Source organism: Bufo bufo, chromosome 2, assembly GCF_905171765.1.
Source record: "Bufo bufo chromosome 2, aBufBuf1.1, whole genome shotgun sequence".
Classification (NCBI taxonomy): Eukaryota; Metazoa; Chordata; class Amphibia; order Anura; family Bufonidae; genus Bufo; species Bufo bufo.
The window spans coordinates 39,630,017-39,882,176 of NC_053390.1; the positions used below are offsets into that span (position 1 = coordinate 39,630,017).

General features: G+C 45.3%; 1 protein-coding gene across 1 annotated transcript; it reads right to left on the reverse strand.

The window, feature by feature from the left end:
• Positions 1–13,957: 13,957 nt before the first annotated feature.
• On the reverse strand, positions 13,958–172,149 carry NIPBL (NIPBL cohesin loading factor). The gene is made up of 48 exons (XM_040420964.1): positions 171,486–172,149; positions 115,963–116,106; positions 112,749–112,914; positions 111,493–111,623; positions 110,273–110,372; positions 108,943–109,094; positions 108,701–108,861; positions 107,022–107,115; positions 104,848–105,456; positions 98,716–99,957; positions 97,633–98,316; positions 83,606–83,785; positions 83,343–83,522; positions 83,107–83,178; positions 82,936–83,025; positions 82,576–82,679; positions 82,405–82,491; positions 81,364–81,595; positions 80,658–80,806; positions 80,381–80,461; positions 78,012–78,112; positions 76,480–76,612; positions 76,317–76,399; positions 76,099–76,231; positions 67,132–67,275; positions 66,531–66,620; positions 66,209–66,420; positions 65,860–65,962; positions 65,653–65,751; positions 65,422–65,568; positions 64,308–64,442; positions 63,915–64,013; positions 63,758–63,811; positions 63,563–63,671; positions 56,243–56,379; positions 56,016–56,156; positions 54,628–54,721; positions 54,171–54,325; positions 54,000–54,090; positions 51,937–52,110; positions 29,360–29,550; positions 28,989–29,096; positions 28,700–28,900; positions 27,171–27,317; positions 26,792–27,072; positions 26,498–26,672; positions 25,684–25,875; positions 13,958–14,320 (listed from the first exon to the last, which is right to left on the reverse strand). Exons 2-48 carry the CDS (start codon positions 116,024–116,026, stop codon positions 13,958–13,960), a joined length of 8,670 nt encoding a protein of 2,889 aa, XP_040276898.1. The 5' UTR covers positions 116,027–116,106; positions 171,486–172,149.
• Between the last annotated feature and the right edge of the window lie 80,011 nt (positions 172,150–252,160).

Here is a 252,160-nt window from a genome sequence, read left to right on the forward strand (position 1 = left end):
GGACACAGCACCGTGGGACGTCCTAAAGCAGTCCCCGGGGAGGGAAACAAAATTCTCACAAACCAACTCTCTATGGAAGTCACTGAACTGCAGCCTGCAGAACCCTGCGGCCAAGAGAAGCATCCGCCGAGGCCAATGAATGCACCCGGTAAAATTTAGTAAAGGTGTGTAGAGAGGACCAAGTCGCTGCTTTACACAACTGAGACACAGAAGCGTGGTGGAGGTGTGCCCAAGAAGCCCCGACCGCTCTGGTAGAGTGAGCCGTGATCCCGGGTGGAGGAACCTTGTCCCTGGAACAATAGGCCTCGGCAATGGCCGAGCGAATCCACCGAGCAAGTCACCTTTGAAGCCTCCAAACCTTTACGATGGCCTTCCAAGATAACGAACAGAGCGTCAGTGCGTCTAAAGGGGGCCACCACCGACAGATAGATCTTCAAGGCCCGTACTACATCCAGACGATGGAGGGAGACCCCCCGTGGATGAGAAGGTTGAGGGCAAAACAATGTCCTCATTCACGTGAAAGGCAGAAACAACCTTTGGTAAAAAAAAAGATGGCACTGGACGAAGAACCACCATATCTTGGTGAAACACCAAAAAGGGTTCGTTGTAGGAGAGAGCTGCCAGTTCCGAAACCCGTCGAATAGAGGTAATGGCCACTAAAAAGGCCACTTTCCAGGAAATTCGACAGACTGAAACTTCACTCAGAGGTTCGAACGGCACTGTCTGGAGTGCACCGAGAACCAGGTTCAGGTCCCAAGAATGTAATGGGGGCCGATATGGGGGAACGGTATGAGCTACTCCTTGAAAGAAAGTCTAGACCAGACCTAGGACGGCTAGAGTACGTTGGAAAAAAAAATGGACAGGGCCGAGACCTGCCCTTTGAGGGAACTGAGAGCCATGCCCAGGTCCAATCCCGACTGAAGGAACGCTAGAACCGTCGGAAGGGAAAAACGCCTGGGAGGAAGAGCTCGTTCCTCGCAGAAACGCAAGAAGGATTTCCAGGTCCGGAATTAAATCCTAGAAGAGGAAGGTTTCCTGGCCCTAATCATGGTTCGAATGACCGCATCAGAAAAACCTCTGCGTTTCAACAGAACGGTTTCAACAGCCACGCCGTTAAACGTAGCGTATCTAAACTCTGATGAAAGACTGGGCCCTAGGAGAGTAGATCGTTTCTGATTGGCAGAGGCCAGGGAGCATTTCCTAGCAGAAGAATGAGTTCTGAGTACCAAGCTCGTCGAGGCCAGTCTGGGACGATTAGGATCGTCTTGATGCCTTCCTTCCTGATTCTGCGTAGGATCCGAGGTAGAAGTGGTAACGGTGGGAAGACGTAAAAAAACTCGAAGCTGTCCCAAGGCGCCACGAGAGCGTCCACGCCGTGTGCTGCTGGATCCCTTGCGTGAGAGAGGAAGCACGGGAGCTTGTGATTGAACCTGGACGCCATCAAGTCCACTTCCGGACGTCCCCACCTGAGACAGGTGGCCTCGAACACCTCCGGATGGAGGGACCACTATCCCAGGGTCCACTGTTGTCCGGCTGAGAAAGTCTGCCGTCCAGTTGTCCACTCCCAGGATGAAGACTGCCGAAATCATCGGAACATGGGACTCCGCCCACTGCAAAATCTTCGCAGACTCCTGCATCACCGGAAGGCTGCGAGTCCCTCCTTGGTGGTTGATGTAGGCCACAGCTGTGGCATTGTCCGACTGCACCCTGATCGGACGGCCCTGCAGAAGTGGAGTCCAATGGACAAGGGAGAGATAAATGGCCCGGAGATCCAGTATGTTGATGGGAAGTTTGGACTCCGATGGAGACCAAACACCCTGGACCGTCCGTGTGGCGAGAACTCCGCCCCAACCGCGTCTGTTGTAATGATCGTCCATATCACTGGAAGGAAGGATTTCCCCGCCAACAGATGCGCAGACTCTGTCCACCAACCGAGGGCTGTACGCGTTTGGAGGGACAGCCGGATCCGGGGATTTGCGGATAGACGTATTGCGGCATTGGAGTAATATGCGTATAGATCTCTAAATGTCCACGCTCTTGTCCAATGGCAGGCGTACCACGGCTGCACCTGAGTCTAGTTTCATGCCCAGAAACCTGATTTGTATGGTGGGAGATAAGCAGGATTTCCGCCGATTGACTATCCACCCGAAGCGGGACAGGGTTCTCAAAGTGATCTGAAAACTCTCCTCGCATTGGGAGACCGTAGATGCTTTGATCAAGATATCGTCTAGATACGGGAGGAGAGTGATGCCCCTGGAGCGCAGGAGTCCCAGGAGGGGGGCAAGCACCTTTGTGAACACTCTCGGAGCTGTCGCTAGGCCGAATGGCAGGGCGACGAACTGGTAGTGACATGAATGAATGGCAAAACGAAGAAAACGTTGATGAGCGGGTGCGATTGCAACGTGTAAGTAGGCGTCTTGGATGTCTATCGATGCCATGAGTTCTCCCTGTACCAAAGAGGCAATCAGGGAGCGGAGTGACTCCATCTTGAACCGTTGAATGCGGAGGAAGCGATTCACTATCTTGAGGTCCAGCACTGGGCGAACATCGCATTCCTTTTTGGGTACTATGAAAAGGTTTGAATAGAAACCCGTGAATCTTTCGTGTAAGGGGACCGGAATTATCACGCCCCGTATGAGAAGGGACTGGACTGCTTGGAAGAAAGCAGCCGCCCGACCTGGATCCTTGGGCGGCTGGGAGAGGAAAAAACGGTTGGGTGGGATAGATTTGAATTCTATCTTGTATCCTGATGTCACTACCTCTCGTGCCCAAGCGTCCGATATATGAGTTCGCCACATTTCCTGAAAAAGAAGGAGACGACCCCCCACCTGTAAGGGTGGGGCCGCACCTTCATGCTGAGGGCTGTTTCCCGGGAGCGGAACGAGGCTGTTGCGCTCGTGGACGCCATGCTGGCTGGGGTTTGAAGGATGGGCCTTTTCGCTGGTCCTGATTAGGTGGCCTAGATGCAGGTGGGGCCGCCGGACGAGTGCCCGCAAACCTACGAAAGGACTGATAACGGGAAGATGTGACCCTAGGACAAAAGGAACGTTTCGCCTTAGGTTGCGGTAAATAGGTGCTTTTTCCCCCTGTTGCTTCCGAAATAATATCATCTAGCCGGGTACCAAAGAGTCGAGACCCGGCAAAGGGAAGTCTTGAAAGAGAACGTTTGGAGGATTAATCCGCCGACCAGACTTTAAGCCACAGTTCTCGGATAGATACCGCGAGAGCCGAGGAACGGGCGACCATCGTCCCCGCGTCCAGAGCTGCTTCGCAGAGGTACTTTCCAGCCTGCGAAATTTGAACCGCCAAGGACTGGCGTTCCGCCTGAGGAAGATTGGTCGCAAGGTCTTGGTTCAAATGGAGGGCCCACTCCGAAACCGCCTTGGCTACCCATGCCGATGCGAAGATCGGGCGTAAGGCTGAACCACTGGCTGCAAAGACCGACTTCGATAGTGAGTCAATGCGCCGATCTACTGGGTCCTGGAGAGAGGAGCCACTCGCCACCGGAATAGTCGTGTTCTTTGCGAGGCGAGCGACCGGTGGGTCTACCTTCGGAGGTGAGGCCCATTTTTCCACACAATCAGTTGGAAAAGGGTAGAGCAAGTCTAACCGCTTTGGGACAATGAAGCGCAAACCTGGCTGGTCCCAAGCCTTGACGACTTTTCCGTTGTTGTCGCAATGTACAGGGAAGGACTTAGGGGTCTGCTTTGTACGCAAAAAGGACACTCCCTGGTGGCTGGTGGAGGGGAGTTCCTCCTGAACTTGGAAAGTGTCCCGGATAGCTGAAATCAGACTATCTACCATAGACGCAATCTCGGACGACTGCTCCAGGTCCATCTCCGTATCTGAATCCGCAATCTCACCACCTGATAGTGCGTCACCTAAAATGGAGGACGTCTGAGATCGGGAAACGGGAGGGGATGCAGAGGCGTCAGAAGAGGAATGACGACCTGATCTGGGACGCTTGCTAGTAAGCCTGCTCCTAGTTTGTGCACCTTGCGAAGGTGAGGGCTGCACTGTGGGTGATCTCTCTACCAAACGACCCAGTAATGAAACGGTGGAATGGGAGACTTTGGAGGTCTTCTACTGCCCGGGACAGGAACCTTGCCCAGTCAGGTTCTCCACAGCCAGAGGGGTCTTGAACTCCTGTGGGTTGTGACAATATGGATGGATGGATGGCTCTGTGGGGCCGCCTGACATGCAGAGCATAGAGAGAGTGACTGGCCACGAGGGAATTTAACAGAACATGAAGTGCAGGCATAATAAGTGGTCCTGCAGGGTGCCTGGGGAGGGGTCTTGGCTGGGTCTGACATTGTGTGGCTTCTCTATGCTGGAGGGGTAGCGATCTCCTACCATTAGAAGTCCCAGGTCCTGTGTCCTGTGTCCTTGTGGCAAGGGAGCGCTGGAGAGGTCTTTCGGAGTGCCGCGGTGGAAAAATTGGCTCCGCCCCCGCGTAGGTGTGAGGAAATGGCCGTGAAGAAGCCACGCCCCCCCCCCACTCGCATGCTAGGAGCCGCCATGAGACGGGAAGGGGTTAATATAGCGCCAGACATGTTGCCTCAGGAGATGCCTGGAGACTTAAGAAGTGGAGTGGGGAGGAAGAGCGCTGAAGAGGGAGAGATCGGACCGTTCTTGTAGTAGCAGAGCCGCAATGCTGCCGACATTAACCCCCGCAGTGCCGTACCGCCGCCGCTGAGGATCTGAGGACGCAGAAGGGAGATCGCTACCCAGCAGACAGGGGTGAGGAGCTAAGGGAGGGAGAGGGGAGTAATACTCACCTGTCTTCTGTGGACTTCGCCCTTAGATGTCGTCCCAGCAGGGCCACCCAACGACCGCTGGCAGAAGGCATCAGGGGTCCGGGCAGTATAGGGCTGGTGAGTAGGTGGCCCTATTGCTGGTGGGAAGCAGGGGAGCGAGGCTGCCCTGGTCCACTAGTCTTCTTGAAGGGGGGCAAGGAGGTGGAACAACCGACACCGGCTAGCCTCCCAGGGAGACAGAGACGCCATGCGAATCTGTGCCCCATGAACCTAATAAAATAAAAATAAAATCTCCAAAAGAGCCACCCTGCTAAGCAGGGAGGTCTGCCTCCTACCACACTAAGCTAAAAACTGAAATGCTCTCTCCAGGCTGGAGGGGGTATAGCCTGCAGGGGAGGAGCTAACAGTTTTTTAGCCTAGTGTCGCCTCCTAGTGGCAGCAGCAAGCTATACCCACGGTCCTGTGTCCCTCAATGATATGAGCGAGAAAAGGGGTTCCGTACGCCAGAAGGGACTGGAGGTGGCCAAATAAATAATCAGAGCCCTGACAACGTACAAATGATGTAACTCCCTTTCCCTAGGGTGCGAAGGAGAGGGAGACAGTTAAGGAAGGACAATTTCTTCATTGATGTGGAAGTCAGAGACCACCTTCGGGAGAAAAGAAGGAATGGGCCAGAGAACCGCCTTATCCTTGTGAAGAACCAGGAAGGGTTCTCTGCAAGAGAGCGCCACCAACTCGGACACCCGTCTGATAGATGTGATAGCCACAAGAAAAGCTACCTTCCAGGACAGGAGTCGGAGTGAGATCTCCCGCAAGGGCTCAAAGGGAGAAGACTGGAGCGCTGAGAGGACTATATTCAGATCCCAAGGCGGTAGAGGACGACGATACGGAGGAACTGTATGTGCCACTCCCTGAAGGAAGGTTTTTATGGGAGCCAGAGGACGCTGGAAAAGCTGTGCCCCCCAGGCTAGAAAGCGCCGACACCTGACCCTTCAAGGAACTAAGGGCTAAACCAAGGTCCAACCCTGATTGTAGAAGGATAGGACCGTGGGGAGAGAAAAAAAGAGTGGGGGGGATGCCCGGCTTTTACAGAAGCCCAGGAAGGACCTCCAGGTCCTATAATAGATCCTGGGCGATGCAGGCTTCCTGACCTGAATCATAGTGCGGATGAGGTCCGCTGAAAACCCTCTCCGCGTCAGAATAACGGGTTCAATAGCCACGCCGTCAAACGAAAAAAACCTTAATGCTGATGGAAGACCGGACCCTGTGAAAGAAGGTAGTCTCTGAGTGGCAGTGACCAAGGGACGTCTCCTAGAAGAAGAACGAGGTCGGCGTACCACGCGCGACTGTACCTATCCGGAGCGACTAGGATTGTCTGAATGCCCTCCATCTTGATCTTCCGTAGAAAGGGGGGGGGACACGTAAAGTAGGGAGAACTCCTGCCAAGGAGATATCAGGGCATCCACGCCGCATGCTTCCGGATCTCTTGCTCGGGAGAGAAAGGTGGGAAGCTTTCGTGTAGATACAGTTAGCACACCCAGGACCAATGGAAGGATTCCCTGTAAAAGGAGGGATGTGGTGGGCGCCAGTCGAGATCAGAGTGTGTCTGGAAATGGAAGCCCACAAAACAAATACCCCGTGCAATGCAAATGAGGGAAAGGTAGTAACGTAGGAGCTACTAAGGCTTGCGGGGTGGCTATGAACCATGATCCAGAGGAGGAAAAAGAAAGAAGGAGAAGAATAGGCTAGGGCTAAAGCCCATTCCACATCTGAGACTGGCGCTATACAGAAGTAGCCAAGGAGTTAGTAGCTGTGCAAAAACTCTGCCCGAGGAGGAAGCCAGGCAAGGGGAGTCACACTGTATTGCTAGCCCATACCCCAGCAGAGGAGGGGGCCACCCGCAGAGGACACCGAATTCAGTGCTAAAAGAATCCACCACCTGACAAAGGAGCTGTGCAGTAAGAACCCTAGTATGTAGTGGTAACGCAAATACCACTCCCACAATAGTAGCCAGCGCTTGCCCCATCAGCGCAAAACTGAGGGGGAGGCCTGAGACTATCCGTAGAAGCCATGTACCATACTGCCCCAGTTAAGTAGAGCTAACCATAAAAACCCTACCTGGAAGGGCGCTGGACAGACGCTAGTGCCAGGGTAGGACCCCTACCTGAGGGGGATGCCCCACTGCAGCGACCATGAACTCTAGCATTAGCGTAAAAGCTGCACCTGTGGAGGAGAACACGCTGTAGTAGCTAAACCAGAGTGCCAGCAAAACCACTTTCCCGGAGGAGGCATGGTGGATAGAGAATACAGAGTCAGTGAAAACACATGACTCGCTGGAACATACTCCCCATATTATGTGCAATGGTGTACGCACTACGTATTGATGCGGACAATATCATGACCGACTGGAACAGTGAAGGCCCATGGAGATGGGGGGTCTCTAGGACACATAAGTGATGCTAGGTAACCCCCTGAGAAGACAGAGGATGTTATAATCATGCCCAAAACCAGCACCAAAAAGAAAAGAAGGATACAATGAGGAATATGTAGAAAGTATTGGGATGGCTCACCCTCCAAGTTGCAAGGAATATTTGCATACAATGAGGAATAGCCACCATATCCACTGGCAGCACCCATATACCACTAGAGGAAGAGTACCGGGCACCGACTGTTGCCAAGCCCCACTTGTGAAATAAGCAAAGGCACCTAGAGCCATGGCGTACATGAATGGCGGCATCCCAAGATGTTTAGTTTTTCCCCCGCTAGTGGATCACTTGTGGAAGGGGGTAATGCAACAGGAAGCATGGTGATGTGCAATACTCTGCCTATAGAAAGGCATAGCGCGACTGTCGGGACCGCATCCAATGGTAGTGCAATTACCCTTCCTATGGAAGGTGGAATGCATACGGCAAATACTTAAGCCGGTGGTAGAGAAAATACTCCACCTATGAAGGGGGTTAATGCCCACGGCAGGAACTGGTGCATATGGCGAGTCCTGTACGAGTGCAATTATTGCACCTAAGTAAGGGGGTAATGTATACAGCACACATTGTAACCAGTGATAATGTCATCGCGCCACCTATGGAAGGGGCTAATGCATACGGTAGGTACTGAACCCAGTGGAGATGCAATTCCGCCACCTACAGAAGTGGGAATGTATACGTCCGGCACTGAAACCAGTGTTATTGTACTTAGTCCACCTATGGCAGGGGACAATGTATAAGGCAAGTACTGTATCCCGTAGTAGTGCAATTACTCTGCCAATGGAAGGGGGTAATGCATACGACAAGTACTGCTGGCCACCGTAGACGTAATCCTAGGAGATTGCTTACGATTTATGTCAGATTCTGAATCAGTGATTCTCCGCACCCCTCCCCTCGTCGACTGACCCTCTCCTGGAAGGGAGGGTGTGTCTGAGCGTAACCCAGGGAGGAAGGGTGGGGGTGCGGAGATATTAGAGGAGAAAAGATGTCCTGCTGTGGTCCGCTTGCGCGTAGGTCTACCACTCAAAATCTCGCCCCTGGCAGTTGCAGACGGCGCAGGTGGGGACTTATCAACCAAACTACCCAGGAGGTGGAATGGGAACTTCTAGGAGGTCCCTCCACCGGATTGCGCAGGCAGTGCATTATCAACCAAACGACCCCGGAGGGTGGATTGGGAAGTTCTAGAGGTCCCCTACTGGATTGCGCAGGTGGAGAATTATCAACCAAACGACCCAGGAGGGTGGATTGGGAATGTCAGAGGTCCTCTATCGAATTGTGCAGGTGAAGAATTATCAACCAAACGACCCAGAAGGGTGGATTGGGAATGTCAGAGGTCCTCCATTTGATTGCGCAGGTGGAGGACTGTGAGCCAAGCGGGCCCCGGAGGGCGTATTGGGAATCTTTCAGGGGTCCTTCACTGTATTGTGCAGGTGCATGCAGAATTATCAACCAAGCGGCAGTGTAGGGCGGATTGGGAACTGAGAGGTCCTCCTGTGACCGGGACAGGGCATGGGCCCAGTCTGGTACCGCACGGTCAGGGTGATCTTGCGGTGATGTGTGTTGAGGGGGCCGGGGGCCCATATTAAATGCTCTTTTTTTTTTTATACGACTGGGATGCCTAGCCTCAAATTCTTGAATATTAAGCAAATTGCACTGCCCATCTAAACCTTTGATAACCCAGTGCCGGCCTAAAAGAAGTGGCTGGCCAGGAAGGATTAAAAATGCCTTGAAGACCAGGGGCGGTGCTCAGTTGGCTTCTGTGGGAGGGGAACAGCTAGGCAGGAAGCATTCACGCCATTTGCCGCCAAAGGGGGAGGGAGGGGGAAGAGGGTTAAAAATACTTACCTAGTCCCGTGTACTCACCTCAACTTCATCCTCTTCTCTTCACCCTCCCTAAGTGGACCCACAAGGTCACCTTTTCCAGCAGGGTCACCACTTCAGCAGCTGGCACTGGAGTGGCAGGAGTCTGGTATGGCGGGAGGGTCTTTTTCTTTGGCGGACCTAGGCGACCCCTTGGCTGGCGGGAAGCAGGGCTGCCCTGAATCCTCCTTTTGCTTCTGTGGGGAGGTCGAGCGGTGAGGGACTCCGACACGGCCTTGCTCCCCGGGATAACAGAGAGGCTGGGCTCCTATGTTTTCCAAACCTAAAAGGGAAAAAAGAAAGAAATCGGCTAAGTAAGCCGCCCTGCATAAGGCAGGGAGGTCTGCCTCCTGCAGACACTAAGCTAAAACTGAAGCTCTCTCTCCAGCCTGGAGGGGGTATAGCTGTCATGGGAGGGGCCAACAGCTTCTGCCTAGTGTCAACGCCTCCTAGAGGACATAGCTATAACCACGGTTTCTGTGTCCCCCAATGGATATGGTCAAGAAATTTTAATTTTGGGTCCATGGCCAGATCTCAACCCCATTGAAAACCTGAGGTCAATCTTCAAAAAACAGAGAAATTGTGATAAACTCAGAGAACTGATTAGGCAAGAATAGGTTGTCATCAGTCAGGATTTGGCCCATTAGCGGATATCCAGCATACCAGGGCAAACTGCACAAGTCCTGAAATGCAAGGGTCAACACCGGAAATATTGAGTCTAAGAAACTTTATGGATTGTTCAAGAAGTTATAAAACTTACAAAAGCCTATAATTGTACTTCAGTTACCATAGAAACATCTGAGAAAAACACCCCAAAACACTGACACAACAAACTGTGGAAATCAATATTTGTCTTAAGCAACATAAAAACCTGCAGTAACACAAAGAACACATTTAGTCAATGGGGGGTCATTTATCAAATGACCGGTGTTTTACATCAGTCTTTGATATCCCTTCCGCGCTGCCAGAGGATGTGCTTAATCTATCTTGAGGCACATGCCTAGCCATATATTTGGTGCAGTTTATGTGCCTAGAATGGAATCTAGTCCAGATCCTGCCTGTGTTGTTTATATGCCTGTAAATAGGTGTAACCGTTTGCAAATTTACCAGGCCTATTCCCCAGTCCCACTCCCCATCATGGACAAGGATGGGACTTGGTCTACTGAGGGCCAGACCTTCCATGCCGCAAAATGTGGAACGCACAGGGCCATTACATATGTTTTGTGGATCCGCGAATATACAGTACGGTCGTGTGCATGAGCCCTTAGTGAATGGAGGCCGTGGATGGATGGAATACTCCATCAGCGGCCATGTTCCCAGCACAGCTGACCTGTGTGTAAACATGATTAATTCACATTACACCATCAGACATCAGTGCTGATAGATTGATAATGCTTAGTACTAGTACATGTGCAGCTAGTAATGTAAGCTGGCCAACCCCTTTTAGATTCTTCAATAAATGCTATCCATTATTTTAAAAAGGGTTTAAAGGGGGAGCAGCCAATGGCAGGCGGTGACATGGGCGAGTCTCCCTAGCATCGTGGATGAAGCTAGGGAGGCTCGTCCCCGCCTGCCATTGGCTGCATACTCCTGGGGACACTTGCCGGATCCGGCATTAATTCCCATTGACGGATCCGGTCTTCCAGTCTGCACATACCTTTAAAAATGTGAAAATAATAAATACCAGATCCGTTTTTACGGATGAACCCGGAGAGACGGCAGGCAGTACCAGCAACTGAACTACCTGCAGGATTTCTCTAACTTAAGTTTGAAAGTACCCTCAGAGGTCATAAACATTTATTTAAGCCACATAATTATCAGTAAGATAAGGATTGAGCTATAATGAGTGTTTATGAGGTCAGAGATAGAGTCCGTAAGCTTCCTGCCTGACAAACAGAAAATTCAGATCCTGCTAGTAGAGCATCTCAGATCTGTACAGAGAAAAGGGCTCCATATTTTTAATAAAGACCAATTGAAAAAATGTTTTAGCTCATAAGTATAATGCAATAATAAAAAATTGTCCCAAAAGGTGTAGCCTTAAATTTCCAGCTAAGCAGTGCCTATGGAACACAGATGACACATGGAGGGCAGAAAACAAACACTCAGACCCTTCATGGATAAAACAAGAATGGACTTTCCACAGATGTCAAAAGGACAAGGAAATGTTAACAAGGCCTAAAGCAGACGTTCAGCCAACCCTGGTTTAAACTTTAGGGTAATGGTCACATGCATGCAGATTAGCAGCATTATGAACAGGGCTACTGAGATCTGAAAATCAGCCCCAGATCCCAAAGCGGAAAAATCTGCTGTGTGAACATACCTTCAGAAATCCAAACATCAGATTGACAAAAAATAAATAAAAAGTCACTGGAGCCTTGGGGTTTTCCAAGTGTTTAAAATTGATGACGATCCTTAGGACAGGTCATCAGTATATGTTTGGTGGGGGTCCAACTCCTGGCACACCCGCCGATCAGCTGTTTGATGAGGCAAGGGTGTGCTGGTGAGCAGTGATGGCCAGTTCGCCCGCGAACACATGCGGGATGCCATCTTAAATCACAAGTCCGGCGAGGCACAGGTAAGCCCTTACCTGTGCCGCGAGCCGGTCTGAAACAAATGCGGTCACCGGGAGCAGGCAGTTCCGAGAACAGCCACCGGGAGCCTTCATCTGGCTGTTCTCGGAACTGCCTGCTCCCAGTGACCAGCTCGCGGCACAGGTAAGGGCTTACCTGTGCCTCGCCGGACTTGAGATTTATCATGGCAGTCCGCATGTGTTCGTGGGCGAACACGGCGAACTGGCCATCACTGCTGGTGAGTGCTGCAGCCTCTTTCTAGGCCTATGATGTGTGTGTATAGTGGCTGTGATTGGTATTGCAGCACAGGCTAACTCACTTGAATGGGACGGAGCTGTGGTTAGGTCATGTGACCGATAAACGTGACGTCACTGGCTAAGAAGGAAACCACAGCACTCAGAGCCGTGGTCCCTGCAAACAGCTGGTTGCCAGATATTGATGACCTATCCTCAGGATTAGGGGATGAGCGAATCTCCTTCGGATGAAACATCTGAAGTCGATTTGCATAAAACTTTGTTTCAATACTGTACACAGCGAGCGCTCCTTACAGTATTAGAATGTATTGGCTCCGATGAGCCGAAGTTATTACTTCGCTAAGTCTCGCGAGACTTCGCATAATAACTTTAGAAATTGATTTATACTGTAAAAAAACATTTCCCGAACTTGGGTTCGGTTCCAAATGGTACCTTGAAACCGAACCAGAGTTTGGGAAATGTTTTTTTTACTGTATAAATCCATTTCTAAAGTTATTATGCGTAGTCTCGCGAGACTTAGCGAAGTAATAACGTCGGCTCATCTGAGCCAATACATTCTAATACTGTAAGGAGCGCTCGCTGTGTACAGTATTGAAACAAGGTTTTATGCGAATCGACTTCAGATGTTTCATCCAAAGTCGATTCGCTCCTTCCTACTCAGGATATTAAACACTTGGACAAACCCCTTTAACCAACCTTTATTTTTTCAATAAAAGGAAAGAAACAGAAAAAAAAAAACACCACACAAACTGCAAGATGGGTAAGGATACAGAACTTGACATTTGGGTAAAGTTACAATTTTTGTTTCTTCTTTTTTCTTAAATTTCTTAATTTTTTTTATTCACCTTTTCCTGCTTAAAATGTCAACAGAAACTACCAAATAATAAAAAATAAAGAAAGTGAAACATACAAGGAATAAACTATTTTTTTTTTATCAAACAGTCTTGAAAATGTGTTTGGCACAGTGCTAGATCATATAGATAAACACTAGATATTTCAGGATACAATAAAATCGGGAGTTAAAATCGTGTCTATGCCCCTTTAAAAAAAAAAAAGTAGTGAGGAAGATAGGAGAGCGGTCATTTCAGCCTATACAAACCTTATTAACAATATCACTTGCGTTAAAAATAAAAAAAAATTTAAAAAAGCAACTTTTACATAAAAGACGTCAAAAGTAATAATATAATTGGATTGCAAACAGATTTACATTAAGAAATTCAACCGGAAACAAGACAAGTAACAAAGAAGTAAAAAAATTTATTGCAGTATTTTCTCCAGCAGGTATTCTCGGGATCCCTTTTGTGTGTTTTTTTTTTTATACTCATTTTCAGGGTGACTCAATACAGAAAAAAATTCTACATTTACAAACCAAAAGAGGAAAAAAATAAAAATAAACTGAAAATAATATAGAACTAATAATAATAAAAAATTATCTCCTGCAGAAACGGTCATAGATACTGCATGCTCCCCCTCCCCGTCCAACAGAATAAATTATATGTGTTCAGAACATTCTGCCATTTTACAGCCTGAAGAAAAAACTAAAATAAAAAATAAAATAAAAATAAGAATTGATGCTCCTCTGGAAAACGGGCTAAGCTAAAGAAAGCCATCCGCTGCTAGGTTAAACTCCAAGAACACTTTATTAAGAACATTAACAGACTAATTTTCAACATTCACTTGTTTATTTTTTGTCATTTTTTTTCGCTCGTTTTTTTTTTTTTTTAAACAGAAAGTATTCTTCAAGATATAAACAAATTTTTGTTAAACTATAATACAGTGGGAGTAAAAATGAACTGAGAAGTTTCTGCTGTACAACAGCGAAGGAAGCTCCCACGACAATGTTTTCCAAACATTTCCTTCAGGCCGCCACGTTCCACTCTTGCGCTTCATAAAACTGATCTTTTAAGTCGTCGTTTTTTTTTTCTTTTGTTTTTTTTGCCAGAATGCTGAGATTTCAAGTTTATGACTTTTTTTTTTCTTTTTGTGTTTATTTTTTTTCCTGTAAATTTGGCTGCAAATATACAAACGTATTATTAGCTGGAAGTCCCGTCCTTGGCTGCGTACAGCGATCGTAAAGTCTGAACAACTTTATTAGTCAGCTTATTCGCGCTCGTGAGCGCAATTTTTTTGTGAATGATGTCCGACTCTTTAATTGTATCGACCCAAGGCACAAGCTTTCGTCCGTCACGGCGTTTGGCCTCAGCCCAAGTGCCACTGTAGGAGCCCGCCATCCACTGAATGCTGAACCCGTGCCTGGTTTTCTGAACTACTTTCGCAATCTGTGGCCGGTCCTTGTACTTTGGACAACAAATTGCAATGACATCCTGGGCGTCGACCGTCTCATTCATCTGGCCTGATAGATCTGAAGAGTCTGATAACCGTTTCGATTTTCTTAACTACACGTGGAAGAAGCAAAAAAAAAAAAAGAAGAAAAAAAAAAATATAGGGAAAAAGAACCAAAAACTTAACTTGTAAAGTCAGGCGTTACTGACAGAACACAGAAATCTAAACCCCAGGCACCGTGGTGAGTTTGCCAGCACGCATACAATCCAATCTGTGGGATGCAGTTTAATCACCAGTGCCTAGGGGGAGGGGAGTGTGAGGTCTTTAACGTGTACCACCAAAATTTTACTAATCAAAATCTATTACGTGTTACAAAATCATACCAAGGAAAAAAAATAGGGACAGAATAGAAGAGGAAATCTAAATTAAAATTACCTTTTACTTTGGATAAATCTCAATTTCTACGTTTTTTTTTGCCTTTTCCGCTAAACCCTTTCTACAAAAAAAGATGTATAAAAGGTTAAGTCTAGCTACAAAATTAGCTTCTTACCCCCACAGCAAAATGACTTCACGAAATAGCCCTGGACTCAAAAAGACCACAGCACAGGGACCAAACAACCATATTCACATCTCATCCCGTAGAGAACACAAGCACAAGGACATAGATCAGGCTTTAGAGGCTCGGGGCGAGAGGTTTTGGTGACATTTTACAAAATAGGAAAGGAGACCAATTTGGTTTTTACATTACGTAACGCCTGATGCATTTTCAGACAAGGACTGGAGGCTGCAGGAAAGTACCTCACATTTTTGCACGATGTACGTCCCTTCAGCACGGGGGAGAATAATATCGATTAAGATCAGCCAATTAAGACACTTTTTTTTTTAATAGGGGGTCAAGATACAAATAAGATTTCTCTCATACACGCCAACATGATCACTCTAAAGTGGGGGGGGGGGGCATGAAACAGGCTGTTCACTTTGTGTCACAGATAAATAATTATTTTACAAAAAAAAGGGAAAAGCCTGTCACAGACCAAAGTCTAAAATAAAAAAAAAATAAAAAAATAAAAAAAAGACAAAAAAAAAGCCAAGAGGGGAAAAAAAAAAAAAAAAAAAGGGATAACTTTCCCAATCTGGATTCTGATCAGTGCTGTGGCAAGTAAAGGTTTCTCACAACTTCCTCTGTTGTTAGAGTGGCCAGCCTGACACGGGTGGTCTGCGCGTCATCGTTTCTAACAACAAAGGGTTAAAACTGATCGTAGAGACCCAGGTAAGAGGTAATTTGGAAGTGAATAAAGCCTTGTCCGCTGACCATGCATACAACATAAATTAGTAGGAAAATAACACGAAGGAGCTTTTCTAGCAGTTGCTGGCGAAGAAGCAAAAAAAGGAAAGCTTGGAGGCTTAGGAGGTAAGAAGCTAGCAACAGACCGAGAGGTGTGAAGGACAAAGCGGAAAGAGCAGGGAGGTTCATTTTAAAGACCAAAACTCATACACTCAGGAAACAGAGCAGCAAGGCATCCCAAAGGCTTGGATTAACCTGAACATGTTATATCACATGCAAACTACCCTCCTCCCCCCGGAATATTATACGATACTATATAGGATTAGTGATCGACATGCACAGAGCTCGCTCACTGCTGCAGAGGACACACGGGGGCGGCCTGTACAGCAGCAGCGTTAATCTGAATCACAGAGAAAGCAGTCACGTGGCAGTAGAAAAAAAAAAAAGCAATACCATTGGAAGCACTGCCAGGGGTCAAAATGCGTTTCTGTAGGACTGCGCAAATTCCTAATGGTTAATGAGTCTCTAAGTCGAACCATCCAACTTTATGTATACAGGCAAAACACCGGATTCACCAGATATCCTTTTCCAACAACAACTCTGAGACATCAAAACCGCACTAATACCAATAGTTAAGTACTGTAAATAACGCGGATATACGCACAAGCACAGGTGGAATGCAGGCACATCAAACCAATGTAAACGTCTTGTATTCCTCCTTCTCAATCAGCTTTATTTTATTATACTCACAAGTAGAAATACATGCAAGATAAAACAAATCAACGCCTAGTTCTCCTGCCCGACCCGGGTTTCGCTCAAAGCTTTATCAGGGGCGTAAGCCCAAACTCTCAGGTAGTTCTTAAATATCCTCATATTACCCCTCCCCTTCCTCCCCCTCATCCTGATATTCTCTCATTAAAATATCCTATTTAAAATCAACAACATTTGCTCCTACTTCACCCACAACATGTGTATCAGATAGATGTTCCGCCGCCCTCTTATTTTTCACATTTACCGCCTAAAGTTTTATCACAGGGTCCATTCATAAATCTTATACTACACCGTCCAGCCGAGGGAACATCACGTGGTTTTCCCCAACCAATCCTGTATGAGCAGGCAGACCCAGGTTCGCAACTCACTCTAAATATAGAGTATAGAGTAGCGCAGAGTGACTCTACCTATTCTGTCAGGCATGGTTTTAAATCGAATTCCGTGTTCAGACCCTGCGGCTGGATCGTGTCCAGCTCATACGTCCACCTCACTTTGCGACGGTCTATCTTCGCAACGGTATCTCCTCCCCGCCAGTTCCCCTTCACCAATTCTATTCCCCTAAAAGGCGAGTCCTCTTGGATTTTTTTTGGTGAGCAATTTTAAAGTGTAAAGAAACCCCATGCGTTTCAAGACCTTTCTTAATATTTCTTATATGTTCCTGCACACAGGTTTTAAGCTTCCTCATTGTGCGACCTACATACTGGACGCCACAGGGTCACTCCAGCATGTAGACCACCCCTGAACTCACATGTCATTTCTCCCACAATTTTAAAATCCTTATCTCTTTTATTTGAATGTACTACAGACACCCGTCTTACTTTTTTTTTTATCATTCCTCCTATTCTTACAGGGGAGGCAGAACCCACACCATGAGAATTTATTCGGCCCTTTCTTTCCACTAATGGGATGGCACTAAATGGTTACGAAGATTGAGAGCTTTTCTGAAAATATCATCAGGACAATCTGGGATTTCTTTTCCCAGGACAGGATCATTTCTAAATACTGCCCAGTTTTTCCTAATCACATTCTTTACAAGACCGGCTTGTGCAGTATACTGGGTTAGAAAGGAATAGCGATAATTATTTTTTTTTTTAACCCCTTCCCCTTTATTTCCATCGGCTTCTATATTCTGACTACAGATAAGTAACTCATCCCTCCTATACCCTTTTTCAACAAACCTATTCTGTATAATCTGACTTTGCTCCCTGAAAACAGTCACATCTGTACATTTGCGGTATATTCTTTTTATCTGACCTTTTGAGATGTTATTTAGCCAGGGCTTGTAATGGCAACTTTTAGTGTCTATATAACCATTTACGTCTGTATCCTTAAATAACGTTTTAGTTTTGAAACCTGTGTGCAGGAACATAAGAAATATTAAGGTCTTGAAACGCATGGAGTTTCTTTACACTTTAAAATTGCTCACCAAAAAAAGAGGACTTACCTTTTAGGGGAATAGAATTGGTGAAGGGTAACTGGCGGGGAGGAGATACCGTTGCGAAGATAGACCGTCGCAAAGTGAGGTGGACGTATGAGCTGGACACGATCCAGCCGCAGGGTCTGAACACGAATTCGATCTTAACCATGCCTGACGGAATAGGTAGAGTCACTCTGCGCTACTCTATACTCTATATTTGGAGTGAGTCTCGAACCTGGGTCTGCCTGCTCATACAGGATTGGTTGGGGAAAACCAGGTGATGTTCCCTCGGCTGGACGGTGTAGTCTAAGATTTATGAATGGACCCTGTGATGTACAAAAAAGTGATAAAACTTTAGGTGGTAAATGTGAAAAATAAAAGAGGGCGGCAAAACATCTATCTGATACACATGTTGCGGGTGAATTAGGAGCAAATATTGTTAATTTTAAAGGATAACTGTCGTATTTATTTATTTTTGACTATTGGATTGTGGTGATTAATATCTCCTTGGTGGCCCTATTTAAACTTTTCACTGTGTATTCAATTACCCCTTAATTCCACATTTTTGTTCCCTGTACTGCCTACTTTTACCTGTGCTTAAAATAGGATTGCTAGGCATCAACAGATAGACGGAGCACGCAGCGTGCAGGCTCACATTACTGACAGCCGGGGACTGTAAGTAAATGATTAAAGCCAGGTCCTCCCCAGCAGCTGATAACAGTGCCTGGGCTGTGTGCACTTCTCCCTGTCCCTGCGCTTGGCAGACGCTCCCTCACTCAGCAGAGCTGGAGGATGCAGAGTTGGAGCAGCGCAGACCAGGGAAGGGAGATCTGCCGTCTGCTCAGTGTATAAATGAAAGCAACATGTGGTAAGAGGACCCCTTTGTGCTGCAGGAGATTAACCCTTTAAGGGGGGGGGGGGGGCCGCTCTGGTTACTGACACTTTTGGGGGGCTATTGTTACTGGCTAGTGAGGGCAGGCGGGATTAGCCTGAGGGTGAGGGCAGTGGCGGCCATCTTAACTGAATAGTGAGATTGCAGTTTTATGCAGACTGGTTGCTAAGGGCTGAATCTTATTAAATATGGGGTAAGTCAGTCTAATAGGAACTGATTCTGTAATATGTTATTAGTAACTACATACAGTGGGGGAAATAATTATTTGACCCCTCACTGATTTTGTAAGTTTGTCCAATGACAAAGAAATGAAAAGTCTCAGAACAGTATCATTTCAATGGTAGGTTTATTGTAACAGTGGCAGATAGCACATCAAAAGGAAAATCGAAAAAATAACTTTAAATAAAAGATAGCAACTGATTTGCATTTCATTGAGTGAAATAAGTATTTGAACCCTCTAACAAAAAAAGACTTAATACTTGGTGGAAAAACCCTTGTTTGCAAGCACAGAGGTCAAACGTTTCTTGTAATTGATGACCAAGTTTGCGCACATTTTAGGAGGAATGTTGGTCCACTCCTCTTTGCAGATCATCTCTAAATCCCTAAGGTTTCGAGGCTGTCTCTGTGCAACTCTGAGCTTGAGCTCCCTCCATAGGTTTTCGATTGGATTAAGGTCCGGAGACTGACTAGGCCACTCCATGACCTTAATGTGCTTCTTCTTGAGCCACTCCTTTGTTGCCTTTGCTGTATGTTTTGGGTCATTGTCGTGCTGGAACACCCATCCACGACCCATTTTCAGTTTCCTGGCAGAGGGAAGGAGGTTGTCGCTCAGGATTTAACGATACAAGGCTCCGTCCATTTTCCCGTTTATGCGAATAAGTTGTCCTGTGCCCTTAGCAGAAAAACACCCCCAAAGCAAAATGTTTCCACCCCCATGCTTGACGGTGGGGACGGTGTTTTGGGGGTCATAGGCAGCATTTTTCTTCCTCCAAACACAGCGAGTTGAGTTAATGCCAAAGAGCTCTATTTTGGTCTCATCAGACCACAGCACCTTCTCCCAGTCACTCTCTGAATCATTCAGGTGTTCATTGGCAAACTTCAGACGGGCCTGCACATGTGCCTTCCTGAGCAGGGGGACCTTGCGAGCCCTGCAGGATTTTAATCCATTGCGGTGTAATGTGTTTCCAATGGTTTTCTTGGTGACTGTGGTCCCTGCTAATTTGAGGTCATTAACTAACTCCTCCCGTGTAGTTCTAGGATGCTTTTTCACCTTTCTCAGAACCATTGACACCCCACGAGGTGAGATCTTGCGTGGAGCCCCAGAGCGAGGTCGATTGATGGTCATTTTGTGCTCCTTCCATTTTCGAACAATCGCACCAACAGTTGTCACCTTCTCTCCCAGCTTCTTGCTAATGGTTTTGTAGCCCATTCCAGCCTTGTGCAGGTCTACAATTTTGTCTCTGACATCCTTGGACAGCTCTTTGGTCTTTCCCATGTTGGAGAGTTTGGAGTCTGCTTGATTGATTGATTCTGTGGACAGGTGTCTTTTATACAGGTGACTAGTTAAGACAGGTGTCCTTAATGAGGGTGACTAATTGAGTAGAAGTGTCTAACCACTCTGTGGGAGCCAGAACTCTTAATGGTTGGTAGGGGTTCAAATACTTATTTCACTCAATGAAATGCAAATCAGTTGCTATCTTTTATTTAAAGTTTTTTTTTCGATTTTCCTTTTGATGTGCTATCTGCCACTGTTACAATAAACCTACCATTGAAATGATACTGTTCTGAGACTTTTCATTTCTTTGTCATTGGACAAACTTACAAAATCAGTGAGGGGTCAAATAATTATTTCCCCCACTGTATATGAAAATTGAAATTAGGGTCTAAATGTGACAGTTATCCTTTAAATAGGATATTTTAATGAAAGAATATCAAGATGAGCGGAAGGAAGGGGAGGGGTAACATGAGCATATTTAACCTCTTAAGGACACATGACGTACCGGTACGTCATGATGTCCTGGTACTTAAGGACACATGACGTACCGGTACGTCATGTGTTGTTCCGATCACTGCCGCCCGGCCGGCAGTGATCGGAACCCGGTGCCTGCTCAAATCATCGAGCAGGCACCTAGGCTAAATGCGCAGGGGGGGTCCCGTGACCCCCCCCATGTCGGCGATCGCGGCAAACCGCAGGTCAATTCAGACCTGCGGTTTGCTGCGATTTCTGCAGTTTCTGATCCCTGCGGTCCCTGACCGCGGGGATCAGAAACTTTAGTATTCCTAAAATAGATCTGTATCCCTCCCCCTGCACCCCCCGAGTGATTTTAGCCCGGTGGGAGGTGCAGGGGGAGGGTTGCGGGCAGTGTGGGCGGTGCGGGAGGCGGGCGGTGCGGCAGGCGGGATCGCGATCCCCCGCCCGCCTCCCCTTGTATAATCGTTGGTTTCTAGTGGGGATACCAGGGTGCCAGCACATTGCTGGCACCCTGGTATAAACGGCTGACATCTGCGATGCGATGTCAGCCGTTAACCCTTTCCATACAGCGGTCCGTACGGACCGCTGTATGGAAAAGGTTAACAGCGCAGGGAGCTCCCTCCCTCTCCCATCGGGGGGCTGCTGTGCCTTTGCAGCCCCCCGATGGGAGAGGGAGAGAGCCCCCAGAGAGCCCCCCTCAGCCCTGTGCTTACCCTTCCCCGTCTGCGCAGTTCTGAGCAGACGGGGAAGGTTCCCATGGCAACAGGACGCCTCTCAGGCGTCCTGCTGTCCATGGTGCTGAACAGATCTGTGCTAAAAGCATAGATCTGTTCAGTGTAAGTAAAATACAGTACAGAACAATATATATTGTACTGTACTGTATTATACAGACATCAGACCCACTGGATCTTCAAGAACCAAGTGGGTCTGGGTCAAAAAAAAAGTTAAAAAAAGTGAAAAAAAAGTAAAAATCAAAAAACACATTTATCACTGATTAAAAATGAAAAAAAAAAAAAATTCCCTACACATGTTTGGTATCGCCGCGTCCGTAACGACCTGATCTATAAAACGGTTATGTTACTTTACCCGAACGGTGAACGCCATAAAAATAAAAAATAAAAAACTAGGATGAAATTGAAATTTTGCCCACCTTACTTCCCAAAAAAGGTAATAAAAGTGATCAAAAAAGTCGCATGTACGCCAAAATAGTACCAATCAAACCGTCATCTCATCCCGCAAAAATCATACCCTACCCAAGATAATCGCCCAAAAACTGAAAAAACTATGGCTCTTAGACTATGGAAACACTAAAACATGATTTTTTTTGTTTCAAAAATGAAATCATTGTGTAAAACTTACATAAATAAAAAAAAAGTATACATATTAGGTATCGCCGCGTCCGTATCGACCGGCTCTATAAAAATATCACATGATCTAACCCCTCAGATGACCACCGTAAAAAAATTAATAAAAACGGTGTAAAAAAAGCCATTTTTTGTCATCTTACGTCACAAAAAGTGTAATAGCAAGCAATCAAAAAGTCATATGCACCCCAAAATAGATGCCAATCAAACCGTCATTTCATCCCGCAAAAAATGAGACCCTACTTAAGATAATCGCCCAAAAACTGAAAAAACTATGGCTCTTAGACTATGGAGACACTAAAACATTTTTTTTGTTTTAAAAATGAAATCATTGTGTAAAACTTACATAAATAAAAAAAATAGTATACATATTAGGTATCACCGCGTCCGTGACAACCTGCTCTATAAAATTACCACATGATCTAACCTGTCAGATGAATGTTGTCAATAACAAAAAATAAAAACGTGCCAAAAAATCTATTTCTTGTTACCTTGCCGCACAAAAAGTGTAATATAGAGCAACCAAAAATCATATGTACCCTAAACTAGTACCAACAAAACTGCCACCCTATCCCGTAGTTTCTAAAATGGGGTCACTTTTTTGGAGTTTCTACTCTAGGGGTGCATCAGGGGGGCTTCAAATGGGACATGGTGTAAAAAAAAAAAAAAACTGTCCAGCAAAATCTGCCTTCCAAAAACCGTATGGCGTTCCTTTCCTTCTGCGCCCTGCCGTGTGCCCGTACAGCAGTTTACGACCACATATGGGGTGTTTCTGTAAACTACAGAATCAGGGCCATAAATAATGAGTTTTGTTTGGCTGTTAACCCTTGCTTTGTAACTGGAAAAAAAATATTAAAATGGAAAATCTGCCAAAAAAGTGAAATTTTGAAATTGTATCTCTATTTTCCATTAAATCTTGTGCAACACCTAAAGGGTTAACAAAGTTTGTAAAATCAGTTTTGAATACCTTGAGGGGTGTAGTTTCTTAGATGGGGTCACTTTTATGGAGTTTCTACTCTAGGGGTGCATCAGGGGGGCTTCAAATGGGACATGGTGCCAAAAAAACAGTCCAGCAAAATCAGCCCTCCAAAAACCAAACGGCGCACCTTTCACTCTACGCCCCGCTGTGTGCCCGTACAGTAGTTTTCGGCCACATATGGGGTGTTTCTGTAAACAGCAGAGTCAGGGCAATAAAGATACAGTCTTGTTTGGCTGTTAACCCTTGCTTTGTTAGTGGAAAAAATGGGTTAAAATGGAAAATTAGGCAAAAAAATGAAATTCTCAAATTTCATCGCCATTTGCCAATAACTCCTGTGCAACACCTAAAGGGTTAACGATGTATGTAAAATCAGTTTTGAATAGCTTAAGGGGTGTAGTTTCTTAGATGGGGTCACTTTTAGGGAGTTTCTCCTCTAGGGGTGCATCAGGGGGCTTCAAATGGGACATGGTGTAAATAAACCAGTCCATAAAAATCAGCCCTCCAAAAACCATACGGCGCACCTTTCACTCTACGCCCCGCTGTGTGGCCGTACAGTAGTTTACGGCCACATATTGGGTGTTTCTGTAAACGGCAGAGTCAGGGCAATAAAGATAGTCTTGTTTGGCTGTTAACCCTTGATTTGTTAGTGGAAAAAATGGGTTAAAATGAAAAATTAGACAAAAAAATGAAATTCTCAAATTTCCTCCCCATTTGCCAATAACTCTTGTGCAACACCTAAAGGGTTAACAACGTATGCAAAATCAGTTTTGAATACCTTGAGGGGTGTAGTTTCTTAGATGGGGTCATTTTTGGGTGGTTTCTATAATGTAAGCCTCGCAAAGTGACTTGAGACCTGAACTGGTCCCTAAAAATTGAGTTTTTGTAAATTTCTGAAAAATTTCAAGATTTGCTTCTAAACTTCTAAGCCTTATAACATCCCCAAAAAATAAAATATCATTCCCAAATCAATTCTAACAAGAAGTAGACATATGGGGAATGTAAAGTCATCACAATTTTTTGGGGTATTACTATGTATTACAGAAGTAGAGAAACTGAAACTTTGAAATTTGCAAATTTTTCCAAATTTTTTGTTAAATTAGGTATTTTTTGGTGCAAAAAAAATAATTTTTTTGACTTCATTTTACCAGTGTCATGAAGTACAATATGTGACGAAAAAACAATCTCAGAACGGCCTGGATAAGTCAAAGCGTTTTAAAGTTATCAGCACTTAAAGGGGCTCTGGTCAGATTTTCAAAAAATGGCCTGGTCCTAAGGTGTAAAAAGGCTGTGTCCTTAAGGGGTTAAGAACTACGTGAGTTTGAGGTCGGACAGGAGCACTAGGCGTTGATTTGTTTTATTTTGCATGTATTTCTACTTGCGCACGTGCGTATAATAAAAAAATAAATTCATGTCAAAGTAAACGGCAGTTCTTCACTATTGGAGCCACTTAACATCCTATAGGAATTGATTGAGAAGGAGGAATACAAGAGGTTTACATTGGTTTGATGTGCCTGCATTCCACCTGCGCTTGTGCGTATATCAGTAAAGAGTGCGCGTTATTTATAGTACTTAACTATTGGTATTAGTGCGGTTTTGATGTCTCACAGGAGCTGTTGTTGGAAAAGGATATCTGGTGAATCCGGTGTTTTGCCTGTATACATAAAGTTGGATGGTTCGACTTAGGGTACTTTCACACTTGCGTATTTCTTTTCCGGCATAGAGGTCCGTCCTAGGGGCTTTATACCAGAAAATAACTTTTATCCCCATGCATTCTGAATGGAGAGCAATCCATTCAGGATGCATCAGGATGTCTTCAGTTCAGTCTTTTTGACTGATCAGGCAAAAGATATAACCGCAACATGCTACGGTTTTATCTCCGGCCCAAAAAACTGAAGACTTGTCTGAATGCGGGATCCGGCATTTTTTTCCATAGGAATGTATTCAAAATACTGAAATGCCGGATCCGTCCTTCCAGTCTGCGCATGCGCAGATCGGTAAAAATGTGAAAAAAAACGGATCCGTTTGTCCGTATGACAAACAGATCCGTTCTTGCAATGCATTTGTAAGACGGATCAGGATCCTGATCAGTCTTAAAAAGCCATCAGTTGGCATACGTTTAGCCAGGTCTGGCGACGGAACTGCCTGTCGGATTCCTCTGCCGCAAGTGTGAAAGTAGCCTTAGGGTACATTTTCACACTAGCGTTTTCTTTTCCGGCATAGAGTTCCGTCCTAGGGGCTCAATACCGGAAAAGAACTGATCAGTTTTATCCCCATGCATTGAAAGGAGAGTAATCCGTTCAGGATGCATCAGGATGTCTTCAGTCCAGTCTTTTTGACTGATCAGGACGGAGATAATACCGCAGCATGCTACGGTTTTATCTCCGTCCAAAAAAACTGAACACTTGCCTGAATGCCGGATCCGTCATTTTTTCCCATAGGAATGTATTAGTGCATGCGCAGACCGAAAAAAATAAATGCCGGCGACGGAACTGCTTGATGGATCACTCTGCCGCAAGTGTGTCAGTAGCCTTAAAGAGACTCATTAACCATTAGGAATTGCACGGTCCTAGAGAAACGCATATAGATACTGTAAATTGAGCCCACTTCACTTATGGGACCTTCAGCGGTAAACAATTGAGGCAACGTATTGAAGTTTTATAATTTATTTAACCAGGGGTCAAAAGTTGGCTGACTATATATTTAAGTGGGTGCTTTCACTGTGTGCAGAAGACATTCACTTTCATGACTAGTCTATAGTACAGGAGCGTTCACAGACGTTAGTACAGTGCTACTTACCCCTGACGTCGCCCCAGCTTTCTCCTCCCCATCGCTTTCCTCTTCCTCAGTCTCAGGCACAGCCACATTGTTTTTAGGGCTGTTACCTCCAAGCAAATTAGTAATGGCTTTGTTTCGGATATCTGTGCTGGCAGAAACCTCTCCCTCCTCCTCTTCCTCATCAGGGTCTAAGTGTTCCATGAGTAACTTGAACTAAAAGAAAATAATAATAAATGTAAAAAGAAAACGTATAAAGATGTGAACAGATCTGGTTACATAATAAATCATATTCTATACAATCAAATCTGTTAAAGCAGAGCTTTAAAGAGGTTCTCCATTTCTGGACTATTCCTACTTGTTAAAAGGGTCCCTTGACAATAATCTGATCACAAGGTGTCCTCCTGCTGAGAACCCCAGTGATCAGCTGGATCTGTGAGAACATGGCAGTAAATGCATCGCCACCAGAGACGATAAAGCGTTATACCCATTCATATCAATGGGTTGCCTGTGTAATACAGGACAGACGTTCTATGTAAACGCCCCCTATTAACTCAGAATCCCCTTTAAGTAACTGAATTAAGGCCTGTAAAATGAGGTTATTGATATAATTTTTATATTGTATTCTCATCTTCATCGGAGGCTCAGGAACCTCCAATGCAAGACCATTTTTTATGAGAAACAATAGTGCTCCACGCAGATCTATTTTTCGATTCCAAACAATGGAAAACGTGGTGGAACCAGACGTACCCCATTATTGTTCAATAGGGTCGGTGAACAGAGATTTATTTGGTCGTAAGGAAAGCCAGGAGACAATGATGAGACACAGAATACTTACGTCCAAATATTGTTTCGCAATCGTCCTCTTGATGTCATCATTAATCTTCTTGTTGACCATGTCCCTCTTAAGAAATTCCAGGGTTTGCTTCGGGTGAAAATGGACTCCTGTTTTCCTGTTTATAGCCTTATCGTATATCTTTGCAGATTCTGACGGTGAATACTTCTGAATTTTACTGAGGGGGGAAAAATGAAAGGTTTTCCCATTTTTTGACGAGACTATGATTTAACACTGTACAAGTCTATCTGCACTTGACGCTTTCTGCAGAGCATGTAACTCTGACTCAACTCTTACCTATCAGAGAATCCACAGAGGTTTTTCAAATGCTGCTTCAACACCAGAAGTAAGAGGATTCCTTGTGAGGCGTTTGCAAACTCGATGAGTGGAGCAGCATCATCCGGCAGGCAGTTCAGGACATAATCGATATTGTCCTCATCATCAGAATCGGACTCTTCGGCCGCTCGCCGTCTTGCTCTTCTAGGCTTTACCACCACCACCTCCTCCTCACTTGCATTGTTTTCTTCCTCCGATTCTCCCTTGGATTTTTTCTTCCGCTTACCACCTTTTACCATTGACTGCCAAGTAAAAAGGCTTCCATTAGATCCACACCATAAGCCAAAGACTCCTGAATTCAACAGATGAGTGATTCCAGACCAACCAAGGGCACACTTACCTCCCTAAATGACTGCAAGAGATTACTACCCGACACAGATAACGTAATGTCTATGTGATGCATAATAAACAGTGGCTCCTCCTGAGATTGATATGGAAAACCAGCTAGATTGTCCGCTATATACACGAGCATAGTCACTTCCGTTTTCTGTAAAACAGAGAGGAGAAATTATTCAGGTTAAATCCTTCAGGTTCACAGCAGGAGATGTTCACTTTGTGCTCCTCTGATAATCTGTAATGTTAATGGGGCTTTAAGAGATATTTTAGCTGATGACCTATCCTCTGAATATGCCATTAGTATCTGATGGGTGGGGGTCCGGAACCGCGACTCTTGCCAATGAGTTTTTTAAGGAGGAACCGGTCTACACCATAGTGCCATAGCCCTTCATACAGCTTTGCCTAGGCCAGGGATGCTCAACCTGCGGCCCTTCAGCTGATGTAAAACTACAACTCCCACCATGCCCTGCTGTAGGCTGTCTGGGCATGCTGGGAGTTGTACTTTTGCAACATGTGGAGGGCGGCAGGTTGGGCAATGTGATATCATGTTCATGGGTCACATGGCGTAGGTGCAGCTCAGCCTCATTAAAGCGAATGGGGCTGAGCTGCGATACCAAGTACAGCCGCTATACAATATACGGCGCTGTGCTTGGTGAGCTGAGATAAGAGAGCAGTACTAATGCAAGAGCTGGTCACAGACCCCCAACCGATGACTTATCCAGTGAAAAGCACTGGAGACAATTGCCTAGCCTATATGTTGAATGGCTCATTGCATAACCAATATAAGTCTTTAAACTTCAGGAATGTGACTGGCAGAATCTGGTATCTGAACATGTTTGGATCAGTTTACGGTTATCTATACCCAACAAAGTGCAAATTAAAGGGAACCTGTCACCGGGATTTTGTGTATAGAGCTGAGGACATGGGTTGCTAGATGGCCGCTAGCACATCCGCAATACCCAGTCCCCATAGCTCTGTGTGCTTTTATTGTTTAAAAAACAAAACGATTTGATACATATGCAAATTAACCTGAGATGTGTCCTGTCCCTGAGATGAGTCCAGCATGAAGGAGCCCAGCACTGCCCCGCATCCTCAGAATCTCCTGCTTGCTCCCCGTCAGAAAGCTAGAGCGCCGTGATCTCGCGATGCGCGAGCTAGCGCATGCGCAGTGTCGTCAGTGTTTCTTCCCTGTGCTGGCATCATCCTCAGGGAACGAACTGCGCATGCGCTAGCTCACGCATCGCGAGATTACAGAGCTCTAGCTTTCTGACGTCGGGGAGCAAGGAGGAGATTGAGGATGCGGGGCGGTGCTGGGCTCCTTCACGCTGGACTCATCTCAGGGACAGGACACATCTCAGGTTAATTTGCATATGTATCAAATCTTTTTTTTTTTTTACACTATAAAAGCACACAGAGCTATGGGGACTGGGTATTGCGGATGTGCGAGCGGCCATCTAGCAACCCATGTCTTCATCTCTATACACAAAATCCCGGTGACAGGTTCCCTTTAATCTAAAGTAAATACAGTCATACCGAAGCATCATCAAACAGGTTGAGCAATGAGATAAGGAAAGCGCGTCTGTGCTGACGGTTCCCTCGGATCATAGAATACAGGTGAGAGCATAGGGCACTGTTGGATTCGTCTTGCCGGAACCCACGCACGATACGCTTGGCATCGGACACAATTGCTTGCTGCACCACGTAGGACATCTTGATGCCTGCTACAGCTTTCATCTGGGATGAACAACAAGGAAGAATATGAGTCACTGTCATTTAGAGATCATCGAGGTTAAAAACCATACTGTAGAGGGGATGCACTCACATGGATGAATCCAGTGTATTTCTTGTCTATCTCAATCAGTTGCTGATCTGATTTGTTTCGCATGGAAGGCTCAGGGTCCGTCCCCATCGCAATCAGATATGGCACACACTGAAATCAGGACAAATGGATAAAAAAAAAAAATATTCAGATAAAGCATTTTATACATTCATTGTATGACAGGCTTTTCAGTACAAAAACAGAAGTATGTAAAAGAGGAGAAGACTCAAATCTTTCCTTTACACATTGTCCTCCGTTTAGGATCCGATCTTGGCTTTGGCTTTAAAAACTGCATTAAAAAAAACCTCAGTCCTGTATGTTCTAAATGACCCAAATTAGAATGGTAAAATCATTCCATAAACGGTTTGGCGCACCTGCACAGGATGAATGAGACCCTGGTTTAGCGTCAATGCGATGACATTGAGAGCAAAGTGCCGGACACTTGACTGCTTGTGATAGAACGAATCCAGAACCTGTTTGAGGTAAAGCTGCATAATGGAGCTGCTCATCCCTGAGGAAATATCTCCCATTTCTTTCAGGTCTTCCTGCTTTGAAACTTTTTTCCCTGTGAACAAGAACGAGAGCATATAACAGACCGTTAAACATCACTGCCAACACTAACCCTGCACAATACAAATTTCTAAAGACTGTCTGGTTTCAGGATACCGATGACATATCCTCAGGATAGCCCATCAATATCAAATTGGTGGGGGTCTGTCTCCAGGGAGCCCTGCTGATCGGCTTTTTAAAGGGGTCTTGTGCGAGCACTGTGTGCTCTTCAATGTTGACTGTAGCGGCAGTGCAGTGTAATCACAGCGGTTCTGTCCCTTCAGTTGAATGGGAGAGGAAGCTGTAATTACACTGCACCACTGCTGCAATGGAGATGGCGTGCAGGTAAACATGGAAAACGCTTGGTTGCGTGACAATATGGCCACTTAACCAGTCAGCTCCGTGGATGAGCGCCGCAATAACGGCACATAAGTCAAAACGAACAGAAATACACACAAAACAAGTACTTTAATATACTTACCGACTCCCGGTCTCCCGCGATGTCGAAGGGAAAGAGTTTGTCACAGCGACGAACTCTCCACAAGATGGCGTCGGTCCCTCACAAAACAGCCAAACAACGGCCGTTATTAATGAAGACACCAGCAGGTGCAGCAGTAACCGTAAAATGCCGATATTAACCCCAAACAAATCTATTATCCCTAAAAAACACACTTCTACCCCAGATAATAAATTAGAAAAAGAAAAAAACAGGATACTTACCTTTTCTCCTCAAACCCCTACAAACACCAACGAACCTGCAAAAAAACGAAATATGCCCTCCCAAAACTCCTCCAAATACTCTAAGTAATGATATGTCGCCAAACGAACCCATTACAGAACACGTACTGAAAGAAATGCTAACATCCCTACAAAGCAATATATGCGACAATATTGGACAAATAATGCAAAATATGCTCACGTAGCTCCCACATAGAAAACAAAATGGAGGAATTTATCACAGCCCATAACGACCTAACGGACGCATACGATAAAATGGCTGAAGGAAAAAATGACAGATCTAGAAGACAGATTGCGCAGAAATAATGTAAAAATAAGAGGAATACCTGAAGTTGACCCCCCCCCCCCACCTCCAATTTAGAAAACTACGTACAACAACTTCTCAAATCAATTCTACCTACACGTGACAATATGCTACTCATAATTGATCGAGCACACTGGATACCCATATCTAAATCTGCGCCCCCCGCCCCCCCAACGCTCCAAGAGATGTGCTAACTAGAATACATTTTTACCACATAAAAGATGAACTTCTACAGGAAAACAGAAGGAAAGCCCTACCTAAATATCCAAATTTTATGGGATCTTTCAGCAACGACTCTACAAGCAAGAAAAGACCTGTCTAACGTCACCAGCGCGAAATCAGATACAAATAGGGCTCCCCTACGAAAATAATCACCAAAAAAGAATACATATATAATACGAAACCAAGAAGGGGAAAAGCTACTACAACATTGGAACCAAACGCAAGCATCCAAACACCAGCCCAAAACATCACCCAAAAAAATAAATAAAAAAAAAATAAAATAAAAAAAAAAATCACACAAGAATGGAAGACCGTCGGGAAAAAAAGGAAATCACTCCTAAAACATCGGCACTAACCAATCTAACACCACCACCAAATGGCGCTAATCCGCCCAACCTGATCTCTCCGCCACACAGATTATATACCTACTATAACCGTTTCTATTTGCATTTATTCTTATGTTATGTAATAATTCTCATTAGATTTTTTAAGATAAGAATTCCCTATGGTTGGACATGCCGATACTCAACACACTGTCCTGCAAGAGAAGTAGATATAATATACACTACATACATTATATGAAAAGGTAAAATCTATTCCCTTTGTATAAAAATAAAAAAATATGGACTATAAAAATTACCTCTATTAATGCTAAAGGCCTAAATTGTCTCACTAAACGTTTCTTACTGTGGAACGAGGCAACAATATCTTTAAAATGTGATTATTTTCTCACAAGAAACACATTTTCATAAAGATAAAACCCCTAAATGCCAACATCCTAACTTCCCACACATATTCCTGGCATCAATAGAGAAGAAAAAAAGAAGTTCTAATCGCAATAAAAAAATACCATAAATTTTAAAATCATACACCTTAAAAGTGATCAACAAGGTGGATATATAATATTAATATCTGAATTAAATATTAAATACACTTTAGTAAATATATATTTCCCTAAATACAAAACAAAATAAATTTAATCGCCAACATATTCTCAAAAATTAAAAAAAATAGCACAAGGTCCACTAATAATTAGCGGGGACTTCAACGATATTATGTTCCCAGAATTAGACTCGACTGCCCCATCTAGACGAAACTCTAATATACATAACCTTATTGTTAAAGAAGGCTACCTAGATGTCTGGAGATGCCACTACGGAACCGAAAAAGACTATACCTTTTATTCTATACCAAACAACTCCTATTCCAGAAAAGATATGTTCCTCATAAGTAGACCATAACACCCAAAACCTATCAATTGGGAATATCTCATGGTCAGACCATGCACTAACATCAATAGAAATGAAAGAACAATATGTAGGTCCATCTACACCTCTTTGGCATCTACAAGACTATATTATCAATCACCCAGAATACATAAACATAAATCCTCCCTAAAAGAATATTTTACCATTAACAACAAATCAGATTGCAATCCATTTTCAATATGGAACGCACATAAAGCAGTAATAAGCGGGATATTCAAAAAGCAGGGCACATAAATTAACCCAAAAAAAAAGAAAAAAGAAATTACACTCATAACTCAATTAACAAATCTTGAAAATAAAAATAAACAAAAACCAAACCGATTCCGAAAATATAAAAAAAACTCAGGCTAGAACTACAACACACTCTTGCCAATCAATATGGAAAAATATTACTAAAATATAAAATGAATTTCTACACCATCAATAATAAACCTGGAAAATTCCTCACAAGACAAGCTAAAACCAAAGAAGTAAAACAAAGGATAGCCTACCTACTGACAGAAAACAATCAAAAAGTAATAAACCCACAACAGATAGTCGAAAAATTAGATTAACGTATTTTTCGCCCTATAAGACGCATTTTTGCCTCTGTGTCTTATGAGACGAATACATGTGACCTCATTGGTGGTGAGGAGCGGTGACGTCCAGGAGCGGTAAGTTATTTTTTATAATTTTATTTGCGCCGATGGCTGACATATCGTGTGTGTGTGTGTGTGTGTGTGTGTGTGTGTGTGTGTGTGGGGGAAGGGGGGGGCGGGGGCGTGATGGCTGACATGGGGGGGGGGGCATGATGGGTTGCATCCGTTCAGAACGGATCCGTCTGCATAACAGCTTTTTCAGATCTGAGTTTTCACATCGTGAAAATTCAGATCAGACAGTATATTCTAACACAGAGGCGTTCCCATGGTGATGGGGACGCTTCAAGTTAGAATATACTAAGAACTGTGTACATAACTGCCCCCTGCTGCCATGGTAACTGATCGGAGCCCCAGCGATTAAACTGGGACTCTGATCAGAACTCTCAGCTGCCACCAATGGGGGGGGGGGGGGGGGCTTCGCACTGGCCACCAATGAATTTAATACTGGGGAGGGAGGGAAGGGGGGCCGCACTGGCCACCAATGAATTTAAAACTGGGGAGGGAGGGGGGGGGGGGGTCTGGCCCCAGCACCCGACCTCTTACAGGGGGCTGTGATCCGCACAATTAACCCCTCAGGTGCCGCACCTGAGGGGTTAATTGTGCGTATCATAGCCCCTTGTAAGAGATCAGGTGCTGGGGCCAGACCCCCCCCTCCCTCCCCAGTTTTAAATTCATTGGTGGCCAGTGCGGCCCCCCTTCCCCCCCTCCCCCCCCAGTATTAAATTCATTGGTGGCCAGTGCGAAGCCCCCCCCCCCCCCCGCCCATTGGTGGCAGCGGAGAGTTCCGATCGGAGTCCCAGTTTAATCGCTGCGGCTCCGATCAGTTACCATGGCAGAAAAGACGCTACTGCAGTCCTGGCTGCCATGGTTACTTAGCAATTTTAGAAGCATTATACTTACCTGCGCTGTAAGTGGCCGGCCGGTCGCTCCTTTTACTGGTAAGTGAAAGGTCTGTGCGGCGCATTGCTCATAGCACAGACCTGTCACATACCAGTAGGAGGAGCGCCCGGTCGGCCACAGACAGCGCAGGTAAGTATAATGCTTCTAAAATTGCTAAGTAACCATGGCAGCCAGGACTGCAGTAGCATCCTGGCTGCCATGGTAACCGATCGGAGCCCCAGCGATTAAACTGGGACTCCGATCGGAACTCTCTCCGCTGCCACCAATGATTGGGGGGGGGGGGGGGAGGCTGCACTGGCCACCAATGAATTTAATACTGGGGAGGGGGGGGGCCGCACTGGCCACCAATGAATTTAATACTGGGGAGGGGGGGCCGCACTGGCCACCAATAAATTTAATACTGGGGAGGGAGGGGGGCCGCACTGGCCACCAATGAATTTAAAACTGCGGAGGGAGGGGGGTCTGTGTGGGCGCGGCTAAGCTCCATTCAAGTCAACAGAGCTTAGCCCCGCCCACGCTAGTCGATACTAGTCGTGACGTCAGTGGGCCGGCGGTAAACAGTGAGAAGGCCGCGGCGCTACTGGAGCGCCGCTACCTTCTCAAACAGCTGATCGGCGGGGGTCCCGTGTGTCGGACCCCGGCCGATCATAAACTGATGATCTATCCAGAGGATAGATCAGTTTAAACAAAGTGCAAAACCCCTTTAAGGTCTTTTTCTCAACTCTGTTCATGTTATAACATTTTTGCTGTGAAGAGGCATGTGATCTCTGCTGAGTCAAATTCAGTTTTGAGAACTGCAAAAGTAAACCAAGCATCTGTGATAATATCTTGAAGGCAGAGAAACTGCCCAATAATCTTACAAAAACCTCTGGAAGAGCATGACATTGTGAATGGATTAATGGAATTTATTTACCAAACAAATTAAACATATACAGCCTTATGCTACATAAATAAAAAAAACTAATCTTTATTTCATGATGGAATAACCTTTGGATGGTAATATATACACTGCTCAAAAAAATAAAGGGAACACTTAAACAACACAATGTAACTCCAAGTCAATCACACTTCTGTGAAATCAAACTGTCCACTTAGGAAGCAACACTGAGTGACAATTTCACATGCTGTTGTGCAAATGGGATAGACACAGGTGGAAATTATAGGCAATTAGCAAGACACCCCCAATAAAAGGAGTGGTTCTGGAGTGGTAACCACAGACCACTTCTCAGTTCCTATGCTTCCTGGCTGATGTTTTGGTCACTTTTGAATGCTGGCGGTGCTTTCACTCTAGTGGTAGCATGAGACGGAGTCTACAACCCACACAAGTGGCTCAGGTAGAGCAGCTTATCCAGGATGGCACATCAATGCGAGCTGTGGCAAGAAGGTTTGCTGTGTCTGTCAGTGTAGTGTCCAGAGCATGGAGGCGCTACCAGGAGACAGGCCAGTACATCAGGAGACGTGGAGGAGGCCGTAGGAGGGCAACAATCCAGCAGCAGGACCGCTACCTCCGCCTTTGTGCAAGGAGGAACAGGAGGAGCACTGCCAGAGCCCTGCAAAATGACCTCCAGCAGGCCACAAATGTGCATGTGTCTGCTCAAACGGTCAGAAACAGACTCCATGAGGGTGATATGAGGGCCCGACGTCCACAGGTGGGGGTTGTGCTTACAGCCCAACACCGTGCAGGACGTTTGGCATTTGCCAGAGAACACCAAGATTGGCAAATTCGCCACTGGCACCCTGTGCTCTTCACAGATGAAAGCAGGTTCACACTGAGCACGTGACAGACGTGACAGAGTCTGGAGACACGGTGGAGAATGTTCTGCTGCCTGCAACATCCTCCAGCATGACCGGTTTGGCATTGGGTCAGTAATGGTGTGGGGTGGCATTTCTTTGGAGGGCCGCACAGCCCTCCATGTGCTCGCCAGAGGTAGCCTGACTGCCATTAGGTACCGAGATGAGATCCTCAGACCCCTTGTGAGACCAAATGCTGGTGCGGTTGGCCCTGGGTTCCTCCTAATGCAAGACAATGCTAGACCTCATGTGGCTGGAGTGTGTCAGCAGTTCCTGCAAGACGAAGGCATTGATGCTATGGACTGGCCCGCCCGTTCCCCAGACCTGAATCCAATTGAGCACATCTGGGACATCATGTCTCGCTCTATCCACCAACGTCACGTTGCACCAGACTGTCCAGGAGTTGGCAGATGCTTTAGTCCAGGTCTGGGAGGAGATCCCTCAGGAGACCGTCCGCCACCTCATCAGGAGCATGCACAGGCGTTGTAGGGAGGTCATACAGGCACGTGGAGGCCACACACACTACTGAGCCTCATTTTGACTTGTTTTAAGGACATTACATCAAAGTTGGATCAGCCTGTAGTGTGTTTTTCCACTTTAATTTTGAGTGTGACTCCAAATCCAGACCTCCATGGGTTAAAAATTTGATTTCTATTTTTTTTTTTTTGTGTGATTTTGTTGTCAGCACATTCAACTATGTAAAGAGCAAAGTATTTCAGAAGAATTTTTAATTAACTCAGATCTAGGATGTGTTATTTTGGTGTTCCCTTTATTTTTTTGAGCAGTGTATTTTCCTCAAAAAGCATTTTATATAAAAAAAAATAAAAAATAAAAATCATTGATTTTTATCCACCCTGATTATAACACTACCAAAAGCAGGAAAAGAACCTACTACACCACCTAATTTTCGCTCAATTTCCTTATTGAACACTGACATCAAACTATATGCAAAAATAATAGCAAATAGATTAATATGCTTCCCTTGATAATTAACTAAGACAGTTTTATCAAGGGAAGACAAACTTTTGACGCTACACATAGAATAATCAATCTTATACAACATTGTAAATCACTAAATATCCCTTCCTTCTTCCTATCAGACGCTGAAAAAGTATTTGACAGGAAACATTGGTGCGACCTAGAATTGCCGCATTGACAGATTGGGTATTCCGGTCTGCGCTTGTCCTCTTAAGGACATAGGGCGTACAGGTACGCCCTTGTGCCCTGGTACTTAAGGACACAGGGCGTACATGTACGCCCTGTGTATTTTCGATCACTGCCGTGCGGCTGGCAGTGATCGGAACCCGGTGCCTGCTCAAATCATCTAGGCAATATTGGGCAGACTAGATGGGCCAAATGGTTCTTATCTGCCGACACATTCTATGTTTCTATGTAGGCTAAATGCGCGGGGGGGTCCCGTGACCCCCCCATGTCGGCGATCGCGGCAAACCGCAGGTCAATTCAGACCTGCGGTTTGCTGCGATTTCTGAAGTTTCTGGTCCCCGCAGTCCCTGACCGCGGGGATCAGAAACTTTATATGCCTAAAAAAAAAGTTTTATTCACCCCCCCCCCTGCACTCCCGAATGATTTTTATGGTGGCGGGAGGTGCAGGGGGAGGGTTGCGGGCGGTGTGGGCGGTGCGGGAGGCGGGCGGTGCGGCAGGCGGGATCGCGATCCCCCGCCCGCCTCCCCTTGTATAATCGTTGGTGTCTAGTGGGGATACCAGGGTGCCAGCACATTGCTGGCACCCTGGTATAAACGGCTGACATCTGCGATGCGATGTCAGCCGTTTAACCCTTTCCATACAGCGGTCCGTACGGACCGCTGTATGGAAAAGGTTAACAGCGCAGGGAGCTCCCTCCCTCTCCCATCGGGGGGCTGCTGTGCCTTTGCAGCCCCCCGATGGGGAGGGAGAGAGCCCCCAGAGAGCCCCCCGAGAGATCCCCTCCTTACCCTTCCCCGTCTGCGAAGTTCTGAGCAGACGGGGAAGGTTCCCATGGCAACAGGACGCCTCTCAGGCGTCCTGCTGTCCATGGTGCTGAACAGATCTGTGCTGAAAGGCATAGATCTGTTCAGTGTAAGTAAAATACAGTACAGAACAATATATATTGTACTGTACTGTATTATTCAGACATCAGACCCACTGGATCTTCAAGAACCAAGTGGGTCTGGGTCAAAAAAAAGTGAATAAAAGTGAAAAAAAAGTAAAAATCAAAAAACACATTTATCACTGATAAAAAATGAAAAAAATAAAATTCCCTACACATGTTTGGTATCGCCGCGTCCGTAACGACCTGATCTATAAAACGGTCATGTTACTTTACCCGAACGCTATGCTATGATGAAATTGAAATTTTGCCCACCTTACTTCCCAAAAAAGGTAATAAGTGATCAAAAAAGTCGCATGTACGCCAAAATTGTAACAATCAAACCGTCATCTCATCCCGCAAAAATCATACCCTACCCAAGATAATCGCCCAAAAACTGAAAAAACTATGGCTCTTAGACTATGGAAACACTAAAACATGATTTTTTTTGTTTCAAAAATGAAATCATTGTGTAAAACTTACATAAATAAAAAAAAAGTATACATATTAGGTATCGCCGCGTCCGTATCGCCCGGCTCTATAAAAATATCACATGATCTAACCCCTCAGATGACCACCGTAAAAAAATAAAAATAAAAACGGTGTAAAAAAAGCCATTTTTTGTCATCTTACGTCACAAAAAGTGTAATAGCAAGCAATCAAAAAGTCATATGCACCCCAAAATAGATGCCAATCAAACCGTCATCTCATCCCGCAAAAAATGAGACCCTACTTAGGATAATCGCCCAAAAACTGAAAAAACTATGGCTCTTAGACTATGGAGACACTAAAACATTTTTTTGGTTTTAAAAATGAAATCATTGTGTAAAACTTACATAAATAAAAAATTTTTTATACATATTAGGTATCTCCGCGTCCGTGACAACCTGCTCTATAAAATTACCACATGATCTAACCTGTCAGATGAATGTTGTAAATAACAAAAAAAAAAACTGTGCCAAAAAAGCTATTTCTTGTTACCTTGCCGCACAAAAAGTGTAATATAGAGCAACCAAAAATCATATGTACCCTAAACTAGTACCAACAAAACTGCCACCCTATCCCGTAGTTTCTAAAATGGGGTCACTTTTTTGGAGTTTCTACTCTAGGGGTGCATCAGGGGGGCTTCAAATGGGACATGGTGTCAAAAAAACCAGTCCAGCAAAATATGCCTTCCAAAAACCATATGGTGTTCCTTTCCTTCTGCGCCCTGCCGTGTGCCCGTACAGCTGTTTACGACCACATATGGGGTGTTTCTGTAAACTACAGAATTAGGGCCATAAATAATGAGTTTTGTTTGGCTGTTAACCCTTGCTTTGTAACTGGAAAAAAAATATTAAAATGGAAAATCTGCCAAAAAAGTGAAATTTTGAAATTGTATCTCTATTTTCCATTAAATCTTGTGCAACACCTAAAGGGTTAACAAAGTTTGTAAAATCAGTTTTGAATACCTTGAGGGGTGTAGTTTCTTAGATGGGGTCACTTTTAGGGAGTTTCTCCTCTAGGGGTGCATCAGGGGGCTTCAAATGGGACATGGTGTAAATAAACCAGTCCATAAAAATCAGCCTTCCAAAAACCAAACGGCGCACCTTTCACTCTACGCCCCGCTGTGTGCCCGTACAGTAGTTTACGGCCACATATTGGGTGTTTCTGTAAATGGCAGAGTCAGGGCAATAAAGATACAGTCTTGTTTGGCTGTTAACCCTTGGTTTGTTAGTGGAAAAAATGGGTTAAAATGAAAAATTAGACAAAAAAATGAAATTCTCAAATTTCCTCCCTATTTGCCAATAACTCTTGTGCAACACCTAAAGGGTTAACAACGTATGCAAAATCAGTTTTGAATACCTTGAGCGGTGTAGTTTCTTAGATGGGGTCATTTTTGGGTGGTTTCTATAATGTAAGCCTCGCAAAGTGACTTGAGACCTGAACTGGTCCCTAGAAATTGAGTTTTTGTAAATTTCGGAAAAATTTCAAGATTTGCTTCTAAACTTCTAAGCCTTATAACATCCCCAAAAAATAAAATATCATTCCCAAAACAATTCAAACATGAAGTAGACATATGGGGAATGTAAAGTCATCACAATTTTTGGGGGTATTACTATGTATTACAGAAGTAGAGAAACTGAAACTTTGAAATTTGCAAATTTTTTTCAAATTTTTGTTAAATTAGGTATTTTTTGGTGCAAAAAAAATTTTTTTTTTTACTCCATTTTACCAGTGTCATGAAGTACAATATGTGACGAAAAAACAATCTCAGAACGGCCTGGATAAGTCAAACCGTTTTAAAGTTATCAGCACTTAAAGGGACTCTGGTCAGATTTTCAAAAAATGGCCTGGTCCTAAGGTGTAAAAAGGCTGTGTCCTTAGGGGGTTAAAATGTGAAAAAAAAAAATACCGGATCTGTTTTGCCGGATGACACCAGAACATTGGATTCGGTATTGCACTGCATTTTTCAGACTGATCAGGCTTCTTTAGATTGATCAGAATCCTGATAAGTCTGAAAAATGCCTGATCAGTCAGAAAAAAATGACATGCATTTGCATACACGTTGCCTGATCAGGCAGGCAGGCCAGACAACGGAACTGCAAGCCGGAATCAAACAACGCAAGTGTGAAAGTACCCCTAAGTAGGTACAACAGTACATTAAAAAAATTATACGCTGACAATATAATATAAAAAAAAAAAATAACTTTCACTAAATACACTACAAACTACCTTATCCAAATTTAATACGATTTCATACTACAAAATAAATGAAAATAAATCACAAATTTTGAAGATCAGCATTCCTTGTAAAATACAATTAGGAATAACCGCATCACTACCATATCAATGGAACAAAAAAATAAAATATCTAGGAATATACATCACGTATAACAGTCAAAATAAATATAAAGAAAATTTTAAACCCTTATTAACTTCAATACCTCAAAAATTACTCTCATATACAAAAATACAACTATCCTGGGCTGACAAAATAGCCTTAGTCAAAATGTTTATCCTTCCTTCTATTCTATATACATTCCGCACAATTGCCATTCCAATCAAAAACTCCTTTTCTCAACTACAAAATTAAATTTCCAAATTTATATGGACAAACAAAAAACACAGAATTAATTCAGATATTATGGCAGTGCGTCTTATGGGGCGAATGCTGCAGTTTACACTGATACACCGCCGACCGCATGCTGCACAGCGTGGTCGGCGGGTGTATCAGTGGGGAGGGAGGAGGGGCTAGGTAGGCATCTAGTTTTTAATGGCAGCGGGGCCCGGTGCAGTCACTATTATATTGCACCAGGCCCCGCTCACTGTAGTAATCCCATCTATAACTGTAGGCAATGTTTAACTATTATCTTCAATACAATCCATTAATCGTCACTTACTAACGTCTGTATCAGGCAGGAGGCCGGGCACTGGCAGCGTAATTTACTACGTCACACGCCGCCTGCTTCATTCATAAAGTGGGCGGAGCATGCGCGTGACGTAGCGAGTTACGCTGCCAGTGGCTGCCCGCCCGGCCTCCTACCTGATACAGACGTTAGTAAATGAAGATTAATGGATTGCATTGAAGATAATAGTTAAACATTGCCTACAGTTATAGATAGGATTACTACAGTGAGCGGGGCCCAGTGCAATAGAATACAGTGACTGCACCGGGCCCCGCTGCCATTACAAAACTAGATGCCAGCCCCCACCCCCTGTATTGGGGGTCATTCACACTACACAGTGACACTTATTGGGAAGGGGGGGGGGGGGGGGTAGAATCTGTGGATGACATAGCATAAGATGCTATATGTGCCAGCCACAGATGCCCCCATAACAGTGCCAGCCACAGATGCCCCCATAACAGTGCCAGCCACAGACCACCATTAGTTCAAAACCCACCAAAAGCACACTTTTTGGGTCAAAATATTTTTTCTTATCTCCTCCTCAAAAACCTAGGAGCATCTTATGGGCCGGTGCGTCTTATATGGCGAAAAATACGGTAGCTTCCCAATATCCTTTACCTAAAACAGACTTCTACAAATATTTAGGAATCAGATTTTTTTTTGAGGAAGAGTAGTCCTCAAGCAGGGACAACAGCAGGAAGGGATGAAGATGGCCTTGCTGTAGAAACGCAATGCGGCTACCCCCGGTTTACAGCAGGACCCCCGCCTAGAACAGAAAAACGCAATCTGTCACCTAAGCGTGAGGACAGAATGCGGTAGGCACGGCAAGTGAGCACACGGCCAGTACAGCTAGTGTGAGCGAAGGAGATGGTCCGAGGTCACAACAGGAACTCCGGAACAATCCAAGTCAACAACCATACTCTCCCGAGGAGAGGGCTGTGAAGGAACAGCCCCTGAAGCCTGACCAGGGCAGAAGAAACATCGGAGGGATATGCTCTGAGCAGGAGCCAAAACAGAGCCGGCGAGAAGAAGCAGTCGAGGCAGACGCCGGCATAACTCCTCCAACCGAAAGGAGAAGTGGGTAACAGGGTAGTCAGAGTAGGACAGTTCAAAGGCAGAACACCAGATACTCTGTGTGGCACCCGGCTCAACGCCTCGCAGAATGCGAACACCCCGAAGAACCCAAGGTGGAGGTCCCCGGACCTGGCATAACCGAAGCACCCAAGAAAAGTTGGGTGACCTTCCAAAGGAGAGCGATCCAAACCTGGCAGCAGAGCGGCACTAAAGTGCAGAGGGAGCCCATAGGAAGGACTCATACCACACCACATCCGAAGAGGAGGGAATGGTAGTAGGTGAGGGAACCGTAGACCCGCCAGAGCCAACTTAGTATTCGAAGGGCGCTGCAGACAGCCCTCTCGTCCATGAGACCGCTTGCGCAGGGAAGCAAAGCATAAGGAGGACGCAATGGGTACGCATCCAGCAGCCATGAACACTCCACGGGTGGAAGGGCCAACGAGCATGGTCGATACTGCCACAAGCAGAACCGCAAAATACTGTCCAAACCCAAGAATGAGCACCGCCTAGCTCGGTGTAGGCAGATAGCAAGTAGACCACGTCCGGACCAGGTGGAAGCAGAATGATCTCTCCGGAGAAGAGTGTAAGGCATGCGGCTAGCATTGTAACCCAAGGGAAACACTTATGTCGCGGGAGGAAGGGGGACATACGCACGGTCAGCCCCGTAAGCGGTGAGAATTCCAACCCACCTACGGAAGGAGAAGGCATACACGGCCCATACAATGCACAGAGCGCGCATGAATGTTCACCCACTGTAAATATTTACTCTGGGAAGGGGGCCATCGACAGAGCCCCACAGTATCTACAGAAGTGCAATATGCCGCCTGGAAGGGAGTCCTGCACAAGACTAGTACAGTATGCGATGTAACGCAAGCAGTCCGCCTAGAAAAGGCAGCTGGCAGACACTGCATTCGGCAAGAGTGTAAAGGCCCGCCTAAGAAGGGGGTGATGCTCAAGACCAGTAAGAACTTCAGAGAAGTAGGGCATACCATATTCCACCCAGAAGGGGGTCATGCACATGGCCTCACTGAATCCAGTAGGAACACAGGAAGTCCGCCTAGGGAAGGGGGACATGCACATGGATACCATCGCATTAAGTGATAGTGTAATAATCCACCTAACACCGTATGCCGTGAGAATACAACTACCCCGCCAATGAAAGTGCGGTATTCCGCCTAAGGAAGGGGGTCATGCACAAGGACAGTACCGTAACCGGTGAGTGCGTAATTCCACCTATAGAAAGGGGACATGCACCCGGCGACACTGTGGGCGTTGGGCTGGAGAAGCCACTCGGTCCGTTCCAGCAGGGTCGCCCCTTCAGCTGCTGGCAGCGTAGTGGCAGGACGCTGGAAGAGGGACTTGGCGTGCGGGCGACCCTTACGCTGGCGGGATGCAGGGGAGCTAGGCTGCCCTGGTCCACCTTTGCCTTCTGTGGGGGAGGCAGCAGTGCGGATGACCGGTACTGGCGCAGCTCGACCCCGGGAGAAACAGAGAGGTCTAGTGCGTCTCTGTTGTCCCTGAAGAGAAGAAGAAAAAATAAAATAAAAAATTATAAGGAGAGAAAAAAAAACATGTCTTGCCTCGTTGGACACTAAGCAAAAACTGGCAGTCTCTCTCTCCAGGCTGAGGGTATAGCTGCTGGAGGAGGGGCTTAAAAGTTTTCACTTAGTGTCACGCCTCCTAGGAAGCTGAGCTATACCCAAGGTCTCCTGTGTTCCCCAAGGAAAATGGGCGAGAAAACTAAACCACATTGACCCCAGCTACTCTGATCTATGCTGGAAACATTGTGGAGCTCAATGAACCTATCTACATCTATGGTGGTCATGCCCAAGAAATCAAACATTTTGGAAACTGGTATTTAAAAAACTAAAACAAGATGCTCCATATAAACATTCAACCATCTCCAGACTTTTCCTTATGTTTTCTACCAAATCAACATATTCCACAACATACCGCAACAGTGGGATCCCATATAATATTATCCACAAGAAGCCTCATAGCACAAAAATGGAAAAGTCCAGAAATCCCCACCATCACGGAAGTATGGACATCGGTCTCAAACGCATACAGTATGGAAATGACAAGTGGGAGGCACATATGCAAACTGTTGCAATTCCTGCACCGTTCACCTGATTTGGATGTAATTACCCTCAAATTAAAGCTGACAGTCTGCAGGTAAAGCACATCTTGTTCGTTTCATTTCAAATCCATTGTGGTGGTGTATAGAGCCAAAAATGTTAGAATTGTGTAGATGTCCCAATATTTATTGACCTGGCTGTATATGGGCATGTGTGCATGCATATATGTGGACAATCTAAGAAGGATGTATGAATATATGTGTGCGGAAGTGGGTGCGCGTTTTTACACATATGCACATACAGTGGATATAAAAAAGTCTACACACCCCTATTCAAATGTCAGATTTCTGTGATGTAAAAAAATTAGACAAAGAAATAATTTCAGAACTTTTTCCACCTTTAATGTGACCTATAAACTGTACAACTCAATTGAAAAACAAACTGAAATCTTTTAGGTAGAGGGAAGAAAAAATATAAAAATAAAATAATATGGTTGCATAAGTGTGCACACCCTTAAACTAATACTTTGTTGAAGCACCTTTTGATTTTATTACAGCACGCAGTCTTTTTGGGTATGAGTCTATCAGCATGGCACATTTTGACTTGGCAGGATTTGCCCACTCTTCTTTGCAAAAACACTCCAAATCTGTCAGATTGCGAGGGCATCTCCTGGGCACAGCCCTCTTCAGATCACCCCACAGATTTTCATTCAGATTCAGGTCTGGGCTCTGGCTGGGCCATTCCAAAACTTTAATCTTCTTCTGGTGAAGCGATTCCTTTGTTGATTTGGATGTATGCTTTGGGTCGTTGTCATGCTGAAAGATGAAGTTTCTCTTCATGTTCAGCTTTCTAGCAGAAGCCTGAAGGTTTTGTGCCAATATTGACTGATATTTGGAACTGTTCATAATTCCCTCTAGCTTAACTAAGGTCCCAGTTCCAGCTGAAGAAAAACCGCCCCCTGACATGATGCTGCCACCACCATGCTTCACTGTGGGTATGGTGTTCTTGTGGTGATGTGCAGTGTTGTTTTTGCGCCAAACATATCTTTTGGAATTATGGCCAAAAAGTTCAACCTTGGTTTCATCAGACCATGACACTTTTTCCCACATGCTTTTGGGAGACTTCAGATGTGTTTTTGCAAAATGTAGCCTAGCTTGGATGTTTTTCTTCGTAAGAAAAGGCTTTCGTCTTGCCACTCTACCCCATAGCCCAGACATATGAAGAATACGGGAGATTGTTGTCACATGTACCACACAGCCAGTACTTGCCAGATATTCCTGCAGCTCCTTTAACCACCTCTGGACCGCCGTACGCAGGATTGCGTCTTTGCGGCGGCCCTGCTCTTCTGGGTGGACGCGCCGGTGCGTCCTCTCGCGAGACGCGAGATTTCCTGTGAACGCGCGCACACAGGCGCGCGCGCTCACAGGAACGGAAGGTAAGAGAGTTGATCTCCAGCCTGCCAGCGGCGATCGTTCGCTGGCAGGCTGGAGATGTGTTTTTTTTAACCCCTAACAGGTATATTAGACGCTGTTTTGATAACAGCGTCTAATATACCTGCTACCTGGTCCTCTGGTGGTCCCCTTTGTTTGGATCGACCACCAGAGGACACAGGTAGCTCAGTAAAGTCCCACCAAGCACCACTACACTACACTACACCCCCCCCCCCCGTCACTTATTAACCCCTTATTAGCCCCTGATCACCCCATATAGACTCCCTGATCACCCCCCTGTCATTGATTACACCCCTGTCATTGATCAACCCCCTGTAAAGCTCCATTCAGATGTCCGCATGATTTTTACGGATCCACTGATGGATGGATCGGATCTGCAAAACGCATACGGGCGTCTGAATGAAGCCTTACAGGGGCGTGATCAATGACTGTGGTGATCACCCCATATAGACTCCCTGATCACCCCCCTGTCATTGATTACCCCCCTGTCATTGATTACCCCCCTGTAAAGCTCCATTCAGATGTCCGCATGATTTTTACGGATGCACTGATAGATGGATCGGATCCGCAAAATGCATCCGGACGTCTGAATGAAGCCTTACAGGGGCATGATCAATGACTGTGGTTATCACCCCATATAGACTCCCTGATCACCCCCCTGTCATTGATCACCCCCCTGTAAAGCTCCATTCAGATGTCCGCATGATTTTTACGGATGCACTGATAGATGGATCGGATCCGCAAAACGCATCCGGACGTCTGAATGAAGCCTTACAGGGGCGTGATCAATGACTGTGGTGATCACCCCATATAGACTCCCTGATCACCCCCCTGTCATTGATTACACCCCTGTCATTGATCACCCCCCTGTAAAGCTCCATTCAGATGTCCGCATGATTTTTACGGATGCACTGATAGATGGATCGGATCCGCAAAACGCATCCGGACGTCTGAATGAAGCCTTACAGGGGCGTGATCAATGACTGTGGTGATCACCCCATATAGACTCCCTGATCACCCCCCTGTCATTGATTACCCCCCTGTAAAGCTCCATTCAGATGTCCGCATGATTTTTACGGATGCACTGATAGATGGATCGGATCCGCAAAATGCATCCGGACGTCTGAATGAAGCCTTACAGGGGCATGATCAATGACTGTGGTTATCACCCCATATAGACTCCCTGATCACCCCCCTGTCATTGATCACCCCCCTGTAATGCTCCATTCAGATGTCCGCATGATTTTTACGGATGCACTGATAGATGGATCGGATCCGCAAAACGCATCCGGACGTCTGAATGAAGCCTTACAGGGGCGTGATCAATGACTGTGGTGATCACCCCATATAGACTCCCTGATCACCCCCCTGTCATTGATTACACCCCTGTCATTGATCACCCCCCTGTAAAGCTCCATTCAGATGTCCGCATGATTTTTACGGATGCACTGATAGATGGATCGGATCCGCAAAACGCATCCGGACGTCTGAATGAAGCCTTACAGGGGCGTGATCAATGACTGTGGTGATCACCCCATATAGACTCCCTGATCACCCCCCTGTCATTGATCACCCCCCTGTAAAGCTCCATTCAGATGTCCGCATGATTTTTACGGATGCACTGATAGATGGATCGGATCCGCAAAACGCATCCGGACGTCTGAATGAAGCCTTACAGGGGCGTGATCAATGACTGTGGTGATCACCCCATATAGACTCCCTGATCACCCCCCTGTCATTGATTACACCCCTGTCATTGATCACCCCCCTGTAAAGCTCCATTCAGACGTCCGCATGATTTTTACGGATCCACTGATAGATGGATCGGATCCGCAAAACGCATCCGGACGTCTGAATGAAGCCTTACAGGGGCATGATCAATGACTGTGGTGATCACCCCATATAGACTCCCTGATCACCCCCCTGTCATTGATTACCCCCCTGTAAAGCTCCATTCAGATGTCCGCATGATTTTTACGGATGCACTGATAGATGGATCGGATCCGCAAAACGCATACGGACGTCTGAATGAAGCCTTACAGGGGCATGATCAATGACTGTGGTTATCACCCCATATAGACTCCCTGATCACCCCCCTGTCATTGATCAACCCCCTGTCATTGATCACCCCCCCCTGTCATTGATCACCCCCCTGTCATTGATCAACCCCCTGTCATTGATCACCCCCCCCTGTCATTGATCACCCCCCTGTCATTGATCACCCCTCTGTAAGGCTCCATTCAGACATTTTTTTGGCCCAAGTTAGCGGAATTTTTATTTATTTTTCTTACAAAGTCTCATATTCCACTAACTTGTGTCAAAAAATAAAATCTCACATGAACTCACCATACCCCTCACGGAATCCAAATGCGTAAAATTTTTTAGACATGTATATTCCAGACTTCTTCTCACGCTTTAGGGCCCCTAGAATGCCAGGGCAGTATAAATACGCCACATGTGACCCCATTTCGGAAAGAAGACACCCCCAGGTATTCCGTGAGGGGCATATTGAGTCCATGAAAGATTGAAATTTTTGTCCCAAGTTAGCGGAACGGGAGACTTTGTGAGAAAAAAATAAAAAATATCAATTTCCGCTAACTTGTGCCAAAAAAAAAAAATTTCTATGAACTCGCCATGCCCCTCATTGAATACCTTGGGGTGTCTTCTTTCCAAAATGGGGTCACATGTGGGGTATTTATACTGCCCTGGCATTCTAGGGGCCCCAAAGCGTGAGAAGAAGTCTGGTATCCAAATGTCTAAAAATGCCCTCATAAAATGAATGTGGGCCCCTTTGCGCATCTAGGCTGCAAAAAAGTGTCACACATGTGGTATCGCCGTACTCAGGAGAAGTTGGGGAATGTGTTTTGGGGTGTCATTTTACATATACCCATGCTGGGTGAGAGAAATATCTTGGTCAAATGCCAACTTTGTATAAAAAAATGGGAAAAGTTGTCTTTTGCCAAGATATTTCTCTCACCCAGCAAGGGTATATGTAAAATGACACCCCAAAACACATTCCCCAACTTCTCCTGAATACGGCGATACCACATGTGTGACACTTTTTTGCAGCCTAGGTGGGCAAAGGGGCCCATATTCCAAAGAGCACCTTTAGGATTTCACAGGTCATTTACCTACCTAACACACATTAGGGCCCCTGGAAAATGCCAGGGCAGTATAACTACCACACAAGTGACCCCATTTTGGAAAGAAGACACCCCAAGGTATTCCGTGAGGGGCATGGCGAGTTCCTAGAATTTTTTATTTTTTGTCACAAGTTAGTGGAAAATGCTGATTTTTTTTTTTTTTTTTTTTTTTTTATACAAAGTCTCATATTCCACTAACTTGTGACAAAAAATAAAAACTTCCATGAACTCACTATGCCCATCAGCGAATACCTTGGGGTCTCTTCTTTCCAAAATGGGGTCACTTGTGGGGTAGTTATACTGCCCTGGCATTCTAGGGGCCCAAATGTGTGGTAAGGAGTTTGAAATCAAATTCTGTAAAAAATGACAAGTGAAATCCGAAAGGTGCTCTTTGGAATATGGGCCCCTTTGCCCACCTAGGCTGCAAAAAAGTGTCACACATCTGGTATCTCCGTACTCAGGAGAAGGTGGGGAATGTGTTTTGGGGTGTCATTTTATATATACCCATGCTGGGTGAGAGAAATATCTTGGCAAACGACAACTTTTCCCATTTTTTTATACAAAGTTGGCATTTGACCAAGATATTTATCTCACCCAGCATGGGTATATGTAAAAAGACACCCCAAAACACATTCCTCAACTTCTCCTGAATACAGAGATACCAGATGTGTGACACTTTTTTGCAGCCTAGGTGGGCAAAGGGGCCCATATGCCAAAGAGCACCTTTCGGATTTCACAGGTCAATTTTTACAGAATTTGATTTCAAACTCCTTACCACACATTTGGGCCCCTAGAATGCCAGGGCAGTATAACTACCCCACAAGTGACCCCATTTTGGAAAGAAGAGACCCCAAGGTATTCGCTGATGGGCATAGTGAGTTCATGGAAGTTTTTATTTTTTGTCACAAGTTAGTGGAATATGAGACTTTGTATGAAAAAAAAAAAAAAAAAAAAAATAATCATTTTCCACTAACTTGTGACAAAAAATAAAAAATTCTAGGAACTCGCCATGCCCCTCACGGAATACCTTGGGGTGTCTTCTTTCCAAAATGGGGTCACTTGTGGGGTAGTTATACTGCCCTGGCATTCTAGGGGCCCAAATGTGTGGTAAGGAGTTTGAAATCAAATTCAGTAAAAAATGACCTGTGAAATCCGAAAGGTGCTCTTTGGAATGTGGGCCCCTTTGCCCACCTAGGCTGCAAAAAAGTGTCACACATCTGGTATCTCCGTACTCAGGAGAAGGTGGGGAATGTGTTTTGGGGTGTCATTTTATATATACCCATGCTGGGTGAGAGAAATATCTTGGCAAAAGACAACTTTTCCCATTTTTTTATACAAAGTTGTCATTTGACCAAGATATTTATCTCACCCAGCATGGGTATATGTAAAAAGACACCCCAAAACACATTCCTCAACTTCTCCTGAGTACGGGGATACCAGATGTGTGACACTTTTTTGCAGCCTAGGTGGGCAAAGGGGCCCATATTCCAAAGAGCACCTTTCGGATTTCACTTGTCATTTTTTACTGAATTTGATTTCAAACTCCTTACCACACATTTGGGCCCCTAGAATGCCAGGGCAGTATAACTACCCCACAAGTGACCCCATTTTGGAAAGAAGAGACCCCAAGGTATTCGCTGATGGGCATAGTGAGTTCATAGAACTTTTTATTTTTTGTCACAAGTTAGTGGAATATGAGACTTTGTAAGAAAAAAAAAAAAAAAAAAAAATCATCATTTTCCGCTAACTTGTGACAAAAAATAAAAAGTTCTATGAACTCACTATGCCCATCAGCGAATACCTTAGGGTGTGTACTTTCAGAAATGGGGTCATTTGTGGGGTGTTTGTACTGTCTGGGCATTGTAGAACCTCAGGAAACATGACAGGTGCTCAGAAAGTCAGAGCTGCTGCAAAAAGCGGAAATTCACATTTTTGTACCATAGTTTGTAAACGCTATAACTTTTACCCAAACCATTTTTTTTCTACCCAAACATTTTTTTTTTTATCAAAGACATGTAGAACTATAAATTTAGAGCAAAATTTCTATATGGATGTCGTTTTTTTTGCAAAATTTTACAACTGAAAGTGAAAAATGTCATTTTTTTTGCAAAAAAAATCGTTAAATTTCGATTAATAACAAAAAAAGTAAAAATGTCAGCAGCAATGAAATACCACCAAATGAAAGCTCTATTAGTGAGAAGAAAAGGAGGTAAAATTCATTTGGGTGGTAAGTTGCATGACCGAGCAATAAATGGTGAAAGTAGTGTAGGTCAGAAGTGTAAAAAGTGGCCTGGTCTTTCAGGGTGTTTAAGCACTGGGGGCTGAGGTGGTTAATGTTGCTGTAGGCCTCTTGGTCGCCTCCCAGGCCAGTTTTCTTCTCGTCTTTTCATCAATTTTGGAGGGACGTCCAGTTCTTGGTAATGTCACTGTTGTGCCATATTTTCTCCACATGATGATGACTGTCTTCACTGTGTTCCATGGTATATCTCATGCCTTGGAAATTATTTTGTACCCTTCTCCTGACGGATACCTTCTAACAATGAGATCCCTCTGATGCTTTGGAAGCTCTCTGTGGACCATGGCTTCTGCTGTGGGATGCGACTAAGAAAATTTCAGGAAAGACCAACTAGAGCAGCTGAACTTTATTTGGGGTTAATCAGAGGCACTTTACATGATGGCCGGTGTAAGCTGACTCCTATTTAACAGGATTGTGAATGTGATTGCTTAATTCTGAACACAGCTACATCCCCAGTTATAAGAGTGGGTGGAAAAAGTTCTGAAATGATTTATCTTTGTCATTTTTTTTACAGCACAGAAACCTGACATTTGAACCGGGGTGTGTAGACTTTTTATATCCACTGTATATATGTATATACACATATACATGTGTCTTTGTGTATGGATATACATGGATTAACTGAAAACCAGATGTTAGGACAAATTATTCTCCACTCACTAATATTATATAATTCAACCACTGTAATTAATAAATAATGATAATACAAGGAAACTGTTGTATAAGTTCTGTTTACTGATCAATTGTTAAATTAAACATATGAAATGTAACCTTATAATATATCAAAAAACAATCAAAAAAATTACTGATAAAAAAACATGGAACACACAGCTCTCGCAACCCCTTCTGTTTACTGATCGCTGGGGGTGCCAAGAGCTGTCAGACCCTCACTGATGGTCATCAAAATCCTGAAACTGGACAAGCCCTTTAAAGCAGGTTAAAGCTCAGCACAAGCACCAAACTCTATTCCACTTGCCCACATAAGAAGCTGCTGACTGGTGGTAAGAGTTGAAGTTCACTTACAGTCTCTGTCGGCTTGCTGCATCCTGGTATCTTCCTCTTGCAGGTAGGTCTGGAGGTTCTTCAGTACTTGAATTTTCAGGTTCACCGATGAGTTCTTGTCGGAGAGAATACTGTTATACAAATTTTTCACCTCCACTTCAAACATGAGAATTGGATGCTGAATGAATGAAAACCCTAAAAAATTAAAAACACGCAAAATCGGTTATGACATTAATCTGTTAACTTCGAGGACAATGAATACAAACTTTCAAATGTAACATTCATTGAAAAAAAAAGCTTTGAATTCAAACATCGTTCTACAAGAGGTTTGAGAAATAAATAGCAGGGAATGTACAAATTAAACTCAGACTTCAGACAGGGGCACTCTCTGCTAAATTAAAGCTATGGGGGCTGATGTACAGGAGTCTTTGGTTATGAATTAAGAAATCATCTTCCAGAAGCTATAAACATATGGCAGCTAGCTGCTGTGCGTCCGATGCCAGTTCCTCACACGATAGTGGAATTTCTGCTGCACTGAGTGTTCAGATCCTAGCTATACTGAAACTGGGTATATCATTTGAGGGGGAAGCGGGGGAATCAAAAGAATTGACATGCTGCAGATTTTAAATTCACACCGCATGTGAATTTCCACAACATGTGGATTAGGCTAGTTTCACATTTCCAGCAGGCAGTTCCAGCAAGGAAGCAGCCTGCTGGAGATGTCCCGCCGGAAGCTACTGATTACCCGCCGGCCTCATTTACTAGAATGAGAACCAGTGGCAACCGCAACCTGGTAAATATGCCAAGCAGCGGCCAAATACCACTGCATGCAAAGCTATTTGTCCTGCCTTTTATCAGCATATTTGTCGAGTTGCGGCCGGACAGCGAGTTGGTTACTTCGGGGAATGCCGGAATGCATAGAGATCTGGCAGGCTGTTAACGGCTGGAAGCGCATATGTTAAATATCTTCGGCTGCAGTCTTTTCATCACAAACTTAGATGGGAAATTCAAAGCTTTTCTGCAACATTTGAAAGTACCCAAGAATCTAGCATTCCAAAAAGTGAAAATTTACCCTGGGCAGTCAAGAAGATGAGGGAGTGTGTCATCAGAAAATGACCTATTGTTTAAATCACGTTTTTATGGTTAACATATTTTTAAAGAATTTTGGACCGTTATTTAACATTTTCCATGTCTCTCTCATATACATATATATATATATATATATATATATATATATATATATTACTAAGCCTAATAATTGGTGCCAATTCTTGATCTGTACAGATCACTTTACTGCAGTTATCTGCTTATCTGTATTTCCAATTCTGCCTGTAATGAGGAGTATAGAAGAGACAGGATTCCCCATTCACAATAGATGATTGTCACATCTTAACTATTCTTTCCTTGTACATTGACCTCTGCACAGGTCACAGAGCATGCTTAGAAGACTCTCCCATAGAAGTTAATGAGTCCCCTCCTGACCACTGTGTCTATGGACCATGGGGCTGCCACAAAGCAATTTTCTTAATCCCTTCTAAATGCTGTTAAGAACAGCTCAGGCAAGATGGCTGCCCACATAATCATATTCAGGAAAGAGAATAAAACTGCAATCAGAATATAAAAAGGGAAAAAAAGTGTGTTGCTATATGGTTATAACTGACAGATACAATTTTTTGTGACCCATTTCCTTTAAATGGGTTATCCAGCAAAAGAAATGTATGACATCCTCAGGATAGGACATCAGTATCAGATCTGCGAGGGTGCAACACCCAGGACCCCTGCCAATCAGCTGTTAGAAGAGGACTTCACTGTACATCCTTCATGTGGCCTAGTTGCAGCTCAGCTCCATTCAATAGAGCTGAGCTGCAATACCAAGCACTGCCACTATACCATGTACAACGCTGTACTAGGAATGCTGCCGGGAGCCTGCATTGCTCTGGTGAGAGCAGCAGCTCCCTGAAACAGCTGATCAGTGGGGATGCCAGGACCGCCAATGATGTGATAATGATGATCTATCCTGAGGATAAGACATCATTATCTTTGCAAGGAGAAGAAAGCAAAGGCTAATAAAATGCTTTTCTCACCAAGTCCAATAATGGCTTTAGTTTGCACTTCCTCATCTGAATGTTTTGTGAAGTACAACAGCAACTCCAAAACTTTGTCCTTGATGTTGACCTGCAAGATAAATAAGATGCGGCATTAGATGTGATGTTTCCCTAAACTGCAGGGTTAATACCTCAATTTTTTAAACTTACTTTACTGCTACCCTTGAAATCTTCTTGATCAAAATCAAAATGTCGAGCGAGAGCCCCGACAGTGAAGAGCGAGCGCAGGAGAGCTGGTTTGTTGGTGGTCAGTACGGTGCTGTTAGGGTCTTCCTGATGCTCAGTTTTTAACTTTATCAGCGCACCTAGAAAAACAAATGGGTAAGTTCACAAAGAAGTGAAAATAAGTGCATTAACTGTGGAACTAATTCAGCAGGCTAACTGTAGGAGGCAAAAAAAAGCACGTCCAACGGAACAGCAGGTTTATTCTACTCCCCCACTGCCTAAAAGTTGATATTGCCTTTACCCAGTGGACAAAGTCCTGGCCGAGGACAAGGAACCCAGAGTCGCATCAGCAGGGTGCACATTTATCATTTCTCCTGTTTACATGGTGGATAAGCTGCTTCTATGAGGCCGTTAATTGAGAATGATACAGATGGAAACTTACCATAGTATCTATTAAAACAGGCCCAAACAAACTTATAATTCTGGGTTACTTTGTTGACAACAGCCCCGAGACAGCTCACACAATGCTGTACCACCTGGAATAAAGAAAAATGCCAAAAGGTGAGACTAAAACCTAAAGCAATACTATACACTTGTTTGGTTCAGGCAGTCTACTTCGTGAGCAGGGCAGGAAGTACAGTAATAAATTCTCGAACACAGGTCAAGAGTGTTTTTATGTACATCCCACTCAAATGAACAGACTAATGGCCCTGTCCCTATGCCGGAAGTTCATTCATTCATGTGCTGTCTCCTAAGGCACTGCATGCTTCTGCATACTGACAGACCAACCATCTAGTGTAACAGGAAACTGAAATAATCAGTTCCCTGTTCCTAAGTGCTAAAGCCTGGCTCCAGCATTCAGGTGGTTGTTAGAGTACCCCATAACATTGGTAATTATGTCATCAGTGCAGACAGGGCTTGGAGGCATGGAAAGAAGAAGCTATCTGCATATTCTCTTCATGTCCAGGCATGCAAATCACTAGTACAGCGCTGGCCAACCTGCGGCTCTCCAGCTGTTGTAAAACTACAACTCCCACCATGCCCTGCTGTAGGCTGATAGCTGTTAGCAGACTGGGCATGCTGGGAGTTGTAGTTTTGCAACAGCTGGAGAGCCGCAGGTTGGCCATACCTGCACTAGTAATATTGGGCTGTTGTGTCCAGTTGCCAGTGTTGTCAGATAATATATTCCCTGTTAGGACTCATACACACAAGCGCATTTTCTTTCAGTGTCCATTCCATTTTTGCGGACTGTATGCAGAACCATTCATTTCAACAGGTCCACAAAAAAACTGAAGTTACTCCATGTGGATTCCGTTTCCATATGTCTGTTCCTCAAAAGAATAGAACATGTACTATTATTGTCCGCATTACGGACAAGGATAGGACTGTTTTATTAGGGGCCAGCTGTTCGGTTCCGCAAAATACGGAACGCACACAGACGCCATCCGTATGTTTATTTTTTTTTGCAGATCCGTGTTTTGCAGACCACAAAATACATACGATCGTGTAAATGAGCCCCAGAATAAATGAATAAAGTGAAACGTAAAAAATAAATAAATAATAAACCCTCTGCATGACATAAGGGCGTTTTACGAGCGTATTGTGCTGAGACATTAACAGGTCTGTCAGGCAGAATGTAAGATACCACCAACATAAAATAATACCCCCAGCCATCAACTTTAGTCTGTTCTATGCCTGTCCACCTCTACTAAATAAATCTGCATTTGGATGATTATCTTCAAGGTACAGAAACTGAATCTAAAAAGCTAAGGGAGGAGATCCATGTGAAGCTAAACACACCTGATACTGCTCGGCACACAAGAAACTTACCGTCATGCCATATTTGATGATTAGTTTCATGAGATCCTCCTCTATTGTGGTGAGGAAGGTCTCACTCGGATGTTCCATTAGTGGCACAACCAGCTCCAAAATTTTCGCTACGTTGCATATTACCATGAAATCATTCTGGGTCTGTGAACACAGATCAAGCTGGAGGTAAACACAGGATTTCCTTGGTGGATCCTGACGAGTGTCTGTGTAATGGAACACATACTTACGTTACATTTAGTGGTGAGGTATGGCTGCATGGTCATGGCGTGTTTTACCATCAACTGAGGCCTGATTTTACTAAATAAGAACAGAGTGGTGATGCAAGAAACCAGCCGTCCGGAGTTCACACCTTTATTGTCCGAATCTGGTGGAGATAAAAAATAATAATTTGAAAAACTTTAAATGAAAGTTTATTTTGCTTGATGTCTTTTCATAACGTTCAGGATTTTTATTGTTAACTGCTTAACAATCAGCTACAGGTACAGAGGCTTTCCCAGGGAGCGCTGTGCTCCTAGTGCCCAAACAACTTCCCCAGCGCAGCTGTTTGTTCCTTGTGATAGCTTTGGCCCTCTGAAGGAGCCAAGACTATCACAGCAGTAAGTTCCTATGGAGGCCTGCAGGTGGCAGCGGTCCATAGGAACACAGCACAACTCCCACAGTCTGCAATGTTAATTTATTGCAGTCAACAAACAGGCATTCACAACGCAATGATAGAATTTAGCCAGTTTAGCACCTAATTAAAACACTGATGTTTCAGCATAGCAGAAAAGGAGACTTTTGTATTACTTACCAGTAAAGTCTCTTTCTCGCTCTTCCTTGGGGGACACAGGAAACCATGGGTATAGCTCTGCTCTCTAGGAGGCGTGACACTAAGTGAAAGCTGTAAGCCCCTCCTCCATCAGCTATACCCTTCAGCCTGGAGAAGAGACTGCCAGTTGCGTGTCCAAGTAGTGAAAGATAACCACCAACCGGAAAAAGAACTGTCGAGCCCCAACTGGGGCAACCAAGCCGGAACCACAACTGTAACCCAAATGAAGGGCGGGTGCTGTGTCCCCCAAGGAAGAGCGAGAAAGAGACTTTACTGGTAAGTAATACAAAAGTCTCCTTTTCTCGCCCATATTCCTTGGGGGACACAGGAAACCATGGGACGTTCCAGAGCAGTCCCAGAAGGGAGGGACCAGAACAAACTAGACCAACACCAGAGGCATCAATCAACTGCCGCCTGCAACACCAGACGGCCTAAAGCAGCGTCAGCCGACGCATGAGTATGCACCCTGTAGAACTTGGTGAAGGTGTGCAAGGAGGACCAAGTGGCCGCCTTGCAAATCTGCTCCGTAGAAGCCCGATTCCTCTGAGCCCAGGAAGCCCCGACCGCTCTAGTGGAGTGAGCGGTAACACCGAGGGGCGGAACCTTGCCCTTGGCGAGATAAGCCTCAGTAACAGCCATCTTGACAAAACGGGCGATAGCAACTTTGGATGCCGCCATCCCTCTGCGCGACCCCTCCGGAACCACAAAGAGCGAGTCAGTATGCCTGAAAGAGCTGGTTACCTCCAGGTAAACCTTGAGCGCCCTGACAACGTCCAGGCGATGAAGCTTCCTCTCCCGCGGGTGGGAAGGGGAAGGACACAAAGAGGGGAGAACGATGTCCTCGTTCAGATGAAAGGCGGAGACCACCTTAGGAAGGAAGGAAGGGACCGGACGAAGAACCACCTTGTCCTGGTGGAACACTAGGAAAGGTTCCAGACAGGAGAGTGCAGCCAATTCGGACACCCTCCGAAGAGAGGTGACGGCTACAAGGAAAATAACCTTGCAGGACAGAAGTCGCAAGGAAACCGTCCGCAGAGGCTCGAAAGGAGAAGCCTGGAGCGCTGAGAGAACCAGGTTCAGGTCCCAGGGCGGTACCGGAGGGCGGTACGGGGGAACCGCGTGAGCCACGCCCTGAAGGAAGGTCTTGACAGGACCAAGGGGGGCCAGTGGGCGCTGAAACAAAATGGACAGCGCAGACACCTGACCCTTCAAAGAACTAAGGCCCAGACCTTGGACAAGTCCGCTCTGCAGGAAGGACAAAACGGTGGGGAGAGAAAAGCGGAGCGGAGGAATCCCCAGATTGGCACAGAACGCCAAAAAGGTCCTCCAGGTCCCATAATAGATCCTAGAAGAGGACGGCTTACGGGCGCGGATCATGGTGCGGACGATGTCCGCAGAAAAACCCCTACGTGTCAGGACGGTGGTCTCAACAACCACGCCGTCAAACGTAGGGACCCTAAACGCGGGTGGAAGATCAGTCCCTGAGAGAGAAGATCTTCCCTGGCGGGCAGCGGCCAGGGCGCGTCTGCCAGGAGCAGCATGAGGTCGGCATACCAAGACCGGCGGGGCCAATCCGGAGCGACCAGAATCACCGAGACGCCTTCCGCCGCGATCTTCCGAAGGACCTTGGGCAGGAGTGGGATGGGAGGGAATATGTATGGGCGTGCGAAGCCTCGCCAAGGAAGAACGAGGGCGTCGGCTCCGCAAGCTCCCGGATCCCTGGCCCTGGACAGATAGGCGGGGACCTTGTGATTGAATTTGGAGGCCATGAGGTCCACGTCCGGTATGCCCCAACGAAGGCAAATGGCCTCGAATACCTCCGGGTGAAGAGACCACTCGCCGGGGTCGACGGTGGTGCGACTGAGGAAGTCCGCCGCCCAATTGTCCACCCCTGGAATAAAAATTGCAGATAGGGCCGGGACGTGGGCTTCCGCCCAACGGAGAATGCTGGTGACCTCCCGCATTGCTGCAGCGCTGCGAGTGCCCCCCTGGTGGTTTATGTACGCCACAGCCGTGGCGTTGTCCGATTGTACACGAACTGGATGACCCTTCAGCAGATGAGTCCAGTGTCGCAGAGACAGAAGGGCCGCTCTCAGCTCCAGGACATTGATCGAGAGTTTGGACTCCGATGGAGACCAAATGCCCTGGACGGATCAGGGAGGAAACACGCCTCCCCAGCCCAAGAGACTGGCATCGGTTGTAACCACCAACCAGTTGAGTGGCAGAAAGGACCTGCCCAGAAGAGGGGACTGTAACCACCAGCGGAGAGATGACCGCACCGGAGGCGATAGATGGAAGGGATGATCCAGAGACTCCGGCGATTTGTCCCAGGAGGAGAGGATCGCCCGTTGGAGAGGGCGGGAGTGAAACTGCGCAAATGGGATCGCCTCGAAGCAGGCAACCATCTGCCCCAAGACCCGCATGCAGAAGCGGAAGGACGGTCGACAGTGGAGAAGGAGACCCCGAACCGCCCGACGGAGGATCAGTCGTTTTTCCGAGGGAAGACGTACCTCCGCCGCTCCCGTGTCTAAAAGCATTCCCAGGAAGACTAGTTGTCTGGAGGGGGGAAGGGAGGACTTGGGGAAGTCGATGACCCAACCGAACCTCGCCAGAGTCTCTAGAGTGAGATCCACGCTGGCAACCGCTTGAGAAAGGGACGGAGCCTTGATGAGGATATCGTCCAAGTACGGTAGCAGAAAAACACCCCTGGAACGGAGTAAGGCCAAAACCGGGGCCAGGACCTTGGTGAACACCCGGGGGGCTGTTGCCAGCCCAAAGGGAAGGGCGACAAATTGGAAGTGGAGGTCCCCCACGGCGAATCGGAGGAAGCGATGGTGACACCGGGCTACCGGAACATGGAGGTAGGCATCCTGTATATCGATGGAAGACATGAAATCTCCCTGCTCCAGGGAAGCCACCGCGGAACGGAGGGACTCCATCCGAAACCGTTGAAGGAGGAGAAAACGGTTGAGCTTTTTGAGGTCCAAAATGGGCCGCACCGAACCTCCCTTCTTGGGAACTACAAAGAGGTTCGAGTAGAACCCTTGGAACCTTTCCTCTAGAGGAACGGGGGTAATCACCCCCCTGTCCAGTAAGGCTTGAACAGCCGCGGAGAACGCAGCCGCGCTTTTCGGGTCCCGCGGCGGGCGGGAGCGAAAGAACCGATCTGGAGGGAAGGATGCAAATTCGATCTTGTATCCGGAGGACACAATTTCGAGAGCCCAGGCGTCGGAGACGTGAGCCATCCAGACGTCCCTGAAAAGGAGGAGCCGGCCCCCCACCCGGGTGGGTGGGGGCGCGCCTTCAGGCAAAGGACTGCTTTGCTGCGGGTGCGCGGGCAGCCTGCGGCCTGCGCCAGGAGGGCTGCGCCCGAAAAAACGGCTTCCTACGCTTATCCTGGGGAGGAGCCGAAGCGGCAGCTGTGGGGGGAGCCCCAGAGGCCCTGCGGGAGGACCGAAAACGAGACGCACCAGGGCGTCCGCGGGGGGCGCCCCTGGCTTGGGGTTGAGGAAGATGGGTGCTTTTACCACCCGTGGCCTCCGAAATAAGTTCGTCTAGGCGGACCCCGAAAAGGCGGGAACCCGCAAACGGTAGCCCCGCCAAGGAACGTTTGGAGGCAGCGTCCGCTTTCCAAACCTTCAGCCAGAGCTCCCTCCTGACGGAAACTGCCAGGGCGGAGGAGCGTGCAATAAGGGCTCCCGCATCAAGGGAGGCCTCACAAACAAAATTCCCGGCCCGAATAATAAGCTGGGCCAAGGAACGTAGGTCCTGGATGGGGACGTCCGAGTCCAACTCCTGTTCCAGCTGCGCACCCCAAGCAGAGATTGCTTTTCCTGCCCAAGCAGAGGCAAAAACCGGTCTGAGAGCAGAACCGGAGGCAGCAAAAATGCCCTTGGAAAGGGTCTCCATGCGACGGTCCTCCGCTGACTGAAGAGAGGACCCGTCAGGAACAGGGATGGCCGTGTTCTTTGACAGCCGGGCCACAGGGGGGTCCACCTTGGGTGGGGACGACCAGGTGGCCACGACATCGGCTGGAAAAGGATAGCAAATGTCCAGCTTCTTGGGGTTGACAAAACGGGCGTCCGGGCGAGCCCAAGCCTTAGACACCACGGAGGAGAAATCAGAGTGGATTGGAAAGACTTTTGAGGCCTGCCTGGGTCTGATAAAGGAGACGCTAGCTGCGTCCGAGCTAGGGGGATCATCCTGCACCTTAAAGGTGTCACGAATATCAGAGATGAGTTGACCCATCGCTGAGGCTAGCTTGGACGGCAGGGCCGAGTCCATTTCCAAATCTGAAACCGCCAATTCACCTTCAGAGAGCGAATCCTTTGGAGAGGAGAGGCCCGTCTGGGTGCGCACGCGTGGCGGGGAGAGGGAGGCCTCTGAGGAGGAGGCTCGCTCTACTCTAAGACGCTTCTGAGAGTGCCTAGCTCGGGAGGGGTCACTAAGAGAGAGAACCCGCTGCAGCGGCAGAAGCAGTGGACCCGGAGGGCGCGACAGTAAGAGTGGCGTCCTGCGGGGTAGGCGGCCTGTCTATTAGGCGGCCCACGACATGAGTGAGGCTTTCCACGGCCTGGGACAGGGATCTAGCCCAGTCAGGCGGGTCAGAGGAAGCAGGGAGCGACACAGCGGGCGACTGAGGCTGCGGTGGAGCTCGGCATGCAGTACAGTGCGGATCAGACTGCCCCCGGGGAAAGGGTTCCCTACAAGCAGTACAGGCATGGTACCAAGGCTTGGCGGCTGCAGAAGGGTCTGACATGGTGGAAAAAAGATGTTGCACTTAAAGTGGGAGACCCCAGAGAAAAGCGGAACGGGGATTACACCCAAGCAACAGTACTGGTGGCACGGAGGGGGTTAACAGTCCTACCAGACCCGGATGATGCAAGCGGCAGCAGCAAGGGGAACAGACTGAGGAGGCTGTGGAGGAGAGGCAGCAGCACGGAGATGAATGGCTTCAGGAGCGCACGGCAGAGAGGATTCCACGCAGCACTATGAGAAGTGGAGCCCGACGAAACCGGAAGTAGCGGAGCGCATGTAGGAAGCTCCGCCCCCCCTCTGCCGCGCTGAAGGAGAAGCAGAGCCGCGCGCGCGCGGCAAAATGATTTTAACCCCCAAGGTGATGAAGTGCCGGCCAAGACCGAACCTCCCTTCTTGAAATGGCGCCGTTCGCGTCAAGTAAGCGGCCCCCGCCGCGCCTGGATGTGGCAGACGGCCTCCTTGCCTGCAGCCGTCCCCTGAAGGCAGCGTCCGTGCCAAGGACTTGCCCAAGACAAAGTCCCCCCCAAATGATGTCCGGTAACGGTCCCGATATGCCCATGGGGGGGGGGGGGGGATGTAGCAGTGGTGGGGGAATGTAGCAGCGGTGGGAGGGAGGAAGGGGAGGCTGGAGCAGCCTGTCTCACCATACGCTGTCTTCGCCCTCAATCCATCCAGCGGGGTCGCCCCTTCAGCTCCTGGCACCGCAGTGGCAGGAAGCCGGGGGAGGGACTTGGCGTGCGGGCGACCCTGAGCTGGCGGGACGCAGGGGAGCGAGGCTGCCCTGGTCCACCTTGTCTTCTGTGGGGGAGGCGGCAGTGCGGAATTACCGGCACTGGCGCAACTCAACCCCGGGAGAAACAGAGGGGTCTAATGCGCCTCTGTTGTCCCTGTAGGTAGAAAAAAATCGAATTAAAACAACAAATAACGCAAAAAATAAAAAATTATAGGAAAACAACCCTGCATAAGCAGGGGGTGTCTTGCCTCCTTGGACACTAAGCAAAAACTGGCAGTCTCTTCGCCAGGCCCAAGGGTATAGCTGATGGAGGAGGGGCTTACAGCTTTCACTTAGTGTCACGCCTCCTAGGGAGCAGAGCTGCTATACCCATGGTTTCCTGTGTCCCCCAAGGAATATGGGCGAGAAATCAAAATTATTTAATTGCAGCTGGATACTATCAAATAATGCACCTTTAGGGACAAGCGATTTGACAAAAAAAAAAGGTGGAAAAAAATGTTTAAAAACAAATTCTAATTATCCCCCTTTCCCTATAATAAAAACTAAAATAAACAAAAAAGATTTGCATTGCTGCATTCAAAAATGCCCGTACTATTAACCCCTTCCAAACCTCCACCACATATGTACGATGTGCATGTCGGGTCTTTAAACATGGTACCTGCTCTGGAGTATGAAACAGCAGGCACCTGCAGCTAAAGTCCATTGACATTTAACCATTCAGATGCCTTGGTCAAATGTAACCACGGCATCTGAGAATGTTAAAAACCAGAAGCGAGCCGTTCCGGTTCAGGCGTAAAATAAAGGCAACCATATATACACATTGGTCCCATGATAATGAACCTGATCATATGACTGCTGGCGGTAGAAGGCTGCTACTAAGGCTACCTAGACCCAGGACATCAGAGCTGATCTTCCCTGTACCTGCGTGAATGTATGACAAGATATCAAATAAAAAGGTCCCCTAAATGGTCTTTTTTGACCACATCACTAGACCAACTGCATACTAAAACTGAACTTTGAATCTGCTCCTACAGGCCAAAAATACACCAGACGTGAACCTGTTATCACAGGGGTAGGCAACCTCTGCAACTCTGGCTGTTCTGAAACTACAACTACCAGCATGCATACTTGCACGGCTGTTCACAGAACTCCCATAAAAACAAATAAAGCTGGGAATTGTAGTTTCACAACAGCTGGAGTGTCGAAGGTTGTTGACCCCTGTGTTTTCTGTGCAAGCCGTCTACATACCAGACATGGACTCCTCATACTTTAGGATATGTTCTACCAGGTTGTCCACTAGCTGCGTGCAGGCTTTCTTCACAGGTTTGTACGATGTATCTTCTTCTGCTTTTAAAAGCTGGGAAAAGAAGACGAGAGAGTTAATAAGGTCTCTTTAGAAGCAAACCACATTATCATTAAGATCTGGACAGCTCTTTTGCTCACATTTTGCAGCAGTTGTTCAAACCAGTCGTATCCCGTGTCCCGACATGCGGCAACCTGAAAAAAAAAATCCATTGCAGTCCTGGTTAGTGAACAAAGTGTATTTGCTTCTTGTGATGCACACAATGTGTATTTCCAAAACTCCTTCCAAAGCGCTTACCACATCTGTTATGTTCAGGATTTTTCTGGTCATCGCTACTTTATCGTTTTGGGGGGTTGGCGTGAACCAGAGTTTCTGGAATGTCTCATTCACCAATTTCTAGTGAGGAAAAATGCCACAAACATTCAGCAGCGTTAAGACTTTATGTAGCGAGTAGTGACGGTTTTATACAGTCAGTGCAATGAGCAGACATTTTACATTACACTTTTTAAAGGTTCTCCTTAGTATAAAGGATAATGAAGAAGAACCTATGTGTTTAAGACGTGACCACTATACACAGCCCATCACCCAAACAGAGATATCTTGAGACATTAGACCTAAATTTTAGGATACAGGGCAGCAGGATGTCTTACCTACTGTATTGCCCCAGTACACATTCTCAAAGGTTCTTACCTTAATGCCTTCTTCATCATTCACTCTGCGGATCATCTTCACACACATCTCTGTAATTTTGGGAAAGGTTGGTTGCTCCAAGCAGATATCTCGCAAGATCTTTATCACCCTCTTCCTTACGCTAATACCAGTGTCCTGGATGAAAATGAGACAGATGTAATCAGAATGCTCTGGATGTGCAGATTTTATTCTGGCTTTTATAAGAATAAATTCTTTTAACCGTTTGTGGACCACGCAATGTCGTTAAATATCAGATCGGTCCCAAATATTAACTCTGCAGAGACCTAACTCTCCACAGAGTCTGCAGCTCAATGGGAATCAAAGAAGCCAGGCTCTCCAGACAGAAGACAGAGATGGTCATTACAGTCTGCCTTTCGGATTGCTGGATACACTGCAGTCAGTGACCATCACTTACTGCTGCAGTCCTGATGATTACATGATCTCCAGGTGATGGGAAGCTGTAAGAGATGCTGGATGTAAGCAGACTCAGATCAGCTCTATAGCCCATCTCAGGAGGCCGTTTTAAAATGTTATCCCCGTCACATAGCAAAACCACATCAAAAATAAATAAATCATGTGCTTGTTATAATGTCACCAAAGGTTTCTTAGGATGCACAAATATAAAGTAGATCTTACTTTAAGCATGCAAATATGTTTGTCAGGAGAGCTGCAGATGCCCTGCGTGGTATCAAAAGGGTATTAAAGTACTTTAATATTGAAGGCCTAACTTCAAGAAAGGCCATCAATATCTCACGGGCAGGTGTCCGACACCTGGCAGACCTACTACAGAGTAGCTCCATCACTAGAAGTCAGCATCAGAGCTCTGACCATGCATGGAGCTGCTTACTGCAGCACTGCTTCCATTCAAGTGAATGAGAGCAGTGCTACAGTAACCAGCTCTATCCACTAAACAATGGACAGAAGCTCAGGTGCCAGTAGTTCTCATTAGAAGCTGACCAGCAGGGGTGCAGTGTTGTATCCTCACCCATCAGATACTGAGGGCCCATCCTAAGGATAGGCCACCAATATTAAAATCTTGAACTGCTCTTTTAAGGCTGGGGCTACACATTCCCGCAATGTGACTAATGAGTTTTCACACAGTCACGAGACTTACCAGTATCCTCTCTACAAGCATGTCATAATACTGCTCAGCAAGCTGAGGTCTGCAGAGCACAAAACGCCCCAGTAACTCCACAGCTGCCTCCCGCACACTGGTCGAGTTGTCCATAAGTCTCCCATGAACTCCTCGCTGCATATCCAACTGTAGGATTAGAAAGCACAAAAATTAACAAAAGAAGAAATACAAATAAGTCACCATTCTCTGCAATGCAACTCAAAATCTTACCCTGGCAAGAATGCTTGGATCTACAGCTACAACTTCAGACAAACACTTCATGGCTTTCGTTCGGACAGCAATTGCATTCTCTCCTAGTACCCGCAGAATCTAGAATATATATAAAAAAAAAAAAGACATCCACTTATTAGTAATACATGAGACTCTCAAAGCTTCAGCCATAGTTTTGGCAACATGATTTTATTAGTTCATATTTACCTGGGTCAAATAAATATCAAAACTCTGGGCAAACGGCCTCATAGAGGCCAAGTATCGCACAATCAAACAAGCATCATCATAGTCAACTGTGTCAGAATTTGACCTACGGGTGGAAAGAGCAAAATCAGTTACGACAGCCATCAAGTGAAACCAGAAATAAATAAAGAGAGCTGCGCTGTCTGGAAATTAATAGCATACCCACCAGATACACCAGTAAATGGGAGACAGATATTCATGTGTAGCCACATATCCATTCATGGAAGCACTGTGGGACACTTACGACCCATTCAGTGGATATGCCATAAATGTCCAGATAGGAATACCTCTCTAAGTTACTTCTGCGACTTACTTCAAAGTGCTAAACTGTGATGGTGCTGCTTTAATGATGCTGCGGAGGAATTTTTTGCGTTTTTCTGCTCGCTGCATGATATCTCCTGTGCTCTCAACCTCTTTTGCATGCTGTACTCCTTCAGAGTCCTCATCCTTTTGGGATTTCATGGCTTTCTCCGTCTCCATTGTAGTGTCCCGGAACCACTGAGCTATGTAAAACTTCCGAGAAAACTGAAAAAGGGGAGACAGCGGGGAATGTGTTATGGCATGGGAAAATATTTACCTGGAGCCCTGAAAGGTTACTGCACAAGGTACAGTACTGATCGGACAGCAAAACCTACCACTAAAGACGGATCAGTCTCTGTGTTCTCCTCGAGGTAATCTAACAGAGCCTTTTGCAGCTGCTGAATCTCATCTTCACCTTTAGGGGCCTGTAATGAAATAGGTTAAAAAAATACATATCGCAGCAGCAGTAAGTCTGCATTTAATTCCAGTATAGCTGCAGATATATGCTTTAACACTAGACAGCATTATCCCAAAGCAAATGTTGCTCTCTTAACCTTTTACAATTCCTTTTGCAAATACAAAAAAAAAAATTACTGACATATGGATTTATTTTTTATATATTTTTTGCTTTGTACATAAAGGAAAAGAGTCCAGAGTCATTGTCACAGCTTTGCAAGGTCTATTCAGATCCACCAGCATGATGTGAATTCTGTCATGATCACTAGGACCAATGCTGCTGTTGCCACGGCATACACAGTGCGCTATATAGAAGGCAGATGGGCATGCCCATATGTCTCTGACACCAAGGGACCAGACCTAAAGATGATGCAGGATCTCCTATACAGCATTTAATTAACAGAGCCGTAAAAAGCTAAAAAGGCATGTCACAATACCCCTAAACCGGACTTTTACCTGCTTTGCAATAGTAATTCTCACCTGCTTTAGTATTCGGTCTATTGATCCTTGGTCCATCTTGCTGGTAACTGCATCCTTCCTGAGTCGCGCTGCTACTGTACCCAAATAATCCAATGAAGCCACACGTAATGCCATCTCTGTTGACTTATTACTAAACTGATGAACCTAACATACGCAAGAAAATCTTAATAAATTATGAGACTTTAAATGACAGCCAATCGTTGTGCTTTCTCATAGGTATATAACATTTATGTCTAAATATCATAATTATACGATTATATATAAGAGGCCATATTGTGATATATTCACCATTTCGTATGTATTTTAAAGTCGGCTGAAATAGGTTCATGGAAAGGAAACTGTTCATAAGGTTATTTCTGAGAAGAGTCATTCTTGTCTCCTTAAAGATTTATGACTGAGAAGGATATTCTCTAGATGTATCTGGTACTAATTACCCCTACAGTTGATGTCTATTGGTGAAGCAGAAAATCTGTGGTGTCTGTATACACATATAATGAACCTTAGTTTTTTAGTATAAGATAATCAGTAGGACATATGTATTGTTTTATATTGTTAAATATTATGAAGGACATCAATGCATCTATTATCTTATATACTTTTCACTAGGAACGCATGTACTCCTAAAATATGATGAGAAGAATTTTAAGTATACACTTTGTTAATGAGTCTCCGTTCAGGGAAGGCGGTGTTATTTTAACTAACAATCAATCACCCGTTGAAGTGACAGGGGACACACACATGTCTGTGAGAGTACAAGGTCTATTATATGCTTAACAATACTATAAGTTTGATAGTTGGGAGATGTCTAAACTGGTACCTTAACCCCTTAAGGACCTAGGACGTACCGGTACGCCCTATTTCCCGAGTCCTTAAGGACCTAGGACGTACCGGTACGCCCTATTTCCCGAGTCCTTAAGGACCGAGGACGTACCGGTACGTCCTGACTTAAAATCGGAACTCCGGCGCCGCAGGGGTTAATCGGAACGGGATTTCGGCTGAAATCATTCAGCCGGCATCCCGTAACAATGCAGGGGGGGGTCATTTGACCCCCCCGTATCGGCGATCGCAGAAAACCGCAGGTCAATTCAGACCTGCGGTTTTCTGCGTTTCCGGTCCATTCGGGTGTCCTGTGACCCGATGAACCGGAAAAAGACTGCGATCGGTGGCGTAATTATACACCACCTATCGCAGTCCGAGGATTTGGAGAGGCGGTGCTGGCCCTGGTGCTGAATGCCGCTGTCCAGGGTGCTGATTGGTGCAGGGGAGAGAGGCGCGAGATTCAAACTTCCTGCGCTCCTCTCTCCCCTCCTCTTCCTGTCCAGCACCCTGACCGTGCAGCACCGTCCAGAACGAGCTCCTGTGTCCCCCTAATCGGCATCCATCACCCTCCTGCACCCATCGCCACCCAGGTAGGTTAGGGTCAGTGAGGGAGAGGCACCGTTAGGCAGGGAAAGAAGGGAAAAGTAAGTTAGAAAAAAAAAAAAAAAAGTACTTTTATTCCAAACTTCCAAACTTCCATCTAACCCTAACCCAGACCCCTCCTGCCACTTGCTAGGGATCCTGTGGCCCACCCTAGTACGAGCCGCCCTGGGGTTCGTACTGGTTTCCCGGCCCACCAAATAAGTCCACCGGAGCCCCCTGCCGATGAACTTAGCTGGTGTCCCCCAGTGGACTTTGAGCCTGAGATTCCGGATTTTGCTGGCAATCCTGGAATCCAGATTCCCACAGTGGGGTTTACTGAAATAGACTATTTTAGTTTTTTTTTCAGTAACTCACTGGTGAATTTGATGGTGGAGCAGACGAATCTGTACGCCCAACAGTTCGTCGCTCAAAACCCAGGCTCAGTTTTGGCTAGACCCGGTGGCTGGACGCCGGTCAGTGCAGCCGAAATGAGGACATTTTGGGGCCTCGTGCTGCATATGGGTCTAGTCCAAAAACCCAGTGTCAGGCAATACTGGAGTGGGGACATACTCTACCAGACCCCACTGTACAGTATGGTCATGATACGTCACCGGTTTGAGGCCATCCGGAAATGTCTGCATTATTCCGATAATGCAGCATGTCCCCCCCGAAGTGATCCTGCCTATGACCGGCTGTATAAGATACGGCCGGTCATCGATCACTTTGGGGCCACATTTCAGCAGGCCTACGTACCTGGAAGGGAGGTCGCGGTTGATGAGTCTCTCGTTGCGTTCAAGGGGAGACTCAGTTTCCGCCAATACATTCCCACAAAGCGGGCGAGGTATGGCGTGAAGCTATACAAAATTTGTGAGAGTGCCTCAGGGTACACTTACAAATTTCGTGTGTACGAGGGGCGAGATTCCCGTATTGAACCCCCAGAATGTCCCCCCACTCTGGGTGTTAGCGGGAAACTCGTGTGGGACCTTATGTACCCACTGCTGGATAATGGTTACCACTTGTACGTGGATAACTTTTATACCAGCATTCCCTTGTTCAGGTCCCTTGCCGCCAGATCCACGTTCGCTTGTGGGACCGTGCGGAAAAATCAACGCGGCCTCCCTGCCTACCCCCTCCAGGTACCTATCCCCAGGGGTGAGACCCGTGCCCTTACCAGTGGAAACCTGTTGCTGGTCAGGTATAAGGACAAGAGGGATGTCCTTATGCTGTCCACAATCCACGGTAACGGCACCACCCCTGTCCCTGTGCGAGGTACCGCGGCAACGGTCCTCAAGCCCGATTGTATCGTCGACTACAATCGGTATATGGGAGGAGTTGATCTCTCTGATCAAGTCCTCACGCCATATAACGCCATGCGCAAAACCCGGGCATGGTACAAAAAAGTTGCGGTCTACTTGGTGCAGGTTGCCATGTACAACTCTTTTGTACTATCCCGAAGCGCTGGCAGCACAGGGACATTCCTCCAGTTCTATGAGGCAGTCCTCAAAGACCTGATCTTTTCGGACCGGGAAAGAGCAGGCCGGAGTACCTCGGGAATTGGAGGCGCCCGGATCGTCCCTGGCCAACACTTTCCAGGTGTGGTCCCCCATACTGGAAAGAAGGGACGAACCCAAAAAAAGTGCAGAGTGTGTCACAAGAGGGGGATACGGAAGGACACCACTACTCAATGTGACACTTGCCCCGATCATCCGGGCCTCTGCATTATCAATTGCTTCAGGGAGTATCACACTTCCATGGAGTACTAAATTTTTATAATCCTCAACAGTCCACTAGAGAACATAAAACACTATGGCTCTCAGACTTTGGAGACACGGAAACAATTTTTCTTTCCCCAAAAAATATTAGTTTTAGAGCAGGCATCCTCAAACTGCGGCCCTCCAGATGTTGTAAAACTATAACTCCCAGCATGCCCAGACAACCTACAGCCATCAGCAGGGCATGGTGGGAATTGTAGTTTTACAATATCTGGAGGGCCGCAGTTTTAGGATGCCTGCTTAGTGTCTCCAAAGTCTGAGAGCCATACATATTGGGCATCGTCGCGTGCGTAAAAGTCGTCGCTATAAAAATAACTTTTGACCAAACGCCTCGGATGAACGGTGTTAAAAATATAAAATAAAAACTGTGCCAAAACACCAATTTTTGGGCAAAATTTCAATTTGAATCCATTTTGCCGGTAATAAAGCAAGGGTTAACAGCCAAACAAAACTAAATATTTATTGCCCCGATTCTGTAGTTTGCAGAAACACCCCATATGTGGTCGTAAATGGCTATATAGCCGCACGGCAGGGCATAGAACGAAGGGAACTCCATATGGTTTCTGGAAGGCAGATTTTGATGGACAGTTTTTTTTTTGACACCATGTCCCATTAGAAGCCCCCCCTGATGTAGCCTAGACTAGAAACTCCAAAAAAGTGACCCCATCTAAGAAACTACACCCCTCAAGGTATTCAAAAGTTACTTTACAAACTATGTTAACCCTTTAGGTGTTCCACAAAACCAAATAGTGAATGTAGAAACAATTTTAGAATTACATTTTTTTGTTACATTGCCTCAAAAAAGACTAATATAGAGCAACCAAAAATCAAATTTACCCCAAAAATAGTCCCAAAACAACAACCACCTTATCCCGTAGTTTCCTAGATGGGGTCACTTTTATGGAGTTTCTACTCTAGGGGTGCATCAGGGGGCTTGAAAGGGTACATGGTGTCAATAAACCAGTCCAGCAAAATCTGCCTTCCAAAAATGACGTTCCCCTTCTTCTATGTCCTGCCGTTTAGCCAAATAGTAGTTTACGACCACATATGGGGTGTTTTTGCAAACTACAGAATCAGGGCAACCCATTTTGAGTGTTGTTTGGCAGTTAACCCTTGTTTTACTCCTGGAAAAAATTGATTATATTGGAAAATTTTCCAAAAAATAGAAATTTCAAAATTGTTTCTCCATCTGCCATTAACTCTTGTGGAACACCTAAAGGGTTAACAAAGTTTGTAAACCCAGTTTTGAATACCTTGAGGGGTGTACTTTCTTAGATGGAGTCACTTTTTTGAAATTTCTATTCTAGGGGTGCAACAGGGGGCTTCAAATGGGACATGGTATAAACAAAACCAGTCCTGCCAAATCTGCCTTCCAAAACCCATATGGTGTTCCCCTCCTTCTATGTGCTACCGTTCGGCCAAACAGTAGTTTACGACCACATATGGGGTGTTTTTGCAAACTACAGAATCAGGGCAACCCATTTTGAGTGTTGTTTGGCAGTTAACCCTTGTTTTACTCCTGGAAAAAATTGATTATATTGGAAAATTTTCCAAAAAATAGAAATTTCAAAATTGTTTCTCCATCTGCCATTAACTCTTGTGGAACACCTAAAGGGTTAACAAAGTTTGTAAACCCAGTTTTGAATACCTTGAGGGGTGTACTTTCTTAGATGGAGTCACTTTTTTGAAATTTCTATTCTAGGGGTGCAACAGGGGGCTTCAAATGGGACATGGTATAAACAAAACCAGTCCTGCCAAATCTGCCTTCCAAAACCCATATGGTGTTCCCCTCCTTCTATGTGCTACCGTTCGGCCAAACAGTAGTTTACGACCACATATGGGGTGTTTTTGCAAACTACAGAATCAGGGCAACCCATTTTGAGTGTTGTTTGGCAGTTAACCCTTGTTTTACTCCTGGAAAAAATTGATTATATTGGAAAATTTTCCAAAAAATAGAAATTTCAAAATTGTTTCTCCATCTGCCATTAACTCTTGTGGAACACCTAAAGGGTTAACAAAGTTTGTAAACCCAGTTTTGAATACCTTGAGGGGTGTACTTTCTTAGATGGAGTCACTTTTTTGAAATTTCTATTCTAGGGGTGCAACAGGGGGCTTCAAATGGGACATGGTATAAACAAAACCAGTCCTGCCAAATCTGCCTTCCAAAACCCATATGGTGTTCCCCTCCTTCTATGTGCTACCGTTCGGCCAAACAGTAGTTTACGACCACATATGGGGTGTTTTTGCAAACTACAGAATCAGGGCAACCCATTTTGAGTGTTGTTTGGCAGTTAACCCTTGTTTTACTCCTGGAAAAAATTGATTATATTGGAAAATTTTCCAAAAAATAGAAATTTCAAAATTGTTTCTCCATCTGCCATTAACTCTTGTGGAACACCTAAAGGGTTAACAAAGTTTGTAAACTCAGTTTTGAATACCTTGAGGGGTGTACTTTCTTAGATGGAGTCACTTTTTTGAAATTTCTATTCTAGGGGTGCAACAGGGGGCTTCAAATGGGACATGGTATAAACAAAACCAGTCCTGCCAAATCTGCCTTCCAAAACCCATATGGTGTTCCCCTCCTTCTATGTGCTACCGTTCGGCCAAACAGTAGTTTACGACCACATATGGGGTGTTTTTGCAAACTACAGAATCAGGGCAACCCATTTTGAGTGTTGTTTGGCAGTTAACCCTTGTTTTACTCCTGGAAAAAATTGATTATATTGGAAAATTTTCCAAAAAATAGAAATTTCAAAATTGTTTCTCCATCTGCCATTAACTCTTGTGGAACACCTAAAGGGTTAACAAAGTTTGTAAACCCAGTTTTGAATACCTTGAGGGGTGTACTTTCTTAGATGGAGTCACTTTTTTGAAATTTCTATTCTAGGGGTGCAACAGGGGGCTTCAAATGGGACATGGTATAAACAAAACCAGTCCTGCCAAATCTGCCTTCCAAAACCCATATGGTGTTCCCCTCCTTCTATGTGCTACCGTTCGGCCAAACAGTAGTTTACGACCACATATGGGGTGTTTTTGCAAACTACAGAATCAGGGCAACCCATTTTGAGTGTTGTTTGGCAGTTAACCCTTGTTTTACTCCTGGAAAAAATTGATTATATTGGAAAATTTTCCAAAAAATAGAAATTTCAAAATTGTTTCTCCATCTGCCATTAACTCTTGTGGAACACCTAAAGGGTTAACAAAGTTTGTAAACCCAGTTTTGAATACCTTGAGGGGTGTACTTTCTTAGATGGAGTCACTTTTTTGAAATTTCTATTCTAGGGGTGCAACAGGGGGCTTCAAATGGGACATGGTATAAACAAAACCAGTCCTGCCAAATCTGCCTTCCAAAACCCATATGGTGTTCCCCTCCTTCTATGTGCTACCGTTCGGCCAAACAGTAGTTTACGACCACATATGGGGTGTTTTTGCAAACTACAGAATCAGGGCAACCCATTTTGAGTGTTGTTTGGCAGTTAACCCTTGTTTTACTCCTGGAAAAAATTGATTATATTGGAAAATTTTCCAAAAAATATAAATTTCAAAATTGTTTCTCCATCTGCCATTAACTCTTGTGGAACACCTAAAGGGTTAACAAAGTTTGAAAAAACAGTTTTGAATACCTTGAGGGGTGTAGTTTCTAGAATGGGGTCATTTTTGGGAGGTTTCTATTATCTAAGCCTCACAATATGACTTCAAACCTGAACTGGTCCATAAAAAGTGGGATTTTGAAGATTTCTGAAAATTTCAAAATTTGCTTCTAAACTTCTAAGCCTTGTAACATCCCCAAAAAATAAAATATCATTCCCAAAACAATTCAAGCATGAAGTAGACATATGGGGAATGTAAAGTCATCACAATTTTTGGGGGTATTACTATGTATTACAGAGGTAGAGAAACTGAAAATTTGAAATTTGCTAATTTTTCAAAATTTACGGTAAAAATTGTATTTTTTTATGCAAAAAAATTAACTTTTTTGACCCAATTTTAGCAGTGTCATGAAGTACAATATGTGACGAAAAAACAATCTCAGAACGGCCTGGGTAAGTCAAAGCGTTTTAAAGTTATGAGCACTTAAAGTGACACTGGTCAGATTTGCAAAAAATGGCCTGGTCCTTAAGGTGAAAATGAGCCTGGTCCTTAAGGTGAAAATGAGCCCGGTCCTTAAGGGGTTAAGGTCTATGCTTTAATTGGTACAGGTGTCAAAGTTAATCCCTGTAGCTCTGATTTAGGACTCCATATGTTATGTGTATGGAAAGTAAGATGAAGTCCAGACCTGGTCATTTAGCCCTTACTGGTAATGATGCTAGTAGCTTATGCAATAGTGCCACCTAGGTATGAATAAGTAACATTAAACCAACAGCAGAAATGCATTCTGGGTAATACAATGACATCACAGTCATTATCATTTGTACACGCCTAACCGACAATGATTGGAAAACTCCAAGTTAGGAAGGTGTCTCTAACTGATACGTTTTTGCTAATAAAACACACACAAGGAAGAAAAGAAAGTTAGGAGAGACCCCAGGAGAAAAATCCCAATGATCAGAACGGACTTTAGAGGTGACTTCCCTTAGACTCTGCATATCAACTGCATTCTCTGGTAACGTATAACTTTATTATGTGTAGTATTGATTGAATTAATTGGCCTGATATTTAGTAACTCCCCGCTTTAGTGCGGATGTATAATGTTAAAAGTGCTACATCAATATTATCACTATTCAGTAAAGATGCATATTACTGAATAAAAGATCTAATATTGATATTGGAGAAAACCTCAGATTGGAATATTCACATTCCATAGTCAATATCAGGCCGGATAATTCATAAGTTATGTAGCAATACTACCCGATATCCGAGATTGGTCATAGTTTGAGCACAGCAAGTTTTCGTATCTATCCTTATCACTATTAAGTTTCTGTGTATAATCAACTGATAGTATATCGCATAATTGTGGTCGAGACGGTTGTATTACATTTTATGTTTGAGAGGTAACAAGGAACGCTGGTATTTGTGTTAGAGCAATCTAGTGGACAATTTAGGGCACTGCATATCACTGCGTGTTATTGCATATTATTGAATTTTATATTGATTAAGCTTTGATTGTATTTTAAGTTATTGTATAATAAATTTATATTTTTGCATAGACGCTTGTACCATGTTTTACTGATTGCACAATATAATAAAATTTACGACGATCTCTTTTTGAGGTGTTTTATATGACCACCTCTAGGATCAATTCTCTTTGGCATTTTTCCTTTGATCCTTTCTTAATATAAAGCATTTGCTTGATATCCCTGACACAATATTAGATAACCTTGAATGCTACCAACATAATTAACACAGTGAGGGACATTTACCAAGATTGACATTACCATACACCAGTCTTGAGCTCCTGGTGCTGGAGTGAAAGCAGCTTAATTTATTAAGGCGCAGATACCTGTTAATAAATAAGGCGCATCTCTGGCAGTTGGTGTGCCAGAATCACAAAACGATGCCAGCCATGTTTCTGGTGCAAGTTATAGTAAATCCGACGGCTCACAACAGGCTCATAGAAACATAGAATGTGTCGGCAGATAAGAACCATTTGGCCCATCTAGTCTGCCCACACCTTATTCTCAGCCCCAACCTTTTCTTACCACTTTGGAAAAGTGTTGAGATGCTCAAAAGGTCACAAATAATGAGGCAAATATGTAATGTGCCATAATTTTCTACTTTTTAACGCCACAGCGGCGTAAATAGGTTAATAAATGCACTCAATAAGGTAGTCAATCCTAAATATATGAAAACCTACCAAGAGCCGACCAAGCAAACTCAGCAACAATTCAGCTGCTGGCCACTCAGGCTTGTTCACTGTAGACAGAAGGTCCTGGACAAAGTTTTCAAACAGTGGCCTGTAGTCCTCCTCCCCTTGCTTACTGCCACACCTATGAGAAAGACCACGCCATTAGAATACATGCGAATTGCATCCAATTTTATTGGCAGGAAATTAAACCAAGCCTTCTATCTCACTTTTTGAGAAAAATAGACAGAAAATTCTGTGCCGTCCGCATGGCGGTTTCATACGAGTTAGTGATGAAGACATCTTGGTCGATCTGGAAACACAAATGCAGACAGGTAAGAATGGTGGAAAGCATCTCCATAACATCTTTGAGTAAAATACAAGACTCCTTACCTTCTTGTTTGACTCCTCCTCTGCATGGTCTCTATCAGAAGGAAGGTGCACCACACACTGTATGAGCTGTAAGACCAGTGCAGTTACCATTTGGATATACATGGCTTCCCCGTCATCATCACTGCTGTTTAACCTGTAGTAACATCAAACAAATCAGGAATATTATCAGACTAAGAGGCACACTACCAGAAAATGAAAAAAAACACCTAGAAGCAGTTGAGAGAAAAAGCCTATTTCACTATATGGCAATGCTGGAGTGTTACATGAGGTGATCAAACTTCCAAGATCCTTACTTTTCATACAGACTTTCCAGACTTAATTTTTATCTGGCGTCACTATTTTTTGACTGACAGCACTGTTTTTCGTCTTCTCCTATACGGGACTGTCGATTCTGTGGTGTTAAAGTTTCACAGTGCCTGCTAGACAAGGCGCGCACCATTTGTGCATTTAACAGACTTTGAAAAGAGCCAAATATGGAAGCAGGATAGTCCATCGGTAAAAACTTGGAAATAGTTGGACGAGAAGGTTCTGTAGTGCCGACAGTAGTTCGAGGAGTGCACTCAAACACGTACCGAGTGTTCTGGATGGGCAATACAGACAGACGCAGGCCAAGATCGCCATATAAGAAGTTGATGTATTTCAAAGAACAGCCACAGTATCACAAATAGGTTCTGCAGTAGCCCATGCAGTGACTAGTTGGACCATAAGAAACCACTACTTGAAGCAGGATTGCATACACACACTCCACTAAGCTGTTCGTCACTGACCTCTCATCATCACCAAGTGCGCCTGAACTGGTGACGCAACAGAGCCCATTGGCGGCATGAATGGCAAACAATAGTGTTCAGTGAAGAAAGCAAGTTCTGTCTTGGTACTAATGATGGGCGCATCAGAGATCGTAGGAGGGCGCCTACTGCCTTCATGCAGTGTGGAAACACACAGGACCAACAACTGGTGTCATGGTGTGTGGCACGATTAGCTACCATGGTCATTCTCATCTAGTGTTCGAGGAGGGAACATTGACCAGTCTTTTGGTATGTTCAGTGGAGCCAGTCCTACAGCCTTTTATTGGATGTAGAACAAGATTACAGCCGCCCACATGCTGCCTACGTTACACAACGTGCTCTTCAGGGTCTCCAGCAGCTCCCCTGGCCAACTTGATCACCAGATTTCTCCCCCATCCAGAAGCTCTAGGACTGGATGGAGCCATGGATCTTCTATGCTCTAGAGCCAACAACCACCTTGGCTGAACTAAGGCTCCAAGTTTAAAGAGCTTGGAATGACCACAGGAGGATATCCAGCATCTGCATGACCGCTACCATGCAAGAGTGGCAGCCATTATCACAGCAAGGTGAGATGGCACCCAGAATTAATGTGATTCTGCCTCATCATATACTCTGCTGCAGGATCCAAAATCAAGGGGGGCACCACCCTGGTTGTGTCATCATTGATCAAGCACCACTAGCCGTTTATACTACTTTTTTTTTTTTTTTTTCCGCTAGTGTATAATCATAAGGTAAGACACACCGTACCTAAAATTCCTCAGGCTTCTTTTACTTGTTGGAAGTCTTGCAAGAGAGGTGAACAACTCCTCCAAAATCAGCTGCCTGTGTTTTTCGTACCTGGAAAACACCTGTGAGGGATGAAAGTAAATTAGCCATCACTGTACAGACATGAAGAAATGGGATGAAACATGGTGGTTAATCACAAAGCTATTCAACAACGCCCAATAAAGTCCTCCTGGGAAAAGCCGCCTCAGATACAGTGGTCACTCACAACTGACCATGACATCTGAGGGGTTAAATATCCAACAGACATTAGCTCCAGGCGCCCGGCTAGCTTTAAACACTCTGGATCAGACGTACAAATTAGTCCAGGTGCGGGAAAGAGATAATGAGCTGGCAGAGTGCTCCTGACTCCCTGCCTGATCATAGAGCGAACTGTGCAATCATACACTTACAGCAGCTCTGTCCTCTCTACACTCATCTCTATGATCAATGCAGGGAGGAAACAGGAAGCTGAACAACCTGGACCAACAATGCTGGAGCCTGGGGAGGTAAGTAACCACTGCACCCCATGTATGCAGCATTAACCCTTCCACTGACCTCCACCAGAGAGAGATCTTAAAAGTAACCATTTAAATTCCCAAGACAACCAGGGACCCTTACAATAACCCCCTCACTGCCCTAGACCACAAGGGATCACTTACATTAACCACCTTACTGCCCTAGACCACCAGGTATGTAGACAATCTTCAATGCACTAGGGGTGGTCCAGTAAATCTGACTACTTTATAGACAATTATTAGGATGCACTACCTTAAAGGCTATGTACACCTTTGGGGGCAATTTTTTTAAATTATTGCATTATACTTATTTTGAGCTAAAATAATTTCTTCAATTGGTCTTTATTAACAATATGGAAATCTTTTTTGTGTAGAGCTGACATGCTCTACTAGCTGCCTGTGGATTTTTTTGTCCTTTCTATCATCTGAGGAGAAGAGCTGCTCCTTATCTCTGCTCCCTTACATCATAAAGCTCATTATAGCTCAATCCTTGTCTTACTGATAAGAATGTGGCTTAAATAAGTGTTTATGACCTCTCAGTAGTTTAGAGATAAAGGTAATTAGATGACAGCACAAAGTGAAAGTGAAAGTACCAGTCACACAGTTAGAAAAACAGTTAACCCTTTGTGACTGAACAGCTCAATATTTTTAATAAAGGCCAATTGAGAATATGATTTTTAGCCAAAAATAAGTTAGGCTACTTTCACACTGGCGTTTTGGTTTCCGTTTGTGAGATCCGTTCAGGGCTCTCAGAAGCGGTCCAAAACGGATCAGTTCTGCCCTTAATGCATTCTGAATTGATAAGGATCCGCTCAGAAGGCATCAGTTTGGCTCCGTTCCGCTTTGGAATGGACGAAACTGAGCCAAACAGATCCGTCCTGACACACAATGTAAGTCAATGGGGACGGATCCGTTTTCACTGACACAATATGGCACAATAAAAAACAGATGCGTCCTCTATTGACTTTCAAAGGTGTTCAAGACGGATCTGTTTTGGCTATGTTAAAGATAATACAAACGGATCCGTTCTGAACGGGTGCCTGGGGTTGTATTATCTGAACGGATGCGTTTGTGCAGATCCATGACGGATCCGTGTGTGAAAGTGTGAAATCATTAAAAAAAAAATTTACTCCAAAGGTTTACATAGCCTTTAATTTGATGTGATATGTGGTTTAGATAGAGCAACACCAAGGTCCCATCTGCCCTGCTCTCTAGCTTCAAAGGCTTAGGCCTCTTTCACATGGGCGTGTGCGCCCCATGGTTGTGCTGCGGCCCGCAAAATGCGGGTCGCAATGCACGAGCACAGTCGGTGGGGCAGCCAGAGCGGATCGCAGACCCATTCACTTGAATGGGTCCGCGATCTGGCCGTTCCGCAAAAAGATAGAACATGTCCTATCTTTTTGCGGAACGGAAGTACGGGACGAAACCCCACGGAAGCACTCCATAGTGCTTCCGTAGGGTTCCGTTCCACACCATTCCGCATTCCGAACGGCACCCGTGTATTGCGGATCCGCAAGTGCGGTCTGCAATACGGCAACGGTGCGCACATGCCCGTGTGAAAGAGGCCTTAGAAGGAACATTGATGTTCTTAAGATTTTTAGTATTTAAAGCTACAGGCAGGGTACGGAGAGTCCTATTAGGCAGAGTGTTCAGGTTTTTGATGTTGTGTCCTCCATTTATGATCCATTCCTGGCTTCAAAAACTGAATAAAAAAAAATCTTAATGTGGAAACACAGTCTTAGGCCATTTGGCAAGTGAGGGTAGCTCCTCGATTAACTAGAGACTAGAGCTGCATGCATCCAAATGAAACAAGCTATAAATCACACAGCTTCTTACCGCAGTGACCAGCTTGATGGTACACAGCTGCAATTCACTGACATTTTCCACAAAAAATGGAGTAATTCCCATCGAAGACACCTGTTGAAGCATAAATTACAGTGAATATAGTAGTAAAGCAAAGACCAGGCATACAGGCAAGATTTAGCTCCTTGGCAGAATATGCTTAATTATATATACATATAACCTAATATATATATATATATATATTATATACACACACACACACACACACACACACACACACACACACACATCACAGGTGAATGCCCTTTACCTGCAGGATGGTGGTGTCTGTGAGCAGCTGTATCTCTAGGAGCTCTGACAGGCTGGCCACAATGTCGCACACTTTGTTGTACAGCATAACAATGACCCTCTGCTTGTGGGTGGAACATTTTGCACGTTTTGCTTTTGAGCTCATTAAACCTGAATAAAAACAGCAGAATATTCATAGTAAAGCATAAACTAAAAACTCAACAGTAACACATCATTTACCCAAATAACTACAGATGAGCGAATTTCCGCTTATGAAATTCGTTCACACTTTGGTAGTAAAAGGGGAATTTCGGTATGGATTCCATAACTACGGACCATAACGAAATTCTATGACGGAATGCCTTTAGAGGCATTCCGCTATTCATTCTGTCATAATAGAAGTCTATGGGCTGCATAATGGAAACGGGACGGATCCTTTTTGCAGCCCATAGAATTCTATTAAGCCTCATAGAACTGCGTTATAGTCCGTGGTAACAGAATCCATGACGACATTCACCTTCTACCACCAAACAAAGTGTGAACAAATTTCATAAGCGGAAATTCGCTCATCTCTAAAGCACTAAAAAAATAAAAATAAACCTCTAGTATTACTAAATACAGCAGGATAGCCAAAGACAACGCTAACGCATCATAAACCAAAAGAAATGACACACAAGTGGTCATTAATGCATACAGAACGTACAAGACCACTTCTATCCCTGACTCACCTCCATGGTGATCGACCCTATAAACAGCATCATACTGGGGATAAAGTGTGTTTTGTAAGTGAAATTTAGTGTACTGAAGAATACGCTCGATGACATCCTCAATGTAAACTGCTTTGGGCATACTGGGAGATGTCATAATGTTGATGGCCGTCAAACAGGCATCAGCAGACTTGGTTACTCGCTCCATGATCAGATCGCGCCACAGCTTTTCCTCGTCTTCTGTATCATTGTTCTAAAATTAAAAACACCAGTTAGCACCAGGAGAATCAGACCCCCGCCAATCTGATACTGATGATCTATCCTGAAGATAGGTCATCAATATCTAAAACCGGGCAACTGTTTTAAAGGGGATGTGTCATCAGAAAATGACCTACTGTTTAAATCACAGTTTTATGTTTAACATTTTTTTTTCCATATAAATATGTTTAAACAAAAACCATAAAATCCAGCAGTTTTTTTTCACACTGGCCACTAAGCCTACTAGGTGCCACTTGTTGGTCTGTGCAGTTCACTTTACTGCAGTTATCTGCTTATCATTACAAGCAGGATTACAACAGCAGATGACACCTGTATACACAGATAACATCAGATCTAGCATTCACAACATTGCGATTGTCAAAGCTCTGTAACCTATGACCTCTGCATAGGTTACAGAGCATATCTAGAAAACTCTCGCAGAGAGGTTAAAGGGGTCCCCCTTTCTGTCCATTCTGGTTATGGCCCAGGTGTCTGCTGTAAAGCAATTTTCAAAATGGTCTCTATTTTTGCAGACTCACTGCCAAGCTCAGACAACAGATGTTTTCCCAACAGAAGGTCTACAGGGATTTCTTCATCATCCCCTTGGGGGTAAGATGACTGCCCCCATAATTATGTTCGGGAAATAGAATAAATAAATCAAAATAAAAACAAATTAGGGGAAAAAAAATGGTGTGTGTTACTATCTCGTTTTAACTGGCAGCTAATTTTTGGTGACACATTCCCTTTAAGATGGGTCATCAATGTCAGACCTTATTCTGAAGATAACACAAAATGCCCACTTACATGGTTCAGCAAAGTGGAAAGCTTAGAACCATCCTGGATATTCTTCTCAAGAATCCCGAGTAACTTGACCATTTTCTCTGAAGAAATCTGAAGGATTAAAAATTAAAAATAAAATATGTAATGATATCCTAACCATACTGACCTGAAGGCCTACGTGTGGAAACCCCTTACCTTATTCATGATGCCCATTGCTTTTATTTTTGCAGACTCACTGCCAAGCTCATTCAACTGATGTTTTCCCAACAGAAGGTCTGCAGGGATTTCTTCGTCGTCACCTGGGGGGGGGGGAGAATTTAAAAAGCAAAATGATTACATGCGTTTTAAATGCTTTTTTTAGGGTTACAGAAAATGTTAAATTTCATCGCAATTTAAAAAGGGATTGGGGCAAGATCCACAATGAAAATCAGGTTAAAAATGGCCAGTATCCAATGGACACACAAAAAAGCCAAATTCATTAGCCGAAACTTTGCATAGCCAATTTTATCGAGAAAGACAGGCAATGCAAGTATCATTCTTCATTTAACACATTACCAAAATTGCTGAAGTCCATATCTTCCAGATTTTCTAATATAGTTTCCACTGATGCCGAAAACCTCTTAAACGTGGAAGAGTCCATCATTTCTGTACAAAAAAAAACAAAAACTGTTAACTGATTGAAAAAGATGGCACCTACTAAAAATGGCAGTGTGGATTTTCTCTCACCTTCCGGGGTAAGCTTGGGCTCGTAGGCTTTCCTTTTCTTTAGACGTTCTTTCTTCCTCATCTGCCGGGCGACTAAAGGGAAAGATGACAGCCATTAAACACCCCGGCGCGCTTTACCACTGACAACTGAACAATTATCTGGCGTATGCGATGGGAATTTCTGCGATTAACATGTCAGCAACACACGAAAAGCTCTGACATTTGACGCATCCTAACATTCAGCTATGGAGTCTTGCCTTCTCTGAGGCTCGGCGGTGGAGATCCCTCCATATCAGAGTCCTCAGGGCTGCGTTCCCTGTAGCGGCTGCTCCGCCGGTTATCGTTCCCACGGCGGTGATCCCCTGAGCTTCGTCGCTCTCTTTCCTCACATTTCCACTCCTCATCCTTCTTCTCCTTTTTGTGTCGTTTCTTAGAGGCTGAAGAAAAGTTTTACATTTACTACACGTTACAGGTGGTCTACGCGACACATTCTGGCTCAGACGGCAGAGCGAACCCTTACGTTCAAAGTCGTCTTCACTTTCGTTATCATCGGAGCTGATCTCGGCGTATTTGGGCTTCTCGTTGACCGTGGCCCGCTTCCGTTTGTTCATCTTCACACGTTCGCAGATTGGCATGGATGACTCGATTTCTGCCACCAGTTCAGGGGGAAGCTCTTTCAGGACCGACTGGTCGATGCCCGCTGCACAAACACACAAAATATAGTTATCCCCACATGCATGGCATCATGTCATATAGATGGTCACTGGACACATGGTTTATTTTGTGGCATGTAAAAACCCAAAATACAAGCAAAATTCATTATAGGGCACTTTTCTCACAATACACTACCCTTCTTCAGGACCAGACAGGTCTAGGATTTACATATGCAGGTTTATTCCATTCTTATAAACTGATGGCATATTACTTTATGAGCGGTGGGGGACCATCCTCTATAGAGTGCGTCCTCGTCACCCTTCCCCCCCCCCCCCCCTCTCACAGGTGGAGACTTACAATGGGCTGCGTGGTGTTCCCAGAGGGTGGACACCCACTGATGACAAACTCCTGGCGTGCCGTGCGCTAGCAATGTGTTGTTTGTAATGATATGAATACCCCTTGACTAAAAAACCTGAATTGCTCTGGCTCTTTACCACTTGTGGAAGCGACCTGCTTACAGCTCAGTACGGACGCTGCTGAAAGCTATATTACCACCAGCACTTCTATCCTTAACCACAAGATAGAGAGTAAAGGCGGCCGTTCACATCCGATAGAGATCGGCCAAGTGATCATTTGGCCAATAGCTCTCTTTCTTTCCCGGCTCCAAAGAACGTGTCAGTGCATTCAATAGGGAGAGGGGGAGAAAGCCACTGCCAGACACCTCTGGTGACGGCTTATCTCCTTGGAGGACAAAAGAATCGGGGGAAAATAGTGACAGTCTTCGCCCGATCTGTCTCTTCTCCGACATCATCTGTAGGGAGCCGCCCCCCCCCCCCCCCACACACACACACGGGAGCCCCCCCCCCACCCCACAGACTGTCAGCCAAACCTCCTGTTCTTTGATTGACAGGGCCAGGCAGTGAAAACATGATGACACCTGGTCCTGCCAAAGTGCAGAGAGAGCAGAGCCTCTAGGTGTAATGGTAACGCCCCCGTTGCTCCTAGAGACTCATTTGCATATATTAAAACATTTTCCTCAGCAATGCGGGCACATATGAACAGGAGATCAACACAGATGCCTTCAGCTGCCAAGCGCACATGTAACAGGTCAGCCAGTGTCATGGGTAATAAACTGCTGACAGATGCCCTTTAAAGGCTATGTACACCTTCGGGGGCTAACGTTTTAGGATTGCATTTTACTCATTCTGAGCTAAAAAAAAATATATATATATATATTTTCTTCAATTGGTCTTTATTACTGTTGAGTGCGAACATTCGAATCGCAAATTTTAATCGCGAATATCACCACTTTGAGACTATTTTGAATATAGTGCTATATATTCGTATTCACAAATATTCTAATCGCAAATTTATTGCGACTACCGGCACTTAGCAACATCCCTAGCAACCAATAGGAAAGTTTTCGTATCGCAAATTTTCCGATGGCCGATTCTCGCAATCAAGAAAATGACTCGAGATCACGAATTCGAGAATATATGACGACTATTAGCCCAAATATTCGCAAAATATCACGAATTTGAATATTGCCTCATCACTGGTCTTTTTAAAAAATATTGAGCTGTTCTGTCACAAAGGGATAGCGGTCTAGCTGTGCAAATCTGTGCCTGTCATCTAATAACTAAAAGATAAGAACGGAGCTATAATGAGTGTATAGAAGGTCAGCGATCAGGAGCCATCAGCTTAGGCTACTTTCACACTGGTGTTCGGTGCGGATCCGTCTGGTATCTGCACAGACGGATCCGCACCTATAATGCAAACGATTGTATCCGTTCAGAATGGATCCGTTTGCATTATTCTTTAGAAAAAAGTCTAAGTCAAAACGGATCCGTCTTGACTTACATTGAAAGTCAATGGGGGACGGATCCGTTTTCAATCGCACCATATTGTGTCAGTGAAAACGAATCCGTCCCCATTGACTTACATTGTAATTCAGACCGGATCCGTTGGGCTCCGCATCGTCAGGTGGACACCAAAACACTACAAACAGCGTTTTGGTGTCCGCCTCAAAAGCGGAACGGAGACCAAACGCAGCCAAATTGATGCATTCTGAATGGATCCTTCTCGATTCAGAATGCATTGGGGCTGAACTGATCCGTTTTGGACCGCTTGTAAGAGCCCTGAAACGGATCTCACAAGCAGATCCAGAAACGCCAGTGTGAAAGTAGCCTTACTCTATGTCTGACTGAACAGAGGAAAATCCTGCTACTAGAGAAACTCAAGGCCGCACATTGAAAAATACTCCATTTTTAATAAAGATCAAATGAAAAAAATTATTTTTAGCTCAAAATGAGTATAAGGGACCGTGCACACAAAACCTAATTTTTTGTCCGTTGCTTTTTTCTTCTTGCGGCCCGTATGCAGAACCATTCATTTCAATGGGTGTGCAAAAAATAAAATTAAATTAAAAAAACACGGAAATGACTGAATTCCGTATGTTCGTTCCTTAAAAAAAAAAAAAACATATCCGATTCTTGTTACAATGGACCCGCAAAAACAACGGATGTAACACGGCACTTTTTATTTTATTTTGCGAATCCATGTTTTGCAGACCGCAAAATACATACGGTCTGCGCATGAGCCCTAATGCAATTAGAGAAAATGCCCCTTAAATGTGTACATAGCCTTTAAGCAAGGATCTGACTGCCGGCGCCTCCTATAGAGTTGCACAGAGTAGCAGAAGACCAACCGGGAATGTGGGACTGACTATAATGGTACCAACAACGCCAGAGACGGATCAATAACCAAGTAATAAATGCAGACAGCAAGAAACACTTCAGCTGCCATTACCGGGGCGGGAAGTTCATGACTGCCCTACATAAATCAAGGAGGTAAAACTTACTACGGCCTTCATTCTGCGGATCAGTATAATTACCGCGATACCAGATTTATAATGTTTTCCTTGTGTTTTAACACTACAAAGCTGTGTGAGCGCTCACTCTTTGCGGGGTGACCTGTAGCGATCTTTTTATTCAAATTGTCCAGAGACAAGTCTGTGAACGGTGATGATGCCAATCACTGACATTTAACCCCTTAGGCGGTGTTATCAATTACCTCCGTAGGAACATAATGAGTCACCCATTGACCGCTGATGATCGCATGTGCAATAGGGGGACTTTACAAAATCGGCCATTTTGATTTTCTCCCGCATTTTGGGGTGGGGCGGTGCAATTTTTTTTATTGTTTATTTTCAAGGGGAATAAGCAGTTTGAATTTTTAATTGTTAATTTTATTTTTTTTCTCTCTCACTTTTGCAAAGTGCGATCATCGGCAGTCAATGGGAGACACATTATGTTCCTATGGAGGAAACTGACCACAGTGTCTAAGGGGTTAAATGTCCATGATTGGAGTTATCGCTGTTCACAGTATTGCCTCTAGGAGTCAGTTGGCCCCCAGCAGCTATGGCGCCCGCTCTAGAGCGGGCACAATCCTTACAAATTGCATGTCATTAAGGGGTTCCTGGGACTTTCAGGGAGTACAATATCGGTGACTGTCCTCAGGAGGGGCTGACCCAGCAGGCCTCGTCACAGCGCCGTACATTGTGTGGTGGATGTGACTGGTATTACAGCCCAGGACCATTCACTTGAATGAAGCAGAGCTGCACACAGGTCATGTGACCGATGAATGTGACATCACATGGTCTGAGCCGGTCAGCTCAATGGAGCGCTGCAGCCTCTGTAAACAGCTGATTGGCGGGGACGCTGAGCGATATACCCTCACCGATCTTACATGGAGGACCTATCCTGAGGATAGGCCACCAAATGTACTCCTTGAAAACCCCTATAAAAGTCTGGTTGCAGCGTTTTGCATATACACTCTGCGTTATCCTACTCCCTGAGTTACGGCGCATGCAGCTGCAGCATTCATGATTTTGCTGGTTGCCTTTGGAAACAGTCAGCAGGTTTTCCTGCACATAACTATCCAAATAACCAAGCCCCTGTACTGCAAGAGGTCAGTGCGTTCTCCTGAGCCAGTAAGGAATGCTGGGAGATTTCAGCTACCGCCGGTGCTGGGCTTAGTGTCTTATACATGACCAACGTGGTTCTAACTGCAAGTCCGTAAGGAAAAACTGACCGCTAACCCCCCCTCTCAGGAAAGTGGCATCTGGTGTCCATGAAGGGGGCATCAGACGCAGGACACATTTAAATAACTTGCTCTCCATCCGATTACACTCGGGGCGAGATGTAACACTGCGCGGTCCGTAAATGAAAATGGTGAATGTATTATTGATATCATGAAGAGCCCGTTGTCTGCTGACAAATCATCAATAATTCACTGCACACCGAGGGTTAAGTGTAACTACACATTTTATTTTTACCAGGACTGACATCAGCAAAGGAAGGGGGGGGAGGAGACAAACTGGTGTAAAGTAGAACTAGTTTAGTTACCCATAGCGACCAATCAGATTGCACCTTTCATTTTCCAAAGGAGCTGTCCAAAATGAAAGGTGGATTGGTTGCTATGGGCAACTAAACCAGCTCTACTTTACACCAGTTTGATAAATGACCCCGAGTGTTTTTCCTGTTAGACCCCAAGGTTTAGAGCCATTTCTTATCAGTATAATTAAGGCTCTGTTCACATTGCTGCTTCCAGCGAGGTTTCATCACCTGACGGTAAGACTAGTGCCGCACCGCTGAGGTCGCCAAGATGATGGCAACCTCGATGCCCACCACTATAGGCCAACAGGCATTCGTACAGCGCTGTTTGGGTCATTACGCATGGATGCCATAATGCAAATGTGACAATATTATAGGGGTATGCTGGCATCCACAGGATAGAGGATAGCTATTAGATTGATAAGGGTCCTCCTACCATTGATCACAAAAACAGGGACCCCAAAACCCCTCGGAGCATCCCAAAATGAAAGCAGCAGGCTGGGCATGAGAACGGCCGCTCCATTCATCTCTATGGGACGTCCGGAGACAGCCAGACGCTGCCGGTCAGGGGTACCCGAGGCTCCTAAATTAATACATCAGATCTTTATGTACCCGGCCGCCAGCCATGAGGAGGGTTCACCATCACAAGCGGCGGCCCATTCAGATTACTAATTTTTCAGGTTTGCAGTTACTGACAGGAAAAATAAAAAAATAAAACATTAGAAGGGCCACATTAAAGCAAGCGGGGTCTGTGAGGATTCTTTCCCCATAGCCCACCGACAACACCAGTGAGAAAACAGACTAAAGAGCCCTTGATGTACTGGGCACCTGGATCCTTCACACCGACTAGAATGGGATCTGGCTGCTTCCAGCTGGACAAAGACCGCTGCATGTAATATCGAGTCTAGACCAGCATCCCGAAAGGGTTAACCCCGTGCCTAGCCTTACTGCCTGCGCGCTCAGGAGGACCGGGCGGCTGCCGCGGCTGTGACTGTGCCCCCTTGGCGCGCCCGCCGCTCGCTACACGTGCTGCCGCTTTCTCAGGACGTCGCCCTCTTGTGGCGCAGAGCGGAACACAAACAAAGCTCAGCGCGCGCCTCAGAGCAGGAAGCGCTTTCGGTTTTGGTTACCGACGTCACGGCCACAACGTGTTTACAACCGCCGGAGTGGAGGCAGCGAGCGCCGCCTGGTGGTCACTCCCCGCCGCAAGACGAAGGACGCTATTATTGGTCTGGAATCATTCATACTAGGCAAGGCAGGTAGGTAGGTACACGGGGAATCGGCTGTCGCGACAGTGCTGCATGTCCCAGGGATGTGGAGAGGTGCAGTCATTATACAGAGGCTGTCACACGGCAACTATCCACTGGATGGCAGTGTACCAGCCCTGAGCCTGTGTGCGGGGGCCTAAACCTCACTGCACCAGGGGGCACACATCCTGCCCCCAGCAGATGGGGAGAAGCAGAAGCCAGCAGGGGTCAGAGCATGGCGCAGCCCCGGGCACGGCCAGGGGACACACCCCCGCGCACGGCCAGGGGACACACCCCCGCGCACGGCCAGGGGACACACCCCCGCGCACGGCCAGAGGACACACCCCCGCGCACGGCCAGGGGACACACCCCCGCGCACGGCCAGAGGACACACCCCCCGCGCACGGCCAAGTTTTTTTTTTCATGTTCTTTTGGCTTGAAAAAACTCCAGGAAATTTGTATATTTAAAAAAAAAAAAAAAAATTAATGGGTGTCGGGCGTTTTAATATTTCCTATAGATTTCTATGCACCATTTGGGGTTGGTGTTCTTTGCCTAAAAACCTCAAATAAAAATCCCAAATAACCCCGTGGTGTGACGCCAGGCTTGGAAATGCTCTAGCCCTGCATGCAGATTGGGCAGGGGCAGTCCAGGTCTCACTCCATGCATTGTCAGGTCAGTTTGGGGGCAGGTTTTGCTTTCGATGTTGGATGAGATGTCACTTGCTGTAAATGTCGCGGCCCCCCCGCTCCGCAGCAATTCTTCTGCAGAAAACCTGCAACGTCCCCCCCGCCCCCCTCCTAGGTGAAGTCTGAGAGTCCAGAACCCTCATCTATTATACAGCCCCAGAGCTTGGCTTTGCACCATTCCTCTGTTATTCCTCCTGAATAATTTTTTTAGGACTGACAACCCATTCCTACTGTCAAAGTGGAGTGCAGGGACTCACAGTTATCATGTCAAATTACTAGGAGGGATAACAGAGGAACAGCACAAAGTGCCGCTCTGATGAAACCATGCTATAGAATTATAGATACGTGTATTTCCTTTTCTAAGCCGACGGTCCCTACAGGCTGGCCGATTTCAGCCGACTTTCACTTCTAGGCTAAAACGCAGTTCTTCTATAGGTAGACGGATCCACGAGTCTCAGACTCATCTCCCTCGTAGCGCTGACATCAGTGGGTCGGTCACTATACCGTGCTGTCCTCAGCATAGTAAAGGTGACAGGTCCCCTTTAAGAAGCACTTAATGCATGTCCCCTGCCTCTCAATCCAATGTGTCTGGATCCATCAGCCCCACAGTCACTGATTTTCTCTGATTTCTTCCATTCCGTTATTGCACAAAACATATCCGTATGGTTTCCGTATTTGATCCGTTTTTTTGCGGATCGTATACAGAAACAGTAACTTATTAATCACCAAACACACGAGCAATATGGGCTGGGCGTAGCATTTCTACATTATGGATCCGCAAAATACGGATGTGTTCCGTGTGCGTTCCGTATTTTTTGCGGACCCATTCACTTAAGTGGGACCTCGGACCGTGATTTTTTTGCGGAACGGCCATGCGGACAAGCGGAAACGGAATGCACACGGAGGAACTTCTGTATTTTCTACAAGTGAATGGTTCCGCAAAAAAACAAAACGGAATGGAAGTGGAAAGAAAACCCGTTTGTGTGCATGAGGCCCAACACTGCGCAATCCTGTGAGAGGAGCAGAGGTCAGAACAGGGCCCCTCGCTGACACACGCTGGGAGCATATGGCAGTGATGAGCCCTCTATAAGCCCTAATGGAGAGCCGCTCACTGCGCTCATCTACCACCGTTCATCTGGATTGACCACCTACTACTATTCCCCTGCACTGGCCGCAGCTCATCTCCAGGGGTGCCGAAAGCCAGAGGAATTCTGGACCATAGTTGGGGGAAGGGTTCCCCTTTTCAGCATATCAGCGCAACCGCAAAGTATTAGAACAGCAATAATAAGTTTGAAAAGTTGGTGAAAACTTTTGAAATGAGTCAGAATACGAAGTTAAAGACCGGCCTTATTCTAGAGACAGCAGAGAATCAGTAAGGGCTGCTGACCGCACCGCTTTGATGAAGGACTTGCCATATGACAGCTTTAAACACTGCTTACCGCTCCTCTGCTCCACAGACAGCCGCCAGCAGTACGGCTCCAGCAGTCACCAAGCACAACACCACAATTCACAAGGAGTTGTATGGGAGACGCGTGCACCATTCACCCATCACAATTCATACCATTTACATATTGCCACATAGGACCCCATAAGGCCCTATTAGACTGCATGACTTTGGGGCCATAAGACGTCTCATTTCCCGACAAATGGCCAGTATTGGGGCATGACCACGCGGTGCGGTTGCGGTCATGGCGCAGCCGTGCTGCGTTCAAGTACGGCCGTGGCTGCCTCGGATTAAATGCGACTGCGCGGCAGTAAAGGACGCCGTCACACATTCTGGAGTAGTATCTGACCTCAAAAGTTTCTTTTTTTTATGATCCGCACCCGATTTTTGCTTCAAAAACTGCATGTGAGAACCTGACACTGAGGCAGCAACTATACCCACAACCTCGTAACAGTCGGGATGAGGTTGTGAAGCTGTCGAGTACGACCGCAGCAGTACTTGACAGCTTTACAACCGAGTCCCGACTGCACCGTGTGGTTGTACCCTAACTGAACAGACGCTTGTTTCTCGGCTGATGGGCATCTTTCTACCTGTATAATCAAGGGTGGGCCGTCACTAATCAATAGAACTGAACACGGGAGGAATGACGGCGGCAGCACCCGCTTCTCCTCCACCGGCCGGTGTAACGGAGCGCCAGCCTTATGTGTTATCAGAAGCAGCGTTCCTTCCCGACAGTTGCCTGCTCGTTACGTTGAGGTGAAGCGCTGCATTTAACAGCTGTGATCACCTCCGCAGTATGAGGACGAGCGGTTGCTATGGCGATCCCCCGTCCTTATACAGCAGCATTGTTTCTGTGCAGCAGATCGCCGCTTAGACCGGATGATCTGCTGCCCAGAAATGCACATTTAGGATCTCCGGATGGATGGGCTTGTCAGGTGATCGGCGGCGTCTTTTCACGGGCAGACCGTCGTGAACAAGCGTCTGTAGGAACGTTCGGTTGCGATAATCTGCCCGTCTGAATCCACTTTTCCATCCTATGTTTGATAAATAACGTATTGATCCGTAAAACCACACGACGTCACAGGTTGTACCAGACAAGCAGCAGGAGGCCTGTGACCTGATAAACTACTAATCGACACCACAGGGAAGGGGAATGCCGATTGTAAAGAGGATTACGGGCAAGACAGAGTATAGAAAAGGGAGGACGGGGCTCTGCCAGCGAGACGGACGTCTACACGGGCACCCACGCCGGGCACAACTCTCCTGACTACAGGGTCGTCCTGCATCAGTGTCATGTATGTTGTCACTAGAAAACAAAAGGCTTTGCAGTTGTTTGCTAATATACTCTGGTTCTCAAGGTCTCTGCTTGCTGTCAATGAATGGGAACCTTCAAACAACCTGAAAGTTGGAGCCAATTTGAGACCGATGCAAGAACTGCAGACATGTGTGTAATTTGATGATAGATGCAAAACGTATTCCTCCATAGCTTGGTCTGAAGCACGGAAATTAAGACCAATTCATTGCGTCCCTGGACCCGTGCGTCAAAGGAGAATCCGTAAATATAAGCTCTTCTGTAGCCCTGGAGCAAACCTTACGTTAAGATCCCAATCCGAGCACAGCTTCATTTTCCTTATGAAACCAAAAAGTTGCCTCCATGGGCAGCTCTGCCAACTGGACTCTACATGAACTTTACAAAGGTGCCGCAGGTTGGTAGACAAGGGTAAGTTCACATGCGACAGACATGTTGCAAATATTTCTGCGACTTGAAATCCATTTTGTAATTCTCAATGAGGTCAGTGCAGCAGAGGAACGGGGCAGTCGCGTCCATTTCTGCAGAAAATCTTCCTTTATCGTAAAGCGCTGAGAACAAGTAACGGCATTCACATAGGGAGCAGACGGCATAAGCGATGGAATATAAAAACCATCGGAGCTTATTGTGGGGATTTATCACTTGCGTCACATATTGCAGTTTTCTGAAACAAACAAGTTGCGCAAAAACATAAAGACCTTTTGCGTCTCCCATCTGTTCAGAAAAAGACTAAACCACACAAAACAGTCACGTTCAGAAGGCAATATTTTTTGGGCTCAACATAAAAAAAATTAAATAATCACTGAAAAAGTAGTCATAACTTTCACTAATTACCAACGTTAAAATTGACAAACAGAAATGAACACATTGATAGGGCAACGATCTGGACACTTGTAGGTGCAACAGAACATACAGCAAGAAGGCGGCAAACTCCTCAACACGTACTGTTACCTTGAAAGATATGAAACAGAACGACATCAGTATGGAGTCGGCTGCAGGGTCTGTCCGACCCTTTACGTCAGAGGTCATCACTACCTGCTCTCACTCGCTCCAGTCTCAGCAGTGGTGCAGTAACAGCAGAGCCGTGTCCTTCCGGCCCGAGGGTTAGGGCTGTATTAACGGGGAATTCTGGCCGGTTAAAGTTACTCCCAACCACAGGACAATTATCAGATCGATGGGGGGTCCTACGGCTGGGACCCCCACGCAGAGGTCGCAATAACACCTGTACAAGCGTCTGACACTTGTTCAGGCGATTTTACTGCCTGGAAAAAGTCTAAGGTGTACCCAATATGACTTAGACTTCTCCCCCGCATTCATCAGAGCAGTGAGCGCTGTGAACGGCACAGACAGCCCAGCAATGCTGCTGCGGCCTGAAATAACCAATAACAAAGCTCCTTCTTACAGCAAGAACCTTTGTTATTGGTTGAGTATTGGCACGCCAGAGAGATACAGGTCAGGGGAAGCCAGCGGGAGCTAAAAGGAGGAGGGGCCGGCTCCCGGGGGTGGCTGTAGTAAGGAGAGCGGGGCACACTGCCCAAGGACCCTGGCAAACAGGACAGGGCTGCTGGAGAGCTAAGGAGCCCGGCCTGTCAGTCTTCAAGTAAGTGATTCCCCCCTCCCCCAATCATGGTTCCGTCTTGTCACCCAACTAGTAACCCTGCTCCCTCCTCCTCCTGTCACTCCACTAGTAACCCTGCTCCCCCCACTAGTAACCCTGCTCCCTCCTCCTCCTGTCACTCCACTAGTAACCCTGCTCCCCCCCCCACTAGTAACCCTGCTCCCTCCTCCTCCTGTCACCCCACTAGTAACCCTGCTCCCCCCCCCCACTAGTAACCCTGCTCCCTCCTCCTCCTGTCACTCCACTAGTAACCCTGCTCCCCCCCCACTAGTAACCCTGCTCCCTCCTCCTCCTGTCACTCCACTAGTAACCCTGCTCCCCCCCCACTAGTAACCCTGCTCCCTCCTCCTCCTGTCACTCCACTAGTAACCCTGCTCCCCCCCCCCCACTAGTATCCCTGCTCCCTCCTCCTCCTGTCACTCCACTAGTAACCCTGCTCCCCCCCCACTAGTAACCCTGCTCCCCCCCTCCTCCTGTCACTCCACTAGTAACCCTGCTCCCCCCCCCACTAGTAACCCTGCTCCCTCCTCCTCCTGTCACTCCACTAGTAACCCTGCTCCCCCCCCCCCCCACTAGTAACCCTGCTCCCTCCTCCTCCTGTCACTCCACTAGTAACCCTGCTCCCCCCCCCCACTAGTAACCCTGCTCCCTCCTCCTCCTGTCACTCCACTAGTAACCCTGCTCCCCCCCCACTAGTAACCCTGCTCCCTCCTCCTCCTGTCACCCCACTAGTAACCCTGCTCCCCCCCCCCCACTAGTAACCCTGCTCCCTCCTCCTCCTGTCACTCCACTAGTAACCCTGCTCCCCCCCCCACTAGCAACCCTGCTCCCTCCTCCTCCTGTCACTCCACTAGTAACCCTGCTCCCCCCCCACTAGTAACCCTGCTCCCCCCCTCCTCCTGTCACTCCACTAGTAACCCTGCTCCCCCCCCACTAGTAACCCTGCTCCCTCCTCCTCCTGTCACTCCACTAGTAACCCTGCTCCCCCCCCCCCCCACTAGTAACCCTGCTCCCCCCCTCCTCCTGTCACTCCACTAGTAACCCTGCTCCCTCCTCCTCCTGTCACTCCACTAGTAACCCTGCTCCCCCCCCCCCCACTAGTAACCCTGCTCCCTCCTCCTCCTGTCACTCCACTAGTAACCCTGCTCCCCCCCACTAGTAACCCTGCTCCCTCCTCCTCCTGTCACTCCACTAGTAACCCTGCTCCCCCCCCCCACTAGTAACCCTGCTCCCTCCTCCTGCTGTCACTCCACTAGTAACCCTGCTCCCCCCCCACTAGTAACCCTGCTCCCTCCTCCTCCTGTCACTCCACTAGTAACCCTGCTCTCCCCCCCCCCCCCCGACTAGTAACCCTGCTCCCTCCTCCTCCTGTCACTCCACTAGTAACCCTGCTCCCCCCCCCCACTAGTAACCCTGCTCCCTCCTCCTCCTGTCACTCCACTAGTAACCCTGCTCCCCCCCCCACTAGTAACCCTGCTCCCTCCTCCTCCTGTCACTCCACTAGTAACCCTGCTCCCCCCCCCACTAGTAACCCTGCTCCCTCCTCCTCCTGTCACTCCACTAGTAACCCTGCTCCCCCCCACTAGTAACCCTGCTCCCTCCTCCTCCTGTCACTCCACTAGTAACCCTGCTCCCCCACCCCACTAGTAACCCTGCTCCCTCCTCCTGCTGTCACTCCACTAGTAACTCTGCCCCCCCCCCACTAGTAACCCTGCTCCCTCCTCCTCCTGTCACTCCACTAGTAACCCTGCTCTCCCCCCCCCCCCCCCCCCCCGACTAGTAACCCTGCTCCCTCCTCCTCCTGTCACTCCACTAGTAACCTTGCTCCCCCCCCACTAGTAACCCTGCTCCCTCCTCCTCCTGTCACTCCACTAGTAACCCTGCTCCCCCCCCACTAGTAACCCTGCTCCCCCCTCCTCCTGTCACCCCACTAGTAACCCTGCTCCCCCCCGTCCCCCCACTAGTGGACCCAAATGGAAAAGATATTCAGTCATGGAAAATTCGGTAACAAAATCAGTGAAGGATCCCTAAGAAATCTACCAGTCTAATACCCTACTGCGGAGCAGCTGATCGGCCGGGTGTGGGGTGTCAGACCTGCAACATTCAGATAAGGATGATCTAACTGGAGGACAGGCTACCACTTGTAAAGCATTAGACAACCCCCTTTAAGGGCTGATGCACACGCCTGTATGTATTTTGCGCAAAAAATACAGATGACGTCCGTGTGCATTCCGTATATTGCGGAATGGAACAGCTGGCCCCTGATAGAACAGTCCTATACTTGTCCGTAATGCGGACAATAATAGGACATGTTCTATTTTATTGCGGAATGGAAATACGGACATACGGAATGCAACTTCCTTTTTCTGGCGGACCCATTTAAATTAATGGTTCCGCATACGTTCTGCAAAAAAAAAAGAAAGAAAATACGTCTGTGTGCATGAGCCCTGAGGCTGCGTTTTTCTTCCTTCTTGAACAGTAGTGAAGGTAAAAAAAATATACATATACATTATTACAGCTTCTACCTCCTGCATTACTGTATATACATATATGTTCTGTTTTTTACATCTAGAAGGAATAAGATCCACCAACACAGCTTTAAAGGGGTTGTCCACTTTTTTTTTTACATTGATGACCTATCCTGAGCACTGCGGTCTCTTCGGACAGCTGATGGGCAAGGGTCCCAGCAGTTAGACCCCATTGATCAGATATTGGTGGGATAAGTCATTCAAATAAAAAAAATTGGACATCCCCTTTAATGGATTTCATGTTGATCTCATCACCTTTGAGGATAAAGAATGTACTAGTAGATTGACAATACAAGACTGCTGTATAAAACGCCAGTCTAAATAAATTACCCCCATTGTGCCATACCAGAGACTATAAGCCAGAGGCTACTTCATTGTATTGGCTGGTGGTGTCCCAGCACCGAAACATTCAAGATGAAACCTTTTGAGAATATCCATGTGAGAACACATTAAGACCCAAGAATCAATTACCCACTCTTCCATTGACAAATGCATTGAAAAAACTCCCAATCATGGACATTAAGAGGTGCGATATCAAACAGGACACCAGCCTTTCTAATACAACCAGACAAAAAAACATTGCTCTTTAATTTCTACATCTGCCTTCAATGAACAATAAGCTTCCCCCATCCATTTCCAAAAAAGAAAAAGCCTTTGCTGCATTACCTTTGCTGGATTTCGATTGCTTGTTCTTATTAGACTTCAATGCCGCCTTGGATTTTTCCTCTCTTTCTTTAAGGAGTTTTTGTACTTCATCCAAAGACATTTTGTGAAGAACTACTACAGGCTTAGCTCCTTTGTTAAGATCTTCCACTAAACCCACTTTATCACCTTTCTGTTGCCCTTTCTGATCTGTTCGCTTAGGCTCCTGGGTGACTTTGCCATCCTTATCCCTCTTGAGTTTTGGAATGACAAAGTTTTTCAGTGTGCCCTGACTCCCACCCAACAAGTAACTTGGGAAACCTCCCTTGTTGTCCCCATGTGCCTTATTCCCCTCCACCTTGGATTTATTCCCATCGGTCCTTTTGTCATCTTTACCAGTTGGCGACCTTAATGCAGATTTATCCGTCTTTGATTTACTTGGGTCTGGTTTACTGTCAGATTTAATCCGTGGGCTTCCCGGTCTTAATTTATGCTCCCCAGAAGAAAGTCTGTCCCGTGACTCAGAATCGTGCCTGAGCTTTCGCTCAGAATTATCCTTTTTGGGAGGGTCAGACTTGTTTCCTTGTTTAGAATCCTGTTCGTTCTTGTTGAAGGACCTCAGAGACTCCGGTTTCCTGACCCTGTGACGATCAGATTCACTCTTTTCTTCAGATTTCTGTTTTGGATTTTCAGGATCTCGCTTTGAAGATTCAGGATCTCGCTTTGAAGATTCAGGATCTCGCTTTGAAGATTCAGGATCTCGCTTTGAAGATTCAGGATCTCGCTTTGAAGATTCAGGATCTCGCTTTGAAGATTCAGGATCTCGCTTTGAAGATTCAGGATCTCGCTTTGAAGATTCAGGATCTCGCTTTGAAGATTCAGGATCTCGCTTTGAAGATTCAGGATCTCGCTTTGAAGATTCAGGATCTCGCTTTGAAGATTCAGGATCTCGCTTTGAAGATTCAGGATCTCGCTTTGAAGATTCAGGATCTCGCTTTGAAGATTCAGGATCTCGCTTTGAAGATTCAGGATCTCGCTTTGAAGATTCAGGATCTCGCTTTGAAGATTCAGGATCTCGCTTTGAAGATTCAGGATCTCGCTTTGAAGATTCACGACCTGGTCGCCCATCCACTTTCGGCTTAGCGGCATCAGAGCGACTTTCAGACTTGACCCTAGGAGAACCGGGCTTTGAATCGGTTTTACTTTTGGATGAATCTGGTTTCTTGTCGGATGAGAGTCTGATGGAGTCTTTTCTGTTATCATGTTTGTGTTTGGGCGTCTCTGGGCGACTGTCACTTTTCTGTCTAGTCAATATCGTACGCTCATCGCTTTTTTGTCTCTGGCCTTCTGGTCGGGGATCACTTTTCTGCTTAGGTGTTTCGGGTCGGCCTTCACCCTTTTGCTTAGGTGTATCAGGTCTATCGTTTTTATGCTTCGGTGTTTCTGGGCGCCCATCACTTTTCTGTTTTGGATTATCAGAGCGTCCATCAGTCCGCTGCTTGGGCGTATCGGGCCTCCCATCACCTTTCTGTTTTGGCTGCTCAGCCTTTTGTTTGGCTTGCTCTGGTTTGCTGTCACCCTTCTGTCTGGTCTCCCGCCTTAACTCAGGTTTTTGTTTGGGAGTGTCCGATTTGCCTTCACTACGCTGTTTTGGAGTACTTGGCTGCTGTTTCTGCTCCTGTTTGTCATCTTCTTTATTAGAGTCACTGACACTTTCCTTTGGTGTCTCTCCCTCCTGGTTGTCACATGGCTTGGTGTCATTTGACTCTGCCTTTACATCCTCCGTTACCTCATCTGTTTTACTCTCCATCTTGTTGTCCTCACAACTTTCTTCAGGCTTTGTCTCGCTTTCTTCAGGCTTTGTCTCGCTTTTGCTCTCTTCACAAACTTTAGGATTTCCAACAACCTCAGGGGTCTCCGCTTTGATGTCACATGGGTTGCCCTCTTTCAGCGACTCCTCCGGCACAAGGTCACCTGGATCTTTAGTAGGTGTGCTTATGATGGATTGCTCAGGATGCTCAGTTTCTGACTCTGACGTCTTTTTTGGAGTCCCTGGATTGTTTTCAGATGTATTTTTAAGAACTTCCATAGGGTCTTCAGGAGGCACAGAAACAATTCCATCATTACAATGTTTTGCTTCTTCAGGTTTCTTTGCCGAGTCTGAGTCCTGAGTTGCAGTTGCCTGAGAGTCCCCTCTGCCAGCATGCAGAAGATCAATGCTAACCATTAAAGCTGGCCGTGACCCATTTCCTGTAGCACTTGTCTCCTGGCAAGCTGGTCTGTTTCCCCCAGTAGCACCTCCAGCTTCTAATGGATAGGAATCTTGCTTCCTCTTCTTTAAAGGTTTATCTGCAAATTGACAAAAACTAGTTTAAAATGGAGAACTCCAGATATTGTTTCATTCATTTTAAGCACTAGCAAATTCAGCTTTACCAAGGCAAATTAAGTTTTTTTTAATCACTTTTTACACCTGTAGATTACCTCCAATGCATCTTTTTAAACACCTCGATTAGGGTCCATTCACACATCCGTATGTGTTTCGCGCATCCACAAAACACAGACACCAGCAATGTGCGTTCCGCATTTTGTGGATATAGTGCGGCCCCATAGAAATGAATGGGTCCGCAATTCCGTTCCGCAAAATGCGGAACAGAATTGCGGACGTGTGAATGGAGCCTTAGGGCGTTTCATTTTGTAATGGAAAAAAATAAAAATTTTGCAGACTTTGCTTACACCCCGAGTCTCAGTGATGAAAAAGATATATATCCCAGAAGATTGGATATTATTTAGAGGTTGCACGCTTTGATCAGTTTTGTAAAAGTAGGCCAAAAAAGGCCAAAAACATCCAAAAAAGATTTTTGGATGTTAATTACTTTTATTGGGAAAACTAGAAATCAAACTTACAATATTAAAACGAAACACTAAGATTAATATGTAGTACGATGGGCAAAACGTGTTAAATTAATCAACTTTGAACGATGCAATCCCTTCTTTTGTTAGGTTGGTGACGACTTTACTGTGATGTTTTACTTCCCTCAACAAGAATAGTTTTTGTTGTTTGTCCCTGACCGATTCGTTAGACTTTATCAGAGCGATCCCTCTTTCTGCGGTATCATTGACCATCTTAAGAGCGTTCACATGGCTTCTTAGAGAATCACTGCAGTATTCTGTCACGTCGTGGATCCCAAACAATTCAAAGAACGTCTTGGGTTTAATTAGTAACGAAATGGCTCAGGTCTTTTCCTTCAAAAACGAGGTTTTTCTTTGCAGGTTTGGTTTCTAAATTTTTAGTCCTATTTTCCTTAAGAGCCTGAGTAATACGTTCCTCCAAAAAAGCCAATCCTACGTTTGTTTCTGACAGATACCAAAGATGTCTCTTAGCAACTGTGAGAGCACTTTTTTTGACGTCTGCATCTGGGTAAGTGCTCAGGAGCATATCCAAAATGATTCTTTGGAGCCCATCGACTTTCAATGGCCTTGTGCAAAAAGCGAACATATATGAGGCTGACAAAATGTGCAACCCGAGGAATATTCAACTGTTTAGTGAAGAGGACAATATTAAGTGCATATATTGCCTTTGTCATCCACCTTGCTGGATGCAGAGCCCCTGGGAGCCTGAAAGTGAAGTCGTTATTAGACCCAACCTCCTAGGTACAGGAGAGCGAGTAGTAAGAAAAGTGATCAATGTGTGCAACCCCTAAATATTATCCAATCTTCTTTGGCATATATATCTTTTACATCACCAAGACTCAGGGCGTCAGCAAAGTCATATGAAAAAAGATTTAGAGAAGTTATTCACAAGTATGCAAAACAAGGTAACAATTCATGAAAGGATTACAACAAATTATCATTATATTAGGTCTTAAAAGTCCACAAAAATACTCAGCGTGGTAAAGTAAAAATCAGGTACCACTACATTTTGCAATGAAAACATTTCCAAAGCTGGCTGTCAAATTCGCCAAAGAGGACGAGAAAATGTTCTGCACTGACAAATGTCGGATAAATGCGAAATAAAGCGTGTGATGTGTGTAGCACTTCCTGGAGAAGAACATGCTCTTACTGTGTACAGTTTAATAGACAGTGCTAATTATACAAATTTTAGTTTTTCATATTTTTACTGTATTTTCAGTCCCCTCAGGGGACTTCAGCACGCTGATCGCTTACCATGGACTACAATACTATTGTAGCCTATGGGAATTTTCTGCACTGCCTATTATAGGGAATCTGGCAGCAGGTACATCATTATGAAACCAACTTACATGGAAGATGCATGCTCATCAGTACTTTGCAATGGTGGCCCCTTTGTGTAGAACGCAGCGTATTTGTTTTATGTTAATTAGCCTCTGGGTGCGACAAGGATGGTGCGGTTGCGCCTCAGGCTCCACACCTTTCCAATACCTGCTCACCCAAACCATTTTAAGTAACAGGGCCAGGCAGTGAAGATGTACAGTACTCAACGCCTGGCCCTGAAGTCTCATGGGATGGAGCTCCCAGCGGGCGCACCGAACGCACTGCAGTCAGACCGTGCTTGGCCCTGTCATTCAAAGTGATGGGGGGAATGGAAAGGAATAGAGCCTGAGGTGCAACAGCACCACCCTCTTTGCACCTAGGGGCTAATTAGCATAACATAAAAATGTTGATGTCTACACAAAGGAGCCACATATTTAACGCCCAGCGCCGCTCCGCGGCAGGAGTCCGGCAGTCAGCGATAGCCGTACCCCTGCTGTATGCTCCTGCATCGGTAAAATCACATATGCCGGCGCATTAACCCCTGAACGGCCACACGGTCAGCGCTGACCGCGTCACGTGCGATGTCCATGCAGGGAGGAAGCAGCCATCGAGTCCCCGCACTGCTGTGACGGGGACCAGATGGCAGGGAAGGCAGCCCGATGACTTCCTTAGGCATCGTGGCTGCCTTCTGGGAGAGCCTGTGAGATCAAGCAGGCTGTAAGTGTATTACAGTCAGTAATACACTTACAGCCAATGCATCACAATACAGAAGTATTGTAATGCATTGTAAAGGGGATCAGACCCCCAAAAGTTCCAGTGTGGGACAAAAAAATAAAGTGAAATAAAATAAAAAGTTAAGAAAAAAAAAAAAAGAAGTTTATTTTGCAAAATAAAGGGAAAAAAAAAAAAAAAAAGTAGACATTAGGTATAGCTGCGTCCGTATCGACCGGCTATATAAAAATATCACATGACCTAACCCCTCAGGTGAACACCGTAAAGTGCAACACCAAGCGATCAAAAAAGCATATGCCCCCCAAAATAGTACCAATCTAACAGTCTTACAAAAAATTAGCCCCTACCTAAGACAATCGCCCAAAAAATAAAAAAAAACTATGGCTCTCAGACTATGGAGACACTAAAACATGATATTTTTTTTTTTTTTCAAAAATGCTTTATTGTGTTAAAAGTAAAAAAAAAAAAAAGTTGACATTTGGTATCGCCACATTCGTAACTGCTCTATAAAAATACCAAATCACCTAACCCCTCGGGTGAACATCGTAAAAAAAAAAAAAAAGCCATTTTTCACCTTATATCACTAAAAGTGTAATAGCAAGCAATCAAATAGTCATATGCACCCCAAAATAGTGCCAAACCGTCATCTCATCCCGCAAAAAAAGTTAGACCCTACCTAAGATAATTGCTAAAAATATTTAAAAAAAATAGGGCTCTCAGACTATGGAGACACTAAAATATGATTTTTTTTTATTTTTTTCCCATAAATGCTGTTTTTGTGTAAAACAAACAAAAAAGTATACATATTTGGTATTGTCTCGTCCGTAACAACCTCCTCTATAAAAATACCACATGATCTAACCTGTCAGATGAACATTGCAAATAAAAAATAAAAACGGTGCCAAAACAGCTATTTTTTGTTATCTTGCCTCACAACCAAAAATCATATGTACCCTAAAATAGTACCAACAAAAAGTGACACTGGTCAGATTTGCTAAAAATGGCCTGGGCAGAAAAAGTGAAAAATGGCTGGGTCATGAAAGGGTTAAATAGGACCAAGACCAAGTACTGATGAGAGTTGCACACTCATGTAAGTTGGATTCATAAATATGTATCTGGGAACAGATTCCCTGCCTGACATACTACACTGCAGTCAATGACTGACCTTCCGCGGTGACGTGTCCCCAAGAGCCACGTGACCTGGCAGTGGCATGCCATTTGGAAACACGTCAAGGTTGATGCCAGTCATTGGCTGTGGTGTATACGACCCTGTCTGTGCCGGACGTTTACATACAGAGACCAGAAAAAATGTGAAGGCAGTTCAGAACCGAGCGGAGGTGAGCAGGCAAGTAATCTTCCTTTTACACAAAACAAGATAGATAATGTTGGATCCCCCTTTAAGGGATTAAAGTGGTATTCCCATCACAGACGATGGGGGCATATCGCTAGGATCTGATCGCTGCTCCCACCTCTGGGACCAGCACCTACACGGAGAACGTGAGTGGGAGCTGACGGAAATAGCAGAGCCAGCTCCCCTATTTTCAGCGGCCCCATAGAAATGAACGGAGGGCGGCTGCGCATGCAAGAGCACCCTCCTCAACCCATTGTCAGTGTAGGTTTGGGTCCCACTGATCAGACACAATGGGGGCATATCCTAGCGATATGCTCCCTTTGTCTATGATGGGAAAACCCTTTTAAGGTTCCATTCAGAGAGATGATGTTCCTGTTCCTGTGCAGTCAATAAAGGTATTCACACATTAGCTTTTTTTTAAGTGGACTGTGGATCCTAACAAAATAGAGGTTTAAAAAAAACCAAAAAAAAAAAACTTTACAGCGTGTCTTATTCTGATCAGAGTTTCAGATCACCACAGCCAATGCCATGGTGCAGTCTGATATTTCCTTGGACTGCACCCAAAGTGCTTGGGGGTGCCAGTATGTAATGTATTGGCTGCAGTTTGGGGGTGAATACCCCCCAAACCTGCATACAGCCCAAAGATGATCTCCAGGATGCCTACGTAATAGCACTACAGACTATACTATTTCATACAGCTGAAAAAGGTATACTAAAAAGGACACTCTTTCACCCTTCATCAGGTTGATGTATACATGCCAGGAACTTTACGAGGACATGTAGCAACTGGATATGCAAACGCAGTGTAAGTTCAGCCTTACTTTTAGCATTTAATATATGGCTATCCTTTTTACTTATCCGAAATTTCCACGTGAAGTCACAAATCAATTTGGCATTCCTTCAAGTAACTACAATGTCCATGTTACCTTTATCCTGAACTTCTTTTGAAAAGCGCTCCCTCTCAATGGCAGATTCCCGCTCTATCCTCTCTATTTCCGCCAGAGCATCCAGTTCAACTTCGTCATATGGCGTTATGTTTCCTGTTTGTTGTGTTTGTGACTGAGCCACGGGAGGTTGAGACGGTTTTGCAGTTGCAGACGTGTTGGGCTGTAGGACGGGCACTTGCAGGAATTCATTCTGCTCTTGGAAACAAGCGGCAGCGTTTAAAGGACGATTTACGTCTTGTGGAGTGACTGGCGTTTTTGATGCGTGCCCAGGGTACTGCACATTGAAAGAGGAGTCACCCTCCGAAACGTTACTGTTCTCCATGCTGGAGAGAATGTCTCCCTGCTGGTCCATTTCTGAAGATCTTACACGTGACAGTCTTAATGTGAGTTTGGTAGAGTCCTTGGAGGGAGAACTAATGATGTCATACATTGCTGACTTTTCACTTGACTCCTTCTCATCTTTGCTCGTCTTTAACTTTTTCTGTCTTTTTAGCTTTCTGTCAGGGGAGTCCAGCAAAATATCAGGAGGAGCATCTCTCGGAGAGGTGTAGGGAGGAGGTTGCGACTGAAGAATTAATGATCTTGATCCTAAAGAAGCGTAAATGAGAAGTGATTAGGATAGGATTATACATGCATAAAGCACAGCACATTTCATACTGCATATTTCAGAGCATCTAATGCAAACCAATATTACATTAAATCCTTATGAGAGCTTTAATTAAATTACACCTTATTTTTAAAACCATTTTTTCAAGAAACTGTACTGCACAAATGTGTCTAAGGCTACTTTCACATCTGTGCTTTTCCTTTCCGGTATGGAGATCCATCATAAGGGACAAAATTGAACTGAACGGGATGTACCAGAATGCATTCCATCCCGTTCGGTTGCTCTCCTATGCTGGACAGAAAAACACTGCAAGCAGCATTTTTGAGTGCGTCATGGGATGCGAAGCAAGACAGATCCGGCATGAAACAGTTTAAGTCAATGGTGCCGGATTTGTTTTCTCGGGCACAAAAGAAAACGGATCCAATACCCATTGACTCAGGCTACTTTCACACGTTTGGTGCGGATCCGTCTTGTATCTGCACAGACTGATCCGCACCGATAATGCAAACGCTTGTATCAGTTCATAATGGATCTGTTTGCATTATTCATAAATAAATAAAAAAAAGTCTAAGTCAAAACGGATCCGTCTTGACTTACATTGAAAGTCAATGGGTAACGGATCCGTTTTCAATTGCCCCATATTGTGTCAGTGAAAAACGGATCCGTCCCCATTGACTTACATTATAAATCTGGACGGATCTGTTTGGCTCTGCATCGTCAGACAGTCACCAAAACGCTGCGTTTTAGTGACCGTCTAAGAAAAACGCAACGGAGACCAAACGCAGCCAAATTGATGCATTCTGAACGGGTCCTTATCCATTCAGAATGCATTGGGGCTAAACTGATCCGTTTTGGGCCGCTTGTGAGAGCCCTGAAACAGATCTCACAGGCGGACCCAGAAACGCCAGTGTGAAAGTAGCCTTACAATGGTTTTAGTGGCACGGCTACTTTAGAGATAGTACAACCGGACCCGTTCATAACGGATGCAGCCGGTTGTATTATTCTAAAAGAAGCATTTTTGCTGATCGATGACGGATCCAGAAAAAACGCAGATGTTAAAGCAGCCTAAGAGGTTTGTCTGTGGGTGTTCAGACCAAGTGTGTTGGACATTGCCCAGCAGTAAATGAGCTCACAGCCCATCCTTGTTGCAGACATTTCTGTTACAGTCCCACACATGTCAATAGGATTTGCAGAAATCAACACGCTGCAGAACCAACCCCTTTCCAATGAGTGGAACTGATTTTTAGTAGCAGAAATGTATGACATGTGAATATACCTCAAGAGGGCATGGGAAGAAAGTGTATTAAAGTTATCCTCCTAGAGTGTAGAATATACACACACACACACATATATATATATATATATATATATATATATATATACACACACACACCCCTCATTCCAAGGAGATCTTTTGCTCTACATTCAAGTGATATTGTGATCTCAGACCACCCGTTTAAGGAGCGGATGACTTCTTTACTGGTTTGTCTTTTCCATAAATTATGTTATATGACACACAGGGAAATATTAGAGAGTCAAAATTTACCTTTCGGTGTTCCTTCGCTTCCAGCAGGAGAGCACACTGACTGTGGGGATCGTAGAGGAAATGAGGCAGCATTCCTTATTGAAGAATCACTATCCTGTGAACAAAGAACAGAAATGTTTAAATTAAAATACATGTGCAAAAAAAAAAAAAAATTATCCAAAGAAACTAGCACATGACAGGGAATGCAGGTCTTAGTTGGACCGCTAGAGATGGATTTGTTCCTCCAGATTGGTACAAGGTATTAATCTCTCAAAAAAAACATTCCATGTTTACAATGTAATATGACCGTTTGCTGAAGTAGTGTAAAGCACTTCAACACCAGGTTACACTGCGTGAGTATACATAGGGGTAAATTTATAATGAGGATAACATTTGAAGTCAGTGATACGTTGGCATACTTTGTGCCAAATTTCAGAAGTCACATTGTCTGTAACTATGTCTGATAAAGATACATTTTATCTTTAAACGCAATACTTGTGTAGAAATGCGACTCCAGTTGTTTTTCACTCCCCTTCTCCCCCATGGAGTGAGTGTGCAACATTTTATTTATTATTTTAAGATTTTTTTCAGAAAGTCACAGTGATTATTCTGGAGTGTAACGAATTTACATAACTAACCACGCAAGCTTTCCCACCCACTTTCAAAAACAGGAGAGGGTAATGTAAATGCAAATATTAGGCAAGTAACCTCAAAAAAAAGTCACAAAGCCCAATGTTTGAAGACAAACCTGGAGCGCAGGATGTGAAAATGCCCCATAAGGCCTCATGAACATCGACTGCAAATTGCGGTCCGCAAATGCACAGGCACCAACCGTAGGGCTGCCGCATTCGAACTTGGACCAATTCACTTTTTTTGTGGTGCAGAGGCACAGACAGAAATCCCACGGAAGCACCGTTTCACACCGACCTACCGAATTGCAGACCCATTCAAGTGAATGGGTTTGCATCAGTGATGCGGGGAGCACAAGGCCGGACCTGCTGTTTGCGGCCCACAATACAGCCACAGCCGGGCAACGGCCTAAGGTTTATACTATGCAACGTATATCTACACATTTTCACATTAAAAGCAGCTACTCTTAAAACACATGTAGACGCTGTACTGCCTAGCTTCTGGAGTCTGCACTTAAAGTGGTTGTCTCACTTCAGTAAGTGGCATTTATCATGTAGAGAAAGTTAATATAAAGCACATACTAATGTATTGCGATTGTCCATTGCTTCCTTTGCTGTCTGGATTCATTTTTCCATCACATTATACACTGCTCGCTTCCATGGTTACAGACCACCCTGCAATCCAGCAGCAGTGGTTGTTTGCACACAATAGGAAAAAGCGTCAGCCTCTCTGGTGGCTGGGACCATCGGAGAGCATATAGGCTAGCGGTTTTTCCTATAGTGTGCAAGCACGACCACCATTGATGGATTGCAGGGTGGTCTGTAACCATGGAAACGAGCAGTGTATAATGTGATGGATAAATTAATCCAGCCAGCAAAGGACACAATATGGACCATCACAATACATTAGTAAGTGCCTTGTATTAACTTTCTCTACTTTTAAGACAAAGCCATATGAGCAGCTTTACGTGTGGTGCCACAAACGCAGCTGCAGACAATGCTTGTTCCAGTGGCCCCTAGAATAGATTAGGATTACAGTATTCACCCCAACATAGATATCTATGGACATACCTCACTGCCCAGTCTATGTACCATCTGCAGATAGTCCTCACTAGTGTTGTGTCTGGAGTTATCAGCATGGTGGTTTGCAGAGTTCCCTGCCAATTGGCCAGAGACTTTGTTTTCATGCAGGTTCCTCAGACCCCCTGCCACAATTGGACTGGAAACAGAAGCTGTCGAAGACAAGACCAGAGTTATTACAATCAACTACTTGGAGTGTGACAGCAGCCATTCAATGTGCCTCTCTCACTAACCTTGCTGCATTTGTTGATGTTGTGTGTAACTTCCAAGGTGTGGGTATGGCATATATCCTGCAGGACTTTGGGGAGCATAAGGGCTAGGAACAGGGCTGTTTTGCTGGCCAATAAATCGATTTGATGAACTGGTCTGAGGTGGCACAAATCGACTGAAAGAGAAAGGGAAAGTTTTTAACTGTTCATAAATAATTCACTTCTTTTCATAGGAATAAACCGGCATATGGTGACAGCACTGAATAACATATGTAGAGCTGATGATATTTAAAGAGGGCCTCTCCTGACATGCCTGTTTTAATAACTTCATGCATTCCCCATGTAACAATTCTGGAACCACCCCCAACTGGTTACCTCCCCTCTGTATCCTTACTGCAGACTGCAAGTGTGAATAATAAAGGGATGGCACAACATAGAGCCATAAGAATAGATGCTGTAGAATGGTTATTACATGGGGAATGCATGCAGCTATTAACACAGGCATGTCAGAAGAGGTGAAAGGTCCTCTTTAACTGATAAATGAACCCAAACATATCCCTACCAAAGTAGTCAACTAGAAGCCTATACCATACAATAATAAAAAAATGATTGAATATATATATATATATATATATATATATATATATATATATATATATATTGCTGACACTGGGTGAATAAACTTCACGTTTTCTGCTGAAATCCGTGGTGTGCTGCTGGCTATATATATACACATATATACATATATATACACACACACATATACACACACACACATATACACACACACACACACACACTATATATATATATATATCGCATTCTGTGATGACTGACTTTGGTAGGGCTTAAAAGGAAAATTAAAATGGCAAGCCTATGAGGACCCCAGGATGCCTTGACAGCTAATCGATTTGATTGCGGGGTGGGGCCATTAGAGGAGCCACGTCTGTCTAAGCACTCTACAGTATCTGAGGGGTTATATGACCAGAATCAGTCTCATCACTGTATAACATAGCTGGCACCCGCCAGACATGGAGCAGGCTCAGCTTCTGACACTCCCGAGGCACCTATGAAGTACATGTACATCATGGAGCGTGAAGGGAGTAAGAGAATGACTGCCTGCTGATTGACTCTTGCAGCCAGTTATCCATTAAAAGCAGACCACTCATTTACTGCAATAATAATCAATCTGCTCCATACATGAAAAGGTCTGCAATACCCAAGACAGGTGTCCTTTCCCACTGAGAAAGAGTGTACATCCATGGAGTGACTCTCTATTCAGCCAAGACGCAGTTATGTGGATAATGCACTTGGGAACATAAGCCATAAATAGAAATGCTGGACTGAGCGTTACCTGGAAGGGCTATGAGAGATAGTGGTTGGTTGATAATTGGAAGATGCTGGGCTGCCATGCATGGAATTCTGGGGAAGCTTATACTGGGGCATCATCATCCCTGAGGTGGAAAACACAAAAAAAATATTACAGAAAATAGTGTGGCACTGAAACAAGGCATACAAAAAATGTGCAGCTTTATGCATGTAAAAGTAGAAAATTCCTTTCAAAAATAGAAATACACATACTTACGTCTTGATAAGATTTGTGTAAATGTAGAAGATATGCTGTAAATTGCAAACTTAGTAAGATACAGAGCGATGAAAGGGACTGAAATTTGTGCTGTTTTTTAGGCGGCAGAGCAGTGGCTGCAATGCAACTAGGAAACATGGGCGTTAACAGCTTGCTGATGAAAGAGGTTAATCTCCTTGCTCTTTGTTAAAGGGGTTTTCCAAGACTTAAATACTGATGACCTATCCTCTGCATAGGTCATCAAGTATCTGATTGGGGGGGTGTCAGTCAACTGGGACCCCCACTGATCAAATAATGAAATACAAAAGGGTGGTCCCTCAGGGGAAAGGTGGTGCCGTGGCACCTGACCCCAATACTGCTCGGCAATCTAAACTACATGAAACTAAACACGTTGCGACCCCCACTGATCAGCTGTTTGAGAAGGCACCGGCGCTTGCAGTAGTGCCGCAGCCTTCTCACAGCTTCAGTGACGGTACGTTCATCGCCCACATGGCCTAGGCACAGATCAGCCCCATGTATGGCGCTGGGCTTTGTGAGCAGGAAGGGGGCCACCAAGCTCACAGGAGCGCCTGGCGCCCCCTCAAACAGCTGATTGGGTGTCAGAACCCCACGATCAGATACTGATGACCGGAAAACTCTTTTGTGTGGTCAATAAAAGAGCAAGGAGTAAGCAGTTCTTCCAGCCACCAGCATGGACCTGCACCTCCTGACCGCACTGTGGGTGAAGCTGGACCATGCACTGACTGCTGCATCTGTCAGCACCCATTGTAATTTCACAAGGTCATGTCCAATAATTTGCCATCAACTGAAAATCAAATCAGTTGGGGGTTACCAAACGATTACCGCTAGAGAGAAGCAAAACTCACTCAACAAGCTTACTAAAAATCAGGTTAGAAAGCAGAGATCTTAAAACAGGAGCCTTAATCTGATAATTCGCTGCAAGTCTAGGTTACAAATCAGATAAGACTAATCCCCCCTTTAGGTCTTACCACTTTGCACTGCATATCTGTTCTGCATACTTTTTTCCCTGAAAACATTGGGATTTCTGGCCAAGGTGGCCTGCAGCAAGACTGGTATGTCGCCTTCAGGATCATCGCTTCCCAGGTTATCTTTCAGTTCTCTGTTAAAAGGAGGAAGGTAAATGGCAAAAAGGCTGCACGATTCTCAGTGTAATAAATCACTTTGCTAACCAACTTAGAATGTAAAGGTAATGCCTATTAGTACAGTGCCAAAAGAGCTTGAGAAAGGATTAATAACCGTCCAGACAAGAGCTACAGAAATCCTCTTCATGACAAGGACTGTCGTCTATTATAGCAGCTAAATACACAAACACTTTGAAAATGTCACTTGTGAACCAGGTTTAATAACGTCACCTCTTTATATAAGGCCATTGAGGAGCAGTTGTATTGCAGATACAGGACGACAACCTCAAATATTTGTGATTCTGGTACAATGTTAAGCTTCATGCACACGATTATTTTGGTCCACAAACCACGGATGCCTTGCATGTGCTTTCCGCATTTTTCTCTCTGCCAACTATAGAAATGGCTACTCATCTGCAATGCGGACCGGAGAAGGACGTGTTCTATAAGTTGTCGAAGGGACATACAGTGTGACAGCAGCGTTTTGGTGTCCGCCTCCAAAGCGGAATGGTGACTGATCGGAGGCAAACTGATGTATTCTGAGCAGATCCTTTCACAATGCATTAGGGCAAAACGGACCCGTTTTGGACCGCGTGTGAGAGCCCTGAACGGATCTCAGAAACGGAAACCAAAACGCCAGTGTGAAAGTAGCCTAAACTGACAACTGGACGTTAACATTACACTTACCAAAGGTCTGTGCCCTTATACACACTGTTCAATCAGGGCTCAAATTGTCGCACCCTATTGAAAAAGGGAATGTTAACGCCCAGTTGTCAATTCATACAGAGAACAAGAGAAGTGTCACTGTGCTCAAAATTATTTTTATTTCACTGGGAATACTAGTATGTGCTAAAACGTGCACATCCGGTCCATCGACGGATCCTCTTTAAACAATAGGGACAATTTAACACAGATTTTACCTACTTTACTTCTACATTGCAGACATTAAAAGTGAACAGGGCTAAGCTGTAATGCAAAACCGTGTCCACGGATAAGAGTGGCGCTGTTACAGGAAAGAAAAACACCCTTTTTGCTAATCCTGGATGGCTAAAAGTGTCACACAAAGTAGGGAAAGACATGAGAGTAATAACGTTGGTACTTACATGTGGTCTGTTGACACCTGATTGAGGCTGTGGACAAGCTGTGACACCAGAGGTTCGTCCCTGCATGCCAGAAGGCAGTTCACCTCTTCTGCTATCCGTCCATTAAAGAGGAGGCTCTTTGTAGTTGTAGCAGGTAAAGGGGATGGAAGAGGCAGCTGGTTCAGTACTGTGGAGAAAAAGCAAAGTCGTATATGAACCACTACGTTGTAACGTGAGGCAAGCTTTATGTGCAGCCTACTGGCATAGGCAGCGGAGGCAAAACAGGTACAAACGGCAATATAAAAACAGCGCCTACAACTTCAAGTGCTAGCTTAGGGTATGTTCACATCACGCTTCTACCATCTGCTTAACAGATCCGCTAACAACTTACACAAAAATATGGCAGCGAAAGGGCATCCGTTTTACAAAGGTTTACATAAATGTTAAAAAAAGAAAATAATAATAAGTGTCACTTTAAATTTTTTTTTTTTTTTTAAAACAGACACTAAGGCATTGTCTACCATGTATGTGTGTCCGTCTAGAAAAAAATTCAAATTAAGGGCTCAGTCATACGTACAGATCCGCATCCGTTCTGCAATCAAAGGGGCCGCAAAAGATGCGGTAGTTCCATTCTGTGGCCCCGCAAATAATATAAAACATGTCGTATTCTTGTCCATAATCGCAGTCAAGAATAGGCATTTCTATATAGCGCTGGCCCAGTGCGTTACGCAAAATGCGGAACACACGTAGCAGTCTGCATGAGCTCTAAAGCAGAGGCAAACGGATGCCCTGCTGATGGCGTTAGATGGTATAGGTTTTTTAGCAGAGAAGTACCCTGTGAATGCACCATTAACATGAACACCTTTCTTCTTTCTACACACTTAAAGGGGTTGGCTGATCTCAGACTTTAAAAAGGCATACTGCTAGGATATACCAACAAGTCAGAAAGGAGCAGGCCCCAGAGGTGGGAGCTGCACCCATCTCCTGAACGGGGCCCCCAAAGTGAAGGAGAGGACACTGCACATGCATGACGTGTAAATAAGGTAAATGTGAACAAGATGGATTACACCCAAGAGTTCTTTAATAGCTCAATTCAGTCATTGCTGTGCCCCCGTTTACAATTTTTAGAGATTCTCTAGGTACTGGTACAGTGCCAAGTTATTGGCGCAAGGCAAACATGGTGCCCATATTGAAAAAAGAATGTAGTGTTTCTGGATTTTGCAAAGGCTTTTGATACTGTCCCTCATAGACGGTTAATATGTAAAGTCAGGTCTATAGAATAGAATTTATTTAGTCTCGAGAAGAGACGTCTAAGGGGGGACATGATTAATCTATACAAATATATAAATGAGTCATACAAAAAATATGGTGAAAAACTGTTCCATGTAAAATCCCCTCAAAAGACAAGGGGGCGCTGCCTCCGACTGGAGAAGAAAAAGTTCAGTCTCCGGAAGCGTCAAAGCTTCTTTACTGTAAGAACTGTGAAGCTGTGAAGCTGTGAAATAGACACCTCAGGACGTGGTCACAGCAGGAGCAGTGGACGGGTTTAAAAAGGGTTTAGATGAATTCTTAAAAGTAAAAAACATGAATGCTTATGAAAACGTGTAGAAATCTGAGCATCACTTCCTTCTGGGATTCGCGTCCCCACCTATCCCTTGGTTGAACTTGATGGACGTATGTCTTTCTATCAACCGTATTCACTATGCACCATGACATGCTCCCTTATTCACTCCCGTCACTGCTCTTATTTACCACACGCTAGGCTGTTTTCGGAACTCCTTTAGTGGTGAATGGAGCGCTCTCCGCTTTCAGGGGCCCATTCTGGAGATAGTCGCAGGTCCCAGAGGTGGAACCCGTATCTGACATTTATGGCATATCCCTAGCCATATACTATCAATGTCTGAGATATAAGACCACCTCAATCAGCAGTTGCTCTATTAAAGCAGGAATAATGTATAGCAGGGTTGATTCTGCTGAGTAAAACAATACCACATGTATTCCTTTGTGGTGCTGTTCCTGAACAAAGACAATATGTAAATTAGGTCTTTGATGAACAGAGGGGTGCTCTGCACTTAGAGCCCACCCCCCCACCCCCTTGACTGACAAGGCCCTTTTCTGAATGGAGCAGTAGTGGACATGTTGGGTCACCGCTCCGTTCACCCAGAATCATAACTTTCGCTCTAATAAGAGGATTTCTGTTAGTTTTTGTTTCACTACTTTTGCATCATAAAACACTTTTAAAAGGGAGGGGATGGCCGTAGAAAGAAGTGGAGCTTGAGTGCAACAAGAGCAAAGGTGACGCCCTCACTGCACTAAAGTCCTAATTTGCATGTTAAGAAAAAGTATCAACTTGGGAACATAGCCTTGGATCAACAAAAGAAAAAAAAAAAGAAAAAAAAATGCTTAAATCAGGTGAACCACAGCTATGTGTCTATGCCAGGGGTAGGCAACCTCCGGCTCCCAGCTGTTGTGAAACTACAACTCCCAGGATGCATACTTGCTCTGCTCTTCTAAGAACTCATGGAAATGAATGGAGCATGCTGAGAATTGTAGTTTCACAACAGCTGGGAGCCGGAGGTTGCCTACCCCTGGTCTATGCAAATAGATGGATAGGGAGGTCGCTGGTGACAGATTCCCTTTACAGGGGAGCAAAGTCCATGAATGTCATGTCATACAGCAATGTGAACAACAGTGCGGAGGCCACTACAAACACAGGGACTGGGGAAGACCTTCTTTAGTCTCATTTATACAACATGTGCCCAATAACTTTTAGAAAACCCCTGTCCTCCAATCCTCAGATCAGTGGATGTCCAACACCCGGCACCCCTGCCGATCAGCTGTCTGAGGAGGCTGCGGCACGCCAATGGGCGATGGGGCCTCTTCCTAGGCCAGTGAAGTCACATCCATTGGTCACAGGGCCTACGTGCAGCTTTCAAACAGCTGATCAGTGGGAGCCAGGAGTCGAATCCCAACCAATATGATACTGATGAGCTATCCTGCAGATACTGTGCTCCTGGAAAACCCCTGTAAATCAAAAGTAGGAAAGGCACGCATTTGTAGTTCAGTGCCAGCCATATTGGATGGAGAGTTGCTTTGGTCTACATTTAGATCACCTAAACTAAGCAGAGTCGGGACAGACTACACCATTTTATCCCAGCTCAGGTGACCCACAGGTAGGTAAAGTGACACACCATGCAGACAATGAAGAACGTAGATGGATGAACGATGTACTTACAGTCTGTGAGACTAGCAATTCCCGCTAGAGTCGTAATGGGAACATGAGGCATATCCCCATTCATCCTGAAGCTGTAGGATGGTGGAATCTAGGCAGGTATTTTAATGAAGGTGCCACCTGTCATTACTTCCCATCTCCTATACACTAGAAAGAGGAAAAGAAAACTGCATTATACAAAAAGGCACAAAAATCCAAAATGTCAGCGTATAGCTAAAATTAAACTGATAAATCATGCAAGCAGAAAACAATGGCCCACATTTACCAATTGGTGTCAATTGTGCCGACACCAAGTGACGCATCTAGGTTTAGAGATATTACAGGAGATCAAAGCGGAGGTAGTTGCCCATAGCAACCAGACTGTGCCTTTCAATTTCAAAAAACCCTGAAAAATAAAAAGGACCAATCTGATTGGTTGCTATGAGCAACTAGGACAAGGGGGGTTGCGCCTCTTACTGGAAAAGTGTACGCCTTGAACAGAAAGCGGATGGGGTCTAATATGCAACATTGTGCGCCAAGATCGCCATACTAAGCCAACCAATAGTGGGTATGGAGTCCCGGCAGCAGATTTACCATCCAGCCTGAGCCCCGGTGGTAAATGTGGTATATGACCAGACACCCGGTCTAAGGTTATTCCATCTATAAGATTAGTACATCTGCCCCACCGAGTATATATTTCTACCATCCGCTCCTATACAGCTGCATTTCTATATTTTGCTTGTGTCAAGTACATAAAAAAATCAATGCATGTGGTTCATCTGACAGCACTCTGAATGGATGGTCCTCCGAATACAGCGCCAGTCTGCCAGATAATGACTGGCGTCCAAACCATAGGGGCCCTTTATGTAATCACCCCCAGACATATACAGCATATTACTACTGCAGGAGGCGGCAAGGCTCACAGAGTACTCCGCTATAATGGGGTGAACATGGCCGCTACTCCAGTTTGCCGGCAGTAGCGTCGGTGCTTTCCAGAAATAAAGTTTCACCCCCACCCCCCCCCCCCACCCTCGGTGCTTTTCCAAATAGTTTTTTGTTAACAGATAAGCATCTGAACCAGAAAGATTTATATAAAGGCGCACCCCGTACACATCTATCCACAGAATCATCTTTATATAGCACCACCATATACTGCAGCGCTTTACAATTCAGAGAGTACATGTACAAACAGAATAATCACAGGATTGCAGCTAATACACAAATGAGACACTAGGAGTGAGGGTCCGGCTCACAGGAGCTTACAATCTGAGGACGTGCTCCGATACAACAAAAGTAGTCAAAAGCAAAAATGAAAGCCGTCTGATCAGCTGAAAATTCAGAAGACGCTTTCCATACAGGCTCCTTACACCCGGGAATACGGCTCTGGTGGGGGTTTGGCAATTTTTTTTTCACAACATTTGTGGTACATTTTATTGTGTTTTTTGCCCCGTCTTTAGTGGCAATTGCATTTTCTTATTTTAAAAAATAAAAATAAAAAAGCCACCAAATTAAGAAAAACGACAGAAGCGTTTCACACTTCTCAGACCTTCAACTAACATTTGGAGCCATGTCTACTGCGTAAAAAAATGCAAAAGTGCAGAAAAACACAATACAAATATGTTTCTATAAAGCCAACAGTCATCTGTTTAGGCAAATCTATATCAGTTCACACCGTATCAGTTTGGAGGTCCACACATCGTGGCTACCGGCCATGTGCATCATCCCGCACTATGTTACAAATGCTTATTCTTGACCGCAAGACGGTCAAGAACAGGATCTGTTCCATTTTTTTGGCGGGCCGTGGAACAGAAGTGCGGATGCAGACAGAACACAGCACCTTTTGCTGCCGCACTGAAATAAATGGGTCTGCGTCCGATTCGCTAAAAAATTTTTTTTTAAAAATGCAGCTTGGATGCGGACTGAAGAGACCATCATGAAAAGTGAATACAAGGCACTTACTAATGTATTGTGATTGTCCATATTGCTTCCTTTGCGGGCTGGATTCATTTTTCCATCGTATTATACACGGCTCATTTCCATGGTTACGACCACCCTGCAATCCATCTGCGGTGGCCATGCTTCCACATTATAGGAAAAAGTGATGGTCGGGACTGTGGCAGCATGCATAGGCTGGTGTTACTCTATAGTGTGCAAGCACAGCCTTTGCTGATTGATTGCAGGGTGGTCGTAACCATGGCAACAAGCAGTATATAATATGATGGAAAAATTAATCCAGCCAGCAAAGGAAGCAATATAGACAATCACAATACATTAATAAGTGCCTTGTATTCACTTTCTCTACATGATAAATGACATTTGCTGAAGTGACACAACCCCCTTAACGTTGCACCGTCTTGTGAACACTTGCATAACTGTTACAATGGGTCACCTCAATACTGAACCCTGCTGCGCTCCATATTTGTCATTTTCGCAGAGCAGTTCTCTCATAGCTAAGGCTAGCCAAAGCTGAGGGATGCAGGGGGTTAATTACCTCCTCCTTCATTCGCACAGGCCGCATTCAGATTTGGTCAGCCCCTGGTTTCATGCAGAGGTTTTCTATGTCCGATTGCATCTGAATCCCGTAGGAAGCGATAAATAAATCATGTTCCGCAGGACGCAGTCTTACATAAGGGATTCTCGCTTTCAGAGGAGAATCTCTGTAATACGGAGCAGCACTAGGTCCCATAAAGTGGCCTCAGCCAAGTGCAACCATCAGTAGAATCAGGTGCATCCAGAAATGTGACCATCTCTTGGCTATACACACACTGGATACACAGAAATCTTCAATGCTCAGCTCTAATATACCATATACTGTACATGCCTTTTACATCACCTAAACTTGTCATTTCTCCCCGCTCCTCCACATTCCTCTACAAATACTTTTAGAAAAACACACAAAATCTGCAGCCTTCCGACAGGACCTCGTCGTCACAGCTTTATCCACATTACTACACACAATGACTAGCATGGAGGAAACATAGAATAAAATTGTCTGAGGCTATACAACACCGTAATGGAGCTGACAGGTACAGGAGTAGGACAGCTCCACTGTAAGAGAAATGGGCAGCACAAGTGGATAGCCTGTCCCAGGATAGAAAAAGCATCCACTTAAAGGGGTTGTCCGCCTGAGCACTGCCTTCTCATCAAACAGCTGATTGGCTGAGCTGCTGGCAGTCGACCCCCGCCGATGTGATATGGATGACCTATCCTAAGGACAGGTCATCAATCAAGCAAAAGTGGACATCCCCTTTAAAGGGAATCGGTCACCTACTTTGAGCATATAAAACTGTTAACATAGCAATGTGCAATAAACTACCTTCATTCTTGCATGGGTCTTCTTTCTTTTATTCAACTTTTCATTTAGATGAAAAAGCAATTTTTCTCATATGCTAATTAAGCTTCAAGGTGCCCAGAGGGGCGTTATTACTCTGCTCTAGTGCCCAGTAACGCCCCCTGCAGTGCCCAGCCCGCCTCCTAAGAAATAAATTTACTCCCACATCCTTGCCGAACGGCGCCCCCTCCTCTACGTCATGTAATTTATTCACCCCACCATCCTTGCGTCCTCCTTTCTTGGCCTCCGAAATCCCGCACAGCCGCAGTATCGCTGACTGCCTGCGCCTGTACGATACTCCGGCTCCTGAGGGCAACAGCCTCAATGCGCCGAGCCCAGTGACGTAATCAGAGCACTGTTGCCTCAGGAGCCAGAGTATCGTACAGGCGCAGGCAGTCAGCGATACTGCGGCTGCGCGGGATTTCGGAGGCCAAGAAAGGAGGAGGCAAAGACGGTGGGGTGAATAAATTACATGACGTAGAGGGGGGGCGGCGCCGTTTGGCATGGATGTGGGAGTAAATTTATTTGTTAGGAGGTGTGCTGGGCTTGGAAGAAAGGAGGGCAGGGCAGACCATCACTTGTAGAGGGGTCAGACGCCTTCAGAGGGGTTTTCCAGATTCTGAAGAGGCCATCAATATCAGGTCATTAAGGACCAGATTGCTGGCGTTCCTGTCAGATACTTGAAGGGGCTGCAGCGCTGAGGGCGTTTCTAGTGCAGTTCATGAAATGACAAGTTTCCAATCAGCTGCTAAGTATTACCAAAGCACACATTCATTACAAAAAACTAATAACCCGTATAGAAATTGGAGACAAAATGCAAGCAGTCACATGCACCATAAAGTATAAATGATAACAGCACACGGCTTCAATTTCAAGGAAAGCAAAAAGCTAGAAATGGCTGAATAAAGTTACCACTCTGTTTTTACAAACTGAAGAAATAGAAGAAATCAGTCCGAGCAGCAGTGGAGCCCGACACCTTTCTTGGGTTATGCAGCCATTAAAAAATGTTTATTTTTAAGATCTAACAAAGTCTATGAAACAAGGTGTGTAAGTGACGAAGCAATATACAGTTGCAAGAAAAAGTATGTGAACCCTCTGGAATGATATGGATTTCTGCACAAATTGATCATAAAATGGGATCTGATCTTCATCTAAGTCACAACAATAGACAATCACAGTCTGCTTAAACTAATAACACACAAATAATTAAATGTTACCATGTTTTTATTGCACACACCATGTAAACATTCACAGTGCAGGTGGAAAAAGTATGTGAACCCTTGGATTTAATAACTGGTTGAACCTCCTTCTCCAGCAATAACTTCAACCAAACGTTTCCTGTAGTTGCAGATCAGACGTGCACAACGGTCCGGAGTAATTCATGACCATTCCTCTTTACAGAACTGTTTCAGTTCAGCAATATTCTTGGGATGTCTGGTGTGAATCGCTTTCTTGAGGTCATGCCACAGCATCTCAATCGGGTTGAGGTCAGGACTCTGACTGGGCCACTCAGGAAGGTGCATTTTCTTCTGTTTAAGCCATTCTGTTGTTGATTTACATCTATGCTTTGGGTCGTTGTCCTGTTGCAACACCCATCTTCTGTTGAGCTTCAGCTGGTGGACAGATGGCCTTAAGTTCTCCTGCAAAATGTCTTGATAAACTTGGGAATTCATTTTTCCTTCCATGATAGCAATCCGTCCAGGCCCTGACGCAGCAAAGCAGCCCCAAACCATGATGCCCCCACCACCATACTTCACAGTTGGGATGAGGTTTTGATGTTGGTGTGCTGTGCCTCTTTTTCTCCATAGTGTTGTGTGTTTCTTCCAAACAACTGAACTTTGGTTTCATCTGACCACAGAATATTTTGCCAGTACTGCTGTGGAACATCCAGGTGCTCTTGTGCAAACTGTAAACGTGCAGCAGTGTTTTTGTTGGACAGCAGTGGCTTCCTCTGTGGTATCCTCCCATGAAATCCATTCTTGTTTAGTGTTTTACGTATCGTAGATTCGCTAACAGGGATGTTAGCATATGCCAGAGTCTTTTGTAAGTCTTTAGCTGACACTCTAGGATTCTTCTTCACCTCATTGAGCAGTCTGCACTGTGCTCTTGCAGTCATCTTTATAGGACGGCCACTCCTAGGGAGAGTAGCAGCAGTGCTGAACTTTCTCCATTTACAGACAATTTGTCTTACCGTGGACTGATGAACAGCAAGGATTTTGGAGATACTTTTATAACCCTTTCCAGCTTTATGCAAGTCAACAAGTCTTAATCGCAGGTCTTCTGAGAGCTCTTTTGTGCGAGGCATCATTCACATCAGGCACTGCTTCTTGTGAAAAGCAAACCCAGAACTGGTGTGTGTTTTTTATAGGGCAGGGCAGCTGTAACCAACACCTCCAATCTCATCTCATTGATTGGACTCCAGTTGGCTGACACCTCACTCCAATTAGCTCTTGGAGACGTCATTAGTCTAGGGGTTCACATACTTTTTCCACCTGCACTGTGAATGTTTACATGGTGTGTTCAATAAAAACATGGTGACATTTAATTCTTTGTGTGTTATTAGGTTAAGCAGACTGTGATTGTCTATTGTTGTGACTTAGATGAAGATCAGATCACATTTTATGACCAATTTGTGCAGAAATCCATATCATTCCAAAGGGTTCACATACTTTTTCTTGCAACTGTAAGTGTCTCTGCGCTGTGGTACGCATGAACCTGACCACCACCCAGTAATCCACATTTCAGGGCTCATTAGCAGGGGGAACAAGGAACAGAAACCCCCCTTCCCGTTCTAGTAATCAGTAGCAACCCCACCTCCACCAATCTAACAGTTATCAACCATTATAATAATAATAAAATTTATTTATATAGCGCCACCATATTCCGCAGCGCTTTACAAATTCGTAGGGTTCGTGTACAAAACAAAACTAACTGGATAATATGCAACTGAAACACTAGGAGTCAGGGCCCTGCTCACAAGAGCTTACAATTTATGAGGAATTGGAGGTGACACATAAGGTAGTTGATTGTGATAAGTAGGATTTGAGCCATTATTGAACTGACAGGAGTGGTGTCGGCTGATCTGCTTCGGGTTTGGGACTACTAGAGGATCGAGTTTAGGCCAGAGGAGTTGGTGGGGGAGAGGTTTAGTCGGGGAATAGTCAGTTTAGGAAGCTTGATAAGCCTGCCTGAAAAGATGCGTTTTTAAAGGGTTTCTACCACCAGATTTTCACCTATTTAACTGTCTGACACTAGCGATCTGCTAGTGTCTGCTGTAGCCTGTACCTAACCATGTTCATGTATTACCTTTGTCTGGAGCGGTTGAGCTTAAAAACGTAGTTTTATTGATATGCAAATGAGCCTATAGGTGCTATGGGGGGCGTCTTTTCAGCACCTAGAGGCTCCGTCTACTCACTATTTCTGCCACCCAGCGCGTCCCTCCAGCCTGCCCCTCTCTAGATTGACAGCCTACTTCTCTCCATCTCGGCCGAATTCTCGCGCCTGCGCCATGTGCTTCTGTATTCGGCGCAGGCGCAGTGACCGTCGGACGGCTCCCTGCGCCGGCATCTTCAATGCACCTGCGCCGATTACGGCGCAGAAAGCAGTCAGACATTCGCGATTTTCTCCATAAGCGTTCTGCACATCTGGAGCGGCGCTGTAGAAAACGCGTTTCAGGTGTGTGCCAGGGCTGCCGAGTTCTGTGTCAGGAGGGTCGGATTGATATTGGAGCAACTTCATCTAGGGTGACTTTGAGGGTCTGGTTGTAATGATTGGCAGCCAAGTCTGGATTGGACAGGGAAGAGATTGGGGTAATTGTAGGGTGTTAATAAGTTGCTGGCAGTTAATGGTGTGTAGGTTTCTGTAAGTGTGAAAAGTAGGATTGCCATGATTAAAGTGAGAGGCCTTTATGGTAAATGAAAGAAGATTGTGGTCAGAAAGTGGGAAGGATAAGTTACTAAAGTTTGAGACTGAGCAATGACGGAAGACGACTAGATCAAGTATATTGCCCTGTTCATGCATGGCAGAGGAAGGAAGTTGTGATAGGTCAAGAGAGGAGGTTAAAGAGAGAAAGTGAGCGGCTGATGGGGAGATCATCAATGGGGATATTAAAATCGCCCATAATAAGAGTTGGTGATTCAGAAGATAGGAAGTGAGGAAGCCAAGCTGCAAAGTGATCCAGGAATTGGTGGGGGGAGCCTGGGGGACGATAGACAACTGCAACTCTCAGGGAAAATGGATGAAGAGTCTAATAGTGTGAACCACCCATCAGTGAGAATAGTGGTTATAGAGTAACATGGAAGTGACGAGGACCAAGAAACAGACATATTCAAGAGAAAAGCAAATCTCTTAACATTTACCACCTATCCACAGAATAGGGGAAAATTGCTGATCGCTGAGGGTCCTTCAGTGGGACTTTCACTGATCATGATAATAGGGGCCCCCGTGTCCCCAATACCTCCTCAAGGATAATGCCTTCAACCCCTGAAACACCATTAAAGAAGTTGTCCCACAAAATTTTAAAACCAGCCTCTGGATTTGAATTCTTTTATAATTGCGCATAATACATTTTTTTGCATAACCACTGAGTTATTCAATAAAATGTATATGTATAGCGCCACTTGCTGTTTTCTTATTTCTTTGCCCTGCTCACTGAGAAGGCCGCACATGCTCAGTTTCATCCTTCAACTGACTTCTGTGTTGTGATAGGGTGAGCGCGGGCATGGGGCTGCAGCCATCGATTATTTTAGTAATCAAGTATTCTACCGATTAATCCAACAAATAATCGAGTACTCTAATAAGAAAAAACTAATTAAAAAAAATGTTTTCTATAAAAACTCATCAGTCCCCCAGTGCCATCAGTCTCCTCCCCCCCAGTTCCCCATCCAATGCAATTAGTTCCTCCAGCAGTGCCACCAGTTCTCCCCCCACACACTGCCACCAGTTCTCCCCCCCCCCCCACACTGCCACCAGTTCTCCCCCCCACACACACTGCCACCAGTTCTCCCCCCCCCCCCCCACACTGCCACCAGTTCTCCCCCCCCACACACACACTGCCACCAGTTCTCCCCCCCCCCACACTGCCACCAGTTCTCCCCCCCCACACACACACTGCCACCAGTTCTCCCCCCCCCCCCCCCACACACACTGCCACCAGTTCTCCCCCCCCCACACACACTGCCACCAGTTCTTCCCCCCCCACACACACTGCCACCAGTTCTCCCCCCCACACACACACACTGCCACCAGTTCTCCCCCCCACCACACACACTGCCACCAGTTCTCCCCCCCCCACACACACTGCCACCAGTTCTCCCCCCCCCCCCCACACACACTGCCACCAGTTCTTCCCCCCCCCACACACACTGCCACCAGTTCTCCCCCCCACACACACTGCCACCAGTTCTTCCCCCCCCCACACACACTGCCACCAGTTCCCCCCCCCCCCCACACACACACTGCCACCAGTTGCCCCCCCCCCACACACACACTGCCACCAGTTCCCCCCCCCCACCCCACACTGCCACCAGTTCTCCCCCCCACCACACACACTGCCACCAGTTCTCCCCCCCACCACACACACTGCCACCAGTTCTCCCCCCTCCCCCCACACTGCCACCAGTTCTCCCCCCTCCCCCCACACTGCCACCAGTTCTCCCCCCTCCCGCCACCCCACACACACTACCACCAGTTCCCCTTACTCCCCCCAGTTCCCCTCTTTCCTGTATGGGTGATGCCGACACTCCAGAGATCTTCCATCCTCTTCTTCACGCGCTGTCATCCTGAGGTCACACAGCATCAGGTCATAGTGTGTACTTACATGCACTACGTCCTGACGATGTGTGTACATCAGGATCCAGTGCAGCGCTGTGCGGGCAGGCGGGTGACCGCGGAGCATGAGTAATAGCAAGATCTTCCATCACACTCCGAGGTCACATGGCACAAACGAATCATCGATGCAAAAAATTTGCAGAGGATTTTTTTTGTGCCGAGTTAATCTATTAATTCGAGTAATCGTTTCAGCCCTACATGGGCACACTCCCTGAGCTGCAGCAAAAAGGACTCTCCCCTTGAGCTGCCAGCTTGATATAAATCTAGCAGAGCAATGAATGTGGAGATCTGTGGACACATGTGAGGTACAGGGCTGGTTCTAGCTTTGTTATGTATAAAGTCAAATTATATATTTTTTACATTAGTCATAGTATAACCCCTTTAAGGGGCATCTGTCAGCAGTTTTATACCTATGACACCGGCTGACCTGTTACATGTGCACTTGGCAGCTGAAGGCATCTGTGTTGGTCCCATGTTCATTTTGTATGTGCCTGCAGTACTGAGAAAAATGATGTTTTACTAAATGCAAACGAGCCTCTAGGAGCAACGGGGGCGTTACCATTACACCTAGAGGCTCAGCGCTCTCTGCAACTGCTGCGCCCTCTGCTCTTTGAATAACAGGACCAGACAGAGCAAATGTGATCATGACTAGGCCTTGTGACTGATGAACGTGATGTCACGGGCCTAGGAAAAGCCGAGACAAGGCCGTGACCTACTGGATGTCTAAGCTATTTGCACACGTTGGGGATTAAGCATGTTTTTTCTGTGCGGATTCTCATGTGGAAAAACCACAGCGTAATACATAGTGCCAGCACACTGTATGTGATTACCCAAATCGCAGAGATACTGATTTTTCATTCTGTGCTGATATCAACACCCACAGCATGTCAATTCTTTCTGTGGATCTTTTGTGCAGATTTCACCCATTTCAATGGATTTGGTGCAGAAATATGTGGAAATACATGTGGAATCTCTGAAAGACCACTCGTGTGCAGGTAGCCTTGTAGTCAAGCGGTTAAAAATCCAGGGGTTACAGTCACGGCTGCAGCACAGATACGAGCCGCTGTGCACGTGTGCCTATGTGCGTCCCCATGGTCTCGGCCATCAGAGAAGCCGATGCTTTTTTTTCTATAGTGTGCAAGCACGACCACTGCCACTGATGGACTGCAGGGTGGTCATAACCGTTGAAACAAGCAGTGTACAATGTGATGGAAAAATGAATCTAGCCAGCAAAGGAGGCAATGTGGAGAATTACATTAGTAAGTGCCTTGTAATCACTTTCTCTACATGATAAATGTAATTTGCTGAAGTCAGAAACCGACTTTAAACAATAATAGCTTTTTTTTTTTTACACATTCCCTTTAAGCAGCTGCTGTACAGCTGTGGCTTTATACTTAAAGGGTTTCTGTCACCCCACAAAACTCTTTTTTTTTTGGATAGTTAGATTTCTTATAGGGCGATATAGGAGAATATAATAGTCTTACTTACTTTCATGCGGCCGATTCTTTATAAAACGAAGTTTTATAATATGTAAATGAGGGCTCTACCAGCAAGTAGGGCGTCTACTTGCTGGTAGCTGCTGCAGAAATCCGCCCCCTCGCCGTGTTGATTGACAGGGCCAGCCGTGATCATCTCCTCCGGCCGGCCCTGTCAGTAATTCAAAAATCGCGCGCCTCTGGTCATTCGGCGCAGGCGCTCTGAGATGAGGAGGCTCGTCTCCTCAGCACTCCCTCAGTGCGCCTGCGCCGATGACATCACCGAAAGAGAAGACATCATCGGCGCAGGCGCACTGAGGGAGTGAGCCTCCTCATCTCAGAGCGCCTGCGCCGAATGACCAGAGGCGCGCGATTTTTGAATTACTGACAGGGCCGGCCGGAGGAGGAGATCACGGCTGGCCCTGTCAATCAACACGGCGAGGGGGCGGATTTCTGCAGCAGCTACCAGCAAGTAGACGCCCTACTTGCTGGTAGAGCCCTGATTTACATATTATAAAACTTCGTTTTATAAAGAATCGGCCGCATGAAAGTAAGACTATTATATTCTCCTATATCGCCCTATAAGGAATCTAACTATCCCAAAAAAAAAAAAAAAGAGTTTTGTGGGGTGACAGAAACCCTTTAAGGGTTCTGAATACAACACCTTTCTAAGCAGAAGCCAGTGCACGGTGGAGCCAGAGTCTCTATCCCCAAGACCACCAGAGTAAAGTCACGTATGGCCAAACATCTCCAGCACACTAATCATCCAGGATCCAACATAAACCTCCTGCAAAACGGGATACGCGCAGCACGAAGCCGTCGCCACAATGTGTTGTTTTTTTTGCCTCAAATTACAGAACCTTTTTCCATTTGCGCTCAATAGCCAAAACACATCAGGCAAACTGGTTAAGGTTTCAAATAAGCCGTCCGTCGACTGCAACAGTGAGACACTCATGTGACAGCAGCTGGAAGAGCAGTCTAAGGCCGCGTTCACATCTGCGCTGGAGGAACAGACTGCAGGAGTTCACTGTATCTGGCACAGCTGGATACTACCGTGCACTGCCAGATCTCCTTTCACCGTCATGGGAGCCAGGTGAATTCCAGGATATAAGCCGGCTTTTATCCGGACAAAAAAAAATGCTGCATGTAGTATTTTTTGACCGTCCGAAAACCAGCATAACCCGTATCAGAGGAAAGCCTGCATGTATGCCGGATACTGTACCCGTAATCAGAGGAAAGCCTGCATGTATGCCGGATACTGTACCCGTAATCAGAGGAAAGCCTGCATGTATGCCGGATACTGTACCCGTAATCAGAGGAAAGCCTGCATCTATGCCGGATACTGTACCCGTAATCAGAGAAAAGCCTGCATGTATGCCGGATACTGTACCCGTAATCAGAGAAAAGCCTGCATGTATGCCGGATACTGTACCCATATCAGAGGAAAGCCTGCATGTATGCCGGATACTGTACCCGTAATCAGAGAAAAGCCTGCCTGTATGCCGGATACTGTACCCGTAATCAGAGGAAAGCCTGCATGTATGTCGGGTACAGTAACCATATCAGAGGAAAGCCTGCATGTATGCCGGATACTGTACCCGTAATCAGAGGAAAGCCTGCATGTATGGCGGATACAGTAACCGTAATCAGAGGAAAGCCTGCATGTATGCCGGATTCAGTACCCGTAATCAGAGGAAAGCCTGCATGTATGGCGGATACAGTAACCGTAATCAGAGGAAAGCCTGCATGTATGCCGGATACAGTAACCATATCAGAGGAAAGCCTGCATGTATGCCGGGTACAGTAACCGTAATCAGAGGAAAGCCTGCATGTATGCCGGATACAGTAACCATATCAGAGGAAAGCCTGCATGTATGCCGGGTACAGTAACCGTAATCAGAGGAAAGCCTGCATGTATGCCGGGTACAGTAACCGTAATCAGAGGAAAGCCTGCATGTATGCCGGGTACAGTAACCGTAATCAGAGGAAAGCCTGCCTGTATGGCGGATACAGTAACCGTAATCAGAGGAAAGCCTGCATGTATGCCGGATACTGTACCCGTAATCAGAGGAAAGCCTGCATGTATGGCGGATACAGTACCCGTATCAGAGGAAAGCCTGCATGTATGCCGGATACAGTACCCGTAATCAGAGGAAAGCCTGCATGTATGTCGGGTACAGTAACCGTATCAGAGGAAAGCCTGCATGTATGCCAGGTACAGTACCCGTATCAGAGGAAAGCCTGCATGTATGCCGGATACTGTACCCGTAATCAGAGGAAAGCCTGCATGTATGCCGGATGCAGTACCCGTAATCAGAGGAAAGCCTGCATGTATGGCGGATACAGTAACCGTAATCAGAGGAAAGACTGCATGTATGCCGGATACAGTAACCATATCAGAGGAAAGCCTGCATGTATGTCAGGTACAGTAACCGTAATCAGAGGAAAGCCTGCATGTATGCCGGGTACAGTAACCGTAATCAGAGGAAAGCCTGCATGTATGGCGGATACAGTAACCGTAATCAGAGGAAAGCCTGCATGTATGGCGGATACAGTAACCGTAATCAGAGGAAAGCCTGCATGTATGCCAGATACTGTACCCGTAGTCAGAGGAAAGCCTGCATGTATGCCGGGTACAGTAACTATCAGAGGAAAGCCTGCATGTATGTCAGGTACAGTACCCGTATCAGAGGAAAGCCTGCATGTATGTCAGGTACAGTACCCGTATCAGAGGAAAGCCTGCATGTATGCTGGGTACAGTAACCATATCAGATTTCACACGTAGATGTGAACTTAGCCTAAGCAACGGAGGCATTTGAGAGGAAAACCTGCATTTATGCCGGATACAGTATCCATTAGACTGAAAGGTGACTTCTAATCCTAGATAAATCAGCTGTCCCAATGATGATAAATTCTGTACAGGCCGCGTTCACATCTCCGTTTAGGACATGTGGCTGCCTGATCTGGAACAAAAGCAAGGCTGTCCAGCTGAAACCCGGTATTTAATGCCAGAAATCAGCCGAATCACCTCCGGACCTCATTGCAGTCAATGGAGATCTGGCAGTGAAGTCGAGGGTCTGGAAATCCCGGATCCTGCGAGATCCATCAGGCTGCTCTGTGTAAGAACGCGGCCTGAGGAAAACTTCACTTCCTCAAGATTCCTTTTCTGCCGGTCGAGTGCAAAAAGTCACACAGAAGAGCATGACTAGGAGAAAAGGGAAGAGCAGAAGAAACCAAGAACATCTGTCCTGTTTTACCAATTTACCTACGCCAAAAACGGTGTAAAAATGAGGTACCATTCCTCCCACACCACTTTTCTGGAGTAAGAAAGTCACAAACCCCATGTTGCGACAAAGTTGTGTCGCAAGTGGCGTTTCTAGGCTGTGCATGTCCCGGCACATTTATCTCCATCTACCCAAGTTTACTGGCATAAATAAGGACTGATATTTATGGCAGCTCGGAGCACACGGACTGCCGGAGGACGCACCTCCGCATAAATTAGGCGCACAGCAGCAGCTCGGGGGATGAATCTCCCCTTTAGGGTTTCTACACTTTTTACTGACATCCTCATTAAGTGGTTGGGCTTCAGGGATCGGGGCTGGGGTAAGATGTGTCATTTTGCACCAAAACTTTGTCGCAAATCTGGCGTAAAAAATCTGTCAAGCAATAGTTGCACCACAGTTGTTATCGCGCCTGAGCCCCGGTGATAAACCGGTGCAGGTCTATGCGGCCGGTCTAAGGTTACACCATCTATAAGATCAGTAAATCTGGGTCACAATGTCTGGAATTTACAGTCATTTTGCATCTGAAGTGATGACTGGCAATAAAACTGATCTCACAAGATATCACTAGAACTGTCTGATAGCGTCCAATCATCAGTAACAAACGGCAGACACAGCCACAATTCCCACACAGCCGTCAATATAGTCATACATATTTTTTTTTAAGGAATAACAGAGGAACGACAAAATGCTGAGTTCTAAGAAAATATGCTCCAGGACTGCTGAGACGTGGATGTAAAAAATGATCCGTCAGAAGTGAAGTAACGCAGTAACTACCGTACTTTCTTTTCTTTGAGCTACAGGTTTTCTTCTCCATTCACACCCAAAGTGAATGCAAGAATTCTGCCAATTTCTCTATTGGCATCTATACGTGGTTTACCTACTATCCACAATCATCTGACTCAACAGCTTAAAGAGCTGAACCCGGACATATTTACAATAATACACTGCTGGGGGGGGGGGGGGAAGCTTCCGCCCAGCAGTGTATTCAGTGACATCACCGGCTAGGGCAGCGCTAAAGCCCGCCTATCCGTGCTGGTGACGTCACCGGACTCTCTGCTCGGCGGAAGCCTCCGTCTGGCAGCCCTAAGGAGAGCCCGGTACGTCACCGGAACTCCTGAAAATGCCTTTGCCCTGCGCGATTAAACACAGGGCAAAGGAGAGCATCGGAGCATTTCTTGTCAGGGGGGCTGCCTTGGTGAAACTGTGGGTATGTCCGGGTTCAGCTTGTGTGCTCTAAACAGCCGTCTGCTGCCCAGAAACAATGATTCTGGATGGCAATAGCCGCATGTAAATACGGGGGTCTCCTTCACAGAACGAGCAGCCAGCTGTCGGCAATCGGCCGCTCCATCTGCCGGTGTAATAGACCGCCTTTAGGCTACATTCACATGGCCTGGTGTCTCCATGACGTACCATGTACAAAACAGAATATATTGTGGAGGTGCAGAGGTGGCTCATGGGTGCCGGGATACAGACCGACACAAGGCTAATTCACACAAGTGCGAAAAGGAGAACTGACAGGATGGGGCATTAACACGTAAACGCAAGGCTTATGGCGTCATCCAGATAATTACCATAATGGGTCTGGTTTTACGGAGATGACAGACGGACCTGTTGGGGGGATGGGGGGGGGGACTCCAGGACTGAAATGAAAGAGGACCTGTCCCCACTCCTGACCTGCCTGTTTTAACCCCTTCAAGACCAGGCCTATTTTCATTTTTGATTTTTTTTCCTCCTCATGTTCCAAAAGCCTTAACTTTTTTATTTTTCCGTTCACATAACTATATGAGGGCTTATTTTTTTGCGGGACAAGATGCATTTTTTTAATGCTACCATTTAATTTACCATGGAAAAGGAAAGAAATTATTTGTGCGAATTCCACCAAGAGTTTTTGGGTTTTGACATCACAGCGTACTAAAAATGACCTGAAGATCTTATTCTGCGGCTCAATACGAATGCGGCGATACCAAACTTGAACAGTTTTTTTTTTTTTTTTTGTTTTACTGCTTTAAAAATTTTTTTTAAACCTTTAGAAGAATCAAATTTTTCTTTGCATCATTATATTCTGAACGACATAACTGTTTTATATTGCGGTCTACAGAGCTTTATAAGGGCTTGTTTTTCGCGCAACGAACTGTAGTTTTCATTGATGCCATTTTTTGTAGTATATACAACGTTTTGATCACCGTTATTTAATTGTTTTGGGGGACAAAATGAAAAGAAAATGGCAAATAGTGTGTTTTTCATTTTTTTTCTGTTACTGAGTTCACCGCACAAGAATTTTTAAAAAATATTTTAGTTCAAACATTTACCCAATATGTTTATTTTTTTATTGTTTATGTATTTTCATATGTAAAATTGGGAAAGGGGGGCGATTCAAACTTTTAATATATTAGTGTTTTTTTTACTTTATTAAACTTTATTTATTTTTTACAACAATTAGCCCCCATAGGGGCCTCGTACATAAGATCTTTTGATCCCCTCTCCTATTCACCATAATAGAGATCTATTACGGTGAATAGGATTTTTACTCTCTCCATTCAGCGCTGTGAGGCATAGCTCGGTATGGAGAAAGCCATGGCAGGCCTGGATCGCTTCAGCAGCGTCCAGGCTGCCACGGCAACCGATCTGAGCCCCGCGATTTCACTGCGGGGGCTCCGATCGGAAGGAAGATGGAGCCGCATCACTTCACAGGTGCCGCGATCAGCCTTTATCGTATCGTATCATACAGCCAACACCTGTACGTCAAAATACGTGAAGGGGTTAATAAATGTTAGAAATGTACCACTGGTGTTGAAAGTTTAATGAATAAAAACTGAACTTTTGAATATCACTCCTTTGGCGTGCTGTGTCAAACTCAATAGGAACGATGTATGTATATTTCTGTGGTGGAAGGAATCAACTTGGGACGTGCACCCACAAAAGCCATTAGTGGATGAGTGCTGTCGTCTTAGGCTACTTTCACACTAGCGTTCGGGTGTCCGCTAGTGCGCACCGTTTGAAGGGGCTCACGAGCGGCCCCGAACGCATCCGTCTGGCCCCAATGCATTCTCAGTGGAGGCGGATCCACTGAGAATGCATCCGCCTGCCAGCGTTCAGCCTCCGCTCCGCTCAGTGAGCGGACACCTGAACGCTGCTTGCAGCGTTCAGGTGTCCGCCTGGCCGTGCGGAGGCGAGCGGATCCGTCCAGACTTACAATGTAAGTCAATGGGGACGGATCCGCTTGAAGATGACACCATATGGCTCAATCTTCAAGCGGATCCGTTCCCCATTGACTTACAATGTAAAGTCTGAACGGATCCGCTCAGACAACTTTCACACTTAGAAAATTTTCTAAGTTTTAATGCAGACGCATCCGTTCTGAACGGATGCGAACGTCTGCATTATCGGAGCGGATCCGTCTGATGAAACATCAGACGGATCCGCTCCGAACGCTAGTGTGAAAGTAGCCTTACTTTGAGTCATAAGAGGCCTGTCCCATGTAATAACAATTCTGGAGCATCTATTATGTCTCTATGTTGTGTCCTTCCTTTATTATTCCTGCTAGAAAGTATGAATTAATAGCTAGCAGTCTGCAGTAAGGGTACAGAGGGGAGGTAACCAGTCGGGGGGGTGACACTGCACAGACTCTCTATCCAATCAGTGCTAACATTGTCAGACTATGCAGGTACACCCCCCCCCCCCCCCCAAACTGGTTACCTCCCTCTGTACCCTTACTGCAGACTGATAGCAATTCATTCATAACCTCTAGTATAAATAATAAAGGAACAGCACAACATAGACCTTTAGAATAGATGCTCCAGAATTGTTATTACATGGGGAATGCATGGAGCTATTAAAACAGACATGTCAGGAGCGGTGACAGGTCCTCTTTAAGAATCACTTGACTGGAAGTTGAAAGCAAAGATTTCACGATGCAAAGGAAGTGACCACTAAGGCCTCTTGCACACAACCCTGTGTCCCCCGTGGCCTGCATACGGCAGGTCCGCAATACACGGAACACCGGCCGTGAGCAATCTGCATCACGGATGCAGACCCATTCACTTCAATGAGTCGGCAAATCGGGAGATGCAGTGCGGAATGGAACCACAGAACAGAACCACTACGGAGTGCTTCTGTGGTGTTCCGTGCTTCTATTCCACAAAAAGATAGAACTTGTCCTATCTTTTTGCGGGATGGATCGCAGACCCCATTCAAGTGGATGAGGTCGCAATCCGCAAACGGCTGGCCTAGGGTCTGTGCCCGTGCATTACGGACCGCAATTTGAGGGCCGCAGCACGGGCACGGAGCCCTTACGTTCGTCTGCAAGAGGCCTAACACAGACATGTCTGAAAATCTCGCGATAAAATACCTAGGGGCTTGCTATGGCCATTTATTTTGTAATGCATACATTCGGTAAAATCACTAGATGGCTGCTTTTTAGTCCGCGGATGATCGGCATGGTCACCATCACAAATGCTCTTTAGCAATGACTGGAAAGAATAGGACAAAAGCAACTCTCGGAGGGAGATTTATCACAAGACATTTTTAAGTCAGTCAGTCTTGCAGGAGTTTGCATAGTCATAATTTGCACATCTTTAAAGGGGTGTTCCCACAAGGTCATGTCATCAATGTCAGATAGGGGTGGGTCCCACTCCTAACTCCAGAACGATGCCCCAAAGTGAACACACTTGCACAGAAAGCACCTTGCGCATGCGCCACATGCTCTCCTTCACATCGGGGGTTAGAAATGGGTCCCCACAGAAATGGGGGTAATCAGCAGGAAGGGAAGTTTGTGCACATTGGGGAACGGTAAGGCGGATGCTGTAACAGTGAGGCACCAATGATGTATCTTATAAACTCCACAGACACAAGTTGTGGGTAGAAGAAGTTGTCATGGTGGTCTGGGCCAGTTGGAAAAAAATGGAAAAAGTGAAGACTGCAATTGGGAGAACACGTGTGGTGGACTGGTCATTGGATTTTATCACAATGTAATGGCTAAGGCTACTTTCACACTAGCTCTTTCCCTTTCCGGTATTGACTCAATAGCAGGGGGAAAACGCTTTCGTTTTGTCCCCATTCATTGTCAATGGGGACAAAACTGAACTGAATGAAATGCACCAGAATGCATTCCGTTCCATTTGGTTGCGTCCCCATCGCGGACAGAATACGACTGCAAGCAGCGTGTTTCTGTCCACGATGTGGTGCGGAGCTAGACGTCAATGGGGGACGGATCCTGATTGTGTCTGAGAAAACGGATCCGTCCCCATTGATTTACATTGTGTGTCGGGAAGGATCCGGTTTCTCGGACACATTAGAAAATGGATCCGTCCCCCATTGACTTTCAATGGAGTTCATGACGGATTCGTCTTGCCTATTTTAATACAACCGGGTCTGTTCATAACGGATGCAGGTGGTTGTATTATCAGAACGGAAGCATTTTTTTTGCTGATCCATGACGGATCCAGCAAAAACGCTGGTGTGAAAGTAGCCTTATATGGTCTGCAGAGCGACTGTGTAAAGCTACTATCTACAGTGATAATGCTGGTCATGCTATAGTGTTTAATAGTATATGGTAACACCTGGGCTGCAGGTGATTAACCCCTTTGTATGCCTCTGACGGAGACGCATAAGAGCGGTGGACACCAAACCTACAGCAGTTACTTTATATTTCTTTAAGGTGCATTGGAACATTTACAAAAAACGTGGTTGCAAACGTGAACATGGCCTTTCTGAGTGAATAGGAACCTAACCTTTTTCAAGCCTACATAAAATTGACCGACAACATAAATAACGGGGAAAACCCCTCAGTGAGTAATAATAGCAATTACTGGTCATAACGGTACAGTAATTACGATGGATAAGAGACGCTCTGTCACTTTAATACAGAAGCATAAAGAAGTGCATCTTCTAAACACGGATTTAAACTTTCGATGCCCCTCACCTCACGCAGTAAAACCGTGCATGTCTTTATCGACTAATCTAAAGCTAAACTGCGTTTCCACTTACTGCTAAATACTGAATTACCTCCTACTCACCACCTCTGTATCTGGCCCTGAGCAGCCATCTGCAGCCCAGACCCCGTCAGGGAGGCAGCTGAAGCTTTCTGGGTGTCCTACTGACTTCAGCGGAGGCGGTCACAATCACCGCTGGACCTCGATATAACAATATGCCTCGTCTGCTCCCCTGCTTTATATTGTGGAGCTAGAACCCTACAGTATACGGCATTCCTACATCACAAGTACACAGGAAATAAATGGACCAACAAGCGCCAGATCATCAACTACGAACCAGAAACTGAGCAACCAGAGGGCCAATGGGTAAGCGCCCAAAGCAAAATCCGGGCCTGGTTAACCTTAGCAATACAGCAATGCTTCAAAACTGTTCTAAATAGCCCAAAACTTATTTTAGTAATGTACTTAATCAATTATGCAGTTTTCCTACTCAAAAAAAAGACCCTGCCTTTTACAGCTTCTTAAAATCATCATTCCCGTTCGTACAGCGCTGACTTGTCAGCCCTATACTGGCTGCTGCAGTGAACGCTGCTCCTGTCTATGCTCCCCTCAAGCCAATTCTGGCACAGTGGCACCCTGTGCCCTGTACAGATGTGCTATGCCAGGATTTAGGCTAGGTCTACACGACGACATTTGTCGCGCGTCAATTTTTATAAGGGTAGTCTATAGTGTCGCACTGCGACTGTCCCAAAAAATCCATTCAAGATGGATTTTACTGCGACTGTCACGTTGCACCATAGACTAACATTATAAAAATTGTCGCGCGACACGTAGTTGTGCCCTATGTGTCGCGCGACACATGTCACGTAGACCTAGCCTTAGCAGAGCGGAGATGGCTCATATCTGAGCCCACTCAGCTCAAGGCTCTCTATGGCACACCGCTACTCCTGGCCTGATGTGCCATAGAGAGCCCCGAGCGGTGCTGCGCTCCTCTAAATCCTGGCAGGGCACGGGGAACCCATGTACTGTAGCAGCTTGAGGGGAGCACAGGCACAATCAGCGATCTATGCTCCGGTCCGCGCGGTGTTCACCACAGCAGACAGTTAAATCTGTACACCAGTATAGCGACGACAAGTCAACGCCGTACGGGAATGAAGACTTTAAGAAGCGGTAAAATCCAGGACTATTTAGAACAGTTTTAAGAGAAAGTGGTTACTCTACAACTACAAGTGAACAGACTGGTCCTGATGTGAGGCTTCATGCCAGGTTTCCCAACCGGTTTTACCAACACAAGTGCACGGTACTCACAGCGGTCCGTGTGAAGGAAGACTACAATGAGAATGGAGATACAGAAACCTCAGGTCACGTTGAAGTACAAGAACAAAGAAACCCGCCACACCTACATATGCCTATGACAACATGATTCACCCGCATTTTAACCATTGTTTGTGTTCCAGACATGTATTAACGAATTAAATGACGGATATGTTTCGCGGCGTACAAAGAGTACTAGAAATATCCATGTCACACGTAATACAACATAGCGCAACAAGGGAAAGGCTGGATTCATCCATCAGGCCCAGTATGAAGGATGCAGGAGACGTGCAGGACTACACATGAGGACCAGCAGAAATGCCTGGGATGTATGGTGACCACTCAACCACAGGGACTGGTATCCTGTGTGGGCCATTGGCCAAGCATGGAAACCGCTGCTCAACTGAGCGCCTACGGACTGTCGGAGACCGAGCTGTACTATGCTATATCTGGCAGGCCCATAGAGAAGAATAGAGCGGTCCTTATGATGGGCGGGGAGGATCGGTGGTCGGAACGCCAACAGTTAGGCCTCTTTCACACGAGCGTGACGGATTAGGTCCGGATGTGTTCAGTGAAACTCGCACAATTTTGCAAGGAGGTTCAGTCAGTTTTGTCTGCGATTGTGTTCCGTTTTTTCCGCGCGGGTGCACATTTTTCACGCACATGATAAAAAAACTGAAGGTGAAACTTGCTTCCGGGTGCAATGCGTTGTTCACTGAAGCCCCATTCACTTCTATGGAGCCAGGGCTGCGTGAAAAACACAGAATATAGAACATGCTGCGTTTTTCAGGCAACGCAGAACTGATGCGACATTGAATTGAAATGAATGGGACAGGGTTTAGTGCGGGTGCTATGCGTTCACGTCACGCATTGCACCCGTGCGGGAAAACTCGCTCGTGTGAAAGGGGCCTTAGGCCTTGTTCACGTTTCCGTTTTTCACAGCCAGCACATGTACTTTTTTAGTGTGTCTGTGCTAGAGATGAGCGAACTTGTGTTTTCATGTTTGGCGTAAAAGCTTCAGGTTATCTAAGAATTCCGTTATGGATTCCGCTACCGTGGACTATAAGTTATGGTCCGTGGTAGCGGAATCCATAATGGAAGTCTTAGGTGACCCAAACCTTGTAAGCTGAACTTAAAAACAAGTTCGCTCATCCCTAGTCTGTGCACATACCAGAATTTTACTGACCATGTTGTGTCCGTTTCTCACTGAAGACTCATAGCAGGTGCTTTGGAAATTAATTTGCAGCTGGGCAGTGTCCGTGGATTACACGGGTAAAAACGGACACACTGATCCTTCACTGACATCTTCACGGATTAAACAAATTTCCATTAAAAAAACAAAAAGCTTTTCAATGGAAGAAATTGAAAAAAATAAAATCCTCTCATAATATTGGGCATCGTCACAACCGTAACGACTCTATACAACTATTACCAATTTATCCTGCAAGGTGAATGCTGTAAAAAAATAAAAAAAATCTGCCATGAAAAAAAAAAAAAAAAGAATAAAAAGTAATCAAAACGTCATATGTACCCCAAAAGGATACAAGTCACCCCACAAAAATAAAGCCCCTGCATAGCTACGCAGAAGGAAATAGAGTAATGGTTCTTAGGAGGAAGAGATACAAAAATATATTTTTTTTTAAAACAGTTTTTATTCTGCAATGTATTTGGTATTGCTAATAATCATACTGACAGTAGTTATCAGTTATGTTGCAAAGTCAAAATTTACAAAGTAAAAAGACAATGGCTGCATTGCTGGGTTTGTAGAGGAATACAAGGCACTTACTAATATATTGTTATTGCACATATTGCCTCCTTTACTGGCTGAATTCATTGTTTCCATGGTTACAGCGGTGGCCGTGCTTGCACACTATAGGAAAAATGCTGGCCTCTATGGTGGCTGGGACCGAGGGAGTGCACATAGGCTAGCACATTTTACTATTGTGTGCGAGCACGGCCACCACGGTGGGATTACAAGGTGGTCATTCTCAAGAGGGACCAATACCTGGGTACAGGTGAAACTCGAAAAATTTGAATATCGTGCAAAAGTCCATTTATTTCAGTAATGCAACTTAAAAGAAATTGCATTAATGCAGCTTAAAATTAGAATATTGTGAAAAGGTTCAATTTTCTTGGCTCAAAGTGTCACACTCTAGTCAGCTAATTAATCCATAACCCCTGAGCAAAGGGGACCTCAAAATTGTGACTTTGGGGTTTCATAAGCCATAATCATCCAAATTATAACAAATAAAGGCTTGAAATATCTCGCTTTGCATGTAATGAGTCTATCTCATATGTTAGTTTCACCTTTTAAGTTGCATTACTGAAATAAATGAACTTTTCACAATATTCTAATTTTTCGAGTTTCACCTACAAAATATTCTAAAGCCTAAACGGCTCATAACCTAACTGGACCCCGGTAGTAAATCAATTAAAACTTCTCTTTTATTTGTGTAATTAACATGGCTGTGAGCCAACACACAGGTTAAATACGTAGTTTGCCACTCCTTTGTGTACACGGATGTCTCCTGAACGGGCGGTGGAGATGCGCACAATCACCAGCGAGTCCTTTTATTTCACTGACCCCTGGCTTAGTAATGCCGCAGAAAAAGGTATGTATTTGTATCTGACACCATCGGTAGCTGTCAGACCTGTGACTGAACGTCAATTAATTTGCTGATATTCACATGCCCTAGATACGTGGCTGGGTCCGTGTGCCCTTATTTATAGGTTGTAATCAAGTTACTTTACTGATGTACACGTCCTCTGACAACTTATCCGACACTGCGGACGTGTGAATGGACCCCGAGAGGAGATCGGGCGGTGGAGATGTGCACATTCAGGAGACATCCGTGTACACAAAGGAGTGGCAAACAACGTTTTTAACCTGTGTGTTTATTACACAAATAAAATTACAGGGTGGTCGTAACCATGGAAGTGAGAAGTTTATAATGCGATGAAAAAAAAGTATCAAGCCAGCAAAGGAAGCAATATGTACAATCACAACACATCAGTAAGTGCTTTGAATTAAAGGGGTTATCTGAGACTAAAAAAATGCTCCCCCATATGCCCGGGCAGCGTGGGGATCAGTAGATTCAGTGTGAGGGGCCCGGGCATATGGGGGACATTTTTTAGGTGGATAACAACTTTAACTTTCTCTACATAATAAATAAATGCCATTTGCTGACATGAGACAACCCCTTTAATAAAAGTTAATCAATGGCTTGTCACGCCAAAAAAAACAAAGCCTTGTACGGCTACAATTAGGCCCCTTTCACACGAGCAAGTTTTCCGCGCGGGTGCAATGTGTGACGTGAACGCACAGCACCCGCACTGAATCCTGATCCATTCATTTCAATGGGTATGTGTACATGAGCGTTTTTTTTTTCCACAAATCAGTTCTGTGTTGCGTGAAAACACGGTATGTTCTATATTCTGCGTTTTTCACGCAGCCCTGGCCTCATAGAAGTGAATGGGGCTTCAGTGAAAAACGCAAGTGCGGCTGCGATGCATTTTTCACTGATGGTTGCTAGGAGATGTTTGTAAACCTTCAGTTTTTTATCATGCGCGTGAAAAACACGTAAACAGGGGGTGCAAACTGTATGGATTCAGCGATGGTTCCTCCGCACATAGTATAACCACCGCCCATGTGTCAGACGAGCTCCTACCAACATGCTCAGTGCTCGGCCGCAGACATAAGGCTCGATCACCGCCAGCGCCGCAGGACACACTGAATGCAGAAATTCTGCGTGGCTGCCCATACAAGTCACCGTCAGCAGACACTTCTGATCCTCAGCTATGGCTTTGTCTTCAGGTTACTTTATAGTAACAAGGCCCATCAGAAATCGCCAGAACAAGAGGTAAAATGCTGTAGAAAGATTTCATCTCCAAAAGCACAAATCCAAGGGGAAAAAATATTTAAAAAACCCCCATCCACCTCTTTCCGTCTACATGTCTGACATCGGGTTTGCTTGCAGCGCCTATTAGGGCGCTGCCATCACCCCGACAGGTCTTCAGTGACAACCAAATCCTACTAAAGTGTACGAGGCTTGACCATAATGATGTGCACATACACGGCAGTACGCTATATCACAACGCACGGGGGAGTCTGCCAAAGTGGGGACCACTATGTCTCAGAGGGAAGTCACGAGCAAGAGACCCCCCAGCCTCTGCCCTAATACAGCATACAGATGGGGGGTCCTTTTCAGTAATTAACTGTTTTAGGCCTCTTTCACACGACCGTATGGCTTTTTCAGTGTTTTGCAGTCGGTTTTTCACGGATCCGTTGTTCCGTTTTTTGTTTCCGTTCTTCCGTATGGCATATACAGTAATTACATAGAAAAAAATTGGGCTGGGCATAACATTTTCAATAGATGGTTCTGCAAAAACGGAACGGATACGGATTACATACGGATGCATTTGTTCAGTTTTTTTTTTTGCGGACCTATTGACTTGAATGGAGCCACGGAACATGATTTGCAGGCAATAATAGGACATGTTCTATCTTTCAACGGAAATACAGAAACTGAATACATTCCATTTTTTTTGGCGGAACAATTGAAATAAATGGTTCCGTATACGGACCAAATACGGAACGCAAAAAAGTCCCGTAAACGGAAGAAGAAAAAAAACGGTTGTTTGAATGGACCCTTACTTTGTAGCATTAATGTTTTACAAATTTTCCAATACACTTTCTGTATTGATTGCTTCTGGTTTTCAAGACATCTGCTTGCGGTCATCCAACTTTCGTTGTTTACTTTCTCGTGCACGACCACAGCTCTGATAGCTCCACTGTATGAGGCCGTGCCCATCACACGATGCAGACATACCCTGGACACTGGCATCACACACTGCGGTAATGCGCCCCAAGGGGGGGGGGGGGGGGAATCACATTACGCTTTATTTTTGTTTTTTACAGGCAAAACTGCATTCCACAAGTGAAATCCACAGGATGAAATCAATCCATTATGGATTTCAACAAAAACTCAGCAGCATTTTTTATCACACATTTGTGACGGATTCATCGTTTGCATTGTAAAAATCCTCAGAAAGAACAGGGACTAAAGAGGGTTCCAGGACTAACATATGATGGGTCATTAATATGAGGTCAGCGGGGACCCAACACCTGGCACCCCCACAATCAGCTGTTAGCAGCAACCACAGGTTCCAGAAGTAAAGGGCGTAAAGTGCCGTAAGAGCACAGATGACGGGAACTGCAGTACCCAAGAACGGCCACTACAAAGTAAACAGCGCTGTGGTGTTTCAGCGACATACCCCGTTTACTTCCAACACCTGCCGCTAACTGCCAATCAGTGGGGGTCCAGGTGTTGGACCCCACTAATCTCATATGGTTGACCTATGCATGATAGTAGGGTTGAGCGATATACCGGTATCACGATATACCGCGGTATTAAAAAAACGGCGATATGGCGATATCGCCGTTTCGTAAATACCGCGGTATTTCGTGACGTCATAGAAGCGGTCATGTGCGCTGACCGCTTCTAAATCTGCGGCCGCCCGCCCCAGCATGAACCGATACGGGACATTTGCAGAGTACTTCTACTCGTGCAAATGCCCCCGATACCTGCTGGCCGCTTGCGGTGGCTCTCTCAGCAGTTCGGCCGGCGTGGGGGAGGGAAGGAATTCAGTGACTCGCATTTCCTGCACCCGACCTCTGATAGGACGCTGTGATCTGCGCAATTAACCCCTCAGGTGATCACAGCGTCCTCTCAGAGGTCGGGTGCCGGGAATGTGGGCAGTGCCCCCCTCCTCCCTCCCTCCCCAGTATTAATCATTGGAGGCCACAGGGTCGTCATCCTCCTCCTCCCCCCATCATTGGTGGCAGTTTTCAGTTCCGATCGGAGTCCCAGCAGTGTAATGCTGGGGCTCCAATCGGTTACCATGGTAGCCAGGACGCTACTGGAGCCCTGGCTGCCATGGTATGTTAGTGAGCAGCATTATACTCACGTGCGTCGTGGCCGCCGGGCGCTCCTTCTTCTCATAGGTCTGTGCGGCGCATTGCTAATGCTATAAGCCTTAGCAATGCGCCGCACAGACAGAAGAAGGAGCGCCCGGCGGCCACGACGCACGTGAGTATAATGCTGCTCACTAACATACCATGGCAGCCAGGGCTTCAGTAGCGTCCTGGCTACCATGGTAACCGATCGGAGCCCCAGCATTACACTGCTGGGACTCCGATCGGAACTGCAAACTGCCACCAATGATGGGGGGAGGAGGAGGAGGGGGCCCACTGTGGCCTCCAATGATTAATACTGGGGAGGGAGAGAGGAGGGGGGCCCACTGCCACCAATGATGGGGGGGATGACCCTGTGGCCTCCAATGATTAATACTGGGGAGGGGGGGCCCACTGCCACCAATGATGGGAGGGGGACCCTGTGGCCACTGCCAGCAATGATTAATACTAGGGGGGGGGGGGGGGGGGGGGGGTTACCAGAGGGGGCTGATAAGAGGGAGAGGCTGGGGAACTGCCCGTCTGCCCCCCATACAGTGTAACGTCTCCTTGTGGCTGCCCCCCATACAGTGTAACGTCTCCTTGTGGCTGCCCCCCATACAGTGTAACGTCTCCTTGTGGCTGCCCCCCATACAGTGTAACGTCTCCTTGTGGCTGCCCCCCATACAGTGTAACGTCTCCTTGTGGCTGCCCCCCATACAGTGTAACGTCTCCTTGTGGCTGCCCCCCATACAGTGTAACGTCTCCTTGTGGCTGCCCCCCATACAGTGTAACGTCTCCTTGTGGCTGCCCCCCATACAGTGTAACGTCTCCTTGTGGCTGCCCCCCATACAGTGTAACGTCTCCTTGTGGCTGCCCCCCATACAGTGTAACGTCTCCTTGTGGCTGCCCCCCATACAGTGTAACGTCTCCTTGTGGCTGCCCCCCATACAGTGTAACGTCTCCTTGTGGCTGCCCCCCATACAGTATAACGTCTCCTTGTGGCTGCCCCCCATACAGTATAACGTCTCCTTGTGGCTGCCCCCCATACAGTATAACGTCTCCTTGTGGCTGCCCCCCATACAGTATAACGTCTCCTTGTGGCTGCCCCCCATACAGTATAACGTCTCCTTGTGGCTGCCCCCCATACAGTATAACGTCTCCTTGTGGCTGCCCCCCATACAGTATAACGTCTCCTTGTGGCTGCCCCCCATACAGTATAACGTCTCCTTGTGGCTGCCCCCCATACAGTATAACGTCTCCTTGTGGCTGCCCCCCATACAGTATAACGTCTCCTTGTGGCTGCCCCCCATACAGTATAACGTCTCCTTGTGGCTGCCCCCCATACAGTATAACGTCTCCTTGTGGCTGCCCCCCATACAGTATAACGTCTCCTTGTGGCTGCCCCCCATACAGTATAACGTCTCCTTGTGGCTGCCCCCCATACAGTATAACGTCTCCTTGTGGCTGCCCCCCATACAGTATAACGTCTCCTTGTGGCTGCCCCCCATACAGTATAACGTCTCCTTGTGGCTGCCCCCCATACAGTATAACGTCTCCTTGTGGCTGCCCCCCATACAGTATAACGTCTCCTTGTGGCTGCCCCCCATACAGTATAACGTCTCCTTGTGGCTGCCCCCCATACAGTATAACGTCTCCTTGTGGCTGCCCCCCATACAGTATAACGTCTCCTTGTGGCTGCCCCCCATACAGTATAACGTCTCCTTGTGGCTGCCCCCCATACAGTATAACGTCTCCTTGTGGCTGCCCCCCATACAGTATAACGTCTCCTTGTGGCTGCCCCCCATACAGTATAACGTCTCCTTGTGGCTGCCCCCCATACAGTATAACGTCTCCTTGTGGCTGCCCCCCATACAGTATAACGTCTCCTTGTGGCTGCCCCCCATACAGTATAACGTCTCCTTGTGGCTGCCCCCCATACAGTATAACGTCTCCTTGTGGCTGCCCCCCATACAGTATAACGTCTCCTTGTGGCTGCCCCCCATACAGTATAACGTCTCCTTGTGGCTGCCCCCCATACAGTATAACGTCTCCTTGTGGCTGCCCCCCATACAGTATAACGTCTCCTTGTGGCTGCCCCCCATACAGTATAACGTCTCCTTGTGGCTGCCCCCCATACAGTATAACGTCTCCTTGTGGCTGCCCCCCATACAGTATAACGTCTCCTTGTGGCTGCCCCCCATACAGTATAACGTCTCCTTGTGGCTGCCCCCCATACAGTATAACGTCTCCTTGTGGCTGCCCCCCATACAGTATAACGTCTCCTTGTGGCTGCCCCCCATACAGTATAACGTCTCCTTGTGGCTGCCCCCCATACAGTATAACGTCTCCTTGTGGCTGCCCCCCATACAGTATAACGTCTCCTTGTGGCTGCCCCCCATACAGTATAACGTCTCCTTGTGGCTGCCCCCCATACAGTATAACGTCTCCTTGTGGCTGCCCCCCATACAGTATAACGTCTCCTTGTGGCTGCCCCCATACAGTGTAACGTCTCCTTGTGGCTGCCCCCATACAGTGTAACGTCTCCTTGTGGCTGCCCCCATACAGTATAATGTCTCCTTGTGGCTGCCCCATACAGTATAATGTCTCCTTGTGGCTGCCCCCATACAGTATAACGTCTCCTTGTGGCTGCCCCCCATACAGTATAACGTCTCCTTGTGGCTGCCCCCCATACAGTATAACGTCTCCTTGTGGCTGCCCCCATACAGTATAACGTCTCCTTGTGGCTGCCCCCATACAGTATAACGTCTCCTTGTGGCTGCCCCCATACAGTATAACGTCTCCTTGTGGCTGCCCCCATACAGTATAACGTCTCCTTGTGGCTGCCCCCATACAGTATAACGTCTCCTTGTGGCTGCCCCCATACAGTATAACGTCTCCTTGTGGCTACCCCCCATACAGTGTAACGTCTCCTTGTAGCTGCCCCCATACAGTATAACGTCTCCTTGTGGCTGCCCCCATACAGTGTAACGTCTCCTTGTGGCTGCCCCCATACAGTATAACGTCTCCTTGTGGCCCCAAGTGTTTTTTTCTTCTAAATGGGCATTTATCGCGATATATATCGTTATCGCGATAAATTTCTTAATATCGTTATCGTGGGAATATTTTTGATATCGTCCAACCCTACATGATAGGCCATCAATGTATTGATCCCAGAAAAAAACACTGTAAAATCCGCAGGATATTATAGAGCAGGAGGAGCTGAGCGGACAGATATAGTTTTATACGAAAATATTCAGTATAATCTGCATTTTATCCACTTAAATTCCTGCTCATTCTGGGCTTTGAAGTCCAGGGGCGGTCCTATCAGTGATTGACAGCCCTTCCCTCTATGAGGAGGCGGTCCTATCAGTGATTGACAGTCTTCCCACTGAGGAGGCGGTCCTATCAGTGATTGACAGTCTTCCCACTGAGGAGGCGGTCCTATCAGTGACTGACAGCCTTCCCTCTATGAGGAGGCGGTCCTATCATTGATTGACAGCCTTTCCTCTATGGCTGTGAATACAGAGATCGCTGTCAATCGCTGATAGGTCCACCTCCTGGACTTCAGCCTGTAGCTCAGACACCATGTTTAATGTGACAGGATCCCTTTAATACCTCATCCACTGTCGCTATTGTAAAATGCTGCGGATTTTCCACCTGCAAATTTGAATGCAACCTTAACAAGGGCATCTGTCAGCAGTTTTGTACCTATGACACTGGCTGACCTTTTACATGTGCACTTGGCAGCTTAGGGCATCTGTGTTGGTCCCATGTTCATATGTGCCCGCATTGCTGAGAACAATGATGTTTTAAAATATGCAAATAAGCCTCTAGGAGCAACAGGGGTGTTATTGTTACACCTAAAGGCTCTGCTCTCTCTGCGACAGGAAATAACTGGCAGTATAGACGAGAACTGCTGGCAAGCCTCTTTCCTGTCCTGCTCTGGATAGTGATGCGGATGGCGTAGCATGAGACTCTAGGAGAAGACAGGACCAGGTGTGATCACGTTTTTACGGTCTGGTCCTGTCAAAGTGCAGAGAGCAGAGCCACTAGGTGTAATGGTAACGCCCCTGTTGCTCCTAGAGGCTCATTTGCATGTATAAACACATCATTTTTCTCAGCAATGCAGGCACATATGAACATGGGACCAACACAGATGCCTTCAGCTGCCAAGCGCACATGTAACAGGTCAGCTGCTGTTAAAGGTACAAAATTGGGGTTGGTCCGGCAAGAGGGGAAGAAAAAAAATAAAATAAAAAAGCATCACAGATCTCCTCGTCATACCAAAGCTTACACAGACAGCAAATGGCAGGCATTTCCGGTGTGTCCAGCCAGACACAGGAAGGAGACCATTGTTGTCCTTGGTAAGCGCTGGAACGGCTACAGTGTAGGATGGGGGAGGGGAGTAATGTTTTTTTATTTTTTTTTATTTTACTTATTTTGCCCCATATAAATTTTATCCCCTTTAAGGCCCATTCACACATCAGTGATTTCCATCCGTGATTGTGAGCCAAAACCAGGACTGGAGCCTCCAGAGACGGATAAATCTGCTCCTGTTCTGTTTAGAGCCGCACCTGGTTTTGGCTCAAAATCACTGACGGAAATCACTGACGGATAGCTGCAATAATACAGAACAGCGGGGACAGTGCGGAATACAACCTTGTACATCAGATTTTCATCAACATTAAATGATTTTTAGCGTTAATCACGATTATCTGCACATTTAAACTTGTAACCGCCCTGCTCGTGATCTCTATGACAGTCTGGTCTAGACACAATAGGAAATAAATGCACTTTATGGTGCAACGAAAAGCTAATAAAAAGTTGAAGATCTAACCACGCGGGACGCAGTGACAGACGGACAAAAAAAAAAAAAAAGATTTTTTTTTTTTACATCAAATATGAAAGACGAGTCCTAGCACTCACACCTTAGAGGCGACGTGTGAAGGCTTGTCACCGGCTACACGAAGGAAGCAGACTGAATCCTAAACCAAACGCACACGGAATCGACAAGATGCGGCGCGGCTGATTAAGCGCTCCTGTAGTACACGGCCGTATTTGTTTTGGGGTCTGCAAATTACGGACCCCAGCCCTGTGCACGCTGCCATTTTCTTTTTCACTTCAATAGAAATGTCCTATCCTTGTCTTTTCTGCGGGGCCACTGAACGGACAGGCGGATGCAGACACGGAAATGAATGAATCCACAAAAAATGCAGCACGGATGTGGACCAAAACACATGGTCGTGTGCATGAAGCCTCACTAAAAAGTAAGACCGATAGGCAGCCAAGAGCCGTACATGAACAGAGCTTGGTGATGGAGTTTAATCCAGAATAAAGCTGCTGCAGGGAGCGGTCATGTGACCATGACACATCCTCTCTTGGATCATGTGACCGCTCGGTGTCTTGGCATAGCAGAGCTGCAGGATCTTAGCAGACCCTGATCAGTTGGGTGTAATGCCCTCACAGGGGCCTGTTTCCAAAAGAAAAAAAGTCGGTGTCCTTTAATGACCTCTTTAGGGCATAGATGTTGTCAAAAATTAATTAAAATTAAAAAATTAAAATTACAAAAATACAAATAAAAGAAAAATGAAAATGTCCACGCCAACCAAAAGCGTTGCCATAGCGGTCCCGTTCAGGCAAAACGATACATATTACATATCGAAATGACTGACACAAAATAGGGAACCCATTTTATTAAGCTGTGCCAGTTTGCATATTTAAAGAATAAAGAGCTACAGTTTGAAAATAAAAATTACATTAAATAAAAATAAAATTGCTAAAAAGAGTTAATAAAAAGTCTAATGTGTCACACACAAAGCCAAATTATTTTGGTGGCCCAAACAACTAAAAGGTTACTGGTAAAAATCAAAAGGTGTCTGGTCGCTGTGGCCTGGTCATTAATGGGTTACACAGCATGATGATATTTACTATAGCGGCTGAGGCTGGATGATAAACCTGTTGATTCCTTAGGGACCGTTCACACCGTCTTTTGCCATCTGAGCGGTCCCTTAGACTACGGGCCAGATTTATCATTACACTTACATCTTACTCCACTTTTACATATGTCCAAAGTCACTTTTGGCTAAGTCAGATTTATTAATGGTCCTTTAATACTGTGATAAATGTGGTTTGACAGTAGCAGTTTATCCGTCAGTAAGCGGCTTTACAAGTCGCACGTCTTTACGAAAAAGTTGCATGTTCTATTAAAAAGTCGCATAAGATAAGCATGGTCCTCACTGGAGTGAACTTGGGCAACTTTTTACATTGTCGCAATTATAAATCTGTCTACAGATTCATTTACATAATAAAACACGCCCACTTTCAGAAAACTGGCGAGCATAGAGCAGAGCCAATATAAGTTACAAATTTTTGCGCGGTTTAACCGATTGCGCAAAAATTTGCGACTTTTTCACTCCATTATACTGACTTGCGCTAATGATAAATCTGGCCCTAAGTGTCTGGTTCACGCCACCTATAAATTGGCTTAGGGCTGTATTACACCAACAGATTATCTGACCAATATCTGTCCAATCAGACCAACAGTCGGTGTGTAGAGCAAAGATCGGTGTGTGTAATTGGCCATCTGACCAATGAGTGGTCAAAAAATCTGTCAGATAAGGTTGGTGTAACACAGCCCTTAGTTTTACTCCATAAATACACCCAAATGTTGCTGCATTTTTGGCGGCAGACTACCAATGTGAACGTAGCCCAAGAGCATTCACCTGATGCACGGGGATCAGTTCCCAGCAGAACGGGCTAGTCACATGACTGGATTTTCAGTCTGCATTTTTTGCATTTCAGTGGGGCCATAAAAAACGTGGGCAGCCCATCGCGTGCTGTATGTATCCGAATATCCGTTCCGGTCTTATTTGTTTTGCGGACAAGAACGGGCACTGTTACAGCGGGACCCCAGAAAGGTGCGGCACGCACATGGACCACATCTGTATTTTACAGATCTGCAAGTTCCAGAGATCAAAGGGTAAACCCTAAACCCTAACATGCTGAAACACCCAACTCAATTATCACATCCGGCACACATGAAGGGAAAACGTCAGACGGGACATTACGACCAGTAAATGTATAAAACTGCTGGTTTCAAGAGACACGGGTCTAAAAGCGGCCTGGCCTCCTCTTCATTACGCATACGGCCACCAGTATTTGTGGGTGACTCGGGTTTTATAAGGTCACATGTAAGACGCACAGAACTGTCCCACAGACATCGCAGGCTTGACAATGCATGCTGCAAAATCAAGCACCAAATCTACATACTAGAGTGCGAATAACGAATACGGCACAAGCCAAACGATTTGCTGCTGTTTGTACCGAGAAAAGAAAACCTATTTCCACCGCTGACGTGAATTAAAAAGGGGTTTTCTGGGATTATTATGGTTTTTAACGCTCATGTAGTTGCTTACATCGTGTCCGTGCTCCCTATGGACATGGTCATGTGACCACAGCCCAGAACACAAGACAGGAGCAATAAAGTCCATATTCACACTACTAACAAAAATTCCACAGAAGATATGTTGGTGCCGCTCCCCCCAGCCGCTGTGTAGTCACGATCTGCTGCCGGCAAACAACTAGCCATCATGGGGGCGAGTGATGGCATTAATGATGGCTGCATGTAATGCTTCACTCACACGTCAGTGATTTCCATCAGTGATTTGGAGCCAAAACCAGGTGCGGCTCTAAACACAGAACAGGGGCAGATCCTTCCCTTATACCTTATGTCTTCGGAGGCTCCAGTCCTTGTTTTGGCCTCACAATGACTGATGGAAATCACTGACCGAACACTGATGTGTGAATGAGGCATAGCAGCAGCAGTCTCCTCCAGTAACAAGCAATCGCCTGTAATACAGGCATAAGGATAGCACCCGTAAGGTCCACACGCTGCAGACGATGTCACCGCCGATCAGCAGTTTGAAAAGGCTGCGGCAGCCTCCTCACAGCGCTGTACGTTGTATAGTGGCGGTGCTGGGTACTGCAGCTGCACCTAGGCCGTGTGCATATTTACAGGGGGCAATGGTTGGGAGTCAACGTTCATACCAACTTTCTTTTAGCCAATCAGCCATTTAAAAAGACCTTTACTCATAATTCATACAACAAAGGTATTTTAAAGTGAGTTTCCAATCTAGTTAGACCTTGCCTTTGTAAATGATAGAAACATTGAATGTATAACCCTGTTCATAATAAAACTGCTACTGGGTCTCTGCAAGAACCTCTATAGGCAATCAGACAGGAACAGGCCTACCTCACAGTAGCATGTTCAGTTCAGGAAACACGCTCCGCGTGAGGGACGCATTTCCTGGACCGGACGCTGCTCCTCGGACCTGCATCAAAAGGACTCCTGTCCTGCCCGTTCGGTCTGCTTACTGTACATGAGCCCATCCGTGGTCAGGCAGGAACCTCTGAGTTCGGCCTCATGCACACAGCCGTTTTTGTGGTCCGCATCCGAGCCGCATTTTTTGCGGCTCAAATGCGGACCCATTCACTTCAATGAGGCCGCAAAAGATGCGGAGAGCATCCGTTGCACCGTTCCGTGGCTCCGCAAAAAAAAAAAAATATATAGCATGTCCTATTCTTGTCCGTTTCAAGAATAGGCATTTCTACAACGGACCGCCCGTTCCGTAAATTGCGGAAGGCACACGGACGGCTTCCATTTATTGCTGATCCGCGGTTTGCAGACCGCAAAAAACGGCACGGTCGTGTGCCTGTAGCCTTCGAGTGAGAGGAGCAGGGTTCAGCCCAGGAAATGTGGCCATCCCACGGAGCGCGTTTCCCGGACTGAACGCGCTCATTTGAAGGAGCCCATTCTCTTGTCTCAATATACTTTGCTATATCCCATTAAGAGATCGCCTATCATTTAAGATTAGAGATGAGCGAATTTCCGCTTATGAAATTCGTTCACACTTCGTTTGGTGGTTAAAGCACAATTGCGTTATGGATTCCGTTCCCTCTAAAAGCATTCCGTTATAATAGAAGTTTATGGGCTGCAAAACAGATCCGTCCGGTTTTCGTTATGCAGGGGAGTCCTCTTCTGCATAACGGAAATGGGACGGATCCGTTATGCAGCCCATAGACTTCTATTATGACGGAATGAATAGCGGAATGCCTCTAAAGGCATTCCGTCATAGAATTGCGTTACAGTCCCTGGTAACGGAATCCATAACGCAATTCTGCTTTTACCAGTAAACGAAGTGTGAACGAATTTCAAAATATGAAATTGGCTCATCTCTATTTAAGACACAGTGAAATATGGCAAATGCTTTATAATGCAAAATATTTTCCATCCACTTGAGCATAATACTGGAAAAAAGGGGGTACTGTCTGAAGAGTTTGTCCATGCTTAAAAGAGGTATTCCCTCATATCGATGCGGGTCCCAAATCTAGCTACAGAATAGGACCCCCAAAATGAACAGAGAGCAGCTGCGCATGCGTGGCCTCTCGCTGTTCGCCACTTTGGGAGTTCCGAAAACAGCGTGGTGGCTCGGCTACTTCCGGCAGTCCCATAGCGGTGAATGGAGAAGTAGCCACTAGGCACGAGAGACTCGGCCTTCAGATCATAGATCGATTCATTCAAATACTTCAATTTTAATGCTGTTGCCGTACCGCATTAAAATGTATTGGCTCCATGAAGCCAAACTTTGTATCGCCCAAAGACGTGCGAGACTTTGGTGAATTACTACTGTATTCATATCTGCGTATTCAAAACCAGGAGCCCAAAGTGGGCTTTGGTACCGGCTGGTACTTCGAATTCCTATTTTTAAATCATTTTAAATACGCAGATATGAATGCAGTAGTAATTCACCAAAGTCTCGCACGTCTTTGGGCGATACGAACTTTGGCTCCACAGAGCCAATACATTTTAATGCTGCACAGAAACGGCATTAAAGGGGTTTTGTCACTTCAGCAAGTGGCATTTATCATGTAGAAAAAGTTACTACAAGGCACTTACTAATGTATTGTCATTACCCATATTGCTTCCTTTGCTGGCTAGATTAATTTTTCCATCAAAAACAATCCATCAATGGTGCACGACCACTGCTGATGGATTGCAGGGTGGTCGTAACCATGAAAACGAGCCGTGTATAATGTGATGGAAAAATAAATCCAGCCAGCGAAGGAAGCAATATGGACAATCACAATACATTAGTAAGTGCCTTGTATTAACTTTCTCTACATGATAAATGCCATTTGCTGAAGTGACAAAACCACTTTAAGATTGAAGTATTGGAACGAATTGACTACAGGTCTATGATCTGAAGGTCGATTCGCTCAAGCCTTGTGGCCACGCTTGCGCAGTGCTCTCGGCTTGCCCAGCTATTTTCAGAACTCCAACTGCGGTGAATGGAGCCATGCATTCGTGGCGTGTTCGCCTTCCCTATGAAAGCTCCGTTCTCTAGATAAGCGTTAGGTGCTGGTCTCACATCTGGGACCTGCTCCTATGTCATATCCCAACGATGTGCCGTCAATGCCCTAGATGGGAGTACCCCTTTAAAACTTACGCTTAATGTAGATGACTCAATAAGAACATTCTGATGAGGCAAAAGGGCTGAAAAGTGCTGCCAACTAATAAGCCCTGCTAGTTTTCTCATGCATTCAATGCCGCTAAACCAATGCAAGCACCAGGTACAGTACCTACAATCTAGACAAGCAGGAAGAGGTAAAAAGTTGGACGCACATTATAGAAAGGAGGTACGAGGCACTTTACGTCCATGTAGTGAGCACAAAAGACTTCCAGGAGTGGAGGGGGCGACTGTAGTCAGCGGCGAGGGGGTCACGTGATGGCAAACAACAAGGGGACACAGGGAAGCAAGCTTCCCCCATCACACGGCACATCGTACCCCTGTGTCGCCGCCTGATGATGAAACCAGCAGCCAGTTTCCAGGGAAAGAGGAGGAGGAGGCGGCGGCAGCATCTATGTCAGGGGGAGGAGGGCAGCCTTCTCCTTTCCCAGGGCTTCCTTTTTTTATTTTTATTTTTTTCTGTTTTCGTCAACTTGGAGCTCAGCCAAGACCTGCTCTGGGAATGCACAAGAGGGTGGAAGGCAGGGCGGGGATGGGCAGATCTAAGGGCATGGGTGTGAACACCGCCATAACCCTTTCGTTAACAGAACAAATAGCACTTTGCAGTACTGCTCTCAGGCTTCCAGCAGAGGAAGAGTTAAAAAGGGGCCAAACACCAGCTGCTACCTCTTTTTTTTTTTTTCCTGATTGCAGTTAAAAGGTGCATATTCAGGCCCCGGGCCCCAGCAGGCAGCACATAAGACAAGCAGATTAGAGGGAAGAGAGGAGGAGAGCCGGACAGGGAGGCCGGGTTACAGGGGCGGAGAGGGGAGGTCAGGCTGTGACCATCCAAGGCTGCTGCGTGTGTCCTCAGCTTTGTGTAGCACAAGACAAGGAGGACATTCCCGGGGAAAACAAACTAAGTGGGAGGAGAGAACTTCCCGGGCGCCCCCCCATGACGGCCACACAATCCTTGTCCCCCTCCGCTGGCCATGATTTATTTATCAGCACACAATGAGACCTGCTGCTCCCCAGAGCTGTACTGGGAGCGCACATTGTCCACAGCACTGGGCCCAGTACAAGTGACCAGAGCTCCAAGCAGAAGGTCATTCCAGCAACAACAACAAAAACATTTATCGCGTGTCAGCAGTAAAGGGTTAACAAGTGACAACCGCACAGGGACAACAAAGGCCGGCTGAAATGACACTTCTGAAGCTCTTCACAAGCTTATGAGAACACGGCGTGACCGAATACAGAGATTACCGCACGGCAGAGGCTTCATAATCCTCCACATAACACAGCCGTGATGTAGTGCCGCGCACAGTGCACACTGCTGTATCCTCCCCTGGTAGGACGACGCCTCCTCCAGGCACCAGCGTTTATATACGTCACACACACAACAGGCAATCTCAACACGCTGCAAGCCAAAACCCACACACATCCAAGGCTCCGTATACATGGACACAAACAGCCTGGAACAAGCCTGCAGTCATGGGACCTGAAATGATCAGTTTAACCCCCTCTATGCCTCGGTCCTGGCAGTTTACGGCACCCTCAGCTTGGGGGTCACCCAGTTCTGACAACCAGAGGCAGCACACTTGCCCAGTCCTTCCATACCCAACTAGAAGCCACAGCTACATCTCTAAATGTGACCCAGACGTGGGCGGAATCTGCTAAACCTCTCACCTCTATGGAGGTCCCTAGGCTCAAGCAATGGTCCTAGAATAGCTGGTCTTGGGCACACACCTGAATGGTGTAGTGTGGACCTACATAGGGAAACAGCCAGGTTCACACGCCCCTGCAGAGTAGTACACCTATAGTAGGCTGCAGCCAGTACACCGCCTCACAGGCCACTATTAACAGCAGACACGAGACCCAATTCAGTTAAGGCCCCGTTCACACGATTGTTTGCTGATCAGATGCAGAACCATCCATTTCAATGGGCCAGCCAACACTGCTGACAACACATCGTGTACTGTCCGCATCAGAATGTCCGTTCTGCGGCCCCACATATTCTTGTCCTTTTTGCACACAAGAAGGGTCTATTCACACGTCCGCAATTTCGTTCCGAATTATGTGGAACGGAATTGTGGTCCCATTCATTCATTTCCGGGTCCGCAATTCCGTTCCCGAAAAAAAATAGAACATGTTCTATTCTTGTCCGCAATTGTGGACAAGAATAGGCATATTCTATTAATGCCGGCAAGATGGAACGCACATTGCCGCTGTCCGTGTTTTGCGGATCCGCAAAACACGCTGCGGACGTGTGAATGGACCCGAATAGGTTACAATGGGTCTACAAAAAAAATACGGAAGCAACACGGACATCATCTGTATTTTTTTGCAGTCCGTATGTGGAACCATTCACTTCAATGGGGCTACACAAAAAAATAAAAAAAAAGGAAATGACTGTATCCATGCTGTGTCCATATGTCCGCATGGGCATTCAACAAAAAAAATTATAGATATATATAGAACAGGTCCTATGATTGTCTGCATTATGGACAAGGTTAGGGCTGTTCTATTAGGGGCCAGCCGCTCCGCAAAATGTGAAATGCACACAGCCGTAAATTTGCGGACTGCAAAAGATCCAATGGTCGTGTGCCTGAGCCCTAAGACTGAAACACTGCAATATGTCCGCTATAGGGGCACCGCAAATTTACCAGGACTTCAGTTTTCTTCGTCGAGCCCTGCACTAGGCATAACACAATATGAGCACAGGCGCAGTGCATGCGGGTAACTACCATTCCTTCTGAATTCCTGGCCACAATACAAATTGCGACGTGACAACTACCATCACTGCAGTTACCCCACAAATGTATGGGTGACAAATAGAAAAATGCCACACACTGCCACGTAGTGCAGCCTCTGTCCTGTAACCTTCCGCACATTCATGGGCAGCTTGAACCCATTACAGCCTGACGCTCCTCACCAGCTACTTCACCTATAGGCTCTAATGGTCACTGGTCAGAATTTGTATGTTGATTAAAGTTTTTCATTTCCACATTGTAAAACCCACAGTAAACTGCAATTACTACTACATGTATCAGGCCTGCATCTCTTCTGTTTCTGACCCATATCTGGTAATGGCTCACAATCACTGACCAAACACTGAGACCTAGTTCACACTTCAGTGTTCGGACAGTGATTTCCATCAGCGACCGTGAGCCAAAAACCAGTGCAGCTCTGAACAGAGAAGAGGAGCAGATCGTTCTATTACACCTCATCTCTCTGTAGGCTTCACTCCGGGTTTTGGCTCAGTCACTGAAATGACTGACGTGTAAATTAAGCCTGACCATGTGAAAAGGGCACTGGAGGTTAGGCACAGAGACCTGGCCGCCAGTTTCGGCAGAGAATGACGGGAATCGGCTGGGCACAAACAGCAGCATGCAGTGGTAGGTGTCTGGCCGATTCTCAGCATTTTTTCTGGATCTCTGCCGGGCCCCATTATACTTAAAGGGGGTTCTGCAGTTTGTTTAAACTGATGATCTATCCTCTGGATAGATTATCAGCATCTGATCAGCGGTGATCCGACACCCGGGACCCCTGCCGATCAGCTGTTTGAGAAGACAGCGCCGCTCCAGTAGCGCCGCATTCCTTCTCACTGTTTACCGCAGGCCCAGTGACGTCACGACAGTATCAACTGGCCTGGGCAGGGGCCAAGCTCCATTCAAGTGTTGCTTTAGCAGTGTGTTTGGGGTCATTGTCCTGCTTAGGGTTGTTTCGGGTATCGAACTTTCGATACCCAAATCGATAAGATACCGGGATTTGCCTTTTAGTATCAGAGAACATGGATCGCGCTGCTCTCGGCGCGGCTATGTTCCCTCAGCAGCGCAGGGAGAAGGAAGCAGTCTCTCCCTCCCCCTGTGCTGCCGCTGCCACCAATGAGAGCGCAGAGGGGCGGAGGAGGGGACGGGCTGTGGCCACTGTGCCACCAATGATAACATTTAATACATTACAAATACAAGCGGCAGAAACACATTGCCGGTACCCTGCCTCTGACAGGGTGCTGCAATCCACTGCAATTAACCCCTCAGGTGCCGCACCTAAGGGGTTAACTGCCACTGATTGCAGCGCCCTGTCAGAGGTCGGGTGCCGGCAGTGTGTTTCTGCCGCCGGCTGTATTTGTATATTAAACGTTAATTATCATTGGTGGTGAAGTGCGCCCTCCCCTCCAGTATTAAAAACATTGGTGGCAGTGGCCACAAGGACCCCCTCACCTCCTCTCATTGGTGGCAGTGGCAGCTTCTGATCGGAGCTCCAGCAGTGTAATGCTGGGGCTCCAATTGGTTACTATGGCAGCCAGGACGCTACTGAAGCCCTGGCTGCCATAGTCAGCTCCCTGCTAGTGTTGAGCAAACTTGTGTTTTAAGTTTGGCGGCTAAAGTTCGGGTTATCGAAGTATCCCGTTATGGATTCCGCTACCACGGACCATAACGGAATTTAGAATCCATAACGGGATACTTCGATAACCCGAACTTTAGACCCCGAACTTAAAACAAGTTTGCTCAACACTACTCCCTGCTGCTGTGTGCACAAAGCCCAGGGCAGCAGGGGCAGTGTAAAGTCCTATTCACTCTAATAGAGCTCTATTAGGGTGAATAGGGCAAGGGATTAAAAGATCCTAGGTTCTACCCCTAAGGGGGGAAATAGTTATTAAATAAACTGTAAAAAAAATAATAATAATACACCAAAATAGTATAAATCACCCCCTTGCCCAATTTTACATATAAAATAGGATAGGACTGTTCTGTTATGGGCCGGACGTTCCATAAAATGCGGAATGCACGCAGCTTTTTTTGCGTTTTATTTTTTTGCGTGGTATCGCGTATCGCAATACTTTATGGTATCGAAACCGAATCAAAATTTTGGTATCTAAATAACCTTAGTCCTGCTGGAAGGTGAACCTCCGTCCTAGCCTCAGATCACGCACAGAGTGGTACAGGTTTTGCTCAAGAATGTCCCTGTATTAAGCACCATTCATCTTTCCCTCCACTCTGACCAGTTTCCCAGTCCCATCCCCCCAGTATGATGCTGCCACCACCATGTCTCACTGTGGGGATGGTGTTCTTTGGGTCATGTCATGTGTTGGGTTTGCACCAGACATAGCGTTTTCTTTGATGGCCAAAAAGTTCAACTTTAGTCTCCTCAGACCAGAGCACCTTCCTCCATACATTTTGGGAGTCTCCCACAGGTCTTTTCACAAACTCACAACGTGCCTTATTGTTTTTAGCTGAAAGTAATGGCTTCTTCTGACCACTCTATGGAGCGTACGGCTTATTGTCGTCCTATGTACAGATCCTCCAGTCTCTGCTTTGGAACTCTGCAGGGTTACCTTAGGTCTCTGTGCTGCCTCTCTGATTAATGCCCTCCTTGCCCGGTCCTTGAGTTTTGGTGGGCGGCCGTCTCTTGGCTGGTTTGCTTTTGTGCCATGTTCTTTCCATTTGGTTATGATAGATTTGATAGTGCTCCTGGGGGATCATCAAAGATTTGGATATTTTTTTATAACCTAACCCTGACTTGTACTTCTCAACATTGTCCCTTACTTGTTTGGAGAGTTCCTTGGTCTTTATGGCAGTGTTTGGTTAGTGATGCCTCTTGCTTAGGTGTTGCAGCCTCTGGGGCCTTTCAAAAAAGGTATATATATGAAATGGCAGGTCATGTGACACTTAAATTGCTCACAGGTGACATCATGCCACTAATTATGTGACTTCTGAAGGTAATTGGTTGCACCACAGCTTTTTACAGGCTTCCTACCAAAGGGGTGAATACATACGCACATGGCAATTTTCTGTTTTCTATTTCTAAACAATTTTATTTATATATTTTTCTCATGTCACTTCGCCGACTATTGTGTTCTGATCCATCACATAAAATTCAGATTAACAAAACATTGAACTTAAAGGGTTTCTATCACTTTGTTTCACCTATTTAGCTTTCAGACACTAGCGATCCGCTAGTGTCTGCTTTATCTAACCATCCTAATATAAGAGCTTATTGTCCTGCCGTTTAGCTAAAAAAATAACTTATATAGATATGCAAATGAGCCTCTAGGTGCTATGGGGGCGTGATTAGCACCTAGAGGCTCCGTCTACCTTAACAAACTGCCGCCGCCCAGCGCGTCCCTCCAGCCCGCCCATCTCCAGCTGAAGCGATCCTCTCCGTGCGCGTCTCTGTTCTGCGCATGCGCAGTGAATGTCTGATCGCTTCCCTGCTCAGACATCTCCACTGCGCCTGTTCCTCGGAGCACTATGACGTCATCGGCGCAGGCGCAGTGGAGATGTCTGAGCAGGGAAGCGATCAGACATTCACTGCGCATGCGCCGAATACGAGGAGCATCGCATTCCGGAGGAGATGGGCGGGCTGGAGGGACGCGCTGGGCGGCGGCAGTTTGTTAAGGTAGACGGAGCCTCTAGGTGCTAATCACGCCCCCATAGCACCTAGAGGCTCATTTGCATATCTATATAAGTTATTTTTTTAGCTAAACGGCAGGACAATAAGCTCTTATATTAGGATGGTTAGATAAAGCAGACACTAGCGGATCGCTAGTGTCTGAAAGCTAAATAGGTGAAACGAAGTGATAGAAACCCTTTAAGGCTGTAATGTAACAAAATAGGAAAAATGTCAAGGGGGTGAATACTTTTTCAAGGAACTGTATGTTGGCCTCATATGGGCACTGCTCCTTGTTACTTTATATTTTGGTATATGTTGGCGTTATATGGGCATGTTGGCGTTATATGGGCACTGCCCCTTGTTCCTGATAATTGGCCTGTGCAAAAGATGCCAGCGATCACCCAATGAATGCGCGAATGCTCATCACCGTGTCTTTCGGCTAGTACCTACAATCTTACTTTCTGCGAGGCAGACTGGCCTGTGTGAATAGGGATCTGCTGCCCACAAACAAGTAACTGCCCCATATAGATCCAGCCCTCACCTCCACCGAAGAGCAGACCATTATTGTGAACGCCTGGTTTGTCTGCCAAAAACATTGGTCTGTGTAAAATGACCTTAAAGGGGTATTCCTGTTACAAGATATTCCCTTATCCACAGGATAGGGGATAACCATCAGGTCCAGGAGGGGGGGGGGGGGCTACTGCTGGGACCCCCACCGATCACGAGAATGGAGGCCCTGTACCCTGTGGAACCCAACCGGAAAACGGACAGAGGTTGGTTGGAAAAGTACTGCGCTGCTCCATTCATTTCTATGGGAGTGCCGGTGACGGACGAATGTAGGCGGTGTGTGGATGAGATCTGTTAAAATGTCATCCACTTTACTGGTGCCACACGACTGTGGATCTGCCACACAAAAATCTGCACCAGCAAATCTGCAGCTAATCAGTCAGCGAGGACATGGCCTGGAGCAGTTTTTTTATTTTTTTTCTTCTTACCTGGGCAACCCCTTTAAGTACACTGGCAGGTAGGGGCCTCTGAAGGCTATGCTTGCTCTAAATAACATACATTTTTATCACAATCTTCCTACAAGTACCTGGATCACCAGAAACTGCTGTGGAGTATGTAGAATACATGGATATTGGGGTTATAGTAAAGCACTGTGGAATATTACGGTATTATACATGTTTTCTTATTATAACATATTGCACTTTTTACGTATTCTGCCGCTCTTTACAATCCTGCACGGCATAAGGGAACATAGTTACATAGTTAATACGGTTGAAAAAAGACGTACGTCCAAGTTCAGCCAAGGGATAGGTGGGGACGTGAATCCCAAAAGGAAGTGACGCTCAGATTTCTAAAGTTTTCTCAGGACTATTTTGTGGGTACAGCAAGTGTCACTGCAGGATAGTCTGTTGCGGTATTTAGTATTCCTATAGATACACCTACCACTACAGGATATCTAATTAAAGGGTTTCTATCACTTCGTATGACATAATTAGCTGTCAGACACTAGCGATCTGCTAGTGTCTGCTCTGGCCAACCATCCTACTATAATCACTTGTGGGGCAGCGGTTTTGCTAAAAAACTAACTTTTATAAATATGCTAATGAGCCTCTAGGTGCTATGTGGGCGTCATTAGCACCTAGAGGCTCCGTCTACCTTCATACACAGCCGCCGCCCAGCGCGTCCCTCCAGCCCGCCCATGTCCTCCTCCGTGTGACGCAGCGGACGAGTTCTCGCGCATGCGCCGTGCGCGGCTGTATTCGGCGCATTTGAGATCTCAGCTCGGAGCGGTCAGACATTCAATGCGCATGCGCCGAAAACAGCCGCGCACGGCGCATGCGCGAGAACTCGTCCGCTGCGTCACACGGAGGAGGACATGGGCGGGCTGGAGGGACGCGCTGGGCGGCGGCTGTGTATGAAGGTAGACGGAGCCTCTAGGTGCTAATGACGCCCACATAGCACCTAGAGGCTCATTAGCATATTTATAAAAGTTAGTTTTTTAGCAAAACCGCTGCCCCACAAGTGATTATAGTAGGATGGTTGGCCAGAGCAGACACTAGCAGATCGCTAGTGTCTGACAGCTAATTATGTCATACGAAATGATAGAAACCCTTTAATGGATAATAAAAACCACCAGAGGCAGAGCAGCTTTCTGTGCTACCTGGAATTTATACCGCCTGGGCCAGATATTCTCCAAAGTCAGGGGAGCAAAATACTGTAGACTTTATCAGCCAGTTACTCCACTCCAGGGGCACAGACAAGAACAAGGGTCAGGGGCCAGGTACTGGTTTTTAGGAGCACTGCTGAGGGGGGCTCCTGTCTTTATAGCCATCTCCAACAAAGCTGAAGCCCAGTAGGCATTAGGGTATGTGTATTAATACTGGTGTATTAATCCCTCTCACCGCCTTGCACCGGCCATTGTTCACTATTTTATGATATAAGTCAACGTTCGACCCACCCTCCCTTTTCAAAGCATCAAAGTTCTTCAGAGGACACAAACAGGGGCGGCGCTGTACAGAAATACAAGGCCTGATGTGTGGTCACCGACCAACCCTCCACCTCATCAGGTGCCCGACCATGTATGCAGTATACGGTACTTGTGGCGGCTTTTATTATTACAGCGTCTCATCTAATATAGGCATTATTATAATGCCAATACCCTACACCGGCTGTGGTTTATGTCGGTGCTAGTTAGAATCTCCTGGTCCTATATAAGTGATTAGTACTAGGATTACGCTGCACTGTGATAACCTGCACAGTATTAATACTCCTCTGCAGGTCTTGAGATAAGGGCCAGGCTCTTTAGTAGCAACACTAACATAATATGGGTTACCTCTGCCCCATTATTACTACTATTCAGCCTGGGATATCAGTCCACCTCTTCTCTAGTAACATGGAGATAATACTATTATATGGGTTACCACCACGGTTCAGAAGTCTGCACTAGTAACACAATATTATATGGGTTAGTACTGAGGTACGAGTGCCGCTCTATACGGAGTATTGTCCCAGCTCTGGACTAATAAACCTGAACATGCAGGCATTAGTAAGTCTGTACCATTACTGTTAGGCCTCCTGCACACGAACGTTGTGTGCCGACTGCATACGGCGGGGGTCCGCAATACACGGGCACCGGCCCATGTGCACTCCGCATCACGGATGCAGATCCATTCACTTGAACGGGTCCTCAACCATGGAGATGCAGAACGGAAGTGCTTCCGAGGTGTTTCTGTCCGCGCCTCAGCACCGCAAAAAAATAGAACTTGTTCTATTTTTTTGCAGTGCAGACGGATCACGGACCTATTCAAGCTGAAGGGTCTCGATCTGTCCCAGCCGCGGCACGGACGTTGCCCATGCATGGGGGACCAAATGCACAGAGCGGACGCACAACAGCCGCGTGCAATTACTCATCCTGTAGTTATCAGTCCAGCGCTGGACAGTCCTATCCTTGTCCATAATGCGGACAATAGGACACGTTCTAGTTTTGTTTCAGAACGGACGTACGGAAACGGAATGCACACACTTGGCCTGGAGTATTATTCCAGCTCTGCACTTGTAAAGCTGCAGTATTATACATGTCATTATTACTCAGCAGGTCATGTGTATTTTTATATAGACTAACGGATACTCTAGGGCAGGGATCAGAAACCTCCAGCTGTTCTGAAATACAACTCCCACAATCCTCTATTCATTCCTATGGGAGTTACAAGAACAGCCAAGTGCAACCTGTACAAGTACATGCTGGGAGTTGTAGTTTCACAGCAGCTGGAGTGTCGGAGGTTGCTAATCCCTTCTCTAGGGCATGACTCCAGCTCCGCATTAGTACCACTGCGGTATAATTATTATGGAGGTCATTTATGACCAGATATATGCCACTTTTGTGGCGCATATCTGCGCAGTAAAAATGTATTACTATAACGATTACTTCAGCTACTGAGTAGTAGTAGTTTATTTTTATTATATAGGTTACGTAAAGGGGTTATCCTATCTTAGACAATGGGGGCATATCCTACCTCTGGGACCCGCACCTACAAGGAGAACGGAGCGAAGAAACTTGAGGACGGCGCACAGCACATGCGCAGCCGTCCTCCATTTCTATGGAGCTGCCCCATAGAAATGAATGGGAGCGGTGGCCGCGCATGCGCGGTGTGCTCCCATTCACTTCAATAGGAGAGGCGGGGAGCTGCGCCTGGTGGTGGACAGACCCTGGGATCCTCCAGCCACAAGTCTCCCCGGCTCCGTTCTCCTTGTAGGTTCGGGTCCCAGAGGTGGGACCCGCACCTATCAGACAATGGGGGCATATCTTAGCGATATGCCCCCATTGTCTAAGATGGGATAACCCATTTAGCTAGCTTGCAGGCTCTGGGCATTCAAACCAATGTAATATTACACAGGTAACTATGGCTTGTCCTTAGAAATCAGTTCGGCACTAGTAGCACTGTACTACACTGCTCAAAAAAATAAAGGGAACACTTAAACAAAACAATGTACCTCCAAGTCAATCACACTTCTGTGAAATCAAACTGTCCACTTAGAAAGCAACACTGAGTGACAATCAATTTCACATGCTGTTGTGCAAATGGGATAGACAACAGGTGGAAATTATAGGCAATTAGCAAGACACCCCCAATAAAGGAGTGGTTCTGCAGGTGGTGACCTGACCACTTCTCAGTTCCTATGCTTCCTGGCTGATGTTTTGGTCACTTTTGAATGCTGCCGGTGCTTTCACTCTAGTGGTAGCATGAGACGGAGTCTACAACCCACACAAGTGGCTCAGGTAGTGCAGCTTATCCAGGATGGCACATCAATGCGAGCTGTGGCAAGAAGGTTTGCTGTGTCTGTCAGCGTAGTGTCCAGAGCATGGAGGCGCTACCAGGAGACAGGCCAGTACATCAGGAGACGTGGAGAAGGCCGTAGTAGGGCAACAACCCAGCAGCAGGACCGCTACCTCCGCCTTTGTGCAAGGAGGAACAGGAGGAGCACTGCCAGAGCCCTGCAAAATGACCTCCAGCAGGCCACAAATGTGCATGTGTCTGCTCAAACGGTCAGAAACAGACTCCATAAGGGTGATATGAGGGCCCGACGTCCACAGGTGGGGGTTGTGCTTACAGCCCAACACCGTGCAGGACGTTTGGCATTTGCCAGAAAACACCAAGATTGGCAAATTCGCCACTGGCGCCCTGTGCTCTTCACAGATGAAAGCAGGTTCACACTGAGCACATGTGACAGACGTGACAGAGTCTTGAGACGCCGTGGAGAACGTTCTGCTGCCTGCAACATCCTCCAGCATGACCGGTTTGGCATTGGGTCAGTAATGGTGTGGGGTGGCATTTCTTTGGAGGGCCGCACAGCCCTCTATGTGCTCGCCAGAGGTAGCCTGACTGCCATTAGGTACCGAGATGAGATCCTCAGACCCCTTGTGAGACCAGATGCTGATGCGGTTGGCCCTGGGTTCCTCCTAATACAAGACAATGCTAGACCTCATGTGGCTGGAGTGTGTCAGCAGTTCCTGCAAGACGAGGGCATTGATGCTATGGACTGGCCCGCCCGTTCCCCAGACCTGAATCCAATTGAGCACATCTGGGACATCACGTCTCGCTCTATCCACCAACGTCACGTTGCACCACAGACTGTCCAGGAGTTGGCAGATGCTTTAGTCCAGGTCTGGGAGGAGATCCCTCAGGAGACCGTCCGCCACCTCATCAGGAGCATGCACAGGCGTTGTAGGGAGGTCATACAGGCACGTGGAGGCCACACACACTACTGAGCCTCATTTTGACTTGTTTTAAGGACATTACATCAAAGTTGGATCAGCCTGTAGTGTGTTTTTCCACTTTAATTTTGAGGGTGACTCCAAATCCAGATCTCCATGGGTTAAAAAATTTGATTTCCATTTTTTTTTTTTTGTGTGAATTTGTTGTCAGCACATTCAACTATGTAAAGAACAAAGTATTTCAGAAGAATATTTAATTAATTCAGATCTAGGATGTGTTATTTTTGTGTTCCCTATATTTTTTTGAGCAGTGTATTATATACTATCAGGCTACTTTCACACTAGCGTTCGGGGCTCCGCATGTGAGTTCCGTTTGAAGGCTCTCACAAGCGGCCCCGAACGGATCCGTCCAGCCCTAATGCATTCTGAGTGGATGCGGATCCGCTCAGAATGCATCAGTTTGGCACCGTTTGTCCTCCGCTCCGCTCAGCAGGCGGACACCTGAACGCAGCTTGCAGCGTTCGGGTGTCCGCCTGGCCGTGCGGAGGCAAACGGATCCGGATACAATGTAAGTCAATGGGGACGGATCCGTTTGAAGTTGACACAATATGGCTCAATTTTCAAACGGATCAGTCCCCCATTGACTTTCAATGTAAAGTCAAAACGGATCCGTTTGCATTATCATGGTAATGCAAACGGATCCGTTCTGAACGGATCTAAGCGTTTGCATTATAGGTGCGGATCCATCTGTGCAGATACCAGACGGATCCGCACCTAACGCAGGTGTGAAAGTAGCCTTAGTTGTAGTATTATTGCAGATCCTGATGCATCACTTCAGCTCCACACTAGTAACACACAGATTATTGCAGCTACTGAGATGTCCAGGCAAGACTAATATTATACCACTGATTACTACTAATACTCTCCGGGTGTTAGTAAAAATGTATTCTATTGTATGATATAGTCCAGAACACATTATTATTAGCTTGAATAATATTATTCAAGTTTATGATACCATTACTCTGCAGGTCCTGAATATTAAACATTATAGTGGTCTAGTTATTACAGATCCTGTTGTACCACTCCAGCCTTAGTGTTATTATACTGTTACTACACTCCAGCCTTAGTGTTATTATACTGTTACTACACTCCAGCCTTAGTGTTATTATACTGTTACTACACTCCAGCCCTAGTGTTATTACACTCCAGCCCTAGTGTTATTATACTGTTACTACACTCCAGCCCTAGTGTTATTATACTGTTATTACACTCCAGCCCTAGTGTTATTATACTGTTATTACACTCCAGCCCTAGTGTTATTATACTGTTATTACACTCCAGCCCTAGTGTTATTATACTGTTACTACACTCCAGCCTTAGTGTTATTATACTGTTACTACACTCCAGCCTTAGTGTTATTATACTGTTACTACACTCCAGCCTTAGTGTTATTATACTGTTACTACACTCCAGCCTTAGTGTTATTATACTGTTACTACACTCCAGCCCTAGTGTTATTACACTCCAGCCCTAGTGTTATTATACTGTTACTACACTCCAGCCCTAGTGTTATTATACTGTTATTACACTCCAGCCCTAGTGTTATTATACTGTTATTACACTCCAGCCCTAGTGTTATTATACTGTTACTACACTCCAGCCTTAGTGTTATTATACTGTTACTACACTCCAGCCTTAGTGTTATTATACTGTTACTACACTCCAGCCTTAGTGTTATTATACTGTTACTACACTCCAGCCTTAGTGTTATTATACTGTTACTACACTCCAGCCTTAGTGTTATTATACTGTTACTACACTCCAGCCCTAGTGTTATTACACTCCAGCCCTAGTGTTATTATACTGTTACTACACTCCAGCCCTAGTGTTATTATACTGTTACTACACTCCAGCCCTAGTGTTATTATACTGTTACTACACTCCAGCCTTAGTGTTATTATACTGTTACTACACTCCAGCCTTAGTGTTATTATACTGTTACTACACTCCAGCCCTAGTGTTATTACACTCCAGCCCTAGTGTTATTATACTGTTACTACACTCCAGCCCTAGTGTTATTATACTGTTATTACACTCCAGCCCTAGTGTTATTATACTGTTATTACACTCCAGCCCTAGTGTTATTATACTGTTATTACACTCCAGCCCTAGTGTTATTATACTGTTACTACACTCCAGCCCTAGTGTTATTATACTGTTACTACACTCCAGCCTTAGTGTTATTATACTGTTACTACACTCCAGCCTTAGTGTTATTATACTGTTACTACACTCCAGCCCTAGTGTTATTACACTCCAGCCCTAGTGTTATTATACTGTTACTACACTCCAGCCCTAGTGTTATTATACTGTTACTACACTCCAGCCTTAGTGTTATTATACTGTTACTACACTCCAGCCTTAGTGTTATTATACTGTTACTACACTCCAGCCTTAGTGTTATTATACTGTTACTACACTCCAGCCTTAGTGTTATTATACTGTTACTACACTCCAGCCTTAGTGTTATTATACTGTTACTACACTCCAGCCCTAGTGTTATTACACTCCAGCCCTAGTGTTATTATACTGTTACTACACTCCAGCCCTAGTGTTATTATACTGTTATTACACTCCAGCCCCAGTGTTATTATACTGTTATTACACTCCAGCCCCAGTGTTATTATACTGTTATTACACTCCAGCCCCAGTGTTATTATACTGTTATTACACTCCAGCCCCAGTATTATACTATTACACTCCAGCCCTAGTGTTATTATACTGTTATTACACTCCAGCCCCAGTGTTATTATACTGTTATTACACTCCAGCCCTAGTGTTATTATACTGTTATTACACTCCAGCCCTAGTGTTATTATACTGTTATTACACTCCAGCCCTAGTGTTATACTCCATCACTAGTAATATAGTATTATTACACTCCAGCCCTAGTGTTATTATACTATTACACTCCAGCCCTAGTATTATACTCCATCACTAGTAATATAGTATTATTATACTCCAGCCCTAGTGTTATTATACTGTTATTACGCTCCAGCCCTAGTATTATACTCCATCACTAGTAATATAGTATTTCTACACTCCAGCCCTAGTGCTATTATACTATTACACTCCAGCCCTAGTATTATACTCACTCACTAGGAATATAGTATTATTACACTCCAGCACTAGTGTTTTTATAATATTATTACACTCCAACAGTAGTATTATACTGTTATCAAACTTCAGCACTAGTGTTATTATAGTATTACACTCCAGCACTAGTTATTATACTATTAGGCCCCTTTCACACGAGCGAGTTTTCCGCACGGGTGCAAAGCATGACGTGAACACACAGCACCCGCACTGAAACCTGAACCATTCATGTCAATGGGTCTGTGTACATGAGCGATGTTCTATATCCTGTGCTTTTTCACGCAGCCCTGGCACCATAGAAGTGAATGGGGCTTCTGAATAAAAACACAAGTGCGGAAGTAATACGTTTTTCACTGATGGTTGCTAAGAGATGTTGTTTGTAAACCTTCAGTTTTTTATCACACGCGTGAAAAATGCATCAAAACACATTGCACTCGTGTGGGAAAAACCTGAACTGAACGCAATCGCCGACAAAACTGACGGAACTTGCTTGCAAAATGGTGCGAGTTTCACTGAACGCATCCGGACCTAAAACGGTCACGCTCGTGTGAAAGAGGCCTTACACTCCAGTACTAGTATTATCCTTTTACACTCCCACAGTAGTATTATACAGTTATAAAACTTCAGCACTAGTGATACTATTATATTCCATCACTAGTGTTATTATACTATTATTACACACCAGCCCAAGTATTATATTATTAAACTCCAGCACTAGTATTACAGTTATCACACTCCGGCACTAGTACTGTAGTGTTATTATACTCCAGTACTATTATCACACTCCAGCAGCAGTATTATTTACTAGTACCAGTATTACTCTCCAGCACTAGTGATACACAGTTATCACACTCCAGCAGCAGTAGTAGTACTATTATTACTCTCCAGCACAAGTACTAGTATTACTCTCCAGCACTAGTACTAATAATACTCTCCAGCACGTGATACACAGTTATCACACTCCAGCAGTAGTACTAATAATACTCTCCAGCACGTGATACAGTTATCACACTCCAGCAGTAGTACTAATAATACTCTCCAGCACGTGATACAGTTATCACACTCCAGTAGTAGTACTAGTATTATTACTCTCCAGCACTAGTGATAGTTATCCCACTCCAGCAGTAGTACTATTATTACTCTCCACCATAAGTACTAGTATTAATTTCCAGCACTAGTGATAGACAGTTATCACACTCCAGCAGTAGTGATACACAGTTATCACACTCCAGTAGTAGTACTAGTATTACTCTCCAGCACTAGTGATACACAGTTATCACTCTCCAGCAGTAGTACTAGTATTATTACTCTCCAGCACTAGTGATAGTTATCACACTCCAGCAGTAGTACTAGTATTATTACTCTCCAGCACTAGTTATCACACTCCAGTAGCAGTAGTACTAGTATTACTCTCCAGCACTAGTGATACAGTTATCACACTCCAGCAGTAGTACTAGTATTATTACTCTCCAGCACTAGTTATCACACTCCAGTAGCAGTAGTACTAGTATTACTCTCCAGCACTAGTGATACAGTTATCACACTCCAGCAGTAGTACTAGTATTATTACTCTCCAGCACTAGTGATAGTTATCACACTCCAGCAGTAGTACTAGTATTATTACTCTCCAGCACTAGTCATAGACAGTTATCACACTCCAGCGGTAGTACTAGTATTATTACTCTCCAGCACTAGTCATAGACAGTTATCACACTCCAGCGGTAGTACTAGTATTATTACTCTCCAGCACTAGTGATACACAGTTATCACACTCCAGTAGTAGTACTAGTATTATTACTCTCCAGCACTAGTGATAGTTATCACACTCCAGCAGCAGTAGTACTAGTATTATTACTCTCCAGCACTAGTGATACAGTTATCACACTCCAGCAGTAGTACTAGTATTATTACTCTCCAGCACTAGTTATCACACTCCAGTAGCAGTAGTACTAGTATTACTCTCCAGCACTAGTGATACAGTTATCACACTCCAGCAGTAGTACTAGTATTATTACTCTCCAGCACTAGTGATAGTTATCACACTCCAGCAGTAATACTAGTATTATTACTCTCCAGCACTAGTCATAGACAGTTATCACACTCCAGCAGTAGTACTAGTAGTATTACTCTCCAGCACTAGTTATCACACTCCAGCAGTAGTACTAGTATTACTCTCCAGCACTAGTGATACAGTTATCACACTCCAGCAGTAGTACTAGTATTATTACTCTCCAGCACTAGTGATAGTTATCACACTCCAGCAGTAGTACTAGTATTATTACTCTCCAGCACTAGTCATAGACAGTTATCACACTCCAGCAGTAGTACTAGTAGTATTACTCTCCAGCACTAGTTATCACACTCCAGCAGTAGTACTAGTATTACTCTCCAGCACGCCGCTCGGTGACACCACTGTCCGCACAGAAGTTTCCGCACAGTCCCCGGGGCTCCACACAGGGGCTGCGGCTGGAGGTCACCTCTACCTCCCTGGTCCCGGCTGTGGAGCCCCAGGCCTCGGCCTGTCAGCGGCCGCCCCCGCAGCTAGCCCCGTAATCCGCGGCCGGGCAGCAGCCGCAGCGGCCTAGCAGAGGCCCAGGCGCCCCTCTGGCTTCCCGTCTCGCCCGCGCTCAGTCCTGACCTCCCCAGCAGAGTAGTTACCTGAGCGGCAGGCTGGGACTGCGGCCTCCAGTCCGGGCCGCTAGGGGGGAGCCGATCTTCCGTCACTCCGGGCCTGGTGAGGATAATCCGGACATGTAGAGAGAGGGGGAGCGGGGAAGGAGCCGATCCCTTCTCCTCCTCCTCCTTCCCCCGTCCTGCCCCCCTCCCTCCCGCCTGCAGCCGCCGCCGGGAACCAACAGAGGGAAGGGGGGGAAGATTCACAGTCCGAGTGTCCGCCACACACACGTACACTCCCCGGCCCGAGCGCTCTCTATCCGGACACGACTGCCTTCCCGTCAGGCCGCAGCTCTCCGTGCGTCCTCACAACGGGCGTCGCTGTCCCCCGCCCCCGAGACACGGGCTGCCGAGTACGGCCCGGAGGGAGAAGAGAGAGCTGGGGGGGGCTGGCGGCGAAGGGGAGGAGTCCGGTCAGTGCGCGGCGGCCGCTTCAGGCTAATCGGGATCCGCTTCTCCCTCACACAGAACAAAATGCCGACCGGAAGTGCAGCCGCACGAAGGACTCCCTCCACCGGCGCCAAACCGCCGCGCAGCCAGCGCCACTTCCGGTGTGTGTGAGTGTGACACAGTGCTGCTGAGGGCGCAACGACGGGACAACACGGCCACTTCCGGTATGGGAGAGCCCGGTGCTGGGTGGGGGGTTCATGAGGTGGTGGGGGACGACGACGCCGCCCCCCTCAGACAGAGCGGCACTTACCCCTCTGTACTCGGGTTACCACAGAGCAGGCGTTACCCATAGCAACCGCGCCAGTCTCCTTCCCGCGCTGATTGGTTGCTATGGGCAACCGCTGCTTATTTTCTTTACTTCACTAAGTTTTGAGGGGGATGAAGGAAACCCCCCAAGAAAAAAAAACGCATTCAGTGCCCCCCTGTGGGCAATGTACACCTGACAAATAAAGAGCACTCCATGAAATGTGCATTTCTTTCTGCTCGCGCTTTCCTTTTGCGGTACGGTGTCGCCTCGCGAGGGTACGATCACATGGGGCAGATTTTGTGGGTTAGTATTAGGGCCTGTTCACACTGCGGTTTTTTTTTTGCTGGTAGAATTTGGGCGCACCAGAGTTTCGATGGTGGCCGCGCGGTTCCTGCCTCCGTCCTAGGCAGCGCTGAAGATCGCAAAGCCGAGAAGAGACGCGTCCGTTCTCTGTCCGCGATCGAAACGAACGCGTGGCAGAAACCACACGGCCGCCAGCAACAAAAATTTGACCTGATCTTTTTGGGATTTTTAATTCCCATCGTACGCCAGTCATTTCTATTTCAATTAACCTTTTCAGCCCTGGAGGTTTTTTCGTTTTTGTGTTTTCGCTCCCAGGCTTTGCGAGGGACATAGCGTTTTCATTTTTCCATTCACATAACCATAGGGGGGCTTGTTTTTGGCGGGACAAGTTGTACTTTCCAGCGGCTCCAGTCTTAAAGGGGTCGTCTCGCGTCAGCAAATAGCATTTATCATGTAGAGAAAGGTAACACGTGGCACTTACTAATGTTTCGGGATTGTCCATATCGCCTCCTTTGCTGGCTGGATTCATTCACGTTGTACACTGCTTGTTTCCATGGTTACGACCACCCTGCAATCCACCAGTGGTGGTCGCCACAGTTATATGGGCCTGACTTTAGAGACGGCACCCGCTCGCAAGCGTCAGACAGACAGACGTCGCTGTCAAACGTGACCACGGCATCTGCAAACACAATAACCCGAAAGCGCGCATTTCCAGGTGTGTAGCGGCTCCCCTTAGAGAGGAACGGATGGACCAGACGGTGTGTGAGCGGCAGCCTCTGTATTCCTCAATGATATGAAGCTGCCGCACATTAGTCCCTATGGAGCCCCTGCCTGTGGCAGAGCTCCACAGGAACACAGTGTAATCCTCATAGACACCTATGATAATGCACCGTAGTCTATGACAGAAGCAAACTAATGGTTATGGGAACTATACAAAAAAAAAAAAAAAAATGTTCAAAAAATATAAAAGTTCAAATCACCCTCCTTACCCCAAAATACATAAACAAGAAAAAATAAACATCATGAACATCGCTGTGTGCGACAACGGCCTGTACTATTAAAATAGAAAAATATTTATCCTATACGGCAAATGGCGAAATGGAAAAAAGTCAAAATGGACAATAAAACGTTTTTTGTATGGCTTCACCTAACACGAAAAATTGAATAAAAAGTGATCAAAAAGTCTTAAACTGGGTTCACACGGGCGTCACGTTTTGGCTCGGGATGCGTCCCGGGTGCATTGCGTCAAACCTGCGCGAGTAGGTACGCAATTTCAGTCAGTTTTGATTGTGTTCCGTTCAGTTTTTATCGCGCGGGTGCAATGCGTTTTGCACGCGCGTGATAAAAAACGGAATGTGGTACCCAGACCCGAACTTCTTCACAAAAGTTCAGGTTTGGGTTAGTTGTTGTGTAGATTGTATTATTTTCCCTTATAACATGGTTATAAGAGAAAATAATAGCATTCTTAATACAGAATGCTTAGTACAGTAGGGCTGGAGGGGTTAAAAAAAATAAAAGATAATTTAACTCACCTTAATTCACTTGTTCGCGCAGCCCGGCTTCTCTACTTTCTTCAGGACCTGGGTAAAGGACCTTTGATGACATCACTGCGCTCATCACATGATCGATCACCATGGTGATGGACCATGTGATGAGCGCAGTGACGTCACCACAGGTCATTTTCATCAAAGAAGAGAAGCCGGGCTGTGCGAACAAGTGGATGAGGTGAGTTAAATTATTATTATTATTATTTTTTAACCCCTCCAGCCCTATTTTACTAAGCATTCTGTATTAAAGGATAACTGTCATTTTTTTATTATTTATTTTGCTAAAGTGTAGGGCAAGTGATAGGTAACAATTTTGCAATAGACTTTATTTAGCCAAAACGTTTTGTTTTTGGTAGAAAACTGTGGCTGAAATTGCCCTTGGCAGCACTCTTCAAAAGAGCGTTGCTAAGGGCCATCCGTCCATTAGAAAAGACGGGCTGTGCAGACGCTATGCTTCTGACTCGTGCTTCCCTGGGAGACAGAAGGCTGGGCACAGGAGTCTTAGGAGTTAAAATGACATTTATATTCCCCCTTTCTATGCAATCTAACGCTCCGTAACATTCAGTGACCTGCGCTCCCTGTGATAATAACTCATGAAGCAGCCGCCGGAAGTAGAATCACTGTGCGCAGTGAGCTGGCGGCTGATTCATTATCACAGGGGTCAGAATATGGCGACTAAAAGTAAAAACTCATTTTTTTCAAGGTTTTTATTTTTTTTCAGTATTAAAACACAAGATAAAGGATACATCTGTGGCACTGCCGTAATCGTACTGACCTGGAGAATTTATTTTACACACTTAGTGCTCATGAACACGACCGTTTGCCCTCCGAGACATACGGTCCGTGAGCGGCATACATTGTGCGCACGGGAGCACACAGCATCATAGATTACAATGGTGCTGTGCACGGCGGGCCACCCTCGATCTTATAAGTGTGGGACAATAGCCCCGCGGGCGGCCCGACGTGCCCAGCATCATTGTAATCTATGATGCTGTGCGCTCCCATGCGCACGATCAATGCCGCTCCAAGACATAAGGCCCGCTCACGGACCGTATGTCTCGGAGGGCATATGGTCGTGTGCATGAGCCCTTATAGCGCTACTATATTCTGCCGTGTTTTACAGACATTAGTATCACGCTGTCCCCAATGGGGCTCACAATCGAAGTTCCCTATTAGGACGTCTTTGGAGTGTGGGAGGAAACCCACGCAGACACGGGGAGATCATACAAACTCCATGCAGATGTTGTCCTTGGTTGGATTCGAACCTAGGACCCCAGAACTGCAATCCACTAGTCCTAACTAGAGATGGCAAGTTCTCGGAACTGCCTGCTCCCAGAGACCGCATTTCATTTCACACCGGCTCGCCGGACTTGTCAGTTAAGATGGCAGATCGCATATGTTCGCAGGCGAACTGTCAACGCCAGCTCTGTGAGAAGATCTGGCAGACGTTCTTCTCTACCTGTTGTATGAATCTTTTGATGCATGTGTCTTTACAGAGGAAGAGGTTCTAAGTCAGCTGTCTAAAATCAATACAAATAAGTCACAGGGGCCTGATGGGATACACCCAAAGATATTAAAAGAGCTTAGCGGTGAACTAGCAAAACCATTAACAGATTTATTTAATCAATCACTGGTAACAGAAGTCGTCCCGGAAGATTGGAAATTAGCAAATGTAGTGCCGATTCACAAGAAAGGTAGTAGGGAGGAATCGGGCAACTATAGGCCAGTAAGCCTGACATCAATAGTGGGGAAATTAATGGAAACCATACTTAAGGAGAGGATTGTGGAACATCTAAAATCCCATGGATTGAAAGATGAAAAACAGCATGGGTTTACTTCAGGGAGATCATGTCAAACTAATCTTATTGATTTTTTTGATGGGGTGACTAAAATAATAGATGGCGGAGGTGCAGTAGACATCGCTTATCTAGACTTTAGTAAGGCTTTTGATACTGTCCCACATAGAAGGCTTATCAATAAATTGCAGTCTTTGGGCTTGGACTCCTATATTGTTGAATGGATTAGGCAGTGGCTGAGGGACAGGCAACAGAGGGTTGTAGTCAATGGAGTATATTCAGACCATGGTCTTGTTACCAGTGGGGTACCTCAGGGATCTGTTCTGGGACCCATATTGTTTAATATCTTTATCAGCGAAATTGCAGAAGGCCTCGATGGTAAGGTGTATCTTTTTGCTGATGACACAAAGATTTGTAACAGGGTTGATGTTCCTGGAGGGATACACCAAATGGAAAAGGATTTAGGAAAACTAGAGGAATGGTCAAAAATCTGGCAACTAAAATTTAATGTTGATAAGTGCAAGATAATGCACCTGGGGCGTAAAAACCCAAGAGCAGAATATAAAATCAGTGATACAGTCCTAACCTCAGTATCTGAGGAAAGGGATTTAGGGGTCATTATTTCAGAAGACTTAAAGGTAGGCAGACCATGTCATAGAGCAGCAGGAAATGCTAGCAGAATGCTTTGGTGTATAGGGAGAGGAATTACCAGTAGAAAGAGGGAGGCGCTCATGCCGCTCTACAGAGCACTAGTGAGACCTCATTTGGAGTATTGTGCGCAGTACTGGAGACCATATCTCCAGAAGGATATTGATACTTTGGAGAGAGTTCAGAGAAGAGCTACTAAACTGGTACATGGATTGCAGGATAAAACTTACCAGGAAAGATTAAAGGACCTTAACATGTATAGCTTGGAAGAAAGACGAGACAGAGGGGATATGATAGAAACTTTTAAATACATAAAGGGAATCAACAAGGTAAAAGAGGAGAGAATATTTAAGAGAAGAAAAACTGCTACAAGAGGACATAGTTTTAAATTAGAGGGGCAAAGGTTTAAAAGTATTATCAGGAAGTATTACTTTACTGAGAGAGTAATGGGTGCATGGAATAGCCTTCCTGCAGAAGTGGTAGCTGCAAATACAGTGAAGGAGTTTAAGCATGCATGGGATAGGCATAAGGCTATCCTTCATATAAGATAGGGCCAGGGGCTATCCATAGTATTCAGTATATTGGGCAGACTAGATGGGCCAAATGGTTCTTATCTGCCGACACATTCTCATCTCCTTTCCTTCTCACAGCTGTCACCTATTTGCACTGATTGTCTCCCTTTATATTCCCTCCCATACTGCCTCACTTTGCGGTTTATACTTCTTCCTGGATTGTGTTCACTGCTGGAGGCTGCTTCTCCTGATTCCTCAGATAAGTCTGTTTCCTTTATTTGTGTTTCCTTGCTGGCTTGATTGTAGGTGACCCTTATCCGTCCGTATTAAGTGCAGGGGGCCTGTGGTCGTGTCCCCTCACTATTATAGGGTTTTCAGGTGTCACATAGTATAAGGTACGAGGGCATGCAATCGTCTACCATAAAGATATTTGCATGGGCAAAGCAGTCAAGGAGAGCTCTAGGGGTTTTATAGGGCTCACCCATATGCTCATTAGTTTGGGATCAAGCCAGTCGGATGTTTATTTATAAGTTCCAGCTTTCTGCAACACCATCCGTGACACGAACACTGCGAACTGGCCATCACTGGTCCTAACCACTGAGCCATGCTGCCATTAAAATTTAAAGTAATAGGTCAGTTTTACCGCCTAAAGAATGCTGTAAAAACAAAACCCAGCACTTTGACTCGGCCCAGCAGAGTTTTCCTTTCTCCAGATATAATGCTTGTCTTATAAACCAAAAGGTTCTAGTTTGGTCTCGTTCATCCACACATCATTGTTCCAGTAGACTTCTGCCTTGTCCTGGTGATCTTTAGCAAACTGCAGATGGGCAGCAATGTTGTTTTTGGAGAACAGAGGCTTTCTCCTTGCAATCTTGCTTTACACACCATTGTTGTTCAGTGTCCTTATGATCGTGGACTTATGAACATTAAAGGTGTTTTCCGGGATTTTAATATTGATGACCTATTCTCTTCAACCAGCTGAACGTCGGGGTGCCGGGTGTCTTATATTGATGGCCTATCCTAAGGATAGGTCATCAATATTAAAATCCTGGAAAACCCCTTTTACATTAGCGAATGTGAGAAAAGCCTTTAGTTGCTTAGAGGTTACCTCTGGTTCCTTTCAGACCTCGTAAACTATTACAAACCTTGCTCTTGGCGTCATCTTTGTTGTTTGACCACTTCTGGGGAGGGTAATAATGGTTTTGAATATCCTCTGTTGGTACACAATACGTCTGACTGTGCATTGGTGGAGTCTAAACTCTTTAGAAATAGTTTTGTAACCTTTTCCATCCTGACGAGCATCAACAACTCTTCTTCAGAGGTCCTCAGAAATCTCCTTTGTTCGTGCCATGATACACCTCCACAAACATGTTGGGAAAAGGATGCGATCTGCAGCCTGGCGTAGAAAATGGTAAATGAGACAGGCCTGGCGGCTCGCCCCCTTTTTCCGCCACTTTTCCGAAGCAGGGAAAAAGTGGCAGATTCGGCCGCAAAATCCACTTTGTGACCGAATGCAACAAAAGTGCGTCAAGAAGTGGTATACTTTGCATCATAAATGACCCCCACTCTATTGGTACCTGCACACATTGTGGATTACGTGCGGTTTTTCTGTGTGGATTTTTGTGCAGAAAAGCCGCACTGTAATAGAGTTCCAAATCTTTTGTACGCTTTGCTTTTTTCTTGCATTCGGAAGTTGACCTGTTGTAAGGATTTTCTAACCCGCAGCATGCCAGTTGTTCGTGCAAATCTGTAGAGTGGTTTTCCCCATGATTTTCTGCTCCCTAAACACCCGGTAGTTCTCTGTTTCTATAGCCTCCCTAAAATCCATAAAGGGGTCACCCCCTTGAAAGGGAGACCTATAGTTTCAGGGATTGGTAGTCTCACGGAGGGCATAAGCATATACGTGGACAAGATTTTGCGACCGTTTGTGTTGGCCCTTCCGTCATATGTGAGGGACACAACGGATTTGATCAATAAATTGGAGGGTATTCAGATTGATGATCAGACCTTACTCGCTAGCCTGGATGTGGAGGCACTCTACAGCTCCATACCCCATGTCAAAGGGTGTGGGGCTGTGGGGACCTTCTTACAGGAACGAGGTACTTATCTGTGGCGACATGGCGAGTTTGTACTACAACTGCTGCAGTTTATTTTGGAACATAATGTGTTCCTGTTTGACTGCCGACTATACCACCAGCTCAGGGGAGTGGCAATGGGGAGCCCCTGTGCACCGACCTTTGCCAACCTCTACCTGGGCTGGTGGGAACGGGAGGTTGTTTTTGCGGAGGAAACAAATGAATGGACCCAATACATAGGGTTGTGGCTACGTTATATCGATGACGTACTGATCCTTTGGTCAGGGAGTGAGGGTGACTTTAAGAACTTTGTCACCTACCTCAATAAAAATGACCGGGGTCTGTATTTTACGTCCGAGATTCAGAAACATCAGATTACATTCCTGGACCTCACAATATTCAGAGATATGGAGGGGAATCTCTGCACACGTCTTTTCCGCAAAACAACGGCCACAAACAGCCTCCTCCAATGGGACAGCTGCCACCCTCAGGCCTTAAAAAAAGGTATACCAAAAGGGCAATATCTGAGGTTGCGCAGAAATTGCTCCAGGCTTACCGACTATTAGGTGGCAGCAAGGGACCTTCAAGGTCGTTTTGAAAAGAGAGGGTACCCACGTCAGGTCCTGAAGAGTGCATATCAACATTCTTTGGCGGTTAATCGGGATGCACTACTGAAACCACGGACCAGAGAGGATGAGTCATATCAAATCCGTATCATTGCCACATTTGATGAAGCACACGAAAGTGTACGAGATGTTCTCACTCAGTTCTGGGGTATTTTAACATCAGACCCAGATGTGGGACATCTGGTGCGGACCACTCCCATGCTGGTCCACATTTTTTTGCAAACCCCACAGCCAGGAACGTGGCTCGATCGGCAGCCTAGGGGGACCTTTCGTTGTAGCGGCTGCGTTGCCTGTGAGGCGATCCAACGGGGGCAAAACTTTACCAGCACAGTGACACAGAGACAATTTACAATTCTATCCTTCATAAATTGCAGGACCAGCGGGGTCATCTATTTAGCCACATGCACGTGTGGTCTGCAATATGTGGGCAAGACGATACGGGAGTTCAGGCGGAGGATTGGTGAGCACCTCAACGATATCCGCAATGGCGCAGACACTCCCATCGCACGCCATGTCTCCACCGAACACGCCGGCAATGTGGGGGCTATTAAGTTCCAGGGTATTGAAGTGGTCAATAGGTCTGTAAGAGGTGGGGACCATGATAGGAGACTGTTACAAAGGGAGGCAGAGTGGACGTTCAGGTTGCGCACTGTGCGTCCTGAGGGCCTGAACGAACATATATCATATGTCTGTTTTCTGTAATCATACAATAATCCCCAGCATAATACCTTAGGGGTACACATACACTCACCTAAAGAATTATTAGGAACACCTGTTCTATTTCTCATTAATGCAATTATCTAGTCAACCAATCACATGGCAGTTGCTTCAATGCATTTAGGGCTGTGGTCCTGGTCAAGACAATCTCCTGAACTCCAAACTGAATGTCAGAATGGGAAAGAAAGGTGATTTAAGCAATTTTGAGCGTGGCATGGTTGTTGGTGCCAGACGGGCCGGTCTGAGTATTTCACAATCTGCTCAGTTACTGGGATTTTCACGCACAACCATTTCTAGGGTTTACAAAGAATGGTGTGAAAAGGGAAAAACATCCAGTATGCGGCAGCCCTGTGGGCAAAAATGCCTTGTTGGATGCTAGAGGTCAGAGGAGAATGGGCCGACTGATTCAAGCTGATAGAAGAGCAACGTTGACTGAAATAACCACTCGTTACAACCGAGGTATGCAGCAAAGCATTTGTGAAGCCACAACACGCACAACCTTGAGGCGGATGGGCAACAACAGCAGAAGACCCCACCGGGTACCACTCATCTCCACTACAAATAGGAAAAAGAGGCTCCAATTTGCACGAGCTCACCAAAATTGGACTGTTGAAGACTGGAAAAATGTTGCCTGGTCTGATGAGTCTCGATTTCTGTTGAGACATTCAAATGGTAGAGTCTGAATTTGGCGTAAACAGAATGAGAACATGTATCCATCATGCCTTGTTACCACTGTGCAGGCTGGTGGTGGTGTAATGGTGTGGGGGATGTTTTCTGGGCACACTTTAGGCCCCTTAGTGCCAATTGGGCATCGTTTAAATGCCACGGGCTACCTGAGCATTGTTTCTGACCATGTCCATCCCTTCATGACCACCATGTACCCATCCTCTGATGGCTACTTCCAGCAGGATAATGCACCATGTCACAAAGCTCGAATCATTTCAAATTGGTTTCTTGAACATGACAATCAGTTCACTGTACTAAAATGGCCCCCACAGTCACCAGATCTCAACCCAATAGAGCATCTTTGGGATGTGGTGGAACGGGAGCTTCGTGCCCTGGATGTGCATCCCTCAAATCTCCATCAACTGCAAGATGCTATCCTATCAATATGGGCCAACATTTCTAAAGAATGCTATCAGCACCTTGTGGAATCAATGCCACGTAGAATTAAGGCAGTTCTGAAGGCAAAAGGGGGTCCAACACCGTATTAGTATGGTGTTCCTAATAATTCTTTAGGTGAGTGTATATATATATATATATGTGATTACATCATGGATCCAAGACACGTCGGATCCATGGATACAATAAACTGTCGGATCCATAGATCCAATAAACTGTCCTTCCTATTGGTCCCTGTCCCAATGAAACTGAGTCATCATTCTCTATTTCCCATATATGAGCTCATGTGTATGTGTGTCTATGACCTCAGCACACATGGGGTTAATGTATCTGACAGTAAACCCAGGTACATGGATGACTGATCGCCGATATGACATACTGCTGCTTCCTTCAGCACTATTTCTATTCTGTCCCAATCTGTGTTCTTTCATGGACCTCATACTGAAATGAATCGCCGATCGTTCACTGTTAAATATACAGTATATTTTTTGAGTGTGTTGACACTCAGTGCAGGATCGCGGCATGAAGAGGGGCGGGTCTCTCACACACCCACCTCATGTGACTCGCCAGCTGCCGCTGGATCCACCCAGCCGTGGGAGGGGTTTATCTCCTTATTTAAACTGCAGAGAGCGGCGGTCGTGTTACGGCCATCATAGCGCCGGAGCTGTCGCCTCACCATCAGAGGCTGGCGGCACCTACATGTTTGTCCTACAGTTAACCTAGCTCCTGATGAGCCTCTACAAGGCGAAACGTTGAGCTTGAAGTGAACATAGGTTTAGGGCACGGACAGAGCGCATCCACATGCTAATCAAGGCAGATAGCCGTCAGCTGGATTAGTTAGGACTTTAAGTTTTTGCTGAATGGAGGGGTCTGTAGGGAGGATTTTCTCACCTGGTGTTCATTTTTGAGGGTCACCTATACAAAGGTGGTTACTCCCCTCCCCCCTGGCAACTTTTTTAGTCCTAAACTGGGTAACCCTGTGTCATAGCATATGACTACCTGTGATCTGAGCACGCCACAGTGGTTCTTACACAGGTGTTGTCAGTGCATGAGGTTACCACCTTACATCCAGCAACTATACATATGTTGCATGACTAGCTGATGCTGTAGTTGCTCCGCACCTCCTAGTGCAGCCACATGTACTGGTGGGATCATTACGCATCTCGTATACGTCTAGCATCAACATATAGTATATAACAATATATTTTTTGTTTGTTTGTAGATTTAGGGATCTTCACACTTCTCCCTAGTTTTAGTTTATATCTAATAAATCGTAAGTTTTAGCTTAATCACAACGTTTCTTCCAGCTGTGACTCCTTTACTGGTTTGTCCCATAGACTTCAATGAGGTGGTTAACAAGAACTGAAAATATGCACCAAAATCTGCAGCAAAAAAATCATAAAAAACGCAATAAATAATGCAGATTTATGTGCAATTTTTTTGGTGCGGATTTTCTGCATACAAGTCTGCACCGCTTATAGTACCTGCACACGAGTGCAGATTTCAAAATGGAAAATTGCAGATTTCGGTGCGTTTCCGCAGCAGATCTGCACCAAAAACCGCATGTCTTACTTGTCGTTTTTTGGTGCAGATTTAATGCAGTTTTACAGTTATCTCACCCTTCCATTGAAAATCCGGACTAAAAATCACAGGAATTGACAGGCTGCAGAGTTCTATGGCTAATTTCACACTTGCGTTCTTGCCTGGTCCGGCAGGTTGATCGGCTATATTATCTTTAACATAGCCATGACGGATCCAGCATGAGCACCAAGTCAATGGGGGAAGAATCCGTTTTCTATTGTGTCCGAGGAAAACAGATCCGTCCCCATTAACTTGCATTGTGTGTCATGCCGGATCCGTCTTGCTCCGCATCCCATGACGGAAAGAAAAACGCAGCTTGCTGGGGTTTGCTCTCCGGTATGAGAACGCAAACAAATGGAACGGAATGCATATTGTAGGACTCGTTCAGTTCAGTTTTGTCCCTATTAACAATGAATGGGGCCAAAAGGAAGCATTTTTCTCCGGTATTGTGAGATCTGCGGCAAAACCACATCAAATCTGCAACAAAATCCACAAGTACGTGCAAGAAGAGCAGGGAAATTCGCTTGGACCATCTGCATATTTACCCATGAGATGCAACATGTTGCAGATATCTACTACAATTTTCATCCTTTTCTACAGAGGGTGAAATCTGTAGCAATTCCGCAGCATATTTGCACCGAAAAACGCAAGAAAAATCACGTGCCTCAAGGTACCGCCATATGGGGAAAACTTTCTGCAGTATAAAATTCTGCTGTGGATTTTGCTGTGATTCCAGTTCCGCTGCAGATTTTCACAGGTTTGTCATGGATTTCACCCTGTACATTGCAAAACGTGAAATCCGCAGCATTAATTGACTGATGCTGTGGATTTAAAATCGTCACCAGCAGTGAAAACAAAAATCAGCATTTCTTAAAATCTTATGGACCTTGCTGGTGCAGTAAAGCAATGCAGATTTTCCACACAATGGCACCGAATTCCCATGATGGCAAATCCGCAGCGTATCCGCCCTGCCCCTTAAGGGTTAAATGCAATACAGAACAGTCTGTTACAGGTTGTGTGTGCATTTTTGGATGTAGATAGCGCTGGAGATGCTAATTGTCTGTCCTTACACATGTAGATGAGGTCTGGCCTCGGGGAGAACCGGCGGGGATCAGCAAAGGTTGGTGTCACGGACGTTCCCGCGACAGGTGACAGGAGATCTGCAAGACTGACAACACGTGGTTTGATCTGACAGGTTTTCTTTGTGGATCAATAGGCGTCTGTGTTGTTTCTAGTATTGGCCACACACCTTCCCTCCAGGTGTTGCTTATGTGGTCATTTAACCTTCCTTATTTATAGTTGCTTCTCCCACTATGCTGTGCGGTTTATAGCTTCGGTTTCAGTTGTGGATTGCTTGTGTGTGGATCTCGGCGGAGTTCCTGATGCTTCCATAGCCCCTTTGAAGTTAAGTCTTTCCTTTACCTTTTGTATTTTGTTTGGGTTCTGTGTGTTGCCTTTCCCTATTGTTTGTATTAGGCCTGAAGGAGACTCCGGTTCGTCCTTCCTTTTGAAGGAACAGGTAGTCTCGTCCCTGCCATTAGTACCAGGGTCCTATATTGCTAGATAGGACTCTAGGTATTCCTGCGGATGAACTCACCTACCTCTGGGGTCTGTTCATACTGGTAGTCAGTCAGGATCTTGGTTAGGGTTTTACTAGGAGGTGTCCATCTTTCTCAGGCCTGATTCCCTGTTCCCCCCTTCCCTCTTATGCTCGTTGTGGTGTTTCCCTCCACACCGAAGCCTGACAGTTGGTTCCTCTAGATGTGCATCGTTCCACTTCGGTTTCTGTGTTGTTTTTATCCGGTCATTACCGAGCTCCTCCGCGCTCCAATCTCACAACACCATAAAATCAAGGAAGTAGGAAAATATGACGACACACAACTTAACCAAGATTTGCATGACTAAATCTAGCGATTGGGAAGTTTTTGATGCATTCTATAGGATAGACTAACTAAGGATAGACAAATAGGATACTATAGGATAGACAAACTAAGGATAGATTCTAAAGGCAGGAAATGCATGTGGCTTTGTTCACACGCGGCAGATTTGTTGCAGAATTTCTCCCTCCGTCCCACTGATCTGAATAGAGTTTGCGGCAACAGCGCCGTCCACATCTAAGGAATAGATTTCGCAACTGAGAATAATACCGCCACATGCACCATTAAGTGAAAACATGAATCTGGAGCGTAGCCGAGGGGTAGGTGCATACAAGGCAGATTTCTTTCATGGCATTAGATCTCAGCGGACCGTGTGAAGTCCCTGCAGCTCTTTACTGCGGAGTGTTAGGCACTATACGTTCTGCTATATATGCTGTTGGCGATCTTTACCACCGTGCAAACCAGGCAATTGCAAGGGGCCACCAAGATCAGGGGGCCCCCTGTTAGCTATGACAAAAGGAGCAGAACACTGTCTGTGCATCTGGTTCAGCTGCAGAGGGGCCCTGGAGGAAGGGGGGCCCTTCCCAAATGTAGAACAGTAGCCAAAGTGCCCAGGCTGCACTGCTAGGCTGGGGTGTGGATTAGTAATGCAATGGGGTGGAGCCTAGAGGTGCAATGGGGGTTCCAAAATATTACTATATTTGGGCCCTAGCAATGCCCTGTCCCTGGCTTCTTTATGGTGTTTAATACGACGTCATATCGCTTCCTTAAGCCATGTTCACACGGTGGAATTTTGCCACCTTTTCCGCACGGAATCTGTGTTCAGACTGCCTCTGGTTTCAATGGCAAATCCCGTCTGTAGATCATACGGAGCATTTAAAAATCGGAACCAAAAATCCATGTTGTGGGAAAACAGTAACGTGTCCATTCTTGGTGCGGATTGCACATGGAAATTCTCATTGAAATTAAAGGTGTTGTTCATCTACTGGGGGTTATTTGGCAGACCTCCTCCCTCCTGGTCAGACCTGCAAAGTAAAGTGTACTTACCTGCGTCCCAGCTCCTTCGTTCCCTCTTCCGTTGTTCCCGATGTCAACATCCGTTTTGACGTCGCTGCAGCCAATGACTGGCCTCTGCGGTGACGTGCTGCCCTTGTGTCCTGTGACCAATTGATGCGACACAATAAGGGTTAGTCAACGCAGAGGCCAGTCGATGGTTGCAGTTCCGTCAAAGCAGATGACAGTGGGGGATCCAACAGGGGTGGATTAAGTGCATGATAGACCCGGGTCTGTCAACCCAACTTGGGCCCCTCCCTCCATTTTAGTTTAGTTTTTTTATTTTATTTTTTATAAAGAGGCTGCAGTGCTTCGTGAGCGCCACAGTCTCTTCCTAGGCCATATGACATCTCCAGAAAAAAATAAAAAATACCCCAAATTGGCTCCTAAACTGAAAAATTTGGTCGCCAAATTTAAAATACATATAATTATAATAAAAACTACTTGGAGGAGAATACAGCACCACATACCTATTACATCCAGGGACATCTCCTGTCCCGTTTGACCCAGACCGCCATGACAAATTGTTTTAGCCGCACCTCATCTCTCCTTAGTTTGTAACACAGACACGTTAGATTTCTCAATTTTTGCTGCCACCCCCAATACTTTGCCCGTGGTGCTCCCCAATGCCCCAGGTCACTATACTGCTGAAAAAATAGTGACCCCAGTAGACATAATTGGGGTCATTTATCAAACTGGTGTAAAGTAGAACTGGTTTTCCAAAAGAGCTGTCAAATATGAAAGGTGGAATCTGATTGGCTGCTATGGGCAACTAAGCCAGTTCTACTTTACACCAGTTTGATAAATTAACCCAAATGTCCCTATAGTGTCCACAGCAGCTATAATGTCCCCTAGAGTGCCCCCAGTAATAATAACATCCTATATTGTGCTCCAGATAATAATCCCTGTATAGTGTACCCAAAAATAATAGAATTGTCCCTACAGTGCCTCCTCAATAGCAACGACCCCCACGCTGCCACATATAGTAATTTTCCACACACTCCCCCAAATAGTAATCCCCCATAGTAATTTGCCCACCACACAGTAATTTCCCCCACAATGCCCCCATCTAGTAGTTTATCCCCACACAGTAATTTCCCCCACACAGTAATTTTCACCACACTGCCCCCACATAGTAATTTCCCCCTACACAGTAATTTCCCCCTACACAGTAATTTCCCCCACACTGCCCCCACATAGTAATTTGCCCCTACACAGTAATTTCCCACAAACAATAATTTCCCCCACACTTCCCCCCATAGTAATTTGCCCTCACACAGTAATTTCCCACACACTGCCCATATAGTAATTTGCCCCACATAGTAATCCCTCCTATAATAATCTTCCCTCACATAGTAATCCCTCCCATAATAATTTGCCTCCACATAGTAATCCCCCCATAATAATTTTTCCCCACATAGTAATTTGCCCCCATACAGCCAGCCCCAATATAGTAATTCCCCCCGATGTAGTCTCTTCACATGTCCTCCTGTGTGTGTGTCCCCATGTCCCCCAAAGTTGGCACATAAAATAAAAAAAAACTAAACCTAAAAAAGCTAAATACTCACCGACGTCCAGGCACGCACACGTCACTGTGATGCATCCCGGCACAGGCCCGCGATGACGTCATCACGCCCTCCTGCGCCGGGATTTCACGACCGAATAGGCCTCAGGCCCACTAGGCCTGAAGCCTATGGTGGCTATCACTATGCGCTCCTGTGCCCCGCCACAGTATGTGGGCGTTCGGGTCGGCATTGGGCGATTCTAGGCCCGGGGCTGCCGACCCGAACGCCCCTATTGTAATCCGCCATTGGGACCCAAGCGAGGCAGCAGTGGTGGGGCAGCAAAGGAGTTGGGACCAGATACGTATGCTTCCCTTTGCAGGTGTGGCCAGGAGGGGGGCTCTACCCCAAAGACTCCCAAAAAGTTAACAACCCCTTTAACCACCTCAGCCCCCTTAGCTTAAACACCCTTAATGACCAGGCCACTTTTTACACTTCTGCACTACACTACTTTGACCGTTTATTGCTCGGTCATGCAACTTACCACCCAAATGAATTTTACCTCCTTTTCTTCTCACTAATAGAGCTTTCATTTGGTGGTATTTCATTGCTGCTGACATTTTAACTTTTTTGTTATTAATCGAAATTTAACGATTTTTTTGCAAAAAAATAAAATTTTTCACTTTCAGTTGTAAAATTTTGCAAAAAAAACTACATCCATATATAAATTTTTCTCTAAATTTATTGTTCTACATGTCTTTGATAAAAAAAAAATGTTTGGGTAAAAAAAAAAATGGTTTGGGTAAAAGTTATAGCGTTTACAAACTATGGTACAAAAATGTGAATTTCCGCTTTTTGAAGCAGCTCTGACTTTCTGAGCACCTGTCATGTTTCCTGAGGTTCTACAATGGCCAGACAGTACAAACACCCCACAAATGACCCCATTTCGGAAAGTAGACACCCTAAGGTATTCGCTGATGGGCATAGTGAGTTCAGAGAACTTTTTATTTTTTGTCACAAGTTAGCGGAAAATGATGATTTTTATTTTTTTTCTTACAAAGTCTCATATTCCACTAACTTGTGACAAAAAATAAAAACTTCCATGAACTCACTATGCCCATCACGAAATACCTTGAGGTGTCTTCTTTCCAAAATGGGGTGACTTGTGGGGTAGTTATACTGCCCTGGCATTCTAGGGGCCCTAATGTGTGGTAAGTAGTTTGAAATCAGAATTTGTAAAAAATGGCCGGTGAAATCCTAAAGGTGCTCTTTGGAATGTGGGCCCCTTTGCCCACCTAGGCTGCAAAAAAGTGTCACACATGTGGTATCGCCGTACTCAGGAGAAGTTGGGCAATGTGTTTTGGGGTGTCATTTTACATATACCCATGCTGGGTGAGAGAAATATCTTGGCAAAAGACAACTTTTACCATTTTTTTATACAAAGTTGGCATTAGACCAAGATATTTATCTCCCCCAGCATGGGTATATGTAAAATGACATCCCAAAACACATTGCCCAACTTCTCCTGAGTACGGCGATACCACATGTGTGACACTTTTTTGCAGCCTAGATGGGCAAAGGGGCCCACATTCCAAAGAGCACCTTTAGGATTTCACCGGCCATTTTTTACAGATTCTGATTTCAAACTACTTACCACACATTAAGGCCCCTAGAATGCCAGGGCAGTATAACTACCCCACAAGTGACCCCATTTTGGAAAGAAGAAACCCCAAGGTATTCCGTGAGGGGCATGGCGAGTTCCTAGAATTTTTTATTTTTTGTCACAAGTTAGCGGAAAATGATGATAATTTTTTTTTTTTTTTCTTACAAAGTCTCATATTCCACTAACTTGTGACCAAAAATAAAAACTTCCATGAACTCACTATGCCCATCACGAAATACCTGGGGGTGTCTTCTTTCCAAAATGGGGTCACTTGTGGGGTAGTTATACTGCCCTGGCATTTTAGGGGCCCGAATGCGTGAGAAGTAGTTTGAAATCAAAATCTGTAAAAAATGGCCGGTGAAATCCGAAAGGTGCTCTTTGGAATGTGGGCCCCTTTGCACACCTAGGCTGCAAAAAAGTGTCACATATCTGGTATTGCCGTACTCAGGAGAAGTTGGGGAATGTGTTTTGGGGTGTCATTTTACATATACCCATGCTGGGTGAGATAAATATCTCGGTCAAATGCCAACTTTGTATAAAAAAGTGTCAAAAGTTTTTATTTTTTGTCACAAGTTAGTGGAATATGAGACTTTGTAAGAAAAAAAAATCATCATTTTCCGCTAACTTGTGACAAAAAAAAAATAATTCTAGGAACTCGCCATGCCCCTCACGGAATACCTTGGGGTATCTTCTTTCCAAAATGGGGTGGGGTAGTTATACTGCCCTGGCATTCTAGGGGCCCTAATGTGTGGTAAGTAGGTAAATGACCTGTGAAATCCTAAAGGTGCTCTTTGGAATGTGGGCCCCTTTGCCCACCTAGGCTGCAAAAAAGTGTCACACATGTGGTATCGCCGTATTCAGGAGAAGTTGGGCAATGTGTTTTAGGGTGTCTTTTTACATATACTCATGCTGGGTGAGAGAAATATCTTGGCAAAAGACAACTGTTCCCATTTTTTATACAAAGTTGGCATTTGACCAAGATATTTATCTCACCCAGCATGGGTATATGTAAAATGACACCCCAAAACACATTGCCCAACTTCTCCTGAGTACGGCGATACCAGATGTGTGACACTTTTCTGCAGCCTAGATGCGCAAAGGGGCCCACATTCCTTTTATGAGGGCATTTTTAGACATTTGGATCCCAGACTTCTTCTCGCGATTTAGGGCCCCTAAAATTCCAGGGCAGTATAAATACCCCACATGTGACCCCATTTTGGAAAGAAGACACCCCAAGGTATTCAATGAGGGGCATGGCGAGTTCATAGAATTATTTTTTTTTGGCACAAGTTAGCGGAAATTGATTATTTTTATTTTTTTCTCACAAAGTCTCCCTTTCCGCTAACTTGGGACAAAAATTTCAATCTTTCATGGACTCAATATGCCCCTCACGGAATACCTTGGGGTGTCTTCTTTCCGAAATGGGGTCACATGTGGGGTATTTATACTGCCCTGGCATTCTAGGGGCCCTAAAGCGTGAGAAGAAGTCTGGAATATAAATGTCAAAAGTTTTTTTACGCATTTCGATTCCGTGAGGGGTATGGTGAGTTCATGTGAGATTTTATTTTTTGACACAAGTTAGTGGAATATGAGACTTTGTAATAAAAAAAATAATAATTTCCGCTAACTTGGGCCAAAAAAATGTCTGAATGGAGCCTTACAGGGGGGTGATCAATGACAGGGGGGTGATCAATGACAGGGGGGTGATCAGGGAGTCTATATGGGGTGATCACCCCCCTGTCATTGATCACCCCCATATAAGGCTCCATTCAGATGTCCGTATGTGTTTTGCTGATCCGATCCATGTATCCGTGGATTCGTAAAAAACATACGGACATCAGAAGGCAGCCGTACAGGGGGGTGATCAATGACAGGGGGGTGATCAGGGAGTCTATATGGGGTGATCACCCCCCTGTCATTTATCACCCCCCTATAAGGCTCCATTCAGATGTCCTTATGTGTTTTGCGTATCCGATCCATGTATCCGTGGATCCGTAAAAAACATACGGACATCTGAATGCAGCCTTACAGGGGGGTGATCAATGACAGGGGGGTGATCAGGGAGTCTATATGGGGTGATCACCCCCCTGTCATTGATCACCCCCCTATAAGGCTCCATTCAGATGTCTGTATGTGTTTTGCGGATCCGATCCATGTATCCGTAGATCCGTAAAAAACATACGGACATCTGAATGGAGCCTTACAGGGGGGTGATCAGGGAGTCTATATGGGGTGATCACCCCCCTGTCATTGATCACCCCCCTGTAAGGCTCCATTCAGACGTCTGTATGTGTTTTGCGGATCCGATCCATGTATCAGTGGATCCGTAAAAATCATACGGACGTCTGAATGGAGCCTTACAAGGGGATGATCAATGACAGTGGGGTGATCAGGGAGTCTATATGGGGTGATCAGGGGTGAATAAGGGGTTAATAAGTGACAGGGGGGGGTGTAGTGTAGTGGTGTTTGGTGCTACATATTACTGAGCTGCCTGTGTCCTCTGGTGGTCGATCTAAACAAAAGGAACCACCAGAAGACCAGGTAGCAGGTATATTAGACGCTGTTATCAAAACAGCGTCTAATATAACTGTTAGGGGTTAAAAAAATCGCATCTCCAGCCTGCCAGCGAACGATCGCCGCTGGCAGGCTGGAGATCCACTCGCTTACCTTCCAATCCTGTGAACGCGCGCACCTGTGTGCGCGCGTTCACAGGAAATCTCGCGTCTCGCGAGATGATGCACGGATGCGTCCAGGAGGAATGAATCGACCGCCTCCAGGACGCATCCGTGCGTTAGGTGGTCGGGAGGTGGTTAAGGCTATGTTCACACAAAGGATTTTTGCCCAGAAATGAAAGCCAAAACCTGCGCAGCATCCACGCTCCCATTTTTTTCATGTGGCTGGTGATTATTTCCGTGTGATTTTCCAGACCACGCCAGGCATGTTCATATCTATCGAAGCCCACCTTCGTTGTGCTCCAATAGCTCATTAACATATTTATTAAAGTTCACATTTCTCCACAACTGCAAAGAAAAAGGGAGTCAGTCAGCATATCCCAATGCACAGGTGCACGCCGCTATAAAGCGCAAAACCAAAGACAAGCACAATGCAACAGCACTCTGCAAACACAAATAAAGTACAATGATGCCATATAGAAAATATTCTGGTGCCAATGCTATGCTCATTTCTAAATTTGAGATTCTTGGCAAATACATTTTATACAAAATTATTTGTGCCTGTCCTCCAACAACAAGGCGATCTCTCTAAGACAAGAACCTAACACCAAATACTACCTGTTATGGTGTCATATTGACCACCATAAAATATAGGGAGGGCAGGTTCCACATGCATGCTGGGTCCACTCTGCCTTTTGGTGCCATAATGGCCTCCATTAAATTCAGGGAATGCAGGTCCAACATGCATACCGAGCCCATTCTATACCTCTCCTGGTGCCAGACGGCTTCTAATGAATGTAGGGAGAGCAGGCTACAGCTTTATACTTGGACTAATTAAAATCATCCTATGGGGCAGACAGGCTAGTCCGGAGTGCACAAGCAATGGAGTCATCACACCTCCAATGCAGACTGCAAAGAAAAAGGGGGTCAGTCAGCGCATCTGAGCATGCAAGTGGAACATGCATTCCCTGTATTTTATGGTGGTTAGTATGGCACCATAACAGGTAGTATTTGGTGTTAGGTTCTTGTCTTAGAGAGATCGTCTTGTCGTTGGCGGACTGGCACAAATAATTTTGTACAAAATGTATTTGTCAAGAATCTCAAACTTATAAAAAAAAGCGTAGCATTAGCACCAGAATATTTTCTATGATTATGGCACTATTGTATTTTATTTGTGTTTGCAGAGTGCTGTTGCATTGTTTTTTTGTATTTCTCCACGACTCTCCACAACCTACAGACATAAGACAGGTATCCTTTTAATCAGTGTCAGCAACCCTACCGGCCTATATGCCTGGTTGCATAGGGTTGATCCGGGTGACAGAGCCACTTTAACTTTTTTTTTCTTCCGTTACTGATAATACAACCATCTGCATCCGTTATGAATGGATCCGGTTGTATTATCTTTAACATTGCCAAGACAGATACGTCATGAACTCCATTGAAAGTCAATGGGGGACGGATCCGTTTTCTATTGTGTCAGATTGTGTCAGCGAAAATAGATCCGTCCCATTGACTTGCATTGTGGGTCATGACGGATCCGTCTTGCTCCGCATCCTAGGATGGAAAGCAAACCGCAGCATGCTCTGCTCTCCAGTATGAGAACGGAACGGAATGCATTTTGGAGGATTCTGTTCTGTTCAGTTCAGTTTTGTCCCCCATTGACAATGAATAGGGACAAAACAGAAGCGCTTTTTTCCGGTATTAAGACCCTATGACGGATCTCAACACCGAAAAAAATTAACCCTAATGTGAAAGTAGCCTTACCTTCCATCTATCTCCTGCTTCTTAATTTTGTAGGGTAGTAAGAAGTAGGTGTAACGGCGTGCTGAAGGCACACTCGGTCTCCCGTCAGCCGCAGACCTGCTGCTTAGCTTCGGGAGCGAGGATCTGTGTTTGACCCCGTTCCAAGGGCGGCTTTGCTAGCTGGGAGGCTCCCTGCTCCTAGGTCTGCCTTGAGCGCCGTGCTGATCACTCGGTGCTCGACTGGTCGGTCTGTCGGTCATGTGACTGTCATGGTCTTACCTGCTTGCTGCTCTCCTTCGTTTGACATGTGCTGGCGGCCATCTTGGTTTCTAGGTTTCTTGTAGCCTTCCACCCTGCGGCTCCTCCTTCCCCTGGGAGGAGCTGGATGCCTAGCTCATATATATAGGAGGTCTGTGGCTTCAGTTCCTTGCTTGGTCCTCTTGTGTTCACATGCTTCTAAGACTGCTGCTGCTTCTGGTTCCTGATCCTGGCTTCGTCTGACTACCCTGCTGGTTCCTGATCCTGGCTTCGTCTGACTACCCTGCTGGTTCCTGATCCTGGCTTCGTCTGACTACCCTGCTGGTTCCTGATCCTGGCTTCGTCTGACTACCCTTCTGGTTCCTGACCTCTGGCTTCGCAAAGACTCTGCTCGGTTTCACCATCCGTTTGGACTTTTGCTTTACAGCTTTATTTTCAATAAAGCCTTCTATTTTCACTTATCTCTTGTTGTACGTCTGGTTCATGGTTCCGTGACATTAGGACCAAGCCATGAATTCTGACGGTACAGGGCCATCCTCGCTACCCACGCTGGTTGCCAGACTTGATCAGCAGGATCACCTGTTGGGTCGGTTCGCTGTGGCGTTGCAAACCCTGCTTGAACGCACGGCTCATTTCGCTCCCGTTGCCGATGGGTCGGTTGTCGCTCCTGGGCTCGCTCCTACTGCCGCTCCGGTTGTTGCGCCAGAGTCTACCCCGACACCTGTTGTTGCGCCTGCGGTGTTTCGGGGTATGACCGGTTCTGCCCCTCTTCCACAGCGCTTTGGGGGAGAGCCAACTCAGTGCCGAGGTTTCCTTAACCAGGTGGGCATTTATTTCGAGTTGCTGCCACATGCCTTTCCTACTGAGAGATCAAAGGTGGGCTTCTTGATCTCGCTGCTCTCGGACAAGGCCTTGGCCTGGGCCAGCCCTTTATGGGAGAACAACAATCCGGTGGTTGCCGAGTTTTCCGGTTTTGTTGCTTCTCTTCGGAAGGTATTCGATGTGCCGGCTCGTGCTGCCTCTGCTGCGAAGCTCCTTATGTCCATCAGACAGGGTTCACGATCCGTAGCTGAATACGCCATTGAGTTTCGTACCCTGGCAGCAGAGGTGGGCTGGAATAATGAGGCTCTGGTCGCTGCTTTCTCTCATGGTCTCTCGGATGCCTTGAAGGATGAGGTTGCAGCTAAGGACCTACCAGTTGAGCTCGAGTCTCTTATTTCTTTCCTGATTTTGATTGACACCAGACTCAGGGAGAGACCTTCCTTTAAGGAGAACCTGCGGAGGTCTTCTAACAGATTGGTGCCTACGTTTGCTGTCCCACCCGTGCCTCCCTCTCCTCCCACGCCTCCTGGGGATGACTTGTCTGGGGGTGAACCCATGCAGCTGGGGTTTGCTCGCCTGTCCGAGGGGGAGAGGGCACTCCGGAGACGCGAGGGCCGATGCATGTACTGTGGTCTCGGTTGGGATTTTCCGGTTGGCATGTCCGAACCGTCCGGGAAACGCTCGTACCCTGAGATCCTGTCGGGGGCAGATCTTGGGTGGAGTCTCCTCGTCCCCGGTTTCCCGTGTTGACAAACCACTGATCACTGTTGTCCTCTCCTGGGTCGGGGGCTCGGTGACGACCCAGGCGTTGGTGGACTCTGGTGCTGGTGGTTTGTTCATTGATAGTGTGTTCGCTGCCGCCAATTCCATTCCTCTGCAGGCTCGAGGTTCCCCACTGGCTCTTGAGGCGATAGACGGCAGACCCCTTCTGCCGCCACACGTGACTCATGAGACCCTTCCAGTGGGGATAGCCATTGGTGCCGTTCACAGAGAGTCGGTCTGCCTCCAGGTTATTTCGTCTCCACACTACTCGGTGGTCTTGGGGTAGCCCTGGCTCCAGAAGCATAATCCGACTTTCGATTGGAGATCGGTCGAGATCCTCTCGTGGTCACCGCAGTGTGGGGCTAGTTGCATCCATGGGTCTGTCAAGTTGCTGTGTACTTCCTCGGACTCTCTGTTGCCTCCTGAATACGAGGAGTACCGGGAGGTATTCGATAAGGTGCGCGCGGTTGCCCTACCTCCGCACCGCCCATACGATTGTGCCATAGAGTTACAATCTGGTGCCGTTCCTCCTCGTGGCAGTCTATCCACTGTCGGTAGCGGAGAATGAGGCCATGGAGGAGTACGTGAGGGAGGCGCTTTCACGCGGACACATTCGCAAATCTTCGTCCCCGTCAGGGGCTGGATTTTTCTTTGTGAAAAAGAAGGGCGGTGAGTTGAGGCCTTGCATCGATTACAGGGGTCTCAATCGCATCACGATCAAGAACGCTTACCCGATACCCTTGATTTCCGAGCTGTTCGATCGCCTTAAAGGGGCCACGGTCTTTACCAAACTCGACCTGAGGGCGGCATATAACCTGGTAAGGATCAAGGCGGGCGATGAGTGGAAGACCGCGTTTAACACCAGGACCGGTCATTACGAATCCTTGGTTATGCCCTTTGGGTTGTGCAATGCGCCCGCAGTCTTTCAGGAATTCATCAACGATGTTTTCCGTGACCTGTTGCAGCAGTGTGTGGTAGTCTATTTGGATGACATCTTGGTATATTCTGAATCCATGGAGGCCCACATTCTGGATGTCAGACGAGTGTTGCAACGGTTATGAGAGAACAAGCTGTTTGGTGAGCTTGAGAAATGCGAATTTCACCGATCCCAGGTAACCTTCTTAGGTTACATCATTTCAGCTGAGGGGTTCTCCATGGATCCTGAGAAGGTTTCGGCTGTCTTACAGTGGCCCCAGCCCAGTGGTCTTCGTTCCCTGCAGCGCTTTTTGGGCTTTGCCAATTATTATCGGAAGTTCATCAGGGACTTTTCCATGCTGGCCAAGCCTCTCACGGATCTGACCAGGAAGGGCAGTAATTCCCAGGTCTGGCCGCTCGAGGCCATCCGAGCTTTTGAGGCCCTAAAGTCCGCCTTTGTGTCGGCTCCGATTCTGTCGCATCCCAACCCTGGGTTGCCCTTTGTCCTCGAGGTGGACGCGTCTGAGACGGGAGTAGGCGCCCTTCTGTCTCAGCGTAGAACACCAGAGGGTCCTCTGCTTCCTTGTGGGTTTTACTCCCGGAAACTGTCTTCCGCGGAGTGCAACTATCAGATTGGTGACAGGGAGTTATTGGCCATCGTGCAGGCCCTTAAAGAATGGAGGCACTTGCTCGAGGGTTCGGTGGTTCCGGTTCTCATCCTGACGGACCACAAGAATCTGACCTACCTTTCTGAGGCCAAGAGATTGACACCACGTCAGGCCAGATGGGCTCTGTTCTTGTCACGTTTTAATTACGTGGTCTCCTACCTACCCGGTTCCAAGAACATCAGGGCGGATGCCTTATCACGGCAGTACTCCGAGCTGTCCAGGGAGGAGTCGATTCCGACTTCCGTCATACCTCCGAATCAGATCCTGGCCGCCATTCGCACCAGCCTGACCTCTCCCCTGGGTGAGCAGATTTTGGCGGCTCAATCTGGTGCTCCCTCTGGGAGACCCAACGGCAGATGTTTTGTGCCTGAGGAGTTGCGCACTCGGTTGTTGCGAACCTACCATAACTCCAAGACCGCGGGGCATCCTGGAAAGAATCAGCTGTCCTGGGCTGTTTCACGTCTGTTCTGGTGGCCTTCCCTACGTTCCGACATCGCCGCATATGTAGCGGCATGCTCCGTTTGTGCCCAGAGTAAGTCCCCTCGGCACCTTCCGTTGGGCCTTCTGCAACCCATAGCCACCGGGGAGCGCCCATGGTCACACCTGGGGATGGATTTCATTGTGGACCTCCCTGCATCCCGAGGCCATACGGTCATTCTCATGATTGTGGATCGGTTTTCCAAAATGTGCCACTGTGTTCCTCTCAAGAAGTTACCCTCTGCACAAGAGTTGGCCACGATTTTTGCCAGGGAGGTCTTCCGGTTGCACGGTTTGCCTAAGGAGATTGTGTCGGATCGGGGGAGTCAGTTTGTGTCCAGGTTCTGGCGCGCCTTTTGCTCCCAGTTGGGGATTCATCTCTCCTTCTCCTCGGCCTACCACCCTCAGTCCAATGGGGCCGCAGAACGATCCAATCAGGCCTTGGAGCAATTCCTTCGTTGCTATGTCTCCGATCACCAAGACAATTGGGTTGACCTCCTGCCTTGGGCTGAGTTTGCCAGGAACACGGCGGTGAACTCTTCCTCTGGGACGTCTCCCTTCATGGCCAATTATGGGTTCCAACCTGCCGTGTTACCGGAGGTATTCTCTCCCCAGGATATTCCGGCTGTGGAGGATCACCTTTCCGTCCTACGTGCTTCTTGGGTACAGATCCAGAAGTCCCTTGAGGTCTCTGCGCAGCGCCAGAGACTCCAGGCTGATCGCAGACGAGCGCCTGCTCCTTCCTACCAGGTCGGAGACCGTGTATGGTTGTCCACCCGCAACCTCAACCTTCGAGTGCCCACTCCCAAGCTGGCGCCTCGCTTTGTTGGTCTCTTCCGAGTGCTTCGCAGGGTAAACCCGGTAGCCTATGCCCTTGCGCTTCCTCCTGGCATGCGGATCTCCAACGTGTTTCATGTCTCCCTGTTGAAGCCTCTGGTGTGTAATCGTTTCACTTCCTCGGTTCCTCGGCCTCGTCCGGTCCAAGTGGGCAATCGTGAGGAATATGAGGTGAGCAATATCCTGGACTCACGCCTGGTCCGCGGTCGGTTGCAGTTTTTGGTCCATTGGCGTGGTTATGGTCCAGAGGAGCGTTCCTGGGTTCCCTCCGCAGATGTCCATGCTCCTGCCTTGCTCCGAGCCTTCCACGCACGCTTCCCTCAGAAACCGTTTTGTGCTCCGCGGAGGAGGGGCCCTTGAGGGGGAGGTACTGTCATGGTCTTACCTGCTTGCTGCTCTCCTTCGTTTGACATGTGCTGGCGGCCATCTTGGTTTCTGGGTTTCTTGTAGCCTTCCACCCTGCGGCTCCTCCTTCCCCTGGGAGGAGCTGGATGCCTAGCTCATATATATAGGAGGTCTGTGGCTTCAGTTCCTTGCTTGGTCCTCTTGTGTTCACATGCTTCTAAGACTGCTGCTGCTTCTGGTTCCTGATCCTGGCTTCGTCTGACTACCCTGCTGGTTCCTGATCCTGGCTTCGTCTGACTACCCTGCTGGTTCCTGATCCTGGCTTCGTCTGACTACCCTGCTGGTTCCTGATCCTGGCTTCGTCTGACTACCCTTCTGGTTCCTGACCTCTGGCTTCGCAAAGACTCTGCTCGGTTTCACCATCCGTTTGGACTTTTGCTTTACAGCTTTATTTTCAATAAAGCCTTCTATTTTCACTTATCTCTTGTTGTACGTCTGGTTCATGGTTCCGTGACAGTGACGCTGGCCACGTCACATGACCCTTACTCCCCACTATGGCAGTTGTTGGATACCTGTGTACTTACCTGATCCTGTTCCCTGATGATCCTTTGCCTGCTCCTCCTGTACTGCGCATCCTTCCTGGTATATTGACCTCGGCTTCCACCTGTCTATTGTTTGCGGACTCCTTTGGTACTTCTTGACTTTCCTGGTATTTATGACCCCGGGTTCTCCTGACCTTTCTTTGCTTATCCCTCTGTACTGCGTTGTCCTCTTGGTTTTGACCCGGTCTGTTCACTATCCGTTATTTGTCTTGTCTGTCCTTCCCGCACGTATCCTAAGTTAGGGACTGCCGTCCAGTTGTCCCCTGTCATCAGGACTCGTGAGGCAAGTAGGCAGGGCCAGGGGTGAGGGTGGAGCGCAGTGGTCACTATCCTCCTCCCTGTGTGTGTGTGTGTACATGACCATTACAGTAGGGAACTGATGGCGAGGTGTACAACTGGAGTATTAGAGTACCCATCATTTGTTGATCTATGGGAAACATAGGCCTGTATAGTGCTTAAAGGGCCAGCAGGTATTATTGCTGTTTGGCCCCCAGCTTTTACTCTGACCACATCTACCTGTCTGCTGCCTGTCCAGAACTACTGCCTGTCTACTGTCATGAATGAACAAAGTGTACCTACGATAAAAATTACAGACCTCTCCATTTTTTGTAGGTGGGAAAACATGCAAAATCACCAGTGTATCAAATACTTATTTTCCCCCACTGTATCTGTATGCAGTAATCTCCTGTGTTCCCTCTAGTGGTGGCTGTATATATCTGTGTGCAGTAAGGTCCTGGGCTCCCTCTAGTTGTGGCTGTCTATATCTGTATGCAGTAAGGTTGTGGGCTCCCTCTAGTGGTGGATGTATATATATATGTATGCAGTAATCTCCTGAGCTCCTTCTAGTGGTAGCTGTATATATCTGTATGCAGTAATCTCCCGAGCTCCCTCTAGTGGTGGCTGTATATATCTGTATGCAGTAAGTTCCTGGGCTCTCACTAGTGATGGCTGTATATATCTGTATGTAGTAATCTCCTGAGCTTCTTCTAGTGGTGGCTGTATATATCTGTATGCAGTAATCTCCTAAGCTCCCTCTAGTGGTGGCTGTATATATCTGTATGCAGTAAGTTCCTGGGCTCTCACTAGTGATGGCTGTATATATCTGTATGCAGTAATCTCCTGAGCTCCTTCTAGTGGTGGCTGTATATATCTCTATACAGTAATCTCCTGAGCTCCTTCTAGTGGTGGCTGTATATATCTGTATACAGTAATCTCCTGAGCTCCCTCTAGTGGTGTCTGTATATATCTGTATGCAGTAATCTCCTGAGCTCCCTCTAGTGGTGTCTGTATATATCTGTATGCAGTAATCTCCTGAGCTCCTTCTAGTGGTGGCTGTATATATCTGTATGCAGTAAGTTCCTGGGCTCTCACTAGTGATGGCTTTACATAGAGTGGAGTAAGGTCTGGAGCTCCCCCTACTGGTGCTTGCAGATAGAATTCTATCATTCAAATCTATAGCTAAACAATAGTAAAACAAGCTTTTCATCAGCACACAACTTGAACTTGGACAGCACAAAGTGAATGTGTTAAAGCACTGAACCATTAGACGCCTCACTTTACAAAATAATATTTGTTATAATCAGAGGCTATCCAACCTCTAGGATTTACTTGCTAATTACCTCCACTTTTCTATTTGCCACTTTTTATTTACCCTGAGCCAGGAAATAAATATACATTATGCTGCTATGTGCATTTATTACCCTAACCTGCATTGTGGGTACAATAACGGTTCAGTAAGTGCTCTTACAATGAGTCACTTGTACATTTGTAAGTGTAAATAAAGCTATAACTGTCAGCGCTCTCCAGCTATTATCCCATCTTTCCTGACAAACTGTGCACGAAATGCGGAGACTGCAGTTATGTGTAATAATAGGTGCATTACACGCTAAACACCCTAATAGAAATCTATCTAAACAGTCATACAGCGTGTCAGACGACGCCTCCAAATGGCTGCAATGATTCCAGCAAGCGAAGCATCCATCCTAGCGTTAGAGGTGTTCTTCAGGAGGACGTTCAGCGCTTGTCGTTTCCCATTACTCCAATGCATTGCAATACGGAGGAGGGTGCATGTGCGCAGTCAACCTTCATGAGAGCCAGTGCTGGAACCAGACTGTTCGTGGCATCTGTAGGCGACCCAAGAGCTGAACTCGCAATGCAACGCTGCTGTTACGATGGTGAGCAGGTAAACAATGAAGGGAAGGCTGCACTGGCACGGCACGCGCCTTCTTTTCAACCAGCTGATCGGTGGGGGTGCTGAGTATCGGAACCCTGCCGATCTGATATTGATGACCTATCCTGAAGATAGGTCATCAATACAGATAACTTAGACAACCCCTTTAAAGGGGTTCTCCAGGACTGTTAAATTTCATATCAGCAGGGGTCCAACTCCCTGCACCACTGTAGTTCACCTTATTATCAGTAACTCCAGTATCGGAAAGAGGCATCAGAACTACACTGCGCCATCCACTGTGTAGTGACTGGAAGGGAATGGGAGCAACGCTGCAGTAACCAGCTGCGGCCTGGAGCTGTGTAGTTCCTGTTTCTGCCACCAGTGGGGGTGTCGAGATTCAGACTCCCGCTGATCATGGGAGGATACCACAGAGGAAGCCACTGCTGTCCAAAAAAAACATTGCTGCACGTTTACAGTTTGCACAAGAGCACCTGGATGTTCCACAGCAGTACTGGCAAAATATTCTGTGGACAGATGAAACCAAAGTCCAGTCACCAGACCTGAACCCAATCGGGATGGTTTGGGGTGAGCTGGACCGCAGAGTGAAGGCAAAAGGGCCAACAAGGGCTAAGCATCTCTGGGAACTCCTTCAAGACTGTTGGAAGACCATTTCAGGGGACTACCTCTTGAAGCTCATCAAGAGAATGCCAAGAGTGTGCAAAGCAGTAATCAAAGCAAAAGGTGGCTACTTTGAAGAACCTAGAATATGACATATTTTCAGTTGTTTCAGACTTGTTTGTTATGTATATAATTCCACATGTGTTAATTCATAGTTTTGATGCCTTCATAGTCATGAAAATAAAGAAAACTCTTTGAATGAGAAGGTGTGTCCAAACTTTTGGTCTGTACTGTATATATATATACACCCTCCTCAACATTGAAATTGCAGCACCAAGAAGGATGAGCCGTATGGTTTTACAAATCAAGGAAATAGCAGGTGTTGCTAAGATCTGCAGATGATGAAATTTTCAAGCACCTAGCTCCAATCTGTGGTAGGTGGGAGGGTTATAACAGCCATATTAACAGCAAAGTCACATGAAACCTCAAAAATCAGATCAGGTTGTGTGGAATGATTGTGTGATGCCTCCTGTTTATCAATGTGCACAGGGACAGAAGCCGTGAGCTGAGAGGCCTTGGTTTATGACTCCGATAGATTGCTATTCCAAGGTGTCAGCACTGTTCATCGCTGTGTGTCCTGGTGGTTGGATGAACAGCGATGAACTGGAATGACAGCATGAGGAGAACTTCTGCACGGACGGATCGACTGATTAGAAGAATGGCGCGTAGTGATCCTTTCTGTACTGCAAGTGAAATTGTCACATCCCAAGCCTAGGGCAGCAAACAGTGTCTACTCAAACCATCAGAAGGCGTCTGTAGGGCAATGGGCTACGAGCCGGATGTCCAGCTACAGGTGCCCATTGACCTCACACCACCGCTCTCAGGCTATCATGGTGATGGCAATGGAGGCTGGAATGGAGGTCTATTCTCTTCAGAGATAAATCCCTCTTTTGTCTCGGACACAATGGTACCCAGAGATTGGCCTAAAGACCACGTGAGCAACGCCATGAAGAGGCCTTTAGAAGGGAACGTTATACCGGTCCTTCTCTCCGGATTATGGTGTGGAGTGGGATTTCATGTACACTAACAACTCAGCATTACATTGATTTGGTCGTAGATCCAGTGGTCCGGCCATTTCTCCAAAGTGTCCCAGGAACAATTTTTCAACTGGACAATACCAGGCTGCATGTTGCTCGTGCTACTGTGAGCAGCTCGCATGACCTAAACGTGCTACCATGGCCTGCAGCATCTCCGGACTTGTCTCCCGTTGAGCTTATCTGGGACGTCATTGGTCGGCAATTGCAAAGAGAGCTGGCAGCAGCGGATCTTGATGATTTGTGTGCTCAAGTGCATTCAGCGTGGAGAACATTCCTCAGACAACCATTAATAACCTAATTGATAGCATGCCAAGGTGTGGAAGTGTGGGTATTTCTGTGTGTGGAACTCATACTCCATACTGAATAAATCAAGTTGTTTTAACTATTTCATTTACATATTCCTCTCATTTCCATATCATTAACATGTCTATTGTTCCTGTGATTGCCATAATACCACAACTTTTTTCTTCTATATATAAATCATGGTGGAATGGTTTTTGCTTGCTCCTGAAAGTAAATTAATAGAGAAGGTATACGTATCCCAGAACCCCATATAGCTGTTTCTATACAAAGATAAAAATGTAGGATAAAAAGAGCATGAAGACAAAAACTTAGTGAACTACATACAGACAAAAAGCCAGCAAGATTATCAGTCGAGAGAAAGCCCGCGTCAATATGTTGTATTGCTCTAATGAATCTAAAAATATGCAGTGAAACTGCTAGTTTTAATGAGAAATCTCCTACCGTTTTGTGTCTACAGCTCCTATGTACACCTATGCGTCTCCATGGTAACAGACTACAAACTCTTATGTAAGTATAAAATAAAATTTAGTGGCTCATTTGTTCGGACTTTCTGGATTGTGGTTCTCTATCCTGGGGGTACCCTCCGCCTGGTATAAAAATTGGATAACATAAGTATATATGGATGGCACACACAGTGTAGAAGAATATATAGTATATTTATTTGAATTAAAAATATAAAGAATAAAAATGTACAAAATGCACATAAAAGGATAGACCCGTAAATAGATAGCAAATGGTATGAATACTATTCAATATACATGATTAGTGATAATTGAGATAGTTAATCATGATCAGACAAATCAATGATATACTAGAATCCAAGATGTGTCGATTGGATCAGAAATCTTAAGTTGGTTGGTGTCTGATCTTGATTCTATCAATAACAAATTGATGATAAAAGGTATATCAAAATATCCCTACAAAAACATAAAATAATCCCTAATAATATTATAGTATATAAAAGACATATAAAAGAAAAGGTAAAAAATTATTTTTACAATTGTGTTTTTCCCTAAATATTAATTGGGGTAACTCACGCTTTGGTGGTAAGGCTGCCAGACACCTCACTCCGATCATCCTCGCTTCGGTTTTTGTTCCGAACTCCCAGCCGCTCTGTTGGCGTGACACGTTGGCGTCCCACGTGGTTATTCACGATGCTCTCATCCAGCTTTCTGTGTTAGCGATTCGGAGTGGGTGGGGGAGGTACCTTTATAATTGAAGTTCAATGGCTCTGTATATGTCCATATGTTATGTAAATAAATCACTTGTAGGATCGTGGTATGTTATTTTCTTTATATTTTAGTCGAGATAACACTGTTCAAATCCCAAACGCGTTTCGGAGTATACATGCTCCTTCTTCAGTGGGTATGAATAGTGTCTGAGCTGAATAGATTTTTATAGGGTCATCTACTAATGAGCAGGGGTATCAAGGTGTCCCAGTTATAAGCGATTGTGAATAGCTGGTCTGGATTCTAGCTCTCCATATATATACTATGTATACTGTTTGCTCTATGTATTTATGTTCAAGGTATTATACAGGGTGGGCCATTTATATGGATACACCTTAATAAAATGGGAATGGTTGGTGATATTAACTTCCTGTTTGTGGCACATTAGTATATGTGAGGGGGGAAACTTTTCAAGATGGGTAGTGACCATGGCGGCCATTTTGAAGTCGGCCATTTTGAATCCAGAAAGCAAATCCAAATATTATGAGTCCAAAAACACAAATAATCACAAATCCCATATGGAGAATATTAATAACATTCAAAGACATATAGAAATAGTTTAAAAAAATGTATAGTGATAACAGAATCGCAAAATCACAAAAAACGTGTTTCTCATGCATTTTTTTATGCGTTTTTTTATAAAAAGAGAAAAATACTTGATATCTTGTCTATTCATACATTATATCATGAAAGATCAACATGACTTCTGTTTTGCAACACATTGGTATTTATTTTCCCTTTTTTGACTATATTTTGCTTGTTTCTTTTATTTTGTTTCTTCTATCTACAGTGCTGCCCATAATTATTCATACCCCTGGCAAATTTAGACTTAAAGTTACTTTTATTCAACCAGCAAGTAATTTTTTGACGGGAAATGACATAGGTGTCTCCCAAAAGATAATAAGACGATGTACAAGAGGCATTATTGTGGAAAAAAAACATTTATCAGCTTTTATTTACATTTGAGCAAAAAGTGTCCAGGTGGCGTAAACAAGGAGAAGCATTCAACCCAAAGAAAACCATCCCCACTGTCAAACATGGTGGTGGGAACCTAATGCTTTTGGGGTGTTTTTCAGCCAATGGACCAGGGAACCTAATCACCGTAAACGGCACCATGAAAAAAAGAGCAATACATGAGGATTCTCAACGACAACATCATGCAGTCTGCAGAGAAACTTGGCCTTGGGCACCAGTGGACATTTCAGCATGACAATGACCCAAAACACACAGCAAAAGTGGTGAAGAAATGGTTAGTAGACAACAACATTAACGTTTTGGAGTGGCCCAGCCAGAGTCCAGACTTGAATCCAATTGAGAATCTGTGGAGGGAGCTAAAGATCAGGGTGATGGCAAGAAGACCCTCCAACCTGAAAGATTTGGAGCTCATTGCTAAAGATGAATGGGCAAAAATACCTGTGGAGACATGCAAAAAGCTGGTCTGCAATTATAGGAAGCGTTTGATTGCTGTAATAGCCAATAAAGGCTTTTCTATTGATTATTGAGAAGGGTATGAATAATTTTGGACTGGACACTTTTTGCTCAAATGTAAATAAAATCTGAGAATTTTTTTTTTCCCACAATAATACCTCTTGTACATCGTCTTATTATCTTTTGAGAGACACCTATGTAATTTCCCGTGGAAAAAAAATACTTGCTGGTTGAATAAAAGTAACCTTAAGTCAAAATTTGCCAGGGGTATGAATAATTATGGGCAACACTGTATATTTGGTTCATATATGGTTGTCTACTTGAAGGGAGGTGAAGGATGGGGGCCCATTCAAGGAGGGGAGATCGAGGTGCTGGTAGACAGCCGGACATCGATGTCCCACCCTCAAAAGGGCACCCACCCCATTTCTATAGGAACCCAAGGAGTTCCATTTCAGCATTGAGGCCTAAAGGAATTATTGTATCAAACTCGAAAGTCCTTCTGGATTCGACTCTTGACATATTTGCAATATGAAAGCCTCCTCTCCACTGTCTTCTAACTTTCTCAAATGCTACAAAGATGAGCGACGTTGGATCCTTATTATGGAATTCTTTGAACTGTTTAGAGACAGTATGTAGTTCGTAACCTTTCTTAATATTGGAGATATGTTCCGCTATTCTCTTTTTGAGTGTTCTTTTGGTCCATCCTATGTATTGTTTTTTACATGGAGATTCCAAAAGGTAAATAACATCCGAAGAGTCATATATTAGATGTTCTTTCATTTGGAGGGAACGGGTCTTGTGTGTTGAACTTATTTTTGTTTTTTGTTTTTTAGAGAAATTCGTAGTTTTACAATTACTGCATCTCAACACCTATAAAAGCCTTTTAACGTTAGCCAGCTGGTTTGGGTTTTGCTTGACCTATTTTTTATTGATTGAGCACTTTCAATTTTTAAGCCCAGATTTGGAGCTCTAGTATATGTTATTAATGGGCTTATGGGTAGGTGTGGGCCTATTACTATATCTTTCATAAGCTGATGCCAGTGTTTTCAGATGATTTTCTCTATTGTTTTATATTGTGTATTAAATGGTAGTATGATATGTGTATTTTCATCTTTTTTTATTTCTTTTTTAGTGGCTATAAATAATTCTTTTCTATCCATGGCTCTTACCTTCTGTAGGGAAGTTTCTATTATTTCATTTAGGTCGTTTTTAATTTGTAATTGTTCTTTAAAATTTTTGGCTTCATTTTCAAATAGTTCTTCATTAGTCCGGTTTTTATGAGTCTTCTAAATTGATTTGTGGGAATATTTATTAGCCAGCGTGGGAGGTGGCAGCTGGAATATAAAATATAATTATTTCTCATCACCGGAATGTACTACATACTAATCTATTCCCATCGATTTTGACTATTAGATCAAGAAATTTAACTTGTGTTTTACTTATATTTGTTGAAAAATTTAAATTTTTATTATTTATGTTGATCAAAAATGTATGTAGATTTGTTTCAGTATCTTTCCAAATAAAAATTATGTCGTCTATGTAACGACGCCTGACCCCCAATCTTGGTCCAATGTACTCCTGTTCCCAATGGGGCAAAAATAGATTCGCATAACTGGCGGCAAACCTGGCGCCTATGGCTGTGCCTCTCGTCTGTAAAAAAATAATCGTTCTCATAAATAAAATAATTATGTGTGAGAATATGATTAACCGCTTCTGCTACAAAATCTATTTGGTTCTTGATATTTTTAATTCAAATAAATAAACTACAAACTCTGTTTAGTCTGATCCTGCAGTCATACTCTGTCACCTACTGCCTCACTTTAATGAGATGTCGTCTAGTCCCACTGCAGCTAAAATAAAAGATGAACAAGTTTGCAAACCTCATACTGTTTAGTGTCTGCAGCTGCTACGTAGACCTACATGTCTCCATGGTAACAGACTACAAACTCTGTGTGGTCTGATCCTGCAGTCATACCTTCCTACCAACACCTACATTACATTCGGTAGGTTAGTGAGAAGTGGGGAACTCCTGACAGGGCGTATGACTGCAAGTTCAGACTACACCTGGGTTGTTTGTAGTCTGTTACCATGGAGATGTAAAGATGAGCTTCGGAGCTGCAGACACGAAATGGTGCAATGTCCCTTCATTTATCATTTTAGATGCTCTGGAGCAAGGAGGATAGTTAGACGTAGAGTAGGTTTTAATATCAAGTAAAAGGAGATTGGAGAGCTGATGATGAATGAAATGAGGAGGGGAAACATAGCGTGAAGGTCAAAACTGCCCAACACCGATCTGTGAGTGAACGGATCAAAGCAAACACAATTCTGCTGTGTCAAGAGGCAATTCTATAATACTAAGGAGCTGCTGTATTCAGTACCATGGACAGGAGACATGAGCTCAGTATGAGGACAGCATTTCTGGCCTTACATGGGTTGCATCAAAAGGGGCATAGATGCCGGTGATGAGAACATAGTCCTACCACTTTACAAATCACTAGTCAGACCACACATGGAGTACTGTGTACAGTTCTGGGCTCCTGTGAACAAGGCAGACATAGCAGAGCTGGAGAGGGTCCAGAGGAGGGCAACTAAAGTAATAACTGGAATGGGGGGACTACAGGACCCTGAAAGATTATCAAAATTTGGGTTATTCACTTTAGAAAAAAGACGACTGAGGGGAGATCTAATTAATATGTATGAATATATCAGGGGTCAGTACAGAGATCTCTCCCATCATCTATTTATCCCCAGGACTGTGACTGTGACGAGGGGACATCCTCTGCGTCTGGAGGAAAGAAGGTTTGTACACAAACATAGAAAAGGATTCTTTACAGTAAGAGCAGTGAGACTATGGAACTCTCTGCCTGAGGAGGTGGTGATGGTGAGTACAATAAAGGAATTCAAGAGGGGCCTGGATGTATTTCTGGAGCGTAATAATATTACAGGCTATAGCTACTAGAGAGGGGTCGTTCATCCAGGGAGTTATTCTGATGCCTGATTGGAGTCGGGAAGGAATTTTTTTTTCTTCCTAAAATGAGGAAAATTGGCTTCTACCTCACAGTTTTTTTTTTCCCTTCCTCTGGATCAACTTGCAGGATAACAGGCCGAACTGGATGGACGAATGTCTGTTTTCAGCCTTATAAACTATGTTACTATGTTACATTTATAGTAGCAAGTGATGAAGAGCAAATAACGTCCCCCCACCCGTGGCCCTCCAGCTGTTGCGAAACTCCAACTCTCATCATGCCCTCATCAGGCTTCATGAAAGCTTGGGGTGAGTACGGGGGTTTAGGGATATAAGGTGCAGAGGAAGCAGTCCCACCCGGGCCCCTCTGCCACATAAGAAGAGACCAGTATTATATAGGAGTGCCCCTCTTTGGCGCATCTTACGCCAGCTTATATTTTTTTAACCTGTACATGGCGCACGGTTCTCAGCTGTACAGCACACTACCCATGGGAGCTTAGAATAAGGCGGTATTCAAATTTAGATTTTATCACCATAGGGTCCCATTGTAAAAAAAAACGTTTACCGTATATTTTTTTTTTACTGGGTGGAAAATCTCACTATACTCCGCTTTTTCATCCTTTTTCCCGACATATGCATTAAACGCGGGACAAATATGTGACGTGAACGCCACCGGATCGCTACGTGCCTGGACAACTGAGACATTTATATTCCACCCCAGTACATCATCTGTTCTATATTTCGTTACGTGTCTAATAATTCATTTTGAGCTTCATCGCAGATCGTTTTTAGCTCTTTTTAGTGCTCAAGTCGCAACCTAATCGCAACCGAGAACAGTTACTATATGTCAGTCATTATTGGTACAGCTGTCTCCCTCTAGTGGTGAATTGTGTTATATATACGCGTGTAAAATGCTTTGATGTTAGAGCTGGATTTTCTTTGTGAACTTGTGTAACAGACGGGGATAAAAATGTAGCACAATGTGTAAGAGCTATTATCCCACATTTTAACCCCTCCTAACATGTACATGGTAATGCCACAGGGGGTGTATGGCACGGGCTCAGGAGTTGAGTCGGATGTTTTATACCACCATCTACAATGGCCAGGATAAGAGAGAACGCTGGTCCTAGCTGTTTAACCACTTATATACTGCAGCTTCTAAGCTTTTATACAGAGGGGGGCTTCTTTTGTCACCCAATATTCCCCCATGACACAATGGCAGGGTGCCGAGAGGGTGTCACGTCAGCCGGGGGCCTAGTAAAGTTACCCACGCCTGCCATGTTAGTACTCTTATTGCACCCTGCCAGAGGCATATCGTACTGCAATACTTTGGTGACCAAACGATCAAAGGTTCAAGTCCCCTAAGGGGACAAAAAAAAAAAGTTTAATAAAAGTTAAACAAAACTAAAATATTACAGATTCACACCCCTTATCATATAAACAATACAAATAAGCAGAATTGGTATTGTGTCCAAAAAATGCCAAAATCTTGAAATACCATGTTCCTTATCCCGTACGATTAAATGCCCTAAAAAAAAATCACAATGCCAGAATTACATTTTTTTTTTTTGTTTTTTTTTTTTGTCATCAACTAGCCTCCCAAAATAAATGCTATAAAAAAATTATCTAAAAGTGTTTAGGGTTAAGCCCTGTCACCAGTCAGCTTAATAAATTACTGTGTGAAAATTTGTACAATCCACCTCTATTTGTGTTGTCGCCATGATCTGAGGGGGCGGAGCATGACACAAGGATTCAATGTAATGATCACCTGAGACCCCTGTGTTGTACTCTGCCCCCTCAGTGCACCCAAGAGCGCTCCTTCTTATTAAAGGGGTTAATCTGAAATGTTGATATTGATAGCCTGTCCTCAGGATAGGTCATCAGTATGTGATCGGCGAGGGCCCAACACCTGGCACCCCCTCGATCAGCTGTTTGAAGAGGCTGAGGCAGTTAGTGCTACTACCTTGTCCTTGGCCAGTGACATCACTAGAGATGAGCAAAGTGACTTTGGATGCTACATCCAAAGTCGCTTCGCTAAAAAATTCGTTATAATACTGTATAGAGATTTGTCTTCGTACAGTATTAGAATGTATGGGCTCTGATGAGCCAAAGTAATTAACTTTGATAATTACAGTGAAAAACCTTGGAACCTGACTTGGCCAAGTTCAGTTGCAAGTTTTGAAGTGGTTCTCAATGGGGAGGGTGCAACTGCCCTGGGGGAAAAAATTGTTAGACGGCTGGAGGAGTTTTTAAACTAGGATCTGGGGGGGGGAGGTGTCATACTAATAAGGGGGTAGCTAGTGTAGATAGAGAGTGGGCCATAGAAGGGGACAGTGGGGATGTAGTGGGGGCTGGGGTTAGCGAGGAAAATAGGAAGAAGACTTGGCATAACTATACATTTATAAAAAATAGAACTGCTGGTAACAAGAACCTGTTACCGGTACATACAAAAATTAACCAAGGTAACCAAAAAATATCAGATATTCACTTTATAGGTAATAGTAATTTAAAATGTATTTTCACAAATGCCAGAAGTCTAGCTAGCAAAATGGAGTCTATGGTACTAGAAGAACACATAGATGTAGTTGGTGTGGCTGAGACATGGTTGGACTCTTCACATGACTGGGCTGTTAATATTGAGGGTTTTACACTATTTAGGATAGACCGGGTCAATAGAAAAGGCGGTGGCGTGTGCTTGTATGTGAGGAGTGATCTGAAGACAAGTGTGAAAGAGGCCATTGTGGGTGAGGATGGTGAGGATGTAGAAACCTTATGCGTGGAAATTCAAAGGGATATAAATACTGAAAAAATAATACTTGGTGTAATCTATAGAGCCCCTAACATCACAGAAGAGATAGAATTACAACTGTATAACCAAATAGAGCGGGCGGCACAGGCTGGTACAGTGGTCATAATGGGAGATTTTAACTTCCCAGACATTGACTGGGGTCATGGTTCTGCCTCAACCGCAAAGAGGAGAAGATTCCTCAACTTGCTGCAGGACCACTTTATGGGCCAGTTTGTAGAAGCTCCCACTAGGGGCGATGCTCTGTTGGATCTGGTAATTTCTAATGATGCAGAGCTTGTTGGTAATGTTACTGTTCGAGAAACACTAGGTAATAGTGACCACAATATAAAACTATAAACTATAAAAAGCAAACTCTGTCAGGCAGAGCAAAGACACTGAATTTCAAAAAGGCTAATTTCCCTGGGTTGAGGGCAGCATTTCAGGGGATAGACTGGGAGCAGCTACTGTCACATAATAATACTGAGGATAAATGGGAGAGCTTCAAATCCACATTAAGTAATTGCACTAAAAAATGTATCCCTTTAGGTAACAAGTATAAACGGCTAAAATTAAACCCCCCATGGCTTACAGCTACTGTAAAAAGAGCAATAAAAGACAAAAAGAGGGCATTTAAAAAAATACTAATCTGAGGGGTCAGCTGTAGCGTTTGAAGATTACAAAGGGCTTAAAAAAAACTGCAAAAAGGAAATAAAATTAGCAAAGATACAAAACGAACAGCAGGTAGCAAAAGAAAGCAAAACAAATCCCAAAAAGTTTTTTAAATATATAAATGCTAAAAAAAAACTAGGTCTGAGCAGGTAGGGCCCCTAAATAATGGTAAAGGGGGGGTAGTCACTGAAGATAAGGAAAAGGCAGAGTTCCTAAATAGTTTTTTTTAGCTCTGTATATACAATAGAAGAGAAAGGAGCTGATATCTATGGCGCCGGGGTTGTTAGTACATCCAGTGATATACTTAATTGGCTAACTGTAGATATGGTCCAAAAGAAGTTAAATAGGGTAAATGTGAACAAAACTCCGGGTCCAGATGGATTACACCCAAGAGTGCTCAAAGAGCTCTGTTCTGTCATTGCTGTGCCCCTCTTTATAATTTTTAAAGATTCTCTAGGTACAGTGCCAAGTGATTGGCACAAGGCAAACGTGGTGCCCATATTCAAAAAAGGATCAAGGTCCTCCACAGGTGATTATAGACCAGTTAGTTTAACTTCTGTTGTGGGAAAAATGTTTGAAGGGCTCTTAAGGGACTATATACAGGAGTATGTGACTATAAATAATATTATAAGTGATAACCAGCAAGGGTTTACCAAGGACAGAAGTTGTCAGACTAACCTGATTTGTTTTTATGAGGAGGTAAGTAGAAGCCTGGACAGAGGGGCGGCTGTGGATGTAGTGAGGTAAGTAGTAGCCTGGACAGAGGGGCGGCTGTGGATGTAGTGAGGTAAGTAGTAGCCTGGACAGAGGGGCGGCTGTAGATGTAGTGAGGTAAGTAGTAGCCTGGACAGAGGGGCGGCTGTGGATGTAGTGAGGTAAGTAGTAGCCTGGGCAGAGAGGCGGCTGTGGATGTAGTGTTTCTGCATTTTGCAAAGGCTTTTGATACTGTCCCTCATAGACGTTTTATAGGTAAAGTAAGGTCTATTGGCTTGGAAAGTATAGTTTGTAATTGGATTGAAAACTGGCTGAAGGACCGGGTCCAGAGAGTTGTGGTCAATGATTCCTATTCAGAATGGTCCCGGGTTATAAGTGGTGACCCCAAGGTTCAGTGCTGGGTCCTCTATTATTTAATTTATTTATTAATGATATCGAGGACGGGATTAATAGCACCATATCTATTTCTGCAGATGACACTAAGCTGTGTAGAACTGTACGGTCTATGGAAGATGTCCATAAACTACAAGCTGACTGGGACACTCCGAGTCATTGGGCATCAACTCGGCAAATGAGGTTCAATATGGATAAATGTATCTTGGTAGTAATAATCTCCGTGCTTCATATGTCCTAGGTGATGTAACACTGGGAGGGTCACTTATAGAGAAGGATTTGGGTGTCCTTGTAGATGGTAGATTAAATTATAGTATACAATGTCAATCAGCTGCTTCTAAGGCCACCAGGATATTGTCATGCATTAAACGAGTCATGGACTCCTGGGGCAGGGATGTAATATTACCACTTTACAAAGCGTTGGTGCGGCCTCCTCTGGAATATGCAGTCCAGTTCTGGGCACCAGTCCATAGAAAGGATGCCCTGGAGCTGGGAAAAAGTACAGAGGAGAGCGACTAAACTGATAAGGGGCATGGACGGTCTTAGTTGTGAAGAAAGATTAAAATAATTGAATTTATTTAGTCTTGAGAAGAGACGTCTAAGGGGGACATGATTAACCTGTACAAATATATAAATGGGCCATACAAAAAATAAGGCGAAAAGCTGTTCCATGTAAAATCCCCTCAAAAGACAAGGGGGCACTGCCTCCGACTGGAGAAGAAAAAGTTCAGTCTCCAGAAGCGTCAAAGCTTCTTTACTGTAAGAACTGTGAATCTGTGGAATAGACACCTCAGGACGTGGTCACAGCAGGAACAGTGGACGGGTTTAAAAAGGGTTTAGATGAATTCTTAAAAGTAAAAAACATTAATGCTTATGAAAACGTGTAGAAATCTGAGTCTCATTTCCTTCTGGGATTCGCGTCCTCACCGATCCCGCTTGAACTTGATGGACGTTTGTCTTTTTTCAACCGTATTCACTATGCATCTGTAATAATCAATTACCAAAGTTATTCAACGAAGTCTCGAGCGACTTCGTGAATAACTTACTTTGGCTCATCAGAGCCCATACATTCTAATACTGTACGGAGACGAATCTCTGTACAGTATTATAACAAACTTTTTTGTGAAGCGGCTAAGAACGTAGCCTCCGGAGCTCACTTCGCTCATCTCTATTCATCACGTTCATCGTTCACGTGGCCTAGGTGCAGCTCAGTTCCATTCAAGTGAATTGGGCTGAACTGTAATACCAAGCACGGCCACTATGCAATGTATGGCGCTATGCTTGATATGCTGTGAGCAATGCGTCTATTCAAATAGCTAATATGCGGGTATACCAGGAGTCAGCTCATATATTGATCGGCCATCAATGTTAAAATCTTGGACAACTCCTATAAATTGGGCAGTGCATGAGTCAGGACATTAGCTTATGATGTATAGCAGTTATCTTGTGATGGCAGGTGCATACTCTGTATAGCACTGCATAATATGTCGGTGCTATATGAATAAAATGTTATAAATAAAGGGAAATAGCTAAAACAAGCGATACATTGAAGGCATCTCATTTAGAAATGGTACATTGTGCCACCTAGTGGTCTAATATGGGGCTGTCTGCTTGTCAGCACTGTGTGTATGTGGGTTTATCTGTGAGGTATCCACCATCTTGGGGCCACACAGAATGTATCTGACGCCCTTGGACTTGGTTGTAAGGCATGGATGATACATATGGGGCCTGTGAAAATCACTCCTATTGTGTTGATCAGTCTGACTAATTCAATGCAGTGGGAAACCCATTTTATTGGGATCATTGGGGACCCAAAGGGTCTGGTATTTGTGGTATTTGTGGCCTCCCACTCAATGGCAGAAGGAACAGCCATATTTACTGTTTACAAGGGGTTCAACAAGTCTGACGGTTACAGAGCTCTTACAAGAGGCAACTGGCTTGATGGTTACAGTCTCACGTGAGGCAGCAAGCTTAATGGTTACAACAGTCTCTCAGGCTTGGATAGAGGTAACTGATTTAGCAAACACAGTCTCTTTAAATGGCAAAAGGCTTGCTCTTTCCTCTGGCAATGAGCTTCAGATATTGCACACAGCTTCAATGGGCAACCATAACTCTTCCCTCAAGTCTCCCTCTCATTGGTAGTAATGAAGATGGTTAATGCTACTTGTCATGGGCCTCTTCGTGGTACAGGTGTCTACACAGTTTGTACTATCCATTTTCGAGACACATCATATGTAGTGTTGAGCGAACCTGTTTTTTAGGTTCTGCGTCCAAAGTTCGGGTTCAGGTTATCGAAGAATCCCGATATGGATTCTGCTACCATGGACCATAACGGAATTTGGAATCCATAACGGGATTCTTCGATAACCCGAACCCGAACTTTGGACGCAGAACTTAGGGTACTTTCACACTAGCGTTTTTCTTTTCCGGCACTGAGTTCCGTCAAAAGGGCTCAATGCCGGAAAATAACTGATCAGGTATATCCCCATGCATTCTGAATAGAGAGTAATTCGTTCAGGATACATCAGGATGTCTTCAGTTCAGTCATTTTAACTGATCAGGCAAAAGATAAAACCGTAGCATGCTACGGTTTTATCTTCGGCGAAAAAAACAGAAGACTTGCCTGAATGCCGGCATTTTTTTTCCATAGGAATGTATTAGTGCTAGATCCGTCGACCGAAAAAAAGGTGACAAAAATAAATGTCGCATCCGTTTTGCCGGATGACACAGGAAAGACGGATCCGGCATTTTGATGCATTTTTATGACTGATCAGGCATTTTTAAGACTGATCAGGATCCTGATCAGTCTTACTAATGCCATCAGTTGGCATACGTTTTCCCGGATCCGGCAGGCAGTTCCGGCGACAGAACTGCTTGCCGGATCACTCTGCCGCAAGTGTGAAAGTAGCCTTAAAAAACAGGTTCGCTCAACACTAATCATATGCACACAGTCTAGTGTGCCATTTTTCATGCAGGCGTCTCTCTACTTGCTGCAAGCTGGCTTGTCTGTTTCTCCAGACCTGGCTAGCCTCAGCTCCACTGATGCTCGAGGGTGCTAGGGCTAGGAAGTGCAAGTTAGCTAAACCTCCTCCAAGGCTACCTTTCTCTGCTGAAGGTGTTGCTGCTGCTCCGACCTTCTTTTGGCCCTGAGGTAGTGTGCCAATTGATGAGCGTCACTCACCTACACTAGCTAGATAACTACCTTGCAGGCATTTCTCTACGTGCTGCAAGCTTGCTGGTCTGTTCACCATGTCCCGGCTATCCTCAGCTCCACTGACTCTCGAGGGTGCTAGGGCTAGGAACTGCAAGTTGGCTACACCTCCTCCAAGGCTACCCTTCTTTGCTGAAGGTGTTGCTGCTGCTGTGATCTTCTTTAGGCCCTGAGGTAGTGTGCCAATTTATGAGCGCTACTCACCTACACTAGCTAGATAACTACCTTGCAGGCATTTCTCTACATTCTGCAAGCTGGCTGGTTTGTTTCTCCAGCCCCGGCTATCCTCAGCTCCACTGACGATTGAGAGTGCTAGGGCTAGGAAGTGCAAGTCAGCTACACTTCCTCCAAGGATACCTTTCTCTGTTGCAGGTGTTGCTGCTGCTCTAATCTTCTTTAGGCCCTGAGGTAGTGTGCCAATCTACGAGCGCCACTCACCTCCACTAGCTAGATAACTACCATGCAGTTTACCACTGGTTCTGTCTCACACGTTGAGCTCCCAATTAAAACCTTCTTGAGGGTATATGTCAAGCCACTTGTGACGTCTCCATTATCTGTATACTGTACATCTTATGCAGGTCATTATATAAGGGACATTCAAAATAGTGCGGCAATTATTCAATACCTTGCTTCTGGCCCTCAGCCACATAAGAAAACATGACAGTATTACAAATGGTGCATGGTTGGTGGGGGTATGATACAGATTTCACACCGGGGCCTCGGAGCAGCCATTTGATATAACATTCCCTGGACCTTCTGTGTACCATCAAGTATCTTGTGTCCTGGGCATAAGCAAAGATGGGAAATATGAATTCTGACATAGCCCCCGGCCTGTGACTACACTGTACAACAAGCCCTGGTATCATAACCCTCAGTAGAAGATATGACCTGCTTCTCTCCGCTGTAAGTTTATTGAGTTTCACTTAATTATACATTTTATTACTTGCTGCTTATTTTGTCTTCCATGTAATGCAATTATTATACTAGATTTCTGCGTAGGAGTTATTAATATGTGAGATTTGATAGACCCGGTAGTCAGCAGTCAAGCAATAAAGCAAATATGAGAATGCGCCCTACCCCCCACTAAAGGCTCAGCTAAATGTCCTGGTGTCCGACATGCTGCTTTTATTTCCAAAATTCCGACTAAATACAGTTTACCACTAGGGGAAGCTCACTCCATGTGGAATTTCATAGTATTGAACTCAATGGTAGCTGTATAAATCTAGGTAGTAAGTTCCCCTAGTGGCACCTGCAGGAAGTTGTTATGATCTTTTTTTAGTGAGTTTGCCTACTGCTTTGTCAGATATAATAGTTATCTATCCCAAATCACCCATATACAGATACATACATTCTCAAAACACAGACTACACAATTGATAATGGAGGCTGTTGGCATTAGGGAGGTTGCATTGAACTAATTTCCTGATATCCTGTCCTCAAATTATTTGTTTGCAGCCACCACTAGAGGGCGCAAACTGTCTACAGCTCCCAATGACTTTAACAGAAGCTGTGAGCTCCCCCTAGTGGTGGCTGCAGGCTGACAGAATTTTATCCTCTACCCAGTATCCTCTGGCAGTGGCTTATCTTACTGGGCAACAAAAGAGTGGGCTTGTTGAAATCCAACATGCAGGTCCCCTTTTTTCTTACCCAAAAGCAGGTATCTGGCGAGTCTGTAGGCTCCGTACACATTAGATCAGTGCTGGCTAACCTTGGCACTCCAGCTGTGGTGAAACTACGACTCCCAGCATGCTCCATTTATTTCTACAGAGTTCTGAGAGCAGCCAAGCAAGGGGGGCATCTTGGGAGTTGTAGTTTTACCACAGCTGGAGTGCCAAGGTTAGCCATCACTGCATTTGATTATTGCCCAGTCCATCCAAACTCTGCAGGACTTATTAATATTTCATGTGCTTTAGCTATCAGCCTCCTAAATTAGCAAACCTTAGGTCCAAAAAGGTGCATTACAGATCAAACCTTAGGTCCAAAAAGGTGCATTACAGATCAAACTGCCAAAGATAAAGAACAGACCACATGGCCACCAGGGACTACAGCTCACAATAAGACACAACACATTACAGATCAGACAACTGGACCATCAAGCTTACAAATCAAACTGTTGAGCCACCAAGAATTACACATTAAACTACTGGGCTACCAGGAATGAAAGGATACATCACTAGACCACCAGGGATTACAGTTCAAATCACTGGGTTACAAGAAATTACAGATCAGACCACTGGACAAGCAAGTATTATTAATCATTGGGCTGACAAGGATTACCGATTAAGCCACAAGACTGCCAGGGACTAAATAATACACCAAATGACCAAGGATTTCAGAAGCAATCACTAAGCCATCTGTGATTACAGATCAGACCACTGGGTTACTGGGGATAACAGATGAGACCACAAGGCCACCAAGGATTACATATTATACCACAAGACAACTAGGAATTAAAGATCAGACCTCTAGGCCACCTGGAACTACACATCATACCACCAAGGATTACTTACACTGCCTGTCCAAAAAATAAGTCGCTACTTGGATTTAACTAAGCAAATAGTTATGAGCCTCCTATTGGATAATTACTGCATGGGCGATTATCTTTCAGCTGGCAATAAGTTATTTAATCCCAACTGGTGTAATGAGTTGCTTCTCATTTCTTAACCATGTCCAAAGACACATTTCGTGGTCGTGGAAAAGATGTTAGTCTGTTTGAGAAGGGTCAAATCATTGGCATGCATCAAGCAGAGAAAACATCTAAGGAGATTGCAGAAACTACTAAAATTGGGTTAAGGACTGTCCAACGCATTATTAAAAACTGGAAGGATAGTGGGGACCCATCGTATTCCAGGAAGAAATGTGACGGGAAAAAAATCCTGAATGATCGTGATCGGCGATCACTTAAACGTTTGGTGAAATCAAATCGAAGAAAAACACCAGTAGAACTCAGGGCTATGTTTAATAGTGAAAGTAAGAGCATTTTCACACGCACAATGCGAAGGGAACTCAAGGGATTGGGACTGAACAGCTGTGTAGCTGTAAGAAAACCACTAATCAGTGAGACAAACCAGAAATTATAGACCAGGGGTTACACATCATACCACAAGGACACAAGGGATTATAGATCAGACCACTGGGCCACAATGGATTACACACATCATACCAAAAGGATACCGGGGATAAGACCTCAGACTGTTTGTCCACCAGTCCACCTAATATTGCATTGACCACTAGGAACTGAAAGATGGTTGCACCACAGACCGATCCACTTTCTTCCACGTAAATATATTGCAGACTACAGCTGGGACACAATAGTGATGGTGTAGTGTCTGCAGGAGGCGTGTGAGGTCCCACGTAAACCCAGCCACCACAGTTCTCAGAAGAAAGAGGATAAAAGGAAACTTCTTAGTCATATTCCCAGAATTCTCCCTGGGACCGGCTGACATATTTTTGCCTCATTGTCCTCTGCTGATAAATAAATCATTGGTGCCAGGTATCTGATGCAACAGTTCCTATGGAGATGGCAGCAAGGGACGGAAGATTACTGATGTGACCAAGGTGCACTACAAAACAAAACTCTTCACTCCAACGAAATGCTGAATCCACTGCTGAGGCCTCGTCACATTATTTCTACTGCCAGAAAGAAAGTTGATATTCCAGACCTGTGCCCGGAAATTGGTTAAAATACATAGAGAGCATATACAGTAGCTGCACGGTATACAGCATCTACAAAGTACAAGTAACTATAAAATATCCACATAGCATACACCACAAAACGATACAGTATTTTCCCAATATACAGTATCATCATGCTTCAAAGCTTAGCAACACAGTAACCACGTAATATATAGTATCTACATAATATACACCAACTACAGTACATTATATTGAGCGTCTCCCATTATATACAATAACTCCACAATATACAAAAGCTACATAATAAAACAGTATTTAAATATTATTCATACAATAGCTACATAGTATACAATACCCACAGAGTATACAGGATCTACATAATACACACTAACTACATAAAATACAGCATCTACGTAATATACACTAACTACATTATCTACAATACCGCCATAATATCCAAAAAGCTACAAAGTATACAGTATTTACATATCATTCATACAATATCTCATTATATACAATTTCCACATCATATACAGTAACCACAAAGTATACAATATCTACATAATATGCACTAACTACATAATATCCAGCATCTACATAATGTACACTAACTACAATGTATACAATATCTCAATAATATACAATAACTACATTATATACAATATTTAATGTATCTAAATGTACATAATATAAAGTATCCACATATCATTCATACCATACAGACATAACTCCATAATGTACCACATCTTCATATCCACATATTATACAGTAACCACAAATTATACCACAAACTATACAGTGTCCTCGTGGTCTGATCTATAGTATACCACAGCCACAGAGTATCCACTAACTGCATGATATACAGTAGTAGGGGCGCTCTCCAGTCCTCCTGCAAACTCAGATGTGGCCAGCATTAGTACTAGGGTTGAGGGAATGTTTCAATATCCAAATGAGCCACAAACCCGGATTCGGATTCGGATTAATGTAGGTGCAGAAACTGACTGTAATGGGTCAGGCACAAGATTAAACAGGTCTTGTGTTACTGTTGGCGATAAGAAGATTGAAGGCTGTATGAAGCGCATATTATTAATGAGGTTTTGGAATGAAACAGTCCGAACCTGCTTTGCTCATCCCTAATTAGTACCAAAGCAGAACCTGCTTTCATCACTGAACTCCATTGTTTGCAATTGATGGTCGCATCAGAGTTCACAGGTGGGCTGTTCCTCATTAGTAGTAGTAATAATGCCCCACAGTGCCCCCAGTAGTAATAAAGCCCCCTACAGTGCCCCCATCAAATATAATATTCCCCCAATATTTTTAATGGTCTCCTGCAGTGCCCCCAGTATTTATTATGCCCCCCTGTATCTCTCAGTAGCTATAATTCCCCCTTGTAGTGCCCCCTAGTCAGTGGCGTAACTAGAGTGTTATGGGCCCCAGTGCAAACTTTGGATCGGGGCCCCCCCCCCCCCCCCTTTTTACAAAGAAGCGGCAGATTTTCTTACGAAGGGCTCTTTCCCTTGTGGTTAGTCCGCTGCGTGAATGAGGGCCAAGAGACACGGAGCAGTAACATGATTGATGATGCTCCGTGCCTCTTTGTGACCTTTTTACTACAAAATCACAGTGAGATAAAGTGGTCACTGTGAGTTTGTAGCAAAACGATCATAGAGAGGCACAGAGCATTATCAGTCATGTTACTGCTCAGTGTCTCTGCTGTCCGGAACGGGGCTTGGCACTCTTTCACACAGCGGATTAGCCACACGGGATCCGCTCGTGTTAAAGAGCCCTAAGCCCAATGCATGGCTACACTAACCCAGTCCTAATAAAATCTGGTCCTACCTCATCCAGGGTGTCGCTGGCTTCGGCGTGATATCCACTGGATCCAGAACAAGGTCCCTGTGGTGATAGAGAAAAAAATGAATAATCACATAAGGAAGGGATGGTGACTGCCCCTATGAAATCACCAGCAGGGGGCGCTGTGCTGGCCTGGTAGACTGAGCTATGCCAATGTATAGCAGGGTAATTTAGGACATTTCCCCTAAGTGCTACCACACAGTACTAATGCCCACATTGTGGCCCCTCACAGTACTAATGCCCACCTTGTGGCCTTTACAGTAATTAAGCCCACCTTTGTTCCTGTCACAGTAGTTATGCCCAGATATGTGCCCCCTAACAGTAGATATGCCAAATATGTGCCCCCTAACAGTAGTTATGCCAAATATGTGCCCCCTCACGGTATTTATGCCAGATATGTGCCCCCTTCACAGTAGTTATGCCCAGATATGTGCCCCCTTCACAGTGGATATGCCCAGATATGTGCCCCTCACAGTGGATATGCCCAGATATGTGCCCCTCACAGTGGATATAGCAAGATATGTGCCCCTCACAGTAGTTATGGCCAGATATGTTCCCCCTCACAGTAGTTATGACCAGATATGTGCCCCCTCACAGTAGTTATGACCAGATATGTGCCCCCTCACAGTAGTTATGCCAGATTATTTGCCCCTCACAGTAATGACCAGATACGTGCCCCCCTACAGTGGTTATGCTAGATTATGTGCCCCTCACATTAGATATGCCCACATATGTACCCCTCACAGTGGTTATGCCAGATTATGTGCCCCCCCTCACAGTAGTTGATATATGTGCCCCCTCATAGTAATGCCTTTATATGTGCCCCCCTCACAGTAGTTATGACAGATTAGGTGCCCCCTCAGTAGAGATGCACACTTTTGTGCCCCCCCTTCCCCTTTGCCCCCAGTCTGCAAAAAAAAACAAACAAACATACTTACCCTCTTCCCTGATGTTTCACTGCCACACTCACATCGCGCTGCTGGCTGTACTGAAGGCAGTTTCCCGGGCCTTCAGAGCTCCTCCCACAGCCAGCAGCGCGATGTGCGGCAAGCAGAGGGAGCGCTAGAGCTCCTGCTTCACTGATGATCTGGAGACAGCCCGGCAGTGACAAGAACTGCCGGGCCGAGTGTATATGAGTGAGTGCGCGCGTCCCCCCTCTTCCTCCTCCCCCTCTCTGCGCAAACCTCCCCCACCTTGCCTCATAATATTAAACGTGTAATGGAGCGCCCTGACGGGGCTGGCATTGTCACTGTACTTCATGCCGGGCCCCGTCACAGCTCTTCATTACATGTTAGTACAGCGGGCCCCCTCCCCCCGTCGCAGTCGCACCCCCTGCGACCGCGATCGTTACGCCCCTGCCCCTAGTATGTATAATGCCCCTTTGTAGTGCCCCAAGTATTTATAATGCCTCTGTAGTGACTCCAGTATTTTTAATACCCCTTTGTAGTGCCCCTAATATTTATAATTTCCCCTGCTGTGCCCCCAGTGTTTATTATTACCCCCCTCAGTGCTCTCGGTAGCTTTAATGCCCCCTGGTAGTGCTCCCATTATTAATAATGCCTCCTGTAGTGCTCCTAATATTTAAAATGCCCCATTGTAGTGTCCCCAGTATTTATAATGCCCCCTGTACAGCCCTCGGTCTTTATAATGCCCCCTGTAGTGCTCTCAGTAGCTATAACGCCCCCCTGTAGTGTCTCCAGTATTTATAATGCTCCCTTGTAGTGTCTCCAGTATTTATAATGCTCCATTGTAGTGCCTCTGTAGTTATAGTGCCCCAGTAGTTATGCCCCCATGTAGTGCACTAGTACTTACCGTATACATGCTTCCCAACTTTGTAAACGAACAAAGAGGGACACACCTCTAACTCCGCCCCAAAACATAACTATACACCTAATCCCACCCAGTCCCCTTAATGCCCCACATAGTAATTATTCCCCCTTGATGCCATCGCACAGTATTTATGCCCACATTGTGCCTTAACAGAATTATGCCCCAGCTGTGCCCCCAGTTATATGCCCAGTTATGTGCCCCTAGTAATATGTCCAGCTGTGCCCCCCAGTTTTATGCCCAGTTATGTGCCCCTAGTAATATGCCCAGCTGTGCCCCCAATAATATGCCCAAATTGTACCCCTAGTAATATGCCCAACTGTGCACCCAGTAATATTCCCAGCTGTGCCCACAGTAATATGCCCACATTGTGCTACCATTAATATGCCCAGCTGTGCTCACAGTAATATGCCCACATTGTGCCCCCAGTAATATGCCCAGCTATGTGCCCCCAGTAATATGCCCACATTGTGCTACCAGTAATATGCCCACATAGTGCCCCCTGTAATATGCCCAGCTATGTGCCCCCAGTAATATGCCCAGCTGTGCCCCCAGTTATATGCTCAGCTGTGCCCCCAGTAATATGCCCACATTGTGCCCCCAGTAATATGCCCACATTGTGCCCCCAGTAATATGCCCACATTGTGCCCCCAGTAATATGCCCACATTGTGCCCTCAAGTAATATGCCCACATTGTCCCCCAGTAATATGCCCACATTGTGCCCCCAGTAATATGTCCACATTGTGCCCCCAGTAATATGCCCACATTGTGCCCCCAGTAATATGCCCACATTGTGCCCCCAGTAATATGCCCACATTGTGCCCCCAGTAATATGCCCACATTGTGCCCCCAGTAATATGCCCACATTGTGCCCCCAGTAATATGCCCACATTGTGCCCCCAGTAATATGTCCACATTGTGCCCCCAGTAATATGTCCACATTGTACCCCTCACAGAAAGTAAAAAAATAAACACCAAATACTTACCTTGCTCCATACACATCGGCTGCTCTAGTCTGTGAAGGAGGCGGAGCCGAGGCAGACAGCCGGCCCCCCCCCAGCACAGACCGGAGGTGTGGAGAGCCAGCAGGGGGAAGGGATGATGAGGCAGGGGCTCTCTGCTTCCTATGGATGCAGAGACAGCTGCCAGAAAGCGGGACAAACCTCCCCCGTACAGCGGGACAGCCACTATAATCCGGGACTGTCCCGCCGGATCCGGGATGGTTGGGAGGTATGCTTATAGTACCCCTAGTATAGGTGATAAAGAAAAAAAATCTAAATCACTATCTTCTTCTCCACACCACCGTCTGTGATACAGGCCTCTACTGGCCAGCAGCCTGAGTTGTCTGCATTCTGGGCAGGCGGTCACGATGATGTAATTGCACCATCTCCGTCCTGTGGAGTTCCAACAAGATAACGCCTGCCACATGCTGCCCGCAACGTGCTCTTCAAGGTCTCCAGCAGATCCCCTGGCCAGCTCCATCACCAGATCTCTCCTCCATCAAGAATGTCTGGGACTGGATGGGGCGACGCATCTCCCATGAACTACGCTCAGCCAGATATCCAGATATGCGGCATCTGTATGACCGTTACCATGCCAGAGTGGCAGCCTGTATCACAACAAGGGGAGATGCCACCCAGCATTTATATGACCCTGCCTCCACATACAGTGGATATAAAAAGTCTACACACCCCTGTTAAAATGTCAGGTTTCTGTGCTGTAAAAAAATGAGACAAATCATCAAATTATCATCAGATAAATCATTTTAGAACTTTTTCCACCTTTAATGTGACCTATAAACCCCACAGATTGTCAATCGGATTCAGGTCTGGGCTCTGGCTGGGATATTCCAAAACTTTAATCTTCTCCTGGTGAAGCCATTCCTTTGTTGATTTGGATGTATGCTTTGGGTAGTTGTCATGCTGAAAGATGAAGTTCCTCTTCATGTTCAGCTTTCTAGCAGAAGCCTGAAGGTTTTGTGCCAATATTGACTGGCATTTGGAACTGTTCATAATTCCCTCTAGCTTAACTAAGGCCCCAGTTCCAGCTGAAGAAAAACAGCCCCTTGGCATGATGCTGCCACCACCATGCATCACTGTGGGGATGGTGTTCTTTTGGTGATGTGCAGTGTTGTTTTTGCGCCAAACATATCTTTTGGAATTATGGCCAAAAAGTTCAACCTTAGTTTCATCAGACCATAACACCTTTTCCCACATGCGTTTGGGAGACTTCAGATGTGTTTTTGCAAAATGTAGCCTGGCTTGGATGTTTTTCTTGGTAAGAAAAGGCTTTCGTCTTGCCACTCTACCCCATAGCCAGACATATGAAAATGGATCCGTCCTCCATTGACTTTCAATGGAGTTCATGACGGATCCGTCTTGACTATGTTAAAGATAATACAACCGGATCCATTCATAACGAATGCATATGGTTGTATTATGAATTACGGAAGCGTTTTTGCTGAACCCTGCCGGATCCATCAAAAACACTGGTGTGAAAGTAGCCTTACACATGAAGATGGCAATCCGATTTATAACTATGGATGTAGTGTTCACATGTGACCACCAGATGGCAGCGCTGTTCAAGAAATAATCACATCATGGTTTTGTTTTAGGATTAGGGCTCATGCATATGACCGTGTCACAGATGCGGAACAGTTAACTTGAATGGGTCCGCAATCCGGAAGGTCCAGTACGGAACGGAGGCACAGAACCCCACGGAAGCATTATGGAGTGCTTCCATCGAGTTTCTCTCCGTGCCTCCGCACCGCAAAAAAGTAGTGCATGCATTACTTTTTTGCAGTGCGGACGGATCACAGACCCATTCAAGTTGAATGGGTCTGGATGCGTCTGCGGAATCCGCACGGATGTTGCCCGTGCATTGGGGACCGCAAATTGCGGTTCTCAATGCACAGAACAGCCGGGCAACGGCGGTGTGCATGAGGCCTTAATGTATACACATGACATATATACGTTAACCCTTTCCGGACCCAGCCATTTTTCACCTTCCTGACAGAGCCTATTTTTGCAAATCTGACACGTGTCACTTAATGTGGTGATAACTTTGGAACGCTTTTACTTATCCAAGCCATTCTGAGATTGTTTTCTCGTGACACAATGGGGGACATTTACTAAGCATGTTGCACCAGAATTATGGCATAAAATGCGCCAAAAAGAATGGCGTTTTGATTTGCGCCAAATATATCAACATTTTTTTTCCCCCAGAATTTTCACCATAAAGAATGCATCACGCCAGAAATTAGTTATAAATGTCAAAGTGGGCGGGGCTATCAAATTGGCGCATATTACGCCTCATTTATCATCGTTCTCTTATTGGCTGACAATTAAGCCAGCTTATGTGGTGGTGTTTTGTGTAAAAAGTTGCATTAATAGCAGAAAGATGTGACTTTTTGTGAAAAGTTGCATTTATTAAAAGAAAAACCAACCTGTCATGTCATGGGAACAGGTGATTGGGAAGTATTAAGGCCGGACACATCTATTTTTATCTAATATAAATGAGCTAAACTGCAGTGTTTTGTCAGTAAATTGTCATTCAACAAAAAACAAAACAATAACAAAAAAAACGTCCCAAGTCTGAGACAAAAGTCGCAATTTACCACTGGAAATGTCGCAAATATGTTTTAAATGTTTGGCAGAGTTGGCTGAAATGGCGCATTTTAGTTTAAAAAAGTCTCATTTTAGTGCCATTTTAGTGCCAATGTCTCAAATAGAGAGAAATAGGCAGATAATCAAGTTTATATTTTAAAAAGTCACATTGTAAAAGTGTTGTACGCCTTTTGATATATGAGGTGAAACAAGTTCCCACTTTTGATTTGTAATTAGTGTTGATCGAGCACCGTAGTGCTCGCAGGCTCGGGGGTTCGGGCCGAAACATATTGGGATGCTCTACCGAGGACCTGAGTATAATGGAAGTCAATGGGAGAACCCAAGCATTAAACCAGGGATGCTCTACCGGGATGCTCTACCGAGGACCTGTCTGGATGCATCTTGGACTCGCAGGTCGCTGCAGGGAACGATGTTGTCCGAGTAGTACGCCACTTTTACAGACTGACAGTAATACGCACCAAACCGAAGAAGAAAAAATCGAATTTAGAGGAAAAAATTGATAGGAAACATTTTTTCCTGTATATTTACTTGTATATAAAGTGCAAGTTCAGCCAAAAATGTTGTTGATTTTCGGAACTGGGGCCATGATTAAGAGGAACGGATGGTGGCATCCCTACTGTGCCGCTATAGGTGAAATTCGTGGACCGGCGCAAGACAAACCACAGTGAAAGCATTTGCCAAGAATGTTTTTATTAATCAACAACGAAAGGCGATCCAGCGGCGTTATGCCCATGATCTGCCGAGCAGCTTCCGGGAGACCAAAGTCTTTAGGTTCTGGGGGGAGTATGGTTGCAAAGCTGAAACTTAAACTAATTGACGGAAGGGCATCACCAGGAGTGGAGCCTGCGGCTTAATTTGACTCAACACAGCAAACCTCACCCGGCCCGGACACGGAAAGGATTGTCCGATCGATAGCTCTTTCTCGATTCTGTGGGTGGTGGTGCATGGCCGTTCTGAGTTGATGGAGCAATTTGTCTGGTTAATTCCGATAACCTCCGAGACTCCTCCGTGCTAATTAGTTATGTGACCCCCGGCGGTGAGGATTGTGTTGACCAGACTCTTATGGGAGAGTGCCTGCTGCTTAGCTGACCATCGAAAAAATTATGGTTGAGGGCCTGCAGGTGAGCTGACCAGCGAAAACATTATGGGTGAGGGCCTGCTGCCGCTTTGTTGACTCTAGATAACTTCTGCCTGATCGCACGTCCCTGTGGCGTCGATGATCCATTCGGATGTCTGCCCTATCAACTTTCAATGTTCTTTTATGCGCCTAACATGGTGACCACGGGTAACGGGTAATCAGTGTTCGATTCCAGAGAGGGAGCCAGAGAAACGGCTACCACATCCACGGAAGGCAAACGGGGGGCACGCAAATTACCCACTCCCGACTTGGGGAGGTAGTGACGATAAATAACAATGCAGACTCTTAAGAGGCCCTGTTATTGGAATGAGTAATAAAAAATTACAGGGAATGTCATTGATATTTAGGATAAGGAACGTTATACAGGAGAGGTACCACAGGTAATGTCACAGATATGCGAGGGCCTGCAGGTGAGCTGACCAGTGAAAACATTATGGGCGAGGGCCTGCTGCCGCTTTGTTGACTCTAGATAACTTCTGCCTGATCGTTGATGATCCATTTGGATGTCTGCCCTATAAAATGTGGAGCAATTTTTCCACAAGGACCTTCTGGTATAGCACCGTTTTGCTTGTCCTCTCTACCAGAGGAATTGGAGATGATAAGTTCTCTTTGTAGCGGGGGTCGAAAAGGGTGAACAACAAGTAATCCATGTTGTCTAAAATACGTATACCACGTGCGTGGGTCGCAGGAAAGGCGACCTAACATGAAGTCAGCCATGTGTGCCAGAGTACCAACAGGCAAGACTTCACTGTTGTCATCAGGAGGTGAGCTGACCCTGTAAAAAATTATATGCGAGGGCCTGCTGGTGAGCTGAACCTCTAATATATTTTGTGGGTGAGGGCCTGCTGCTGAGCTTACCAACTAAAAAATTTTGTGGGCGAGGGCCTGCTGCCGAGCTGACCATCTAAAAAAATTTTGTGGGTGAGGGTCTGCTGCCGAGCTGACCATCTAAAAAATATTGTGGGCGAGGGATTGCTACCGAGCTGACCATTTTAAAAATTGTGTGGACGAGGGCCTGCTGCCAAGTTGACCATTTAAAAATTTTTGGAGACGAGAGCCACAGCTCAGTCTGGTCCCTTATCCCCTGCCACAGCTCTGCGGCGGTGTGCTGTTTGTCACCTAAGCAAATAAGTTTCAGCACGGCCTGTTGCTGCTTCCTCACTGCAGTGCTACACTGCTTCCAGCTACTGGCCGATGGCTGACTGGTGCTGCAAGATGAGAATTCCGAGGTGAAAGTGGAGGAGGAGGCAACGGAGGAGAAGGGGGGGTTGCAGCCAGTAACGTAGGTGGCGGCGGAAACCCTGATGGAAGTAGGGCCCGCAATCCTTGGCGTTGGTAGCACCTGTGCCATCCCAGGGTACGACTCGTTCCCGGCCTCCACAGCGTTCACCCAGTGTGCAGTCAGGGAAATGTAGCGTCCCTGGCCAAAAGCGCTTGTAATGTAACTGCCACCACCGCCTAATAAACAATTACACTAAATGAATGTCACTGATATTTTTAGAATGCGCACACGTTATACAGGAGGTATAGTGCAAGTAATGTCGCTGCCACCAGGCTGCGCACACGTTATTCAGGAGATTTTGCGTTGGTAATGTCGCTGTCACCACCGCCTAATATAAAATTGCACTGAATGAATGTCACTGATATTTCGGATGCACTAACATTATACAGGAGATGTAGCGCAGGTAATGTCGCTGCCACCAGCAGCAAAAAAATTTGACTGAATGTCACTGATATTTCGGATACCCAAACGCTATACGGGAGATATAGCGCAGGTAATGTAACTGTCCACAGCGGACACCGTCTACAGAAAAAGGACACTGGATGTCAGATATTTTAGGGATGTTCACACTTTAAACAGGAGATGTGGGCCTGGTCAGGTCACTGTCAGAATAGGACACCGTCTATTGAAAAAGAAAATTTTATGTCAGAGAAAAATTTTAGACGCGCACACGTTACATAGCAGATGTGGGCCTGATCAGGTCACTGTCAGAATACGACACCGTCTTTTGAAAAATTAAATTTTATGTCACAGAAACAATTTTGAAGTGCACATGTTACACAGCAGATGTGGGTGTGGCTGGCCAGCTAAATCCTGTCCTAGGTTGCTAATATAGCTTGTGTGTTTTTACAGCTAGACCTGCCAATAACCTTAATATAGTTCCTATGTTTGTGTGTTAAAGACAAGAGCAGAGTTATTTACTATGACCATGTTTGGATGTTAAATAACTGTTACTGTATATATTGTGTTCACAGAAGCAGAAAAGATAATATGCCTTTAAGATTCATTATATGGATGTGAGGTAAGCTCAATGACACAGCAGAAACAACAGAAAGCATAGAGTTAAACTGTTGTTGCTGGGCAGGAGTCTAGACCAATCACAGCCAGCCTCACACACAGCTTGTGTGGGAAATTCCCCTAGCAGGACCTGCTGGAATTATTATTCACCAGAGAAAGGAGCTGAACAGACACACACTCCACTAAGAGTTAACAGTTATATAATGTTCCTACTGTTAATATAGTGATTAAAACTGTATACTGAACCAGTTACATTACCATAAAGAATGCATCACGCCAGAAATTAGTTATAAATGTCAAGGTGGGCGGGGATATCAAATTGTCACATATTACGCCTCATTTATCATCCTCTTATTGGTAAAAATGACTCAAATTGTTGCTGACAATTAAGCCAGCTTATGTGGTGGTGTTTTGTGTAAAAAGTCACATGTATAGCAGAAAGATGAGACATTTTGTGAAAAGTTGCATTTATGAAAAGAAAAACCAACCTGTCATGTCATGGGAACAGGTGATTGGGAAGTATTAAGGCCGGACACATCTATTTTTATCTAATATAAATGAGCTAAACTGCAGTGTTTTGTCAGTAAATTGTCATTCATCAAAAAACAAAACAATAACAAAAACGTCCCAAGTCTGAGACAAAGGTCGCAATTTACCACTGGAAATGTATTTCAAATGTCTCAAGTGCGGTCTGGCAGAGTTGGCTGAAATGGCGCATTTTAGTGCCATTGGTGTTAAAATGTCGCAAATAGAGAGAAATAGGCAGATAATCAAGTTTATATTTTAAAAAGTCACATTGTAAAAGTGTTGTACACCTTTTGATATATGAGGTGAAACAAATCACCACTTTTGATTTGTAATTAGTGTTGATCGAGCACCGTAGTGCTCGCAGGCTCGGGGGCTCGGGCCGAACATATCGGGATGCTCTACCGAGGACCTGAGTATAATGGATGTCAATGGGCGAACCTGAGCATTAAACCAGACACCCCGTGCTCTGAAGAGGGGAGGGTGCCTGGTTCATAGGAAAATGTCATAAATTGATGGAAACACCACCGAAATGATTCGGGAACACCATGGGGAGGATGTCTGGATGCATCTTGGACTCCCAGGTCGCTGCTGGGAATGATGTTGTCCGAGTAGTACAGCACGTTTACAGACTGACAATAATACGCACAAAACCGAAGAAAAAAATCGATTTTAGAGGAAAAAATTGTTAGGAAACATTCTTTCCTATATATTTACTTGTATATAAAGTACAAGTTTAGCCAAAAATGTTGTTGATTTTCAGAACTGGGGCCATGATTAGGAGGGACGGCCGGTGGCATCCGTATTGCGCCGCTATAGGTGAAATTCGTGGACCGGCGCAAAACAAACCACACTGACAGTGACCTGACCAGGCCCACATCTGCTGCGTAACGTGTGCGTTTCAGTTATATGTGTGTTTACTTACAGTTCCACCAATTGCAAACTGCAAAGTTCACAATCCAAATTCAAATTCCATATTGCAATCCAAATTGCATACAACCATACCAGATCATACTTAACCAATCTGCAAATAGTTACTGCTAACTGCATACTGCAAGTAGAACTATTAGTTAGACCTCAGATAAACCTCTCAGAGAGATCATAAAGTGCTTAAATAACTTAAAGTGAGAGTACAGATACTGAAGAGAGAAATATAACCACCATCTTATGCATACCGCCATTTTGTGATATCTTTTCAACACATGTTTTATACATGGACTATCTGCTGCGGAGGCGGCAGTGTTATATATGAAGAAAAGTTGAAGTTAATAAAGAAGTTATTTGAAGCATTTGGTGTGCTCTTTAAACCTACTGTTTCCATAGAACTGCGCTAGAGGAATTACAGAGTAATAGACAGTCTGGTTAGACTAAAAGTCTAAGTTCTTCTAATGCCACAGCGCAAAAGGCACTTCATAGTGCTGCGCCTGCCACAGTGGGCCTGGTCAGGTCACTGTCAGAAGCGGACACCGTCTACTGAAAAATTTAATTTTATGTCAAATACATTTTTTAGAAGCGCACACGTTACACAGCAGATGTGGGCCTGGTCAGGTCACTGTCAGATGCGGACACCGTCTACGGAAAAAGTGCACTGGATGTCACTGACATTTTTGGGATGCGCACACTTTACACAGGAGATGTGGCGCGGATAATTTAACTGTCCGCAGCGGACACCGTCTACGGAAAATGTGGACTTTTGGGTCTCTGAAAAGTTTTTTGTATAAAAATCTTCCTATTACACTCCCTACACTGTCTGTCCCTTCCTATGCACAGCTCTCCCTAACACTGAGCAATTTAGCGCAGGTTGCGCTACAAACATATATTGCTGCTGTCACACACAATAGTCTTTACAAGGACTTTTGGGTCTCTGAAAAGTTTTTGTAGAAAATTTAAACTCAATTACACTCCCTACACTCTCTGTCCCTTCCTATGCTCAGCTCTCCCTGACTTAGAATGAGCCGAACACGCGTCATCGAAGACGCGTTCCGGCCAGCCAATCACTGTAATGCACAGTACTTACCTGCACGTTTAGCCACGAAACGTGCGGAGCGGAGACTCGAGCAATGCGGTACTCGGCCGAGTACCGCCATGTGCCGAGTATAGCGATGCTCGAGCCGAACTGGTATTCGGCCGAGCATGCTCGCTCAACACTATTTGTAATGTTAGTATTTTTTTGGCGCAAATTACGTCATTATTGAGAAATGTCCCCAAATGTAGTTTATGTTAAAGGTAAAGTTGAGTCGATAAGTTTTACCTTTATTTCTAAAAAAAATCCAAAATTTACAGAAAATGTGGAAAAATTCGCTATTTTCTAAATGTAAATTTTTCTGCTTTTAAGGGCTCATGCACACGAACGTATATTATTTCTGTGTCCGTTCCGGTTTTTTTTTGCAAAAAAAGGAAGATACTCCATGTGCATTCTGTATCCGTATACCCATATTTCCGTTCCACAAAAAAAATAGAACATGTCCTATTATTGTCCGCATTACGGACAAGGAAAGGATTGTTCTATCAGGGGCCAGCAGCTCCGTTCTGCAAAATACGAAATTAAAGCCGACGTCCTTATTTTTTGCTGATCCGTTTTTTGCAGACCGCAAAATACATACGGTCGTGTGCATGAGACCTCAGACAGATAGTGATACCTCATAAAGTATTTATTAATTAACATTCCCCATATGTCTACTTTATGTTTGCATCATTTTGTGAATGTCATTTTATTTTTTTAAGATGCTAGAATAGCTTAGATATTTAGAAGCAAATTTTCCAATTTTTAGGGAAATTTCCAAAATACACTTTTTTAAAGGACCAATTGAGTTTGGAAGGCTTATGTAGTAGAAACCACCCATACACCCCACAAGTTATTGAAAACTGATTTTACAAATGGTGTTAACCCGAATTCAGCTTTTTTCAGAAACACCCCATGGGGTCGTAACCTGCTGTATGGGTACATGGCAGGGCGCAGAAGGAAAGGAGCACCATGTGGTTTTTGGAAGGCAGATTTTGCTGGAATGGAGAACAGGAGAAAAAGCAGCACAAGTTTTGTTAAGAATTTTCTCCTGAACACGGCAACACCTCATATATAGTCATAAATCGCTGTATGGGCACACGGCAGGGATCAGAAGAGAAGGAGCGCCATATGGCTTTTGGAGGGCAGATTTACGTGGAATGGTTTACGGGTGCCATGTTGCTATTGATCAGCCTCTGGAGACCAGTGCAGCCATTTTCTGACAACCATACATTTTATTTATCATTGGTTCTATTTTGGGGTACATACAACTTTTTGATCGCTTTTTTTTTAGCTCTTTGGGAAGCAGAAAATAGAAAAGGCGGCAACTCTGCCATTGCTTTTATTGCAGTGAACATCGTGCGGGAAAAATGACATGTTACCTTTATGCCGCTGGTCACTACAATTACAGAGCTTCCAATGTTATTGTTTTTGTGTCACAATTTTCTAAGAGCCATTTTTTAAAAATAATTCTGTCTGTTTGGGGTACATAGTACTTTTTGACCGATTGTCATTATGTTTTTTGTAAGGCAAGGTGACAAAAAAACTGCTGTTTTGACATTGTTTTTTTAAAACATTTTTCCCAGCCTTCACCTGAAGGGTTAGACCATTAGATATTTGTATAGAGAAGGTCATTACGGACGCAGCGATACCTAATATGTCTTTTTTTAATTTTTGTTTGCAATCTCACAAAATAAAAGCATTTTTAAAAAAAAAAAAATTTGTGTTGTTATTTTTGGAGAGCGATATCTTTTTTATTTTTGTGTCAATCGTCTTGTGGTTTTAAATTTTTGCAATGGTTTTCAATTGTTTTTTGCAGGATTTTTATTGTATATGGCTTTTTCTACTTGAAACTTTTATTTTTAAAAACACTTGTCATGGAAATTAGTAAAAGCAGGAAGTAATAATAATCCTTATATCGGCCTATATAATCCTTATATCATGGTGTATGCAGTATGTTCTTGGATCATAGGGCAGGAGTTTGCACTGGACAGTACAGAAGTATAACACTACTAATGATGTATCTACTACTGATGTATCTACTACTGATGATGTATCTACTACTGATGTATCTACTACTGGTGTATCTACTACTGGTGTATCTACTACTGATGATGTATCTACTACCGATGATGTATCTACTACTGATTTATCTAGTACTAATGTATCTACTACTGGTGTATCTACTACTGATGATGTATCTACTACATAGTGGCCACCTTAGAATGTGTGCCAGTACAAAAATACTCCTGTATAATGTGCGCTAAGTAAAAAAATGCACCCTTATGTGCCAGTACAAAAAATGGTCCCTTATAATGTGTGTCAGTACAAAAAAGTACCCCCTTTTAGTCCCTATAGTGTCCTCACGTATATTGTGTGCCAGTAAAAAAAATGCTCCTTTTTACAGCCGCAATCTCTCCATAGTGCTTTCTCCAATTATAAAACAATTCTCCCCACCCCACTGTGGCCCAACAGCATACTGCCAAATAAAAATAATAAACTAATACTAAGCCTCTGATAGGCTACAGGAACTAGGAATAAAGCCTATTAAAGGAAATGGTGGGCCAGGAAGACATCACTCACATGCCCTGTCGCAGCATTCAATTGTATTGCTGTCCTGAGTACGGTGATGCAGTTGAATATGTAGAGATGAGCATTTCCACAATGAAAGCGCTCATTGTCCATGGCCCTTCTGCTACCCCCCTCTTGCCCCTACCCGATGCTGCCTGAGGCAATTTCCTCACCTCGCCTCATTGGTGGTGCACCCCTGACTACTAATGTATCTACTACTGATGTATCTACTACTAATGTATCTACTACTGATGTATCTACTACTAATGTATCTACTACTGATGTATCTAGTACTGATGTATCTAGTACTGATATATCTACTACTGATGTATCTACTACTGATATATCTACTACTGATGTATCTACTACTAATGTATCTACTACTGATGTATCTAGTACTGATGTATCTACTACTGATGTATCTACTACTAATGTATCTACTACTGATGTATCTACTACTGATGTATCTACTACTGATGTATCTAGTACTGATGTATCCACTACTGATGTGTCTACTACTGATGTATCTACTACTGATGTATCCACTACTGATGTATCTAGTACTGATGTATCTACTACTAATGTATCTACTACTGATGTATCTACTACTGATGTATCTACTATTGATGTATCTAGTACTGATGTATCCACTACTGATGTGTCTACTACTGATGTATCCACTACTGATGTGTCTACTACTGATGTGTCTACTACTGATGTATCTACTACTGATGTGTCTACTACTGATGTATCTACTACTGATGTATCTACTACTGATGTATCTACTACTGATGTATCTACTACTGATATATACACTACTGATGTATCTACTACTGATGTATCTACTACTGATGTGTCTACTACTGATGTATCCACTACTGATGTATCTACTACTGATATATACACTACTGATGTATCTACTACTGATGTATCTACTACTGATGTATCTACTACTGATGTATCCACTACTGATGTGTCTACTACTGATGTGTCTACTACTGATGTATCTACTACTGATGTGTCTACTACTGATGTATCTACTACTGATGTGTCTACTACTGATGTATCTACTACTGATGTATCTACTACTGATATATACACTACTGATGTATCTACTACTGATGTATCTACTACTGATGTGTCTACTACTGATGTATCCACTACTGATGTATCTACTACTGATATATACACTACTGATGTATCTACTACTGATGTATCTACTACTGATATATACACTACTGATGTATCTACTATTGATGTATCTACTACTGATATATACACTACTGATGTATCTACTACTGATGTATCTACTACTGATGTATCTACTACTGATATATACACTACTGATGTATCTACTACTAATGTGTCTACTACTGATGTATCTACTACTGATGTATCTACCACTGAAGTGTCTACTACTGATGTATCCACTACTGATGTGTCTACTACTGATGTATCCACTACTAATGTATCTACTACCGATGTATCTACTACTGATGTATCTACTACTGATGTGTCCACTACTGATGTATCCACTACTGATGTATCCACTACTGATGTATCTACTACTGATGTATCCACTACTGATGTATCCACTACCGATGTATCTACTACTGATGTATCTACTACTGATGTGTCCACTACTGATGTATCCACTACTGATGTATCTACTACTGATGTATCTACTACTGATGTATCTACTACTGATAAATACAATACTGATGTATCTACTACTGATAAATACACTACTGATGTGTCTACTACTGATGTGTCTACTACTGATGTATCCACTACTGATGTATCCACTACTGATGTATCTACTACTGATGTATCTACTACTGATGTATCTAGTACTGATGTATCCACTACTGATGTGTCTACTACTGATGTGTCTACTACTGATGTATCCACTACTGATGTATCCACTACTGATGTATCTACTACTGATGTGTCCACTACTGATGTGTCTACTACTGATGTATCTACTACTGATGTGTCTACTACTGATGTATCTACTACTGATGTGTCTACTACTGAAGTATCTACTACTGATGTATCTACTACTGATGTGTCTACTACTGATGTATCTACTACTGATGTATCTACTACTGATGTATCTACTACTGATGTATCTACTACTGATATATACACTACTGATGTATCTACTACTGATAAATACACTACTGATGTATCTACTACTGATAAATACACTACTGATGTGTCTACTACTGATGTGTCTACTACTGATGTATACACTACTGATGTATCCACTACTGATGTATCTACTACTGATGTGTCCACTACTGATGTGTCTACTACTGATGTATCTACTACTGATGTGTCTACTACTGATGTATCTACTACTGATGTGTCTACTACTGAAGTATCTACTACTAATGTATCTACTACTGATGTATCTACTACTGATATATACACTACTGATGTATCTACTACTGATGTATCTATTACTGATGTGTCTACTACTGATGTATCCACTACTGATGTATCTACTACTGATATATACACTACTGATGTATCTACTACTGATGTATCTACTACTGATGTGTCTACTACTGATGTATCTACTACTGATGTATCTACTACTGATGTGTCTACTACTGATGTATCTACTACTGATGTATCTACTACTGATGTATCTACTACTGATGTATCTACTACTGATATATACACTACTGATGTATCTACTACTGATGTGTCTACTACTGATGTGTCTACTACTGATATATACACTACTGATGTATCTACTACTGATATATACACTACTGATGTATCTACTACTGATGTATCTACTACTGATGTATCTACTACTGATATATACACTACTGATGTATCTACTATTGATGTATCTACTACTGATATATACACTACTGATGTATCTACTACTGATGTATCTACTACTAATGTGTCTACTACTGATGTATCTACTACTGATGTATCTACCACTGATGTGTCTACTACTGATGTATCCACTACTGATGTGTCTACTACTGATGTATCCACTACTAATGTATCTACTACTGATGCATCTACTATGGATGTATCTACTACTGATGTATCCACTACTGATGTATCCACTACCGATGTATCTACTACTGATGTATCTACTACTGATGTGTCCACTACTGATGTATCCACTACTGATGTATCTACTACTGATGTATCTACTACTGATGTATCTACTACTAATGTGTCTACTACTGATGATGATGTATCTACTACTGATGTATCTACTACTGATGATGATGTATCTACCACTGATGTGTCTACTACTGATGTATCTACTACTGATGCATCTACTATGGATGTATCAACTACAGATGTATCTACTACTGATGTATCTACTACTGATGTATCTACTACTGATGTATCCACTACTAATGTATCTACTACTGATGCATCTACTATGGATGTATCAACTACAGATGTATCTACTACTGATGTATCTACTACTGATGTGTCTACTACTGATGTATCCACTACTAATGTATCTACTACTGATGCATCTACTATGGATGTATCAACTACAGATGTATCTACTACTGAAGTATGCAGTACTGATGTATCCACTACTGATGTATCTACTAATGGCTTATCTACTAATGATGTATCTAATGTTGTATCCACTTATGACATATCTACTGATATATGTACTAATGATTCTACAACTGATGTACCCACTACGGATGTATCTAATGATGTATCTACTAATGACTGAGTACACTACTGATGTATGTTCTGATGTATTTAATAATGATGTATCTACTACTAATGACATACAGTGGGATGCGAAAGTTTGGGCAACCTTGTTAATTGTCATGATTTTCCTGTATAAATCATTGGTTGTTACGATAAAAAATGTCAGTTAAATATATCATATAGGAGACACACACAGTGATATCTGAGAAGTGAAATGAAGTTTATTGTATTTACAGAAAGTGTGCTATAATTGTTTAAACAAAATTAGGCAGGTGCATACATTTGGGCACTGTTGTCATTTTATTGATTCCAAAACCTTTCGAACTAATTATTGGAACTCAAATTGGCTTGGTAAGCTCAGTGACCCCTGACCTACATACACAGGTGAATCCAATTAGGAGAAAGAGTATTTAAGGGGGTCAATTGTAAGTTTCCCTCCTCTTTTAATTTTCTCTGAAGAGTAACAACATGGGGGTCTCAAAACAACTCTCAAATGACCTGAAGACAAAGATTGTTCACCATCATGGTTTAGGGGAAGGATACAGAAAGCTGTCTCAGAGATTTCAGCTTCTGTTTCCACAGTTAGGAACATATTGAGAAAATGGAAGACCACAGGCTCAGTTCAAGTTAAGGCTCGAAGTGGCAGACCAAGAAAAATCTCGGATAGACAGAAGCGACGAATGGTGAGAACAGTCAGAGTCAACCCACAGACCAGCACCAAAGACCTACAACATCATCTTGCTGCAGATGGAGTCACTGTGCATCGTTCAACCATTCGGCGCACTTTACACAAGGAGATGCTGTATGCGAGAGGGATGCAGAGGAAGCCTTTTCTCCACTTGAGGTGGGCTAAAGCACATTTGGACAAGCCAGCTTCATTTTGGAATAAGGTGCTGTGGACTGATGAAACTAAAATTGAGTTATTTGGCCATAACAAGGGGCGTTACGGATGGAGGAAAAAGAACACAGCATTCCAATAAAAACACCTGCTACCTACAGTAAAATATGGTGGTGGTTCCATCATGCTGTGGGGCTGTGTGGCCAGTGCAGGGACTGGGAATCTTGTCAAAGTTGAGGGACGCATGGATTCCTCTCAGTATCAGCAGATTCTGGAGACCAATGTCCAGGAATCAGTGACAAAGCTGAAGCTGCGCCGGGGCTGGATCTTTCAACAAGACAACGACCCTAAACATTGCTCAAAATCCACTAAGGCATTTATGCAGAGGAACAAGTACAACGTTCTGGAATGGCCATCTCAGTCCCCAGACCTGAATATAATTCAAAATCTGTGGTGTGACTTAAAGAGAGCTGTCCATGCTCGGAAGCCATCAAACCTGAATGAACTTAAGATGTTTTGTAAAGAGGAATGGTCCAAAATACCTTCAACCAGAATCCAGACTCTCATTGGAACCTACAGGAAGCGTTTAGAGGCTGTAATTTCTGCAAAAGGAGGATCTACTAAATATTGATTTCATTTCTTTTTTTGTGGTGCCCAAATTTATGCACCCGCCTAATTTTGTTTAAACAATTATAGCACACTTTCTGTAAATCCAATAAACTTCATTTCACTTCTCAAATATCACTGTGTGTGTCTCCTATATGATATATTTAACTGACATTTTTTATCGTAACAACCAACGATTTATACATTAAAATCATGACGATTAACAAGGTTGCCCAAACTTTCGCATCCCACTGTATCTACTGATGTAACTACAAACCGGATTCCCAAAAAGTTGGGACACTATACAAATCGTGAATAAAAACTGATTGCAATGATGTAGAGGTGCCAACTTCTAATATTTTATTCAGAATAGAACATAAATCACGGAACAAAAGTTTAAACTGAGAAAATGTACCATTTTAAGGGAAAAATATGTTGAATCAGAATTTCATGGTGTCAACAAATCCCCAAAAAGTTGGGACAAGGCCATTTTCACCACTGTGTGGCATCTCCCCTTCTTCTTACAACACTCAACAGACGTCTGGGGACCGAGGAGACCAGTTTCTCAAGTTTAGAAATAGGAATGCTCTCCCATTCTTGTCTAATACAGGCCTCTAACTGTTCAATCGTCTTGGGCCTTCTTTGTTGCACCTTCCTCTTTATGATGCGCCAAATGTTCTCTATAGGTGAAAGATCTGGACTGCAGACTGGCCATTTCAGTACCCGGATCCTTCTCCTACGCAGCCATGATGTTGTGATTGATGCAGAATGTGGTCTGGCATTATCTTGTTGAAAAATGCAGGGTCTTCCCTGAAAGAGATGACGTCTGGATGGGAGCATATGTTGTTCTAGAACCTGAATATATTTTTCTGCATTGATGGTGCCTTTCCAGACATGCAAGCTGCCCATGCCACACGCACTCATGCAACCCCATACCATCAGAGATGCAGGCTTCTGAACTGAGCGTTGATAACAACTTGGGTTGTCCTTGTCCTCTTTGGTCCGGATGACATGGCGTCCCAGATTTCCAAAAAGAACTTCGAATCGTGACTCGTCTGACCACAGAACAGTCTTCCATTTTGCCACACTCCATTTTAAATGATCCCTGGCCCAGTGAAAACGCCTGAGCTTGTGGATCTTGCTTAGAAATGGCTTCTTCTTTGCACTGTAGAGTTTCAGCTGGCAACGGCGGATGGCACGGTGGATTGTGTTCACTGACAATGGTTTCTGGAAGCAACCACAAGTGAGGCAACACACAAGCAGCCCTCATCTGTGGTTGAACAACCAAAAACAAACCGCAGGCAACCGCCTGCGGTTAAGGAGTCACGGTCATGGCCATGGCCGTGACACCCACCCCATAACAGTGTCATCCACAGAGCCCCACCCCATAACAGTGCCATCCACAGACCCCCCCACCCCATAACAGTGCCATCCACAGACCCCCCACCCCATAACAGTGTCATCCACAGACCCCCACCCCATAACAGTGCCATCCACAGACCCCCCCACTCCATAACAGTGCCATCCACAGACCCCCCCACCCCATAACAGTGTCATCCACAGACCCCCACCCCATAACAGTGTCATCCACAGACCCCCCATTGCCGCTCCAGTACAGTTATAAAATGTGTAATTAAATTAATAATGATTCATGCTGCCCCCTCAGTAGAATAACTTTCAATATATTGTACTCACAGGGCTACTGTTATCGTAATGCAGGCCGGCCGGGCAGACGAGCAGCAGCGTCACTGACTGACGTCACCTGCCTGCGCCGCCTACTTTATGAATGAAGAAAATAGGCCTCTCACACACGGGCAGGCACTTTTTCTGCATTGATGGTGCCTTTCCAGACATGCAAGCTGCCCATGCCACACGCACTCATGCAACCCCATACCATCAGAGATGCAGGCTTCTGAACTGAGCGTTGATAACAACTTGGGTTGTCCTTGTCCTCTTTGGTCCGGATGACATGGCGTCCCAGATTTCCAAAAAGAACTTCGAATCGTGACTCGTCTGACCACAGAACAGTCTTCCATTTTGCCACACTCCATTTTAAATGATCCCTGGCCCAGTGAAAACGCCTGAGCTTGTGGATCTTGCTTAGAAATGGCTTCTTCTTTGCACTGTAGAGTTTCAGCTGGCAACGGCGGATGGCACAGTGGATTGTGTTCACTGACAATGGTTTCTGGAAGTATTCCTGAGCCCATTCTGTGATTTCCTTTACAGTAGCATTCCTGTTTGTGGTGCAGTGTCGTTTAAGGGCCCGGAGATCACGGGCATCCAGTATGGTTTTACGGCCTTGACCCTTACACACAGAGATTGTTCCAGATTCTCTGAATCTTCGGATGATGTTATGCACAGTTGATGATGATAGATGCAAAGTCTTTGCAATTTTTCGCTGGGTAACACCTTTCTGATATTGCTCCACTATCTTTCTGCTCAACATTGTGGGAATTGGTGATCCTCTACCCATCTTGGCTTCTGAGAGACACTGCCACTCTGAGAAGCTCTTTTTATACCCAATCATGTTGCCAATTGACCTAATTAGTGTTAATTGGTCTTCCAGCTCTTCGTTATGCTCAAATTTACTTTTTCCAGCCTCTTATTGCTACTTGTCCCAACTTTTTTGGGATTTGTTGACACCGTGAAAATTGGAATCAACTTATTTTTCCTTCAAAATGATTCATTTACTCGGATTAAACGTTTGATCTGTCATCTACGTTCTATTACAAATAAAATATTGACATTTGCCATCTCCACATCATTGCATTCAGTTTTTATTCACAATTTGTTTAGTGTCCCAACTTTTTGGAATCCGGTTTGTAATAATGATGTGTCTACTAATGTATCTACTACTGACCTATCTATTAATGACGTTACATTATCTACTGATTACATATTTGCTGATGTATCTACATACTTACCAATGTTTTAACTGGTAAAATCGGTGCATTCAAGGCCGGCCCCAGGAATGCCCAATCCCGCCTGGAAACTCCCACTTATGGGTGAGGTTTATATTTTTGGCCCAGAGCAGCCAGAATGTGCTGGGACTATCTCTTTCTCACTTGGGATGACTCTGAAGCCTTAGTGCCACTTGGAATGACTCTGAAGCTTTTGCCCTCTTTTGCTGACACTGTGAATGCTCCATAAATGTGGAATTTTGCATGAACACCATATTTGTTAATGTATTTGCTCGGATAGATAAATCTTCTCCATGAATATCCAAATCCCTGCTTCACTTCACACAGGACATAATAAAACTGTGCCTGTCTGCAGCCACCACAAGTGGGAGCTCAGGTTATATGGATTTATATAGCAAGTCTATGCATTGAGTCCCCCTAGTGGTATCTGCAGGAAAAGCTATGACTTGCAGCCACCATCAGGGAATGCTCAGTTTATATGGATTTATGCAGCAAGTCTATGCAGTGAGCTCCCCCTAGTGGTGTCTGGAGGAAAAGCTATGACCTAACATTAATAAGGTTAACTTTCCCAGCAAGCCAACAGTAGGAAATTCAAAGCCATAGCTGCCAGGGCTGCTGTCAAATATTACTTTAGGTGTGTGAATAGCTATGCATGTGTATCTAGTGGGTTGGAGACTGCTGCTATATACTGTCAGTGGAAGGTATATAACACATATACATAGGCATGTATTCATTAAAATACAGGTAGGTAGTCTCGGACTGGCAAGGGAATCCCCCGGTGGGCCCCTGAGCAAGGTGGGCCCCTAGTTTCCCACCCCCTGCACAAGTGGCACATAACACATTAGATTTACTGCACTACATACATATATTCAATGTACAGCACCTCAACCAGCTTATGTTCATATAAAAAAAAACTTGTTAGATTATTTATTATATTTGAATGTATCCGTACAGTGGGCCCCAAAAATAAATTTTACTGTTGGGCCCTAGGTACCCCAGTCCAACACTGCGGTTAGGGATTGAAAATTACTTGATGAAGCATGAATGGAAGAGGGGGTAATATCCACGAATGGCCTCTAGAGGGCACTAGAGTTACATCGGAGGCTATGGGAACACATGAGACATTCCTATTGTGGGAAAAAAAGCCTCTTTTATGAAGTAGCTGGAAGCGAGGACAAAGTCCATGTAATGGTCTCAGCAGGTGGTCATTATATCACAATGTACCCGGGGACACTCATTCATGCAACACTCAGCAATGGCAATGATATATAACTCTGAGATGTGCGAATCATTCAGTTTTCTATTCCTTAAAAGATTTTTCTGGGATTTTGACATTTTTTTATTTTTTATAGAAAAAGTCATAAAGCTGCACCTGCATGCCTCAATACAGACTGGAGACGGCTCCGTAAAACTGCGCGGGCGAATGTCATGTGTATCATGTGCAGTGTCGTGAGGACAGGGTGAAGTGATGACCTCATCGCATCCATCTTGTATACAACTGTATGTGCAGGTAGACTTATGTATACATCCACATGGCTGAACTATTAGGTAGGTCACCTGCAGAAGGATACGGGTTTACAAACAAAAATTCTGCACAAATTTCTGTGCATCAAATCTGCACCAAAGTCCCCATGTGTAGCTTGTGGATTTGATGCCGTGTTCCTGCAGATTTCATCCTCAGCATGGCAAAGTGTGAAATCAGCGCAAAAAATTGGCGCAAACAATGCTGCAGGTTTCGAAATCAGCACGGCATGTCAATTTCTGCAAGGAAAGAAAAAGCAAAGTGTACATTAGATTTGTCTAATCTCATTCACTTATACATATCAATCAGCATGGAAATATGTGTGTATATTTGTAGCTATGACACCGGCTGACCTGTTACATGTGCGCTTGGCAGCTGAGGGCATCTGTGTTGGTCCCATGTTCATATATGCCCGCATTGCTGAGAAAAATGATGTGTTGATATATGCAAATGAGCCTCTAGGAGCAACGGGGGCGTTACCATTACACCTAGAGGCTCTGCTCTCTATGCAACTGCTGCACTTTGATTGACAGGGCCAGTCAGTGTAAGAGTGATCATGTCTGGCCCTGTCAATTAAAGGGCGCAGCAGTTGCAGAGAGAGCTGAGCCTTTAGGTGTAACTGCAACGCCCCCGTTGCTCCTAGAGGCTCATTTGCATACATTAAAACATAATTTTTCTCAGCAATGAGGGCACATAGGAACATGGGACCAACACAGATGCCCTCAGCTGCCAAGCGCGCATGTAACAGGTCAGCCAATGTCATAGGTACAAAACTGCTGACAGATGCCCTTAAATAGGCCATGTAACTGTTCTTTTAGTGGGGGCAAAAGGTTGGCTTTTTAATAAAGGAATAACTTGTTGCCGTATATTTATATTAATATTGCCTATTTTTACCATGGCCATTGGGCTGTGAGCACTCACCCGGGAAAGAGATGGCACCAGGTGCATTTTGGGAAGAAGGTGATCTGGTCTGATGAATCAGGTTACGTCATGTGGATGGCCAGGTGCGCGCATGAGTCATTTACCTGGCGCCTAGTCCATCATGGGAAGAATGTGGCCTGGTATGTTGAATCATGTTACATTCTGTAGATGGCTTGGGAACGAGATGGCATCGGTACATAATGGGAAGAAAGCGGCCTAGTCTGTTGAATCATTTTACATCCTGTAGATGGCCTGGGAAATAGATGACACCAGGAGCACTATGGGAAAAACGTGGCCTGGTCTGATGAATCATGTTACATCCTGTAGATGGTCTGGGAAAGAGACGGCACCAGGTGCACTATGGGAAGAAGGTGGTCTGTTTTGATGAATTAAATTACATCATGTGGACTGCCAGATGCATGCATGAGTCACATACCTGGGGAAGAGATGGCACCAGGTGCACAATGCGAACGAGATGGCCTGGTCTGATGAATCATGTTACATCATTTGGACAGCCAGGTGCATGTGTGAGTCACATACCCAGGTAAGAGATGGCACCGGGTACATTATGGGAAGAAGAAGCCCTGGTCTTTTGAATCATGTTGCATCCTGTAGATGGCCTGGGAAAGAGAAAGCACCAGGTGCACCATGGGAAGAAGGTGGCCTGGTCTGATGAATCATGTTACATCCTGTAGATGGCTTGGGGAAGAAATAGAAGCAGGTGCATTATGGGAAAAAGGAGGCCTGGTCTGTTGAATCATGTTACATCCTGTAGATGGCCTGGGAAATAGATGACACCAGGTGCACTATGGGAAGTACATGGCCTGGTCTGATGAATCATGTTACAACCTGTAGATGGTCTGGGGAAGAGAAAGAACCAGGTGCACCATGCAAAGAAGGTGGCCTGGTCTGATAAATAAGATTACATCATGTGGATGGCCAGATGCATGCATGAGTCACATATCGGGGAAGAAATGGCACTAGGTGCACTATGGCAAGAAGGTGGCCTGGTCTGATGAATCATGTTACATCATGTGGATGGCCAGGTGCATGTGTGAGTCAAGTACTCAGGTATGAGATGGCACCGGGTACATTATGGGAAGAAGGCAGCCTGGTCTGTTGAATCATGTTACATCCTGTAGACGGCCTGGAGAAGAGAAAGCACCAGGTGCACCATGGGACGAAGGCGGCCTGGTCTGATAAATCATGTTACATCCTGTAGACGGCCTGGGGAAGAGATAGGACCAGGTGCACCATGGGACGAAGGCGGCCTGGTCTGATAAATCATGTTACATCCTGTAGATATCCTGAGGAAGAGATAGCACCAGGTGCACTATGGGAAGAGGAAGCATTATGCCACCACATTATGCCATGTGGTGGCATTAGAGGTAGAGTTTGTTAAGAGCTCATTTGCATCCCTTCCTTAACTAGGAAAGAGATGGCACCAGGCGCACTATTAGAAGAAGGTGACCTGGTCTGATGAATCATACTATACACAAGGAATGGTTAGGCACAACCTGCATCAGAAATACATAAAGAGGGTAGAGCACAGCCACACCAAAAAATTTGCATGAACAGCCAACAGAACAAGAAGTGTGCCTACAAATAGTGAGCACTCCTGAAAACCTGCCCTAATCAAAAATAAAAATAACTCACAATAAGGAGATCAAACAAAAAACATATGAAACAAAAGGTGAAAATACAAAACCCAAATATGGGCGGAAAGTGGTGTGGCATGCAAAAAGAGCCCCAACTAACTTGGCTTCCTCAGGGGTGTGTGCCAATAAAGATATTGGGCCAGATTTATCATAGACCAGTGGTGTACGCCGGTCTATAACTAGGTGCGCAGCCAGATGCTGTGCCCAATTTATGACGAGACGTAGGCCTCATCATAAATTAGGCGCAGCATCCATCAGTCCATGCGCCTGCACTGGTATCTTCGCCAGCTCCTGGTCAGACTGATATCTACGCCAGCTCCAGTGTTCTTTTACACCAGAAAACTGGAGTTAAAGATGATAAATATGGCTGGGGCGCTGGCCCTGCCCCCTTTTCCAAGCATAAATTTGACCCTTAAATCCCTTAAATATTTTGTATACTAGGGGGAATAGGTAGTAGGAGTGTGCTTATTAGGGCACCCCTTTAGTGCATTTCACGATTTATGCAATTTTAATGTTATACTCTTCTTCGTATATGAAAATCATGTATTAAAGTTCAGAATTTTTATAGATTTTCAGGTGTGCTTGCTGTTTATAGGTACACTTCATGTTCTGTTCGCTCTTTAGGTAAATCATGTTACATCCTGTGGATGGCCTGGGGAAGAGATTGCACCGGGTGCACTATGGGAAGAAGGTGGCCAGGTCTGATGAATCATTTCACATCATGTGAACGGAAGAATGTATGTGCATCACTTACCTAGGAAAGAGATGGCTCCAGGTGCACTCTGGAAAGAAAGTGACCTGGTTTGATGAATCAAGTAACATCATGTGGACAGATGAGTGAATGTGCATCTCTTACCTAGGAAAAGGGTGGTACTCTCTCTCCTTGGGGAGAGAGCACCGTAATTGGCGTTCGTAGACTTATAGGCCACACATGCTCCTCTGGAATTCTGGGAAGAAAGGCATACATGTGGTGGCATTAGGAGGTACAGCTTGTTGAGAGCTCATTTGCATCCCTTCCTTAACTAGGAAAGAGATGGCACCAGGCGCACTATTATAAGAAGGTGACCTGGTCTGATGAATCAGGTTACATCATGTGGCCAGCTGAGTGAGTGTTGATCACTTACCTGGTGAAGAGATGGCACCAGGTGCTCTATGAAAAGACGACAAGCTGGTAGAGGCTGTGTGGTGTTTAAAGCAATGTTTGGCTGGAAAGCTTGGGTCCTGGCTTCATATGGACATGACATGTACCACCTACCAGTGACAATCCAAATGGAAAAAAGCCGGGATGTGAGAAAGTGAATGAGACTCACCAAGATATCAGACCAGGAGGAGACCAACCAGGATGGCGCTGACGAAGGCACGCCGAAACGCGCGTTGGGGTAGCTCCATCCTGGTTGGTCTCCTCCTGGTCTGATATCTTGGCGAGTCTCATTTACTTTCTCACATCCCGGCTTTTTTCCATTTGGATTGTCACTCTCCTGTCAGGCTTCACCTGTAGGCCGGGTGTGTATGCTCATGTTTGTGTGGGCATTGCATTTTTTACTTGGGACTCACCGTTGCCATCATATTTACTGTGTATCCGCGGTTTAATTATTTCATTATTATGTATCCATCCCGCTGATTGCATATATTATCACTTATGACCGGAGTTCCCCTCCCAGGGTGGTGCCGTTTTCTCCTTTCCCTGCTCCTTTTTTGTTCCCTGCTCCACTGCATTTTTTGTATGTAACTTTGATGTCTCTCCATGTTCTAATAAAATATTTATAATATTTACAATTTTGGCTTTTTGAGCTCCAATTTCCTCTTTGTTCTGATGTTGTGCTCGGGAGCTTTAGCCGAGTTATTCCTATAGGGGTGTCATTGTGGGTATATATTGGGTGAGCACAGGCTCCCCCCGATTTTCCTTTCCCCGTTCCTTGGCGCCCCTAGGGTCATTCCCCCCTTTTCTGTTCTCATGTTCCCTAATGGCAGTGGTGGATTTTAGCAGGATAATATCCCAACCACGCTCAAAATGGAATATCAGTAATGAGGAACATGACATAGATCACGGTGATGACTTGTCTCTACACTCCCCATATCTTAAACCGATCAGCATCTGTGGGATGTGCCAGAAAAAACAAGTGCACTCCATGGGGGCCTCACCAAGAAACTTACAGGATCTACTGCTAACATATTGGTGTCTGTACCACAGGATCAGAGGTCTTGTGGAGCCCCAGAGGGGCAGACCTGTTGTGGTAGTACAAGTGGAACCTACATATATTAGGCACACGGTTGATCAGAATATACAATATGTTACCATTGTCCAAGCATGCTTTGATCATCACATGCTGATACAGTAGTAGTACTATAGAAGTTGTGTTTTCCATTACATTGACTCAGTCTGCAAGTGTGCACTCAGTTTTTCACTGGTAAATGCTTGCTGGGGGAGAGATACAAAAGTATGGGGCCCAACACTTTCCAGTCACCCCTATAAAGATGGTTATTGCCGAGTCAACAATATAGTCACGTTATTAGATGAAGAATCACCTCATCTAATTGAGTGAACTTGAAATTTAAAGAATGTTTTTGCCATTTTCCCTTTTTTACATTTTTTATTACCATCAGTCTCTGTTTTTACAAAAAACACATTTGTTTGGTATCACCTTCTAATACTTTATAACACTTTCATACATGCAACAAAACTTTTCTTACTTTATTTCCCCATGCAACACATTTTATATATTTTTTCTCTTTCTCATTTAATGTTTTATCGAAGTTTTTAACATAACATTTTATTTTCTCTGTCATTTGGTACAAACAAGCACACATGCATTAGGAGGGAGCACGCAAAACATTTAGTGCTCGACACAGCAATCCACGTAATAGCGTGGAAACGAACATTAAATCAATACAGAAACCACTGATTAAGAGAAGACACATAAAAGAGGACATAAGACAGTGGGGGAGGGAAAGAGGGTGGAGGGTAGGAAGGTGACAATGTCTAGATATGTGGAATTTAAAGTTGTATGTTCCGAAAAGTTTCCGAGGAACGGAACGCGTCCCATGGGCCCCACGTCTTTGAGTATCGTGAGGTATCCAAGGGCGTCACACTAATAAGGTCCTCCATTCTCTGGTGTAGGGCAATCTCCTCAAACCACTCCTCCGGTGATGGGGGAGAAATGGATTTCCAAGGATGTGGTATTACTGTTTTTGCTGCCTGGACCATATATTTCAAAAGGGAGTTTTTGTAGGCAGGGATATTCATCCAATTCTGGATGGGGATGCCCATTACTTCTCTGATAACCCTGTGTACAAGGTTCCAAAAGGACGTAGAATAGTACAATGCCACCAGATATGGATCATTGTGCCCTCCTCCGTGTGACATCTCCAGCAGCGATCTGACACTGTGGGGAACCATTTATGGAGCAATGCAGGTACTCTGTACCATCTGGATACAGTGGCATCGCCGGGAAGGGGGGGCCACGGCCCCCCTACATCACGATGTGCCCCCCCAACTAAAATACCGCCCCAAGTGAGCCGCCACAGTCGGGCACAGGGAGATGAGCGCTTCCATTGCGCTCATCTCCATAGTCATCTGCCTGTGCTAGGGCAGGGGAG

Excerpts from the sequence above, each read along its gene's own strand:
- NIPBL (XM_040420964.1), bottom strand. The coding sequence starts at position 116,026 with ATGAATGGGGATATGCCTCATGTTCCCATTACGACTCTAGCGGGAATT. Across the intron at positions 76,400-76,479 it reads AGGAGGAGTCAAACAAGAAG|ATCGACCAAGATGTCTTCAT; the intron begins GTAAGGAGTCTT and ends TTGTGTTTCCAG. Across the intron at positions 52,111-53,999 it reads TAAAGCCATTATTGGACTTG|GGTTTTCATTCATTCAGCAT; the intron begins GTGAGAAAAGCA and ends TTAATTTTTTAG.